Source organism: Helicoverpa armigera, chromosome 12 (assembly GCF_030705265.1).
Source record: "Helicoverpa armigera isolate CAAS_96S chromosome 12, ASM3070526v1, whole genome shotgun sequence".
NCBI classification, from domain to species: Eukaryota; Metazoa; Arthropoda; class Insecta; order Lepidoptera; family Noctuidae; genus Helicoverpa; species Helicoverpa armigera.
In genome coordinates this window covers 6,352,004-6,596,078 of record NC_087131.1, presented here as the reverse complement: position 1 = coordinate 6,596,078, position 244,075 = coordinate 6,352,004, and the positions used below count along the sequence as shown (strand labels likewise).

General features: G+C 34.2%; 5 protein-coding genes across 8 annotated transcripts; 1 reads left to right on the top strand and 4 right to left on the bottom strand.

Moving 5' to 3' along the window:
• Positions 1-8,848: 8,848 nt before the first annotated feature.
• On the bottom strand, positions 8,849-11,723 carry LOC110373670 (transmembrane protease serine 11D). The gene is made up of 7 exons (XM_021331007.3): positions 11,534-11,723; positions 11,264-11,443; positions 10,573-10,795; positions 10,212-10,321; positions 9,853-10,014; positions 9,454-9,601; positions 8,849-9,164 (listed from the first exon to the last, which is right to left on the bottom strand). Exons 2-7 carry the CDS (start codon positions 11,267-11,269, stop codon positions 8,935-8,937), a joined length of 879 nt encoding a protein of 292 aa, XP_021186682.3. The 5' UTR covers positions 11,270-11,443; positions 11,534-11,723; the 3' UTR covers positions 8,849-8,934.
• A 1,532-nt stretch (positions 11,724-13,255) lies between these two features.
• On the bottom strand, positions 13,256-16,405 carry LOC110373680 (chymotrypsin-C). The gene is made up of 7 exons (XM_021331014.3): positions 16,117-16,405; positions 15,809-15,994; positions 15,417-15,639; positions 15,163-15,272; positions 14,823-14,984; positions 14,412-14,559; positions 13,256-13,728 (listed from the first exon to the last, which is right to left on the bottom strand). Exons 1-7 carry the CDS (start codon positions 16,351-16,353, stop codon positions 13,481-13,483), a joined length of 1,314 nt encoding a protein of 437 aa, XP_021186689.3. The 5' UTR covers positions 16,354-16,405; the 3' UTR covers positions 13,256-13,480.
• Positions 16,406-29,226: 12,821 nt separating this feature from the next.
• On the bottom strand, positions 29,227-32,235 carry LOC126056155 (uncharacterized). Its single transcript, XM_049848102.2, has 2 exons — positions 31,735-32,235; positions 29,227-31,396 (listed from the first exon to the last, which is right to left on the bottom strand). The coding sequence occupies exons 1-2, from the start codon at positions 31,848-31,850 to the stop codon at positions 29,965-29,967; spliced, it is 1,548 nt and encodes a 515-aa protein (XP_049704059.2). The 5' UTR covers positions 31,851-32,235; the 3' UTR covers positions 29,227-29,964.
• Positions 32,236-50,540: 18,305 nt separating this feature from the next.
• Positions 50,541-240,746, bottom strand: LOC110373722 (uncharacterized). Of its 4 annotated transcripts, XM_021331080.3 has the most exons (7): positions 181,101-181,321; positions 178,544-178,890; positions 132,483-132,536; positions 125,114-125,143; positions 66,127-66,220; positions 52,942-53,101; positions 50,541-51,882 (listed from the first exon to the last, which is right to left on the bottom strand). In XM_021331080.3, exons 3-7 carry the CDS (start codon positions 132,532-132,534, stop codon positions 51,718-51,720), a joined length of 501 nt encoding a protein of 166 aa, XP_021186755.1. In that variant the 5' UTR covers positions 132,535-132,536; positions 178,544-178,890; positions 181,101-181,321; the 3' UTR covers positions 50,541-51,717. The 4 variants fall into 4 exon arrangements, with proteins under 4 accessions (XP_021186755.1, XP_021186741.1, XP_021186748.1 ...); XM_021331066.3 differs by lacking the exons at positions 178,544-178,890; positions 181,101-181,321 and adding an exon at positions 240,243-240,746; XM_021331073.3 differs by lacking the exons at positions 125,114-125,143; positions 178,544-178,890; positions 181,101-181,321 and adding an exon at positions 240,243-240,746.
• On the top strand, positions 138,288-210,614 carry LOC135117647 (uncharacterized). The gene is made up of 4 exons (XM_064037250.1): positions 138,288-139,230; positions 139,429-139,647; positions 140,058-140,304; positions 210,559-210,614. Exons 1-4 carry the CDS (start codon positions 139,192-139,194, stop codon positions 210,612-210,614), a joined length of 561 nt encoding a protein of 186 aa, XP_063893320.1. The 5' UTR covers positions 138,288-139,191.
• Positions 240,747-244,075: the final 3,329 nt, after the last annotated feature.

Sequence of the window (244,075 nt, the reverse complement as noted above, 5' to 3'; positions counted from 1 at the left end):
GATATTGCATTGTAGGTCCGTTTGTAAAATGGCGTTTATAATTTGTTATACGCATTTTCTAGCTGGATTTTATTAATTAAGTGCCTACTTAATGCCTGAAATAGTAATTATTATGTAAAAAAACCGACCACGAAGGGTTCCGTACCATTATTTATAAAACGGACAAAAAATCACTTTTGTTGTATGGGAGCCCCCGAAAATATGTATTATATTCTTTTTCAGCATTTGTTGTTATAGCGGCAACAAAAATACGTCATCTGTGAAAATTTCAACTCTCTAACTATCACGGTGCATGAGATACAGCCTGGTGACAGACGGACGGACGGACAGAGGAACCCAAACAATAGGGTCCCGTTTTACCCTTTGGGTACGGAACCATAAAAAGTTTACATTATAATTATGGCAGGTATAATTATAATGTAAACTTTGTAATAATTATAACGCGTATGAAGATTAAATAGTTTCAATAAATCTGTAATATCAACATATTCATTAGTTAATTCAACATCATGGCTTATTAATACTGCATGTTAATATGATTACCTATCAATATCAAAATTATACCGCAAACTAATGAGCAATTGTTGTTAATTGTATTTACGAATAAATAGAAAATACATATTTGTAAAATGTTGTTTATTGGGAGTCATTGTATGTACAAAGTACCTAGTGCAAAGGAAGGACTTTCATTTTTTTTTTTATTCATAACTATTTTTTATTTCACCCTAAAAACAAACAATACCATTATTTATCGCGAAAACAATAAAACGTAACACAAACAACATTTAAGCTAAACGCAGATGTCCCAACTAGTTGTCTAACGACGCTACAAATCTCACCGAACTATTTCCTTACTATACATTATTTCGTTTTACGTCCAATTTCCATAGTCGGTGAGCGTGAACAATTTAATGGACCAAAAGATTGCTCCAGCCCGGCCTACGAAAAGGTTTTTTTTAAAGTATAACTAGTTTCTTTTGGAGCATCGCTTATCTTACTTTAATAGAATATTTTCGGTGAATGAATGGTGCTATTACTGCTGTAAGTATAGTCATTATTTGATTGTTTACTATTATATTTCAAGCTCTGTTTATTTACTGTGATTACGGTGGCGCTTTTAATATGAAGAGTGTAATTATAATAAACTGAGTATACAATATGATTACCTTAAATCATATTTTACCTCTATAGGAATATTATGTGTGAAAAACACGTGAACACAGCTGTGTTTTCAGAAAGACACGTGTCGCTGGAAAACCCCCACTGTATTAAATATAGCTTTTTAGTATACCTCATCCTATTTCTAGATAGATCATAAAAATAATGACTTACTTTAGACTTTAACAATAGAGCACAAAGGTAAAAATATCTCGAATCCCAAAATCGTGCCTAAAATAATAAAAACCCACGCAAGAAACTCCATCCCTTTCTCGGAACCTCGACCAATATAACAACTAAATAATTCAAAGCCGCGTTGATTTCACGAAAACCCTATTACGCACTAATACATCCTTCCCAAAATCACTGGTGCCCTTAGGATGTAGATAAATGTCCGTCTTCCTCCGGCCTGACACTTTTGCTGGACTGCGGAGCGAATAATGACCTCGTATGGACCTTCCCTTTACTATTTGTGTGTCCATTTAGGTCAATTGGCCTTCGACGGCTTTGTGCATATTTCTCGTCTCTAGCATACGCTTGAAAGCTTTTTTGCTTTGAGTCAGGAGTATTACGTCATTATATTGAGGTTTCTAGTACGTGAATGGCCTATTTAAAGTACTGGTAATGAGAAGTTTTGTGAATGCAATATTCAGAGTTTAATGCCCGCGGCTTAACTAGCTTGGTGTCGAAAAACATTGGCGTCTCATAAAGAGCGTTTATTACGTATTTGAAAACATAATGCAGTTTTGACTTCGGGTTCATTTTAATAGTCAAAAAAATGCTGCTTGAATAATTTTCAAAAGGAAATAAGGAGGGATTGTTAAGATGATTTTTATTTACATAAATCTACAAATGAACTAGTTAAATAGCTGACAAACAACTGATTAATGTTATTGATCAAACATCAACGTAGCAATGTTGACCAATCAGACCGAAGTCAAGCCAACATAAGGCTGTTTGATATGGACATAAAGTTAAAATACATTATTATATCCGTTTTTAGTAGGTTTTGTTTATTTTACATCTAATTGATTTATTTTAATGTTGTAATGTTACCTCATTCGCAATAAATGGCGGAATCTGGGTAATCATGATAACTTAAAGACTTTTCGGCTATGGGACTGTCTTTCTTCAATCGTAGGGATATTTAACTGAAATAAACAGTATATCTTCTTGACTCCTAAATGAAAATACCAAAACAAAGAAGGCAAAAATCGCCTTCTACGGCTAAAATCTTCAAGTAAAAGAGGTGGGATCAAAATAATATCCAAGCTACGTGGAAGCATAAGTAGCCGTTACCTTAAAGCCGGCACGTTTAATTTAATGGGCCAGGCAGCCAAGTCCGAGGGTTTAGTTTTACACCGGATATTATGAGAAATCTTGAAACTAAGGGTGTGTAGATAGATGGATAGAACCTCCTTACTACCTGCCTGTTGTTTTCGTATGGCTATTTCTTTACATCATATTACTTAATCCCATTGGTACTTTCTAGGATCTAGCTCCTGCACTGGGGATATTTTTAAAGGTGCATGTTTTTAATGTTTGTATGAACGCTCTAATCTCAAGAACTATTTGTATAATTTGAAAAATTCTTCAGTTTTATGTAGCTCATTTATCGAGGAACGCTATAGGCTACTTTTTACCGTTCGTGCAGAGGTTCCCACGGGATGCGGTTTCACCCGCAGAAGCTAGTAGGTATATTATATACAAATCCAGAACAGTTTATCCTTAGTAATGGAAGAGCAGCAACCAAATTATGAGGTTCAATCAGTCAGTTGTCTGTTCAGAATTGTTAGTACATAGGTATATAACGAAGCAACAGTAGTACATAGGTAGACACTGCATACAATTATCTGATCATTGATGTACTAATTGCCTAGCACGGTCCATAATTATTATGATTAGGACTCGTATTAAGTGCTACTGCTATATCTGGTATACTTTAATGGATTGATTAAAATTAAATTACCCAAGGGGTTCTTAACACATTTTTATGAAAAATTCAGTTTATTTTAAAATTGCTCTACTTTTAACAAAAAAAAACAACATATTTTGCAAACCTTATAACTATGTATGTATACCTAGTCCATGTATATACGTAATAATACGTATATATTTAACATACCTACATAAGTATATATGCCTATCATACATTCAAGTCACAATAGTTCTAACTTATGAGTGCAATCAAGGTACTATTGATCCCTTTACGGGATATCGCAGTCAAGTAAGTTCTTACCGCCATTTGGAGTTTCTTTGAAAAGTTTTCCTTCCAAAATTACTGTTACAGTACAAAATTAGAATGCTTCGCGTCAGTTAACTTTGGCCAAGTCAAATTATTGCTACTTTGTGAATCTAAAATAATTATTTTATTGTTGGAAACTGGTGCAATAAAAGGCTTTTATGCCACAATTTTTGATAAAGTTATTAAAAACAAAACCACAAAATGGATCCCTGATGATGGTAGGCGACCAAGAAAACGGAGAGAGAGGATCTAGACAACTTCCTTGATAGGGAAAGATATGGGAAGACTATGGGGAGGCCTTTGCCCAGCAGTGGGACAACACAGGCACAACACATTAAAAAAATCTAGTATGTTTCTAAAAACAATCTACGTTCACGTCAACAGTCGATCAAAATTGTTTTAGTAAATCTACGAAACTAAATAAAAGTAAAAGCCTTTGAAAGGGATGATGTACTTAAGTAAATCTTCATCATTACCACCACACCAATCACGAATTAATCAGCGAGTACTTAAAAAAACGAACATCTATTTTTAACCCTTCCTAGGAATGAACCCTCAAACCTTTCATTAACCGACGAACACTAATGAAGCGATCGCAGTATTTTGGTCATTCATTACTATGCAAGCTATTTTTGCATGCGGATAAATGACAGCGCGTTGTGTCATAGACACGGTAGGCGGATCGCTCCCTGTGATGACCCGACGTCCGACCCCTAGGGCAGCTTGTGTCAACTAGTGATGTGCGCTGATATTACAAGTATCGATACTTTTTTTTACTCGCTTATTTTCTCATAATTTTATTCAGTCTTCGTCGGTATTGCAAAGAAATACCAATTTTTTTACACAATTTCTTTAAATGATTGTATACAATATTCCAACAATTTTCAATTGTGTTTTAATCCGGTACAAAGTCAGAGTTCAAACTGATACAAAGGTTTGAAAGGACATTTGTATTTAGTTTGACTTGCACAATCAGTGCCTGATTGATATCAAGGGTTGATAAAAGAAGTCGTAGTCGGAACATATAATAAACTCAAGGATAAACCAACCCCCTTCTGGCACTCAGTCGAAACGCATAATTGTTCTTGACAGACTGAAGTCGACAAAGTTTCGTCTATCGACGCTTGCCACCTCTAGAGTACGGCAATGCGGACAATTCGGGACGTGGACAAATGTGCCCGGCGACTCGCCGTGACACGTTCATTGAGCTTTCATTTGGGCAATTTTCGACTAAATCCCGGCCAATCGGACACAAGACCCGCCTGACCCAACTGTTCCAGTTGCCAAAATAAATACAAGCCTTTAGAATACTTGAAACTAAGGTTTTAATTACAAACATTTTACATTTTATCTGTACTGAAAAAAAACTTGGCAGTGACATTGTGATATGGTGACTGTCTTACGCTTATTGCGTAAATTGCTTTTCCATTTTTATCCGAAGAGAAAAGATTTTCTTTCTTAGACTTGATATAAAAATAATATGTGTAGTTTGAAAAGACAATATACATATTTAACACCTTGAAAAATGCTTTAAATATAACACTCTATATATTTTAGCTCACAAATTGCACGCTATTTCTCCTACACACGAGACTTTATCAAACATTGGAGGACTCCAACATGATTATAACTTTACGTGCTTCGAATTCGATTCCCAGTTGAAAAGGAATTGTGGTACATCAAAGAAACTCGAACAACGCTTTGATTTTTATATAAAAAAGTGTTCTTGTTATCGCTACAGAATAAATTCCCCCTTTGTCAGTATCATTATGCCACTTTCTTAAGAGATAGGCGGGGAAACGTTAGATAAATTTTATATCATTAAGTTATCAGAGAATTTAGAGCTTCATTTTCTCTGCGTAGATTCTCATCTCTACTTTTTGGATTACATTATATATGGAAAGATTTTCTGAAGATTGGACTATCACTATCTCATAAATAGATCTTAACGTATGTCGTTTATTCTTCAAAATTATGTTATTGGTTTGTTTACGAGTAAATATATAATATACAAACTAAGTAAAATTTATATGTAATATAATACTATAGTTTGTTTAAAATACAATAAATAAAGATAACATCATTCAATATTTAGTACTCACGCTTCACTTCTCTACTTGGAATGAAATAATAAAAGAGACGATCAATGGACGTGGTATTCCATAGAATTAACTTCAACCTCAAGTCAATGCGCAAAGTTTGTAAACATTGCTTTCAACCGCTACTAGTTCTGAAGATCACTAACAAAAGACTGTTTACAGAAGCCATTTGCGCTATAGCTAAAGGTATTATTGCTGTCAATGTAATAGTTTTCCTATCTAAAATCTGATTACCTATAACATTTACTCAATTATCTTTTGGATTTGATATAAAATTTCGAAACAAATTGTAGCAAGCAAGGTGTATGAAAATTAAATTAAATTCAGGAATTATCCGACAAAAGAAATCTGAAAAAATCGTTACTTTTACATTTATGAACGAGTCTTTAGGACTTTTTTATTCAACCAACTCAAACCCAAAATCTCAGTTCAAGCAGGACATTGTTCAAAAACTCAGACAGGTTTTTTTCAAGTCGTCGACAGATCTGACGATTGTCATTTGTTTTAAGTAGGTTACTAACACGGGTTGTTTTGTTTTGATTGATGGTAATATTTTCGTCCAATACTTTTTGTCGTGCAATAAAAAAGTAAACATACGGTTTGCACCACAGTCTACACCTTGTAAGCACGCAATGCGTGTTGGCAAGTTTTTATAATGGCGGAATGCCCTAGATTATATCAATGCGCGGATTAGGAACCTTCAACCAGGTAGAACTCATTTGAATTAGAAAAATAAGTGTAATTTCGACTTTTGATAAATTCGAATTTTGATGTTAAAAAATATTGCATGTTCCTACCAATAAACGAAAAAAGTCTTTGCTTTAGTAGGTATGATTTGACATTGAGGAAGTTTAATTTTCTTGTGTTGATTGTCGTCGCTTTGCTAACTCAAGTTATTAGTTCTTCATAGTTAGCATACAAATACAATTTTACATTTTCAGCTACATCTGCAGTCCACTAACAGTGGTGACTCTGCTAACATTCTAGTGTTTTACCTATTCTGAGTTATCAAACGCATTCAGCTTCTTGCTCCATTGACCTCGTTTCTGTTCTTCCAATTTTAAAGCAGACCAGGGAAAACCAACCCTATTGTTTAGTGAATAAGGTGGGTTTGGCTGCTACGCTAACTTTGCAACACAAAGCCTTTATTGCGTAGTGTCACGTAAGGATCCCAGGTGTGGAATGCTTTTACATGGAAAGCAGAGGATTACTTGACGCTAACTTTAATACCTACAAAAAAGGAAACATTACTAAACGGCCATAACCGTTTTGCACCTTTGCGCAAAAGATACATAGAACTTTCGTACTTAAGTCTATTTCAATAAGAGTGTTTAAGAATTTATGTAGGGGTTTTTTTCCTACAACGTTGCCTCTATTTTTATAAAGCCAGTCAGTGAAACGGCACTGTTACATGCGATTACCACGTTTCTGGGGTTAATTACTTAATTAAATTACTTCCTTAGTTACCCTTTACTGGCCGCTGGGTAAGTACGGAGCATGCAGAATTTGGTAAGTAGAAAAAGACACCTGCTTTTTATGCTTTTACTAATTGCTTGGCTTTCCTTTGGTTTGGGTATGGTCGACTGGTTAGTTTACTTAAGCACGGTAACTCATTGATCTTGCTTAAAATGAGTCTAGGATAGACTGAAATAGCTTTATTTAACTTTAAAATCTACATACATAGTACCTATATCTAAACAGCTGATTTAGGTATGTATCATGTGTCAGATAGAATACCTGACGCTGTTTTCTGCTGGACTCCTATAATGTCGTACGGAAGTCGAATAGACCGAGCAATGAATATAACGACCCACTGACGAAGGTTAGTGTTATTGAATAATGAATTAATATGGGCAAAACACACCATACTATTGTATAATCCACGCCTTGGTCTTCACCAAAAATCAATTGATAAGATTCAAGAAATTATGGTATACTTACTTGCTTCTGCTAACGGCTTCACCCGCGTGTTGTGTTGATAAAAAGTGACCTATGTTAACACATAGGTCACTTTTTATCCAGGGTACCAAATTTCAATCAAATCCGTCCAGCCGTTTTTGCTTGTAAGAATAACAAACATACCTACATCCATACATTCTCACAAACTTTCACATTTATAATATTAGTAGGAATAAGTAGAATTAATAATAGGACTAGTAGGACTAGTAGGAAGTAGAATAGTAGGATAGGATTTTCGCACCATTTGCAAAACGAGATTTCGTTGTTTTAATTTGTCTTTGTCACCCGTCCAATATCGCATTTCAGTGAGCACTGGACCGAGCCAGTGAGTGAGTTTATATCATAGTAACATAAGCCCTGGTTAGCGTGTTTGTCGACTAATTTAATGCACGGTCATGCATCGGTGGTCTAGTCGCAAAGCTTCGTTAGTTCGTAGCCTGCCTCGACGTACTTATGTACCTTTTGTTCTTTGCTCATTGTTGAATTACTTTTACGGCTTTGCTGATTTTTTACGGTTTCCATAAATAGTTGGTGGTGTAATCGTGTGTGTGTTTTTTATTGGATAAAAATGATAGATATTATCTAACTGGAAGGTTGAAATTTCGAGCTATTGCGCGCTATGTAATTTACTCGGACTGTCATCCATCCACATAACAACACTGCTGAATTAGCACGTATCATTTGTTCTTTATGACTTCGACGTTACAATAAGCTCATTTAAATGTTTTCTTCAAGCCTAAAGTACCTAATTTTAGTAAACTTAAAGGTGACCTACTATAATATAATTTCAGGACTGACTGATCATTAAGAAACTTATTTACTAACGATAAAATTAAACAATGAAGCACGAAAACAAAGGGAACATTAATTAATTTTTTCGTACAACAACTTAGTTCAACGACATAATAGAGACTTTTATAATATGAAGCCTCCTTTTTCTTTTGCTGACACTTTTTAATAAGATTCTAATAAATTATGCAAAAGCGGTGCTCCGTGATGCTGCTTCAAGAAAATATTAATATATTTCCGATTTTTACGAAGAAAGGTTGCATTCTAGTACATAAAGAAGTTTGCGTTCGTTTGCATAATCGATTTCTAGAAATAAGTTATGATCAATGAAGACACAAGTAGGACTCTTATTTTATTCGTTGTAGTTGTGCAACTACCAACCTACTAACTAACAACCTGCAGTTTGACCTATTTTATGTGCTTTGCTGAAACATTTTTAGGAAGAAATATCAAAATGAAAATGTAGGTTTTTTTTTACATTTTATTTAGTTATTAGCAATGTTACAGTTACAGCCTTTTTATCTTTTATATTAAAAAAATCTGTCTTGAAATTATCATCAAAAAATGCCCATCGCATTTCTTGTTATCGATTTCGAAGAGAGCCCGTAGAGCGCTGGGAAAGTGGATAAAGCCTAAAAGTTTGTAAAATATCAAATTTAAACCCATCACAAATCATACAAAACCTTAGGCAGTTGTATTGTTTATATTTGCTAAACCCGAATTTTGATATATCCAATCATAATGTGCTGCAACATCGGTGAATACAACATACTCTTTTAGATCACACATATTCAAAGTAGACAGTTTCCCACATTTAGATAGGACTCCCCGAATGAACCAGGTGATACCGTGGTCAGGCTGGGAAGTTCGCACTACCAAACCTCCTCCACTGTCACCGCTACTTACATTGGTGACTGAAAAGACAAGAAGACGTGATTTTTTGAGTACCTGTATGTAGCATATTATTCAAAAAAATTTGGTATTTCAATGTAACTAAATTAAGAAAAATAACCATTTTGACGGATCTTTTGTCAACATCACAGGTAACAGTCAGTCACAGGCCACTCTGGTCAATTCAATCATCCGTTGTATTTACTCTAAGTCACAGAAGGCAATATCGTTGACGGAAGCAAAAATAAACCTTAATCATAACTTGCAGTATGCCTGTACAGACACTTTGAGACATTTAGTAAGCGTACTTACTTGTATTAGGTCCATTTCCAGCGCAAAAAGTGTAATTGTTCAAAAACTCTGAGAGGCGTGAGCACGTTGTATCTCTCTGCACCGTAATTTTAATCGCTCTTAGATCACTGTTGGGTACGTTACGTTCATTCTTGCCAAATCCAACGATCTGGTATAAAACAGACATGTAATTAACTGAATTAGCATTTACACGGGTTTTGTTAAAAGGAATACAAGATTAAAGAGAATGCTTGAATAAGGGTGGGTGGTACCATTTAACTTTATAGTTAACGATAACCACACCTTAACTGTCAAGACTTTGCCCGCCATTGGTCAAATGTGAGATTTGACTTGGTTGGCTATGGTTTGGTTATCATTATAGTTAAATGGTGTCACCCACTCTTTGTAACATCTTCTTACCGTAGCTTCTTTCCCAAACAGTTCAGACTTATTAGTACTAGAAGCCCAAATGCACACAGGTCGTACATAGTCCGTGAATTGTATGTTGTTCACCTTTAGGATAGCAAGATCCGCTGTAGACTGCATAGGCCTGTATTTTTTATGAACTATTATATCCTGAACCTGAAAAAATTACAAGAATTCACACCAACTTCCATGAAAACTTATTGCAATGCTATTGTTATAATATGATTTAAAAAAATCTATTTAGTTACGCGGTTCCTGAAAAACTGCTGATTGTGCTGATATGCGGAAATATGATAGAAACGTTTATGAAGTAGGTACCTAAATAGGATGAGAATGAAGTTATAATTACTTACAGTTAGATTCTGCATAGTATAATACTCGTTGCCTGTTTTGTTAACTTTACTGATGCCAGCCACAACGAGGTAATCCTTAGGTGGAATACCAGGGGCAATACAGTGAGCAGCTAAAGAAATAATCAAAATGTTGTTAGTATTGCTAAGAAAAAATAATCTTACTAGATTTAGCATAACAAGATTCTATGCATTAAAAATGTCAGTCTACTTATGTTTAAAAGCTTCATCTGTCATATTTCTCCTAACTGCCTTTTCACACTGGCAGCTTTTCTGCCCTTCCACCCGAACAAACGGAAAGCTATCGCGCGGTTTTCCAACTCGGAAAATCGGCCTGTCTGAAGGCTCTACCAATATTTCATACCTGTTAATATAGCATTTGTAGACACAATACTACCGCCACATTGGTAAAAAGCAGTGCCATTTAGTTTGACAAAAACAGCCACATGCCAGGGCCAGTCACCAGCCTTTGCTTCAGTTCTTAAGGAAACTATTTCTGCATGTTTGATAGACCTTCTTCCACAAGAATATGCGTTCCCATTGTCGTTTATTTTGGTAGTATTCAAGGATTGTAAAGATTTATTCCTCTGAAATTTCGGAAAGATTATTTGTGTTGCACTTTCAAAAATGATAACCTATTTACCTATATAGTAATTTAACTCAATAAGTATGATAAAATGTCAGTGAATCATTATTATATATCAGTGAATAATCATCATTACGCAGTCAACATGCGGAAAGGTAAAATAAAATAATTAGGTATAGGTAACTAATAAATTCTTTGACTTTGACTATAATTTCAGCAAATAATATGAAATCATAATGCTAGGTTTTACAGTATCCTGTAGATACATATATCATTGCAGAATATATGTATTAACTACTGATAGTGGTTTACTTCAAACCCAAAATCTTGAAGTTTTCTTATTTACATTATTCACTGTTTATTTCAAGAACATTCTTGATGAATTTATTGCTCTTTATTTATTGACATTATAAGCTAAATAATGCTTATTTATATGTGTGTATTCCTTGTATTCCTAATATATACGTACCTTCATACTGCTACAAAGAATTTCATTATTCAATGTCAAGTTGTGAACTTGTGGTACATTGCTTGCATTTTTAGAACTTATGAACACGTTAAATGTATACAACTTCGGTATTGGAGGCTTAGAGTGTAACTCTAAGGTTTTTTTATTAGACTTCAGTGATATACTGAGATTGTTAAAAATCTGAAAAACAAACGAATGTATTTATTAGATACTACAATGCAGCATAGGTATGTGGATAGATAAAAATAAAGTATAAATACTCATACTTACCGGAGTAATAGTAACTTCTTTTCAAAATATATCTTTAAAATACCTCTTTTAAGTTAGGGTATAGCCCAAAGTTCAAGTTTCCAATCCACTTACTTGCATTGATTCGCTCAAAATGTATGAATGCCAAATCACAGGGATGGTAACTCGTCAAAACCGTTTCATTTTTAGACAATGATACACAATTAACCCCCCAAACACTTGCTAAGGTACAAACTAAAACTAAAAATGTCTTACCCATTTTATTTCTAAACCAAAACAGTGTTCACCTGTAAGAGTGTAAACACATACTAAAGTATTATTGAAATGCAAATTAAATACTCGTAGTGAATATTTATTTCGTAATTTGTAAACAGTCTGCTGTATAATGATGCCTACTGAATCGAGGTAAACAATTATGAAAACCTAGTGTCCTGCATTGTAGGACTAAGACATCTGTGGTTTATGGAAGATCACACATGCAAAAATGCGTATTTGTACCTGTACAGTTGTACACTGAAAAGTTGCATTGTATTTGTAAGTTAATTATTTTTTCAAATTTATTACATAGAGTTTAGGTTATTGTTTACCTGTTAAATTATTATTATTTGCATTATCGCCCTATGTTCTAAAATTACGCGATTGAAACTACAAATTATCTAGCCGTTACTTAAATTCTTTATTAGATTTTTTGTATAAGGTGTACCAAGCTTCTAAACACTACGTCCTTTTAGTAAAAAAATACATGGCTTTTAAATAAACTGGATGGCAGATTTTGTTTATGAATAAAAATACCTTCGTATACGAAGTATATAAATTGAATTCAATTCATATTTGGATTTATAAATCGAAATTACTTTAGTTACAAAAACATTATGACCTAATTAAAATACAAATAGGTACAGACATACTATTTTTATTCAAATACCTCATAAAATATTTATAAAAATAATGAACATCTGTTTTGCCTACTAACCGTAGTGAGTGATACAGACAATAACCTACTTTTTAATAATGTGTATTGTGTTCGGATTATTCATTATTACATAAAGTGTTCTACTTTATATTCATTTACAAAGCGTGTGAACCAATACTTTTCAAATAATAATTATTGTTTTAATAATGTACATTTCAGACTACATATTTTATTTGTCATACACAAACAAACTTACTTGCTTTTTTATAAGCCATAAAATAAGGATTGAATTCTTATTTTTACAAAGTACCCAATTCTTCAAAATTAAATCTATGACCCAGGATTTTTTTGTTTATTCAGAATAATAATTATCAAATTAGGCTCCTGTAACTTAAAATAAAATGAATCATTCTGTATACCTGACCGTTTAACTTATGTTTCAATGATTATGTTCGCAATATCAATACGTAGTATATACATTAAAGAAACAAATTGTTTTATTGTTCTAGTAAATGATAAGCATTTTGCCTTGGTTACATCCTGGACATGCATCCTGGGAGGACATTTTGCTATAACCTGTCTTTTCATAGATAATGGTTTAGCCATTTTACCGTAAAACTGTGATAACCTTAAGAGTTACTGATCTTTGCGTCAGTTTCATTCATCAAATACTATTGTTACAAATGAAATATTATCATAATAATAGCATACAGTTAGGAATGTCGGTTCATTTATTTTAATAAGGATTGAAAAGTACAAAAGCTACTGAGAAGTATTTTATTATCTCACGTATGAAATAAAATGCCAAATAATTAAATTCAATACTTTATTCACATATTTTTTTCTTATTGGACATAATCTTAAATAACTATAAAGTATATACCTAGCAGTCTATATCATTACACAAGTACATCTTGTGACTATTTTAAACTAAACCATTATTTTAACTCTAATAATACCAAAGCTTATTAGCTCACTTCTTAACTAAGCAAACTAATTTCTAATGTGTGGCTAAGTCTTTAAAGCATATAATATCTATCCAACGTACGAAACATTTATGCAGTCACAAGACTCGGGTTTAGCAATCCAGCATTTTGGGTGATCCAGCCATAATGTGCTGCCACATCAGTGAATACCACATACGCTTGCGGATCGCAAGTTGTGTTTGCAACTTGTGATGAAGTAGTAGCTGAAGTTCCACATTTAGAAAGGACTCCTCGAATGAACCAGGTATTGGTGTGATCAGGCTGAGGAACGCGCACTAACAGACCTCCCCCGCTGTCGCCGTTACGGACGTTGGTTACTGAAAAGAGAATAAATACCTATGTGATTTTGTTCGATTTAAATTAGGAACTTTTCGACTACAGAAAAAGAAAATTGATAATTAATTAATTGATTTCCGATAAATAGTAGGTACGACCAACGAGGTCATTTTTTATGACATTTGAAATCAATGTACTCCTAATATACACTTTAGCTAGTAACAGGTAGCCACACCGTTTGTCACGAGCCACTGGTCAATTTAATCTTCCTTAGTACTATAAGACAAAGCTCATCCATTAGAAGTGGTTCCGGTATGTTCCAGTTGTATTTCTAAGGGTTTACTAAGACTTAGGATAGGTAGGCATGCTTTCTAACTACAGAGAGCAGATAACTTATTAAATCTGGAAGTTCACACTAAACTTATTTAGAAGTTTATAATAAAGGATGGTAACATTAGTTTTTTTATTATTTTTTATTAATGTAATAATAATAAAATTTCGGGACACCTTTTGGCACACGGTCGGTTAGCCCGATGCTAAGTTATTAATTAACTTGTGTTAACGGTGCTAATACAACTGATAAACCACATGCAGTTACATATTTATAAATACATATTACCACGGCCAACAAGCATGCTCATCACACAAATGTCGACCGAGCCGGGAATCGAACCCGGGACCTCAGGTTCGGCAGTTGATCATTGCACCAATTGTAGGTACTTACTACTGTTAGGTCCATTTCCAGCGCAGAAAGTAGATTTGTTCAATAACCTTGAAAGATATTTACACGTCGTATCTTTTTGAACTATCATGGTAATCGCTCTCAGGTGATTGTGGGGTACACCGTCTTCATTCTCACCAAATCCTACAATCTGAATAAAAAAATCATTTATTCAAACTTGGCTACAAAACAGCACTTTACGAACGTCAAAAATGATAGACAGCAACCAAAACGCCCACCCTTCAACACTTCCTATGTGTTTTTGCTGTGAAGAAGTGGCGCAACAAATACCCTCCCCAGCAATGAAAGTAATGAAAACACACATTTAAAATTTTACAAGTACATTCATTTTCAAAACTACATATAACGTTCCTATTTAGTGCATGTGTACAAATGAAAGAGTACGTTTCTTACTATAGTTTCCATCCCAAACAGTTCACTCTTGTCGTGACTAGGACCCCAAATGCAAACAGGTTGTATATGGACAGTGAATTCTATTTTCTCTACTTTGATGATAGCCAAATCTGCTGTAGAAAACTCTCTCTTATATTTTGGATGTTTTATAATTTGCTGTACCTGAAAATCAATAAATATAAGTACAAGCAAGATCCATGCGTACGAGTTTGATCGGGATCATAAGCCTAGGTATATAAAAATGTATGATATAATTAGCAAACGCATTGCAACGATAACCTATCTGATCGGTGGACGGACGACTTTCATTGGTGGACCTATTAAAAGGATTGTTACTTACTTGTAAAGACTTCATATCAAAATCATTTTCAGTAGTATTAGCATAACTACTGATGCCAGCAACTACGAAGTAATCCTTAGTTGGAATATCATCAAAAATACAGTGCCCAGCTAAAAAAAAATATTGCAATATTACTTTTTTTACCGAAAAAATACATACACAATGTAAATCGAGTCAAGCATGTATGTAAAATACCAGTTATCCCAATAATTAATTTCATTTGACGTGATAAATTAAATCCATATTTTGTATACCTGTTAAGACAGCAGTTGTAGACACAATACTACCGCCACATTGATAGTGAAATGTGTCATTTTCGTAAAATATAGCGACATGCCAAGGCCAGTCACCGGCTTGGGCTTCAGTCCTCAAGGAAAGGTGTTCTGCATGGTGAATTGATTTTTTACCACAGGAATGAGCGTAATGCTTGCCGTTGAATAATTTTTTAACGTTCAGCGATTCTATTGATTGTTTTCTCTGAAATTTTTAAACTTATTGATTAAACGAATGAAGACTAATTACTGTTTTTCCATTATTTAGATTAAATCAGATAGGACCCGTGCATTTCTGTTTGAAGTTACACTGTTGTTCTATCGTTCTCTTTAATATACTCATAATAAAGTAAAGATACCTAACTTAAACGTACCTTTAAACTACTGCAGAGTATTTCATTATTCAATGTTAAATTGTGGACTTTTGGGACACCTTTTTCATCAGCTTTTTGAGAACCAGTAAATACATTAAATGTATATGTTTTTGGTATTGGACGCTTAGAATGCAACACAAAGCTCTGCTTGCCATATTCCAGTGAAACACTGGGAAAATTCAATATCTGAAAACAATACCAACAGTATTAAATAGGTACGTGATTCTGTTAAGATTAAATTAGTGATAAGAAATTACATGTGTTGGTGAAATATAGTATTTTTTTTTTTAATAAGTTGTTACACTTACCGGACTTATAGTAACTTCTTTTTCAAAATAAATCTCCATCAATACCTCTTTTAAATCCGGGTATAGTGAAAAGTGCAATAATCCCTGCCAGTTACTTTCATTTATTCTTACAAAATTTATGAAAGCCAAATCACAGGGAAGGTAGCTTACTAAAACGGATTCATTTTTAGTCACTGATATAGAATTAGCTCCCCAAACACTCGCAAAGATACAAAATAAAAATAAGATTCTGCTCATTTTTTTGAACTCAAAATTCTGTTGACTACAAAAAAATATGCATAGAAGAAACACTGATAGATAGTAATTAATTCGCTTATTAAATACGGAAGAAAGACTGCTGTAAATGTTACTGAGCTCAGCTGAATGGTTCCGAATAGTAATTTCCCGGCTTATAAGAGCGCCTACTTATGAGTCATGGACACACAAACATGCAAATATCTGTATTCTAATATCTACAGGTACACACACTAGTTGCATTTTCGTCACAAATTAGGTCATAGAGGTATATATACCTACTTTCTTTAATTAGTCACAAAGTATGCAGGTGTCCTATGTTATTAATCACCGCTTAAGGACATTAACGTAAAATCTTTACTGTTTAACTTAAAACCGCACAATTAAGGATTAATTTTCTATAAAATAATTAATTATTATCTATACATACATGCAAACCTTCACGTTTGTAATAATAGTAGGTCAATAATCATTGACAATACCATATTTAACCATATTAAAAAAAATCTAAAATATAAACTGATTTATATTGATTTCCGACACTTACGCGAATATTAGACGTTTAAATAAAACTACTTTTACGCATTTTATCGCGGTTATAACGGTCAGTCTGCCCGTGACCATGGATGCTGTAAAGGATCCGAAACGTCGGCATTAAATAACATTAATATAACCGCGATAAAATCCGAAAAAGTAATTTTATTTAAATAAACTGATATAAATAATATGAGTATCACAATTTTCCAAATATTTTCATCTGGAATATGAAATAATATATCTAAGAGTTTATTACAAACAAAGATTTAACTTCAGAAGGAGTGAATGGTTTTAAAATTATTATAGAGAACAAACAATAAACAGCTGTTTTGCCTAACCCACTGACACGGTCAATAACCCACTTGACACAAAGATATTACAAATATGTAATCTATTGTATTGCGATTACTCATTATTACATAAATACATATATACGCGACTGTTAGTCACAGTATTGTAACCCTTATTAAGATTAAAGTATATAGGTACCAGAAGGAGTAGTTTTTTTAAATCTTCTTCAATTTAAGAGCCCAGCTCTTGTCGGTGCAGCTCCTTCCATTTACGCCTATCTAACCCCAATTTTTTTAATTACTAAAACATAATTATTTTAAGAGGTGAATTTTGCAAAGTTATCTTATGGAAAATTATTCTGACGTATGTAGGTACATACATCACTCTTACGTACAAGTAGGTATATTATGTTACCTATACAAGCCAAAAGTCACGTAAGCAAATTACGTGTCGTCTGTAGGTATATCAAAATTACATACCTACGTTCCTTCCTACCTATATAAAATTTTATTTCAATAATTCTATTGATCTTTTTTCTACATTAAAAGCAAATAGCTTTATTCAAACTTCATGATACTGATTTTAAACATAAAATAACAAAGGACTACCATCTGAAACTTAGGGAGGGTTCGTCAAAGCATACCAACCGTTCCAAAATGGGGGCTAAATTAACACAATACTTTTAAGGGTAACAAATATGCATGAAATTCGCTTTCATAAAGCTTTTGACAAACCTATGATATGTGTGCAATTGCCTCTTATTTTTGCCTTTCATAACTATTAGGTATATATATCAAAGATATATGCTAAAATATTCTATTCGCTTCCCACATGAATTCCTAAAATACCTAAAGTCTAACACTAATGTCAACGCAAACGGCGTACATTTCAGTAGCTGGTCTTTTCAATTAAAAAAACAAACTACATAAACGACATAGATGCCAACAAAATCGGAAGCAGAAACAGTATTGAAAGAAAAGCATTTCGTTTTTATTTCTTTGAAAAGATAATGTTTTCCACAATATAAGTCTGTTGCGCTCCGCATAATTTCTTTAGCGCTATTCAGTATCAAAGCGAATACACGGCCCGTGAAATTGTGCAGCAAAAAACTATTGTTTGCATACCATTGTTTTCTTTTCATGCAAATGATACACAATGTTATGGTCGTCCCGATTGTGAAAGGAATACCAGGATGTCTAAAGAGTAGGATGTCTGGGATTATCAAAATGTAGGTCAAAATTAGGGTACGAGTATCGAATATACATTGCCCTTGTTTAAGTAATACAGTTGAGAAGCAACTTCATAAGGTGTGAACAAAATTTGCTAAGATTCTGAGTTATAGTGACATATCATACCTATCTCTGTTCACCACAAAGTAATTGCAGATTTTCTGTCTCAAGGTTAACTTTGGTCTACAAAAAACAAGTCATAACACTTATGACTCGTCTGGAGTCGAAAGCTATTTATTTATTCATTGAATCGTTAACGAAAGGCGTTCAAGTGGAAACGTATGTCATCGCTTGCATTGTGTGGCACTCAATTATTGATTCAATTTGACTAATTGCTGCGAATTATAGCACGCATTTTATTTATAGCCAATGTCTGAGTAGTGCAGACGGACGATTGAATAACAATGCTTCATGTGTAGTGTTTATTAAGTTTCCATGTTTTAATCAATAAAATATGTATATACGACGCATACAAAACTGAGTTTAAATGTCCAGTTATAGACCTAAATTGCACGGCAAAAAATAACCTAAAATAAATACAGAGTGCTCTTTATTTCTAAACACGGTGTCTCGACCATATTTCAGGAGTTATTCTGCCACAAAAGGCTTACTAAAGCATCTATCAAACGAAAAAGCCTTTACAAATCTAGATCCATCGTTTTAATTCCTCTTCGTATCTGCTTTTACATTCTCACGAATATTTATTGCTGGGGATGCAAAACTCAGAGTTTAGTGCTTCACTCGCCGAAGACAAACGATCCCAGTCCTCCGTATTTTCTTACATGACAAAGACGAAACTTTTCCAAGTCGACGTTTCAGAAATATTTCTGTTGTGTAAACTTTAATCTTAAGACGTCGCGACGTCTCGCAGGATGCTCTTTTAATTTCAACTGTGATTACTTTACATGATTGAGATTTTTTTTTGTTTTTGTACGTAGGTATATTAGGTATACGAAATTGACTTTGTTTTTAATTTACTAACTCGACAATTACGTAGGTACAGATCAAAATGGTTTTATGAAAATAAAAATGACATTATTATTGCACTTGTAAAAAACAGCAATTAGCAATTTCGCTGCAATCCACATAATACCACAAATTTTCTTATCGCCAATAAATTCTACATGAATTTTAGCTCGAGATATTGAGTCATAACATTAAAGGTAAATAAGGCCATTTACCTTCCTTAATAACGCTTTAAGACCAATATTTGTAAATTGGACTCATAGAAAACAAACGCAAGCCAATTAAAACGCTGTCGTTCTAATGAAATAATAATCCAGTAATCGTAAGACGAGTACCCTTTCTGAAGATATAAGTCTCAATAAGTACAAGCCAATGATACAGTTTCAGTACTTTTATTGCTCACTAGAAGAGCCATTAACGTTACTCTGATTATACAGCCTACAGAGTTTCGGCAGATCGAAATGAGTTCGAAGTAAAATGTGTTCTAGATAGCTTTAGGCCTTGGCGTAGGACTTCTAATAGCTGATATATAAATTCTTATTTTATACTCCTGTCTTTTCATTACTTTTGAACTTAGCATATATTATTCCAAATAGTCTTGAAAGTTTAGTATATAGGTACCGTAATGCTTTTAGGACGCTTTTAGCCAAGTAGCTGAGAATACTAAACAATTATACTCATCCGATGGTTATAAATTGGCAGCCTTAACCATTTCAACCATACCGAGATAAAAAATTATGAGTACATTGTCACATCTAGATATAACCTGTTCTTTGTTCGTTGATTAACTCGAGGCGTCGAGAAAGTCCTTAACAAAATGCTTTATGTGTACTGCTACGGCCCAACGAGTGAGAAACAAGCGATATAATGTTTAATAGATCTTAATTGGCAGTTGACACACGTACGATTATAATGGCGGTTTTTAATTAATTCGTGTGGGATTCGTGATCAATTACCAGTTTCGAGGGGAAGACCGTGTTTTGTTTCCTATCTGGAGAATGTGTCAACACTTTGAAGGTATGTTTGAATGAGTATGATTGGTTACGTGAATTTTAGCATGTGTCACTATGGCGTCTTGTATTCATTAAAGCAACTTTTTTCTCAACTTGTTACCTGTCCTTAATAAGCTTATCAGAATTGACACCTATTGATAGATATTAGGATTATTTAGAATGCCTCGTTAACCATTCAGTATTTTAACTCGAAATCGCTAACAATATAACTGCACTATTTATTAGTAAATCAAATTTATCCGTAATTAGGTTTGATCAGTTATACATATTTCGATCAATTTATTTGAACGCTGAATAACAATTATTACTGTTATGAACTATTTGTTTTGAATGTATTTGCTTTTAGACTTCGATAAATACCGACCACAAATTCCCAAATGAAACTGTGCGTACATTATTAGAACCAAATTGTGTATTTTATTCGAAGCTATCTTGAACACAAATGTAGGATTTGTTGTTTTATGTCACTTTATGCAGTGGACATCAACCTTTTCGAACCAAAACCTGACCATCTTTGACGTTAGGCGCATGAAGTTGAAATTCAAAAAGTTTTACTAAATGGTATGGGGATTCCCTGGTATTCGGTTGTGGAGACTAGATAAAAAATACTAAGCTGATTAAATACATGAGTTAAAGCCGGACACTGGACATACCATAATTGTACAGAGGCTAAATCAATTCCGATTAACATAAAATAAGAAAACTTTTGTATGTCAAAATATTTTTTTATAATATTTTTGTTATTAGCTAATACACAAATAGGCTGATATTTAGAGACGCACACCTACAATCTAACCCACTTAAAAGTTATTTCATTTCACTTCTGATTGAAACTGACAACCTTAATTGGTGGCCGGTAGTAAAATATGAACACCCGCAAAGATATACAGAGTACAGACAAAGGGTGGCTTCACCTAGCCATTTGTTATTTATTGTCAATTTGTGTCCCAGCCTGCGAACGTTCGTTAGTGGCCGGACGGTAATAAACTTATTAAAAATGCCGGCACTCACACCGTTGTGTAATATCGAAATTGGGGCACATAGTTTACTAGTATTAAAAAAGTAAATACTCATCGACTATTGTGTAATATCGGAATTGGGGAGTAAAATGTATTACAGTAATGTGTTTTTGTTCTTCTTCATGCATTTGTTTCTCTGTATTGCAGATGTTTCTGATGCCACAACCAGAAAACCGCCTACTGCAACCTGTCATGTAAGTTGTATCTTCTTTTAGCTACCGTATTTAATTTATTAAATGTGATTCTATAAAAGATAACGTACTACCTGAAGGGCCCAGTAGACTGCATTCCACAATGTTTTAGGTATAGTCAAATAGCGTTAATCATAATATTGGCTTGATACAAGCTTAATACAGGCTTTTCACAGATGCTTTCAAATCTTAACATTTGACTGAAATGTAAGTGACCTCTTTTGACATTTGAAACTTCCAATTTTACCGAGATTACCAAATCCGAAGCAAATCTAAAATTAAGCTAAACCACTGATATCGGCCAACAATATGTAAAGGTCGATTTATGTGCGATAAGGGACAAACTGGATCACTTTTGGAACAGTTTCAACTTTACTCGTCCAGTTTATTAGGCCGTCATACCAAGAACTAATAACTAGTGGACTCGATGGTACATAATATGAAAGCCTCTTCAGAAACTTTTTGGTCCGAGATAAGCTACATTTGTGAAAATGACAAATGTTGTTTCTCATTAGTTTTGGCTAGTGATTTGTTGTACCCATGAATTTGTTGGTTATAATCTATACCTATTATTTCATTATTAATCGCATGACATAACATAAACAACTCAATTACTAGTGAGTAAATATTGATTATATAGTAATTATTTACTTATGCTTCTTACACATCGGTGTAAATGTTCTCCACTTTTGTGTACACCTATGTTACTGTGTGTTTATGAATTATTTGTTTTTCCCCAACTTCCTCGGAAATTATAACGTCTACGCCCAATAAATGGGGCTATCTGACTGCTAGGCAATTTATTCGTAACTACAGTTGTAACAATAAAAAGTTTTCCGTGGGTTTATTTTCACATTATTTTGTTGGTCGCTGTTTCTTCTTAGAATTGTAAATAAAATGCGTTTATAAGTAGAGTAATGTGTAAACTTTATGTAGGGTAGTGAAAATTGGATGCTTGCCTATTTTTATACGAAGACACAAATTCATATTACAATTTTGATAAAACTTTGCTTCACTGTTTTTGTGTGTTGTTTTGCGCTTCCAGTCAACCACTAAACAATCCAATTGAACTAGTATGCATAAATATTGAACGTTTTAACACTAAGAACCGTAGAATCGTAGAAGAGATTTCTTATACTAATTCTGATAATCTACAACTGCCTAAATAGGTCATAAAAATAATTGAAAAAATAAGGCTCTCTGACGTAATCAAATGATCATAATAGCATCATGTTCGAGTATTTGACAATATTTTTCATGTCGGTACAACTCTATACGTCTCGACAAACATCCTCGTTGTTTAAACGAAGAGTTCCTATTTACAATTGTTTCCTTGAGCGTTTTCAAGAGATTAAACTTAAGTTGGGTAATATTTTTCAGACGCTTGAACTGAAAACTTTTCCTTTGTCGAAGAGGGGTATGTTCGTATGCTTACTTTAACTATGTAGATATTGTTCAGTTTTCGTGTATCTTTTTATTTTATATGGATAGTAAATATTTATGGTGACTCACTCGATGTAACAGTTATGAAAGTTAATAAAAAAACTCACAAGTAATTTACGTACATTTATTGTATGTCTGTTTGTGTATCATCATTACGAATACTACTTCGTAAACATTAGCCATTCTCTCATCCACTTTTACATGAGTAAATCTACAGTCTCTCCGCAAAGCCACCAAAAATACAGATAAACAATATATTTTTTTCTATAAATCCAGGCAGCGGCGGTCAAATCAGGCACATTAATCAGGAGTTGCCCGGCGTATCGGGGCATCCTGGGCAATACCAAGTAGCCCAGTGATTTATTGGCTTGGCAGAAACCGTCTGCCACCTGTCTGCTCGATACTTGGCAACGAAACTTTATGCTTGCCGTGCTATAGTTTTTGGGGTTTATTGGTATTTATTTTATGGTTAAGGTAATATTTTAGAAAGTCCATATCAAATATAGGGGAATAAAATGTTTTTTTTTATTTCTACGTAAATTATTTTATCATAATTGCAATCGAACTTACGGTTATTTATTAGTAGGTAATACACAGTAATACCACAGATTATATAATAGTTACTACGTAACAGATAAATCACTCCATACAAAAAAGTCCATACCTACTGTTATAAGCACCTACAAGTTCCCAAACTACCTACAAATTCATAGCTGCGTTAGAAAATGAACCTTAAAAGCTCCAGCGCTCGATTGTTATTTCAATGCGATAGCGCACAGTTCAGTGACCGCGACCGTGCCGACAGCGAGCGTAGGGTTGCCTCTTACAATTAAATAGGGAAAAAAGTTACGCTTATTTGTAACTGTCTTCCCGAATCAATGGAGGTGCCCAACTACTTTTCGAGCACAGAACACGCAAGTATTCTATACTTACCTATTACCCCTGGCACAACACCGCTGACCGCTGATACATACCTACTTACCCAAAATTGGTTTCTGCGCAGCGATATGCAATGTTCCAAGCCACCATTTAGTTGGACGAGAACTATACCTACTTATACTCGAAATGTTTTTAGCTACAAAACTCGGTAATCATTGCATGTATAACTAAGTATAAGTATCTATAATTTAAGTATCTAAAGTAAGTCGCTTATTTTTAAAATGACAAAGAAGATAAGTATTTATTACATACGTACATAGGTATAAAATATTTCTAATTGACTATATATATATATAATAGGAAACCTTTATATTTTCCTAAAATAGTCACATATACACCTACACAAATCAAAATAGGTAGTTCTTCAGTTTATTAGATAATTTTAAAAACCAAATAAAAATAAACAATAACTGACCTGTCTACATCTCTAGCTAAACGGAAAAACGAAAGCTTTATATTTTTTCTTTTACTTGATCTGCAACCAAGCACAGCACATAACTGGCCAGAGGCCGTCATGTTCACAAATAAAAATAATAAACATAAAACGCGCGCGTCGCGAGCGGCGGTCGAAAGCCCTGAGCCGCGTGGGGCTACCGGTAACCCAGCGAGCGGTAGGCATTTATCGCGCGCAAGTACGTCGAGTGACAGAGGCCTGGTAATACTATGGATCATCGATTGCTTATGGTATTCAATAAGATTCACACTGTGATTAGTAGTTATGACTTTGCAAGTGTTATAGGTAGAGTTATTCAACGTGCAATAAACCCAGTTTTCCTGTTTGACTCATCAATATTGAAGCATGAGATAAAACAAAATGGCGTAGGAAAGGCATCAAGAAATTCGGAGAATTTACTACGTGTGAGGTAATGAACGGATTTTCTTTGAGAAAACTGCCAACAGTAAAACTTTGATATTAGTTTTTGTTATTTCACACATGAACGATTGCTGTTGGAAGAGGGTTTGACGGGGAACTTTAAAACAGCAGAAGAAGCTCTACTTGATAGATGGAAACTGCCTGAATTCTAGTATTGACTCGATTTTGTACAAACCCAAACAGCCTTAGGTACTAAACATCTGTTAAACACTTGTCTGAAAAATAGTGTGGCTGCAAAACGGACGTTATTTGTACGTCATAATCTGTATTTTTTTAGACCAGTGTTCTACAGACGTTTAAAAGTTTTTGTAGTACGACGAAGTTTAAAATATTTTTTATTCATTAAAAAAGTTATTACAAAAAACTTAATGATTACCAAAGAAATGAGAAAGACAAGGAACGCCGTATTTACTCTTACTTAATACACAATATAGGAACAGCATTTCATTATTTGCTAACAACAGGATCCAAGTTAACTCTAGACAGTGCTATTAATTAAATCTGTTTGCCGTTTGATTGACTCTATTTGCTTCAGACTTAATTAACATCCTCCTACTTTAGGTACCTACGTCATATGTCGGTGCTTAGTTCTAAGGCATTTGTCTTGAGTTGAAAATGTTCTCCGTTATACTTCTTTCAATGTCACCCTGGGCAATACTAATTTTGACGTTTACAGTCAAAACAATTGTTACAAAAGGGCAGGATATCTTCAAATGTTTAAAAAGTATTTTTATTGTATGTTACTGTAAGTACTTTTACACCTTATTTCCTGCTAACTATCATCAGCATGCAATTTTATTTTTTCACCTGAAGGGGTCTTTTCCACTGCAGTAAAACTGCAGTTCAATTTAATTCTGAAAATTAATTAAAGTGGATATTGCTTTTCTTCCACTAATAATATACATTGAATAATGAAAATCCCTTAAAAATAAGAAAAACTATTTCGTATCTAGTGTTCAACGAAATAAAACTCATGAACATAGTAGGTATTATATGACGTTAGCCACCGTAAAATTATGCACGTCGAATAGGTACATGTGATTAATTAAACTATAGGTAAACCTTGCCTAACTATAGGTAAGCAATTAATACGATGAACTAAAAGTGAATAACCTCGACTTATAAGGTTTTAGATTTCAAGTGACTCATGTGATTCGACAAGTGACGTTACAGTTTTCTTAGAAAATGAAAGCTACTTCCAGCTATTCAAGTAAAAGTAATTTGCAGAAGGAAACTAATAAACTAAATGAAGGACGCTATTTACAGCGACAAGAACGTATTTAATGAAAGAAAACGGTTTATTTACACAATAATAAATTAAATAATTGAAATTACCTACAGAATCAACGCGCATTATTTTCTCTTTATGACTCTTTTAATGGAACATACTCCAAAAAGTATTAGTTTGATAACTACAGCAATACAGGCAAATTAAAACTAACCACGTAAGCCATCCAGATTCCATAATAATTATGTCATTTTATATTCATCCTCACTAAATTTCTCATGATGAAGTAATCAGAAAGTTGTTACAAGCTCCGAGCAACATTGATCAGAGTTTAAGGTAATCAAGGTTATCAGTCCAAAAATATTTACCAACAACTTAATATTTTAGATTGTCAAAGTTCTTATTAACGTAAAATATTGGCAAAATGCAAAGTTGGTTTGGATTTAGACGTACTTGATTTATAAACGTAAAGTTTACACAGAAATTAGAGGGTTTATATTCTTAGCACACTTTAATGATTTTACATTTTGGATAAATAATTTATTTTATTAACTCAGTAGATTTATTACTTAACATGTTTACTAGAAGTCATGAAACTACAATGAGATGTTAAGGTAACAAACCCTTACTTGTATGGTACTACTTTCAAACGTACTTGACAAAATCTACTGGTCAAAGACCCGCGTTAGATAAGTAATTATGCACCCCATACAATACATAAGTCAACTACTCATTCATACCATAAAAGAAGTACATAGAACAGTGTCTGGCACGCTATAATTAATGACTCCTAGCCTTTACTAATTGAGTGGATTCAGTGAGAAGACGCGACGGCGACGATTTAAAAATACATTTTCTTAGCAAGTTTGTTACGAGTCGCCGCTCGGAGATACCGGTCTACTAGTTACTACATTGTTATTTCTTTATGATTGTTCTCAACTTGGTAACGGAGTTTTATTTCGTGGTTTTAACGATGATGAGACTAAACTGCTAAAGTATTTTGTGACGAAGTGACCAATGACACTGTATTTTTATTTTAGAAATGCCTCTAGGCTAAATATAGATATTTAGACCTACTAGGGGTCGATGTACAGTGAAGACAATTAGGAAACATGTAAAAGTGCTATCAGTAAATAATTCGCAATTCCTCATATTGCACTTTTGAAAAACCCTGTGTTTTCTTACCTTAGTCCTTATTTTGGGAAAGCCGCTATGCGATTATTTAAATGATTTAATGTAAAAACTTCTGACGATTTTTCGATTATGATGACTTTGCGTTCTTTAAATTTTTCTCAATTTTGTAATCCACTATATTTTTAGCTGAATAGGACTTTTCCTTAGATTAAATAAATATGTTTTCGCTCTATATTGTGTCGTAAACAGAGGAGTATCGTTATCTTGCAAGCCTGGATATTGGTATCGAGTAATATTGGGACCAATAAAAGCTATTTACAGTTGGAATAGGTAATATTCTTATCTAACAAATGGCGAAATACTCGGAAATACTTAGCAATGAATTGATTGAAAATTGGAATCGTTTTATAAAAGTTGTAACATAATGTCAAATAATATTAAAAAATCTTCGGCATTAGGTATATCCATTTCTGATAATATAATTGTTATAAGTTCAAATAAAAGCGTTATTAAGCTTTAAAAGATAATGGCATTCTCCTTAAAACTTGAGCACATTATAATTTCAAAGACAGATAAATTAAATTCCACGAAATAATAGCAACATATTTTGACGTTATTATTAAAGCCCCAACCTAGTTTATTACGACGCAGGTTTAGCGGTTATTTCATTATTCATCCCAGAAAACTATTACGGCTTCTACAAGAAAATCCTTCACGTGTGCGTCTATTCATAAGCCGAGCTTCACAATGATCGTATAACAATAAGGTGTCCTCAGTTTTCATAACACCACAATGGAGACTGGAAGCATATAAAGTCGCCTTGTTGCCACTAATTAATCTGCTTATTCAGGCCCCGTTGAGGGAAAAATTAACTTCCCTTGAAAAGGGACAATTGTGTTCTTTAGTGTATTTTTTTATAATTAAATAGCGTGTCAAAAGGAATGCGGGGTCTGTTGGCAACATACTTTCGTGGCTCTCGTAATAATTAACAATTCCTTTATTTTCTGTTCACGTTTTTTTTTTTTCACTTGCCAGGTCGCTTTTATTAATGCTTCGTGTAATTTCTGATCTTTACGTACTTAAAGCAGCTCTATTTAAACTTTATTTAATTTCTTTATTATAAATAAGCCAACCAACATTATCTTCATATTATTCTGACCTAGTAAAGTAAAACAATTTATAAGAAACGATAACATCAGGTGAGTAAGAAAAATATTTTAAAAACTCTTTTGAAAATATTTTCATTCTTGCACAAGGTAAAACGCAATTTGCATGCATAGATAGCGTCCGTTGCAGTTATGAAATATATCCCTGCATCTACGAGTTGGCTGGCCAACACGAACAAGCACCGTCCATTGCTGGATTAGTAAATACTATGATAGATCTTTGCTGTTCGAGTGGAGTAATGGATATAACTCTCCAGGCGATGACCCGATACGGCCAGTGGGAGTGTATCAAGTTGCTATTTATAATTCATTTCGTAGCGACATGGATGAAATGAAACTGGGTCCCTAGTGGCTATATTTTGCGAGATTTCTCCTTTTTAACCGACTTCCCAAAAAGGAGGAGGTTATCAATTCGGCCGGTACCGTAAAACGAGGTGGCATTGATTAATTTTAAAATGTAAACTGATGCCTTTCTTTGTATTTGAATGTTACACATTTAAAAAAAATGCTAGTAGGGTGGACTAACGACATACTTTGATATTTAATTTTTTTTTATTGGAAAAAGTTGGTATTAATATAGAAAAAAAAATAAAAAGCTTGTAATCAATTTAATATTGAATTTGGGGCTACTTTGATACCACGTTCTTTTTTCATCGAATATGAAAGACACCCCGCTAAGGAACAAAAAACAATAAAAAAATAAAAATTGACATTATTGGTTCCAAAAATAGCTATTTTTTTATTTTTTTGGGGCTACTTTGATTCTAGGGGTGAAATTGATTAGTGTTATATTTGAGTCCAAGTTTATTTAATTTGTAATAAAGGGTCTACATTAAAACACGCAAATAATTTTTAAACTTTTTATCTAATCAACATCAGTCAGTATATTAATAATAATATCAAACTTTCTAAAGTTTTTACTAATTTCTGTTATAATAATCAGTCTCAACAATCATAATAGGTGGGTAATCAGAGATCAAAAAGTACCTAGTAGGTAGGTAACATAATTATCAAAACTAAATATTTCTACGCAATTATCAACATGGTCACACAATCATTCTTAGAATTATTTGTACGTGGTACAGACTTAAAAAAATAAAAAAAAATAAAAACATAGAAAATATAAGCAATAGAAATAATGCCACATTTTTTAAATTAGTAGAAGGTTTCTTCACAACTCTTTAATCATTACTTCAGTCGGAAACTTGTAAATTTTTCCATCAAATTTTGGTGTTGGAAGGTAAGTTATAATATCAGACTCTTCAATAATTGACATATCATTAGGAACTTCTCGAAAATCAGTCTTTGATTTCATTTGTGATTTGTATCCTTGAACTACAATTTTTTCTCCAGAAATATCTTCAATAGAGCAAACGTAGTGATATGTTTTCTTTCCTTTCTTAGACGCAAACTTCCCTAAAATAAATTTTCCTATTTTAGGCCTTAGCGGTTCAACTTCAGACTCAGAGTCATCGGTTGTTATAGCTTCTGGTGGTGGAGATTCTGACCTAGCTCTCGATTCACATGTTTGATTTGAAGCATGGGACTCACCAGGTTCATTGACATTTTCATGGTTTTGATTTGCTAAGGACGTCGATGGTTCAGCTGTAGAAATACTTTTCCAGGCTCAACATTCACTCTCCTCTTCTTTCTAGTCGGCTCTGACTGTTGTCCGTAGCGCTGCTCTCTCAAAAACTCTGTTAGGGAATCGCGAACAACCGTGTCTATTTCAGGGGAAGGAGCACTGTCAGGTATTTTTCTTAAAACTCTTTCTCGGTCAAATGGATGAATTCCCGTTGCTTTGAAACTTGAAATCAAATTTCTCTTCACTGCCGATTTTTCGGTCACGGCACTCCCATTTTTCGGTGGTACTTTATCCATATCTATGATAGCTTGCCTTAAGAGCGATGGAAACGATTCCTTAGGGATACTTGTGGCTCGAAGATGAGTTTTTTTCCAGGTTTCGAGAGTTTTTCTCCAGGCTCCTTTCAGAGGGCGAAAGAAACCGACATCCAAAGGCTGGCATAAGTGCGTGGAATTTGGTACAAGACACACAAAGCCGATGTTATGTGTGTCACAAGCAGTTATGACATCTTGATCAAGATGGGACGCTAAATTGTCACCGATCAATATTTTTCGTCCATCCAATTTGGTAGCGTGTGGCAAAAAACATGTTATAAACCAGTCTCTGAATGTCGGAGCATCAATCCAGCCACTAGCAGTTCGGTTATATCGAGTTCCTTGGCTACAGCAAGATCCATTACAGCACGGACTGCCTACGATACCGCGCTCCTTCCACGTGTCATACAAATGAGTACTTCTATAAATGACGTAAGGCGGCAATAATGTTCCATCTGCTGAACCACAAAACATGACCGTTGTGCTACTTTTTGAATAATTCATCACTTTCTCTGGGTACTTTACTCCTCTTCTATACAAGCATTTTTTCTTTCCGGGATCGTCAGCCATGTTAGTTTCGTCATAATTAAAAATGTGACTCGGTGGGATATCTTTTACTTCAGGTTCAAGGTGATCGAAATATCTATTTAACGTTTCCTGTCCTACTGCTGCTCTAGATCTTTTAATATTGGTTGTCACTCTTTGTGCATAAGAGTTCTTATGACGCTTCAAAAGACTAGCTGCCCACTCGACACCCGGCAAATTATTCTGAAAGCGTTCTACTGTTCGTCCTCGTTTGTCTAAGTACGATTTCGCAAAAAAGCGAATATCTAATAATGTCAGGGGAAAACCCCAATCGGAACACGAGGCGGCAGCACGTAAAATCGAAATCTCCTCTTCATGACTGAAAATTGTCTGTCCACCGGCAGATTTTCCATGTAAACCTTTGTACTTGTTATATAATGTACCGAATGGGATGTGATACTGAAGCGAGGCAGCGTTTATAGTAAGCTCATCGTTTGTGATTTTCTCGAGAGCCTCTTCGAGGGTCTCATTACTATAATTTTTGTAGTTGCGGGTACCCGGAGTTTTCTTGTAAGTCCGAACCATTCTGATTCTACAAACAAAATAAATACCTGGGGTTAGATTGATAAATGATACAATGTCTTATGTCTTTCCATTTTTATATTAACTGGGGCGAGATTGATAGCTATCAATGTCGCCTCATATGACTAATCAATTACGCCCCGGTCTACAAATGAAAGCATAGAAAACAAAATGGCGACCGCAAGAGGAAGGTTAAAACTTGTTTTTGTTCTCAAATAAACATACAATCACATATCCTATTTCCATAAATACCAAGTAAATACATACATTTGTGCATTCAAAGTTGTCCGGTATTAAAAAAACTGTCCTATTTACATATTAACTTAAACAAATAAATAAATTACTTACAGCAATCCTCTCACCTCGACGTTTTCGGAAAACATGGCTGATGAGTCAGTCTTGCCAACACAATAAAAATAAAAATTATTACGTTCCATTCCAAATATAAAAATAAGTAAAACCATAAATTTTGAGTAATCATCAATGTCGCCCCGGATCTCAAAGTCACCTCGTTTTACGGTATGTTTTTTTTTTTTTTTTTCTATGTATGTACATCGATTACTCCGAGGTTTATGGACCGATTTACGTGATTCTTTTTTTGTTCGACTCGGAATAGCTGCCAGTTGGTCCCATAGTCATCAGGTCAGGATCTGATGATGGAAACCCTGAGAAATCGAGGGCAACCTTCGAAAGTTGTAGGCATACATAGGGTAAAAACTTGATACTCAGGTGTACGCCTAAAAGCACTATTCAACAGTGAAGATTTGGAGCTGATCTGATGATGGAAACCAGAGAGGGTCGAGGGAACTCGACAACTGAATATGTAAACTACCTCGTGTTTGGGCTTAAATTATTTGTATTGACGAGACCTTTGCAACAGTGAAGGTTTGAAGCTGACCTGATGATGGAGACCAGAGAAAGTCGAGGGAACTCGACAACTGAATATGTAAAATACCTCGTATTTGGACTTATATTCTTTGTATTGATGAGAACTTCCCACTTGTATGGATAGTGACAACTATACGTATCACTGAAAAGCTTTAAATAAAAAACTTTTTTACAAAAAAATTAAACCGGCTTTTTAGTGTTTTGGGAAGTCGGTTTTGACGTTAAGAATTTTATAAATAGCTATATAAGATTGATTGATTTTAGTGTCATTTTAAAGGTAAAGGTTGAGGTTTCTAGTTTATTAATACATGCTCGTATTTTGGTCTCAGATTTCTTTTTCAAGAACTCCTGTGGTGGTTCATCTATAGGTACGCCTCCTTTGGCTGTTTTTAATTTAAACTTTTCAAAATTCCTCTTTAACTTATAGCTGTAAGTCACATAAACACTTAGCCTAAAGTTTACAAACAGTTATGACTATTAGCAAAGACGTGTCGTGTGCCCCTCGTTCCTACACTACTTTGCCTGTGTTACTAAGATAATGCCTCGCATACAACTTAGTGTAAACGAAAGCGACCAAGTTATGCGCATACGGCCTGAACACTGCTGGAAGTTTAATTTTTGAACGTACAAGAATATTGTTTTAAGAAGAAAGATGTTTGTAATGGGAACGTGTGAGTTTAAATTAGAATTCTTCTGTACTATTGTTGCAGATTGCCGGTTCTATGGCTTAATCAAACAGACTTGTAATAGTATTTGTCAAAATAGATCCGAAATGAATTGACTGTATGTAGTATTGGATTATTTGATGGAATAAAGAATTGTAAATAACAAATAAAATATCGAAAATTGCAGAGCATCTGCAATGTAAACACATCCATGTTCAATTACTTGTAACTTCTACGATACAACTAAATCTATAGAATCACTATTTACAGTCCTCAACCAATATTGAACTACTAAAAACTAAGCAAAGAAAAATATAAATTGTGAAAAACAAGTTGTTCGTCTGATTGGCAATTACACAACGCAAATCAATAGTACTGTAAACAACTCTATTAGCCAATGAAGTGTTAACGTCGAGTATAAACAGACTGAAATGTTTTCTTAACTAGTACTTCATTTGTTTCAATTTTGATTAGTCCTAGAGCTGTTTGTTTCCTATTGCAGTATTTACAATATCAACTTTATTTTTGTTGACCATGGTAAAATGCCTGAGAGATTTATCTTTGCATATTACATTCTAATAATATTAATACGAACGCAAATTTATGTCAGGTAGATGCAGTAGAATATTATCATCCCCGGAGCACATAATAAAACCTAAAAACCATCTCAGACGCTCCGCAATCGGGAAAATTGAAACGAATATTAAAAATATGCAGAATCGAACGCACGAAATAAATTGTCGATAATCATGCTGTACGCAATATGCAATCGGATGCAGTCACACGAAAAATATTGGAATCCATCCAATAAGTTGATGTAATGAAAGCGACTTTACTGCCATGTTTCGGGGGGAAGGTATCTAAGACGTTTGCAATTTCCGAACAAAATCTTTGTACGTTTTACGAGCAAGACAATAGATGTTTACTAGCGAACGGTGTTGGCAGACGGCCGAAGCGGCGATGCGAACAACTCATTTTACGCTCCGTGTCGCCTACTCGATCAGCATCCCTATTCCCGATCAATCGACGTGAAACACCGAGGTGTGCAGCTCTGCACTATAAGTAAAATGTATTGTAACACTTACAGTTCCAACGGATTTTCCTTAAAACAGAATACGGATAGAAATGTTTCGTACAAAACATTGATTCTTTAGGACGGACTTTAAATGTTATTCTGTTGTGATAAATGACGATCGTTAGTTGCATTTCTTTGTTCCTTTGTTGCTAGCGTGTTGTTTCTTGTTTTTCTTTGGAATGTGACATTCATTTGTGACGAAATGACAGATATTTTGTAGATTTTGTTGTGCTGGGAATAGATTTCACATTTTTAAAAGCTCTTTTTCTGTTTTATTTTATGACAGCAAACAAAAGCAGCTTAATTGTGAATACAGTGTATGTTTATATAAAAATAATAACACCTAAACCACAAGCGAAAAAAAACCGTCAAAAACAAAAGATTTCTTAAGAAACTGCTGTAAAGAAGGCCAAAAGACATTGAAGGCGTTGCAGACGACGGCAAAATCAGATACGATTCATTAGTGTAACGAGCTTTTAATATTTAAGAGCTGGCTTTGATTGGAATGGCTTGAAAGTGTCAGACGTTGCTTGAGGGCCGTGGCTTTGAATCCACGACACGTACTTACCTTTTCAACGTATGAAAAGTACCACTTGAGTTTTTGACACTCTCTTAAACTTTGATGTGGGATTTTAGTGTTTTTATATGTACTGCCTGCATTGAAACTGGGAAATTAAGGTGTTTAAAAAAGGTGTTTACCTGTACACAATTATATTTTGTATGGTCAATGGTCATACATATATCGAACGGTACCTAGCCGTAATATTTTCCGATTGATGTTACAGTAAATTACTTTGGTTAAGTACAGTTAATGTATAAGACAAATAGTTATCCAATATTACTTATTAATCCAATAATTACTTATTAATCGTGAATCTCCGCCGAATTAACTTTATTTACTTATACGTTCTCGATTGCGACTACTTTTCAGCAATATAGGTTATATACCTACTAATTTTTTTCAGGTACAAAAGTGGCTCCCTCGAGGATCGGGTGAAACCACGGGTGGAAGCTAGGGAACAGTAATTTCATTTGTGATACCGATACATCAAGGTATATACCGAAAATATTTATTAAACCTCTAAAATATTTATCTTTTCTAATAAAAATAATTATAAATAAACCGATACAGTAAAAAAACAGCTTATTATTATGTAAAATTGCACCCCTGAGTTGTTGAAAGGGTTAATACTCCTGGGAGGTGTCGAATCATTCAAACGAACTCACTAACACTCTCCCCTGGGTTTGCTGCACCCCGGCAATGTGTGGTACAAGTGATACACTCTAGCGTATATTTACTAGAGTAACCATTGTAACGATAGCCATTTAGCGTTTATAGTATTAGAAGAGATATACCACATATGTAAGTATGTATTACCTAGGCCTTTATTATAAATAACTATGTCTAGGTATTGATGAAAAACGAGTGGAAATCTGTGCAATATTTTGTGAATTATTATTAAAATTAAGGTATGTTTAAATATTTTATTCGAAGAATACTTTTGAATTTGGTAACTAGGCGTAGTTAGCGTGATGAATGTTTAATTTCACTGAGTTCGTGCTTAACGTGGTGATTTGTAGGTATGTTAATATGATTAAGATCAGTAATTTACTATTTCTAATTACGATTTTAAAGAATGAATAAATCACAAAGATATAAATAAGCATAACAATGTAGGTAAAGTTGTTCTACAAAATAACGCTGAACGCTTATAAATTGTGACTAAGAATTTAATCCAGCACCGTTTCTCGTGAATATTACAAAACTGCAATTTCCGTATCAACGAAGCGTAAATAAATAATACATCAGTCCGTTTTATACGCGGATAGTATTAGTGCGTACGTAAATTGCTATGCGCTTAGATGAATAATATATAATACCATCGGTTAATGAGCAGGCGGTATATACGTAATACGTAAACAGGAACAAAAATAAAGATAAATAATAATATGTAGGTATGTATCGAACCAGATAAAATCGCAAGAAACCATTTCTTAGCACGTTAACGTTTAAAGGAAAAGCTTCCTCTGAATTATCAATAAAACAGATCCGAAATACATAATTCAAGTTCCATTCCAGTTTAGCAGTCGAAGACTCGCTTTTCCATTCAAAACCTTGCACGGTACAGTATCAGTAAAAGCATAATTTCCTGTACTGAAATATTTATACCGAGACCGTACGTAGCAACAGCTACGGTGCTACGGCGCTACGCTCGTAGCGTATTCTACGACATTGCTTCTACGACTATGCGACCTAAGAGAACTATTTTGTTGTGGGTAAGTATTGAAAATCCTGTAGCTAACATTTTATTTAACAGCACAATATTTAGTTTTATGAAAATTTAGGACCGTCTTTAAGATAAGAATGGGAAGTATGCTGTTCTATCTGAATAAACTTTGAAAATAGGAATATAATAAGAATTTATATCAAGATTTATTTTTATTAGCTTGTGATTAAATAATAATACAATTAGGCAAGTATAAAAAATCGGACTGTTGAAATCTTAAAGCAAAATATTTTATATTCTAACACGTCAATAGAATCATGTTCATACGAGGAGTTAATCGTTTATCGAACGCGCAATTACGTAAACTGATCATGGTAAAAGTTTACGCTTTCCGTACTTACACTGTATCCTTGTTAGCAGTAAATTGTAAACGCTTATTCGATTTACAACCCCGCCCGTACTCGGCACTACAGCAAAATCTATACTCCCAGTAATAAACTGAACATTTACATAAATACCTAATGAATCGTTTCGTAGCTTACTATTGACGACTACATAAAACATGGCCTGTCAATTTTATATATTTTACCTTGTTTTTTTATAACAAACGGTGCCATAACATTTTTATAGTAGGGTCGTTTTCAAAAAAATTGTAAAAAACAGATATGAAACAGATAGGAAAGCTATATTGTTATAACGGAAAAGTAACAGAGACGAATTATTAGGGTCAGTATATAACGACGCACTTTTAAAAGAAAATAAGTAGATAGTAGTATTCGAATTGTTCTCTATAATTTCGCTGTCGTCCACCTGGTGTTAGTGGCATATTGCCTGTGAAGAAAAGAAAACCTTAATACATAAATATTAAATATTATAAAACAAACCCCACAGCAATTCTTATACCCGAACTAAAGCCATTCGTAGGTAGGTAACTATCCCAAACTTATCCCATTATAATACATGATGTTACCTGCAAATATCGATTGTAAAAATGTATATCGATAGAAAACATTTTCGAGTTTTATATTTTATTAGTGGATTGATTTTTATTTACTCTGTCCATGTCGACTTTTCGTAAAGATACCTTTATAAAATTATAAAATAAAAAGAAAAGTGGTAGGTTTGATTAAATACGTTTTTATCACGGTACGTACACTGTGAACAAACCTTAACCGTTCATATCTGTTACGTCACAGAAAAAGTAATCGATATGATAACCGATATGAATAAATTGCTTGTGTCTAATCTAAAAAAATCTCTTTTTCAATTATAATTCTTACTTTATACGAAACTTGTATAGTACAGTGATAGTGTCAATATACATTTATTCTAAGCTGAGTTATAAAACAGTAAAAGTACTTACCGATACTTTAAAAGTCTCACAGTAATAAGTAACTTTTAATTGTCGAATAATCACTGCACCACAATATTTCGTGCTTGTTGCGCTTAACAAAATTACCGAACATTTTTGATTCGTCGATTCTTTTGACAGTTCAGTTGCTAATGTTTTAGGTAAAATAATTTTGATAACTACTACAAAAATATTAAAATTACTAATGTAACAGACAGGAATAACAGAAATGAAGTGAAATCAAGACTTGCTTTATTTAATTATTCCTGAATTCTGCGTGTTATATTTCATGATAATTTTAGCAAATTCCTTCAGGTTCCACAATGCTTTGCTAAGAAATCAATTATTTGTCAGTTAAAATACTAATATTGAATAATAAAATGTTTTCTAAATGTCGCGCCAAGAATGTGGACACGCATTGCTTATATGAAAACAAATGTTCTACGTTGTAGTTTTCTTTTAAAATTAATCATTAATTGAGGATTATGGGGCGTTATTTTTGTTTTTCATAATGCTGAAATAAATGTTTATTCTGTTTTAAGAGTAATTAGCTAGTAGCTATTCTTTAAAAAAGAATAACTCTGTTGGACGTTTTAATATACAATTTTTTTGAATATGGCCCAGTACGAAACAACCTATAAAACTGGTTTTAGTGCACTGACATTCGTGTAACTCTTAGTTTTAGTGTCTTATTATATAATAGAATTATTAACAATAGGTTTATGTTCCCTAATACAACGGGTTACGATTCAAAATTGAACACCGTAGACTTTATGGGCTCAAAATGGATTTTTTATTCTCATGTGAGCTGTTACTTAATTTTCAATTTTATAAGAACTGAGTCAAAAGCAAAAGATAAAACTTTTCACTTTTGTATTCAATAATTTGATCGAAGTTCTTTTCTTACATATTTTACTGAAAAAATACCCAGTAGTCAGAAAACTAGTGAAGAAAAAATACAAACTCCTTTAGGTTCTCGGCTCACGTCGATACCCAAACTGTTGTAATGGATTCCATTTGGCAAGTTGCTAAGTAGCCTGACTTAGCGTTGGATTGCGCCTTCAACGCTTTTTTCCGAGACGTTCTGGCTTAATGTGTCTACCACTAGATATCTGTGTGCTACTTACTAATCTTGTGAAGTTTCCTCGAGTCCCATTTCCACGCCAATTTCTCGATCTGCAAATAAACGTCGATGTTTACGGTAGCTACTAAGTTTGTATCTCATCATCGTAGGTATTGAGTTAATTGGAAACTTTGTAAACAAGCCTTACTGACATTCTTTACAAGAATTATTTTTTTTCATACTCAACTATATTGAGAGACTTTACATGGTAAATAAAATTGTTATGAAAATGGTAGGTGCTTGTATTATCACAGCGAGAGCTTAATAACGCATACCTACCGTATAGATATTTAAGCAAAAATCATCATCCTCCGAGCCTTTTCCCAATCATGTTGGGGTCGGCTTCCAGTCTAACCGGATTCAGCTGAGTACCAGTGCTTTACAAGAAGCGACTGCCTATCTGACCTCCTCAACCCAGTAACCCGGGCAACCCGATACCCCTTGGTTAGACTGGTGTCAGACTTACTGGCTTCTGACTACCCGTAACGACTGCCAAGGATGTTCAATGACAGCCGGGACCTACAGTTTAACGTGCCATCCGAAACACAGCCAATGGTGTCTAAGATATACTTAGAAAGTACATACAAACTTAGAAAAGTTGCATTGGTACTTGCCTGACCTGGGATCGAACCCGCGCCCTCGTACTTGAGGTTGGTCCTTTACCCACTAGGCCACCACGACTTTTTATATTTTTATATTTAAGCAAAAATATGATAACTAAAAATATAAAACCAACAATGGCTTCGTTAATCTGTACGAGCACATGCCACTAAAAAACAAAATGGCAGATTACGTCTGCGCCATCACACATTACGGACCCAATCACTCTGGCCTGAAACCGCTCGCAGACGCCTTTCAGGATTAAAAACTAAAAAAAAAAACAGCATTATCAAAAATCACTCCTACACTTAACAGTCGTCTGGAACCAAAAGCTATTTATTTATTCATTGGATTGTGAACGATGCGCGTTCGAGTGGAATCGTGCTATTTCATCGGATGCATTGTGATGCGCTCAATTAGCAACTGCTAAATGTTGAGGACTCTGACTTGACTAATTGCTAGGAATCATTGAACGTGTTAAATATGAGCGCTGCTGTGTTTTTTGGTTCGATTTTACGATGTCTGTGACTTGAAGGTACAATCGCTCATAAAACTTTGGAAGCTTAGTTTTTTTTTCGTGGAACTATATTTTCATGATTGCTATTTGAAAAGAAAACTGAATCAGGTTTGAAATATGTGCATGCATGATCAAAATTATTGCCACACCGATGCCAATTTGCAGCCAAAAAATACATATATTTTACAAAGAAAATAAGGAAATCAGTTTCCCTTTGAAGCCATCGCTCCTTCATTGCACACCCTACATTGCGTTAATTTTGAGTCCTCCGCCCTTTTGAACTGCTCAAGTCAATCGAAAAGTCAATCCGTTGGTTAAACATCACAAATGAAAAGTCTTCGATAGGGAATGTTTTAAGTAATGGAAGAAATTAAAAGTGTTTTCAAGATTTTCAATGAACGAACAAAGGGAGGAATTTGTATTTTATTCAGGGTTACAATTTATGCCAACTGGTGTTTACTTACAATCTTATAAATTAATTGATTGAACGCTTCAGTTTTTTTTCTGTTACAATTTCTTATTGTTTTGCAGCTAAGACTCAATTGACTTATGCATATTAATGTCTACCGAGAGAAAGGAAAAAAGGGTTGAGTGCGAGTCAACCTCGTGCACTGAGGGTTCCGTACAATGTGAAAAAAATATTCATCAAATAAAGATGAATTATACTAAGAAAGACCTAACTTTGCCTTTAGAAAAGCTTTGATTGCACTAATTTAACCGAGGGCACATCAGTTATAATTGTAAACGTGTAGATACTTCATCATCATCATCATCACTTATTTTGACAAAATTGTATGATAAATAGGACAAAAACAACTAAGTATACACTTAACAGCAACTGTACTTACATTACAAGAAGACCTTAAATATTTGAGAAGAAAAAAAACTCAAAATTCTCAGTCAGCATAACCTAAACACAGAAAACTCCCAACCCACATTCCATCACGTCACCATCAATCTCGAATAAAAATATTTCTGTGTACTTTATTCTGTCTGCACTTGTACCCCTGCGTATAAATACAGCAAGCCCTCATTGCGTTAATGCTTCGCCCTTTGACATTGTCTAGTCAATCGGAAACTTATCCTTTTGTAATACGCAGATAACTCCATGTGCCGAATATTATTTTTCGCTTGGTTTGTCAAGAAAATTGAGAGGCATCTGCTTTGCAAGTACAATGTTTTCGGAATGATACATTATTAATTGGATTCTTCGTGTGTGGTTAGAATGGGGACGGAAATTGTTATTTTAGGCAAAGAAAGTTGGCTGGGGTTAGGGTGCGTTGGTGGAATCAATTACTTATTGTAAAGTAACATTGAGCTGTATCAAACCAATAGATAAGATAGATTTAGACTGAATTTTCTGCTTCTGTAGTCCTAGGCCACTTCCACAGATCTGCAGGTTGAATCAAAATTACCAAAAATAGTAGGTAAAGTTAAAAGTACACTTGTAGCATACAAGATATCAAAATAATTTCAAATACATACTTTTCATAACAACATTTCTTAGGTACACCATAATTGCCTATTTAAAAAAATATATGTTTTAGTTTAATGCGACTTTGTTCTCTTTGATAAACTACTGACCTCTGCCTCCTACCACAATCACTTAATCGGTTCGAACGGCACCCACGGGATGAGATGCCGTGGCCTATATACCAAGGAACCGCACAGCTTAATTATATTGTAATTAATTTGCATACTAAATACCTGCACAATCTATTGGCATTAAGCTGATCATTTCAATACCTGCAATTTAGATTATACTATATAGGTATGTGCAGTATAGTGCACTTTGTTAAATATTATAATTGTTATATGACTTATTAAAAAACTTACGTAATTGTTGTAATCATGGCATGACTCTATTATTCTTATTCATTCAACTATTACTTATCTCATATTTTTTTGCAAACAACTCAGGCAGAGTATGTCTATAACACTTTAACAAGGAAACAAAATCTAACAAAGGGACTAAAACGGAAAATTAGTAAGCCAAATAAATTGTATATTCAAAGGAATAAAAGTTCTGTGACATCAAAGCGTTTTATAAATAGCTCCAATAGCAAAACTCAACTAACGAAACGTCTACCAACTAACATATCTCAAAGTCAAAATATACAAAGTTTAGTACAGATTACAACGCAGCCAATTTCCGTAGTACATTGCCATACTTAAACATGTCCTATATGTATACGTATTGTGACAGTAAAATGTTATGACGAGATATGAGACGAACTTACACTTACTCCTACGTTTTACCCTTCATAGAAGCCTACCAAAGGAATTTAAACCTTATGACGCTAATCTTAAAGCAGGTTGGAAGGTTTTAGCGCGTACCAATAATTTGGTTAAACAAGCAAATGTTACAGGAAAAGGGGCTAAACTTTTTACAACTTCAATATTCAACGAAAGCCGATAAGATACCATAAAACGCGTATTGAGGATATGTACTCTTGAAAAATGTTTGCAGATAGTCAACATTTCAATTTGGTATCCAAGAAATAACTAGGACCTACCTACCTATAATATAGCGAACATTATGTATTATCTTACTTTGGTAATTTTTATGCAAAGCAAGCTAACATTTTATATTTATCTTCATTAAATCTATCTTATAAGGAAATTGATTTTCTTTGTAAGTGGAGATAAAACAGTAACAAGGAGAACTTTGTAACCTAAACTCAGATTTTGATGTTCTAGAAATGTCAAGACATAAACTTTTCTTGTTGATTTATATAATTATCCATTCATATGTTACAGATATCATAATTACCTGTCATGTGTCCATTCTATTAAAAAATCACACATATTTGAGTTGTATTTTTCGTTTGACTAAATTGAATGTTGTGAGCCAAACACGATAAATAAATTTATATTCAGGCAAAAAAACCAATATTCTAAATCCTGTATTGATTTAATATGCTTGTTTAAATTCAAAAGCATATACCTGCCTATATTTTATTTACATAACATGTTGAGCAGAAAATCATTTCAATACATTTTTATTTTCATGTAGACTTTGGTATAAATATTTCAAATTCAAAACACGAACTGTGCCACTCACTTTATTACGCACCTTACCCCAGTTTAAATCTCCTACACAACGTACATAAAACGAGGTTCGAACCAACAAAGCTTTACCTGCAACTACATAAACAAAGTAACACTAACTAGTCTATATATCTATACATATAATAAATCTGTAGAAAAGTAATTTTTGTACATTGAAGAAATTTACAAAAAAAATAGCCAGCAAGTTAAAGGATAACTAACAAAACCCATTTCCATAATTTTTGTCATTTTTGTCTGTTTGTCTGTTTGTTCGTTCGGGATTCACGTAAAATCTACGAATCCAATGCAGACAATGCTTATATACAAAAATTCTACGTAACTTGGGGTATTACTTAGTTTTTGTTTCATCGAAATCGATTCACTCTATCAAAAGATATGATTAATTTTGTGAATTCAAGATGTAAAATATTACGACACGCAATCTGTTTGTCAAAACTGTACATTTGAATGTTGTACTTATATTAGTTGATCGGTCTATTATTAACCTTTACACATAAAATCACACCCTCATAAGTAACTTCGGAAGAAAAAAAAATATGAAAATATTGTTCAGCCAAGGTTAAAGTAGCTCCATCTGTGGTAATCTGTGGTAAATAAAATACATCAAATTTGTCAAAGGAGTGAGGTGGTAAATGACAATAAATTACAATACATTCTTTATAGAGGATTATTATTTCAACAGATGGAGTTGTGTATTTTCCGTAATTCACCATATTTTAACACGTAGTGTAATTTTTCGATAGACATTTCAATAGTGTTTGTCAGTTTGCCGTGCCACATCAAAATCCAATTATAATTATTACCTTGATGAAAGGAAAATTAATAGTTCTCAGCCAAATTTAAAACGGTGCCATCTAAATTATTTTTTGAACATTATGTCAAAAATGATGACTTTAGTGGAACAATTAATTATCATTTAAAGTTACAGATGGAGTTCATATCAGGATTTTGTCATAAACATAGTTTAGCTATATCTTCCACTAATGTGGTGGCCTTAAAACAAATTACTTTGAGTGAGTAGTATTAAGTAGACCTTAATTATTTTTTCTGATGCAAAATATGTAAACTTAATCCTAGAAGAAAGGAGGATCTGTCTCTCGCAAGCGCTGCTAAGCGTGAGGTAGGTAGGTAATGTAGGATTCTGTAGCTTTAAAAACAAGCCCAGATACAAAGTGCAGATAAGAAATGGGAGCTTTCTCGATTTAATACCATACACACGTAAAATGCTTTATGCGTCTGAAAACGTACAAATTGCGCGTCGCATACCAGAGACATGCTTAATTTCAACTTCTGATCGCAAATACACTGGTCACGATTACGAACAGTCTCAGTAAGACCCGAGCCAAGTCTAAAAAAACACCTTTTATATAAAAATACGTTTGATGTCATTCAATTACAAAGACAGAATTGTTCTCTGTTGCAAATCCTATCCACCTATATTTATATCCTAATCCAGCATGCATTGCAGGTGTGCATTGCACAAAAACCAATGGTATCCTATTCGAGAAGTCAAAAGAGTCGACCTGCCAACGTCAGCTTCTGCGCTAAGCAAGTGTTCTTAATAGTACCATCAGAATTACATTCATCGTTGAATGAGGTGAATAAATTTTCAGAAACCACAATAACAGTAGGAGCCAAAGCATATGATCGCTTCATAGAGCTCTGATTGGCCCCAGGTGAGCAAGTCAGGTCTGATTTGTTCGTCCATCAGATCTTTGAAAGTGTGTCGGTGGATACTTACTGTCGTCCTGTGTGACACAAAATATGGTATATAAACGTCCTCCGCAAGAGCGAAATTTTTCCCGATGTGCGGTAGTGACGCACAGTATACAACACTTATGTTTCTTTCGATTTGCTGGCTCCACCAAGAAATGACAAATTGCAAGCGTACATTTTGAAAATCTTGGCAAAACTGCAGGTTTCAAGTACGAACACATGAAGTGGATTCTCACAGATACGTACATTTTGCCTATTCGTGAACTAATGCAAACATTTCGGTGGAGTCCCGGCTTAGGCCTCCCCCACATTAGGCGTGCGCGATCCTCGGGCGTGTGAGTAGCGCGGGCACCGCGCGTGCGTCGCGAGCGCGTTGCGTGAGCGTCGCGTTTTGCTGCCCTGCGGCATTTGCAGCGCGCTCGCGGCGCGCACGCGCCGCTCTCCTTGACGTTTAACTGCTAAGGCGTTAAGCGGGCGGCGGGGATAGCGGGCGAAGGGGTAAGAACGCAACTCGAGCGCCGCGTGCTCGCCGCGAGCGCGTCGCTTGCACTCTTCACACACGCCGCAGGGCAGCAAAACGCGACGTTCATGCAGCGTGCTCGCGACGCCCAATGATCGCGCACGCCTAATGTGGGGTCAGCCTTACCATAGTGAGTAAGTGCACAGAAAATCCCCGTCATACAAGTGTTTCTCCCCAGTAGTGAAACTATCCTACCCTATGCGCCTGCTGATGATGATGACTCATTTTATCATCCATCCAGCTATTCCCCAACTATGTTGGTGTTGGCTTCCAGTCACCGAATCTGTTTGAGTACCAATATTTTGCTTGGAGCGACTACCTATCTACCTATCTTCAATCCAGTCACAAGCCGATATCCATGGTAAGACTGACAGACTTTCTGGCTTCTGATTAGTCGCAGCAGCTGCAGAAAATGTACAAATGACAGCTTTGTCAGACTTAAAGCATATAGACATAGATTATAACTGTTTCCTGTGAAAATTACTTACGCATCATACGTAATAATTTTCCAAATTGGCTGACTAGATCCAGAGATATTCACAACGTCACAAACTTTACTTCTTTTGTTTAGATAAATGGTCACATCCACAACACAACCTTGATCAATGAATCTATGCGACTGCTAAGTGCTAATCCTAATTATACTGTCACGTGAAAGAATGCACCTACGGGATAAGTAGTATTTTGACTATTCTATATTGCCCACGCAGACGAAGTTGCGGGCAACAGCTAGTTATAAAATATAAGTGAAAATACCTTCCGTCGACCTGTAGTCACGTTCAATTTGCACTATCCTCTACACTTAAACCTACTTAATTCGTACTAAAGAGGCTTCTGAAATTCCCTTGTTCATTTATACGACGATTGTTAGCCATGCGCACTTTTGGACGTGGATTTAATATGAGAAAATACTGAATATGACAATTTGGTGGTGGAAATGGACTTGTTTTTAAGTTGTCATTGTATTGATTGTTTTATCAGATTTTTTGTCGTTCCATTGCTGGGCATAGACCTCCTCTCACACAGAGAAGTATTGAGCTTTAATAATTGTATTATGTACATATTTACGGAATTGTACATAATACAATTATGGCATACAATACAGCATGGCCATCCAACGAGGTAATGCTGCCAGCCTCTTGGGTACGCTCCCAGTTGACAGCGATGGGGATGAATTTTTTGACGCCTTTTAGATATAGTGTATATATTTTTTTTTTTATTGTTCTTCTAGGATAGTTTTTTTTTGTGTTGTAAATATCTATGTATATAACTATGTAAATAAATAAACAAAAATATTTGAAAAAAAAATACAATTATTAAAGCTATATTATTAAAATTATTTACCTCTTCCAGACCTCGGGACTATAGAGTCCCGGATTTTTGGGAGGCGAACGTGGGGCCGAAGCCAACACGCTGAAGCCCTTTTGAGACAACTTTAATGTAATGGTGACACAAAACCGACGATTATCCCTGTATACACTATAGAAATGTACCCAAGGACAATCCCCGGTTCTGTGCTAAATATGCTAACTATGGATGAAAACTACTTGGGCTATTGTGATGGGATGCTAATGGACTAGGAATGGGGAAACTACGGGAACGATGGCACCTGCCGATGACAATGTATTAAATACATGTTAAAATGGCAGGTGGAGACTTGCCAACTCACTTACTGGGCCCCCCGGGAATCAGTCGCTGAAAAGCAACAAGAGGGCAACAGGGACATGAGCGGCTGAGAAGGGTGAGGATACCTCGGCGGACTTTAAACGCAGATCACGCGCTCCCTGTGGGTCCAGCATCACCGGCCCACTCGCCACTTACCACGAGGCACCTACCCTCCGAGCAGGACTAACCTTGCTCTAGCGACTCCCGGCCGATGAAGGCAAGCCAAGAGGCGGGAGACCTATCCCCCGTCATGCTTCACTCCGGCAAGCCGGAGATGGGGGACAGTATACTCTCCCTGGAGCACTCGGATATATAGCCCCGCGGGGTCGCTACTCCCCGTCATCCGCCTCAGATGCCCTGCAGGGCAAATTATTTATATTATTAAAAACCGTTTTATTTTTCACCTTTTAGGTATATTAATGGTCTACTTATCACTCTGAACTATTGATATCTGTATCAACTGTAAATACCAAAATTGACTTAGGACCTTCCTTTTTATAAAAAAGTGATCAATAAGTAGAAGCAACTTCGGTGATTCTTACTCCATTTTCTCAGGTAGCCACATCCAGTAATCTTCACATGAACATTGTATGTTACCGCATACTTGTACTCATTGTGCGGTGAGGGGACTCACGTAATGGCTCAGGAGGCCAGACTGCCCATGAATTACAAATAGCTACAGTAATTATACTGTACTTCAACGTTTCACGTGGATTTATGCTTTTAATTTTAACACCTAAATAGTATCCGACGTTCCTTTTGGATGCGAGTAGTGTTAATCTGCTGTTTGTGGGTCTGTTTTGATCATTTGTTTAATTCGCAGTCCGTATGATGATTGTGGGATATTGTACCAACTGTGGGTACGGACACAACTATGTCGTCGTATACTGTTGCAAGTAAAGATACCACTATGACGATGATGGCGATAACATTTCACTAAGTAGGTATCTGTATAAAATGATTTAGAAACTATTTACTCGACATTTAATTTACGACAAGTGATATTATTTGGAATGTCAACAAGAACATCGTAAAAACTATTTCAATTCCGACCTACTTTCGTAAACAGCCACAAATCAATAAAACATCACTTACTTACCCCAAATCAATTTGACTTCGCCAAACCATACATTAGTCAGCTTTTACATTCGATTGTCCCCGCAATTTAGTACTTTAGTAAATGGATTAAAACAAACTTGTTAAGACAAATTAGGTCGGTTCATTTTGGTAGCGGCTCTCAAAGAAATTCGTTTTTGTTAAGGCTTCCGGCCGAAACGTTGTTTACTTGTGATAAAGGCGTTCATATTTATTCATGAATCCACGGTTTTTGCTGGGGCGGGAACTAATCAAATCCGAATTAAATGCTGGACTTTAAGTCAATGGTTTTATTGATTTGACTTTTTGTTGAGGAAAAAACAAGGGTTTTCCTGCTATGCTATGCGTATGCTTTGTTTTTTGATGGTGTATTGTTCTGAATGGTTTCTTCTTACTAAATCGTTCTTATTTATGTAGGAATCGTTGTTACTTACTGTTTTGACTTATAATTTACATTTGTATTGTTTTAATATGAACACTTGTGTTCTGGTTTTACTGAAATAAAAGACTATGAAGAAATACTTGTTTTTACAGTAAAATTTTCAGCTAAAGCAAAATAATTACGTAAATAGCTCTGTACAGCTTTTGCCTAAAAGAAAGAAGTGGGAATCTACTGCAAATTCATCGTCATTTTCAGATCGAGACCTGTTATCAGTGCAGTCGTAAAACTGCCGTGATACTGACTTATTCAGCAATATTGTTATTACATTTCCTTCTTCAGGTTGTTTTTGTGAAAGTAAATTAGTTATGTGCCTGGGTTAATTACATTACCCTGGTACACTTTGCCGTGTTTAATTTAAAAATACTAGATACGACATATAATTATTTAATTTTTAGCGTTTTGAGATAACAATTATACGAAATCGAGACCAAGCACCAAAAACTAAAACAAACTGTACAACAGAACAACAAAAATTACAAAGGGCAAAAAAATAAAAAATCTCCCCCTTAAGTACAAACTTCCGTTCAACCGCAGACACACCGAAATCACGATCAACCTTTCAAAATCTAGTCCGATAGATTGGCACGTCTCTCTCTCGTTATAATGAGGGCGTGCGGCCCTCTTACACACAATGAGGCTTATTTATGTAACAACAAAGGACCGAGTCACGTGACGCCCCGCGGCAACCAGCGACGTCCGTAGACGTCCGTAGACGTCCGTAATCGCATCCATTCCCGATAGATCGTTAGTAATGGAGTTTTAAGATTTCGTGTTTCGACGATGCGGAATTTAATTTCGGATGGAGGGTCAGTTTTGTAGGTAGGTATTCTTTTATCTTAAACCATTTTTCCGGTCTATTGCGTGCGCAATTAAGTAAAAGTATATCGGCACTTTTGTGAAGCCGTTGCCGTTTGATGGTCTTTGGTGAGATCGAAAGTGATTGGCTTTTCTGCACTTGCGTGATCAGTCTAAGCTGGTTTGCACGACAAAAGCTATTTCGGTCTTCGTTCTTCCGTATTTGATTTCTTGTCTGTCTGCACCTGCTATAAACTACCTATATTTGCTACCTTGGTATTTCGAGGTGTCTTTTAAATAATTTAGTTTAATTATAAAATCAACACCAAAAAGGTCTTCGCTTGTTTATTTTCATTATCAACACACGGTCCGTGTTACTCTAATTTAGTCCCATGTTACACGAATAATTAACAGAACACAAAAGCCGGACAACATCTGATAAATAAAATAATAGGCAACAACAACGACAATAGTACTACATACCCATACAATCAAACTTTAGTGCGTAATAGTTAAACATTTGCAACGGATGCCTTCATCTCCCCATAATGACACAAAGAAGATAATTTCCTAATACAAACTAATCTCTCAAAGGTTAGCGGTTTTGGGTCGAAACCGACATCATGCGGGCGTTGGTCTCGGCTCCATTTTAACCAAACGGGTTAATTATTTACAAAGCCTTTTAGTGTCGAAAAGGGAAGGTGCACCTACTCACTCATTTATGTTTAAGTAGGCCACATTTGGATGTTCTCATATTGTAATTAGTTGAGGAATGTTTTTGACTTTTTCATTACTTATCTAATAGAAGTCCGTCACAACTTTATTACATCACAATAAATCTTTCACTTTTTATACTCTTTTCAATTTTATTATAACTAAAACTTTATTTTTATTAAGCGACATCTAAAGAAAAACATGAAAACTACAGCAACTGAAATTATGAAACCATGGAACTAGCTTGACAATCAGTAAACTGCGTGGTTTCATACCATTCTGATAGATGGCGCTGCTGCACGCACGAAACGACTGTACAGTACATTGTTTTCAGGGTTTTATTTGTATCAAATAGTTCTATATATTGTTGGTAGATGGCGCTGTAAACCTAACCTAAAATTATATATTTTACTTTATCATTTTCTACTGTTGTTATAAATCAAAACAAATCCATTTCTTTTGTAACGGAAGATACATATTTTGTGCGGTTAGTCACCTTATGTAATACCTATTGTATTTGTTTGTTTAGTACCAAGGAAAACAGTAGGTAGTGTGTAGTAGAAGGAACATAACCTAAATTCTTAAGAGGCATGTTGCAATTTTGTAAACAAGCTTTTAGCAGCAGTCTTTTTATCATAGCATGTTTGGTCATTAGGTATAAATAATAAGGTAAATAAGGAAACAAAAATTCAGTATAATGATGGAATTTATTTTCCAATATTTCAACGAAAGATTACATTTTTTTCAAAACAAAAACTTCTCACGATGTTAAAATTACAGTTATAACATGGTTTTTTCTACAGCAACAGTTAATTCAATGAAAGAAAATATATTCATGGCTCAATTCTACCTATTATCTATCAGCTTACTTCATCAAAATATCAGGCTCAATATGAGCTATCAAAATTCTCGACCGTCGGCCCTTGCTAGACTTTAATTGACAAGGTATTAAGGCAATCAAGTTAAAACTACATCTTTCTGTCAATAATTTCTTTATTCCTTCATTTTAATTATATCACAGTAAGGACCGGGCGAAAATCTGAATAATTATACTACAAAAGCAATTCGAGCAACTCAACATTCAACAACTAGGTCATTTGATATTCCATCGTGATATTGTTTGATATTTGATACTTATAGTCAATAATATCAGAAAATATTTGTATTTTATTCGAAATTTCAATGTCACGTTACACTTAAAATTGTACCATTATTCAGTCTCACTCGCAACACAAAATGAATGATCTAAAAATACTGCATCAAACAATAAGATGTTTCAAACCTCAGCTTTCACACAATATACATACAGTATGTATAAGTTCATAAAGTATTTTGATCGGAGTTCACTTACGAATACGATCATGTCTACAATAAGTTAATGAACTACGAAATGCCCTAATTAGTCAAAAATTACATTTAACAAGGCATCATAATTGTTTATTCATAATTATTGGATTTTCGTCACTAGTATGCGCGACCGCATCTTCCTAATTCACATTCATAGCTTTAAATTAATTAAACTAAATTCATTTGACTATCACTCTCATACGATCTGCAACGGAACAACACTCACAAGTCACAAACATCAAATTCTAATACTTAATAATACAATTTCTAGGCTTTAAATCACAATGAAGTGGTGAATGAAAAGAAAAATATTTTAGTTACATTGGTCATTAGAATTAATTGGTCGAAAAGGATATGTTCAGAAACAGTGGCTGTCGAGCCGTGCAGGTTTACAATTTTGATATTCGAGTAATGATATAAGTTGATGTTTTACAACCGTCGAGTTGAGGTTGATATCATCGCCTTTAGATCAACGCAGCGAAGTATCCTGCTTCAGCTATAATTACTAGTCCGTGTATTTAGTACACGTATATTTGTTTGAGCTGTGGCTTGAGCTCAGGCGGGATCGTGTAAACTTCCTGTTCAGGCTTCTTTTTCACTAGTCGCTTCCAACGACCACCGATGTTCTTGCGAAGACTGCGGAAACTCGCACGCTCGTTGCCGTGCGGCTGCATTAGATTGTCCTATAAACAAAAGAAAAACAATATTTAGTCTTGTTACGCCACATTCAAGACACGCACAGGTAGGTTTTTGACCCTGAGAATCTTTGCCAGATTTCAATCCCGTTATCGACCCCAATGCATTCACCACATTTATTTCGCCCCGCGTAAAATAACTTTAGACGTTACACAATACTATTCTGGAGTTATTTTTAAACCGTTGTCAGGCGAGGAAATAAAAGAAGCTTGTGCTATTATGTTCTGGAGGTAACATTTTTTGTCCAGATGATTGTAAAGACCTTTTGTTGTTGTATTTGGAAGTAGAATATAAGTAAAGTTCAAGTTTGTTAAGTTGGAAATAAGCTCTGCAACTTGACTAGGAAGCTAATATTGCAAGGCAGAAGTAATGTTGAGGCCAAACGAGAATGAGGCAAGCCTTGAATACGCTATTCAAAGACACATTAGCATTATCTACTTCCTGGTGAGCCGTCTTGATATGTGGTCATGCAGACGTTGTACAAACATAGTGTACGATTCGATATAACAAATCAATGGGCCGTTTCGCAGGTAAGCCTCGCCTCGGGAAACGGTTATCAGAGCGTGATATTGGGGTCAGTGTTTTAACAAGTTAAAAATTTACACAGACGTTTGCATTAGCCTCTTTTGTTCGTCAGACGGCAAGAAAGAAGGTCGGAGCGTTACGACATGCTCGCCTTGTGCAGCTTTCTATTCAACGAGCGTGTCCCGACATTTAAATTTATTTCGCACTTAGATATCGTGTCTACGTGTTCCACCAACTCTCTCTCTTTCAGTGGCGGGGAGGGTCGAACCAGTCACGATTTCTTTCGAATTATAATGTAACGTTTCTTTCCCAACGTGCAACTTTCAATATTGTTTGTTTGTTATCGAGGCGAACGAGGATTTACGAATAAATTGGAATGCATTGCAGCTGGACATTGAAGCTCGTTAAACAGTATTGGGGTCAAGTATAACGACTGGAACTGGTTTTGATGCTTGAAATAGTTAGTTGGCATTAAAGTTTGGAATTGTTGTTGTTTGTATTGAAGTGTTGCGGGTACATACCTGATCGTGAGGATAGACGTAAGGCGGGGGCAGCGGCGGCGGGAACTGCCACAGCGGCTGCTGGCGGAAGGCGAGCGGCTCCGGCTGAGTCGCAGGTGCAGCCTGGAGAACTTCAGCTGGGTGCACCGAAGCCGAATGCTCCTCTCGCTTGCGCAGCTTGCTGTGGACGATGCGAATCGCCATCATAGTACCGTTGTTTCCAACCATTGTTGCAAACGGTCCTTCGACGCAAGAATAACTGATCACACTGGGTTGGATCACAGGTAACAAGTTCCAGTCAGACAGTCACAACATTTCAATTTCACAGTTTTCACTCAACTCACAGCCGTATCGCGGTCTAATTGACGCGTGAAACTAAAAACTAATTTAAATAAATTATCACAATTATTTTGTTGTAATTAGGCTATTGCACATATCACTGTTCGTAGGAACGCGCGGGAGACCGCGTTACGCGAGCTTCAGCTGCGCGGTTGGTGACTAGAATTATATCGTGAAGAGTGGCCGGCAGGTGCCTAGCAAAGCGCTCGCTCGTGCCAAACGACCTCTACGGAGTACTCCATGCGTCTGAGTTGAAGTAGAGGGGCGCGCATGGATTTTATAGACGCGCATATGACGCGGCGTCTGCGCGGGCAGGGGGGGCCGGTTGACGATATGACCGTTTTCCGCGAAAAACTACGAATGGTGGCGTGGCGGCGCCCGACGCTATCGTATCGTAGTGCTCATGACGCACCAGAAGGCCCGACCGTTGGTTTGTCCCGATTAACCAACATATTATTATAAAATTTATCTATTCAGAATTTTAATGGTAAAATTATTTTATAACGTGTGACGGCTGTGAGTGAAAAACCTGTTGATTTAATATATTTTGTGACACCAGTTATTCTTGCGTGCTTCTGGACCTGATTCAAATACATAAAGGAGCATTTTAATAACGAAGAACTGTTTCATGCGGATGTTACAATGCATCATTTCAGGAATTAATAGTACTACATAAAACAAGATCACGCACTAAACAGTTATAGTACTGTTAGATTCTAGCTGGCTTGTTACTGATAATACAAGAAGTAAGTAAACACTGAACACGCCCTCATTAAAACAGCTTTAGATATAAAAGTAATCAAACGTGCTCGTATCGATCCCAGAGATAATAATAAATCAGAGGGAGTTCTGCATTTCACCATTAAACGAGTTCAAAGTCCACAATATAATATGTATAGTAAAGTATAGCTAATACTTTACGCACAGCTGGGTTTATGGATAAAGTAGACGCACTAAACGCTGACGTTGCATCTCTTTCCGACCAGCACTTACATTCACAGGACGGTAAGGGAGGCTCGAGTTAAAAGCTTTCGACTCCAAAAGTTAAAGTAGGGCTGCAGGGCAAGGGAGAGCGCAAAGGTGCAATGCCCTTAGCAACGACTAACTTAAGCAAAGCTCCGGGCCTTTGACTCGAATAGTGCCTGGCGGGGTAAAAAACACAGGTAGTGAGCCATTATGAGTCGTTACCCTTGAGATACGTCTAGAGGATATTGTTATAAACAGAAAAAAAACTACCAGTTCGTGCGAAGAACAAAAGACGAAGATTATTTTGCGATACAATCGAATCATTTGGATAGACGAGAAGATTGTATTTCAAGATCCGAAAACATCTGTTGCTAGCCACCCATGCATAATACTGTTATGGACAGAATGATCACTACCTATCATGACACAAAAATCGATTTCAATGTCGTGCAGATGTACCATAACATTTTGGAAACTATAAATACTTGCATTGCTTTGAAAGGTATAACTAAAATATAAACAAATATCGATGCAACGATTGCTTTTTCTACCAGCTGTAATAAATATTATGAATATATAATCAGTCCTAGTATAATCACTTGCATATTAATGAACCCAAGTTTTCTGTTTATCGCAACTGACAAAGACTTGCATTGTATTAAACTTAGAGATTTATATGGTCGTGCGTACGGTGCATGATTGTTTGACATTGAAACGTAAATAATAACATTTACGATGTAACAAATCACTGTTTTGTGTACTCGAATGCTATGTCATATTTCGTTATCAATTAGTCAGAGCAGAAATTCGAGGGATGCGTAGTGAGGTCATTAAGATAAGTTTTGTGTCATAACTTCAATAACAGATGTTATATACATACTATTAGGTATATCAGTTCAGTGAATTAAGGAGGTACTCCTACTTATTTGACTCACTGTTGTGTAAGGTCATTAGTCCCGGTAAGGATTTTGAGGAAAGATACTCCTACAATTTTACAAAGACCTCAGTATCAAACCAACCTATCAGTCCTGTTATGAGAGAATTCAAAACTCCAGAACTTCGTCCGAGTTTTAAATGATGTTTTCATATTCATATGACCGATGTGTAATTTATAAAACATTGGTGCAATGACAGAACATCGACATGAAGGCATTGAGTTTAATCAATCGATGAGTGATGGCTTTGGCCAGAACGTTCCAGTTGTCAACAGTTTCTCTTGTCTGTAACCGTTTTATCAAATATCAAGCACGCTGTTTATATGTGGTTCAGTATGGCATCATAGTTAGTTACCAAATATTTTTCTTGACCTCTTCTTGCGTCAATCGGAGGCTTTTGTATCATCCACGATGTTTACGAATGTGTAACTATGGAGTGCTACTTAGTAACCAAAGATTTTTTCTGACCTCTTAGTGCGTCAATCAAAGGCTATCTATTATCGCTTATTATTTAATTTGAAACAATATGTATAAACAGCAGTTGCCGTAGCTTCTAGTATATTTTTACAGTTTGTAACACGTAATTTTTTGTTTTTATTGAGATATGCCTTTTGGACTCATTGTTTTTCTTTTCAATCAAGCAATTAGGTACAACAGCCCCTTCATGACTCCCATTGAAGTTACTGGAAGACAAAATAATAAAAGCCATTCAATGTGTATTAATAAATGGTTATTAGTGATGTTCGTTTGTTACCATTGACGTCAAGCCATATGATGGGAGTCAACAGGGGTAAATTTTTAATAAGTCTCCTATAACAAACAACGGAATAAACTATAGACAAATTAGACCACATTCATTCATGAACAATTTCAAATTGAAAGCTGTATCGAAATTTGATTGTATTCAAATTTCATTCATCACAACAGACCGCATCTACTTATCTGTCACTAATCGATTGTATTAAACTTTCGAAACTTTCTTTCCTATCTTCAAATTAACGTACCTACTACTAATCTTTATTCGCGGCCAATCTAGCCTTGATGTAGGTACGCAGGTAATCATTGTCTGATCTTGGATGCATTTCTTGGCAGAGTTTTGTTTACAGCGTGCACGTCTGTGTTTACGGATGGGTCGCCATACAGGTTACTCTGATATTTGAAGAAAGTCGTTACACCTGCACACTTGCACCTGGCCTATCAGTGTAGGTTAACATGTTACCGATATAGATAGAAGGCTATCATGATCAACCTCCGCTCTGTTTAACCTTTTTTGTTACGACGTAGTATGTATACTAATTAGTTTTCTACGTACACTATTTATGAGTTCCGTTTTATCTACCTGTCATTCGCTTCCGCATGCCCCGGCAACTACTTCCCTTCTAGCGGACAGTCATAAATCATTGAATTATCTATCAAACCTATATTGAGAGGAATTACAATAGTAACGGACTTGAAATTGTAGTAAAAATGTTTCAGAATGTCTGCTGAACTATTCAATTATGCAGCATGAATATTAATGTGCCTTAAGTTATTTGGTTCTTTCAAGCATTATTCGTCAGAAGCCATTGTACGACTGGCCACGACCTTGTACGTTCCTTTCGGTCATCATACTATTTTTACTGTACATAGTAGATATAGCTCCACTATCAGGTTTTTGTCAGTCAACGGTAGCAACATTCTGACTCATTCAACAGAATTGTTGGATTCTGAATAGAATGGTGTACGTCGAATAAAGTGACCAATCACTGAACACGGAAACTTCAGAACGGCACAAAATTAAAATGTTCAGTTATTTTAAGTGTCCGTTCTTTTAAGAACATTCACATATAGACCGGTGTACGACCAATTGCAAGGAATTCGCCTTGACCATATTGAAGACATTAACCTTCAAGCATAAGAAATAAGACTAAACAGGTTTTTATTTAAGAAGAAAAGTATGTTTTCGTGGCAATACATAAAATTATAACCTCATTCTGTATGAAAACGTCTGCAGTATTGTAGCATAACTAGGAATTCAACGGGTTCTCTGGTGGTAATGTAACAATCTGGTGTTGTCACTGCCATTGTGCAACCATTGTGTGATGTTACCAGTTGTTAGTACTCAGGAGATTAGTCGAGGTATTCAGTTAGCGTCGTACCAGAATGCAGAACGATGAGAATTACCCGCGCTCGAAGGGATTGTTCCTATCCCTTCCGCATAGGCAGACGATGGTCTTGTCAACGGACAACACGATCAAGGAGTTGTGTTCTAGCACCACGCCGACTTCGCAGTTTTCCTCTTTGCACTTCATCGCCTCGACGGCGATAGGAGAGAAGAGCATCGAAGCGCGTGCACAGACACTTTACAGACACAGGTTATAAGGAGACTTGTGAGTAAGGACAGTTGAGGCAAATCGCCAACGTGAGCCGCGCGAACGAGTGTTTTGGCGCACTCCGGCAGGCAGCCGGTGCGAGTTTTCAATACACACGGCCGTGCCGACGCGACGGTGACTATTTGACTGGCTGAGCGGCGTTCGTGGCGCCGGCCACCACGCCTCGCGCAGCGGTGGGTGGCGACTGAACACGCACCTCTCCCGTTACCTTATTGCGATGTTATGGGGACCGACCCCGCACTGCGAAAGCCCTTCGTAATAGTCCGTCGCGTTACCGTAATTTGCATTCATTTCCACCTATTTCCATATTCAGGAAACTCCACATTTACAATGCGAACAACGGCCAAGTCCCAGACGTGAGCGATCCATTATCCCGTCATTTGCATACACCAATAACATTGGACACACACTTGAACACAACATTGGAGTACAAGAACTTGATAAGGATAGCAAATTAGCACATTATTTTCTTCAGTCAAACGCGTCTTTCAAATTCAAATGATCTGTTCAAAGACGGCTTTGTTATATGCTCGTCGTGGCTTAACTGAAAACAGTTGGACGTCAACGGATGTCGGCCCCCGTGTATTGCATTCATACATAACAAATAGCGTGGCCTGTAGGAGACAATCGAACAAGAATTGTTTATATGTAACACCACTGAATTTTTTACATCGCTTTACATAGAATTTGTTTGTTTGGTTAGTTAAAGATTTACAAAGACATTAAGTACATTTTGATTTTGACGGCATTTTGAATCATATTCAAGTGTAAATTGTCAACGTTATGAAACGTTAGAAACACAGAGAAATGAAGAGGACACATCGAACCATTAGAGAGTGTTCGATCACACATTGACGTCAGAGCTTACACAGCTTTCTGTTATGCAAAGCAGGGAGATAATGTTATTGCTAGACTAATAGTATTGTTATGTACGATTAGATAAGCTTACTTTTTTTGACATGATGGTCAACCACTAAAATAGCATAGACTGATAAGATGGCGATACTGTAATCTAATTATAAATTACATGCTGGATACCCGCAGGTTTACCAGCAAAGAACGCAAATACTACTAGACATACGGACAAGAAACAGAGCATTAAATTATATCATACCAACACTTAACCACATTACATAATTGTAATTAAGGAAGTCATGCAAGGCCACAGCCAATGGCAATAATTGATAGCAAACCAAGTATGTTTGAATTGGTAATACACCATCAACCCATGCATTGATGTCCTCGTCGTGGGAACGCCATGCCCTGACAAGTTAGCCATGGTAGATGGTGACAATAGCTGACCTCGTTGTTACTGGCGCGGCTACATCAGAATTGTTATATTCAATGGTACTGCAGAGGTTACACTTAGTGGGAATCCTCTATGCACAATAGTACCAATAATGTACCTTCTTATTGTAAAAATCACAGTTGACAAATAACTGGATTCAATAATCAAAAATACAAAATATGGAAGCAGGATCGTTTTAAAAGTGAGAACAATTAAAAAGTACCTATTCCAGAAGTAACCCAGACCAATAGGAATGCTCGTTCATCATCCTCATCCTCCGAGCCTTTTCCCAATCATGTTGGGGTCGGCTTCCAGTCTAACCGGATTCAGCTGAGTACCAGTGCTTTACAAGAAGCGACTGCCTATCTGACCTCCTCAACCCAGTTGCCCGGGCAACCCGATACCCTTTGATTAGACTGGTGTCAGACTTACTGGCTTCTGACTACCCGTAACGACTGCCAAGGATGTTCAATGACAGCCGGGACCTACAGTTTTACGTGCCATCCGAAACACAGCCAATGGTGTCTAAGATATACTTAGAAAGTACATACAAACTTAGAAAAGTTGCATTGGTTCTTGCCTGACCTGGGATCGAACCCGCGCCCTCATACTTGAGAGGTTGGTCCTTTCTTTACCCACTAGGCCACCACGACTTCTAGGAATAGGAATGCTCGTTACTACAATAAAACACAGGAATGTAAGGAATTTAGCATTTTAGAAGCACTCTAGACGTTTCGTAAACGAATCAAATTCTGGGTAACTGAAGGTTGAAGGAGTCAAATGCACACTACACCAAAACAATTATCGCAAGTTTATTATCGCTCAAATTCTCTAAAACCGCAATCTTTTCTATTCTAAGCAAAACTGTTAGCTGATCGTAAGCAATTTGTGGAAAAAGATTGGTTCAAAACTATTTGCGGATATAAACTTCACCGATATATTGCCGAATAAAATTGAATCTCCCATCTGAGTGATGGGAAAATTCTTTTAACTCAAACTGCGATTTGACCGCTGTGATTTGCGATTTTAAAACGGTACGGTTAACAAAAATAAACAGAGATCATTGTAGTGTCCAGACGGGCTGGTGAAATTTGGCAAACGTCCAGTCTAACGTTGATACCAAACCTTGGGGTTCTTTATGCGTTAAATTGCAAATTTTCTAATAATAAACACCATTATGCATGCGTGTTATATAAATATTATCATAATTCAACTGAGCAACGCCTTGAAATAGTTCTGTTAGGCTTTTTATATTATTACATATTTTAATTTTTTAACGGGAATCCAGAATTGTTGAAATGTTTATTTGCATTCATAGCATTTTCGTCTACGCTTCATAACTTCAAAAGGTGACTTCATACGTATATAATGTTTTGATATCTTAGGTTCTTATAAATATACAAATATACACACAGTTTAACTAAATGAGAACAATCAACGTAAACTTTCACACGGCAACAATGATGCCCTGATCCCAGTTTCTAGAAAAAACAACGTGACATAAAGTGACATAATCAAAAACATGTGCAAAACAATTTAAAAAACTCGCAATTACCCGACTGCGGGATTAATTAGCGTTGCAGATCCCTACGCGGAAATAACAATTAACAAAGGACGTGGCTTATTAAAAACTAACGATTACTAGGAACATCTGGTGCCAGCCAATTGGCTATATGTACCCAGTATTCACAAAGCAGACATTAAACAAAATTAAACATACCTAGTGATATAACCAATTCACTCGAAATGTAAAACCATGAACGATACTTTTATTAAAATGCATCATATTATGTCAGATAAGAACATTGAATAAGTCATTAAGCCGTCATAATCAAAGCTACAGATATAACACTGAAGGTGAAAATAATAAAGTAGCCATATTTTATTCCGATTAATATCTCGCCAAGGCTTTCAAAAGGCCGCCACCGGTCGATATTCTCATTGACTATACCCACTATTGATCCTGGCTCACTCACGTTGGAATCGGCAAAGTGTGAAGAACCGTAACTGGATGAAACCAGTTTCACAATATCTGGTTTTATTCAGTATGCCCTATTTGAAGAGTACTTGTATTGTGGGTAGGTACATGTAGGTATGTACTGGTGAAACGTGACATTGACTTTGCTTGGACAAGAATCTAATAAACGATAATTATTTCCTTGTTCGGAATTAATATGTCCGGTTCACGACTTAATGCCTAGCTAAACTAGGCAAATTCGGAAAATTTTTGAAACTGCAGGATAAGCAAAGGACTCGTGATATGAGTTTTCTTTTCACGTTAGAACTACGCGAATTTTTAAAGCAATAACTTAGCACCTACTTATTTGCTAGTTTGACATGTAAGTGTTACTTGGAATACTAAGAAGCGAAGGTATTTTGTTCCAACAAAGCAACTATTTGGCAATGACTATTGAAAGTAATGTTCAGATTATAATGTATGGTTGGCAAGAGATATCGCTATATAGCCGCAAAAAGTTAAACAGAAAGGGAGAACCAACGTCAAGTGGTAGTCTATCATTAGTGCCATCGATTTACTTGTACCTACACAGTAGAAAAACCTTTTTACTCAACTCCAGATTTAAAAATAGCTCCGTAGTCACATTATATCCCAAGGTACTCATAGCTTAAGCAACTGGCCGTATACTTGTTATAAGCAAGGGCAGAATTGAACCTTCCTTAATGATGTTAAAACATCCGCCCGTTAAGGGTTTTTATTAATTGCCTTTAGAAAATCTTATGGAGAACTACTTAATGAGATTGAAATAGATAAACACTGATAAATTTGGCTTACTAAAACTACCGAATATTAGATTTCGAATTGACTATAGTGCACTTACTAAGATAAAAAATTAAGGTAAGTACTTACATTTTTCGAAACAGTTTTTTGAAAGCACGTTTTAAAACAACACTTAAAACAATCATTTTGAAATAGTATAAATATACACAAATAACAATTAAACACTGGAGGCAAGTAGGATGCCAGTCGAAGAAATAAAAGTCAAAAAAAAACAAAGAATTAAAAAAGATACAGACTTCTACAGTTGATAACCTATCAGCTCAAACTGCAAACCCACCAGAATTGAAATGGGTCTTGGAAAGAAATGGCCCGTTGAGGGTAAATATTTATTATTCATTTTATAACTACCCTCAAAATTTTACTAAACACGGCTATTGATTCGTTCAGAAACAATGATAAAACTTTGACGGCGACTTGCCCATGTCTAGGACATATGAAAAAACAAACGAACGATTTGTTTGGAATTCTAAATTCTCATCTACTTGATAGTTTATATTTTCACAACAAATGTTTGGGTTTCACCAAACAAAATTATTCGGAACGCTGACACATAAACATTACATAATTGGACCCGGATTTGGATGTCAATCAGAAATAGGTAGACATTCAGTCTATTGTATTACTCAGTGTTCGGAATAATTTATCGTCCCTACAATGATATTAATTCAAAGCTGCAGAAGGCGAATGCCAAACTGGTTTTACATGAATAATCTGGGCAATTCATCATATGTAGATGTTTGGAAAATCAACAATTTGCAGTGAAATATTTTATTGACATAATTTAAAGGAGTAAGTTTTCTATCTTTATGTAAGTATGCAAAAATTAGGAGGTTAACGACCCATGTCCATTATAATATTTCTTGATTTTTGACTGTGCAAGAGGAAGCGAAGCATTTTTTTACCAAACCAATATGAGAAGTATTGTTTAGTTACCATACAAAGTGAATAATGATAAACTGAGTTATAGAACACCAATGATTAATTCTGAACATTCAGAGTAATTCTCTTAACCGCCTCTAAACTTGTGTTAACCCAACAATTTACATAAAATATACCGACGCTAATAAGCTGCTAGAACCATAATATAATAGACTCGATTGTACTCAGATCTTTAGACATTTAGTAAAATTATTTTCGTCGAAACCTAAAACACGAAAAAGCCAACTAAAATACGTTTTAAAAATTTAAAGCCAGATTAAAGAAGATTTTGTATACACATCGAAAGATTTATGGGTAGCCCAAACATAGTACAGGATGATTCACACAACCTAGTCACGATAAAAGTAGATGCAAGTACTCGAAACGAGGTTCATTTCGTAAAATCCTTGAAGTAACCCGGTACAGATGTTCTGCCATTCTATTGCCTTGACGTTTATGATTAGTCTTGAATTGTGAACGCTGCAAGCCGCCATTATAATTCATACGTCAATCACGTCATCGGCATATTGTGTAATATTGTACTCAAACATTTCAATATGGACATAACAGTTAATGAATACATTTCATGGTATTTGAAGCGAATAGTGAGAAATGTTATGTAAGTTATCGATAACGGAATGTGATTATAAGCGGGAGTAAACTATGAGTTTTGTGTTCTTATTTGTTATAAGCCTTTAGAGGTTCCTTAGGATGCCAAGAAACCGTTGCAGTTCAATGTAATCATGGATGCATTGACAGACCAATGCAAATTCATGATAACTTACTAACTTGTTACACTTCTCCTATTTTCCTATTATTCTTTTTCTTCCTGTTCTAATTAACTAAAGCGCAAAGGGAGGAAATGTCTCAGATGCTTATATTTTCTTACAAAATACATACAGACTAAATAAAAATACGATTACGTCTGTCGCTTTTACGATTCTAGAAGGACCATCGAATCGGTTAACGTCACCAAATGACAGTACTGACTGGGAATCTGAAGAATCACAAAACTCTGTCAATTTGCCAAATGTGCAGTGCTACGTATGAATTGCACACTTAAGGTACGTTTTAGATGCTAGCTGCCGACTGCAACTGCCGACCGCACTTGCAGTGACACCATGAAATTAGTCGATATTTGAGGGCGACTGTTATTGCTAACGCCGTTTCGATCCAAACGGTTTTATGTAAATACATACATACAAATCAGTAGTGCAGCTGTTACCCATTTCATGCGGTCGCGGCACGTGCGGTCAGCAGTTGCAGTAGGCAGCTAGTATTAAAAACGTACCTTTATAGCAGGAACGTCTTCTTATATAAAATATTGCGTACTTCCTATAAACAATCACACGTGTGTAGATAAGTTGATCGAGTCATTTGTTTTATGCAGATGTAATAGCTTGTCTACATTATACCTACGACACGGCAAGTGTTTGAAAAATCTGTTACAAGCAAAACGATTGCTAATATGACATTTTTTTAATAAACTAATTACAAAAAAAAACTATTCAATTGCAACATGGACTTTGACCATATTAGTAGTTAGATTATAGGTAGGTACTTAAACGTCGAAAGTACTTTAATTAGTTAGTTAGTTACAGCCTATTTATCGTCCCACTGCTGGGCACAGGCCTCCTCTCACACGGAGAAGGATTGAGCATTAATCACCACGCTTGCTCAATGCGGGTTGGTGATTTCAGACTATATAGTCCAGGTTTCCTCAAGATGTTTTCCTTCACCTTTTTATCAGCCATTACTTTAATTAACAGTCTTTTATTTCTCTGTTTGTAAGAATGGTTTTCGTGTTAACATTTTCGTACCTTCCACTGAGAGGTATATTTCGTAACTGGTTAAATCTGAAACTAAATTCAACCCTTATGTGTTTTTCGAATGTTAAAGATGAATAATGCAAAAACATGATTATTTCACAGGATATGCATGTGGGACACTTCCTTTCTAACGAAAATAGCTGCCATATGGCAGTTAAAGTATTTGCAAACGTGCCCAGGCCACGCCCACTTTTGCTGTCATGAACGACATCTGTAGATGTGTGTGTGAATGCTTCCATGTGTGCTGTATTTATTACATCCTCTGGTAAAGCTGACATTTCCAGTGATCAAGTCGATTAAAAAAAAGGTTTTATTTTATTCAGATAACCGATACGAGAGATGGATGGATTAGATATTGAATCCGCAGTAAGTTTACCTGTTCATTATCCTCATTTTAAACACTAAATTATAAAGTGCTACTAACTCCAGTGAATTGAACACCTTGGTACAATACGTTCCGGGTGTATGCTATTATTCTAACACAAATTCTTTTGAAATTCAGCCACAATAGGCTAAGGCGTTGACTTGTGATTGAGAGGTCACGAGTTCAATCCAACCCCCGTTAAGTGTTTGTCGTGAATTCAAAAGCTATTCTTATAAAAATATGCTTATTAGTAGGTAATGCTCCAATAGTCAATTGCAATGTAGGTAAGGTTACAGTAACTAGAACATTGACGCAAACTAGGATTATCACCTGCAGTTAAACTTCTTTCTATTTTGAATGTCCGAATTATTTTCTATAAAATATGATAACAGGTCATTTATCTTGTCAAACATTTCCTCAAACAAATGCAATAGCTCAATAAAACTGTAACATTACAGTTCTGACGTCAGTATTTGATAGAAGATTTTCATTCCCGTAAACAACTTATACAACATTATTTTTACCCAGACAAGCATTACTATTTGAAATCTCACTACGTATTCTTCTATGACTTTAGAACAAATTTCGCGCATTTAATTCCGTTCTAGAAAGATCATTCTCGAATTTTAACGGTCAAACGGTAAAACTCCCGCCAAGTTCAACAATCCTTAGAAAAAATGAGAACGTACAACATTTTATTCTATTTATACATATAGAAAGCTTATTGAAGTAATATTATTGGATAATAACGCGAAATTTGGCTACCACTTTGATATTATAGGCAATACTCTTTGATTTAGTGCTCATATCAATCAGTAGGAACAGTTACCAATGAAAATAAATATCTTTTTTTACGTTGAATTTATCTCTAATTTAACGACTGCGAAGTTATCGTAAACGTAAAAGTTTTGAGAATATTTTTTATGTTTAGGCTTAAAAAAGGAGATCGATAGTATTTTGGTGTTTTTTATCAAAATGGATACCTAAGTAGGTAAATAGGCACGATAAATTTAGGCAAAAGCAAGAAGGTATGTTTAAATAATTGTTAACAAAACACTGGAATTCTTAGTAGTAATAATGTGTAATGCAGAATGGAAATTAAGTCATTTCTTTATGTAGGTTTTAGGCAGTTAGTATGTTTACATTTTATACCATTAATGAAAACAGGGAAAGTTTATGCAGTTATTGAATTTACCTAATTATTATTCATAACTAAATCCCTACCTATATTGTAGACTTCGAACATTATTTAAGGTGAACAACACATGAACTTTCTATGGTAATTCTTTTTTAAAAGCATTCTTGGAAGTAATAACTTCCATAAGCCATCGTTAATAACCCATTAAACCCATAACAAAACCTAAATATTTCAATGTAAAATGCATTATTTCTACTTACTTTATTGTAAGTGCCAGCAGCACTATAATGAGCCCAACGAGGGCCATCGCGATCACGACGCCACATATCATGTAATTCGCATCATTCGGGGCATCTGTAACAAACAAAAATGAACTTTAATCCCAAACCAATAAACACCAAATTCAATTAACACTATTTCAGAATAATAACCGTAATCATTACGTGTTAATAGTATGCAAAAAGGTGCTTTTTGCGAGTTGTTGCTCAATGGTGATCTAACTGAGACCTCTCTCTAGATGTGACGTCATAGATGATTAAAATCATGGAGATTCGTCAGTGATTTATAAGTGTTGGGTGAACTACTAAATGGGTTTAATCAATACAATTATTGTATTATGAGCTTGATTGACACAAACGAAACTTTTTGTATCCTCAACATAGAAGTTAAAATACATACTATCAGGTAGGTAGGTATCTGGGTGTTTTTGTGGAATCTTCTAGTAACTGCTTTTTGTGAATTAGGGATAATTTGGTGAATAATGACACAAAACATGTCGACCAAATAGTTTTCTTCTAATATCAGTGACATAAATAGTTATTATGAGAGTATAATAACAGTCATGGCTAGTTGACTACAAGAAAAACATCATTAAGTTTACATTAGAACCGTATGTAATTTACTAAAAATTCCGACGACATGGTTCTAAAACCATAAAGTTATTCGTCACAAGGAACGCGCAGCCTTCGGAATAATACCAGGGATTTTAGATAATTATACTCATACACAGTAACGGAAAGACTTAGTTACTTTGGCCAACTTAGCAACAGCAAAAAAAAATTGCACGCTTCTCAAACGTGATTCAAAACCACACACGATCGTTATGGCACTAAAAAAGATATCAGGCTCTTAAATGCAGATCGGATAACGTTATGTCATTCACTAATAAGTGGAACCAGTTACACGCTAGTCGAGTGAATTGCTGTGATATAAACGATTTTGTTCGAATGATCAGTGAAAAAAAATCTGCTAGAATGGTCGTAGTAATCATATCAGTACCTATATTTTGACGCCTGGTATCGCTTTGGCTGAATTCATCACCAAATTAACCAGAATGACCAAAATTTTGACAGCATTGTCAACCAAAACCCGGTTATGTAAATGTTTCAAGTTAGAATGAACAGCAACGCTAACTTGGTAGGGAAATTACCTATGAAATAAATGGATGGATGGAAATGGATTTAGGAATAACCTTTTTCACCTTTCCTTATTGCATTTCGGCAATATACTAGGAGTATGCTTTGACATCGGAGACGAATGTTTCAAAATCAGCGTCCATTTGTTAGTAAAAGACACGAGTTATTATGTAAACGTTCTTTGGTGTAAGCTGGCATGCAGTAAGACTCTTAAGTATGTGATAAACAGAATATCTCTTCGTAAATATTATGGCATTTCTTTGTCTTTATAATTTATGTTGCGGACAGATGTCCATATACCTAAGTCATTTGTATTCTATTAAGCCTACATGACTACCTACTCGACCAGTGTCTGGATAGTTTGAGTGTGATATCTAAACGCAGTTAGTATAAACTCGTAACTACATCGTACCGGTTAACGGGTGTGCGTACCACTTCGCCAATTGAACGGTGCCGCATCCTTAACACTTACCGTACCTATACAAATCGATATCGTGAGTTTTGATGTCAATTATTGAATTGATACGAGTCGGTATCGAATTGGATTTTATTACTCGAATTATTTTAAATGCATATTCATGAACCTACATTTTAACAAAATAGGTGTGGTAAGATAGTTTGAAAACTTTAAATAGAAAAAAAAAAACAATCAATAATCAAAAAATCTAATGTTGGTTTTTTACCCAAATCTGGGTATCGAAATGAATTAATCGAATTCATGAATTTGGTCGCAGTCATTGTTACCTTGAGTTCACAGACAACAATAGGTACACTTATATGACTGTTTATTATTTTAAATTAGGTACCTAACAACGCAATGTCTCAATATGTTAATGACCGGTATTAAAAAAATGGGTTTAGTCAAAAGGTGCTTATTTTGGGTATTATTTTCACGATTTTTCAGAATAAGGGTTGCTTGGCTCAAGTACACACTCAATATATAGGTATCTTGCTTAGCTGTAATACCTATATAAATAAAAAAAAACCTTACGACTTATTTTATGAAATGTAAATAAAATGTAAGCCGACCGATACCTACTGGGTTTTTTGACGCAAACCCGTTAGAGGAAAACTGCGTTTCTCAATACCAGGAAAACGACTATTTTACACGGGAGCTGTGGCTTTGTTACTTAACCATCATTTCAATGCGTTTGAAGATATATGCAGAGTTTACACCTAAATTAATTAGCCATTAATGGTTTGGTAAACCGATGAAAATAGATGTTCTGTGAAGGCACATACCTACGGATCCATAAATGTAAATAAACAACTACAAATAAACGGGAATAATACTGTTAACATTATATAATGACGTAATCACCCAGCCAGTAACAGGTAAATGCCTCAAATAGATACAAAATGCGCTACAAATCTACCTAGTTTCCTCCTCAGCTATTTACGTAGATAAACTGCAGGGCTAAACTATTCAGTTACTAATGGCTCTGTGTTTTACGTATCCATTACTTTATAAACAACGTTTGAAATACCGCTAATGCATCCATTAGAAACCGTTAAAGTTCAACAGAAGACCAATCCAGGTTATTATACTTTTTCTTGTGTAATAGATACCTAATATACATCAAATAAATTGTCAATAAATAATTTTATACACTTCATACTTGATTGGTTAGTAGCATTTTGTATCACTTCTCTAACTTGGGAATGTGGACCCGAATGGTGACCATGTTGGACCAGTGTACACAGGAGCTATTAAGTTTGAATGTCAACAGCATACCTTGAATAGCAACTATCTGCATTGCCTTGAGTGGAAACTGCTAATGTGTATGAGTTCAATAGGACAGGCATTTGAAAACTCTGTTGATCAATGTCTAGTTATATAAAATAACAGCAAAAGCAACACTTTACTTGAAACAGTTCAAAACTGGCATCTTATATTTTTAGTATAAACCATAACAAAAAGGTAAAAACCAAGCTAGGGTTTTTGCAAAGCCGCAAAACCGATGCGATGTAGCGGTTGATGAGACTCGCGCATCATATAATAAAAGTGTATAAAAAGAGCAGCTACTCAGAATTTCCATTGCGGTTAATTAATACCGAATGTCGGACTGTAGCTACTTCATCATGTGACGCAATTTCATCTTCATATAAAACATTTTCCTTGTTAATATAAAACATAACTAACATGATTGCGACACCAGTACCAACCAAGGTTGAATCTGGAATCAGCGTTTCTGATAACGTTACAGTCTTGTGAAACTCGAAATACGGTGTCAAGAGTGACATTGTGCTGCAAGACTCGGAAAGACACCGTGTCGGGGCTAAAGAAACTCCAGTCAATTATATCTTATGTGGCCCTGCAGTTGGAAAGCGATATGATGTTTTGCGGAATGTTGACTGTGCGAAACGGAAACATCGGAGATAATACCTTGTGTAAGTTCTCCGAATGAATTCATCTGCCCGTCAGTTTGTTGCCATATCTGATCGATGGTACCAACTAACCATTGGAACCATAACAATACGAGAACAATTAATTGTTGCATTAATGTAGTTATCTATTTATATAATCAATTGGCACCATCCCTTCTTTGGCCCCTTCGTCAGACGTTTTCATTAGCATACTACAAGGAAGAAGCGATACCTACTTTTTTATTTCATTCTTTCTATTACAATAATCCATTTAATGATCATACCTTAAGTATCTAATCGGTATTTTAAGATTCAAGTTGACTTGACTACACTTCCAAGTTTATTATATTACTTGGAAATGTAGAACTAAAGTGCATGTACTTATTCATAATAAGTGGTGATTCCCCTAATTTAAAGATTTATCGCTACCATCGAAACAAGACGAAATTTGACTTATGGGGGGATTTCCTAAGTTTTGAGAACTGCGTTGTATTACTTTATATTTTTGTTGTCGTTCTGGTAGGAAAACCATCACTACCATTTATTTTAAATCCGTTTTTATATTTACGTTGCCAAACTTAATGAAAGAGCTTCTTACCACCCCGACACCAGCTTTTTTATCAAAAAAATACACAATACACATGAAATTCCAGCCAATCAATTAAAAAGCCAATTACTATAGCTACCAAAAAAAAGTAAAGCGACAGCATTTTTGCCTCAGAGTCGTTAACCCTTGGATGTCTCACAGCTGACGTTTCTGTCCATACTATGCGAAGGTTTAATGTTCCACATGTAGACCTAACGATGGAATCAGGTGTAACAAGTGCATCGCACTCGTCGGGTTAATGCACTCTCAACTGGTATTCTCCTATAGCGTTTCGGGTATCCTGGGAGGTATTTGTGGTTGTATAATGGCATTGTTTTATGTACTTGCGTAATGGATTTTTGTATTAGGATATACTTGTAGCTTAGACACAATATGAACGTTTAAAGTTCCTCAAATCAATATTTCTTTTGAATAATCTTCTTGCATCTAGGGTAAAGGCGGGATAGATGCCCCACTTTTTGAAATATGCTTATAATTTAATAAATATTGGTTCTACATTAATAACACCTATGAATGTAACTAGTTTAATCCTTTATGTTTATTTGTGATTTGTCTTTTTGGACCTATATACTACACGTTTTGCAGATTTTAGCTTTTTGTAGACCTCAATTTTTGGGGATAGATGCCTACCCATATGGATAGTTGCCCCACCTTGAAAATACTAGCGAGGATAGATGCCTACGGTGCGGGATAGATGCCCTTCATACTGTTTTAGTATATTATATTGATAATATTTATATATTTTTTGACTTAAATTTATTTGAAATGAAAAGTATTTTGCAGTTTTTTAAATCTTTTTATATTCATTATCAGACTAATTAAAATTAACACAATAAAATTCTAAAAGTATTTGTTCAACAAAAATAATGTATTTTATATTTTAAACCCTTATTATAAAATATTAATTATTTAGTTTCAACATGCAAAATCATAAAAATCATTATTTCTTAAAAAATTAAATAACACAATATACTTAGCATCTTAATATTTAACCGGAGAGTGCTTTAAGTTTTCTACATCTCGAGCAAAAATTTCTGAAAATTATACAGTTTTCATGTAACCAGCACTGACACATTACACATTGAATCTAGTCGGATTTAGACTTTGTTCATAGTTTTCAAAGCATTCTATGCAGTTATTTTTATTTGTATCTTAAGGCTCATCCTGTCCATCTCTTTTAGTCATTTTCACCGGCAAACCTTTAGTTTTCTTTCCCTTAACTTTGTTCTTAGGTGAATTGTCTTCATCTTCACTGTTTGAACTGTAAATCATTCGTAATCAATAAAAAGTGTAAATACCTATACATAAAAAAAAACATGAAAAATATAAAAAATATATATTCAAAGCACTTATAATACATTCAGGGTACACGTGGTGTATGGAGGGATAGATGCCCCTAGGGGCACCTATACCGTAAAAAATCAGGGCAACTATCCTTTTTGACAGGGTTAGATGCCCTAGTATTTTTTTAAATAAATAAATACAATAGAGCAACTATTTACATCAAAATGTATACTTCATGAAACAATATACATACGTAATAAAAAAATTGATGGAATTAATATCTACTTATAAAGTTATACAACAGCAAATACTCACCTTTAAAAATTTTACGCTCGCTGTAAGTTCGCCGCGGAGATGAATTCACACACGAGCGAAATGCGACCTCACCCCTCGATGGCGCGTGGCTAATTTAGGTGCGGGGTGCTTGTGGCTTCTAGTTAAACGGTTGTTTCTTAATCGCGAGCATGGGAAGTTAGGTTTTTTAAAAATGGGGCATCTATCCCACTGCGGCATCTATCCCGCCTTTACCCTACGCGTCGCTAATTCTGACTAGTCATTCTGTTAAAGTCCACAATATGAAAGCGTAAAAAAACTAGAATAATAGTGGAAAAAATGGCGCAGAAAATAATCTCACGTTTTTACTCATTGAATACAAACATGCTCCATTTACACTAATAGGCTGTCATTAATTAACTATTTATAGACTAGAGAAACGTCACCGAGCTCCGATTTTATAAGGATTCTGTTTGGTAATAGCCTTTAGACCGACGAAACCCTAAAACTGACGTAATATATATGGCGACCGACGTTGACGTTGACGCAATCAGTTCCTGGATGATAAATAGATTACCACAGGTAAGACTTCGCTGGCCAACATACTTTCAATCTTAAACACAATAGGACATTTCATAAGGGAATCAATAATAATTAGTTTGCAGCAACCCATTGTCAAAGTGTCCAACTAACTGCGTATCTTTAAAAAAAAACTTATAAGGTACGAGTTTTACTGCATAAAGCTAAAAATAAAAATAATTGAATAAAGTACACTCAGTACAAAAACATTTCCTGGTTTGTGATTTTATTTCATTTATATTGTGTCTAATGTAGCTAGAGTAACTATATATTATATAAATGTTGGCCTGAGTCTAAAAATTAAGATTATAATTTTATACTTTTCGTTTCACCTCTACATGAGGTCATAACTTTTCTAACATTGCGTCGAAGGCCTCCAACTTCTAGCACCCTCCATTACTACCTGACCATGGCCCGTCTGTCCTTGTACTGCCCTTGTCGAAACTATCGATAAAAATCGATATCTCAACAATCAGTTCTAAACTATACCAATTACTCCCTAAATACGCCACTGTCCTCGTAAAGTACTCTGTAGCCTCCGAACATGCAAACCCATCATTTCTAACGCGACACGTGTAACCTTGTTCCTCATACGGAATAATCGATATTATGCTAAGAACGCTTATGCGGCATAACTGCAGTTTTGCACTTACAACACTTTTATTGCACTTGAAGTCTTATATTTCGCACAGCAACCTGTTGTTGGATATAGAAATCTGATCCCCTCTCAATTGCATGGCAACAGAGTTCATTGTGTGTAGGAAAGTTCTTTGCTAAGTACAACTATCCTACAGCATTCACATGTTTTGTTAAAGGGCATGTAAATATTGCCTCATTATCCTTCTTGAGAAATCGGTGGATTTATCATTGGAAAATGACCAAAAAAGTCCAAACATGTTTAAAAGGTCCTGTAAATTCTTTAAACAATATAAGGTGACCTGTAATTTCTGTTCTTGAAGCTACCTAAAGGTCGACAGGCGATGTCAGTACGCCAATAAATGAATAAAATATCGATGTCCTTTAAAAGTCACGACGGAAGACCTTGTCACTGTAAGAGGGAAGGGAAACCACGGATAACCATGGATTTATATACTTCCATACGGGTATTCATGATTTAATAGTATTTTTTATTAATCCTGTAGCTAGACTGCGTAGTTGCTTATTCAGATTGCGGAAATTGTTAATGATAACGCTTTACTATAACTTACCATTTTGATTGAGAAAATATACAATCGAGTGGTTTTAATGCTCCTTGCGTCTGCGCATGTGGCTCCGTGCACTTCCACGTGCATGAAAAAGTCGTGACCACTTGGTTTAATACTTATAGTAATGCCACACGGAATTGAATGTTTCTTTTAGTTGAATATTATAAAAACATCAAAACAGATAGTTCAAAACATTGTTACGGCCACTACATCTACTTTGTGTAACACAACATCGTAGTATGTATTGGGAAACAATCCAGAGTAATGTTACCAAACAATGGCAATTGTTAGAAGAATCAACTATATAAAACACGTGACTTTGTGCTCCATAAAATTTATTATACAATGATTTGAAGATCACGACCATTAGATGTGGCTAGAAGAAACTTACTCGTAAAACACACGTGATTTTTTTACGGCACGTTTGTTAAACACAAAGAAAATCACCGTAAAACCACGTACGACTAACAATGTACAGAAATCTTTTCAAAATATTGCGTCAGTGCTGACGAACTCCTTAATATATGACCTATCGCGAAGAGATAGAACATATTGCGATCACTCATAACCGACTATGTGACATTTTTACGATAGACCATTGGTGTTGATACAACACAAACAAATTAATCTGTGACGTCTTTTGAAATATTCTTAGTTGTAATGTTTTGGTTTGAGTAAGTCACCGTTATTTTTTCACGCTGGTTTATCATGGCAACCTCAATAAAACAAAGAAATATTTGTGTTGCAATGCAGGCTACACAACTAGCATGTATGTACATTGTTTTTCTGTATCCAGCCATAAAAGTAAGAAGATACATTCATGTGATTCTGTTGTATGAGAATGTGTGATGGTCAACTAAACATACGTCTTTTGCTATATTAAAATGATCAGGAAATGTAGTTATGAAACGAATCCATATATTCTTACTGTAAAAGTTAATGCTTAGAGTGTCGAGATACCTAAAAAGCCGTGAGGAACACTTAGCGTGTAATGGGTCAAACTTTTACGAAACAGTGAAATCAGTCGCGCTTAGAAAGGAGAGATTATACTAGCCTGAGATCCATTCGAGCGAAACTAAACTGGTCATTAATTTGTCTGGTGATCGTTAGCATGACCACCGAATTTGTGTCGAATAAAGAAAAAAAATCTTATATGCTCGTACAGTCAACTGCAGGTCAGTGGTAACAGTTTTATAGGAAAATCGTACTTATTACTATTGAGTTAAGGTGCATGACAGTTACCACTGTTGTGCAGTCTACTGTACATCGTGATCTACAGTCTACAGTCCCCTATGACTATATAAATGACTGTTTAGGATTAAGAGTAATGACGCTATATCTAAACAGTTGTTTCTACTGGTCCACACTTTTGATTTGCTATCAGCCAAGTAATTTCAAAGTCACAAGTCAATGTGTCATTGATTTTCCTATTTCGAATGAATCTAACAAATAAATAATAACCAAAAGTAATAAACAATCTCCAACATTGGAAACAAAGCAAAGTCCCGAGACCAGCTTCCTATATTATCAAGAACATACTCCATTCAAAGTAATCGTCACAATTATGATAAGTTTTGTCAGACCAAATCAATAACAGTAAGTTGTGATAATTTCGTCCGGTTCGGTAACTACAGTTGAGCAATACGCTCGAGACCAACTTTCACTGGTAAAGACCAAAGATATTATGGTCGTGTTCTGCGGAAGTGCGATCCAGTTATAGAGAAAGCCAGCTCCAGGAACCAGTGTCTTGGTTTTGCTGATCAGTTAAAAATATCTCGAAATTGTCCCCAATCTTAGGTAACATTTCTACGCTACGATTTATTGCGTCTAGTAATATTTGATGTAACTGTCTGGCGTGGTTTGTAAGCTCTTTAAACATTAACCGTCTTACCACAAAAACTTTTAAACGTCAGTTTGTGCCTTGTCTAAAAAAATGTCAAATTATGACGTTGACATATGGTTCATTTTGCAGCCAAAATTTTATTAGACAAGTGTAAAACAGGGTTTAAAGTTTTTGTAGTAAGGCCCTCATTTTCTAAACCTTTTCATCAGTGTGTGTTTACAAAGTTCAGGGCTTTGATCGAGTTACTTAAGGTCGAATAAGTCGTGTACCCTGAACAATAACATGGACCGCCCGATTAAAAATTTGATGGAGGTCATAAAGGACTTGGCTTCAATATTTTTTGTGACTAGAACATAAAATTCCAATATGGTTTTACGGCAAACTCGACACCATAACCAACCAAGCGTAAAGTGTGGAAGTAAAAAATGCTGTGAGAACGTCGACGATGCAATATCCATTTCGAGATTCCAGTTCTTCTATTTAGGTTCACGTCTAAAGGAGGAACATAATAAAAACAAGCGACGACGCTGCATCCACGGCGGAGAATGTGGGCCCTTTTTGCTTAAAATAGAATGACTCCTTAGTCATGTATCTTTGTCATCACCTATTGGAGAGTGAGTAAGTTAGTGATTGGATTATTTTGGTAGCATCTCTTTATTTATTACAAAAACATCTTCGGGAAAATCACTTTCATTTATTTTTTGTTTCCTTGATTTTTATTGATCCTTGAACCAACAGTTTGTTAAATAAAAGTCTTGCTTGCTACTAACGTCTTGAATGGTTATGGTATGACGATGCGATATGAATGACCGTACACCAGCTTATGGAAATATATATCTTAGACTCCAGACTGCGAAGGAGACGGTGTTGAATCACCAAGTAGCCGGACTTGACTAACTCTTTCTATTAATAAAACGTACTGTATCATGATACTCAATACACTGATTCATACCTAAACACACAGATTTTACTATATTATTATAATATCGAAAAAGATTTTTCATACTTTTCCATCACACTGAATATAAGTGTTGATAAACAAAAATCATGCATTGAGACAGCTTAGTCCACGAGTCATCCACGTGGGTCAAATTTGAATAGGAAAAATAAGTGGTAAGTAAAGTAAAATGCTCCCAAACGTGCCTAACACATTACTTAGGTAAAATCATACGTAAACATATTTATTGTAAAATGATTTAGACCATACATTTTATTATTCCCTATTTACTCGCACCTATCGTTCAAATATTTTTCTTTATTTGACTGAAAATCAGCATCAGTGTTAGAATTTTGCAGGTACACATAGACACGCTTTTAAAATTAACAAAGTTCTCATAACCACTGGATATACAATCGCAAATTCTCAATTAACAAAATAAAGCACAGCTTAAGTGTTCGGTATATAAACTGTATTTAACAACGTTAAAAAATACTCAAATAATTTATCAATATACACTTCTCTGTACATACGTGCAATCACTCTCCAGCTTTGTACCTAATAGTGTAGATATGTTGAATATCCCGCAGATGCGATACCTACTTACATAGTAATACATATATTAATTTTGCGTACATTGTAATTGCAATACGTTTCTAAAACAAACAAACAATGACATAAGCTGCAAATTAGGTATCACATATAGGTATAAATCACATATTTCTCATATATAAATGAGAAATATTATACATTTTTGTTCAACAACCTGTATTTATAGTACCTACTGCCTAATCCGCATTTACATAGGTACAGGTTACCGCATTGCACTGCCGCGGTTACTGCTCTTTTGTGACGTAAAACTGTAATACCTGTATAAAAACCTTCCATTATGAGTAAATCCTTCATAGTCACTGCTGTTTTACTACTGATTGTATTTACATATAAATAAACTTTTTAATGAGCAGTCTATTGCAATAAAATAATAATAAATTTCGAAGAACTACTATCTATTTCAGAAACATATTGAAAGAGATTAGCAGTAGAAAATGATAAGGGAAAATCGAGAGCTCTTTTCAAAGTGCTGACATTGATATTTACTGCGTACAAGGATAAATGTATTATTCTGTATTCAATACATTGTATCTGCCAATCAATATGGTATTTACGAGGAAAATAAATAAATAGAGTAGGTATTATGAAATAGTTTGTTGATTAGTGGAGGTATCATAATGCCGTAGTAAACAATTTAATAATATGATTTCCAATATAACGTGATTTTAGTCATAAAATGAGAAGACCATTAAGTAAATCACATAGGTATTTTTGATAGTTCTAGTATATACGGAAATCTAATATAAGTCACGTGAGTATGACTGTAGTATGATATGGTCACGCGACTGATGTCTGACTGCTTGGATCGCAGTAAGTAAGCACTCGTGATCATCGCCCACAAAGTCATGTTTTCCTGGTACCAAAGTGCTGTAAGGATTACGCTGAATACAAAGTAGTGGCTCTTAAAGCACAATTTTGCCAATTACATGTTAATAAATGACTAATAAAATATGTATAAACATTATGCTCTGATTCACCGGTCCGACCGGCAGTTCTGTTTACTAACGATTCCGATTGATCTATTACATAGTGGGTATCATTGCATAACGTTGTCTTGGAACTAGATGAATAATCAACGTGTTAACATGTTTTCTCAAAACCGTTGTTTTATTAACTGGCAGTTGAATACTAAATTTGAAGAAATGTATGGATTTTTAATAGACGCAGTGTACCGTGAACACAAATGAAATTACAATCAATCATTTTACGGCTAATTAGTCGCAGTGTGACATAACATCACGTGCCCATCAAAGGTGACCGCGATAGAAACTATCGTAAATTCTCATAAGCAAAACCAAACTTTATACCGTAACAAAGCTTTCACCTCGCCTTATAATTTATGAAAAACGAGTACCTATAAAAATACTTACGTCCGTACTTGTCACACACAAAATGTAGATATAAGAACTAATGTCGGTTTTGCGTGACAACATCCATTGAAGTTCAGTAATTTTTGTATGTATGATGACGAATGTAATAAAGATATGTTACTAACTAAAGGTCGAGGTCAAAAGTTGAATGTCACTGTAACATTCAATCAGCAATTGTCTAGTTACATATTGTTTATGTTTCCTCTGACACTCACGAGAAAGCAAATTATACACTTGAGACAGTCGTCGATGCTAACGAAAACCGTCTTTATGAGTGCGGAATAAAGTTTAATTTTGTTTGTCGCATGTAAACGTATTGGGTGTCAAAGAGTTTTAAATAATGAAAGTACTGGGTATCAAATGAGGCGAAAGTGAGTAGTCAGAAGTAGGTTAAGGCACTTACTTATTCAGGTTATGCAGAACCCACATAAGCCTAATTGCGTAAATATGACATTAACTTGGTTTCTTTAATCCATCATCAGTCTATAAGTATCGTCTTAAGCCTTAAGCCACTCGAGACATCCTTGGGTATTAATTACGCTCTATTTCAAATATACCAATATGCAAAATACTGAACTATTATGCACGATAGTATAACTGAAAGACGGGTCACCAAACGTCCAGACCAATCTCCAATCATTTCAGGTAAAAAATGGGAAGGAAAATTCAATATTCACATTCGATTTTACCTCTCATTTTATACCTTCGTTGGTGCACACTGTATAACCGTTTTGACTAATGTGAGTTGCAAGTCATAATGTGAATGAAAGTTCAAGGGGATATTTAGAGAGGTGTCTGATATTGTATGAACACGAGCTTACTTCGTGCACACCTAGATTGATCAGTGATCACGCTGTTGAAACCAAAAAAATATTGGTTAGATTGTCTGGTTAACATTGACATTAAATTTTCAGTTATATCCTCAATTATTTCTAATTTTATGGGGGGAAAATAAACTTTTCCGGGAATAATTTATAAATGCATCTAGGTATTAAATGTTACCAATAAATCAGCTAATATGATAACATTGTTGTACTATACATACCTACACATTTTTACAACTATTTGCAGCTAATGAAGGAAACGGTCGAATCAATACAGTAGTTGTGTAGATAATTGAGCAATCGTGTACATAGGTACTCATCTGCAACATTATTAAGTGAAACATGCAAGATGCAATCGCTGTTTATATTGAGAAATAATTATTACCTTCGCGCGTGTTCGTTAATTACAAAAGAAATAAAATACTAACTTATCTACCGAGTTCATACGTGACTGGCTGAAAATGAAAAAGTCAGTAACATTAGATAAACATAGTTGCCGATATCGGTAGGAACGGAGCATATTAGATTTATCCAGTTCTTCCAAGATTTTTATCAATCACCTTGAGGGTTAAAAGTTACGAGCGCTCGTAATGATAATCCACGAGCGAAACTGTGTGATTCCGTATATTCGAAATAGTTTCTTCAGACCGTTAGTAAACATGGAATAACAGCCAGGTCTATTAAACATTCCTTTCCTTGTTCTAAACACACGTTTTATTCCGATAACTAGTTTCTATGCGCAACACTAGCGTATGTCGACGCCTCCATCAATCATAATGGGATATTGACCCAGGAATCAACTAAGGAAAGTTTGACGGTACTTTCAATATCATTCGATCAATATTCATTAAGTGTCAACGCTTTAAGTTCATGAGCCAACCAGTTAGTAACAACTAACTGCTGGAAGATAGTAAAAAAAAACAGTGCTCAAAATGAAATTTCTAAGTTACAAAACCAGTTTTTGTATCCACTTTTCTCTTATGTGTAAAGTGATTTACTTTCTATCAGAGCTTTTTTCTAAACCGTTTTTTGTTCGAGTACAATTTAAGTTGCGCAATTGTTGCGGCACTCTTAAGCAATTAGCGTTGCGTAACAAATAACACAAGGCAATGGAGGAATTACATAGTCACGAAACTGTTACACAATTTCATTTTCCTTACATTTTTTTTACACTGAAAATATTAAGTTTTGTTTAAAAATAATGAACTTAAAGTTACTGTTATATTATTTTAATTTAATTGGCATGCTTTTATGTCGTGATCAAAGTTTACAACTTTTCCTGTACTTTGTCATAACTGATAATCAAAAGTCATCTGTAACATGATAGCAGTAAAGTCCATATTGCAGTATCTCCTTTGTTTCATTGTATATAGCTTCCGCCTGCAAGCAACTGTGATGTGCAAGATGTTCTCAAGAAATGAGGTCACTGAATTTGTTCAAGAAACATCTGTTAAAAGAATACTTAAACAATTTTAAAGAGCTGCGTACAGCGAGCCTCAAAGAGTAGAAATTTTGTCCAACTTAGATACGATCTGAAATGTAGTACGTTCTCATGAGTGGATTCCTTAAAAAAATATATGAAAAATGAAATAAATTGGACAGTATCGTATCGCGATTCAGATCTAGTACATCACACCTCTATACTAAGTAACGCAAATTAATTTTGAAGTAATCCGTCAATGTAAACATGATAGCACAGCTAAACAGAATGATTCACCTGAGACGACCCAGTTAACCACATGGGGTAATGAGTTGGGCTACTAAAAATATACGCTGATTTTCAGAAAAAACGTATCAAATTATGCTTGTGTTTAACTTTCAGTATTTTTCTATGAATCATTGCAGGCTTTGCGTGATTCAGTGGCTAAGAGTCATGGTAATACCATGATTCTTTGGTGTTAATAATATAATGTTGACTACGTTTTTTAAATTCAATATCACAAAGTTTTTCCATCAGTCCGTACCTAACCTAACCTAAAACATGTTATAATTTATTTCTGACTAAGCTTTCTTAGAATCTGCTGGACTGTAATGTTACATCTTTAAAGTCTTACACACAGTCAACAGTGAAAACGGTATGAATGAACCTTTATGAAGTTCAACTTAATCAAAAACAATCACTCTTTTGCAATTCCGGGAGAGCTTGTAATGTTCATTGGTTCTTGTATCTTGTATACTTTCAATACATTTGAGGTTAATATGTCTGTATCGAAATTTAAGCATTTCTAAATGGAATTTTGAGCTCATAACCAAGTGTATTTTTTTTATCGCTGGGTTTTATTTCTTTCATTAATTTTATATAATTCTTAATGCATGCGCAGACGGCGTATGATTACAATTGTTCTTAACGATGTCACGTTGCAATTAAAGTTTTTTGTTCTTTGTAATCAGCGCGTGACTTATTCCGACGATTCTGTCTATTCTTATGTCTTTTAGAGTCCTTTCGTTTTTAGATATTAGGAAATGAAAATATTATATCAACTTTTTCTACATGATCCTTTTTGTAGCCTTACAAAATGAACGATGTGTAAAGAGACCATGCAGAGTCGACGTGACCAATTATCATCTTTATTACACATAATAATATTTCCTAAAAAATACTCGTGGATTTCAAGTTGTATTAACAACTATGTTTTGCTACTGTTTGTTGCATCAAGTACATGTAACTTATCTCCCTCTTTTTAGCACTCTCTCTTTCGATATATTGATATTTGAATTCGAGGGGGACATAATTGGGTCAATGCTCTAAAATATTTATACCAGTTCCACGTAATAGTCATACATATTACGTACCAGCTTGGTACTTCTTATGAGAGCATATTTTTATATACAGAATGATTTCAGCTCATCACTCTTCATCAGACGATAAACTAGATTGTACCCATCAAGATAAAGTGTTCGGCACAAATTGAGAAGTATTAAGTCATTCTTCAAACATGCGATGTAAGGAAAAAGTTCCAATAATCCTTAAAAAATATAATGTTGTTAGTAGAGACTTCTTTTTTATGCAATTCAATGTGAATCAGAGGGCCAAATTCACCTTCAAATTTCAGTGACTATAACTTTTCGTATGCGTTTCATTGAACTATGAGCAAACTTTTAGGAAAACTGTCATAAAAATTATTAGAAAATGGTCGTGACGAAAATTAGCCTTCACTTGTTTGCAGTTGAGTTCGACGCCATGAGATAGTGAACCACTTTTACTTCTGCGTAATGGCATATCAATCTTCCCACTATCGGACGGAAGTTGACAAAATTACAAACTAGATTAGACGGGATGGCAGTACATAATAATGTATTGTACATATATGCAACAGATTCCTCTTAGTGACGTCGTTCAATGTCTGACATAATGTCTTGACGTTTTATTTCCTCACGTGCTCTTTTTTGCCATTTTTAAGACCAAAACGTCCCACACAAGTATAAGTTTACCGACCTTGAGCTGAAGAATTTTGAGTATTATTTTTGAGCGACGAATATTTTAAATGAGGGTTTCTAAATCCACTAATGAAGATATAATAATGAAGACCCCTGTATAAATCCTGTTTTTTAAGGCTAAATAGCCTAATTTACTCAATATCCACTCCAAAATATAGGTCTCGCGTCACTGGTCTCATGATTCGGAAGCTTACGTATTTTCCTAAACGCCTACATGACATATGTTTTGATGATCCATCTTTTTGTCTGCAAATGTAGATTACAGGGTTATGAGAACAGTCGTTGCAGATAGGGTTCAACATGAAAACGTTGGGACATTGCCACGACATTAATTAATCCGTGTCGAAATATCCAAAGTTCGTGTTTTAATGTCTATTAATTATGAATGCTCTTTTCATACGGCGTTAAGGGCCGAATTAAACCTACTTGATGGATGTCAAGTTCAGCCAAGTATTGGGGCCAGACGGTTTTGCAATCACGCGAGTTAGTCATGCCGGCTGTTTTGAAAGGCCGCGTTGAGGTGCTCCCACACAAACCAATTTCTGTATTCTACAAACTGTTTTTTTTGGTAGTTGTTTGCGGAAACTATGCAGTTTGAGATCTTGAATATATTTGTTTAGTACATGCACATTTTTCATGTTTTTCTTTCCTAAATATCTTAGAACTACAGCCAATTCGCTACCTCACTGTTGAAAGGTGTGTTCTTGTACTTTGATGCAAGGCGGATAACAGACCAATAACAACAAAAATAAACCTTTGAAACAAGATAAAGACAACAAATAAATCAGTCTGTAACAATGAGAAAGACAATGCCCAAGTACATAAGTCGAATTGATCACGAACAAATCACATGACTAAATAGCCTAGCCTTTGTGATGTAAAAACTTGAGTATATAGCTTGTTCAACCTCTAAGCACGCCTAATGAATGTCGGTGACATTTATAAATATTTTAAGTCTGTTCTTGAACTGTTTAAAGTTTCTAAATATATCTTAAACTAAAACCAGATACAGTTGACAATAACAAACGAACAATCTATTTGCTGTACTTCCTGATTGCCAAAAATATAATTGTGCATAATCTAAATATATATTCTGTATAGACAATAGTTTTCCGTGTTGATCAATAAATCATTAATTTGAATATAACAGATTGTCATCTCATGCAAATGGAAATACGAAACTAGTTCATTTTCGTGGGCGTTTACTTAGTAAATCGATTTCAAACTTGTAGTTTGGCTTTATGACACGTAACTTTTGGATATCTCTGAGGAAGTTGCATTCAGCCATTAAAATACCAAGTTTGATGACTGAATATTAAAATAACTCAGTCTAAGCATCAGTTCTTGCTTATTAGCAATTCTAAATCCATCATTATAAGTGCTACATAGAGCGGGAAGGCACAGCTGTGAAATAGCTAGGCTAACTGTGCCAAGGCAAAAACTCACTGTCGCCTACTCGGTACTGACTTATATGCATATAATTAGGTACGACCATTTTACAAGGAAACTGATACTTTTGTGGAATTGTATGTACTTCATTCAAGTACTGCCGATAGTCGTTTGTTTGATAATTTTGTAATAGACTAGCTTCTACTCGGGACTTCATCTGGTCCTCAAATTGGATCGAATTTAAAATACGGAAAACGACATTTTAATTTTAAAATAATTTGAGTAGGTATGTGTTTTAATATAAAATAAAGTTTTAAGTAATTAACTACGGCATAAAATTCATAAGTGTCGACAAAAAGCCACAATAGGTTAACGAACAGACCAAAACAATTAATTTGACCTTCATTTTATTAAATTTAATTAATCCTTCCTTGAATACAGCGAAACAACAATACTAGATAATGATGTCCCAAACGTATTTTCCTGCGCAATTCATCTGAATTTCGAGTTGTAATTTTGTGGAATGAGTTGGATAATACACGAGTAGGTACAGTCAACTTCAGGTCAGTGGTAACAGTTTTATAGGAATATCGTACTTATTACTATTGAGTTAAGGTGCATGACAGTTACCACTGACGTGCGGTCTACCGTACTTCATGACGTCAGTACTATGCAACATATTAAAAACATTTTGCGTCGTATTTTTTATGATGACCAAACGCGTCAATGAGATCCCAGACCTAACGGAACTGATTGCAGCTCTCCATTTGTTATTGTAAATTTCGACGATAGTATCTGCGTAATACTATCACGTTTCGATAAAAAAACACTCAGGTTTGTTTTGTTTTGATTTTGATTCAAAGAATCAGGGGGTTTTTGAAAACAAGGAAAAACACAGATACCTATCATCTTTTAGGCATAAAAAATAATGTCTTTAGAAAAAATACTCATGACTCAATAATATTACCCAAAATTATGCATATAGATAAAAAAGTTAATTACATAAAGCCATTTTATACAGGTGTAATGAACTGGTATTATAACAAACTCGATATAGGTAGCTGAATCATAGAACATCTCAAGATTATCGGATGATTCAGAAATTATACAATACAATAGGTAGCTTATCACCGGCCATTGAAGACAATAAGATAACTCAAAATGCAGTAATACATTTACAGCCGCGTGACATGATGAGTTCATATTCTATTATTTAATACAAAATCTTATCTCGATGAAATTATCCTTAAACACTTTCTAGATCGATATGATAACATTCAGACTTAAGCCCTCGAGACTTACTGATATAAATACTATTTCCAGTAATATCTACTTGATCTATTATCGTGTGTCTATTTATAACATTATTTCGCGTAATTATTTGCGATTGCTCTATCGATTGTAGATAGGGAGTAAGATTGTTATAAGGAAAATGGGCTAGTATTTGTAAACAATTTTGAAGCTCATCATAACTTTAAAATGCGATAGTTATATAAATATGGAGTCTGTCTGTCAAGCATAATACTTTTCTTAGGTCATCTTCATCACATTTATCAATGTTCTACTGTATTGTAGCTTATTTATGTTTTAGTTAGGGATGAATTAGAATGCCTAGAATGGTTCTAGTTAATTAGTGCCATTACAGCTTGGAAGATTGTGCGTTCACGTGGGAAACTGCACGTTTTTCTCCAAAATATTCCAGTTTTTGGCGAAAAAGATCTTTTTCTTATTTATTTTGATGTCTTAATCGCGAATCTATTTGCACGTGTAATGTTAACACATAAATTGAAGGATTTCTCAGTGGTCTGTCGATGAGTGAGATACTTGCGTTTCTATCAAGGTGAGATACGGGTTTTCTCATTTTTTGTTTACTTTACCGAAGTGTTCCTAGTTTGTATTTTATCAAAAGACGTAATTCGTTTGTTTTGAATGCTGTTTTGATTTCGTTTGAGTTGAAAGCAGCACATTTGTGCCCCTATTTCTTCTATAAAGGATTCGTAGATAATGTAGCTAAGATGAATCTGATGTTTGAAATATGCTGTTGTTGTATTGATATATTCGTGAAATAATCCGCATAACAGTTATTCTGCTATCTATTCTTTACGATTCTTCTAGAATAAGTTATTTAAAGAGACACAGGTACGAGGAATATAATAGTGAGTGTGGGAAAATTAAACAAACAGACCAATACACCCGCCGTGTTTATTGTTCATAATTTAAACCAGATTTTAATTGGGAAGTTTACTCTAAGGAGATGAATGGTACAATCTACTACATGTATATAAGCTGCTTCCAGTGGAAAAAATCTGGTGAAATCAATGGTAACTTTCCTTAAGTAGCAAAAGGTTTTTTGAAACAACTAAGGGTGACGCTTTAAGTTATTTTAATAAAATTTCCAGTAAACACAGATTTCCGTGAGTCACTGGAATCCCAGTTAATATTATGTAGGTATTATTTACATGGTTTTATAATGACGCACGTGTGAAGAAAAAACAAGCAACAATAACATATGTATATGAAATGGCCTTACGTAAGACCACGATCGCTTCTGAGCTTCACAAAGGTTTATCTACTCATTTAAGATACTTTATGTATGTACGTATTGTGAAATAACCGGCACTTACGTGGAAATAACGTGAATGAGTCACCGATCAACTGCAACTTCACAACTTCACTGATTTACATATATCGTTATGAGTAATGACGACAACTTAATATAAGTACCTAAACATTTTCCATTACCTTTCAAACTTTCCACGACGTTGTAAACTACAAAGGAGCTCTTAAAACACACGTGTCATAATAGATCTGAATATATGTATACGATAGGTAATGTTATCAAAGGTCATTGACACGAACCAATGCCATGAGTAGAATAACATGCAACATCTGTATCAGACGTATTCTAACTGTAAAGAAAATAGATTTTCCATTGTTTATTGTTCTAGTTTGTTAAGGCCCTCGCCTACTTAGGAATCCCAAGAGAATAAATAGGGCATCTAATTTTAGAATCATCACCACATGGTGAGATTTCTATTAAAATGTTTGAATAGCAAAAATAGACGATACCCTACATAAAATATCGCACTAGTTTTAGGAATGAAGTTGGCGAATAGAAGAACGAAACGCTCTTTTTTTTAAGTTTACTTAAAGCCGGGAAAGCACTATAATTAGAAAAGGCATTCAAAAGTTACTTGGCTTTATCTTGGTAATAAATAAAGGACATCAGCGAAAGCATATTTCGACACTGGGCAAAACCACAAAGCAAATAATAATCCCAGTAGTTTAACAGGGAAAACCTGTGTTAAAACCAACTATTTAATATGCAGGTTGTATAAGATACCGGGTAAGTCATAACGGTATAGGTACTTGTAAACGGATAGCAGTCATTAGTTATGTAGGTGCATATCGCTTGATCTGTGACCTCAATCGGCTGGAAGACATTGATAGAAGACGGATTTTCATTTTCCTTTTGGATTAGGGATATTACTAGAAAGTGCTAATCAAGTAAGCAAAGGAATGTTTGGTTTTATATGAAGTTATTGAGGGTTACTCTGATGATGAGCATGGACGGTCTTTGGAGACAGACTTATACTTTTCACTGTGAATGTTCCTCGGGGCATCATCATCCTCCGAGCCTTTTTCCTCGGGGCATTGTTCTTATATTCAGTTTCAGTTTCATTACTTCATGATGATTAGGTAATTTAAAATACAATGCTGTGTACTCAATACAAATATTAAGATTTTTCAGTCCTTGAAATATAAAAATTTCATAACAGACCATAGCTATATTTTTTTCACGCTTATACAGGAGATTTGACGGTTTATTTCGAAGGCATTTTCTCATTTCCTAGCAGGTTACATAAACCTATAATCTGAAGGTTTCTCACTACTGATTTGAAATCACGTGCCGGTATGAACGTGTAACGTTTGTATTGGCTGTCACGCCTTTCTTTCCATTAGCTGGAAAAAGTACATAATATTACCATTATGTATTATGTATATTTACTGATTGCATGTTTAAGTGACAATAAGTTTAAAGTTAAGCCACTGTTTATGGTTATGTAATGAAAGTTTTTTTATTCCCAAAGTTATCACGTTACTTTGTAACCTTAGACAGCATAGTATTCCGTTGATATCCCTGTTACCAAGAGCCCAAAACACCGACCTACACTAACGCCGCGCCACTTAAATAATAAAGACAGAGACAATTGCCCAGTAATCCCAGCCGTCGGAGTCATATACATTTGCGTACACCGTTAAGATATCAGCTAATTACTGAAACCCAACTCAGACGGCACACAGTGAAGCAATCAACCAACACATTGGTACGGCCGCACGCGTCTCGAGTGTGATACGACCCAACACGTGATTCAGTATGGTGGACATAGAATAATCACGCAGACGGCTCAAAGCATACAAGTCGACGTAAAATAATTAATTTGTCTCGTAAATTATGCACATTAAACTGTTTTTATAGCCTGATTAATAATTTGCAGTTAATAGGCATTCGCTATTATAAATTAAGCTGTTTAGCTGGAAGCGTGTTTGTGTTTTCTCGTTGTTTGTCCACCCAGCTGTAACTTAAACTACCTACATATTAATAAGAACCCAATCAAGTGACATAACAATTACATTGGTAGGCCCAGTCACGTATTTGGTACTTATTGTCAATCTAGTGATCGACTTTTGCAACCGCCACAAAGGAATTTAGGTATTCACAATCGCGTTAAACCAATTCGCAATGCATTGTTTTACAAGTAGGCCATTCTGACCCCGACGAAACGGATGTAAAGGGGTTTGTTGATAATTGCAATCGTGAACATAATTTAATGGGCTAAACCAAGCATTTGTTGGGCCGATAGAACTTTAACTTATCGGCCACTGAATTATGAAACAATAAACGTAAGTCATGAGAAATTAGATTCGTATCGCAATGGCAATGGCTGGGAATTCCATTATTTAGAAATGTATTTATTGTACCGGATTTCCAAATACATAGTAAAATTTCCCACTACTTATCGCACAATATATTTAATTTTACTATCAGCGATAACTTTATAGCATGAATCATTAAGTCCTACTTTGTTCTCAATATAATTTACAGCCAATCAAATGTACACACAGATATACACACTTACATATGCATACTTTCGACTTAATTTAGGCATAAAAAAGCACAAACAAATCTGTATGAATTCAATATTTTGATTGCTCTGTGACAAATACGTCGGTGGTCGACACACACAAACACAAATTTTGTATTAACTTACCGAGTGTGTGTTACGCGTGTATATTTCAACTGAAACTAAACGTGAACTTTTACTATTACCGTAGTGTTTATAGTTTGTTTTTAAAACAACGGAAATTAAAACAACGGAAGGCGTGGGATTCTTATTGGTTTCTGAGATCAATTGCTTGAGAAATAGTCTCAATACAGATGTTCTTATTACATAGAATACTTCAGCTTCCTAATCAAAAATTCAGCGTTCATACTTTGATACAGACGTGATGCTCTTTTATATCCAAAACGCGTGACGTACGCATTAAGTAGAAAATAAGTACTTACTGAACGTAATAAACTGATAGTCTTTGTTCTATTGAATTAAAATTTTTCCTAGACATAATTTATTCTCATGAACAAGATAATATCGCTTTATTATAAAAAGCAACTCACATTGTTTATGAGTATATAAATCATACACGCATAAATTATACTATCAATACTATGAACACTTAACCAGTAATAACGAGTAAAGTAACCTATTGTTAGTACTTGCGTTCATTCGTTCTTTAATTATAAATTACGATATATGGTATCCAACTACTGTTGCTAGCCGAACTAAGACATCAATCTTATGTTTTATGATGAGGATTCAGGATGAGAAAAAAAGAGATAAGATTAAAACAGTTTATATGTCTGTTTAGAAAAAGTTAAATAAACAAAACACAATCAAGTTTATGGTACTAACTGATAGAGAATGGAAAAATCTGAGAAACCTTTGTTTCTGTGTTCTGCCATTGACTTAGATTAACATTGTAAGACGTTGGCGCCAGTAGCAGAAATGTTACGAAAATTTAGTTCAAATATGTATGTTGTTAGTGTAATAATATGTATTTTAACATAAAACATTTAAAACAAGTATTATATGAATGAGTGGAGGGGTTAGTGCCTTCACATAGTACAGATATATTGTTTAAGGATATGGTCACAAATTGTTTCAAAAAATCATCAATTTAATTTATTAAAATGAATGTGTGTAATGTATCAATAAACTGTTTATTCAGATTAGTTAGTAAACATGAGTTTAGATAATTAACTATTGCAACATTATAATATAATTATCATAATGACAAAGTTAAAACGAAATTAGTTTCATAAATATCGCGGTATTCATTTGTTTGTTTTGAAGTCGTGTTTTACAACGATCGCTTATGTAAAATTCATAATCATGTGTTGAAATAAGAATGTAATAATGACGAAAAATAATAATGGACAGCTAAAAGTTAATTAAAATACCGTCATGCTATGCGCCTAGTGACGCGATCGCAACAATCATTTTTAATTTTTAGATGGATCAAGACTTGATTAATTGTTGATACGAGAAAAAGTCCTCGAGAAAACAATCAGCATTAGTTTCTGAACAATTACCTTAGAATATTTCTTAATGGGAAGTTTTTAATGCTAATAATCATAAGGCTAAGCATAGTATTAAAGTCAAACAAAGAAATAAATACAAGATTATGTTTTTATTTCTTATGTTATTATTAATAAAATTAAAGCATAAATAAATTCTAATCGGCATCTTATAAAAAAAATATGAACCTAATTTACATAACTATTCGTAGACACAATATACCCGGATTTTAAGCGCAGAATTATAATGATTAATCAAATAGGTACAGTTCAGCCATCTGAGATAATTACCCGCACTTAAGAGCTTATCAAGACATTGACATTAGCGTTTACTGTTATCTTCTGAGAAAATAATTGACATTTACTGAGTTAATGTCGCGTTGACAAGTGCTTAGAAAAGCGAAAGTCATGGACTTTGTTGGCTGGAGAAATTATTTGTATGTATTCAAAAGATTTCATCATACTCTTTCTAATAATATATTGGAAGGTGATCTGTTTCAGGAATAGGTACTCATATGTACCTATTGAAATATGCTTGGTATACGCTAAGTCAAGCTTTTCTTTGTTAGAAAGTACCAATTAAGACTCAATATATCTTTGTAGTCGATGACATTACTGATTATAAATCACTGGTGAAACATAGACAAACGATGTAGGTACCTATTTGAGATGCCTATTTACAATTTACTGTTTTCAGTTAACTGGTATATGGGAGAATGGAAAGAAATAATATAATTATTATATGTTATGTAGATATAACAAAGAGAAATCGCTCCTTGCTCCGAATGTTTTGTAACGGTTCTCACAAACTTTCATATGTATATGTAAGTTCTTTACAAACAATACGTTTGCTGTCACCGTTTAAAAGTAGGCCGGATTAGAAAATGAATGGGCCACATTGATAACAAATACTGGTTTTGCATAGTGTTTTAGCCGCTTATTTATTTAGCTAAAAGGAAATTAAACATTACTTTAAACAATCTATTGTGTCTTCATAAACGTTTCAAATTATTTCAAACTTCAGAATTAGTTTAATCTAGTTTGCATTAAATTACAGGGTATCTAGGATTGATAACGCGTTAATCTTAAACTGTAAAACAAAACACAGGTTTCCTCAAGTTGGCCATATCTATCAGTGTATCTATCTATTTATGTTCGATAAATGATAACGTCTAACAAAATCTTATCTTTACCAGGATGTATTCAAAATAAATAGTTTTCAAATTATTTCATAACATTTTGTTTCCAATAGTTATGCACGCCGAATTATACAATCATTGTGTTCTAGAAAAAAGCGTTATCCAGCTAATTAATTTTAGCCAATTAACTATAAAAAGATACGTAATTATTTATTTATTTTATATAACAATATTTTTGTAATTTTCCGCCAACTTTAAAGATGGTATGTCCAAGTGGGTGAGATAACTTAGATAGTTTATCTTAGCTATGTGACGATATAATTATATGGCACATTTTAGTCTGTCACGCCATCACGACATGGTATAAGCATGTCGGTATTATCTTTGTTCTTTTACGATCATACGGCTGATGTAACAAGCCCATGGTAGGTATTCATCTGATCATGCAAAATAGACAATTGTTTCTATGCGGAAAATTTAACAATATCTGACAGGAAAAGTGACTGAAACCAATTAAAATATGTATGGTCACTTAATAACATGCTCTGGATACATTATTTGTCAAAATCTGTGAAAGCATATTTATGTAGTAAGCAGGTTATTACTAATACGAGTCTATACATTTAAAGAAATACTTATCAAATGCCTTAATAAGATATTCAGTTTTTATTTAGCAATTTCAAAATTATTAATATTCTTTCCTCATGAAGCCTTTTGAAAATCCTTGAAAGCGTAAATAATTTGGAACACTTCAGACACCTGTATTGTTTTACGTATATTGCCTGTATACTTATTTGTTATTCTAGAACAACGTCACCAAAGTGCTATAGACACAGGTGGCAATGTATTGTTTCTCCATCTTTTGTTCAGAAGTCAAATAAAGTCAGAACACCTCGGTCGCTATGCTGTCTGACGAAATGTTTGCACTTAAGTTACTTTAGAGTTTCGTAAGATGTTTTATCACTAACGTAAAATAATAATATTTTTGTTTTCTTTCAGACGTCAGAAAAACTAGATATCATTATTATTATTGGTATAAGAAATAGATTTTTTTCCATATTTTTTTATGGAGAGTTGTATTTGAAAGTTTCCTTCAAAACAAAACGGCATCTCGCCTTCAATAAAATAAATTAATTGAACATTGAATCCTTAGAAAGGTTTTTATGATCATTGCAAAACCAGGAAAAATACACCAATTTGGTGATTTTCCTTAGAAAGATAAAAAATATAAAATGATAAGATCTCGAAAGACTAGATTACGATAAAAAATGAATGAGAATCACGATGGTAAGTGTGGTAGGAAATATACAGCTATATTAAAAGCTTATATTGTTTAAGATAAGCTGATACTTTATTTTCTTGTAAATGATTATTTGGCTGGGTATCAAAATATCATAAAGTAGTCTGATGATAAAGTAAACACTTTTATTTCCGAGTTAAATCTGGCAATGACACTTCAGCTTAGTCATGATTATTAAGACTCCTTTTCTTTTAAGCAATCCTTTAAAAGAAAGTGTTCTAAGACATTTTGATGAAGCTTAGAAAGTAACTAGGTATATCTACTTAGGCATGAAAGCTCACCTACGTATGCCTACAAATCGAAGCCATACTAGTAGTGATATTTTCTTAGAAAGAAAGCTCACCAATTGCATATCACGCATTCAGAACATGTTAGGTAGGTATCATAACCTTTTTATTTTTTAAATTACAGAACCACAAAAAATACCTTGAAAAGGTTAGCGTTTAAAATTAAAAGCAACAGAGCTATATCGGTAGGCGTTGCGTAAAATAGTGACGTTTCATGTTCCCTTAGTGAGTAGATAAGAAGGTTATTAATTAATCTGTAGGTCATTATGACCCGTGCACGCATCTGACAATAATGACAACGGTGCACACGAAACGTGATATCACGGGTTAACTAACAGTCTAACCCTTTACAAACCTACTCTTTGATAAATTGATCATTTTTATCTGATTACAAAGTATATAATTAAAAATATTTTATTAGAATTAAAATGGCAGTGTCAAGGTTATCAGTTCATTCAATCCATCAGTTAAGACGCGTTCTTCAAGAAGTGTCTCATTTTAATATTTATTCAGTGTTTTAATGACTGCTTCATGATGTATCATAAGCACAAAAAACAACGTTATTTTCATTGTAATTACCTGCTGTGGTTACTTACTATAATATTTAAAAGGAAATAATAAAAAAACTCTTTGATTCAGAGATCAAGGATCCCGGCGGGTTGTTGAACTTACGCTTCTTAGAACTAAATGGGAATATGAGCGCGTAACGCCTTTTTTGTATGAAGACTTTTTAATTTTAATCAACGAAGAATGCACGTTTGTTGACAGGACTGTATTTTATAACAGTATGCATTTGTTCTTTTAATCGTTTTTTTCGTATATAGTTTTTATTTCGTTTTCCACAAGGTAAATTAGTTTTGTTACCATGAGAACCGCGTAAATGATATTACACGCGCAGGAAACTGTTTTTTTCAGTCGCTGAAACCACTGAAATAATTGCATAAGCCGTGGCAAATCGCAATATTATATTGCTAATATTACGTATACATGTGAGTATAATCTAGTAGCTTTAACTTAAGGTTGCAGTTATATTTCTGAAATAACCCAGATAATTTAAGCTTTCCAGAAAAGGCTACCTAACCGCTTTTCAGAGGAAAATGAGACTAATTTATCATTTGGCTATTTCAGACCAAAATTGGTGTGAAATGATAATATTTTCGCAGTGTTTGAAAACCTAAAAAATAAACAAACATTTTACATAAAACACGTCAGTCAACCTACACTGAAGTTTTTGGCGCCAGATCTAGTAAATACGTTCTCTGTTTCTTTTATTATTTTTTTTATATTTTTGTTTACGTGTCAATCATGTGAATCTCCTGAAGGAAAAATGTTTTACTTTTTTGTTTTAACAGTAAAAGCTGGCTGGTACAGGCATTCTACAGTTTCAAAAGCCTGCGTGCTCATAAATGAATACATAGTTCTCTATGTACAGCCTTATTTCATTATTCAGTATGTTTTGCATTTTGAATAAAGTAGGTATTAAAAAAACCTGTAAAATGTAGTTAAAGGTTTTTGGCATCATAATCTTATTATTTTCCGGTCACTTGGGTGTTGCGCAAAGACAAAAAAATATAATAAAATGAAGGTCAAATAGGACCATTTAAAAGGCTTTTTACAGAAGTTGTGAGTCACTGGCAATACAGGAACTGCTGACATTCCTCACTTGATGAAGTTCACATTATATTGTTCACTTTCTGTCTGAAAGGGCTATAGTAATAAAATAAGGCCATAATGAATGCAGGTGCGTAACCGGCCATCGAACTTGTAAGGTAATCTACACACGATGGAATAAAGTACGGTAAGTCTATGTTGCCATTATCATTTTTCAACATTGAAAACATACTTAATTTTTTTTAGGTAATAATGTTTTGTATTAATAACTTTAACCACAAAGATCTTTTTAGTGTTCTTGATGAATAGCATTTAAATAACTTTTAATAAGGACCAGGTAATTTTTTGCTTGATTTATACTGAAAAGGTGTTCATTAATTAAAGATTTTATAGGTATGAAACAGCCGACATTTTAATTTTAATCCTTTTTATCAACGGTTTTGAAATAAACAAGGATTTACTGACTTAAATTGTATTTTTCTTTTAGTCATTGACGGGCCACTGATATTGATTTATTTACAACGTTTGTATTGATATGGGCCCAATGGAAACTCTTGATCAGACATTGGCTATAATTTATTTGAACATCTCAATTACATAAATAATTCTATAGACTGTTCCAGTGCCATTATATAACGCAGACATGCAAATCAGTAACGATGATTTTAAATTTTATATTATTAGTCATTCGGCAGTAATCAGCTACTTTGTAAGCCACCTACCCGTTCCACTGTGCTAATAACCCAGTGACAAAAAAACGATTTTATCTGCCCTATATATTGACTACCTACTTGCAACAAAATTTATATACCTAGCTGTAAAATATATCGAGATAAGATTTCAATTCTTGAAGTAGTTTGCAAATCCATCATCAAGAACAATGGAATTAAAAAAAATAAAATAGTCAAACGTGACATTTGACATTTATACATTTGCGTGTCTACACATAAAGAACAGCGCAAAGCCACGCATTTTCGCTATAGCGAATTTACATATTTACGATTGGCAACACCGCAGACCGGGCGAGACGACCGTTGGTTTGAAAAAAAAACTCAAGGGCACAAGTCGAGGACCCGTAGATTCTTGACCTCAAAATCGTGCGTGACTACTCGCCTGTTCGCGGAATGTTTCAACCACATTACTAGATCATTTACCCTTTACGGTGGTCCCAAAAGACCATTGCCAAATTAGAGAATCGAGGACTTCGCATGTGTTCGTGATGTCACCTCAATTTACTAAAGAGACCAGGTTAACTACAATAATTCGGTTACTCTATTTTTTATTGAAGCTAATTGAATGTTAAAAGGTTTTATGGAATCGTATTGCAAAATATACAGACAGTTTCAGCACCTAAAATAGCTACTGGTAATAATCGCAATAAAGTGAACACTTAAAGATATTATTAAAAGTATAAAATGTCAACGACTAAAAGCCTGACCTTTTAATGAAATCTATAATAATTCTCTTAAAATAATGTCCAAAAAAAATACATTTGACTTTCATATAAAAACGGGCGCCATTTGGATTCCCTGATTCCATCATTAATGTTTTTATACTACCTTGAAAGTATTAAAGCTGAATTTTAAAAGATGGACCTACCACGTGTAACGGTCTTCGGATATGGATGATTTTTATGTTATAGCTGTAAAAACTTCTATTTGTATAATTACAACCATTGTTCAGATAAGAATAGATACAATAGAAATACGTGAGGCAATTGAATATCAATACCTACAGTTAATCATGTATTTAATGATCTATTTATATCAGCTACTCTTGATGTAGGTACAGACAGAATACATTGTGAAATTATTACGTAAAAGGGCTGTAAGCCAACTTGCGAAGAATTATTCCTTTACGACCGTAGCTCGAGAAAGACGTATACCTCTATAAATTATATTATGTAAAGTTATGTAATAAATGAAGGGATGTCATATGCATTTTGTACTCCGAATATTTATTGCTTGTATTGCTTCTGCTCTGTACCTTTCTTTTACGCTCAACCTCAAACCACATTTTTGCATGCCCACATACCATGTAATTTAAAATCTGTACAAAAGCAATTAAAAATCACTCGACTGGAGTAAACAAACTGGAGTCACTTACTAATATTTTTGTTTACATTATGTATCTAGTGGTTTTGGACAAACACGTTGTTTATTTGGCTTCCTTACTCAAGAATATCACCGTTTGAAAACACGCCAAATGCACATTTTGCCAAATGAAATAACAACCCAGACAAAACTATGTAGTCGTACTCCATTCACACATATGTATTATGTCGTCTCAAGTCTGGGGCTATATTCTCCTATGGCATACTTTACAATGCAGGTAACAGAGCTTTTAATATAAGAATAATGTACCTTATTACTTCAGCACTTAATTTTAAAGTAGTAAATCAAATCATTTTCAGAACGGCAACTATAACTTTGCAAGACCCATTTCTCATGCTGGTGAAAGACAGGCCAAGAAGACATTAGTCACGCAACATTTGGTAAATAAGAGTTTCTGAAATCACTATTTATTTTCTTCGGTTTTTCAGTACTTTTCAGTATTGCAATTACTAACTAGATAGGTGAGTGGTAGAAAATGGAACACCGTTTAAAATGTTACATGGTCAATCATGTTTTGATAATAAATTATGTACCTACTTCAGTATTTTTATTATCTCTTGAATGTCATTCCATAACCATTGATCACTCTGACCCTCATACATTATTTTTATTGCGCAACGTTATCTTTCTTTTAGACCAGGTTAACATTCGTATAATCCAGTTACATCACATTGACGTCATATTAGAACGTTATCCTCAAAAGAAATGGGTCAGTATTCCATTTTCGCCCTCTGCGTCAAGCATCAATTCGTGATAGATATTGGCAAAATTATGTTTGCTGTTACCTAAACATGATCTAATCGATTATAAGTTTTTTAGCACAGAAAACGAGGCGATTATTGAACGTGAGAACGCTAAAAGCTTTTCATCTTTGAGACGGTAATGTTAAGTTTGTATAATCTAAAATACTGATTTGTATACAGATTTCCAGGTCACCTCGATTTCGCAGTTTGTTTTAAAGGTAATTGGATATTTAACACGAAAGTAACATGGTCTAATTCACAAATATTCTCAGAAACTTACAGAAGTGAGTTGTATTTTGAGAAATTAAATCCTAAATATTTTACGACCCATACTATAAACTAGTGGACGTCAAAACACAAAACTAGTGGCCAAAATCAGAGTAGCCAAGATTGCTGGAACATTAAAGACTTGGAACCGAATTTCATGTTAAAAGTTGAGTACCTACTTTTGGCTAATGAAGTCATGCAGAGAGAGAATACACCTGGTCTTAATCCTCTAAGAATATTTCTCTATTGGGGACTTGAGCAAACCATTGAAACAAAACTATATAGTACCTACGTATATTTCTATCAGTTAATGTCAAAGCAAAAGCAAATAGTTATATTGAAAGTTCAGAAAATAATTGGGAACACGCTGGTAAAGTAGTATACTAATCTGAGATATTGGCATCAATCTACAAGACGTATCTTGCGATAAAAATATGTCACACATCGAAAAAGTGATAAATTATAACCATGAACTAAATATAGCGCTGGCATAGTGAACATCCGCAAAAATTACACTGTAAAATATAATCACTTTGAGATCGTAATCTACTTGAAAATAAAGACATTTAAATTACGATAGTCATCCGGTATCTAATTAACTGCAACACTCGTCAACTTTGATGATGAAATCTAGGAATTATGAAACAAATGTTTACAGAAAAGACAAACCGGACAATGATTATGCTACTACACAAACCCATTTTATCATCTCGGTATCAACGTGAATATTAGGTACGTATTCTAATTTTAATTAAGAAACTAGTAGGTAGTAAATTACTATGAATAAATCGGGATTTAAAAGCGAATGAATGAGTTTAGCAGTTGGCAACTGGTTACGTCACAATAGTAGCCGAGATATAGTTAGATAATAGTTACAAACTAAACCGGCGGTTACCAAGGGCGATATAAAACTGGTGATATGCCAAGACATAACATTTTATATCATTTGCGCAACATACCTACTGGAATTCTAAAAACTGATGTAAAGATGTCTCGTCATTGTATTTAAGTCTCATTTAAGGTAAATATCATTTATTTGCACAACATTTTATCGAAGAACATAAATTAAGAACATAGAGATTATTTATTTTCCAATACTTAACGAAGACATAAGGTATCAGTGAAAATGTTTTGCATGTCATGCTAAGTTTTGACAAGTACAATGATTCTGGCATAAAAAATACTACGTTTAAATAAACGCTAATAAGATCCAACAAAATTATTTAAGTAAACAATATTTGCAAATTTTCAAATAATAGGTTTAGTGTTTCCACAGTTTTTAAAGTAAATCAAGCTTGGAATAATTTTAAAATCAATTACTTTTGTAAATGTTGGCACTTATGTTTACCACGTGGCTTGCTTTACGAGTTTACCTCATTGTTTTACTGACAGTTCAAAAGTTTATTTATTACTGAGCCACTGGTTTCCCTCGGTTTGAAACAACTGTTCAAAGCTGGTGATAAATTAATTTACGTACGTACGAACTTTAGTCCTATATTAATAACGTCTGTTGCTAACCAATTGTAGCGGTCGGCCTTTTAGAATGGTATATTATGGTGTATTATTTTTACGGGGCTTTAATGCGAAGTTCATCTTTATATGATACCTATTCACAGACATATATTTTTGTTAGCAATTTGTATTCTGCAGGACTAACTTCAACAACTTTTTCGAACATCGACCTTTTCTTTGTCATAAAATTTCGTATAGCATTTTTCAATAAAACGGTAACTTAAGGCGTAAGTAACTGAAATGCACTTTAAGACAAAATGTTAGCGTATACCTACACATAATATAAAAAGAACCCCGAATGGAGTTTCGCATTCATAAGGAGCTACAGCTAAGAGCACATCTTTGTTCTCGACAGTTCAAGAGTACCTTCCGACATTTACTGCACGAACTGCATCCTAATTAGCTGATCGGTTTCCGTATTATAAGTAACAGTTACTTTAAGGAAACCATTTTGAAGTAGGAAGGAGGTAAAAGATGTTATTTTTCCTTTGTAGGATGCTACAAAGGAAAAATAACATAAATAACGGTTTGAGATGTCAAACCGGTCAAAATTCTTATTCTTTCCCATTTTATTAAATAAATATTTGTTTTTAGAATCTATACCCATATGTGAATCTTTTCGAATGAATTGGATATCATACCCCTAATGGGTATAAAAAATAAAAGTACCCGTTCCTTCATTAAAGCAATAGTTTCAGAACTACGCAATATTTAACAAGTGAACGTCTGATCTACAAAAAGTGTTACGACAACCACATTATAAAAGTAGGTTTTAAAAACTCGAGTACGAGGCTTTGTTTATAATTGTTTATGTTTGTTTAGAACGAAAAAAGCTACGCTTCCCCGTACAATATAAATCTGTTGTTTTAATTTTCTGATCCATTTCTTGTTCAATTTTCTTATTTGGGTTAATCAATTGTTGAAAAGATTTCGTCTTGTTTTACCGTGGAGAAAACAGGATTTCAGAATGTGCCAAATTATTAATTACGAAACATTTGTTAGCTTGAGTTAATTCCGGAAACGAATTGGAACCAGCCATTTTATACCATAGAGTTCGTTGTAAAATTGACAGGTAAGTAGGTACTCCATTTACATACGTACCATAAAATTTTCCTCAAACTAACATAAAATATGGCTGAGGTGATAATAACAAATAGTTGTAATTGGAACAATATATTTGAAGCCCCAAGACAAGCCAATATGACTTTTAAAGCCATAAACATAAAGATGTATGACGGTTCAGTACTATAAGCAATAAGGAATACACGTGTCGACATGAACGAGGCAATTACGATAAAAGTACCTCATCTAGGTACTTTAAGAACTTTGAAATTGCATCCTTGTACCGACTTGCACGCAAGAACTGTTTAGATTCTGAATACCTATTTCTCTCTGCCGTGTAAAGGTCTAACGACTTTATACCTATTAATTGAACCTTAAATACTTAATACCATAATTACTATTCTCTATTTTTACGAGATAAACGATTGTCACTTGTTCAATAATGATAGTTCTATGGATAATCGCGTCATTCACCTTGACTTTGTAGCTCATCCACTTAATAATTTTCATGATTCTATTGCTCATCTTCCTTAATTACTTTCCTAGATTGGTCATTTGCAATTTTATTATTTGTTTTATTTATAAAAATTACTCGGTTTCGGACTAGTTTTGTGTACTGTTGATTTTTTGCAAACGTGTGTTTATACTGGCCACGAAAATGTTTAACCACTTTCTGAAGTTGAGTTATTTATTTTCCTAACATCCAGAATGTGTTAAATCATAATTCATTAATTTTCGAGATTAAAGTGGGATATTATATATTTGGCACCAACTCTGTTTTGAATGTAACCAAGTTTCAGTTTAATTTAATTCAAAATTCACGTTTTAAGTTCACGTGCACATTGAATTGAATATTTCCATCAGAAATTATGTGGTGAATAATTTATTACATTTATTTGGAGGGGTGTCAACTTTCTGTGACTTTTGAATCGAAGACTGTCATCGAATATTCGATTGAATATTTATAGACTGAAATGTTCGTACAGATATAAGATGGTATTAGTAGACCGATGTGGGCGATACCTATAACATTAGGTAGCTTTATATAACGTGGTCTGATGTTTTAAATTTAAATATTGTATAATACAGTTTGGATTGTTAATAAAATTAACTCAAACGCTCGCTTTTCAGAAGCTCCATTCTGCCTACAGGTAAAAAGCGAGCTCCTAAAATTAGCCATATAACCTACAATTTATACCTATAGCTCTTTATTGTAGTCTTCAATTCTTTATTATTCTAAACGCCATGTTATCGATTGAAGCCATTTCATAACCCGAACACATTGTATTTATCTTTATTTTCGGTTGAACAACGGTACATTTTACCGTTTATTCTAAATTAGAATTTTAAACCAGCACGGAAGGCCGCCATTTTCGTTTATTGCGTTTTATTTTTTACATTGCATTAGAAACTATAACAAAAGACAGGTCCTAGTTTCCAAAAAGGTTTATTTTGTTTCATATTAAAGTTTTTAGATACGTACATATTTATTATGTTTGGGCTGGCGTCGATGCGTTCTCAACTATAGAGGTCAGATGTCCACCGACTGTCCTCATTCCTAAGCGAACCAACATTAAATTTAAATCACGCCTTGAACTTGAACTAAACTCGTAAAGATACAATATAACTGCTAGGTATATTTATTATTGCAGTGATAAAGCTAAGTATTAATCTTACATTATTTAAAAGGTTCAAAGTACAAACTTCAAAAATTTTGTAACAAATGAATTGTTGAAAAACATTAATAAACAAAGTAGAGTGGATTTGTTTCTTAATTTTCTTAATTTATATTCATAATTATAATTTAACATTTATCTTATCCATACAACCCAGCATATTTTTTATAATACAAGACATAACAAGAATCAGTTTAAAGACGTTTGAAACCGGGAGTGATCATTATTTTGAGAGCAGCAATTCCAAAAAGAATTATTGCCGCAAATGCTGAAACAATAAACTTATTGATTTATCGTTTCATTTCTGAACAAAGAAGCTCTTTCACACTCAAACTCAATGAAATTAATGACTTTCCATGGACTCTTCATATTATAGCAGAGTAAACTCGGTACAAAATCTTGTCTGAACATCTCACGTTGTTATAAAACTATCAACGGATTGGCTAACTCCAATTTTACCACAGGCGTGGAAAACTCTGGAAAACGTATTCACGCGTAACATCAAACGTATAATATAGGGGGCGATGAAACTCTCCTGTCACTTATCTTATTTTTATTTAGGCTAACGTGGCGTGATCATCGATATACGTTTATTTAATATGTTCGAAATGAATTATTGGTATGACGTCTTATTTATTTTAAAAATACACCAAGTCATATCAGACTGTCTGGCAGACCGGGATTCAGCTAGACAGTCACGCTTCTATTCTATATTCACAATTAAATTAAATAGGATTTTCAGTTTGTAATTTTGATAAATGGAAGGATATTAATCTTACGAGGTAATTTTTGGATATTCTGAAAAAAATATTGTGAGTAGTAGTAGTGGACTAAAGTTCATACGATTATTACAAAACGATAATGCAATATAACGATTCAATTTAACGATATTGGCGAAAATATTATTTCAAAGTCACAGGTAACGCATGTGCATATTTCATAGAGCTAACAAGCCCTACTTTCAGAATAATATTCTTGGAAACTCTTCAATGTTCCCATTCGCAAGTACAATTTTTCTCAATAGAATATAACCCATATTTATTTGACGTTAATGAGAAAGCAGTAAATAAGAGATATCCGTTTTTATTTCGTTAACATAAAATAAAGTTAATGATAGTAATAATCTTTAGTAAAGTGTTACAACGTATATATGCTCAAAGAAAGTGTTGTTTACGGAAGTTAGCAAAGGAAGAGAAACTCGCGACTCCAGATAGTAAATCCTATCATAATAAAGTTTTTATCGTGTATTAGAATCTTATCTTTTATTAAAATAACAAAGGAATTCTGTTCGTTCAATATTGCTGTTTTGCCGTAAAATGGCTAAACGAATTAATTTGAAACACTACATAAAGGCAAATAGCATACCTAACACGTACTTATTCAGCTTTTAAAATAAATTTAAAACTAGTTTTGTAACTAGAATTAATTAGAAATAAGTAGTCTTGTATTTCAGTTTATCTACGTCGCAGAAACCCAATTAGCCAACCAGAATTAAAACATACAAAGACGCAATTAATTGGCCGATAATTAAACGCTGGAAAGGTTTTTAACCTACACGGCATAGTTCGGTTTTACTTTAAATTAATTACTTTGATACTTCTAATTAGTTACCTCATTACTTTTTTCCATTTAATTAGAAGTTAATTTTCGCAGCTATATACGCTGAAAGATTAACAAAAAACTGCGTTGTAACAGTGCATTTCGAAAACAGCAAAAGTCATGAAACTTAACTGTCAGCGCGTATAAAGTCAATGCCCTCACAATGTTACTTGTATTTTGGTCAGTTTGGAGTCAACAATAAAGTTTACTCGAAGCAACTTCAGATATATTTACAAAGAACCTATTTCTCTCTTAAGTATTAAGACAAGGCGATGATAAAATCCATATTGTCTCCGCAAGTTTGAATTTGCAATACATTACTGATATTCTTGATTTCACTTGGAACACCAGGTTATTTTGGTAACCGCATATATTTAAATGTACTGAGAATAAACATGTGTAAATACAATTAAATTTACGATGCTGCACTAAATTCAAGGAGTCGGGAAACCTCTTCCTTTTAATGTTTACATTCGGAAGATATTAATAAGATACATTTGTAAGTTCTTCAGACTGCTCGTCTGCCTGAAAACAGTAATTCCTGTTTATGTTTGAACATCTTCAATTTTGATTTATTGATACTGCATATGGTGTTACTCAATTAGGTACAACAAATAAACCATCCTACAGTTTAGAAATTCTTCAAATTAAGTACATTCCTGTTAGTGTATTTGCAGGAAAAATCTAGTCTTGATGTAACACAGGAAAATAGGTTTCGTGTGTAAAATTTTCCCGAGAAAAATACTTGAGATATAATCTTGAGTCATCCTAGCATATGGCTTCAAGAGTGCATGGCGTTGGCCGTTTATGGAACATAAAGAAAACGTGAGGTCGTTTTCCTCAATGACGTACGCAATGTAATTTCCTAGAGCTTTTATTTGTTAAGGCAAATATAAATTGTTCTTATCCTTTACTTCAGTGTAGTTGACTTCATCTAAATGTAAAGTTCTTGATCTAATTTCGAAATGTGTTAGTCTTAGTCTCATGTTTCGTAACGATTTACATCCGATTTTTTCTTAGCAACGTAATTGCGATGTTGGCACAAAAAAAGCATAAATCAAAATCGAAAAAAACCAACATCAATAGATTCGTCGCTATTTGTGCATATGGAACACATCAAACGTTCAATCGTTACGATCAAAGATGCGTCTAATTCGAGCACGTTACGAGTCCGATTCGTAAATCTATGAAATCGATTGCAATAATCGATTACAAGTCAAATGCAGTGGACCTGCTTCCGATACCGATTAATCAAATCGAATGTTTTGTGTTTGCGAGTTTGTTCACCTGTTTGTTTGTGTGTCTCATTGGAGTTCAGTGACTCACAATAAAACGGTCCTCTCGTTAATTTCGTACACAGACACATTTGGAACGTTCGTCGTGTCGGCCGTCTTAAAGTGTCCTATCTCTTATTTTATCGCCGTCTGCCATTTCTGTGTCAAACAATATTAATGCACCTTTGTGTAATACGAAACAGTGGGCAGCAGTAAACCCCTGACCAAGCTGTACCGTTATAGCTCGTTTTCCCCAATCACCTTCAGCTTACATCCGCGTCAAATAGACACAAACATTTTATGTTATTTGAGAACTGTTTAGAAAGGGCTGACTTCGTGGATAACTTTTGCAATCACATCAAAACACATTAACCTTCGTAAAATACATTTGAATTTCGAATATTTTTTGGGGCTATGTATACAACGCAGTCATGGTTGATGTCCAGCGAGCATGATTTCAAGACCAGCACAGAAATAGACAATAATTCAAACAAACCGACTATTCAGTGAACATTGTGGGTTACAATGTGAAATTACAACTGTGTTGCAGTCGTCAAATTGTCAATCTTATGTTTATCACCTTGGTTTGTGGTTAATATTTACTTTCCATTGCCTGAAAGCCACGTCTATAAGCTGTTCTCAAGAGTGATCACGAACCGACTTGCGCGAAGACTCGACGAATTCCAACCACCGGAGCAGGCTGGGTTTCGGAGCGGATACGGCACCATAGACCACATCCACACAGTGCGGCAGATTATACAGAAGACCGAAGAGTATAATCAGCCCCTGTGTCTAGCATTTGTGGACTATGAGAAGGCCTTTGACTCGGTTGAAATCTGGTCTGTTCTGGAGTCCCTGCAGCGTTGTCAAGTAGATTGGCGATACATCCAAGTGATGAGATGTCTCTACGAAGCCGCTACAATGTCCGTCCAAGTACAGAATCAGCAAACAAGGCCCATACCGTTGCATCGAGGAGTGAGACAAGGGGATGTTATTTCCCCGAAACTGTTCACTAATGCAATGGAGGATATGTTCAAGACGCTGAACTGGAAAGGACGCGGCATCAACATCAATGGCGAACACATCTCTCACTTGAGATTTGCTGACGATATCGTCATCATGGCGGAAACGCTGCAGGACCTACAACAGATGCTTAACGACCTGGCTGAATCTTCTCTACGCATCGGCCTACGGATGAACTTGGACAAAACCAAGGTCATGTTCAATGAACATGTTCTACCGGAACCGATTGCGATACACGGCGCCGTTCTCGAAGTTGTTCGGAAATATGTATACCTCGGGCAGACATTGCAGTTAGGTAGAAACAACTTTGAGGACGAGGTGAATAGGAGAATTCAGTTGGGTTGGGCTGCATTTGGGAAGCTACGTCGAGTCCTAACATCGTCGATTCCACAGTGCCTAAAGACAAAAGTCTTCAATCAGTGCGTCCTACCTGTCATGACTTACGGAGCCGAAACGTGGACACTGACGGTACGGCTGGTCCACAAGTTTAAAGTCGCTCAGCGGGCTATGGAAAGAGCTATGCTCGGCGTTTCTCTGAGGGATCGCATCAGAAATGAGGTAATCCGTCAGAGAACCAAGGTCATCGACATAGCCTACCGAATCAGCAAGCTGAAGTGGCAGTGGGCTGGCCATATTAGCCGAAGAACCGATAACCGTTGGGGTAAACGAGTTCTAGAGTGGAGACCGCGCCTCGGCAAACGTAGTGTAGGACGTCCTCAGGCACGGTGGAGTGATGACTTGCGCAAGACGGCTGGCAGGAGCTGGATGCGAGAAGCCGAAAATCGATCTCAGTGGCGTGCACTTGGAGAGGCCTATGTCCAGCAGTGGACTGCGATAGGCTGATGATGATTGCCTGAAAGAGTATCTTGAATCCAAATTGCAATAAAACATTTTGTCTAAATGCCTAAAAAATGGTGGTGGTGAGAAAATATCTTCCCAATAAATATTCTAGCCGTTTGGACACAGTTGAGTAACCCAGTGTATAAAATATATATTAAGTATCATTTTCAGCCCCGTAAAATATTACACGAACTGTGAGCTTACAGTCGAAAGTTAACAAAACAAATGTTATGAGCAGTGACAATCCATTTATTAGCAATAACTCCTGGGAGAGGGCTATTAGACTAGAAACGGTTGCCACACACACCAACCCAAATGTCAGCATTGACGTCAGAGGGGAGTAGCTACCGAACTAAATATACAGACCCGTTAATATAGATGGAGCATGCGTGAGGTAACGTAAATGTCATTTCACTTCGACCTTTCAGTAGAACCTTACGTGTCACTTCACGTAGAGTGACAGCTAATTGCATAATGGCTCTGAGCATATTAAAATATATTGGTATATTCCTCACTGAGTTATGGAGGTTTTGAAAATATTTTTATAATCGTTTTATTTGCGTTTTTCACATGGTTATCTTAAACTTTTATGTTTACTTCGATTCGGTGAAGTTCACATCACTTATTAAACGTAGCATAAAAAATTACTAAAATTATTAAAATACGGCAAAGCACAATAAAAAATATTAACAAATGATGCACGATTCCGATGTAATTACTAGGTTTTTGTCACGAATTATATTATTATAAATGGAATTCATGTAAGACACCATAAAAACATCACAAAACCTTAAGTACCAAAACACATCTAAACATAATTAATCAACGTTGATTAGCTATTCACAAGTTATAAATGAAAATAAAGGTTCTAACATAAGTACATCCTTGTTTATTTAACTTTACACATACTTAGAACTTTTTACATAAACTTCTTTTGGGTATACGTAATCCAAGCAATAAATAGCCCAACTATTTATATAACAACATTATTGAACAAGTTTCATAACAAACAGCAACAAATCTTATTTCGTCACGCTAACACTAAAATGCATTCAGAGATGCGTTCTAAAAAAACCTAACCAAAATAATCTGGCAGTAGATATAGGGCGCCTCTGACGTCAGTTGTAACCCACTAACGAAATGCAACGTCCCTTCCGATGTTATACACGTGTGACCTAATTAACTTTGTAACCTGTTGATGAACGATGATTTTGATTTACAAACAATCTGTATGCCATAATTTGAATCGTCATAACAATATTATTCTTCTTTCTTTTCTGTCGACTTCCAGTCTTACCATTTACGTACAGATGCGTACTAGTTTTGTGTGGCTTTTATTAAAATTGAGGCTTTCAATTTTTGATTGATGAATACATAACTCAACGTCCCACTCATCTGTACTCCACTATTTGAAATCTTAAAAGCTTTAGCACTCTCGTGCATTGCACCACAAAATGATTCCAATAGAATTTCATTTTGATCTTAAATAATAAAACCAATCGGAAATCGACTTTTTGGACGCCTACTGAATTCCATTACTTTGAAATCATCGGAATTCCGAAATCGTAAAATGTAATCTATTGAGGGTCTCGGTTTCTGTTCTAACACCGAATAACTTACAAATCGAAATACTTGTCTGACTCATACTGAATAATACGAACTATATTATTATGCAAACCCAAGTGTTATATGGCTATCAAACAGTTACTACTTTAGTACCTACGAAAAAGACATTTTTGCGTAACTTGAAAACAAAATAATCTCTGAAACAGTTCGCTCCAAACATGTAGTTCACAAAAATACCGTTTGATAGTTTGTGCGTGAAACCAATGAGTTTTGCGTAAAACCTATCATTAAGTCTATAAATCTTTTGTTAACTGCACACTGCACAGGTTAAGGTTTTTCTCAGTAATGTGTGTTATTTTAATGGTAATTTCAACGGTTTGCAGACGTAAACTGTAACGAAACGTTCGATCGGCACAAAATGTATTTTCGTCAATATAAACCGTTTATTTTGGAGCCCTATATTTTCAAATTTAGAAACAGACGTGAGAAAAGCAACTGGCAAGAGATAGTGAGCTTTTTAAAAGCAATAAAATATTGATGGTATGTCACATGAGCGTATTATTGTCATGATACATCTTCATGCATTTGTCGCTTTCACTGCCAAATAAGATTTGCTAAAATTAACACGAGATAATGCATCCTGGTATATAAATTTATATAGTTTTGCACATTTCTCTCTTCCCGGCTAGTTGCCAGTATCTACGTTTATGGCTTTTGATTGCAATCATCAGTATTAAACGTTCTTTCAGTTTAGCAGTCAATAGAAAAGTTAGCTTAGAATGTGACGGGAAATACCTATTATGTTAGATAAATAGGTATAAATTAGCTCATGATGTATGGTATTGTCTAGACAAGTCTTACTAATTACAAGTAAATAACTATTTCCTATCTTTAGTTCTGAAAGAAGGAAAAGTCGTGAAATGTTCAGTTTCTTGCTCACGCGCAACTTGTTAAGTGGTTTAATGATACATGACATTGTTATTAATAGTTATGTTGTCTTCTATATTTAGTAGTTACATATTGTTTTTAACAATGTCTCTAATTGTACCTCATCTCGTATCCGCACGATTTATTGAAGCGTCATTTCTCGAAGTTTCGTTTGTAAATGTCCGGGTAAATTCTTTTCTATACTTTCTACATTTGCGGCACCAATTACGTACCATTGTGGTTTTTGAATCAGCACATGTACGTAAGCACTAGAGGGATATGTTTCCTCTTGAAAACAAAAAGAAATAAAACTGTCTACGAACTGGTTTTATTCAATTTGCCGGAACATAGCACGTTTAATTTCGCTTCTCAGAAAACAATAAGACAACGATATAAATGTACGGTTTACGTACATTTTGGACGTTTACGTACGTCCCGCGTAAACGCCTTGAAGTCTGCGTGCGTTGTATCAGCTGCAATAAGTTTCGAACTAAAGTGCTTTTCAAAGTATTTTGGATTTTGTGTCCTTGTGATAAAGTTGGAATTGATGAAAATGTTACTCGTTTTAATTGTTATTTGCGTTTCTCGATTTTCCTGGTTCTACGAGATGTAGAAAGTTTTCGGAAATGTTCAGCCAAAGGCCAGGTAAAACATGCTTCAATCCAATATACTTATAACAATAATATTTTGGCTCTTAAGTTTTCATTTCAAATTATTGAACATTAGGATAGAATTCAGATATTGACGCCTCGCATATTCAATTCAATGAATCACTAAAACCCGAGATGTCTGAAGTCTGAATACTGTACATGATCTTTATGATCAAGTCTCTGAGTAACTGTTATAACCGACATCACAAATGAGGAGTAGAGTTTCGTTGTTTTGGGTTTAATATCTGAACGATGTCTGTTATCAAGTTTGTAAAAGTTATTTCAGTTAACGACACGATTTTTATTATAAGAGCGAATGTGTTGTGTGTTGGAAAACATCAAAACCAGTTTTCTCCATTATGTTGATTGTTTACAGAAAATAAAAAAGGCTACAGATTTTTCAAACCAATTTATTTTGCCTCTTTCCCAGAAGCCTAGCATTTGTATGAAACTGAAATTGTGAGATAACGATCAAATGTTGCATCTGTAATTTCAAGTTCATCCCAATAAAAATAGTTTTGACTAGAAAGCCCATTCACGATATTGATGTTAGTCAACATTCATTTTCTTGTACTATAACTTATGCCCCAATTCTATAATGACGTATCGGCATCGTAACGTCAGTCGAAAGTAGGCCCCAATACTACGCATTAAACCAATTGGTTACAGGAACGACCCACGTATCAGATACGAAACAATTTCCTTTGAACGGAATATTTTTCCTGAAACTTATGTAAAGTACTTGAAAAGATAGTAAAAACTAGGCAATCAGCCTACTGGTTTGTAACGAGTAGATTAGATATTGGATTTTATTAAAAACTGTAGTGGAATATTTTTTTGCGTTCTATTTTAATATGAATTTTGTGAATCGATAGTATTATCTAACGTTTCTTCATATCAATCAATCAGGAATGATTAATAACGGCATTGGGGAATAACCTGGTAAAACTGAGTAATTACTTATGCGTAGTTTTTTTTAATTGTAGATTAGCACTGCATTTGTCCTAAATTATAATCAACAGGATCTTAAGAGTTTTGAAAAATATAAATATGATATGTAACATTCTTTTGGTACACATATGTAATTAATACGGAAATACAAAATATACAAACAAAGGTGGTAAGCATATTTAATTTTTCAATTATTTTAAAATAATTATGTAGCAACAAAACCGGTATTAATTGGATTTTTTATCCGTAACGAGATACCTAAGTATTTTTTATTATCTCATTTGTTTTCGTGGAATGATTAATCATACAAATAACCTTATCGTAAACACCTTTGTTTATTTACAAAGCGTATCAAGTTATTATTTTGTACTTACCTAATCACTATGGAAAATCTGTCAATGTCGTAGATAATGTTTTTATTTTTTATCTCATCTACTATTTTATTATGATGATACAAACTGCGCAAGCAAAACAAAAAATAACAAATAAACAGTCGTGGAAATTCACTACAAATTGTTTTTTTTTTACTGCATCAAAATTATAATCAAAGCCATTGTCATGAGTAAATCTTAGTTCTTTCCTTGCTCAAGGAATCATCATCTCCCGAAACTTTTCCCAACTATGTTGGGGTCGGCTTCCAGTCTTACCAGATGCTGCTGAGTATCAGCGCTTTACAAGAAGCGACTACTTATCTGACCTCCACAACCCGGTTACCCGGGCAACCCCAATACCCCTTGGTTAGACTGGTGTCACACTTACTGGCTTCTCCTTGCTCAAAGAATGTGACGCATTCATTCCGTCCATTTATCGTGGCATAGACTAAGAGTCAACCATTCGTCCTTTTGTTTAAATATAAACTATTATTTTGGACTCACCGATAAAATTAAACACAAGACTTCCGCATTTCTAGTCTATTTCTCTTTTGATCAAAATACCTACTTGTGTTGGTGGCGAGAAAGTTTTTTTTTTTTCAAGGATTTATTTTATTTGCAACGTTGATAGTTTTATGGTCAACATATTTTTAGTAAACATACATATTTTTCTACCTGCTAATGCCAAGGTAACTTAACGTGGTTAAGGAGTTCTCTATCATTATGATTAACACAATATTTTGACATGATATTATGACAGTCTCCAAAACATTTAATTTTCTTAATACAAGTGCAACATAAAACGTTTGGCATTGACGTTTGACGTCTTTTAATAAAAATATTGATTAAAAACACAACGTACGATCGATATCAGGTCACTTGGGAGCTAAACACTAAAATATTAAACTGAAGGTCTATGCCTGCGTCACGAATGGCCGCAAACAGTGGGTCAACCCTCGCCTGAGGTGGGATAAAAATATCCCTTTGACTTGTCTAACTGTCAATCAATGCCTAGTGGATGGTACGTCACACGACGCTTAGCCCATACCACTTATTAGTTTACGAATGACCTTCCTCGTTTTTTATTAAGTATCGTCATTTATGTTTATTAGCCAGTACCACAAAATACATAGGTACAGAAGTCAATCTCATGTATGTACTTCACTTTTCATGCCTAAACTCGGCGGTCGCGCTAGGGTTGTCAACTGTTTTATGCGCATAAAACTAACGTGGTAGTGGTACTCGTATCTAATTATTTGATGTATTGTTGAGAATAAAACAGGAAAAATGAAATATAAACCAATAATAATAAAATATTTAATGTGGCATACAAAAGGTTAATAAACACTTTCACGGAAATTTGTTTGAACGAGATACCGTTTTTCAGAAACCGCAATTTATAATTTTGTTATTCATACATATACCTACCCTACTCTTTACTTGTGAAAAAAATATTTTTGTATGTAATGGGTTGGTACAGTCCCTGATCTAAACTTGCTTCTACCTACAGAAAACTTGATGTGCGAGTTTTATTTCGTCTACCTTACAACATAGTCTCGCCATGATCACAAAAATTATCAACTCCTACTAGCAATAATCTTTGAGGGTAGGTAGGCAGGTTCGCCTGGGTCGACACTAGCAAAACTTATTACGGCATTGGGCCAGAGGCCGCCGCCGGGGCGCTTACCTACCCACCTAACTGTACCTACCTACTGCGTTTATTAAACGAACCATCGAAATATGAGAAAATAAGTAGGTACATATTATAGGTAATACGGCAGGCTAAAAAAACGAAAATTCACTGTTTATTGTTGTATAAAACAACCGTCAACTTGTTCAATTATAATACGAATTTTGTTGCTCCATTATTACTTTTTCTTTTGTTATTAAAATTAAAAATATTACAGTCAAATTACAGTTAGGTAGGTATCACAACGCGTGCACATTTATCTACCTTTGTGTGACGCGCTTATCTCAAGAAAGCGGCAGCCGCGCTCGCACTGTTTTGAGTTGTTTTGAGACAGCGCGTCTGTGAACACGCACACATAGACACCTTTGTCTGCGTGACTCGAACGCGCTTTGTATGTAGATTGACTTCTGTACCTATGTATTTTGTGCCAGTACGGCGTAATTAGTCATGACGTCATTTTATGAGGTAATTAACTGGACTGAGATGGACACAGACTGTTTTGTATTTATTTTTATTTAAATTGGCAGACTACTCGCAAATTCGTGGTCGCAAAAAATGGTGTCTAATTGGTTTTTATTTGTCAAGATGAAAAGGATGTTTTGAAGGATTTATACTTTATTTGTTTTTCGGTATATCATCCTAAAGTTACATAGCTTGCACTATGCGGAAGTCTTGAGACGTTAAACTTGAAGCAATGGTTCCCATATAAATTGGTTTGACCAAAACCATATACATATATTTACTTCCCATGAAATAAAACCGTAAAGGTTGTATCAAAGTCCCAATTTTGACGCGTAAGGTCAATATCATCCGTGATCCGTGGAATACTCCACAGATAGTGAGGACATGCGGAATTCAGCCGTGACATAAAAATACTCCAAAAATTCCACACGTAAACAAACATTTATGTTTTTCAAATGACATAACAACAATCCAAATAACAGTTAGATGATTCTAGAAGACACGATCACAGAGATTATCAATACAAAAACTGTTTATTTACAGTTGAAGTGTTAGCTTATCTTTAGGTATAGTATTTGATTCCAAAATCATGTAACGTCCAATTTGTCAAACGTTTGACACCAACCTTGGTACCAAATGGCTTCAAAGCGAATGTCACGAAATTAATCCGTTTGAAGTAATGTATCGTGCTGCAAATAAATGTATCTACGGAATATACCTACATGTTAATGTTTTACTACAATATTTACTGTTTATTACACTGTTATAAATTATAACTAATTTGTAGCAGACTTTGATTACTACGCATTACGGTTTAAATAGACTAATTAGTTTTCAGTATGAATCATAGACGATTGATGGAGGTAAAAACGATGATGATTTATGCCGATTAAACTAGACGTAATTCAATCAAAATAAATCACTCAAAATAAATCAATAGAATCACGAAAACCTACCATTTATAATATTTTGTGAAATTATTTAAAAGCGAAACAAGTTTCAGGATTAGCTCATAATAAACAAAATGGAAAGCATCATCTTAACGCTTATACTTTCACTGGAGCAAAATTATTACATCAAACGATGTCTTTATTGATAAAATAAACGAAACCTGATTTTCTACGTTTGATCTTGACTATACCCTAATTCATAATAGGTCGTTGAGAAAAGTAGTGTGTGCCATCTTTCGGAAAAGTAGGACAACAATATATCAAATAATAAAGAAAATGGTTTCGAGACGGAAAACTGGCGTGTTGAGAAATTGGTCGAAGCAGATGCACCGAAAGAAAATTTTCTTGTTCGAACATACTGCTATTTATTATTCGGTCACAAAGAGTGTTTACGAAATTCGAAGAAACTCCTCAAGATCTTGTAAAGACGTCACTGCTCATTGTTCAATCTTACACAAATCTTGGGTATACAAAATACCGGGTTTACGACGAGAATTGCGCAGTTGAATTACTACGACAAATTCGTCGCGTCATTAAGTGTAGAATTTTCGCCTTATGACTTAAGTCGTAAGGGTCAAAATGGTGTGACTGTGTTTTAAATATGTTCAATGACATGACGAAGGTGCGTTGCGTCTAATTGCGTCTCGTCACGTGACCACCGGCTGTGACAGTGTTGGACGAAACTGCGCCCACGCCGACGACGCTGGTTGGACCATACGTCACAGTCTACAGTTTTAAATTACTTTTTGTACAAGACTACATTTTCCTAGAAGACAAAACCAAAATACTCGATGAAATGTCGACTATAAATGATGCTATTTGTATTTTTGAGATTTAAACGATCAACAAATCATTTGAAACTACGTTGTATTTTATAGTTCTATAATAGTTGTCTTTGTTTTCATTATTAGTTATGCAATGGACATAATCCAACAGTTAAACAAAGAATAATATATCGGAAGATATAACGACAGCCATTAAAATGCAGATGATGTACAAATACCATTGTTGTTCTTCCTGTACAATAAAAAAATATTGCCTTTGTTTTATTTTGAGTTTGAAATCAGAAAAAAGATAAACCACTAATATCTGACATTTTGATCCCAATCATAGTTTTACCTATATGTTGGTAATTTAACGCTAGAATAACAACAAAACTAGTAAACATTGATGATTTCATACAATTAAGGAATACTAAGTTTATTCTCTAATTAAAGGTCATGTTATGATAAGTATTCTTGTTGAATGCCATATACCTACCCACGAGGTAATTTACCAATTAGGGACTTCGTAGAAAACCCACATTATAGTTTGTTTTTGATTACCTGTTACCTGAAATCATCAGTTTGGTAATAATGTAACTTGTAACGCGTCTTATTGTTTAAAAAAGAAAATCAAATAAATATAGGTACAAATAGTATTTACATGCCTAACGCCGACTAAGGAATAGATGCGTATTGTTTATTAAATCCATAATGAAATAACAATCAGAAGCCAGAAAAGTCTGATAACCAGTCTTACCAAGAGGTAGCTAGGTTGCGGTGGTCAATAGGCAGACGTTCTAGCTGCATCTAGTCAGACTGAAAGCCGACCCTAATATAGTTGGGAAAAGGCTAAACGGATGATGTACCGTGAACCCTATTTTTATGTTCGTATAAAAAATTGTATATCTATCGAGATCGGAAGTGATTGTTTGCATTTGATTACATTTTATCTGGATCTTTCTGACAGGTTTATTATCAGTATCATGAATACAAAATGTGGCTAAAATAACATTGTGCAATCCAAAATGCGTAGTAAATAAACATTACTACGACGATATATTTAAAACTGACAAAAGTGTGACATAGGTATGCGGACAATGTACCCTAGCTAATTTTAAAATGTATTGTTTACAAATGCAGGATAATGGATGAAGTTTCAGTAACAATGTCTGACTGAATTGTTTAAAGGTTTATCAATGTTAGGTTTAACCCGTAGGTTTGTGTGACTGCAGCAAAAAGAAAAGCCTTGTTTATAAGCTTCCTGTAACCTTTTATAAGTGTATGTAGAACTTTACTCATAGAAGAACTAAAAACCTTTATTATTTCAAGAAATAAACTGCATCCTCTTAACAAAAATAAAACTAAACAGCAGCATCTAATAAAAAAAGAAAACTTATACAAACAAGGACAAAGTAAAAATATATAGCAGTTGAAAGAACCGACGTCCTATATTCAGTAAAAACAAAAACATTTACACAACAATCACATTTTACTAGAAACGTAATTTTCCTTAATTTCCATGAAATTATGAATAAACATTACAACATAATATAATAATCTTATCAATGAATGTGTAGTGGAAAAAACATGAAAACTCCATTATCATACAAGTTACAGATTTTGTTTTATTATCTAATCGTGTTGGCATTGTTGATAAACAAATAGTGAGTTCATTGCTTTATCAATTTGTGTAACCTTCTCCTTGACATGGCAATGACGCGTATATATATGTACCTACTTCTATATACCTAAGTGACATTACCTTTATGTTCATTAATAGGTAGATACATAAGTACAAGAAACGTTATCATTACACATTGCATTGGACTCTTGACATTCAGGTCAGATTACGTAAGATATTACGTGTAAAAGACATTTAACAAATTATTCGTTTAAACTACCTACTATTTAATAGTAAATCAGTCTAAAAACCAGCTCTATTATATTCAAAGCGATTTACCTAGTAATCACAAGTATTTACATCGAGAATTATCGAAATATCTACTCAAAAGAAATACTCCAACGAAGTATTAAATGCCACTTTTTAGAACGAAATTACTTCACAAAAGCCTTGAATGGAGTTTTCTAGGATTTACTTAATAGATGAATAATGAGCTAAAATTAGTTATCACATTAAGTATTGATACCGATACTAATACAAATAGACGTACTTACACTAATGACGTCAATCCTTTGAAGCATTAACCGTAGCGAACATAAAACTTTAGTGGAACGTAACGATGAAACATGCTTGAAACAAAAGCTAATTGTCAAAATTAGTCTCAGTACTACGGATCTTAAATTATCTTGACACAGATGGGTGTGGAAAAGAACCGAACAATACATCTATAACAAAGTATAGCCTTTAGAAAATAACAACCATATTTTTCACTGATTGTTCTGTTGTTAGGCACTTCCTTTGTACAACACACTAGCGTATCCCCTCAAATGAGAATCGTAAAGTTTACATATTGTGCAGGTGGTAAATAATATAGAGTGCTAATTCACTGTATCGGAGCATAATAAACACGCATGTTTGGCCTTGAAGCTGCAACCCGACAGATCCACAACAAAAACATCTGATGGAACATGCAACTCTGTTTTTCTCGTTTGTATGTTATTTATAATATCTGATACAAACTTGAAATGCAAACATGATAATTGCAACACGTTTATTGATTGAGTCCTGATCGACGTATCGCGGTCCTGTTGCATAAATATTGCACCTGCGTTGAAACGACGCAAGAGTCACGCCCCCTGAGACATCGACTGCTATAAATAAAACGGTATTCAACGCTGCTACTCTTCCTGGTCAGCTGAATCAGTAGCCTTGGCGGCAAGCAATGTTACAACTACGTCGTAATTGTGTAATTTCAGGTGAGCTTGTTACAATTGTGTTGCACACTCAGGGATTTAGCTCAGAAATGTTGTTCTAGAACATAATAGCCGTTTGTTGATAATGTTAATGCGTCTGCGCACTGCGGCCAGTGTGTTACTGTAACATGTTAATATTGGCACACGATACGAAAATTGTTTAGGAATCATGGATCAAGTAGTATGATTTGTTTACGTTTGCCATCACACTATCACTTCAGTGTTTTATACTCATATCCATCATAGTAAGTAACCTTGTTACGTTCCGTCGTTCTAATTTCACACAAGAATGTTCAGTGACTAAACATTCCACTACTAGTACTCCCTTTAACTTTCTTATCTCAACCTTCTACATAAATCAGTGATAACGTAATGTGGGCTTCGATCAATGTCAACCAATTCACGAGAAAAACTGAAGAAAACTGCTTCTTGTTCATCTTTTGGTGTTTACGAGTAAAAAAAAAAAACAAATTGCAATCAAACTGTTTAGTATCGAAATACGACTTTACCCAACGTCAGCGTCTGGAAAGCCAAGGAAAGATATTTTCAGTAGGGAACAATTCGAAGTAAACATTCATACTGCATTGAGCTATTTCCACCGTAATTGAAATGTGCAGCAATGCGGTTTGCGTAGGCAGGGTATGAGAGCCTAATAAAACTATTATTGCTAATCTTCTTACGACCGTGAAAGTGTACCTAAAAGCAGCAGGACGTCAAATGGATTTAGCTTATATAACTCAGCATCTGTCATTGTTATTTGAAAACATGAAATTATTCAAGCTAAGATTATATACGCACGTATTACCGCATCCTTAGGCCTGTTACCTAATAATGCAATGGCAGTGATATATATTTCTAGTAGGTACCTAACAAATATGTAACTGGTTTTACATTATTACTTGTTATAGTTCTCGTAGATACCCCAATTAAAATTGAAATAAGGGCAGGAGGATGATGATGATGATGATAATTTTCGCAGATGAATATAATAATCTAGTTATAAACAAAATAATTTATTGCGTGATCTATATTCGTCCTAACTGCGTTGTGAACAAGACGCCATTGGGTTCATCCCCCTATCGATACAAAATAAACAATAACAAGTGGTTCTAGATTAGATTATATTCATAATTTATTCCACATGTCCATGGAATCGTTGCTCTTCAACAAGATAAACACCGATGACTAATCGTCTGGCATCTGCAAAATTTCTAATTTTCCCGCTTTAATTGCAAGAAAATTACCACATGAAACTGTTCACTGTCATCTTTACATTTTAATGTGCACGTGCGCACTTATGCGTCTAGCCGGCGCTTGATTTAAACGAGTGTTGAGTCCGTAATCAAGGCGATTAAAACCTTGAGCATCTTGTTGTATAATTAATTCTACAACAGTGTATTCAGCTTGTAAAAAAAATATAAAATTGAAAAAAAAACGTGAACGTTGCCGTCACGTTAGCACCAACCCTCGACTTCGTGACTTTTATAAATTAGCGAACATGTCCTATATCTTAACAAAAGCATCAAAATTGTTTAATTTCATACATTCAGGTCAGTGGGTCGGTTGTGTCATAGCAAGGACAGGCCATACACCATACAAATAAAACAAATTTAATTTCTCAAGTCTGAAACAAATAAATATTGCAAAAGTAACCTTATTGCAAGGTATATAAAGATCAATGAGTATTGGGAATTAAGAAACTAAAAGTTTGTGTAAAAATAAAAATAATTATCTTTGGAGATATACCGGGATATCGCCTAGACAAATAAAATACGACCTTCGTAACACTGCACGTCGAGTTTCGAATATCAAATAAACTCATTGATTGACAGACGCCCTACAATACATAAATAATTGTGGGCACACTTTCATTGTTATCAGAATTGTCGCAATAACGTTTGAAAAGTTTGAAAATTTGAGCATTAGGTAGTGAGGGAGGAAAATTGGAATTACAGTAAGCATATCGTGATAATACTCTTGAAAAACAGCCACGTACTCCCAGGAAGCACACCTACATATATGTATAAGTTTTAAGTATGTCAAAACTTACTTCAGTTGTACGACCTATTCCATTCCATATATTATATGCAATGAGTCTATAGCTTACATAAATTATTATTTTTTAACTAGTATAACATCAGTTTGTACTTACAAATAATATCAGTTCTCTATAAATAACGGTTTTATTGACTACTAGTACAAATGTGTGTTAAACAAACGTTTATCGCAGCTCTATTGTTTTTTACAATGAATCTGTTACTAAAAACAAAGGTTTATGATATTATTATGTCCAATAATAGAACCATGTTGCAATTAATTGTCCATTACATCAGTTACATACTAAATGTAAATGTCAAAATTATCATTGCAGTAATCTAACAACATACTCCAGGGGCAGTAAATATCATTGTAATTCAATGAGCTAGTGAGTGTTATTCTAAATTATGTAAACTGCTTTGGCCTTTAAGATAAGAGACATCTAAGCCTTATCAAGTGACAGCTGAGCTTATAACTATTTATAACAAGACTACGCCCATTCCTGTTACTACCTAATGATTTTAATTGAATGGTTGCCTATTTCTATCGACTACGTATCTTCATTTGTTTTCATGATCGTTAAGAACTTCAAAGTTTCGAAGTTCGAACAAAATGAACCAACAATGTGAAGATCTGGGACTTTACAAATCCTCAATAGGTATTGGTTTTGGGGATATATTCTACAAACAAACTCTGTGACATTGGAAAAAAATTAAAGACACAGATTGTGTAGTCCCGTTTCCCGGGAATATACAAGACGTACAGAGTCGGGCGTATCAATGACGTTGTACGTACGGGAGAGACCTACGTTACACAGTAGACAATTTAAGGCAGATATTTATAACGATGATGACATTATTATTTACATTGAAATACCTCAAGCAAACATTGCGTTAGGGAAACCCGAATCCGTTTATCAGTAGCTTGATAACAGTAGCAAGAAAATTTCTGGCTACAAAATACAGGTGAGCCGTAAAAGTTGATTCCTTGAACATGGGTTGTTGTTATTATCGGCTGCGGCTGTAAATTCTAAGATAGAGTTTTCTACAAATTATTCGCTAGTAAAATTCTTCACTGGAATATCGCTGCGTAGATCGTAAGATCTTTTTTCGTCTTGCGAAAATAATCAAACAACGTTTAATTGTTCACTTGATATGCTCTGGACAGTTTCAGAGCTACAATATACTGCGTCTTTAAAATTATAAATAGTCGTATTGAAAACACATTTATGTAGTTCTTTCTAGTGAATTGTGTCTGGAAACCGCAGGAACACGCCATCTGTTTATACGTTTTCGAGATAATTTTCCTGTTTTTTGTTTACCATTTTTTGATAGAATTTTAATTTAGTATGCCGGTACTTATAACCAGATGCATAATGTCAGTACCTGAGTATATTAAGGTTAAAATTGAAAACAAACATTGAGAATATATGGCTCGCTTCCTCTACCTCGTAATCTAATTCATGTTATTTTCATAAATAGGTACTATTTTAGACAATGAAGCAATGTAAATAATGGTTTTCGTAAAGATCTTGATAGCAAGTGATTGCTCGCGGGGCAATTGTTGCTGAATGATTTATCAACGACCTTTTTATCATCAGCATTTTGTTAACAATGATTGCTTTATGGTCTGTCGCAAGTCGAGCAGAAACTTGCGTCAGTTGCAGTGGCCCACGCTGGTCACTGTTTACTTTTATTTTATGTCTATACAAATAGTCAAATTTATATCACGGTATCAAAAAACACGTTAAAAAAAGATACAATACTACAAATAAAACTTTAACTTGTATTCAGTTCCGAATGAAAATATGCTTACGTCAATAAAATTTTACGTTGAAGAGCTACGTAGGTAAAGAAGGTAAGTTTACGAGATATAATATTGATTTACGATCAAATACAATATTATTTCTAGAGTTTCTTTCATCCGTGACTCTAAACGTAGCCATATAAGTGGCCAATTAAACAGTCTGAGAATTGTTGTCTGTCTAAATGAATGGTGCATACATGTGACTGACAATGTGACTGCCTTTATTGTTCTCTTTCGTTTTGTACCCACCACATAAATTAGTACAAGCAATTATAATAACAAGGGAAACGAACTCAAAGCGGAGACCACGTAAACACCTAAGACGTGAAGAAAATTTAAATATATGTGAGAAGTATCAAACAAAATACATATTCATGAGCTTAAAGGAAATTCATTTTGTTAGCGTACTATGGCCATCACGACTTGGATTCATGCTTTATTTAATGAGCCAATTTAAAATAACCAATATTAATAGTGGTAATTCTATTAACATAAGTTTCGTTGGCTGTAACTCATTCGGGAAATTATAATAAAAGCTTCTACTATTGTTATTTCACACTTCCTAGCGACACGAATAAATTGTCGCAAATTACCTAGTTTCTAGAATGTTCCTAAGGAAAACACGTTTACTATAAAACTAAATTAAGATCAACGGTTTCAATACGACTTTGCATTTGCGTACGCAAGCTCGTTGCGCGTATCTGCGTAAGACAGCGTACTCCAGACCCCTTTATTTTAAGACACTAGGTTTGCAAATGCATGCACTTTCTTTGTATGCGTACTGGATGAACAATTAGGTACAGCTACCTTTGTCTGGGCTGTCATGATGTTTGGAGCTTTGCCAGCATCAGTATTTACTTCCCCAACTAACTATAAACCTCAGTTCGAATCTTTGATACATTACTCCGACAAAACTGTTTACGGAAATTACAATCATAGATTACTAATAGAGAGTCAAACCGAGCAGGATGAGGAAGCTGCAAATAACATTACTGCTTGAAAAGTAATAAGGTGGTCTTGTACTGCATTTATAACCGTATTAATGGCAATAATTGGGTAAATGCCAAAATGTCTGAGAATTTTAACGAGTTTTCACGTCAGAACTTACTGCATTTGACATTTTCTAGGAAAAATATTATTTTGCTACAATTTTGTGAACTGATTGACCCTCAAATTCAGGTGGGCAAGTTTAACGAATACAAGGATAATAAATATAGGTACTAAACTAAAGATACTGGTTTTCCGAAAACAATTTACACAAGAGAAACGTGACACCAATGCGATTTGATCGTAACAAATCTTCATTAACAGGCCCACTGGAGAACCACTTAAATTAAACGCCCTACGCAATTCATTACCAGGAAACCCAATGTTCTGTGTACAAAAGGCCGACAAATACAAATTCCGCCACAACTAAATTGTGTAAATGAACGTTTAATAGAATAAACTATATCAACATTGAAGGAACTGTACGTTAGTACCGAATGTTGACACCAATTACTGTTATGAGCCTTAATTGAAACGCATGCTCCCACAATAAGGCCACTGTGAGCCCCAGTTTATCATATATCGAACAATTCGTGTTTGTCTGTTAGTCAATAATATTGCTGTTATATGTAATGTGTGCAACTGCCCTTCGTCTTTTGATGGGCGATTTATTGAGACGAATAGGCCATCAAACTGTAACCATGCTGTATCGAATGTGACGTCTTTATGATCAAAACTGACTCGTGATTGCATCAATGTTAAATACGCCTGATATTTCATCGAAATCTTATCCTATTTGACTTTACTCACGACATGAATATAGCCTAATAAATTAGTCAGCATTTAGCTTATAATGGATCCAGTTCCAGTATCAATATAAGACCACATACATAATCAAGGATTCATTTGCGTGGTAACGCAAACCTTCGAATCCACTTCGACGTTCATTCTTCAGATCTATACAATATAATATGCACTCTAACTGTATCAAATTAAGGATAATACTTCAATAACACGATTGCAACTAAGGCATCTTTGATCTAAGGAATCGTTGATCATGGCATTTATGAAATGCGTACTTTACTTCAAGGAAGTATGGTTCGACTATTGCAAGAATGACTGAAACTCTGTCTGAGTATGTCGGAAGGCAATACAAATAAGTGTAGTTGTACTACCTTGTTAAAATAAAATAAATAACTGCATCGATAAACATATAAGTAGATAGTCTAATGCCTTCTATTCTTTCTTATGTATCTGTTAGATCGCGTTTCACTACAGCTACTTTTAATGAATGTAACAAGAATGGAAATGAACATCGTTAACCTCGCATGTGGACTCATAAATACTTCAATGCAATGTGAATGACAATGTTACCTAACATCAATCATTATGTAACCTTCTCCTATCCCTAAAAAGACGAAATGAGAAATTTTATGATGGCCAATTTCAAAATTCTGTCCATTGCCGGCCATGACACTTTCAAAGGTCGTTACTTCTTCACATTTGCAGCGATGGATAAGCAAATTCCAAATGATTCCGGTTCTCAACACGTAGGAGTTGTGGCCACGTAAGAATAGATGTTTATTTTGGTTTTCGCGCCTCGTGGCAATGGTTTATCCAAAACATCCTATTTGAGGGGTTATATTATGATGTCGTGCTGTCAATCAGCTCAGTTACTAATATAGAAGTGACTGTTTATTGCAAGTACAAAGGTGGCCGATTGACATACATTTTATTTCAAAGTATAGCTGTCCTAGATAAATTAAAACGTTCACTGCATGTTGTTTCTACAAATCAGTTTTTTTTGCAGCAGAAGAAGAGTCCACAAAAACATTGTTTTTACTTGCACTTGACGTTCATTAGTTTTTCAATCACAAAAAACGATTGAATACCTATCTAATTACCAAATACCAATTACCATCAATTTGATGAATTGAAAAACAAAAACTAATGAAACAAAATAAATCAAAATGAAGGGTACTCACCAACATGCGATAGACTCGTGAGATCTGATTCTGAAATAGAAAAAAATAAAATGCGTGAAAAAAATGTAAAATGATAATGCGTGCATCACACAAAATAAATAAAATCATATATTTTTTTTAATCCTCATATTTTGTAGCACTTTATATAAGGACGACGTTAAAAAACAAACAAATGAAATAATATGGAAGTTATAAATGGAATATGGGAATTATTTTTAGTGCAAGGGACAACTTAAAACAAAAACGAATTGCAATGGTGCATTTTATTTTGTTGTTAGCAAGAATATAACATTTAGGTAGGTATGGTTGGTATTATTACAACTATTAATTAGTCACCACTGTCTACAATTTCTCAACCCAATTCTTTTACTGTCAAAACGTTTTATGTAGAAAAATAAAATCACCGATGTATCAAAGAAATAATAGGACCTCTAACTTATTTTGGTCTAGGCTTACCTAAGAGTACCTATGTATCTAAGTAAGAAAATAACATAAAATGCAACATTTCTTCAGCGACTATTTTCCCATTTGCTGTAATTACAAATAATGACCATACTTTCATAGAAAAGGCGGGAAAAATAATACTGTACAACAATTATGGTGATACATTTTTTTTTCTTCCAATACATGGAATCATTAGTAAACGTAACAGGAAAATTACGGCGTCGCGACGCATCGACAATGTACTGTATGCATAAGTCGTCGTCTCCACATTTTTCCATGTGCTAGGAATTCCGGGTAAGGAAAAAAACAATTCGTTTCATTCCGGTTTTCGACTAAGGCCGTATTATTTAAACCAAATATTTAAGTTCTTTTATAGTTCTAATTATATATTTATTCTCCATAAAATATGCAGGTAGATTTCAAAGTTTTAATTTATATTGATAAAACATTTTGGATACAGATCAATAGCTCTCTGAATTATAAAAATTCTTCAAATTAAAAGCATTGTCTTCCATACATTAGGAGTAGGTTTATAAGAATATTGACCTACCGTACCGACCTACGTATCCGGGTATGTGTCATAGAAACGCGAATATGAATCTACATTTTTGTGTACCAAAAATGAAAATTTTACGACTTTTGGCCTTAGAAAACAACTGATACTGCAGTGTGTTTTAATGTCAAACCCAAATAAGAACACGATAATGAAACAGCATAAGAGCGTTATGTTTGTAAACAAAAGAAAAAGGTTTTAAGTGGAGCATATTTACAATTGAACTCAAACTCAAAATTTTTTATTAAAATAAGGCTGTTAAATCATCCAATGTAATCGATTTTCGAACGTCAAAACAAAAGAGAAGTCCCTAAGACGACCCTCACTTGTTTATTGACTGTCACGCTTTTCTTTTGGCAGATTTTCATAAAACAAGGTTTTCCCCTTTGAATAAACAAAGATACACCTGGAACTATAAAGCTGTTTGGTTTTAAAATCGGAACTTTGGAGAACGATGTCAGTAAATAAGTTTTACAATACTTAAAACAGTGAGTTGCTCAAGTTTACACGGATCAGAATTTTACTACAGGTATTATAATATTATTTAATAATACTTTAGAATAATATTAACGCATTTTTCAGTGCCGTGACATTAACATAGAAGAATTTTATTCTTGGATAATATAAATTAAAATATTTCCTATAAATATTTAACAATTTAAGAAACCTGTCACTATCACACTCGGGTGGTGTTTTTATTAAATATTTTTTGCAATCAAGTTCAGTATGTTTTTTTTATGGATTTGTAGCATTATTTAATAGAATAGGTAAAAGATAATTCTCTTTTTAGGAGTTATTTGGTAGGCAGTTAACTTATTATTTCAATGGAATATTCTTAAAATTATGTCATCGTAAAGACTGGTTTTCCAATATATTCTTTAATGGGAAATTCAGTTTTTATGTTAATTAAAGTTTTATTCAGCGATTTTAAGTTACATTATAATGTTCTTTATAAAATAGTAAGATGAATATTTATTAAAAGAATAAATCTACATATATTCATCAATGACCGTAATGGATAACATTAAAGAATAATTCAAAAAAAATAAACTTGTCTATCTTTTTGGTTTCAGTTCTACTGTTTGTAGTCGACAGTCTTATTTTCGGAAGTGTACCTTATAAAAAATAATGTTAACAAAATATGATTCAAACGCAATATCTGATCAGATAGATCAGGCAAATACACTTCCCAATGTATTAGATTACAGTGACGTACATGATCTCGGCATTGAAAATATTATTTTACAAAACAATGCGTAAAAACATACTTAAAACATAATAAACTTAAGTACTTCTAATATAACAAAAACAAAGCTTTTAAAGTCAGTTTCCATCAATCTCATTAAACTATTAATTCATTGAATTAAGTAGGAACACAGTCTCTGCATTTTTAAAACAGTGCCCCTAAATAAAACCTACACGGGATGTGGCTACTAAAAACCACTTATTGTAGGTAGGTAAACAATGATGCATTGTAAGATAGGATCTATGACACGAGATGCAATCTTAGCAGGCATTCAGAGACTTCCGTGTATTTGCTCTCTGCACACAATTACCTCTGAAGATGCGCATTTGTTTTTTATTTATTGTTGTTTTTAAGATGTAGAGATTCACTGTTTTTTTATGTATAAGCAAGAATACCGAAATATTGCAGAATTATAACCAGCCACCTAATAGGTACGGACATTGGTTAACAGCACGTCAATATTTTTTTTTATGCTGCACTTAGCTCATGAAAGTTTTCCTGTGGAAAATCTCAAGTCAGCATTTGCCTTAAACATTCTCAAAACTTTAAGCTTTGTTTTTTAGTTATAACATTATAATAATATTAACCATCTATCCGACGACCTGTGCAAATATTAAAAGGTATACTTAAATGTCCATTCATAGAAATATCACCAGCAGTTTTAGCAAAACTGCCGACAGCGAGACCGTTTCAACTAATCCAAATAATAGCCGGATGTAAACACATCTAATTGAATGGCTTTGGGTGTGTGGCCCACGCCCATATTCTGCAGTATCGGCATACAGATCAGCACTCAGTGTAATCTAATCTCCAGGTATACGTACCTACTTACTTAATCCTTTGACGTAGCTGTTTGTGGTCGCAGACGTAACATAAGAGCGGCGCCGTTCCGTCATACGGCCAGCTAGGCTAAACTCACTTCTACTTAGGAGTATCAGTACTAAGGTACAATAAGGGATATGTTGGACAAGACTTGGAAGCTTCATGGAAAACTCGTTATGTAATTACGCCGCTTTTAGTTGGATATAGGTAGGTACCTAATTAAGTCTAAAAATGGTTTTCGTAATCGATAAGAAACACTAACCGTCAAAACAACATTTGTTTATAATTTTTAACTACGTCAATTTGAGACGAAAATACTGAAATCAGTACCTAAACAACGAATGATGAAATGTGTCGCGGATTTTCACAGAGCATTTCATTTATCTGACTCCATCATGTCATCTGAGGGCATGGAGTATTCCACGGTCGATAACTGTCTGATAAACACGTCAAGGGTTAAGGTGTGTCAAGCACTATAATTAGTTTGTTATCATCCCCCCCGCGGATAAACAATAAATTGCTATCAGTCTAGGCCGAGTAGGTACATACTTTTTGTTATTGGCAATAAGTTGTTGCCACTGAGTACTTATAACGTCAGTATCAAATCGTACGATGCTCTGATATAATATTATTTTGATCCAGTTTCTACACAGATTGTAAACATCAAAATATTGTGAAAATACGATACTTTACGTAAGTAAGTACCTAAATAGTTTTCAAGTTAGAATTTGTTGCTTCTATGTTGACAGATTTAAAATGCGTTAAAAATATTACCTACATCTTATCAAGACTTTTCTTGGTATTGTTCTAGAAACTTTACAGCCTGGAAGACACCAGATACTTTAAAAACAATTAATCGTATGACCGTTACGTTGATTGGTTTATTTTTTGTCGCTAATAGTGGGCGTTTGTCGCTTGTCATTTTAAATTCGCGACGCATTTGTTTTGCACGAGTACTTTTGATTACTTAACATTTTCACATCTATGTAAATACCTAATATTATGTACCTAGGTGCCAATGCACTGCTGTGAAATTTTTCATAGTAGGTAAAAAGTGTAAAGACCTCATATCAGTAGGTACCTACCTATGGGTTTTTCAGAGACAGTATTTTCATAGAATAAATACTTCAAAGATTATTTGATATTTACTTTCAGCTTATTTTTACAGACTGTTTTATTTGTATGTTTGAACATAGCTTTGTTATATGTTTAATTAAGAGTGATTTATTACTATAAAGAATTCCGTAGAATCTTAGAAAAATTCTTTTACATTAGGTAATGTAATTTAGAAGTATGTAGTTAGCATTTTGTTGTTATGCTATAGCTATGTTTGTATATATTTTTCAGGACATTGACCGTTTCACTCGTAAAGGCTTGATACTGTAAAATCCTGATTATTTTAATGAATAATAAGGTGGTTTCTATTGCAAAATACCTGGATTATATTTAGATCTAAACAGTATTATTTGAACAGCAGTCCCTCGGTTTTCGCTACTAGGTAGGTAGATACTTACATACCTATATTAAGTGAACCATTTTGTAGGTGCCTAGGTATTTCAGTAAAAAAAAACCTGAAGTTATATATATTGTAGTATTAACCTCCCACCTTGATGAGTAAAAATACAGTAAGCTTGCATAACCTTTTGCAGATAAAAGAAACTAATGAATCATATCATGTCACGCAAAGTATTATTTTTAGTTCAACCCATTATTCCTTAATCAGCGAAGATAATAATTACTTCATACGTCAATCCTGACCTTTCAATGAACGCTGGGGACTCATTACTGTTAAAATGATACCCGAAATGAACAATATCTAAGTCACATTGATAAAAGTATAAAGAGGACAGTTTTTTATTAAAAATGAGGTGAACTTTTAAGGTTATTGCGCTTTCTACAGACTTTTGCGGCGTAAAATGTTTTTTTTCCTATTATCTAAATTAGTAATAAGGTAATCACGGACTGGCCTTTTAGTACCAAAGGTAGATACCTAAATACAGCCCAAAATGCCTATTATGCTATCATCAACCCAAATCAGTGTTGAGTTGAGTTCTTGTTTCAAACAAAAATGCTTGTTTATAGGTAGGTACCAGCTTAGTTGCGGTTTACGAAATAATATTTATGATACTCAATATAAATCTGGACATATTTAGATGGTTCTTAGAAGAATAAAATTACTGTCTGTGGCGTGGCGGTTATAATGACCTCAAAAAAGTCAGCCGCAAGACAAAAGTGATGAGTATTTTTCCATAGCTCATCGTTGCACAAAAAAGCTTCCGCGAAAACTAGGTAGGTGCTTACAACATACAATGGTAGATACCTTAAAGAAAAAAACGCCTTCAGGAAACCCGATGTTGTCATCTCCGTTGACGTAAAGCGTACAGCAGCTGTGATTTATTATAATGGATCGATTAACACTTCAATAACTGGTTAAAAAGACAGATTGTCAACTGTTATGGGAGCTGACGACATTGCGATGACGCATGCGCTCCCATTAAGACGAACTACGTTATTCATGAATTTCACAAGGACCAACAATGGGTAAGTACCCACCTAATTTCCACCATAAAGGTATGACGCATTGTGACATAAAATTAAATGGGACTGATGAATGGAAATTGAATAGGTGCCTTCTACAATAGTGAATGACTGCATAGATTAGTAAATAGAATCGTAGTAAAATTCCAATAAAATTCAATCAAATGTTTTTTTATTCAGAGACTTAACTTTTATTCCCTTCATAAATACTTTATAACAAGGAAATTTCTGAAAGGCCACAGGCAGGCAATATAATCAAGATTTTTACAATAAGTATTAGATATCTGTCTCAATATATAGCCACACTATAATTGTTTCCGCGTTATAAAATTCAATTAAACTTATATTACTATCATCACATTCATCACAGATAGCCTATCAATTCTCATTTTAAAACCTTCCGGTATTATGATATATGAGAATTTCTTGTCGAGTTATTAAAGACACGAGCCATAAATCAACATTAAAAGGACAATGCTCAAAAAAAACCCAGGCCCGGCGCAAACGAAAAGTAACTCAAATTATAGGTAATAATAAGTAATGAAATACTGCATAGGAGGCATCATCGAAATCAATGGCTATATGTGTGAAATTGCTATTTGATTTTTAAAGGGGTAACATGAGCAGCTGAGGCTTATAGTTTAATTAAAGTGCTATCTGAAACAACAAACAAGTAATATGGCAAGTAATAAGCCTCTCCAAAAAGATAAATCAATACCGAAGTACAGCTCGGGACTTTGGGATGCGACGCAAGCCTTGTCCAAACCGGGTTAACTTCACTTTAGCAGTGTTCTTTTACACCTAAATTCTTTATACGAGGGAAAATGGCAGGAATGGCATATCAGGATATTACTGCTCCTGTATTCATGGGTGGAGGACATTGGGCTGCAGCGCCCACGTCACATTACTTACTTAGGGTGGGCTAGACATGAGGAACAGTTCGCGCATCCCGCAACATTTTTGGATCATGTCGTGTTAGAAATAAGGAATCGATGACTTTTAAGCGTTATTATTAAAATGAAAAGTACATTCATATCGTGTTTTAGTTCTATCATCTTATTATCTTGTAAAAGTAGGTAGAATAGTGGAGAAGTTGCCATAAACATATCATTATGTACACTCTTAAACCACAACTGTATCTGTTTGCTGTTCCTTTTACTAATACATTATGTTACCTCTAAAATCTCGAGTAGCAATGTACCGCAGATGTTAAAATTCGAATAGCAATTTCACACATATAGCCACTGATTTCGATAATGCCCCCTATGTAATATTTAATTACTTATTTTTACCTATATTTTGAGTTACATTTCTTTTGCGCCGGGCCTGGGTTTTTTTCTCATACTTCATGAGCATTGTCCTTTCATATCTTTATTTATTAAGTTATCTAAGTTAAGAATATTAAGAAAATTAAAATTTAGATACTTTTATTAAGGTACATGTGCGACATCTAGTAGATGCATAAGACACTAACTAAGTTTATGCCACCTGGTGGTGTAATGGAGTACTACAGAAAACTAAGTTAATTCGGAGTTTCAACAGGTGGCGCTAGTATCAAAGTACAATATTTACTACAGCGCCATCTATCAAAACTAAACCGAACCGCTTGGTAAGTCATGCAGCACATAAAATATGTTGAACAGCGCCATCTGTTGTATAAACTACGAACTTGTACATAAACTGACTGTTGTCATTTTATGGCAGTTGTAGGTTAATATTACTAGATGGCAGTAAAAGCAATTTTAATGATGAAATTGTTATTTTACCTGTATCATTGAGCAGGGCATTGATGTCCGTGGTCGACCCATCGGCCGACATTGCTGTAACAAAAAAGATAACATAAGTAGGTTGCGATTTACGAGTTTATTTTTCCATTCAATCTTTGAGTTACTTATATTTTATTTCAATTGAAAGAAACTAGTTTGAATTTTTTCCATGACATTTATAACAATGCTGGGATAATGTTTTCAAGTTGTACCTAACAATTTATTGGGCGGTAAGTAAATAAAATATTTTATACGATTGGAGCGCAAAAAAACATCGATTATATCAATTATTTTAAAATCTCGTCAGGATCATTTTCTAGAGTTTCAGTGTAACCTACCTAAGTTGTCAGTAAAATTTTTAAAAATTACTTTGGTGGAGAATAGTCGAGATTTAAGATCACTTTTTACTAGAGAATCTCAAACCCCCGAGCATGTACCTATCTAATGCAGTAAGATCGACATGCTTTAGGTTACGTGAGCGAAGGCCTGTGCCCAGCAGGCAGCAGTGGGACAATAAAAAGGCTGTAACAGCTTTAGGTTATTATCAAGAGATTCTCAGTCATGTCTCCAATACTACTGACAGTAATACTAGGTAGGTACCTACTAGGTCTGTCAGCAATCCACCTGTCAAGCGTAATTACAGCAATTTCCCATATGATCATTGTAGCGGTCATTGCGAGGCCCATGTTCACTGAGTTAACGGTGCAATATGGCTGTGATGACCATAAGAGCCATTTTAGTTTTTGCAAGAAGTGTATGTTCTTACTGAACAGGTCTCTTTGGAGGAAAGTCTTAGATGTAAAAGATAATGATGATTCTTTGAGGGCGCGTTTATAACAAATTATGCGTAGTGGATGCGTAGTCTTTCTTCGTGTATCAAATATCAAATCTATTAGAATTATTAGAGGCTTTGTGTGTACTTTTCACATTGCCTGTAAGAATTGGATAAGGGAATAAGGGAAAAAATGCTGATATTGCTCACGTCTAAGCTAAGGTTAGAGATAGATAATTAAGATAGATACTTCATTCGTTAAGTCTAGGACACCCTGAAAGGGTAACGGTATTGTCTTTCTAAAGGATGATTATGTTTGACACTTATTCACGCGATGGTCAACCTTTATTACGCTATCACAATGTGGGACCAACACAATCAAAATAATGCCCATAATTTGATATACAAAATCACGTGCACAACAGCCACTCTATAATAGATGTCATATTGCATTGAATTAGGTTTGTTTACAATCTGAATTACATAATTTGCAATGTCGATCGTAACTCGTAACCCCTGAGAGAGAAGGCCGCGATTGAAGCGTGTCGACGGGACACGGTCGATGACGATTTGGTCATTTTATATCATTGCCAGTACAAGTTGTTTATATTTAGGTACCTGTATAATATGCATTAGTTTTGATTCCATTTTTGATTAATTTACTTTATGGTGTTGTAGTGGTTTTGTGGCCTTGTATTAGGGCCTGTTTAGACAAATTGAAGCTGTGATTACCACTTCAATGTTAACACGTATTGTTATCTAGTTCATGGCATTTGATTATTTAACCATTGGCGCTTTTGGTAGGTGAGTTCATTACTTACCCATTATAATAGCAACGTGTTCGATCTGTCACATTTTTATTATGACGGATGCAAATGGTGCAAAGGCAGTTAAGTCTTTCACCCAATAGGCATGCATAGCATACTTGTTATCAGATTGTGATATTGTGTTTGATAAGATTGACTATGTGCAGGTGATAAGGAAAAGAAAATATAGTACGTTCGGCTTTCTGCCTATGTATATTTCCACATCTGTTTCTAAGCACTGTCAAGAAGCTTCATCTAGTTTATCCTTTTTTAAAATTGCTATTGATATATTGTGAATATTTATCTATATCTATTAGAGGTACACATGTCCACAAAACAGGAAAGGACATTTCAGGAGAGTAGAAAGAGAGAGTAGAGCCTTAAAACAAAAGAGCAATGTCTTGAGCAGTTACTTGAAAAGGTGGATACCATGTGCCATAAAAGTACAAAGATAGGTAAGTATACACCGTTAGTTTATACATTAAAAAATAATACTTTGTATGACTTCGTCAAACATCTATCAAATATGTACTTGCCTATGACAGATAAGATAAATGATACTGTGCAAACACTTGGTATGCGATTCTATAATATGACTATAAAGTTGTTTGACCTCTGCAAAAAGTTAATAAAAATATCCTATCGTGCATCCGTAAAAAATATGAATTATACTTTTGATTAAACGAATAATAACTGAAGAGGTATGATACTCCAACTTCTTATGTCCAAGTGTTTTTTTTTTGTGGCTACGTTAGCTACGTTTAGCAAATTACTTAAATTATGTCGTCTTTAACAAAACAGATTATGATCTGAATCTTTTTTGGTGACGGAGAAGACTGTAGTCAGACTGCTACTGACTAAAGCTCGTCGTTGTTCCGACTAGAGCCCCTTATGTACCAGAACCATGAATACTCTTTCGAACAAAGCCACAATTCTTGTAGGCTTCGAATCTAACTAAGGGCGTTTGGGATTATTACTATTTTAATTTTCAATTAATCTTTTCAAAACTGGAGGTATTCAAGGTAGGAATTAAAAGTGAAATTTGATGAATATGCAGATAGGTAGAATGTATTTCCCTACCTATCTGTATAACAACAAATAAATAACGGAAAATCAACTCACTATGCATATCAGCGTTGGTACTGAGAAAATTCCGTGAAGGCGCATCCACTTGCACCACTTAGTTTATAATAAAGACCGACGCGTTTATCTAAGCAGTAAATATCTAAATACATGGGTATTCCCTCATACCTAGTTAGATAAAGTTTCTTCATTCTATTGAACGACCGATATCAGTTTTCAAACTGCAATTATGAGTAAAGTAGGATATTGATTTACTTACATAATTTGCAACTCGTTTACTTGGGTGATTATGTACTTGATTGTGTATTAACTGATAGAAGACATAGATATATTACTGCCTATCCGTGTTCCCAGTACATATGTGATTTATAGTTCGTTAAGGTTCTATGGTTCTATAGCTGCGATAGATCATTTGTCGAATAATGATCATTTTAGCGAATTTAATAAACTTTTATCGAAAACATGTCCTTATACTCCTTTATAATTCAAGACCGTTTCTTCCTCAATTTGTTAGGACACGTTTTTGTTTTTTGTTGCTCATTTCTTATTCAAGCGGCAGGAGTTAGGACACGGATGCACTTACAAGCAATCTAAACCGATATTATTAAATACAAAACTTTCCATCAATTTATTTGAGAGTAATCAAATACCAAACTTGACGAGGGTCTCGTTAATATAATACAATTTGTACAAAAAGCGTGATACAAAAACTGTCAGGCGCTTTATATTACCTAAGTCCTAAAGCAAGGTTATATGGCTCAGATGCAAGGTATGGGCATTCCCCAAAGTCTAAGGCAAGCAAATTAAAATCTGCATTAATTGGTATCCATCCTATAGGTGCACATTCAATCTCTTTATCTCTTCTTTTCCGTGTAGTTGATCCCTCAATCACGAAATTTTTCTATACGAAGATTGGATACAGAAAATCTCCGTTTTAACAGAGCGAACATAACTTTCCCAGTTTGAGACTCTTTGTAATAGGTAGTTAGTTATTTGATCCAGTAAAGGCTCAATTATATACCTATCTATCTATTTTTTGCTTGTAAAAAAATAAGTGTATCATCTACAACATCCCGTCGAAAGCATTTGTAGTAGGTATTATATCGTAACCACAAATCGGTCAGTAGATCTACTACTTGTAGGCACAACCGCCAGTTTTTTTTTTTTCTGTGGACAGACTTGATTGTTCGGAACTCGATTTGTGGTTTTTATATAAAAATAGACACTAATACTCTAGTGTTGTGGTTTTGAATACAATTATAGTAATTGCTATAGGCTTATAGGATTATGACGTAGGTAATGTATATTGATAGCTTCTAAATATAAACTTCGAAATATTTTTTTCATGCTGCTGATTTTAGTACAATATTTTAACAAACTACTACGGCAATAGGTAAGTAGTGAAGTTATGTTGTAAGTACATACCATCCTTAAAATTATTACAATCAGCAACGAAAATTCTAGAACCACCTGACCAAAAAGTTCATAGACCATTTAATAAAAAAAAATCGCTGTAACGAAACTTAATCAACCATATAAATAAAATACCAATAGCAATCAAACTAATTAGCGCGCCGGTAATATTTCAAAGATTTTTATTTGCAATTAAAATAATTGTTATAACATGTTACATAATATAAAATGTCCTTGACCGTACATACAAAAGCGTTAACACCTACATTGTTGAAGCCGGTTATATTGTTTGCAAACAAATAGAAAAAATCAAATGAGTTTCTATAAAAAGTCTGCATGATTACTCGAGTAGTAATAGTGGTTCAAAAATAGGTTACAAAATAAAATTATTCAATTCATTGTCCGAACGAATTCATTGTACATAAAAACGTATCCAAATCAAAGTTTCAGTCAGAAAAATACTTAATCAGATCCGTTCAGTACATTTGTTTTATCCATCCTTGTTTTCTTCTGTTAATCTTATCTGTCCGCATTCTTGCAAATATTGTATCAAGCATTGTAGTGTTTGTTCATATGACAACTTCGATGTAGCATTGACAGATTATCAAAAACAATCCATACACTGGGACTTTTGTAGTAAATATTCATAAAATACATAACAATACTACATTAAATAAATATTGACTACACATCAATATTATTGATCATCAATATCTTCGTAAACCTTTTCAGACTTCTTCTCTTGAACTATGGACAGTGTTGTTTACTGTAGAACAAGTATTCGTATACCAAAAGAGAGTGATAGTATTCAGTGCAACCTTTAAACTACACATTCTTGAGTGACTGCAAATGATTCATAGGTACTTAACTTACTCCACCAAATACCTACGATTTCTGTTTTACGAGTAAGCATTGCGTTTTATCAATTCCTTCGACCACATCTTCCGCATATCAAATCTTAACACCTGTCTCCTCTACACATTGCGCTCACCAAATATTAATCGATATCGATCAACAGTTCAATAACAATCGGAAGTACAATAGGAACATAAACACGCTAAGGTCAATCGTACCAATTTGTATGCAAGAGGCATGGTGTCTACGACCCGAGCCTCTATGGTCGACAGATATAGGCAGTGTCAGTGACAATAATACATAACATGAGGTCACACCATTGTTTGTGTACTGTCATGTGATTAGTTCACTGTCGCGTGTTTTGGTGAAGTTCTGTACGGATCGTAGGTATTGCTAATACTTTCCTACCATTCTTTAGTCTAAGTCCATCATTCAATTTTATTTTATTTTATTGGCTCACCAACAACTGTTAACACTATAATTTACAAGTTTAAGACTTATGAGATACTTAATCTAGTGTCACAATTACTTATAGGTAAGCACCACATGAGGTGATTTATTGTGCGATAACATAAACATATATTTTTTTATATATTATATAAAAACGAATATTAAATATATAAGAGATATAAGTTTGTATAAACCTTCAGTTACTCATTACACATTACACTAGTTGGCTAAATTAGTTCTCGATATAGTGATTTTATGACTTTATTGAGCTTGCCAAGTGAATCCGCATACACGTCAACGAGGTCGCAACAGCTATTCAGCAATTTACAAAGTCGGGGTATGGCAGAGTTTGCCCCGAGAACAGTTCTACGTGAAGGCGGATAAAAGGGTGTTATAGGGGCGCGCGGGCATCTAGCAGGGACTCGAAAGGAGATTGCCACGGGGCAGGTCCCTTTTGTGGTATCGTGTGCCTGAATGGAATAATAACCTAAAAATATTGTTTATTTTTTTGTTTCCAAATTATTTTTTATACAATTTCTTTCACCCTGGGAATAAAGTTAAAATTAATTAATAGTTAAACATTACGTCGACATCCGTTTGATTGGTAAACAAAAAAAAGTTGCCAGATATCAAATAACTATTGAAAATTACGTATTTTAATCAATAGAGTAATCGATATCAAAACAAAACAGTTATTAAAAATAAAAAAATACAATTATTTTTAATTATTATTCTAACTATATTCATGATAAGTCTATATTGTTGAACAGATAAGATAAGATAGATAAGATAAGAGCGATTTTAAATTAAAATAAAAGCCTTACGTAATTTAAAAACTTAAATCGATTTATTAATGATTAAATATAATTGCTCTGGCAACATTTACTTGCGCATGTCACATCACTTTGACGTTCGTTCGTTGTGTGTTCGTGATTGCTTTGTATAATACGTTGAGTTTTGAATTCCGTATTTACTTAGTTATTATTTACGATACGTGCCTTTCTGCTACCACCGAGTTGAGCTAATAAGTTCCTCGCGTACTTACTTTATGTTTTGTGAGATAATTGACTCCTCTTTGTGAGATATTGACTCTAAGTGCTTGACTCTTGTTTGTGCTGTTCTTTGTGAGATAAAGTGCTATTCTTGGAGAACAATTTGACTCTTAGTGAAATCCTTGTGTGATATTGAACTCCCGAACTGTTTTTGTCAGAACTATGTCTACCCCAGCCAGAAGTCGGGCACACCGCCTGTCTTACCGACGCTGTATTAACTGTTCCCTTTACTAGCGTCTAATTTACGCCGGTATACAGTTGAGGAGTTGAACGAGCAAATGACAGTTCTTCTACGAACTTGGACAACGCCTACACCTGTAAGTTATCGTGTGCATAAACAATAATAATTATTGTGGACAATATAAATATAGTGGTTAAATGCATTATGCAAACTCAAAATAACATTTGATTAGAGTAAACTTAGCACTGTAAACTTAGTTCTTTATGAGAGTTTATGTATTTACAAGTTTAAGCAGTTATAAATATAGAATAGTATAGAATATAATCTTTTCCAGGTAACGTCAGATGATATCCTATGTATTGAATGTTATTTGCTGTTGCAAGAAAGGATATTGTCAAATATAACTGGATCCCACGAGGATATATCACCTGCATATGGTCACTTAAATGTTTGTTATGGATGTGGTATCTCTGTTGCAAGTCGGAGAACCCACAGAGTTGAGTTAGACTGTCCACAACGTAGCATGATTTTAAGATGGACTTTAGCACATCTGGTGAGTATTATTTAATAACATTCTGTATCATCACGCCTATAATCCCCAATCACAAGCGTGACGACGATTAGGCAGAGGTGTACCTAACAGTACACAATACATTTTGTCAGTTATGTTCTAAGTAATAACGGTGAGACCATGCAATCAACCAGGCACAAACCCAGTATTCCAGGCTCTTCTGGTTACTACTCATGAAATCTTAATGGAAATACCCAGAAACCCAATCCTGGAACTGAACCTGAGATCTCATACCCTGCAATTGTGTTTAACATTTTCTAAATAATGTTTCAGAAAAAATGCTGCATAGTTTATTTCTAATTGATGCTATTTTTATTCATATGCTTGCACAATAACAATATAGGGTTTGGTACCTATTCTGATATTCACTAATACCAACTATTTCATTTTAGGTTCCACATTTACAAAAAGTGTGCATTCCTTGCTGGTTAGCAGCAACTCGGGAGACGAGACGTTTGGAGGTTCAAGATTCAAACAGACCTGCAAGGGTCATGGATGCAGCTCTATCTTCATTAGAAGACCCCGAGATACCTGAACCACCTCCAATGCCAGCTCCAACATCTCAACCACAACAAGCATTACGAGTTCAATCTAAGATTAACTCACAAAGTATAAACGAGTTGCTGCAGCTTCGTCACTGTATGTTTGTAGGCTGTGATAATGATGAACGTCTTTTAGTACCTATGACTATAAAGGAACTGTTGTTATTGCAGTACAATATATATATACCTTTAAATGCTAGAATCTGTCATCACCATTTATATAGCAATCAGTGGGATGAACTGACTACCAACCTAAATGACTTTACTAGCTTTCAAGTTGATGATATATTTTCCATACTGGAAAGAGCTTCTCAAAGAAGTTTAGATTTTAATAATATTGCAGCAATGGATGCACATTTACGCCATTATTGGCTGGGACTTACAGAGATGCAGTTTAATGAAATATTAAATAGCCTTCCTACTTTACATAATAAGGTTAGAAATCCTAGCCTTGCATTAAGCACATTTCTTGTTAAACTTAGGACAGGGGACAGCAACCAAAGACTGGCAACTCTTTTCAATTGCCACGATCTACATTAGAAAAAAATGAACATTGTTAGGGAATGTTTAAAAGAACATTTTGTACCAATGCATTTGGGAGTTAATCACACTAATATACAAAATGTGGCCTCACGTAACAGGACTATTCCTGAAGGTCTATTCGGAGACAGTAGCATGGCTCCAGATTCTAAACCTGCTATTGTCATATGTGATGGTACATATGTTTATGTACAGAGTAGTAGTAACTACAAATATCAGAAACAGACATATAGTCTACACAAATATAATAATTTGGTTAAACCCTTTTAATCACATGTTGTGATGGATATATTTTAGAGTGCATTGGACCATATGAAGCAACAAAAATGACTCGACAATCATGAGTGATCTATTTCGTAATGAAAGTGGTCCAATGCGCTCATTTTTAGACAGGGGATGTCTTTATATTGGATAGGGATTTAGAGACGTGATCCCTGAACTCCAAAGCTATAATTATAAAACATACATGCCTGAGTCATTATTGGAAGGTGAATTTCAATTGACCACTGACCAAGCAAACAAGTCTAGGTGTGTGACTATGTGTAGATGGGTAGTTGAAATTGTAAATGGTCGCATCAAAAGAGACTACAAACTGTTTCGACAAGAATATTTTAACAGAGCATCAACACACCTTATGGATGATTTTAAAATTGTTTGTGCCCTTTTGAATAAATTCCACCCAACAATTGAAGATAGACCTGACGCTGCAGAGTATGTGCAAATTGCTCAGGCGAGATTAAACAGTAGTAATTATTTGGGGGAATTTATTCGAAGGGATAACATCAATAGGAGACGTACGGTTTTCCAAAACATAGACAGCAATGCTCCCCATTTAGATCATTTTCCAAGATTAACTTTAGATGATTTAAGAAGATTTGCATTGGGATCTTACCAATTAAAACAGGCTAGATCCTATTATGGGGAGCACATAAGAAGTAATGGTACTTATAATGTTGAAGTAAGCAATGATGTCTTGGAAGAGGATTTGCCCTTAATATTGGGTCAAAATAATTATTTAATTAGGACTAGAATTAAGTCCCGCCATGTGAGCCATAAAACATATTACTCTTATTTGTTGATAAGTAGAGATGAAGATCGGGCAAATTCTTTAGAAAGTATCATTGCTTACTATTGTAACTGTCTAGTGGGTAACCGTACGGTAGGGTGTTGTGCTCATACTATGACAGTATTGTGGTATTTAAGCTGGGGCCGCTTCAACAATGTGAGTGCTCCAGCTCAATCTTTGGACGAAATATTTTATGAAGAATAAATAGTTTATTCATGTTTTGTTTTTTTTTTATTTCCCTTGCTATTACTAAAATAATAATAACTATCAATAACGGTAATTATGAGTCTATACTAATATTATAAAGAGGAAAGATTTGATTAGGTAGGCTATAATTTATCCGGGTATGGAAAGGTGTTCCCGGGGACGCGGGTGTAACCGCGGGAAACACATAATAACAATTCCATTACTTTATGCATAAATAGAGACATAATTCCATGGTACTGCTATTTACAGTACATATTTCTATGCTCATAGTGATCTATAGTCCATGTCAATTTCTAATTATAACCTATATTCTTAAAACAGAAAAATAATGATATCTCTTGAACCAGGGTGAATAAATGAAAAAAGGTTTCTGATTATGAAAATGCAATGTTTTTCCTATTAGTTAAAATAAAAATCTTCAGGGCACAAACATTTTTCACTGGGACCCAACTTCCCTTACAAAACGGGCAATCTCCTTTGATCTTGCTCAATAATTGAGGGCAATCGATTTTATTTCGCAAGATTTTAATTAGAAAAAGGGAATCCATTACCTTGTGTCGAGATTCTAACGACACCATGTTGAAGTGAGCTAGTCTAGCTGCGTATGATCGTTTTTTTTAACTATTCCCGCTGAATAAGCTAGATGCCAAGGTCATGATTACTACTCGTACACGTACAAAGTGAGGACCCATAGAGTAATTCACTAGCTATTGTACATAAGCATGGCCCACATTTTCCCCTAAAAATTGAGAGTAAAAAAATATGACTGTCGTTATAATCACGACTTAGGGTTCCCTTCAGGGAAGTTAAATATTCTGTCTCTTTATAATGATATCATAACTTTAGCCATGTGGTTCGCGCACGTGTTTCAGTCGACACGAGTTGTCAGAAATGTTTGCACGCAATTTGTCACTTTTTACTAGAGCGTAGTACAAGAAACATTATGTGTGAATCATAGTATCGCACACGGGTAGAGTCTCACTTCAACATAACAAAACAAATATCCATTAAAACGCTATGATTTCAATCTCATAAACAATAGCGCTCGATCTAAAATTTTAATAACCCTACAATATTCACGTGTTCAATGGAAAATTCAACCACAGAATGTCCTTGGGAAGTGCAATATGTAAATGTAGTGTAACTTAAGAATATAAACAGACTCTTGTACTGAATGAGACAATCATACAGTCTGGTGACTATAAAAATTAACACTGAACTTCTGACGCCATAAAGAGAGTGTTTTAATGGTGACGAGGCTAGCTGTGTGGTTTCATTTCTGTGTATTGTTTTGCGGTTTATCTGCAGGGTTAAGTACAACTTATGTCATAGGTACTACATCATTATTTTTTTAATTGGCGAACTTTAGAGTGACTTTGCTACTTTTAAGACCTTCTCTTTAAACTTTAAAACTAAATCTTTATTTATTATTATCTTTAAGTCTTTTGGACAACAATGTAAAAAGTGAAAACTATTTTCTACGAAAGTAAATAATCGGGTATGCCAAGCATGCTAAAAAACTGTCCATTCGATATCAAACATATTAAAATATTAAATAAAATTAATGAACATTGCTAGTTTTCATTACCAGTATAGGGAAATAAAAATAATTCAGACTATGATTAGAATATGCAAATAAATAATGCAAATCCTACGATAAGAAATCGACGTAATTACGACTGATCTGCATATGTAAAGAATTAATCTTTATCCACTCTGATAAGAAACTACATACAAAGTGAAAACTAACGTGAAGATTGATAATGGTGATTAGTAACTGTCTGAACTGCTAATTTATGTAAATAATAACAGTTCCTTTAGTACTTAATGGGTGGAGATAACTTGGTCTATTTAAAAACGTAAGGGCCTAAACTTCTAGGGCTTATCATAGCTAGCTTAGTTCTGTTGACTTGTGGTCTTTATTTTTACTCACATTTCAGTGATCTTAATTAACTAAGTATTAAAATATGGTTACGGCGATGTAAACCAAATTTGTCTTCGACCATTGTGTCAAACGTACACCCCAGAACAATAATTTGGACCCATTATGGCTCCTTTTATCTGAGCGCGTAAAGAATTTTCCTGAGCACATATAACCATTGGAAAAAGCTTACATATTATAAATGCTAACCACGTTTATTTGTCAACACTGTATTAGCCAGCTGATTAAATATATAATATGTTAACTGTTCTAAAGGTCAAAAGAATCGTAGGATCAGTTCTTCATATGCAAAACATAAACAAACAATGAAATTGTTTCAGAGATAATTTATTGCGTTTCTATTTACTCAGAAGAAAATAATATATAAGACAAATATTCATAATATATTTACAGTAATTACAGGTTCTAATTTTATAAATGACTCGTGTTATTTAAAGTTATCAGTAATTATTGCAACGATAAATATGAGGACCACACACGTTTGCTGGTATTTAATGCTATATATCTATCTACCTCCTAATCAAAATCAATAATTTTCCGAAAAAAAAGAAAAAAGTTAACGAATTGACCCCCTTTGCACGCCTGTATATTGGGTACCAAATTTTAAAGAGACCTAATACTTAAGTTAGGTCTCAGGTTTGACAATGATAAAAATATGAGCACGGACTAAGCTCCACTGGCCACTAGTACATTCAAGTACAACATAAGGTAGTATTGTAATAAGCACTATTGATTTACAGCTGTGATTTATAGTAAATGTCATTTAATCTATATCGTACCACTCGATGGGATATAAAGCCCCTTCAGTCATTATGATTGTCTTTACTACTTCAATGGTGCTAACATAAAGGATATGTTTGCCGCAAAAGTGTTTGTTCAGTGTAATTGAAAGACACATAAACACAATTCTAATACTTATGAATGTGGAAGTACCACTGACCTAAGTAAGTAAGTCTGACACCAGTCTAACCAAGGGGTATTGGGTTGCCCGGGTAACTGGGTTGAGGAGGTCAGATAGGGCAGTCGCTCCTTGTAAAGCACTTGTACTCAGCTACATCTGGGTAGACTGGAAGCCGACCCCAACATAGTTGTGAAAAAGGCTCGTAGGATGGAGGATGGATATGAATGCGAAAGTAATTCTGTCAGTCTTTCCAACTTTCATGCCAATACTACTAAGCGATATTTGATACGCAGATTGTCGAGAGCCTAAACAAAAGACGTAGGATACTTTTATTTGCCTGCAGCACATAATACCAAAAACATTTTTTCTTAATCTAGGTATTTATATATTTAAATCTCAACCCACTGACTTTTAATAATAGAACTGTTCAGTGTCAAGTTTTCCATTAGTATCATAAGACACGTGAGTTATCACGTTGGTCGTTTGTGTAATGTGCAATAAATCGCCTCATTAATTAAAGGGTACCACACAAAGTCAATTAGCATCTATTATCTATCTATGCATAGATACAAATGTTCCTGGAAAACCGTTATTAGAAATATATTTTCTGTGGCTGTTGTGTCAAATTAAACTTGACTTCTTTGTTAAATATTAAATTAATATTTAAAAACAAAATTCAGAAATCAAGGAAAAAATACTCCATTAATCTAACATCTCCAAGGATATATTTTACGTAATGGCAATATCAAGTGGCTTTAAGATTACCTAAACTTAAGTATCACCAATCCATTGGCAATTGTTCTAATGTGGAGGAAAACAATAAAAAATGACGTCATATTCACGTGCAGAAAACCCCCTTATTTCAAATATTCTATTGTTATCATTTTAATCACGTATTCCAGAACTCTTGATCTGCCGTCACAAAGGTGGCTTAAGTGTTTATATCGCCCTCTTAAACGAGTTTTTCATGTGACCAGTAATTTTCCTGTCTACACATAATTAATCAAAGACAACTGAGGAAAAGGCTGTAAAGTCATTACAAATAATAATCTATTGAAACTGTATTAGGAAAACGGACCATTCAATTAACACGTAATTTATACATGTCAACAGAGGAAAACAGTAGGCTCTGTAGTCATTAAACAACTATTGAGATGACTTTTGAACAGTGGGCTTACCAAAGAAAAAAAAATATATCAGTTTTATTCTTGTAACGTACACATCATTAGGGAAATAGACCGTTCTATTACCTATCCGGAAACTTCGCTATCCATTGAATTCTAACTGGCAGCTTTTGCAATGTATCTACGAGAAAGACCCGGAAAATTATTAAAACAAGTAGCAACCGTATCTAGCTAATGATCTTAATAGGTTTCTGCCAATATTGATTTAAGGCTGTGTCCTAAGTTGGCGGTGCGATGCGGTGCTGTACTGTGCTATGAGTAGGTAAATGTTACCTAATGATAAAACGTCGAACGGACTTTTGAGTTAATGAAAATGTTCTAGCTAGTTAAGTATTATGAAGCGCTCATTTAATTATTTAATACGATTTTCTTAAACAGGGTTCCATAGAGTTTGTACATAATATTAACGTTTTTAAACAAAAGAACTCAACCCAGTTTTTTGTATTTTTTTTTTCTGATAAAATTATTTTTTCTCACTCATAATCTCAAAACCACATGGTAATCAATCGTGTACACTAGCCTAACTACTAGGGGTTACACCCAATACGTCTAAGGTTACGCAATGAAAAACTCGTTATAATCATGTGCGGTACCTTACCGGCAACTAGCAACAGTATCATACAGTTAATTTAATATCAAAGATAGATGACTAATACCAATCCGGTCTCGAACAACCTACTCGTTTTAAGTTATGAGCGTGAAACAGTTCAGAAGTCATGTCTTGTTAGAATAGTGTTAGTTACATAAAAGGATGCAAATGGGTAGATAATAATTGTTGTAAACTGTAGGTATATAATGTAGCAACAAAAATTTTGAAAAAATAGAAGACTGGCTATATTGCTGTTTTATTGAGATTATTTCATATTTCATTATTCATTTCATTTCATTTCTATACCTTAAAATCTCTTAACAAATCCGATGATGTTGACATGGCATATGAATTTAGTATTTACTTTACACCTAGAAACTGGAAATTTAGCATAAAGGTGTGATAACTATAAAGGAAAAACCCCAAAAGTTGTATTAACCACTTCTCACTTGCAATAATTATTTATGGATTTAATTATTTATCGGTAACATATACGGTATCCTGTATTAGTTACCATAGTTGAAGTGATTACGATATTGCATTTTTTATTCAATCATTTTTGATTGGGTACGAAGTCAACGCGTTAGTCTAGCTGGTAGTTAATTCAACATACATACAAATAAGTATATATATCCTATAAATACATATAATCCTATTTACCTAAATATATTTCCCAATAAAAATAACCCTTTTTGTAACATTTTATCCTCAACAAGACCGAACGTTTATTATTGTGCCATAAGTATTTTTTACGGAAGGCTTCTTAACATAAATTAAAATAATATTACAACTGTCAATTAATCTTAAAGATTTATTTATAGATTGAATGAATAATCACCTGCGTCAACTACCAAATAAATTGATTTTCTTTAATAAATCATTTTTGTAATATTTCCTTGAGCAATAAATTGTCAGTTTTTCCTGCTTCGTTAGTGAAAATGGGAGTAAGAATTTCATATACCAGTAGTCTGGTAACTTTGACTATATTTTACAAACCGCAAATTCAACCACAATCCCCGGGTTTACCGAATGAATGCAACTTAACATCAAGACTGTGGGTAATTTTCGTAAAAGCACGCAAGCTTACACAAAGTTTAATTACAACATTTCTCAATATCCACCTTTACTCAACTTGGTTACTTGCAAAATATTTAATAAATGGAGATCCCAATAGTTAAATGGAAGTATGAAATACTAGCCGTTTTCTGAGGTTTCACCCGCGATCCGTGGTAACTAATGTAGCCTGCAATAATATAGCGTTACTCGGGAAGAGTCTAGCTTCCCAACAGTGAAAGAATTTTCCAAGTCAGTAGCTTTGGAGCCTTTCAGGTACACACAAACAAACAAGTCAAGTGTTTCGATAAAATAATTGTAAACCAATGGAACTCAATTTTTATGTCAACTAATAGTTCTCAAACAATACCTAAATGAAATCAAATCTTTATTTTTACCTTCATATTTTATTATTTTAATCTCATAACACGGTAACCCAAAGTGACTAATAACAAAGCTATTGACATACTTTCTTCATATCAAATGTGTTGCAAGTGATTTTTCTTATCTGGAAAGTTTACTTATCGTTATCATAAACATGAATTTCAAGATGTCTATTTAACGGTTAATGGCCTTTATTTCGCGTAAGTAAGTTTTTCCTCAGTAATAGACTTTTTTAAATCGTAGTGATAATATGGGTTGAATAATATGACTTTTTTAATGATTGGCGAAAACCGTGTTATTTGTTCTTTTATTTATCCTATCTTATGTCTATTTTTAGGCATTAATTTTACTTGCGCATTACACAATTATTTGCCGTGACTTAAATATAAACTATTATTAAGCATCTTGAAAGAATTACTGGCTCTGTACAAACCTACAATCATTTTCAAGCAAAATTAATGTAAATCAGAGCTATATAATTTTCCACGCTAATGAACGCCACGTGTAAAACGAAGATAACACAGTTAATGCACAGGTACGTATAGTAATTTAATACTTGAACCTTGATCCTTCCAGAATACGTACTTATGTCTGGGTGGACAGTATAAGCCGATTAATTTCTTGACAGTCTTTAATGCACTCCACTCATGCTATTGTAATCTTTTCATTATCGGTAGTTCGACAGCATTAATATGTTGTACCAACTTATGTACACCAGCGTTGTGCGTAAGTTCGCTCGTTCGTGTTTGTAACTTCTGAGCCTGTGTTTTTGCGATGACGTGTAACAGCGAGGAATTTAAGACATATAGCACCGACTCCAAACATACCTAATTGGGAATAGGTACTTACTCCCATGCAGACCAGACAGTGTAACTCAAATAAAAGGTTTTCAAAAACGAATTCAGAGTTTATTGACACGTATCCCAACCTTCATACAACCTACACAGAGGACTCAGCTCCTGGAAATGAAATTTCGTACCATAGTCACGATCCTATTGATAAAACAAGGATAACATCTGACAGGGAAATCCCTAGTACCTACAAAGCATGCATTCCATTTGGCACGTATTTATTTATACATGGTTTACGATCCAATTTGAATGCAGTGTGTCGATCCTAATAAAATAAATGCTATTTTTATAGACGAGACAGACAGAATTATTGTATTGTCCTTAATCAATGAGGATAATATTGTTATGACAAAGTCGTATATGGTTTTGTTGAAGGTCCATTTCAATATTTATGAAAATAGAAGTAAACATTTCAACTATTTAAATACACCAAATGCATATATACTGATACTTTTGCGAACAATTTGATTTTATTTGATTGATTAGGAAAATTGTTGCTATATTTTTTCCTTTTTAAATACAAGTACTCCTACATAATATCAGGAAAATTGTATCAACAGCTCTCTAATATAACTACGCAGCTAGTACAATAAACCATTTTCAATACGAACCCAATTAAGGCTCTAACTTTTTTTGGGCGGTACCTTATTACAGCAGTAACAATAACATATAGTTTATTACCATAATCAAATTAATCATCAGATATAGTCAAGGTTATTCTTAATACAGATGTTTTTATACATAAAATAATGAGAAGATTGATAATTATAATTAAATCTGGACATAATTGTAGTAGGTACTCGAAGCATGGTAAGTAGGTATGTGCATATTTTACATACAATCGTATCTATTTTTCTGCTTTAAACCATAAATAAATTAAACACAGGAAGCAAATAAAATAAAATGTAACGACGAAAAAAAACGCTAACTTTACTCTCATAAGAAAAAAGTCCCTTACCTTAACTTACCTTAGTGTATAACAGTTTTTTTTAATTTTTTTTTACCACGAGTTTGGTTCTAAAGGTTCTCACTGATTCTCACCTTCAAGTTGACGTCTGTCAGTACATGTGTGATAACAGGAGATAATGTTGTTTGATAACAAAACAATAGAGATTCCAGTATTGTGATAAATTCAACTATTTGCCATAACAAGTGCATGGAACGTGATTGCGAAGGATCATTTTATTATACGTAGATTGTTGCGTATCGTTAACTGCATCTTTTTTTGCATTTTAGTTTGCATAATTGCTGGTGTTGGTATTTTTTATTAATTTTTAATCGCACAAGGCATGCAGTAAAATAGCTATGGTGATTAATTCCGTAAAACTTTAACGCGTGTCATAATTAGGTACCTATAGATTAACTAGTAGTGGCTCCTGGTAACTAAAATGCATTTAAATAATTCTGAGAAAAATATCGCCTGCATTACGCAGTCAACACCAAAATGCTTGAAAGTAAGTAGGTACCTACCTACTGAAAGCAAATTAAACTTATTTTGAACAATTCTTTGTTTAAGAAAACTTCGATGTGAACCATAAAACAGAAACATCAAATCTAGGACTGGGGTCCAGCCCAGTCCCGAATGCATCCAGACAGGTGGGCCAACATTGGATGGATGACGGGGATGGCCCCGGAAGAGATAACGAGACGGCCTACAACCCTTATTGGTGGGAACACTCAAAACATCGACAGGTACAGAACAAAATGGGGAGGCCTTTGCCCAGCAGCGGGACAATTCAAGCAAAAAAAAATCTATACACATTTAATAAGTTGCCACGTTCTTAATTCTATGTCTCAACTGTGTCACGTTATAGGAAAATGGCGAGGAAACTTTATATCTTACACCGTACCTACGTAGTTAGTATCATAATTGATTCGCCAAAATTGTTAAGAGACAATGAGTAAGTTACCGTTGCTCATCCTTTCTATATCTACCTGTTTGTTTATAAGGCAAGAAATCTTTGTCATACAATGAGTAGAATATACTACTCAATATGTTTCTGTTCTCATATAAATCAATTCAAATGACACCGATACAAAATAATTTCACGAAGGTATTTTGTTAATATTCTATGACAGCACCCATAAAATATCGCCGCATTTGAATATTATAAGTAATAAAACATTTTTGTGATAAGAATACAAAATATTGTTGAATAAATTATTCTGGCATTCCAAATTACAACTGATGTGGTTCGTAATAAAATGCAAAGTAGGTACTGACGTGACGTCAAATGCTTCAAAGAATTGGCCGTGCAACGCAACGTGAGTTACTTACTCTATGCACAGATTATCTTAATATTCTATAACAGAATGATCGAATAGATACATTTATTTAGTAGTTAGTGGTGTTGAATTATTTATAATGCCAAAGATATGTAGATAGACAGGGCACGCTGACCTACGATGTGACTTCAAACATAGAGGAGATTTGATGTCATCATTGAGACACGGACCTTCCGAAAACAGCTAAGGATGTTTGCTTGTTAGCATGTTTAGTGCATTAACACTAACAAAACCCATAGATAGACATCGTAACGTCAAAAAGCATTTGACATAAAGTCACGAGTTTAGACCAATGACCTATAGACAGCAGATGGAACAAAATGTATGCGGAAATGCAAATGTATTGCGCTACGCTCGGTTGATCGAGTTGATTTAATATAGCATACCTATAGTCTGGCATAATATTACTGTAAGTGTAGGTTGTACCAACACGTTTTTCTAATCATGCTACACATGACACAACAGTACCTCCCACTAAGAATGATGTACGTAAATGACCGATGACTCTAATTAATATTAGCGTCTTCCTTTATTTAACGACTAAGACTTCTGATTTGTAAAGTCGCAATTTGTTTTGGTGATTTGCAATCTAAGATAAACAAGGAAATCGTTAGTAGAGCTACGCAAAAAGCAAATCTTTTGCAAATGAGTTAGGTACCTACAAATATTTTTATAGAATGTATGTAGATATCATCATTATAAATTGAAAACTTTGATCATTTATTTACAATTGTATATTGTTTCCGCTTAGCAATATATAGGTATCTACAGAGATGTATTTTTATCGGGTGAAAAAATTCTAACACCAATTTATTTCAGGTTTTGTTTTAAGGTACTTGACATTCAAAGTGCAAGAAAGCTAGAAAGGCAGGCGAGTGCATGTCCCTATCGACATTCCCTCCCGTCTGGAGGGTGAGTCAACCCTTCAATTATTTACACCCCTCCACTAGGGGACAATATTTTCAACCTCACTTTGATGTGACTGAAAACCAGCCGTAAATCCGTCAAGTTCATATGCAAATCCAATTAGTTAGACTACGTCGAAAATGTCATATTAGTAGAATAAGAGGTGCATTTTGATTTTATGTTAAATCTTAACAAGAACCATTTGTTTTTTACCTACAAATACAGGCATATAATAAAAAGTCGTGGTGGCCTAGTGGGTAAAGGACCAACCTCTCAAGTATGAGGGCGCGGGTTCGATCCCAGGTCAGGCAAGTACCAATGCAACTTTTCTAAGTTTGTATGTACTTTCTAAGTATATCTTAGACACCATTGACTGTGTTTCGGATGGCACGTTAAACTGTAGGTCCCGGCTGTCATTGAACATCCTTGGCAGTCGTTACGGGTAGTCAGAAGCCAGTAAGTCTGACACCAGTCTAACCAAGGGGTATCGGGTTGCCCAGGCAACTGGGTTGAGGAGGTCAGATAGGCAGTCGCTTCTTGTAAAGCACTGGTACTCAGCTGAATCCGGTTAGACTGGAAGCCGACCCCAACATGATTGGGAAAAGGCTCGGAGGATGATGATGACAGGCATATAATGGAATCATCATCATCATCATCATCAGCCTATCGCAGTCCACTGCTGGACATAGGCCTCTCCATATAATGGAATGCTAGTAAGGAAAAAATAATGTTACCCAGATCATCGATTGATTTTAAAAGTAATATAGTGTTCTAACAACGTGTGAAATCTTTCGTCGATCGCAACGTATATTACCAAGCCTTAAGATAAATTACACTAGGCAATATAGGAGCAATAACTGATAAATCGGATACATGCTTTCAAGTCATTATCAATATACAGTTACAATCATTACTTATTAGGTACGTTTTGCAAGGTTTACACGGCTAACTGGTTGTACCGAGCCATATAAGGGTTAACTACGTACTAATATGTAATGTAATAAATGTAGGTACAATATACTATTTATATTTGAGGTACAGAAAGGTTTAGTTCTCACAACACTAGAGATATTGGGAGTGGTCAGTGAACAAAGTTAATATTTGCGATTTGTTCGTCAATTGTTTCATTTACTACATATTCGCGTTCTATATTCGAAAAAGTTTGTAGGTATTCCAAATCCAAATGACAATAAGAAAAATATTTTATGCCAAGACAAGCAACGATATACTTAGCTGAAATCCTTGCAAACTATCACCATTCACATAGGTATCCAATTTCTTTTAATTTTCGTGCGGCTAAAATTACTACCGCTACACATAAGTGACATTGCAATTATGTATTAAATTAAAATCACATGACACAACAATTTTACATACAAAATCACTGTTTCTGTTATTCAGTACTGAGAAGTAATAACGAGAAAATAATTAAGTTTTGATCAACAAGCGATGTCCTTCTGTCTTCGATTGTATTTCGCGGAACCACCCTTTCATATGTAGGTAATATGTGTGTTCTTGAACACCATTCAAAATAAAACCTTGATATGGAGAAAAAGCTTCCTCCCTTCACAAAATAATATATAAATAGATTTCCATGTGCTCTAAAAATATAAATAAACCATCGAGTTCCTAAGGTTTAACGAAATCTACAATACCTACCTACTAGGCGAATAAAGCAACGAAAGCAGTTTTTGAAGAGAACTGTCTATACCTATACCTAAGTATTTTACTATAACTATGTAAATGTATTTCTGGAAAAACAAAAGCTATTAGCAAACACAATACGCCCAAAATTATGATGTCACTTACAATCTAGCGTCGGTGTTATAGCATCATAATTATTTTATAGAGTGCTTATTTTGTTTACAGCCAACGTGGTAAATTAATTGTGCCTTTATTACTGTTAAATTGGCACCATTTGTAATCATAATAAACAAAATGTATGAACGCGAAAACTTTTTTATAGAAAATTAGGTTGACTGACATAGTCTCCAATTTTATATCCTTCAATTAGTTTCCTTATTTTATCTTGGTTCTCAGTCCAAATTAGAAAATCCTCAGGGAATAAAAAAAGTTTACCGTAAAACATGGTAATTCGTATAAATTGGCCCACGCCAAAGTGACACGTATAACCTTGGCGTGCTTTTTGGCAAATTGGTCATTTGCCTGCTAAGTGATAGCTGGCTGCCACCGCCCAAGTTGACCTGTACTGGATTTAGCTGGAAATTTTAGTTAAATATGAGTGGAATACTTAGTGTATTACACTTTTTAAGCCGATTGATAAAAGTTTCAAAGATATTTTCGTTCTTTTTTATCAGTAATGCAAAACTCAGTACCTATGTTTTTGAAAAGTTTAGCAGCAAAACATAACTCTTACTAGCTACTTATTTGTCTAATATTGTATCAATGTTTCATCATCATCCTCCGAGCCTTTTTCCCAAACTATGTTGGGGTCGGCTTCCAGTCTAACCGGATGTAGCTGAGTACTAGTGCTTTACAAGGAGCGACTGCCCTGCCTGACCTCCTCAACCCAGTTACCCGGGCAACCCAATACCCCTTGGTTAGACTGGTGTCAGACTTACTAGCTTCTGACTACCCGTAACGACTGCCAAGGATGTTCTATGACAGCCGGGACCTACAGTTTAATGTGCCATCCGAAACACAGTCATTGGTGTCTAAGATATACTTAGAAAGTACATACAAACTTAGAAAAGTTGCATTGGTATTTGCCTGACCTGGAATCGAACCCGCGCCCTCATACTCGAGAGGTTGGTTCTTTGCCCACTAGGCCACCACGACTTTTTTTTTGTATCAATGTTTGACAACCAAATTAAATTAAAAGAGAAGACCAAACGCCTATACTTACTCCTTTCTACTTTTTGAATAGGTAGGTATTTTATAGGTAAACTTCTACTTTCCTATTCAAAACCCGTCAGACTTTGTTTTTTTACCTATGATTTTTGTGGTTTAAAGAAGTTTTAAGGATAATAGAAAGACCACAAAGCAACGTCTTGTTACAAAACAATTCGGTTTTCCTTCTTATTCACACTTACAGCCAGTTACGCTTAAATAGTGAGCTGGAATTCAATATTTATCAAAAGCTGCTCAAGCGCTTAATGCGAAAAAGGTCAGCTGACTGCGATATGGCTGACTTGTTCAATCGTCTTGGCTATGGCGTATGCCTTCCGCATTGTATTTCATATTATTACTGACAGAATTATGTTGATTGAGCATTTATATGTTGCTGAATATTATACCTACTTATTAAAATAAATGGTATTTTAATGTGGTATCTATGTACTGATATATATACCTGTTATAAATTATCGTGTATTGGTCATACTCGTACAAAATCTACCTCTGTTTGCAAAGGAAAAAAAATACGTTTACAAAAATATACATGAGTTAAACAAGTGTGTTATTTCACACTATGATTAGGTACTGAGAATCGATAGCAATCCGCCTTAAGGCGTTCTCGACCTAGACCACTCTTGTATTACAAACGTAAGTAACATATGTCCGAGCCCACTAAACGCCGTTTCAATATTGCATCGATCTGTTGTTTTGCTCACTAAAGATAGGACGTTGTCATGACTAATATATTGCATTGTCAATTATCTCCAGTGCAGTATTCCAGATGGAATATTGGGAGGTGCCGTAAGTAGGGAACGTCGAAGTATTTTTAACATCGATGACAGTTACTTTAATAAATCTGTCAATCTTGTTTATTACTAAGTAACGAATGCACTTAAGCGGAGAGTGCAAGTCTAAAATTACTAAAAACGAAATGCTCGCGGTTTATTTTTGACGTCAAATATACCGATATTAAAATAGAGGTGCTCAAAATTTGCCATTTTACAAAAACTTTTTAATAGGTAACAAAATAGGGCCAATTTTTTGTGTGATTTTTGAAAACCATTTTTTCCTTGGTAAGCAGTAGGTACCTACATTTACCTAGCACGACTTTTTGTGGGAAGTAGCCACCACCTAAGCCTCCTTACTGTTTTTTACTACTACAAACTGAAACGATAAATAATTCATACATACAATCGATGGGAAGACAGATTCCTGTTCATAACTGAACATCGTGTACTGATGCTTACCTGGAAAAGAAAAAAAACACACATAAGTACATAGTATTACATGCTTAAGCACTTAATAAGGCATCTATATCCGAGTGGAAGTAAACATCAATTAGATATTATCGCTCCTAAATGTAAGCAAGCCTGTCTTTTTTGTTCTTCCTGGCTTTAAGTATGGATACTTTGTTAGTACCGAAACACATTTCAACGATTTTGGGCAATCACTAACTTTTGAACCCGGTGGTACCCATACGGACAAATAAAATTAAACCAATTCAAATATTACAGAGATTACTGCGTTATATTGTGAGTCATTTGTACCGGTAAAAACAGCAAACTGACTTATTTTGCTCGAGCAAACAATCATTGTTATCTAACATAGTTCAGTGCAGAACTATCAACGGCGTGTTATTTTTTCCCAGCACTACTTATGTATGTACGTTTGTCATTTGTTTGTGGTGGTATCGCAAAAACTGACGCCCGTTAGCTTACATCATGACTTATTAGCGTGATTATTATGCCATTTTATAATGCTGAAAAAAAAACAAGGTCCATTATGGCGTACATAGGACTAGGTACTGGGCTTTGTGACAAGTACAAAGTAGATTGTATTATTATAATATGTAAATTGAGGTACGATACTTGAAGTTTTATTGTTAAGTGGTTGGTTCAAAAACGACATTAATAATGATATTTACCTAAGAGCAAGTCATTGTTTGTTTTGTTTTTTGATAATTACGTACCTTCATGGTTTTTCATAAATTTTGTTAAACAATGTAATGAGTACCTATATGACATTCATTCAGACAAAGGTAGGTACAGGAGCTTCATTAGTCAGAAAGTATATTGAATATTCAAAAGGAATAAGAAGGCTGGTAAAATAAGTGAATACTAAAAAAAAGGGGTCCGATACAGGAGGTCCTTAAAAAAAATCACTATGTTCGAAATTCCCTGACATTTCCATGAATTGATGACAACTAAAATATAATCATGCATATACATTACTTTCCATATTATGTACAGTTACTTTTGCAATCTTACTCATTATAAAATTACGAACACACAGACATCGTGTGAAAACTGTCTTGATCAGGTAAATGTCCGGCGCACACAATTTTCATGAACCGCTTGCTTAACAACAGCATTATTTTGTAATAATTGAACATATCCTACAACCAGTTCGGCCATTACAACAATACATCTTTTTACATAAAATGCTGGTACACGTAACCTATGTTTACGCTGACATAATGACTGGATAATAAGTGCCTGTGTTTTGACTAACCAATGAGTTCTTTATTCCATTTTTAGATGTAAAAACTAAATTCTTGATGCGGCATTCATTTGTTTAAAATTTAAAAATGTGTTCGAATTTCTACGTTTATTTTTTTATAATTTAAGATGTTACAAAAAATCTATTTCGTTCCAGTTTATCGGAGCTTTCTATCAATAAACTATTAAGAAATAAAATATGCAACTACTATTTAAATTAAGATCATTATGTATTAATAAATAGTAGTTCAATGGTATCATAATTATATATTTTTTGTGAATATTGCTTATAAGTCTCAGAGTTCAATAACCTGACTACTTCGCATAAGCCACATGGATAAAAAATGTAAAGTAAGTAGCCGTTTTGATAGGATTAATCTTATTCCACACGACTAGTTCGAAATGAGTAGTACATGTACTATTATTTTAATATTCAGCTTATCATACATAGGTACATAACGTTACTTAAACATCAAGGAATACGACATATCTCTTCCATAACGTTAGTTCTTTTCTTAGCGACTATAGGGTATTCCCTATTATCGTCCCTAGAATAGATGCAAAAGATAAATCTTAAAATAAAAGTATAAAATTTGTGTACCGTTTTCCTTATCAAATTGAATCATAAATAATGCCTATACAAATGCGAACTAAATTTAAAGTATATTAAGTAATTAATTCAATAAAAAAGTGGTTTAAACCCATTTGCGTTCTAGATAATAAATTGGCAGGCGACACGTGATTATCGTTTTTTTCTGAATTTGTATTAATTTTGTTAGCGCCTAATTATGTTAATTAAACTATCTTATATACCAGTATCAGGTTTATTATTTTTAATACATATACAAAAAATAATAAATTCAATTCCTAGTGTGTTCATTAACTTCTTCAGAAAAGAATAGGAGAAACTTTGACCGAAGTTCAAGGACGGCAAATTTAGGTACAATTGATTTAATCTCCGGACTTTGACCCTCCTAGGCAATAAGGATTTTGTTATACTTATCGCCTAAATAACTTTGTTTGAATAATATTAACTTGTAAACGAACTTTTTTACTTTTATATACCTGAACAAACAAAGTTCTTCATAATGACATAATAAATTTTATTTTCATATACGACATCATGCAATATTAGAATGTATTATTATTTGATCATCTACTTTTTTCTCCATTTAGGAAGATAAACGGCTGAAAAGGATATCTGGGTATTTTTTGTATGTTTTGTTTTTGTTTTCAAATCTCATCTAATTATATCAATAGGTACATTATTATTTATCTATACAAATTAAAAAGCACGTGGCTAATATCGTGACACGTGAACAAAACCTTATTCGTTAGGTATCAAGCACGCCATAGCTAGGTCATTAACATTGACCTCACGTTAGTCGCGACTGAAATCTAACAGTTCATAGTTCAAATTATCGCATTTGAATAAAATCACCTACTTACAACTATATATTTCAAGGAAGGAATAAAATTAAGAGAAGAGAGGAAGACAGTAGCGAGTAGAGGATGGATGCCCAGGATCAAGATGGTCGGAACTCACTGGTCCAGGCCTACGATTTTTAATAAGGGCTATAGAATATGCCAAGAATGAAGACAAAACCACCACTAAATTCTATCTCTAGGGTATCTTCATGGAATAAAACGGTTTATCGACTGACTTATTGACGAAACAATTACTCTCTTATCAGTCACATATTTTCTTAATTGTAAATACCTAAGTGTGAATTTTATCACCAATTTCACGGATAACCGGTATTGAAAAGTATGCCAATGAACTTAATTGAATATAAATAATTTAGCTGTGTTTGAATTCTTTCACAATTTGTTGGTATTAAGGATTCATAAAAGACTATTTGTATTTTCAGGTAAACTTTTAAAACAACATATCTTCTGACTGCCTACTACTACTTATTCCTAGCCTATTGTTTTCTCATCGTACACTTCAAAATCAAAACATCTCAATATTATTCCAAGAATTAAAATCAAGACATTTTTACTACACTACATTATAACCATTCCATTACCCATCACAACTCAAGACGCGAAATGCTTCGACATTCCGTTTTTCTTTTACTTCCATTTATATAAACTTTTCTATGAAGAGCGTAATGATGGCTATTGAGCTGCATAAAGGTGCCCAGTATGCAGTAACATGTGTTTGCACGTGCACCGACAGACCATAAAACAAATTGAGTGTAACGAACCTCTTCCCACTTCATTAAACGGACGGCTAATGGTTCAAGTGTGAAATCCTACATATTTTCTTTGAGTAGTTTGTTAGTCGATTTGTTGAGTTGGAAATTGGAAAATACTGTTCCTTTTACTGTTACTTTTACCGTTACTATTCATTCATTGATCGATAAAAAAATATTATAAGTTTTAGCTTATTGAAATCTATTAATTCCACAATTATACAAATGATTGAAACCTTATTAATCCTGATATTGTAACATCAGATAAATTATTCAAAGTAAAATAATAATCTTTTAAAGTTTAGATACATTTTCTCTAAAAACATCCCTTGCCGTCACGTGCATAGTGCAAAAAGATCAAACACACTGCAGCACATGTGTTATAAAATATGCAAATTGACTGTAACAATTGGTGTATTATTTACTGTGCATACACATAGATATAATATTCTAGAAGTGCCTCCCTCACGTGTTTCTTAAGCCTACTTTATACTGCGGTGATACGCAAGATATTGTTAATGCAACAGCAACGGCATGTAACCACTTCTAGTATACATAACTAAGGATTGTATTCTTCAGTGATAATATCAGTAGTAATTATTTTTACCTACTGCGTAGTACAGTGAGTCTGTTATAAAGGCTTCTGCAAAACATCTTAGTACTGTTTATGTCTAATATGGAAAATGCACGCCATTAGCAAAAACAAAGCAGTTTCTTAGTAGTAAACAAATTTTAATGTTTTAATTTTACTTGTAGACTCTGAACCTTATGACTTTGGAACATCAGTGGGTAATTAAGTAAGTAGTACTTAAACGTAATAAAAATATTTTTAACTATCTTAACTACGAATAGGTTTAAGTTTTGCGTCACATTTCTATGAACTAGCGAAAAACCCACGTATACCTATTGAAGTGCCAATACAAACGTTAGCTGGAAATGGCACGAAAATCTTCCTTGATTAATCAATGATTCATTAGTGTGAACAATATTTGCTAATAACTTGACTATTTTGGTACCAGAGTTATATTTACATAATAAAAAGACGGGGACTTATAAAAACGTACTAGCTTCCGAACGCGGCTTCGCCCGCGTCGAGTTCGGTTATATCGCATTTCCAAGAGAACTCTACAAAAGCCTGGATACCTAAAAACTATCCTATGTTCTTTCTCAAGGGCAACTCTATTTTTCTACTAAATTTTATTAAAATCAGTTCAGTGGTTTAGACGTGAAAGCGTAACAGACAGACAGACAGAGTTACTTTCGCATTTATAATATTAGTAGGGATTCAAAGGGGTTCTACACAATAAATAAGACGGTTAAAATCACATGGAGTCAACCTTGACCAAAACGGACATGCATCGGTAGAATCATGATTCATCAGGATTGACTCAGCCATCAGATAAATGCACCATGGTAATCTGTCACTTCGACTGCATTATAAATTGTTGATAGTTATATTCAATTAAGTAAAGGTATATTATTTAATTAATTATTGTTTACTATGATTAATTAATCAATTAGGTCGCAAGCGGTCCTTGAATGAATAGTGTCCTTTCCTTATAAATTGAGAAGCTTATTTTTCTGCACATGCGTTTTTACTGTCGTAGAAAAGCTGACTATCCATTCCAATTCTAATGAGGTTTGTCCGAGTCCGAGTGCCTATACCGCCCAAAATGGTTTTAATCACATCTAATAGGCTATTCAAGATCCAATCGTTTTTCCAATACTCCAGAATGTTGGCCTACAATAATGTAAGGCACCTTTCTTTAGTTCCCACGTCCAAATTGACCATCAGCATTCAAACCATCTTCCTAGTTAATGTTGGGTATAGTAAACTAATGTGTACAGATAAATATCATTATTCAGTGATGGTACAACACTTGGGCCAAGTCCAAAGTTCAATGAACTGCAATAGAGAACAGTAAATAGGCATGTCGGCAACTTAATGGGAGTTCTCGTAATTATACAAACATTACGAGTATCTTGAATTCATTAATGGCAACATTAAACATTTTGCCGAAAAAAATTAGCTCGAATTTTAGGCAGTTTTTACAAAAAAAGCTTGTAAAAACAAAATTCATGTCTCAACTTATCTCACCTTTTGATCAACATCCTTGAACTTGAATTTAATTTGAATAATTAAAACTCTAGTTCTAAAAAATTTGGAGATGGCATTAGCAAAATTAAAAAAAGAAATCTTATCAGTTTTCATTAAAATAAATTTCTTCTTCGCATAAATTATTTACATAAAGTGAACTCTCAATGCAAAATAAAACCCTGATTTAAATACTTTCCGCATGAGGATTCCTTTATTACCATTCTAGCTTTTATGACCGAGACGTCTAGATGCAACCAGAAGCAAGTGACTTAATCATAATATAAATGCACTTGCTATGTCGCTATCAACATTTGCCACTGCAAAATTTACAACTTAGCATGTTAGGCTATAAAATCTTGATACTTTACAAAAATATTGTTGCATAGTATCTCCTGAAAAGTTTCTATTTTGTTTTTGAGTATTGAAAATAAATGTAGCTATTACAAAAAGTACTACTACTTTGTAACCTATGTCATTAAAAGTCATCCTTCAAAATAAACAGTTTCGTTTTGCAGAAGGCTCAACTCATATCAGTTAGTCATATTTTTTGCTATAATTTTGTTTACTTATAGGTAAATCTGGCTTCCGCAATAATCGCAAATAGTAATAACTGTAGTGTTTGAAGCAATCGTTGTTAAAATGATAATCATACCCCTTCAAATTGTCTATAAGATGACAGTGCAATGACATGACAGGTATGAATTTTGATACTTGACCAACGGTTTTCGTGTAGCTTACTATTATTAGAACGATGAAGTTCCCATTAGTGACTAAACCAACTGACCCTGAATCACGAACAGTTGTTAATTTAAAACCGTAAAAACAAGTATAAAAAATATTACAGCAGGAGTTATGCAGAATCTACAGAAAAAGTGTACTAGACCTAACTCAATCTTGTACAAAAAATATAGTTTCCACGTAAACAATTGAAAACCGCCTTGTGCGTCCATCGTGAAAACAAAAGACTGAATTATATTTTACGCTTTTAGATACACCTCATTTAACGTCATACTATGAAGGTTGACATTCGAAACGGTAATCTTAGGATTGCATTTATTCTATATAAGATAGATGAAAGCCTTCAAACATCCAGCCTAGCCTTTTCCCGACTATATTTTGGAATCAGCTTCCAATCTAACTGGATGCAGCTGAGAACCAGTGTTATATTCGAATTATCTTCGAATATAAGACGTAGTTACATTTTTATACGTCTGACAATTCTATCAATATGTTCTAGGTCTTACAAAGCCCATATAAATGCACTAAAATAATTATTGTTTTACAACAATAAAGTTGAGTCATAAATTGTTAGCTAAAGTACTCTTCCACGCAGTTTGTAATGGGTTAAAATAATTTGTAGTGCAATGTTGATTTAATTACCTATACCTACAATATATTATGTGTACCAACAACAGATAAATAAAATGTAAGTAAAACTGGCAAAAGGCAAAAATACTATGGTGTCTAATAATTAAAAAATCATGACAAAATTCTGCATACATTTAAACAATAATTAACACACATCCTGCATAGTTTTATAAAAAAATGTGTCACTCTGTTCACTATTCTCATATTATTGTTTGTTTTCCTCGTGCAAATATTTCGGTCAACCACCATCTGTCATATTTTCACTGAATCATTTATTTGTTCTGTTATTCAGAGCATTGCGGTTTGTTTTAGTTAATTAAATGGTGCCTACGTCCAGGTACTTTTTAATTGATAACTCAGTCACAATACATAGTGCTATAATGCAAATACGTAGCTTTTAACTGCCTAAAAAAGAAGGTTCTCGTTCTAACCTGTGTGCGCGATCTCACGTGTAGAACCGATTTTGATGCGCATTTCGTATTTGTCAACCTTAGGAGAAGGTTTGAGTTTTATTATTGGAGTAGGCCTTTTTTTATGTTTTGTAAGTAACAAAAAATATTAAAATCCTTTAAGTATTTGTAGCGCAACCTTGTCGTACGTATAGTTTGACAAGACAAGGCAGGCATTCATAACATTATAATCATAAGATCACCGAGATAGTCGTAGGTATAACAAACGATCTTTATGTCGCATTCCAAAGCTTTATCAAAGTCTATTCAGAATTAGCTGCGGCAATGCATCAAAACTCTATTACCGAATCAAAATAAATGTAATCAAAATATCAGCGGTATCACGGCCAAGTTCAAGACCGAATGTATTGACTACCGCGTCAATATTAGCACGTTTTTGCCCACAACATTTGAACAGCGAAAACGTATATTTTTTGTTTGCAAATATGCGGTTAAAAACAAGTCCGGTTACTGATGGGGTTTTTTGGTAATTAAAGTGAAAGACCATTGTTTGCACAAGTTATTTGAGCTAGCATCGCATACCGTAGTAGATTATACAAGATCAACACAAAAAAATACATCCTTTAAATGGACAGCGAAGATTTAAAATAATATAACCCTTGTAGCGTTTTTGAAATTATACACAGAAGTGTAATAAATCATACAAAACAACGGCCAGTTCACAAAAAACAAAGAAAATTAAACCAAAAATTCACAACATATGACGTTATATACCTTGTAACGGAAGACGAATACTTTTCTTATTTTCAAAAAAGCAGTGCAACAAAAGCTGTTTATTTTAACGAGTATATTCACCCTTAAACAGCTTTGTTTATTTAAAAATATATGTTAAACGTAAGCACTGAGTTGAGATGATATTCAAATATAAATAAAAATTTACAGTCTTACTTATAAACGTGAATTAAATAATAAGTTGGACGTAGTTATGCAGAAACGTTCCAACCCACTGTAAGTTGAATTTGAGATATAAGCATTTACGCGTTTCAGTTGTATTCTTTTTTATTCTAACTAGTAAAGGTATATACTAGAGGTTTTATTGTTGAATTATATTGAGTTTAGATAACCATATGCTAAATTTTAGGCTGTTCAATCACAATAACTCGATTTCGGGTGACTTGTGGTTTGGAACGTTTCTGCATAACTACGTCCAGTTATATTTAAGGGGTGTTTAAGAAAAAATCTTACTCATAAACGTGGCTGAACTAAATCATTTTCTTAGCAATGTCTTAAATGAGCTGTCAAATTAAGTAGCCTCACACCCTTGTTTAACCCGGTAATTAGCAAAATGGCTGGATTCTTACCAGCTGATTTTTCATTTCCGGTTTATTGACAGCTCAACTTTTTAATTTTATATTTTACGGATGCTATTGTTGCCATTACACAACGTTTTGATGACAAATATTTTTTTATGTCATTATCTGTTCATTACTTAAGACATGCTTAAGCAACGTTTATAGGTCAAAATAATTCAATCACTACTTAAGGCTTTAAGTAGTAATTAGTTAAAACAATACTTAGAAGATGATTTGTTGATTTTTATAAGTAAGGCTGTTAATTATTTGACATATGAGGTAAATAAGGAACAATTAAAGGTCATGCATTATTTCAATTAATTACTCCCATTTCTAGTATATGCAGATTTTACTCCGGGAATTTTCTTTCTCATTACCGAGCCATTTTAAAAATGCGTTGCTAGAGGAAGGGGAGAACACAAGGACTGTACTGTCTGGAGTAACCAAAGCGTCACTAACATCGCACTTGAAATCTTTTCAATTAAAATAAAAAGTGAGGTTTGCACACGAGGGTTTATAGCACTAACTACAAGTACCTACCTGGAAAATAACGAAGCTTAAAAAATATGAAAACAACCTATCATGCTATTTTTATTTCAGTTTGTTGTTTTAAACAGAAACCTTATTAATGTTTTTCAATTAATCGTTACTTAATTGACGCTACCTTTATATTTAGTATTCTAAACAGAACATTGGGAATCACTACTGCAGTGACTCACGATGTCAAACCTTCATCACAATTGGACTACCTGTTTATTTACGTTTGCAAGCCGCGTTTCTTCCTCCTTAAGGCAAGTTCAGCATGGCAGGCATTCTGCCAAATTATTCCTACCATCACTTAATATGTCGCCGATGTTTTCGCTTACATTCACTTCATTGTTCTGAGTGACGTCAATGGTGAATTAAATTGTATCTTGTCTCTCAAGTTAATCAGTGTATTCACTTAGCATACTGCAACTCATTTGTATTCTACCTTATGTAAGGTAATTGTTCGTTTAAGCTGAAGTGTTGAGGGTGTACAGTCAACTTCAGGTCAGTGGTAACAGTTTTCTAGAAAAATCGTACTTATTACTATTGAGTTAAGGTGCATGACAGTTACCAGTGATATGCAGTCTACTGTACGAATATTCATGTCATGTCGAAATATTTTTTGTGTGCAATTGTTCCAAACAACGTGAATTGTTGTAGATAATGTAAATATTTTTCAAAGCTGGTAGGCGGACATAATATTTGACAAATGATGGATGGCTTATTTAGTTTGATGTTATTTTAACGATGTCTGAATTTTCCACTTGTTTTAAATCACTTGATTAATGTAACGTTTAGGCACGATGTCACGTGTTTCGAATGTAAGTAAGTAGGTACATTGTTCTGCGGGTTGTTCGAAAGTGATACCGCGTCCCTGGTACATAAAAGGCCTATGACGGAACACGACGGTTTTTAGTCAGTAAGAGTCTGACACTCCCTCACCGCTGCTAACCCACAGCGGGAGGGGTCATTTGATGATTTTTGACGTCGTTAAAAAAAAGAGTAGGTACATTGTTATCTTTACTTCAGCTTCATGAATTTATTTATACTCTACCTAGAGTTAAAAGACACTAATATTTTTTTCTCCTGCAGTACATAATTTACTGCCCTTCGAGGTCGTATTGGATATATGTCAGTCCTAAATATCTATGAAGTAAATAGGGAAATACCTTGACATCCACAAAAGGCTAACACCTTGGTTAAGTAAATAATGTAAGTAACTTGAGAACATGCGTTTTGGATGTAAATACATTTATTGTGACCCATAATGGATATGTAATCGAACCTGAGTAATAATCCAAACGGTAATGTAGTAGAGGTAAAATGTATACTTGAATTGTGGTATAGTTATAATGCGCAACTACGTAATAAGTAACCATATCGTATTGGAAAAACCCATGTCCTCAAGGAATCAACTAGAAACTTCCAGGAAAAAAGTGCATTTTTAACAAAGTATTACGTACTTTCAAAGACTTGTTTGTAAACTGATTATATTGCAAGGGCAACTACGAATAGTGCGAATAATTAATGCGTATCATGATCGTATTTTTTATATGAATGCAGTTTTCTAGTTAATTTTCCCTAGGTTAGATTGTATGATAAATATTTGTGGCCGAAGGCTTGTTTGACATCTCGAAATTCTGTTTGAATGTCTACAAAATAAATAGTACTCGTAAGTATGTGCTTCATCTATTTATATGTTAATGCTTTGTGTCTTCTGTCAGCTACATTATCTTCCGTATTCATATTAAATATTTAAAAGACATGCGGTATATAATGAGGAAGAAGTTTTAGGTTCTAGTAATACTAAACAGCATTTAATATAAAGAAAGTAAATTCAACTTATAATATTTGGATTGGAAGACAAACAAAACGTGATCTATTTCATGTTTAAAACATTATCTTTATGAGGTTAATAATTGCTAGGTAACAAGAACAATACAAATAAACCGACCTATTGCTCATTCTATAAGCATCCTTCAGAGCTTCAAGTTGTCATGTCCAAAACAAAAAATTCTAACAATGGATAAGTTTTTTGGCTATCACATAGAATAAATAAAGAACAGACTTTACAAAAAGATTTGAAGCATAAATCAATTAGGTATGTAGGTATAACTCATAGTAACATTTGTCTGCAAAAAGAAATATAACATAGGTAAACTTAGCAACATAGGTAACTTTTTAAAGCTTCTTAACCATATAAAACCCATGGCCAATTTCACCAGTTACTGATAAGATCTCTGATAGCCTTTCAGGAATTTATCTGTTAGATAAAATTTTTAGTTTTCGTTTCGCGGGTCTCGATAACAATATCTGGCAGAAATTATAAGCAGTCTGTATCTGCCAGAAAGCATTAACTATCAGATAGCTAACTGACGCTTTATCGGTAGCCAGTAAAACCGGGGCCAAGTCCTCTAAATTCAAATCAAACTGTTAAACAGCAAACTAAAATTAAACATAGGGCACCGGCAACAAAAAAAAGAAAATCGGCATACAGTTCCACAATCGAATTTCGGCCGGCACTTACTAGCCCTAGGTAAATATTTGAGAGAAGGTTTTGTTGTATTCATTGTACGAGAAACCGACGTTAGTTTACTACAAACAACATACGTCACGTTCACTTACATTCATTCAGATTAATAGCTGACGTACTCTGTATTGCTAATTGGAAATTTCTTTAAGTTATACTAATGTTTTACCTGTGGGTGATTCGTAGTAAGGGGATTCACATGAGCCTACGAGAGTGAGGATAGTATACTTAGATTTCATACAATTTTTCCTTATGTATGGGACAATCATGATAATATTTTATGGTTTCGACTAAATATCTAAGGATTTATTGCAAATTAGAATTAGAAGGAAAAAAGATAGGCTATCTACTTCTAGCATATTTTCATATACATAATACAAGCATGGTGAGAACAATCATAACAATTACTGTACTTCATCATTCTCAACAACCCAAATAAGTAATATCCATCAAATCGAACTATCGCATGAAGAAATGTTACAAATTAGAAAGAAACTAGAAGTAGAAAAAACTGAAAAGAGCAAGACAAAAGTATAAACGGAGTCGTTATCAAGACCGCTCGAGTGAGTACACAATCATCGTCGACTCGCTTGTGATCATCGGACCAGTCAAGGTTGCCAACTGTTCATGATTTTATGACCAACAAGCAAATACTGCGGCATTGCTCGATTTAAAAAAAACAGCATACACTGTGACAAAAAACACTCTTCGACTTCCTTGACCCAAAATTGTCTAATGCAAATTTTATTGCAACTACACCTTCATTAAACGCTACGGATGAACAAACGAACCATCTAATTTGTAGTGCGAACAATGTTAGTGCGTATTGTCACACGCTATCCGTCTATTGTATTGTCTTTATCGAATTTATCATTTTGACTGTCAAGCTCAATACATTTGCCAAGTAAAACAAATTGCAGCGATTTATCACACGTTTTTGTCACTATTCTACATCATCGCGTTATTGATAGACGTTGATATCTTAGCGCACTTACTTTCTTTCCAACCGGTTTCCAGAACAATATCAAGATAAGAAGAAAACTTATTTTGAGAATGGATTTATCTTGAATACTGTGCAGATAAGTCGATCAAATTGATACATGCGCGTTGCTATGAAAAAAGTTAATCCAAGACAGATCCGGAAAAAATAATGAATAGCCTGTCCAATATAATTAATAATGATCCTTAATTGAACATAAACGTTGCAATAAATATATACCTTTTTACTTGGTAGGTCATATATCACGTTACACCCACAGCTTATAAAAGTTCAATAGTACAGGTACCTAAAGACAGTGAGACACGCTTAGAATTTTCATTACGTAATTACCAGTTTCCTAATGACATTTTCCTTCACACTAAAGCGAGCTATAAAACCGAAGAAAACAGATTAAAGATCTTTATTGAATGGTGTTGCATTGTGATTACGATATAGCGGTGATCAAGATTCTTATAATAACTAGACATTATAGCATTAGTATGCGAAGAGTCACATACGACTTTGATAAATAATAGCTTTTTCATAGACCCCAACATTATAATTTACATTTTTGCAATATATCAATGTGGCTTTGAAATATAAGGCGGCAGTAATATACGTAGTTATAATGTATTGTATTTATTTTTGTAGGTACTTGTAGTAAAGGTCGTGGCAGTTATTTTGCGCACAATGTTGCTAACAGTAACATTTTTTTAATAAAGTTATTCTTTGAGGATAATAGGCAATTAACAATAATTAGGTTTATGATAATAATTGTGTAATAAAATAATTATTACCTAAATACAATCGTCGGCCATAAAATCTTAGTCATAATAATTGTTTGATGAATTAAGCACGTCATGCAATTTGTTCAAACAAAAGTTTTAACTTAAGGATTCATATTTTGATTGATAAGTTAGCACCGCCTCAATCGAAATTCTTTGAATTGTTTATATAAATCCACGTAGGTCATTGCAATCAGAAGACCTTAGCATCCTTAAGCGATGAATCATATTGAACTTGCTAGGTTCAGAAGATCAAGGGCTTTCTAAATAGGAGTCTTCCTGTTTGTCCTTACGTGGCCCGATGAAAACTGGACAAAGTTAGATTAGCTCACGTGACACAGGTGCACAAACAATATTAGAACTTATGCCTCCAATTATAAAGTATGATATCGTTTTACGGAGGTACAAACTGTCATCGGAGGACCTTGCCATGAACCTCTGATGCGAGTCACGTATCGAATCATAGCAATCACTACGAATTATTCACTTCCATGTGACATTGTAATTGTTCATAATATTTATTTCGTGTGTTAAATTCACGTGACAGAGTTACAATACAAAGTTCGGTATTGATTTTACCTTCAGCCAGACAGACGGAAAGAGAATGACCCGACTAGACTGCAAGATAAGAGTTAGTGGTCAAATATACAAAATGGGTATTTCTAAGTCTGTTAACTATTTCTTAGAATAATTCGTTTAACGGCTTAATGGACTCTATTTATAGTGCTGTTTGTCTTTAATGTCTTCTTGGAGGTGAACTGCATATTTCATATTACTGTTACTTTTAACCCGAAGAAGGCATATTCTGGATTTTCCGTTTTGCATTCGAAATACCTAGCTAGTTTTCTCTATTTCCATTATATTATATTTTTATATTATATATTATTTTTATATTATTATATTATATTATATTATATTATTATTTATCATTTATTTATTTTCTAACATATGATTTACATTTTCAAATATTAAATATAAAAATAAAAAACATTTAAAAATATAAAAAATAGGTTGCCACCGATATCGGGCACAGGGTCCAAGGTACCGGTGGTTAGGGTCCCAGAGACAGAAACCTCCTCACAATACGTGCCGTATCAAGGATATTATATTATATTATTATGATTCGTTATATTCAATATCTTCTATAAACAAGCAACCAACGTTGTTCGTATTATCACTCATGTTTAGTAAGGACACAACTATCTTCGCACACATCAGCTGATATTTATATTGTCAACGGTTATTGTTAGAGCCATCAACGTCCGTTTATTTTGCATTTTCATAATAACTTTTAGCACTTTATATATCTCGTTTGTGATAAAAAAAACTTGTTTATTTTAACACGCTATGTTTTTTTAATCAATTTTGTTCCTTTTTAATTCGATTTTATTAAGTCGACCTCAACTATGTAAAGGAATCTAAGGTAACTAATTCAACCATCTTCCAAGGAGTTACTAGTTACTAGTTCTGACGACAATTTATTTATCTGGTACGGTCAAACTGATCTGATGATGGAGGCAAGGGCATGAACTATTTGGTCATCTTGTAATTATTATTACGTGCACTTAAAGATGCCCGTTTCTCTAGTGTTTCTAAACTATAAAAGTCAAGAGTGTTGAGATCAAAAAACAAAAGAAGACTAGACCTGTTCTATTCCCCGTAGATGTGCTAAGTAAACGTAGTTTTATAGCGACCTTGTCCCTTTTTCCTCGACTGCAGCCATTAATCTATTTACTGTTTCTTGTTTGTCTGCATTTCTAGATCGTTGTTCGTCAAGAGAGTCTAAATATACTGCTATAAGTAAAGTCGTAACAAATTAAAATTCTCTCTTTCTTGTTTTTGATACTATATTATGTATAGTTGCCTGGGCACGTAGTTTACAGCAGAATGGTTTATGTGTTTTATTAAAGGGTTTTGTCAGACAGATTGACAGGCTAGACGAGACCGGTGTAAATAATAAAGAATTAAATTAGGTTTTTTTATTTGAATTAGAATCAGTGAATTCTTGTTACAAATAATCAAGCCGGCGATTATTGAATTCCTATTTTATGCTAATGTTTCTTTTGTAACGACTTATAATGTCGATACTTTTTATATCGCTGTTATCTTGATGTTTATGATGCATGGCTGCTCCTACAATTTGGTTTAGATTCAAAAGCACTGTTTAGTGTTGTTTCTTTCTGATGTCCTTAATATCGAAATGCCATAATCTGACTTCCTTCATTCCTATTTTCACCCACATCAGCATTTCATAATGAAACATTATCATCCAGTGCTTGTAAAACCAGCGCAACTAGACTACCGTAAAGCCTGTCACTCATATTTTTATGCTCATTCACATGGACAATTGTTGTAAAATTTTCCACGTGTTGTCTCATGACAAGGTGTGACGTCATATGCTCCATCCATCACGCACGGTTGACTCTAAACAAATTCGCCAATGATACACTTTATGACTTACGGTAGTCATCATGTGAGGATGAAAATATTTGCCAAATATTTTGCTGCAGGTTTTATCAAAATTGTTAGGTAATTAGTTAACACAACGTGCTATATACATTTTTAGGAAACAGTGAGATGGCCTTTGATTTCAATTTGTGATAGAGCATCTACTTAAGTCAAAATGATAAGGAGAAATAACATTTTGAAAAATTATCCTGTACCGAGCTACTTATACAACAAATTATATCAAAGCAACTGTTTCTTTAGATACCTATATCATAAATTCATTTCTAAGAAAGAATATTAAAATGTTGGTTTATCCGACATCATGATTGCCTTCAGCATTAAATAAATGTCACCAAAGACTGATTAAAATCTTCAAATCTACCAAAATCCCGGTCAACTTTATCTCAACAACTTAATTTCTTTGAGAACTTCATTGCCAATTAGCTCATTAAAATTTCAAGTTATGTACTCCGAAATATAATTTTGAAGGCATATTAAGGAAACATGCACTTTTCAGTTTAGTGTCAATCTGGCCTTGTACCAAATCCATTGCTTCATTTGTTTATAACTGGTCTAAATGTTGTTGGAATTAGCAAACAGAACGGCCTTACATTATGGGACACACAGTCAAACCCTTTGGTGCGTAATTCATATATTTTTTTATCTGTATTTTGTTTGTATTGCCTAAATATTTTTGAAAATAAAATTACATGTAAATAAGCTAAATGTATGAGGTGGCCGAGTGGGTAAAGAACCTATACAAAGTTTTATGTACTTTCTAAGAATATCTTGGACATCACTGACTGATTTAAGGTGAAGGAAAACATCTCGGGGAATCCTAGACTATAAAGTCTGAACACTGAAGCACACGAACCCGCTTTCAGCAGATGTAGTGATTAACGCTTAATGGAATCCTTCTCAGAAAGAGTGCCCAGCGGTGGGACGATAAAAAGGCTTAGGATAATGATGAAACCAAATGTGCCTATTAAAAACCTGGAAGTCAATGAGGACTGTCTCTCAAAGCTGTTACGCTACAATTAACATACGATTACGTAAATGAAGGCTGAGCTGTCGTTGAAGTTTCCTCGGAATGCTCGTTACATGATTAATTATAGTATTTTACTTGTTAACCCATTTTAAAGCAAGTTTCTTACTTCTAATTCAATAGAAAATCAGCAGGAAAGTACGTGCCTTATTTCATTTAATGGAATAAGTTTATGATACGTTTATTTACTTAAATAGTTAAGTTATTATAAGATACATAATTTGAATTTACCCTTTCTGCTTACAACTGAAGCTGTTAATACGGCACTATGCAGAAGTATCGGTTATGAACCTGTAAGTATTTATGTAGTAAGAATATGTTATTATCCTTTAAGTTTTTAAGCACAGAGAAGTAAAAAACTGCCCGATTATTTTGTTATGTAGCGCATAGCTGGTTTTGAAAACTGTTGGTACCCAAGTATCTTGTACTGACATCGTATATGTGCGGAACAAGGAAAATGGGAACAAGGCTACATAAAGGAGCTCCTCGTATCAAATAATGATAAATAAAATACTTAAACTAAAATGGTACGTGACAAACAAATTCAAGACATCAAGGTACTTGCCTGACTTTATCCTTAAATTGAAAAAAAATATCTTATTCTAATTTATAATTAGAAAAAACTAGAACTCACATTAAAATTCAATGTCAATCAAAGTGACACAAAAATACCGTAAAACCAATATGACACTTAAATCTCACACGGTCATTCGATTAATCAAAATATATCTGAACTTGACGTTCGCGTGTACGGTACATTGTTAATTATTATATAACTCAATTATAACATAAGGTAGTTTAAAATAGAATGATGGATCGCGTGTCGGCCGAACATTCGAGCAGTGTGTTCGGTAACCTTGGTGGGGTCGGCGAAATGGCCCATGGGAGAGTCACTGACGCAAAGAATCAAGGTCAATTGTATCCATTATAGTAGGTGGTCCCATCACTCAACTATTGTCTTTGTAAGGGTGCGAATAGAGTTTATGGGTGTATCAATTTGTTTAATGGGAGTGGATCTCAAAATAGTCTCTAGGCCGTCGTTTGACAAAGGGTGTGGCGTACCTAAGTCTGGCCTGTTTAGGAAGTTTATCCGACCTACATTTTAAGACCTTAATGTTGATCAAATGAGGGTGTGTTCATTTGTTTCTCCTTGAAGTTAGTCTGAGACCTGTGTATCAAAAGGGCACAGAGCTTCGCTTACAGTTTACATCTTCGTTTTTTGTTAGCCAGACATCTTGCTTATTATAAAAACGTGTTCTTATCTCAAACGCTCAAAATAAGAGCTGCCTTTAAAGTTCGTTCTGATTTTGCATTTCGAAGTAGGTTGCTGTTTAAAAATGTATTTATTTCACGTCTTGTAGCTGGATGTTCAGTTCCGGACACGCGTTGAAAGCTCACCATTACTTATAATTCATTCCTGACCTTTTGGGCTTGGCATTTAGTAACATCTAATCGATATTTCCAGCACAAACCATTTATTATTCGTAGCTACAGAATATAGCAAAAGTATTTCCATTATGTACAGGAACGAACTTTGAAGGTGAAGAACTAAGTCCCTGCATTGAATAAATATGTTTAATAATAAATTCTAGATTTATTTAATAACATATTCTTTATTCAAAATGCATGTAATCAATGCCTATGTAAATGGTAACGGAGGGCAATCGTTCAATCCGTTAACAAGCAATGATTTATGAATATAAGTTACGGAACCAATGAGGAATAAATTGAAACAAAACATTGCCTCTTGAAACAAGATCTTGCATCTATGAAGCGTTTCAGGAGATAATATTATAAAGAAACACGGATATATTTTACGGAGATTTTTCAAATTCACGTAAAGATTAAACAAAACCCCCAATATTTTCTTGATAAGGAAATGTAGTATCATGAGATACCACTTTTTAGATGACGTACAAATATTATCCGTAGTTCAATTGAACCAGGTAAATAGAGTCATTATTATGTGGTTAATAGGTACCCGCATGTGCGTGGGAAAATTTTGTTGTATCGACCCGCACATAAATCAGAAAATGTGAGAAAATACCCGCCTTTATAGAGTAACTAACTTCATGTCAACATTTTTTTAAGCTCGCTTTAAGGATATACGGACTATTAAAACTCGTGTATTGCCATCAGTCTTTTTATCCTATTGCTGGGCACAGGCTTCCTCTCACATGGAGAAGGATTGTGCGTTAATCACCACGCTTGCTCAATGCGTGTTGGTGATTTCAGACATCATAATCCAGGTTTCCTTGGGAAGTTTTCCTTCACCTTTAATCTGTCATTATTGTCCAGAAAAACTTAGAAAAGTTGCATTGTACTTGCCTTCCTGGAATCGAACCTACGCTCAAACTTAAGCGGTTACTCTATACCCACTGGGCCAAGACCACCAAGACTCGTACATTATACTTCATAGTAATTCTTACTGTATTTATTATACTAGCCTATCGAACATGAATTACACAATCTAACAGCTTGAAGTGTAAAGCAATAACTAAGGATGAGTTACTTGTAAACGAAAATGAAGTACCATGGGAACGTAAGGTGTGGTATCACTTAGGCAAAGATATATATAGAAATACTGGTATAAACCCAGCTTCGTATGTAACTAGTCGGTAACCCTTACGAAAGCCTAGCCCTAGCTCACGTTAATTGGCTTATTTCACTCAAGAGTTATGCACGAAAATAAATTGCTTGGATACTCTTATTTTTCACGCGTGTGTTATAATTTTATTAAAGTAGTTAATACCGGTATTGTTTTGTAATTCATCACAGTCGGAAAGTATTGTTACGTATAATATAGCTACGTAAACATGTTTTTTTTCTACAATTAAATACCTACTGCAACAGCATAACTTGTAAAATTTCATTGTATTGAAAAGTTAGGGTTAACTTAAAACAAATTGTGTAAGTAGATCATAAAAATATGTAGGTAAGGAATTATGGTTTAATTTTTGTAGGACCAAACAAACAGTAAAATAAAATTATTGTTGCTACTATTTCGCCAAATAACAAATCATAATTGTGATTTACGCATCAGAATTTACGTGTTGTGGGTAATTACTGTCGTATAATTTTATAACTATGTTGATAAGTTAACACCTCAATCCAAAACTCGATAACAGTCTAAGTGATAGTAAGTGTATGAGATTTACTAGATAAGCCGTTTATTTTCCCCTCTTGTTTTACTTCCCAAAATATATCAGCGTGTACGCATTTTGCTTGTTATGGATCGACACATATTTAAGGGCCAACATACACGATCGCGCTATATCCATTTAACAAAACAATTTTACAATTCACATTTACAGCCCTAACAGGAAGAAGTAGGTACTATAAAAATTGCAATAAAGTGTAAATATAATGAACACGCAGCCTTAAGTGGCGGTGATAAGCGATGTATCCTCGCGCCGTGTATTGTTTCGTCCTCCTTTATCTTCATCACTCAGACGCATTGACAAGGTCACGGCGATCCTTGTTTTTATAACAAATAACACTGCGAAGGTTGAGTGAGAACAAATATTTAACCCATTTTTTATTGTGATATCTCTGTACTTTCCTTCAATACTTCTTGAGTACCTACTCTATCTGCACCTTCTTTTATTTTACTCTGATTGGATATGCATCAAGTTATACAGATATTACGTAATATAAAAATATGTTATGCAACTTTTGATACAAATTCGCACAAAAGAAGGTTATATTTAATTAAAACAGTTGCGTCTGATATGCGAATGACATCTAAAGTTTATGGAAAATACGACCATAGAATTTTATTGTATATTTTTTAGATGTTAAAAATACATTGGTTTAGTAAAAGAATAAAATCAAAATAGTAGGTATTTTGACGTAGCAAATACCGCTATGTGTGTTTTATGAGTAGGTAGATATAGATATATTTGACAGATTAAAAACAGTGTGACAGCTATATTAATTCTAAGCATGTAACAAACTAATAAATAAATAAAGCGAAGTTCATTCAATAATCTATTTTGTTCTAGATAAGGTCATACATAACCGAGCGTGACCAGATTTTTCACGACTTCTGAGCCAATGCGAACTACTTTATAGAAGTGATTCATTGATGGTGTATGAGAGATAACATTAGATTATGGTTATTGGTCTGCTAAAGATTATATGATAACTTTATATATGTATTCATATACCACATACACCTTCCTATTTTATAATACCTGTCTCTCAAAAAACTAGAGTTAATAAATTCGTTTTTTTTTTTAATTAATTCAAATATCAAGTTTTTAAAGAAAATTGTGTTCATCAATCTTAATGATCACATTATAACTCATTCTTGTAACATAATTAAATAAAAAAATCGAGCGAAAAAAATCCCTGAGAATAATTTAACACTAAAAGCCTTTAGAAATAATAATTAACAAGAAGCCTGTTCTTAAAATTTTATTACTTATTGAAAACTCATAAAAACTATTTTGGTAGTGGATATAATATTTCTAAGTTCGTTTTCAGTATTATTAGTACTTAAATCTAAGTTTGAACAAGCGCCTCCTAATTCATTCGGCCGATTGAAGTCACGGCATCGGCAGCCGTTTACCGCACAAAAACACTGGCAAGACCTGTTTTACCATCTTCGATAAGTAATGTCTGAAGACGAATTTGTAAAGAGGACATTTTTTGCATTAATTAAACGAATCGAGTGTACGGTATTCGAATACTCGATTTTCTAGTAAAAGAACGCTTTAACTTAATTCGGTATAGCACGTTTAATGCCTAATGTGTTTTCTAATTAGAAACGATTGCAAGACTGTTGATAATTAGCGGTTGGTAAATAGTACTTGTTTTTGCTTAAAGGTAGCTAAGAAAATACTTAAAGGGTTGTTGTTGCTACACGCGAATTGATTCACATTGTTTTGTTTTTTTGGCATGTATAAAAAGACTGAGCACTCAACGTATTCTTTTCATCTTGCCGAGTATAATTTATCCTTAGGTTTTAAATAAAATGACGTCCGACGTGACAATTAATTTACCTACATATAGATTATGGAATTATCATAAAACCTACATACGTCATGTCATTACGTTTGGTATGGAAAATAAGAGCACGAAAGTAAACACGGAGACTAAATGCATTTTCCAATTAACGTGTAGGTACTCGTTCAAAACCAAATGGTCAATTCAAATAATTATAAATGTAAACAAAACGTGGACAAGGTACAAAACCGCAGATAGATCACGTAAGCCACAAGAGAGATGACAAAGTCTTCACTACAGAGAACCGTCATTCAGCTGTCAAAAACTAATTTAGTACCTTAATGTAACTACGGCAAAGATCTTTTATAAATGTCTGACTCACCGACTTCAATGGGGATGACATCTGTTGTCAGCTGGACGACAACTGACACCTCATACGTGTCGACCTCCAGTTTTTCTGCGATTTGCGACTAAAAATCTTACGTCAAAATCGCTGACGTTTCATCGCAAGTGTCCGACCACAACACAGGGTTTGTTCACTCAAGATAACACTATAAACACTGAACTGAAACTTGATCGAGTGATACGATAGTAGTCACTGTTTTATTTTTTCGTGATCCGTCACTGTGGCAGAGATAATTTCCTCTTCCGCTGCCAGAACTATTGTTTAGTAGCGCTTAGCTACTTCGTTGATGTCGTTCAGATAACTATCGACTATTTATCGATGATCTAAAAAAAGAAAATTTAACGTTACATAAAAATTCGCTAGAGAATCTTTATTTTTTCCGTGGACACGTGCTCCATACAAAAAGTTTGGCTTTACTAGGTACAAAAGTTTACACGACATTTTGTTGTTTTGTTTGATTCATTAAATTAAATAATCTACAAACCCGACCTTGGCTTTACTAAAGTTATTGAAATAATCGCTTTGGCAGCCTTTATTGCCAATTTTATTTTTATGTATTTACTGTTATAAGAAAATAGGTTTTGATTTTGTATTAATTATTTAATCAAGGTAGCTTGTGATACTTCTGACCTTTTATTGTTTTTATTGATACTCTTAAAATTAAAAATGATTGAATGTAATTCGATTATTTAATTCAAAGTTTTGAAGCAAAATTGTTTGTCAATGTTTAAGCCTATAAATAATTACTTGTCTGCTTACAATGGAGCAACATTTTATTCAAATTCTTACACGTGTGGTAATGAGACTCATCTTTTCTGATTCTGAATTGCAAATGCATTAATATTCATACATTTTACATTGTCCGAAGATGTTGCAATATGAAGCCTGCAATTATAGGATGGTCCTTATAGGTACAAATATTTCCTTGTTTTTACAAAGCCTTTAAATTTCCTAGTAGGTGTATTATTATTATGTATCATGTCTAGGAGGTGACACTTTTGCGATGTTTACGAAAACTTTTATCTTAATGTCATCAGAGCACGCTCTAAATTCTAAGTAATGTATTTTACAAAAAAATAATTTGTATTTTAAGTAAACAGCATTTTTTTGTTAGCATCTTTAAAGTATTTTGCTTCAGAAAAACTTGAGCTCACAGGGAAATTGCTATAGACTTTTTAATTGACCAGCCACGTGTTTTTCTTTATCTTTAGTTGCTTGCACATTTGGCTCTTTGCGTTAATTTTAATGTGATAGTTTTCCAACTATTAAATATTTTACTACCTATTTAGTACTAAAAATAAAATACTATAAAAATCTTGTTCCGAGTATTTTGATATTTCTAAGACAATCTCACCTTCTCAATAGGATATCATCAAAAAATTATTTAAAACACAACAATTTCAACACTCACTAAACTAACAATCACAGGTTGACATAGCGAGACGTGAACAAAATCAACGTTCAAATGTACACAACTACACAGCTTCACTTATCTGAATACGTCAGTACGCTCGTGGTTTTTGTCACATGCTATTTACATAATTATATCTTATAGACTGAAGAATGCCTCAATGTACAGAGTTAAGGCACTGCCTACTGACAAACAAAAAGAATTTTAAACATATTATACACGAACTGTAAAGTAAAAAAAACTTAGGTGCTTAGGATTACAGTAAGTACAAAAGTTTTTTCTGTGTTCACATTGTCTCTTCCAGAGGGTTATAAATTAATGACTTTAGAAATATAGAACTCATTATGTTTATCTTAGTAGTTAATTGATATTTTACGAACACAGAACTTGTTTTTTGCTCTCCGTAGATTTATTCGTAGACATGCCAGCTGCGACTGAACTTTATTTGAATAGTTTGATGGCCACGATTTTATGACCGACACTCAAATGAGGTACCTTAAGAACGCCTTGTAGTTTCGCACTTATTTAAATATGGAAATATTTTTTTATAAATGCACAGTTAAAATATACCTATAGTAACCAGAATTCTAATTTCCAGTATCGAGAGAAACTTGTGAATACTGTCCAAAGCAAATTGTTCCTTAACTTCTTAACGGCGCGCTTTTCTTTGCGTAGACGCATCACACGCACGTGATCGACAGAAAACCGCGCGCTGTCGTACCCTTGAAACGTTCAGAAAAAAACAACTTGACAATTGGTCCACTGTTTTATACACTTTTAACTACACTAATTACTATAATAACGTCATAATATAAGCGAACATAAATTAGTTACACCGATAACTTGCCTCATTTATTATACTGAAAGATGAAAGAAAAACTAGCAATTTTCAATATGACAGGGTAATTGAATAGTTATTTCCACTAATCTTAACTCATTTTGCGGTGTAAACCCGTAACAAGCCTAACGTCTAGAATCACCATAACAATGATACTAAAACAATAAAATGCAGATAACAAACGGAGTTTTTCCGGATAAATAATACAAAAGTATGAATATTCATTGCCGTAACTAATTGTTGGGAGCACTGCCACTGAAACAACATTTGATCACTTAACTTACATCGAGATTTTGACGCGTCAATGTCAAGTGCATCCGCGGTACTGAATCATTTATCACTTTCGATTGTACGGCATGAAGATAAGTGCATCTCGTTCGAACAATGCGATGTAAGGAACTCGCGATAAGGTAAAGCGTACGAGCGTTCGTCGCTTGTACCTGTTTGCACGGCGCGCGTGCGACTGCCGCGATGTTCGACGCACGAATGCCGCCAAACGACTTGACCATTGTTTACTTCGATAATTACATTTTCATTTCGATCGAGTTTACGGGTCGAAGGCTCTACAGGCGGAAAATCTCGGGGAGGCGCGTCATTACCTGCGTTTGTTTATGACAGATTAATCAGACGAAAGTAAGTGAACGCAATCACTGTCTATGCGGTCTTTTTTTGTATATTCAGGCACAGGGTCTGTTATTGTTGTGTGTGTGACTGTAAAGGCGGTTTAGGTGGTCTGGTAATAGTAAACTCTAGCTTTTATGAATGGCTTTCTGATGGAAATCAATATAATAGAGATTTCAATAATTATTATTCATCGTAGGATAAAACAGACCCTTTTAACTTCGATCAAAAATACTCCAATGTAGTAATACGACTATTTGAATCCAAAATACTTTCGAATGTTCTTGATACTTCTAAAGTTCTCTGTATCTTGCCAAATATATATAAGTAAGTTAAAAAGTAAAGCAGACTAATGCCAGAAAATTATCATTTAAAAAGAGTTCGTCCAAAAACGGTCATGGATCATGCAAAGTCGTGACGAGCAGGTTGCAGACACAGCTAACCTGCAATTTCATTATTATACTTAATTTTGCTCCAAACTTAAACAGGTGCTTTTCAACTCTAATTAATTTTGCCACTTTTTCAATGGTCATTATTTTAATAGTCAAACCTCAAACCAGTTTGAAGGTACAATGAGATGGTGGGAACTCTTAGATTGTAAGCTAAGGTACTTTTAACTAATGTACGAAAAGTATATAGGTACTCATTTTATTATATTATAAAACAAATAAAGTTTAATCTTAACATGTAGATAACGAATGGAATAAATTAACTTACGACAGGGATACTTTTTGTAGATATATTACTTCAAATTGTGTAATAAGTATGAAATATTTTCGCTGAAGTACAGTATAATGTCTTTACATATTAATTTACTATATATTAAAGATAAAATTATACTACAATTTCAAATCATATCTTACTAAATAAAGTATTAAAAAACGTTCACAATTATAGTACTTGAAAAACTGGAAACCAAGGTGTTAGAAACCTGCTTGAGTCCTGCTGGTAAAAGTAATTTATTGCTAATTTATACATCATATACAACATGTCAGGAAAACATTGATTTAGGTACGCAAGTAACAAAATGTACGCATAAAATAATCAAATTTTTTTTTATTAACTGCTTAAAAATAGATACTCTGCACTTTACATAATATTTTGTGCCATACTTTACTACAACTGTAAACTATTAAATTGTAGGTCCCGGCTGTCATTGAACATCCTTGGCAGTCTTTACGGGTAGTCAGAAGCCAGAAAGTCTGCGTTGAGGAGGTCAGATAGGACAGTCGCTCCCTGTAAAACACTGGTACTCAGCTGCATCCGGTTAGACTGGAAGCCGACCTCAACATAGTTGGGTAAAGGCTCGGCAGATGATGAGATGATTTGTGCCATACTATCTTTAATTCTATAATACTATTTAATAATCTTTGCATCTCAGTAGCATCTGATAATTTATGTTCATATGATGATTAGTAATTATTATTTACATTCAGGAATGCTACTGTGTAAAGCAGGTTGTTGATATATTGTTAATGACTACTTAACAAGTTTGCTGCTCAACTTCCCTTTTTAATATAAAACTATTTAAAATAATACAAGAAGATAACAAAATTCATACGCAATATATCTTACTACACCCTATTTTTATTACTTATTTACATACACCAAATATTTTTGGTCAAAAGAAAATTTGCTACGCTTTTATATGAAATGCGAATCACAAATTGTAAGTACTTTCTGTCCATTTGTTTAATCCAACCAGATTGTGATGAACATAATCTCCTTTTAACACTGCTTCCATAAACGTCGAGATTAAATTTAGTCCAAAATTTTGACAAAGAATATCCTCAATAATTTAGACAGATTTGCTTATCAGTTAATACCAGTTTATTTCTGTTTAAGGATAAAAAGCCGTTGGTATTCTATTTTTAAATTTCTCGATCACGTTTTCTCATCATACGCGTTAGAGTCACACGTCTTGTCGCTTCGCTGCGTCCTTTAATAGTTCTCATCCCGTCTGCGTAAACCGATACGTTTTCTTAATTGTCACTTTTATTGTTCTGTATTTCATAATATTAAAAATTATAATGTATATTTTCATCACAGACCCGTTCTTATTATATAAATTATGTCTCTTCAAATAAATAAAGAAACATAAAAACTCATTGGTACGAACTGCATTCATCAATTGTGTTAAGAGGATTAAAACAACCCGTAACTTAAAATACAAAATTAATTATCGTGCTAATGTTGCAGTGTTGAGCTTTTTTACTCACATTGCAATTGATAATAATTATTCACTACTTACTTACTCGTATTCAAGGTTATCAAATGCACTCTAAGATAAATTGTTAAGACTGTCAGAGTAACGTCGTAAAATCTTCAAACACATTACATGATTGTCGTATCTAGTAAGTACAAGATACGACATATGTATAGGTAAATATTGATAGTAATTATATAATTCCATGTAATCGTGATGTGGATTAGATCTGCTTATGATAATTATGATATGATCACGAATGTGTTATGAATATACATAGTTTTGTATGAAGCTGTAATAATTTACTATAGGTTCCTTGTATGTGGATAATGTGAGCATCTAGGAAATGGTTAGTACATTGCGTAATTTTCTCGCACTGTGTACTGATTTGAATTCCTATTTTACAATAATATACATAAGAAGTTTAATATTATACGTGATAACTACGTAATTTTGTATGTAAAAATGAACCAAAAATCAAAGAACGATCGAACAATTTTGCTTTTATTCTGAATTGGGATTTCTTTAAAATTTACGTGGAGTATGTAGGGAAGATAATACAGTCAAAATTTTTATGAAAATGTTTAGTACAATACCTATTAATTATTTTCAACCTTTGTGGTTGTACAAATATTGCGGTTGAACATTGATATTTAAGGTTTTTAAAATACGAAACACAAAAAAAATATAGTCATACTGATGTTGTATGTATGTATTTGCTTCGTTAACATTGGTTAATGAAAATTGTTCACTAAAGTCTGTTCGTACTATAAGTTGATGGATTCAGGTTTGAAGTTGAATAGACTTTTAGTTAGGTATATACGATCATATAGATAGGTTCAGAACTTTTGTCTCAAAAAGCACTATTTTCATTTCAGCTTTTCCGTAAGAAGCTCGAAGCTCGATGTTCCAGCGAGTTTTGTGACGAAAGCTTATAATGAGTGTCAGGTCAAAGTCCATGTTGATGTATTATAAATTATAAATATTGTATATTAAGACAATAATAAGTATACTGGTATTTTAAATTTAGAACGAAAACAAAAATACGTTAGACGTCGTATGATGGGTTTTCCTCGAGCCAAGTTGACTCCAACTTGTTTTTGCAAGTTGGACTCTGAGCCCATTCCAAAATGTTTTCTCAAGCCAATTTCAAAGGTCATTTTATTTAATAGACAAATTAAAAAGAAACAAACGCCTGGATTTTCCACAAAACTTGCTTTATGACTTTGTTTATTCTAAAATAGACTTTGTAATACGAGTTTTTGCATCACGACCAAAGTCCTATGCGAATTATCATCAACTTTTTTTCCTATGTTTACTATCTACTCGTATGGAAAACTTTGTATCCAATTTGTAAACAATAAAGCTTATGTCTCAACTTAATAGTGGACTATTAAAACGTGGTAGGTATATCAAAGTCCAAAAGGTTGATTTTTCTAAAAGTCACTGTTATGTTTTAATTTCTTTACTATTATTTCGTCACATTACCAATATCATCTCCAAGTTTATTTTTTCTTCACTTAATTTCACCTTCTCATCATCATTTCATTGTCATTATCAATCCTTACGAATAGCCCAAAGCAAGAACATCCTGTGGGTTACAAGGGTAAGTGGGTTGAAGAGGTCAGAGTTCACTCCATGGATAGATTTCATTCCACAGATATTATATACACATACACGGATACGCAGCTACACTCTTTTAGACTGAAAGCACTGCTAGAAAAATCATCTAAAGGCAATATTAAACAAAAAACACGTTTAATAAACGTCTTCCTATTTACATAAATATTATTAAGACGATCGATCTAAATGCCTGCGATTGAGAATTACGACCTCACGTCTTTTCCTCATTGTAAAATGACTATTGTGACGCATTTTGCACACATCTTATGGTGTAAAAATAGATACATAATAATTAGTAATTCACATAGATTCATTGTAGCAAAGCGTATCTATGTTACTTTATTATAGCTTCACGGTAATTTGCGGTATTTATTCATTTCATTAATTTAAATGATTATAGTTAAATAACACCATGTTAGTTGTGTTTAGTTTTTAGTGTTTAGTCTCACTATAATACATGTCATCGATTCGAAAGAAGAAGTTAAGTAGCAGAAGGTAGGTATTCGCTTCCGTACAATCGTAATTTTATCGTATTTTTCTGACAAAATAACTGAACTAACTTTAATATTACACGGCGCGGACATATCGGGACATCCTAGCCCTCTGTCTAGAAATAACATCAAAATAAGCAATAAGTAAGCATTGGGAATATAGTGTGTAAAAATCTCTAACTTAACTATTAGATACTTAAACTACACTTAACACACACCATTAAAAAGTATACATTGCATATAACTTAAAGTTAACTCATTGTTCTTCTCATTGCCGCTAGATGGAACTAGTTATTACGTCAAGAATAAGTTCCGAACTAAGGTTCAACACATAATTCCCACGACTCCAACTAACGTAAGCAAACACGAACACAAAAAAAAAGAAGTCTGTATATAAATAAATACCAGATTAAATCAGAACACATATAAATAATTGGGTGGCAAAACTCGACTGATTAAAACCCATAAATAGGAATCGAATCAAGCAACCTAACAAAAAATTCTAAGTGGAACTTTTCCAATGATATTTATAACTTACGGACGTCCTCGTTGTCAACAAACAGATTTTAGTACCTGAAACAATAAATTAATTGTTAATTTTACAAATCAAGTTATCAACTTAAATTGTCCTAAAGTATGTTTTATTAACTTAGCGCATGAAAGATCAAATGAAGCGATCAGGAACTCACTTTGATGGTTTAAAAAATATTTGAAGTTAAAATTATCATTTCGTAAAATCATGGATCACGATTCACTTCTTATCTTTGTTTGGGAAACCCCGCCCCTTGCATTGACGTCACGTACGGTCAAATTATATTCCGATGTATTTGGAACAAAATAACAAATATGACATCTATCCATATGAGTATTTTTTACGTCAGATTTTGCGTTTATCCCTCATGTCACCCAATGACAGATTGGTCAAGACCACGCATGTTTTTATTAGGAAAAGTTAAGAGTAATTTGGTGGCATTTATCACTTATAAGTGCTGATTAAGAACACACAAAGTTTTTCCAATGTGTTACCCACAGCCACCACAGAAAAAAGGGTTAATCCTATGCCATATGTGAGCCAATAAATATCCTATATCCTGAAGGCAAGGTATGGAACAAGTCCAATCATTATGGGCTAACATAAATTCAGGATGGAAAACAACCGAATGCTTGACCTGAGAATCTAAAGGCTAGAAAAAAGAAAACTTAAGCGACTCAAACCAAGAAAATATGAAGTGGAACATCCATTGAAATATTTTTAGAAGCTCTCGCAGTATGTAAACTGCTAAGCTACGTCACGAACCTAACCAAATAGGTTCTTTAAATGTTTGCCAACTTGAATATGATTTGCAAACTGGCACAAGTGTAGAGTAAATTTTATAAATAGTAAACTAATTCTTATTTTAGAGAATCGTGCTATCTCGCTTAACAGATTTTCTGCTTAATCATTGCGCTTTTCTAAGACGTTTTAGGTCAAAAGAAGTGTCTAATGAGTATATTACATCTGAGCTGAAAATTGAAATGTACAAGTACCTTCTTGCATTTTAGCACTTTTACAAACACCTTAGTAATATGGAAGTGATTTCTTACAAGAAAAGGAAGTGATCTTTTTTCCTTTTTAATAGAGGAACCTTTTTTCGTTTAGGAGTTCGAAAACTTAGGGGACTCGCTCTTCACAAACAGATTATATACAAATTACTCGTGATATAAACAAAATGAAAGGCTGTAAAGTACCGCCATTCCGAAACTGGAAAGAGCAAGGGTGTTTATTAATTTCACATTACCGGAATGGCCACGAAATACGCGGGATTACATGAACGGCATATTACAAAGTGAAAAATATTATTATACTTTTTTATTTAATTGTTCAAAATTCCATGTACCATGTCTTTTAAGACATGTCTTTTAAGACATGGTACATGGAGTTTACTTTGTGAAAATAAGTGTAGATAATTTCCAAAAAGTCCATAGAAAAAAATAGAAGACGATAGTTATTGCGAAACATAACGATCAAAAAACATTTGACATTCATGCATTGATTACTAAAGCTGAAGGTTCGAATATATTTAAATAAAGATAATGCCGGGAGCCATCAATTAACATTGACAAAATTAATCATGTGACCATTGGTAATTTTATCGTCCCTGCGATCAACGATTATGTATTTGTAAAATGTATTTTATCACGTGAAATGTCAGGGCCCTTTTGTACCATGTTTTGTTAAAAAAAATAATGCCTCCTCTTGAAAAATAAAACTTTATTAATAGCTGTTAATTTGTAGTATATTTAGCTTAAATTAATGTTTATCCTAATATTTATATAACATGCGTCTTAACAATCGTTTTCAGTACTAATAGTTTTTAAAGTAAATAATTGTATGTGCCTGCCCTTTGCTATATTTTTTAACCTTGAATGACTGTCCACTAATAGAAATGATTTATTTTTAAAACCACACACGAAAACAGATCATACATTGCACCAACCATTTTGCTGTCACATCCGCATTAAAAGCTGGTTTCATGGCCGCACACGACATCGCGCCGACTTGCGTACGCGCACACATATGATGCATTACACTTCCGGTAGAAATTCTCGCCAAAGCTTTAGTATAATTATTGCATTATTATTCAGCATGCGTTATAACATAATCGATATGTAATAGATACATTATGTGCGATTGCGTAAAATGTTGAATAATAGCAGTGATGCATATTTTATAGGCGTTTTATAGACTATGAATTGGATTGGAAAAGGGAATTAGAGTCATAGTGAAACACGAAATGATGCTGTAAGTATGTACGGATGAATAATTATGCAAAAGGGATTACTTGACAATTTGTTCCCTGCCAAATGATTCTAAAACTGAACACGGCTGGTTTATACTTATTTACTTAATAGGTACGTTGTTTACTGGCGAAATATCAAAAGTCACAAATCGTTTTACAATAGTTAACGTGATGATATCAAATCGTGCTTTATTATTTGACACTCACTTACTTTAAAAATTAGGAACTCAGTTCGGAACTACGTTCTAAATTTTTCTCAAATGTTAAAATTAGATTCGTATTATTTATTTGTCACTTCATACGAATCAAATACTATTACATTATAAAATAGTTGAATAGATTGCAATCACGATTCAATGTTGGTTTTAACCATTCAAATACGTGTCTCTAGAAAATTTTAAGTTTTCTTTCAAAACGGAAAAGACATTTTACACCACTGCATTTTACATCACAAAAAGTTTTACCGTAACTTTCGCTCTGTATTCTCCACTAAAAAGTCCAATAAAGCTTCAAATATGTATGGAAATATTAATCAATGCATTGAGGATGCATACCGTACTTCAAACTATGTACCTACTCACTGTTTGACACGTGTTCGTATCTGGTAACCATTGAGTCATGCTCGTTATTAATAACAATTAATATGTAACGAGACATAACTTACACCACGCGTAAAAGTTTATTACAGTGAAAGTAAAACACGATATTTTATTTTACTTCTTGTGTAGTAAAACTGAATACTAGTGTTGGTGGTGGAAATGATCTATCTTGCTATGCTTGTAATATACATCTTTGCCTGCTTTCAATATTTAGTTTGTAATAACTACTCGTAGTATTAGAATATTTTTACTTTGGTGAATCCCCATTGTCATTTGTACATCTTTTGATGTCGTCACAGGTAATCAGAAGAAAGTCTAACAACCAATTTCACCAAGGTTGCCCGGGTATCAAACTGGGTTGAGGAAGTCCTACTCTTAGGCAGTCGTTCCATATTAAATACTGGATCTTCACTGGATTCGGCGAGACCAAAAGCCAACCGCAAAATAGTCGCGGAAAGACCAGTAGAGGTAGATGCTTTTAGCAGCTTTTGAACTCAGTGTAACTGCGCATATAGCATAGCTAGAATATGCATATTGTATTTCTTTACATTATATTTAAATAAATCTCTCAATTGATATAAGTTCCAGAACCTATGCGTGTTTACAATCATTGACTGACGTAAACGTCAAATCACTTTTTCACCTCGAAAAGTCAAACGGCCACACTTCACAAGACATATTAAACAATTAAGACATGTTAATAGTGTTTCATTCAAATGATAATTAAAATGAAGTAGCAAGTTCCGGCACTAAATCGTTTGATATTTTGCAGTACATTACTAAATTACATCCGGACATATTTTGCATATACAGGTAATGTATTACCATATACACAATATACACATGTTGTCTATTACATATGTACCGTTTCCTATGTAACGTTATGTATCGCTAATATTTGCCAACCAATTAAGAGCTCTTCTCAAGTTTATTGCTTTCCGTGGGGATTCCCGTTATGTTTTCTTTGTCAAATGTTACGACATTTCTTACGAAGTTGAAAGGTGAAAGGATTTTGAAGAGGATCTTAAGACAGGTCGTAAAAATCCATACGGCACTTGACAACTCTGAAATGAAAAAGAGATAGACTTCCTTATACTTTTGAATGCTTGTACATGCAGGTACTTTATCAAAAATCTTTTTAACCGCGAAAGGCTTGCTATAAATTAGACTTTTCCTGAATACCACAGACACATGCCTTAACAATATTGACCTAGGCGTTAGGAAGTGTCTGATTGTGTGTCATTTTCCTCTTGACTGTTAAAAGAATACAATGGTTATGCTGGAAATGACACGTTTAATTATATTAATGCCTATTGACTTAGGAACAGATTTTTAACTAAATCTTTTAGAAGAAAGAACCAGGGAAATCATATAGGAAGACCCATTTAATTACCTGACCATGTGATTTCCATCTCTTTCAATATCTACATTAACAAACCTTTATACTCTCTGTCAAGTTTTAAATCTACATGAGACATAGTTATGCCTTCTTCCAAAAAGGATATCAGATAAATAGTGTGACACTTCTGTGTACTAAATGTCTTTGTATTTCGAATGTTCGAGTCTCCGAGCGTCGCGGGCAAGGCGAGAGGTGTACAAGCAACGAATATTAAGTTGTATAGAAATGTACTTACATAAGCTGTCTTTTGGGTATGGATTAGACAAGCTACTTGAATAAAATCCTTAGCTTGACTTTTTTATCCTTCTACGTATAAACCATCACCCAAAGATTTACACTCTCGATAAATTCAAATAATAATGTATCTTATTGAATGATATTAGAGTAGTTATTATTATATATATATATATTTTCCTTTTATTTATAAGTTACATATACGAAAAAAATTTTTTTTGAACATAAGATTTTGTAAATATAGGACTTTTTTTATATAAGACGAGAAAATACTTATGATTATAGTTTTAATACACAAGTGTAGTGTACACGCACTTAAATTTTTTACGCATCAACTTTTCTGCAAACGTTTACACAACAGCCTGCGGCTTGAATTATTAATACCCAAAGACAATATTTATAGTTCAAGACTCCTAATCTAATCTCGTCACCTGTCAAGGTGTTATACCGAACACTTTAGTCATAGAGTCACTTCCTCAATAATGTTTATGACTTGTCATTCGAGCGGAACATGACCATAATGTTATTGGTCATCGATAATTAAGAGATTATCATTTAAAGTGTTGTTAACTACTTGTGTAGCACATAGATCAATTGTTGTATTTGAATCAATAAATGGAATATTGTCTCACTTTGTACGCAGATTAATAAAATTAAGTTGATTTATTTGAAATTGTTTACATTTCTATGGAACATTGTAATCATTTCTTCGTTCTAAAAATACTCTTACTTACTTGTATGTATGGACGTCGAACCTACCTTAACACTTTTAATTTTTTACTGATTTTAATGTGATAACATTCGTATTCTTTTACTCTATTATTCTATAAGGTCAAGTCCATAAAAATAAGACCGTGCTGTATTCTGTGCATTTTGCAGAACCCACTAAGGTTTCACTCTTTTTTTTTAACGAAGCCCTTTAGTTTAAGTTTGTTTAATTTTATTCTGGATCCGGGGCCCTTTATTAGGTACAGGCTATAACGATACGCATCATGTCTAAAAATAAAAAGTTCTATATTTAAAAATATCCTCCTACTACAGTTTACGATGTTCACAAAACGATCTGTTTCAAGGCCTCTACAAAGGCCGGCTACTGATACCTGACCTTTGCGAAGGATGGCACAAATGAGGTCGGTGTACTTCCTTCTAGGATGTCCACGCTCAATACATGACTCTCATTCATTAACGTTAAATCCGTCTTACTAATCGCCTTTCACTGATTTCCACACGAATCGCTACTGAGAAAATTCTCATCATCAACCCCGGTGCTCTTTCTCCAAATGTATGCAGCTGAGTACCTACCAGTATAAATGGAGGTGCCTATCTCACCAGTACAACCCCAAATACCTGGCCTGAACAAAATCCCTTGGTAAGGGAGATAATAGACTTCTCAAGAAGCTTTTGAAAACCAGGGATGTAAGAATGACGGGACCGGGATTCATAGCTCCAATTCGAATGAAGAAGAGCTCGTTATGACGACATTATGGATGGACTCCCATCCATAGACTCACCAAACCAAACGTAGTTTTAAATGTGATTGATCTAACCGTGTAGTTTTTATTTCGCCACGGGCTCCTTCTCAATCAACAGAATTATAAGAGTACCGATCGCACCTGACTGCTATTGTTGAATTCATAATCATTGTTCCCAGAGTATTCATTGCGATCAACAGACATTAAAATATCAAGTATTCGATCAGATTATACAGATAAAGTTTTTAATGTGAACCGGATTCTACCAGTTTCAAAATGTGAAGGCGCTTTTATTATTATTTGGTACTATAACGCAATTGCTATTCCGAGCATCAATTCTTGTATGTGATTTTTTGCTCTAATAGGTACATTTGGGATCCCTAGCTATCCCAGTTAAATAACAGTGATTAAAGCATTTCAGAATTGAAATAATTTGAAGGAATGCTCCATGTCATGTACAAGTAGATTTTTTAAGTAATTTTTGATTTGATGAAATTAAATGTAGATATGTTATATAAAGAAATAGTTGCACTGTTTTTAATCTTAGAAATATTGGAAAAATTACAATAAAAATGTATTTGAAGCACAAACCGAATAATATTGTTTTTGTTCCAGATTCATCACTCGCAATACTATTTCCCTACAATCGATGTTGTAGTCAAAGTTTACAACTGAACGCAACCTGTTGAACGCACGAAATCGCTCGGGGGTACTAACGTAATTATCGCGACAGACAAACAAATTGGAGAACGGAATATTATAAATAAACGCTTGTGGAAGTCAGCTAGCTTCCTGGTATAGTTTGTTCTACATAATAATAGCTTAAATTAGCTTCAGGTAATTTTATATAAGACCGTCTGCAAGTCACGATCTGAGCACACTAGGATTTCTTGTCTATAAAACTTATCAAAAGGCCTTTTAATATTTTAATAGCTTCTTACATATAATACATAATATTACCTACTGTAATTATAATTTTATAGACCGAGAAAGTTATACATTTCAGGCAGAGGTTCAGAGAGTTCAGATATATTTCTTGATACGATTATAAAGATACGGAATTCTGCGCTGTCCTCGAGATATGTCTGTTCAAAATCCAATCATACTGATAAACTTGGGAATCAGTACAAAATGTAGTCCAATATAAAATCCACTAACAAATTAATGCAGGTATCTCAATAACTATAAAAGTTCTTCAAGACTAGCCAAGCTAAACGGCACTATCCTCCGCATTCCATTCGAGATTGGCTAATTACTCCGCCAACCAGTTTATGACTATCTATATAAAAAAAAATTGTCACAAGTTATCTGTCACGTAAGAGAAATCAGGCTAGTGATTAGCACCGACTTGGTGCATTAGTGCATAAGTTGATGCATAGACAAGTTAGGTGGGGCTTGCAAGTTACACTTTCCTACAAGGAGGTTTAACCTTTAACTAGTACCATTTTCGGTTGACATTCTTTGTCTATGCAATTAATATGAATGCAGAAGGACCCTATTATAAACCTTGTTAAAATTGCACACTCGCAGTTTTCCCGCGGTTTCACCCAAGTCCCGAGGGGACTTCTGCCCATAACCAGATAAAATATAGCCTATGTTATTCGAGGATAGTGTAGCTTTCCAGGAGTGAAAGAATTTTTCGAATCGGTCCAATAGTTTCGGAGCCTTTGGAGTGTAAAGAAACAAACAAACTATTTTCCTTGTGCTATGTGCATATTTGCTAAGAAATCCTTAACACGAGCGTTGTTTGAAATTCTGAGACTCCGGGAAGTAAAATGTATATGCATGGCTCCACAAGCACCCATGTAAGTGATGTTTAGAATGCTGCTTGCACAATTTGTTTATAATAATGACATTCCTTTTCTATTTACCATTCCTGTCCTGTTAAATACTTCCTTGATCCTACTATATGATTACAGAAAAGTCTTACCTTTAAGATGAAAAGCTCGGAGAAAAATGCAAATCTGAAGAATTAAAGGATAACGCTGGCAAAAGATTTTTTGTACATTTTCTCAATGTGCAAAATATTGCATACAAAGGTATTTGACAAGAACTGTAGAAACGTTAAACGTACGTGTAACTTAGAGGAAACCAAAAAGTGCATTTTGTCGCAACACTTGGATATTTACATACTTGTAAGCAGTAAGTACTCTTTCTTGTATGAAAAATGTTTCTTAACTAAGGTTAGTAGGTTGAGCAAGACTAGACTAATGCCTAACACTTAGGTACCAGTTTTCCTGCTACATAACTTCTTTCGTACCTAACATTTAAAAGAATAAAACCACAATAAAACTTACTTACAGTTGAATGTTCTTTTAAACAAGTTACATTTAGTTAAGTGTTCGTTAAGTAAGTTTAAACTTACGGCAGAGTGGATTCATTATGAAATTGAAATACGTGCATGGGAAACCATCGGATACATGCAAAATTCGTTTTTTTTTTTACATTATCTGATACAAAAGTAAAAACGTGACAAAAAATCGCACCTATTCCAATTTTCCGCAATACTATCAACTGTATATCTTTGTATTAAAAAGAACATTTCAACATTGTTATTTCTTAGATGGAAAATCGTAGTTAATAAATAACTCTTTGTTACATGATGCTACAAACCGTACATCGTCAGAAATAGTAACTATTATTACAGGCATGCGAAGAAAATCCATTGTAAAAATCACGAAGTGTTTTTAACTGCTGTTATTTTTAATAGTTATCTTTTTTTTTAAACAGATGCTTGAGTAGTATCTGAAAGAATCACCGCGGCCCTGGTACATAAGGGTTTCAAGAAGGAACATGCTGAGCTTTAGTTAGTAGGAGCCCCACACTCCCTCACGTTGTACCCATTGCGGGATCTTTGGATGATTTACCATCAAAAAATTGGTGACCACGGAAACTCAGTGTTGGTGGTCCAATGAGGTGAGCGAACTCTGAAAAAGGTCGCGGACGGCGCTGCACTTATGTCGCTTCCAATCGATAATTTTGGAGATAAATGAGATAGGCCTGTGTTCAGCAGCGAATGTCCTGACTGCTTTGTTTTAGGTTAATGCTTTGAAGCTACTTAATAGAACTTAATTGAAGCTACTTAATAAAATCACGTTTTCTTTATATATCTCCAAAATTATTTCTTAGGAATTTAAAACAACTTTATACAAATCCGACGAAAGCGCTAAAATGCCGCATTCTATTTACTAAGTACAAGTAGCACAAACGGTACTAAAATGTTTCACGTTTGGATTGAACTGAATAGAGACTTAATTCGTGTGCAGCATACACTTTCATAACGTAAACCTTTGAATAGGTATCACTTATGTTAGAAAGAATGAATTGCAAAGCCACGCTTTAGATTCTTATTTTTTAACTTTAGATAGAAGTGATTGACTCTGAAAGATACATTTAATTTAACATTAATTGATAGTCCCATAAATAGTTCCAATATTTATCAAAAAAAAAAGTACCTATATACCTAGAGCATTTAATTTATACTATATCTATACTACGTCCTAACGATTTCTAGTTATGGCATTCATACATACTGTTATTACGAATTCAATCAAAACACTAAGGCACCGTTAGTCCAATTACCATTCTCGTTTAGTTGCACTCCTGCGCATAATATTGTATCTACAATGTTGACACCGAAACTTAAATGCTTATTCTACTAACGGTTTTCGAAGCGATATCACGCAGTTTTTTTTTTTTTGCATTGCCAATCAAATCTTCATAACCCATGAACTTAATACCCATTAAAAAGTTCATCGGTTCGATTCGGTACATTCCAAAAAAAATACTAATAATAAATTGCTTCAGAACGGTTTTTGAACGATAAAAGTCCCATTTAATTAGAATAACAAGATATCAAACTGGAATAATACTAACGAATTCGAAATGTTTTAGGCTATTAAAAAAATAAAATGTAATTTAAATTAATTTAATTCCATTTATCACGGAAAAAAAGTTTTATACATTTTTTTTCTTAATATAAATATTCATAAAATTTAAATTAAATTATTCGGATTTCGAAATATTATTCTTTTTATTTATCGACAAATGGTAGGACCACAATGCCATCACTAGTATGGTATATTAGCAATTGAAATAAGAGACCGTGCTTAGTTTACATTGAGCAATGGGGTAGGTCAGACATGCGAGTTGATTTAATTTGATTGAACTCCATATATGGTTGACATTGTAATGAGATACATACATAGTGTGAATTCAAGTAGTTTACGTTGAAACATAAATAATCACCTGTTAGGTAAAATAGGTGAGATGAGTTTATATCTATGTATACCTAACTGATATACAAAGCATACCCCACTATAATTGTGGAACTTTACTCTATAAAGGGAATTAGGTAAGTATAGGTATAATATCGACTGGGCACTTGTCCTAACAAATAAAATCATTGTGAAAAAAATCGACTTGTTTCTTTGGGACGTAGGTAAAGCCGTGTGAAAGAATTCATAATATATTTAGTCTAATGGTCTTTGAGAAAATTAATATTTTAATACGTAAGTACCTATAGAAAATGGGATTTTCTTGTGAGAGTGTGTAATCTAACTTAATTTTCCTGACTATTGTCATACAACATGGAATCCTTCACATTACTTATAGGTATGCCATTAAATACTGACCCTACACAACATATAATTGCAGATAAATCAAACGTGCAGATATCATAAACACTCATGATATATAGGTAGATTACTCATTACATAATTAAAACAGACCTACAATGTTCTTTTTACATAATAAAGAAGTAAGTGTGCCGTAATAGAAAATTAATATTACCGGCGTATGGCAACATTATGTCAGAGCAGTCAAGATATCTCATAGTCCGTGCGTATACTTATGTCATGTGATCATGATCGTGCATAATAAGGAAAGTACGAGGCAATTTCTATCGGTAATCAGCTACTGAGTATGCAAATGAAAACAAATGAATGTTCGCTCTACCGCGGTCTGTAGTCGCAGAAATCATGTATGCACGGCTAAACATGCCATTCCTCATCGTACATTAATGCTTTGTTCCATAATGCATGTTCAACTTGTCGTTGACATTGCAGCATTTTAGGTACCTCGGTGTAGTAGTAATTTCCTTGTCAACACAAATTGGCAACGCATTTCACTACTACGATGTTACTGTGACTTTGTACAGGCAGTAAAATTACAAGGAAACAAAAAACATACTCCTACATAAAAAGTAACATTATTTTAAAACCACAAACCGACAAAAAAACTGCACGAAACAACAGTTAAACAAAACTATATTATTATCTCTCCACATGATTAATGAGGTACCGTTGAAAAGTATTTAGTGTTATCATAAAAAAGTATGCAACTCTAATCTCCTGCCAGCGTTCGATACTTAACGATAGTAACGACTAAACGCGTGTTTGCGAATAAATCAGACAAGGCACCGTTATGCACCGAAACGTTACGTTCGCACGTCATAAATAAACTGTTGACGCCTTCAAAGCTTAATTAGAGGTGTTAATGTTTAGTAGATGTCATTAGTTCTGACATTGGCTAATTGTGGGTGCTCAATCGAGGTTACTAAATTACGATTGCTCGATTAAACAGACTGTTATCATTATAAATCAAGTTCAGAACAATTTGACGCACATTCATTGCAGAAAAATACTATTTCTTTGGATAAACTTAAATGAACACTAGGAGTCTTGAATTACTTTCCGGTACACATGGAGAGCGTGATTTCAGCATCACAGAAGAGTAAAATATTATTTCAAACGCAGTAATGTTTAACAAACTATCATTGTGTTTGACTCTGTTCAGAGCTGTCACGGTGTGCACGATCTCCTACTTTCAATGATTTCCTCTCGACGACGAAGATAGCATAAAAGCACTTATTTATGGCTTTGTTCAGGAACTGCTTATTTCATTGTTATTTGTGTGTACCAACGTGAATACATTTCCACGGTTTTAAGATAAGAAGACACTTTGAATCAGTTACGTAGACGCTTCAAATATTTCTTGCACATGTTATGTTTTGCTGTTATGCAAGAAACACGCTCGCATACCAAAATATTTTTTGCATGGGTTTAAGGATCACTATAACTGCCACCAAACCTGCTCTCCTCAATGCTCATTGCGTGTGTATACGCATAATTTGCAAGCACTTTATTTTCTATTACGCAATTTTACGCCGTGATAATCTAGACAAAGATTGCAACATCAACATCAACCTTGATGCCTAAACCCGTTTTTTCATACGTTGATGATTTTTTTGCAAGAATATTTTTCAATTACGTAATTGTATAAATTTACATAAACGCTGTACGGTTTTTGCTGGTTGTCCTAATAATTGGTTAATTGTTTGCGATGCTTGTTTGCCTCGAAGTTATATCATTTACAATAGTGGTCTCATATGAGATGAATTCTGAATTTTATTTGTAGCCTAGATTTCCTAGATTGCTCCTTTCAGAAAGTTAGAAAAGCATTAATAAATATATTATTATGTTTACAGATCAGAAAAATAGTGTCTCAAAATGAATACTTCCTTATATGTTCCCAAATTGGCGAACAAAAAAAAAATACAGTTGAATTGAGAGCCTCCTCCTTTTTTGGAGGCCAGTTGAAGATAAAAACGTTCTTTTATAAGATCAACAGAACTGTGCATCATAACATCCTTACAAAATGTTAATTTGCTGCCAACTTAAAATATCCAGTTTATAAATAGCATCAAAAAGACGAGTGATTATAATCTTTTATGGAGCTGGTTTTTACAAAAAGTGACACCCCCTACTGACTTGTTTTTCCAGAATTCTTTTTGTGGTATGTTGACCGACATTTAGCCATGTTCAAACAGGTATGATAAGCAAGATAGTCAGACCAGGTTCAAGTATTTGTTTGTATGTGTTCATTAAATTCGCGGAACCACCGCACCAGTGAAAGTAATGTTTCGATGATATATCAACAGATCAACACGCGAGTTGCACTTACGACCCACTTTTTAGTTATTTATCAGTCTTAGAAATGTCTAAGAATTCGCATAAAACTTTAAACTTATTGGTTGAGAGTTAAGTGAAGATGTTATAACGGGTAGTTACTTAATGTCCAGTTACGCTGAATTGTAAAGCGGTATCCTTCGTTGGACTATATTTTTTTATTTTATGCAGAGAAAGCTAATTATTTAAATTATCTTATTTAGTAATTTCCTGACACTGAACAAATGTATAGTTTGTACAATTCTACAAGTAGGTAACTCTAGTGATTGTTATAGGTAATTATTTCAAGCAGTTCAGAAATTATAACAAGAAAATTACTATGATACGCTTTAATTTACGGCAGTTCCTATACATCACAGAATCTAATAAATGTCATCTTATCCCTTTCTAGAAGGATAAAGCAAAGCCAAGATATCCAATTTGAAAGGAATCATAAAGCTTAGCCACTAAGCCTGCTATTTGTCATTGCAAAGGCTGGTTCCAAACCAATTGTTCCGACATTACTTTCTTCGAACAGCTCTGAACGGGTTTCATAAAGATATCCTATCTGAATACAAACCTCGAAGCACAAAGGCAATGTCAAACTAACTAATGTTGTGGTCTTTTGAGTTTATGGCAAGTACGAAGTCTCTGAGCTTGGATCTTGCTTAGTTGGTGGTGCTATTAAACAAGCTTTGGCCTTTGGAAAATGTCCCTGTAATAAATTTATAGCGTAAACTACGAAGATTTCTGTATACCAAACACAAAGAGAGTAATAGACCCGTAAAAGATAGAAATTATATTTTCTCTATAGACCTTCCCATACTTGACATGATAGTCTTATAAGTTCAGGTTATTACCACATATCTATCAAAAATTACAAAACATTATTATAAAAACCACAATGACGTTGATGATGCAAATTGCAAATTGAACCAAAAAGATGATCAAAAATGGTCTTACAAAACACAATACGTAGTAACCACACATATTTTCCTTTCACATACCATACGGAAGTTTTTTAGATGCAAATGCCAATGCCCATATTATAGTTAAATAGTTGACTGCAATCAGTCAAACTGATTATTGCAAACTCGTCATAATGCCTTACTAAGTACTCAACGCGAGACTGACCCGATAACCTTATGAGTAATGGCTATTTTAAAAGAATTATTTCGTAAAATTACTGTCACCATTTCTTAATCTATAGATCCGTCTCTCAGTTTGTTTTGGTTGGTTAAATATTGAATGTTCTTCATGCAAGCAAATAAGTATTCTAGAATGTAGGTACTAAAAGGACCAAGAAGGAGAAATTCTGGTTATCCTTTACGTATCTCTAAATAAATTGAAGATAACAGCCATGTTTTTATTTCTTGCTGTTTATTTTTGACTTGTTTGCAAGTGGAATATGTATAATTCGTAAATAATTTGTCGTTCACTTTTTGTGTGTGTCATGATTTACAGAAACGTTTGCAGTCCATTACGCGGCAAAAACTTGTGCGCAATTTATTACAGAATTAATACGTTTTGGTTACGACATTCGAGTAACAGTAAAATTATTGCGAACATCATAAACCTCTTTATTCATAATTTTATGAAAAGTGATAGGTGGTGATTAAATCGAGAGAGTTAATCATTCATAAAATTTTGTAAAATCGGAATCTCATAAACCTCAATAAAGTTATATTTATTTAAAGTATTTTTGTATTAACTTTCTATCGGAAAACACGAATAAATTCCATAGGTCATTATGTATTATAATAATAGTATTCAATTGTAAGTATAAAGTTACATGATCCACGTGGACATCCCATACAGTCGATGTCTTTCTTGCAGTAGTTACTTCATTAGGTAATCATTCGAAGATGCTGTGAGAAATCAATCATTACCTGGGGACAAAACAAAATAATATTAGTTTTCTGTTACATACAGTGTCACATTTGTAAACAATAGTATCTAAATTAATTGTATTACAATTTAACTAAAACACAAAAAAAATCGTCACTGATGGCTGTGAACAATTGTCAGAAAGCCTTCATAAATACGTACTTATATGAATTGCTACCTCAGAAACAACAATTTATTTTTCATCCCACCATCTCGGAAAGAGTAGTTTTACCCTTTGATATCTGAGCGCAAAAGTCGTTTTTATCCTCTAGAGCGGCAAAGTGATTTGAATTTAGAACATCGTGTGCAATACTCCATTTGTGACAATCTTGATAAGACTTTTCAAACAAATACATATTAAACAAATAAAATACTGCTTAAAATAATTATTCAATTAATTAAGCATTTTTATTTTTTGACAGATTTTAACGTCGTTTCATTTTTAAAGTGAGTTTTCAAATATATGAACTTTAATAGGTACATCTTTTTAATTTGATACTCGTATGTGCGCGCCATTTTGTTTTTTTTCATTTAGTAATTTCCTCGATGAGGTGGGATGAAAAGGGGTATAATTTAGGCGATCACCAAAAATATTTTTGAGACTCTAAGCTGAGGCACCAAATAAAATAAACAACTCCAAAAAAAATAAATTGACTTTATTAAAAGGGCACTAAAGTATATAATATTATGATCCAAAAAAAATAAAATAACATCAGAAAAATCGCAAATCTCGCACAAATATTATTTTTGGTTCCCAAAATGGATTAATGGTCACCAAATTCTATCCAACTAAAAGATTAATATTACTACCAAAATCAAAGTTAGTGACGAAAACGAATCGCTACAAAACCGACTCCACGTAGTCTTGTCTGCCCTACCCCTAGAATGCAATTCAAAACCGCGTAGGCGCGGAGGGGCGAGGCGGCCTGCGAGCTGAGGCGCAGGTAGTTTCAGCGCTCGCCGCCGCGGCTGAGGCTGGCCGGCTCTGCCGGCCAGCAAGCCGAAGCTGCGGTGGTGAGCGTGAAAACCATCTGCGACGATAAGCTCGCATGGGACCGCCGGAGCCCCGCAGTGCCGGAGCCGTGACAGAAGCCATGCCTGCTGCATGTTGCGTGCTTACATTTTACTACTGAGTTACACACAAATTCATATAACAATAAATAAGCGACGTACGTTTGGGAACCCCAGTATATTAATTGGTATTTGGGAAATATTCTAGCGATCGTTAGCTTTTTTAGTCTAACAAAAATGACCAAATTAGGAGGCATGGTATTACATAATTGGTAACATCTAAGTAGTGACAATATATATATAATATTTGGTCTAAAGTGTATTTTAAAGGCGTCCATATATTTTTTTAGTAGTCAATAATACGAAAAAATGGTTTTACCTAATAATATTTTTGGAAACGTTATTTGGTGACCATTTATCCATTTTGGTAACCGTTTAGAATTTTTTTGGTAGTAAAATAGGTACTTTTTTGGGTGGTGTTTAAACACAAGCCGATGAAAAGTTACGTGTTGCACTCAAGTGCAAAGATTTTTCACCTTGAGCTCTTTTGATTCCCTCGCTATCGCTCAGGATTCTAATTATTGAAACACTCGCTACGCTCGTGTTTCAATTTTAGAATCCTTCGCTTGCTCGGTCATCAAAATTGAGCTCGCGGTTAAAAAGCAACTTTGCACTCTTGTATAACAAATAACTATTTCATCCCACCATCTCGGAAAGAGTAGTTTTACCCTTTGATATCTGAGCGCAAAAGTCGTTTTTATCCTCTAGAGCGGCAAAGTGATTTGAATTTAGAACATCGTGTGGAATACTCCATTTGTGACAATCTTGATAAGACTTTTCAAACAAATACATATTAAACAAATAAAATACTGCTTAAAATAATTATTAAATTAATTAAGTAATTTTTATTATTGTTTTTACATAGATTTCTGACCTCATTTCATTTTTAAACCGAGTTTTTAAATAAATGAACTTTAATAGGTACTTCTTTTGAATTTGATACGACATGTGCGCGCCATTTTGTTTTTTTGCATTTAGTAATTTCCTCGATGAGGTGGGATGAAAAGTTACGTGTTGCACTCGAGTGCAAAGATTTTTCACCTTGTGCTCTTTTGATTCCCTCGGTATCGCTCAGGATTCTAATTATTGAAACACTCGCTACGCTCGTGTTTCAATTTTAGAATCCTTCGCTTGCTCGGTCATCAAAATTGAGCCCGCGGTTAAAAAGCAACTTTGCACTCTTGTATAACAAATAACTATTTTAAGTCGGCAATTATCATCATGAAAGCTACAAAGTCTGCACTACATCAACTATAAATTGTGGGTTCAAAAGCAATATCTCAGCCGTGGAAGCTAAACGATGAGCCTTTCCGCTTACGTAAAAAGTAAATAAAGGAAAAACTTGAAGGAAATAAAGGAATAAGTATTTCAAGCAGCTGACGAATGTAGTTTTGAGGAAGTCATTATTTAGCGGGCTGTTCTCATTTACTTGTCTTATTAAGTTGTCCCGAGTAATGGCTGTAATGTGTGAGATTACTTTAATATAGGATAAATACGTCATAAGTTTGTCGTGACGTCTGTGTGTGGCAGGTAAGGTCTTTAACTAATAGGGCCACAATAAATAGGACGAGTTGCCTGTCGTCATCTACATTGTTGTTTTTTTGAATGAAGCTACGTAAGTGGGCAACAATGTTTCATACTATATACTTTATCATGTAATTCGGATCTTTTGAGCACTTTAATCACTTCTTAGCCTTAACATTTGCCTAGCTTTTCCCAAAAATGTTGAGGTCATACCTATTGTTTTACCCATTTTTATATCGATAATTTTGATTCAAAATATTGACCATCCCTAATTATTATGACATAGCTTATGTGCAAAAACACACGCTAAATCCTAGTCGCCCTTCTACAAACGCCTTAAAAATAGCAACAATCCATAACGAGAGTAATCAGTTTAAATTGAAACTTCCTCGACAGAGGAAATAACACTGAAGTCACGAATCCCTTGAACCTTTACGTCCAATGATCTCATACATATACTCGTTTGTGAAAAAACAAACAAAAATGTTCAAAGCCGTCGCAATTTATTATATGTATTATCGTACTGAACTTGAACGATTTGTGTGACTCGATGACACGACGACGATCCTCAATGCAATTTCCTGTACTTACATTTTATGTTTGTTATAATTTTCCCTTTATTACAATATTCAAGTACAAATGCAAACGTGATCTCGGAATAAAAGAACAAAATGCCGCGCTCACGGTTATGTAGATTTTATTATGTGTTTGCTAAGTTCAAGAGAAAACAAGATGTTTACGTTGTGATACTTTATTTTACTGTATGCAAGTGTAATAGCAGAAGAATATATTAACTTGATAAATTAATGTTACAGCATAAGTATATGCGATGAAATAAAGCTTATTCAGGGTTCTCGCTCCTCAATCTCAGCGAGTGTCGAGATTCAAATGAGCGGGATAATATGCCTAGGTGTAAATCGTTTTATTTTTATAAAGCTATATAATACATGTGATGTGAAATTAATGTTTATGTTTGTTTCTTAAAATTAGGTACTGTGCATTATTTCAAAGGTTATGGAATATAAATTCACATTGAAACATTTGACTCTACATTTCACTAAAAAGGAATGCAACATCTTTCGACCTTAACAATAAATTACAAAATGATTTATATTATTTTATGTTGTAACATGGCAACGATATTAAAAGTGATAGTCTAAAACAAATACAGTGGTTATAAAGTTTTTCATATATTCATTAGGAAAATATTTAATTCGTGAATAATTAAGTCGAATAAGAGAAGCAGGAAATAAATCTCTGTACCTAATGATACAAGGTATCTGTGTTCCCAAATTTGCAGAGGTTTTATTCATATCTAATCAAACGCGAAATCTTTCATCATTTTTATACACAAATACCAAAAATCTTAAAAGAAACTTGGAGCTCAAATAAAATATGCACGAACACCGTTGCTTTTACTTTAAAAATAAACTGTTCGTTCGAAATTCCTGTTGTGACAAAAACCTGTTATTTATAAGGAATTTTATTTTATATCACGACGTAGTTTTCCAGTTACGTATAAGAAAAACTATGGTTTTCCCTGGGATAGATCCTTTTTGAGGCTAACCCACCACATATCAACTACACGTAGGTAAAGTTAAAGTTAATTCTTTCAACTTATCAATTTAATCACTCATCCTCGGTTTGACATAAAACTTAAGATATACCTACGCATTATTCAGAGCCATCAATCTAAATATATAAAACTCAAAGGTGACTGACTGACATAGTGATCTATCAACGCACAGCTGAAACCACTGGACGGATCGGGCTGAAATTTGGCATGCAGGTAGATGTTATGACGTAGGCATCCGCTAAGAAAGGATTTTGATCAATTCTACCCCCAAAGGGATAAAATAGGGGATGAAAGTTTGTATGAAACTTTGTCAATTTTAAACCGATCGGACTGAGACTTTGCATGCATAAAGCTACTATGGCGTAGGCAACCCTTAAGAAAGGATTTTGATAAATTCCATCCCTAAGGGGATAAAATAGGGGATGAAAGTTTGTATACATCTTCTTAGATTTGTACACGCTAATCTTCCGAACTACTGAACGGATTTCAATGATTTTTTCTTTGTTGTATCAAACGCGTATTAAGCCTGGTCAACATATAGGCTATAATTTATCTTCGAAACTTGTAGACCTGATGCAGAACTCCAACAGACCAACAAAACTATAAGAGATACAAAAATGGTGCCATGGCAAAAATTGTTTCATGTGATGAGCATTTTCAGATGAGATAATAAATTTTAAGATCTGGAACACCTGATGTGGAACCCCAAGAGCCCAGCTTCTCTATACCATATACAGGTATGACGTTTTAGCAAAAGTTGTTCAATTTGATAAGCACTTTCTATTGACTTACACAAATTGAAGATCTAAAACACCTGATGTGGAACTCCAGGGGCCCAGCTAGACTATAGCATATAGAGGTATGACGTTTTGGCAAGTTGTTCAATCTGATAAGCACTCTCTGTTGACTTATAAAAATTGAACCACACCTACACCTGATGTGGAACTCCAGGAGCCCCGCTAGACTATAGCATATGAAGATATGACGTTTTAGCAAAAGTGGTTCAATCTGATGCACTCTCTATTGACGTATAAACATCGAAAATCTGGAACACCTGATGTGGAACTTCAGGAGCAATACTACACTTGAAATGTATAGAAATGAAGGTTATGAAATAGGTATGGTGAATCAAAAAAGTAATTAGTCCGTCTTTTAGACACGTATTTTTCTTTTCTCTCTCTCACAAACAAATAATAACGAAGATACAACAACGCTTGAATTCAATCCCTTTGGGGGTAGAATTGATCTAAATCCTTTCTTAGCGGATGCCTACGTCATAACATCTACCTGCATGCCAATTTTCAGCCCGATCCGTCCAGTGGTTTCAGCTGTGCGTTGATAGATCATGGAATCAAAGACGCACGCTCATACTTGAGAGATTGGTTCTCTACCCACTAAACCACCACGACTTCCACTAAGTCACCACGACTTTGTCATCTATTTAATGTTTTTTTACGTAATAATACTTGTGTAACATTTTTGCCACACACAAATGCGGACTAATTAGAATCACTACTTTTATCCCTATGGTCACGTCTATTGCGGTTCAGTTCAGCGTTTTGTTTAGTCTGCTGTGCTTTTGCTGTTAAAGTACAAAAATTAAGTATATAGAACGTTTCTCTTCGGTCCCTTAAAATTCAATATCAGACTATTCAGATCTTTGATTTTGCTGAGCCCGTAGTCGCTGGCATAAGGGACAGGATCCGCGTACGAAGTCGCGGGCAACAGCTAGTGTAAGTATAAAGTTATAATTTTTTCTATTCACAGCAATATTTTTAACGTATCTTTATAAGCAACTATGCACATTAAATCTGCGTATTCATATTAACTTTAACATCAACACAAAAGCCATTGGATGTTTACATTGCTAATGGTCGGTATTTCCATACATTCAGTCAATCGTATGTGAAATGGCGAAAGTACCTTTCTCTGAGCCGAGTCGTGAAGCCGTGGAAACGATCATTGACTGATGTCACATAGATTAAGTTATGTACGGCCAAGAATGTTATTTGCATAGACCGAGTTAATCCTTCTGAGTCATACCGTAAGTTTGGTTAAGTGAGTCTGATGAGCTAGCTATAAGTTCATTTTCACAAACCTTAAGAGTACTTACAAGTTTCATATTGTGCGCCACTATGAAACTTTTAGTCGGCCGACAGTTGATTTGAGCTCATAAATCAGTATGAAAACGAATCAAAGTTCACACGTATCAGGTATTTGTCCGGTATCAGACGATTCATGATTTTCTAAAAAAAATATACCTATTCCACTCTACGAAAAAGAATACAGTGAGCTTAAGCTTAAAGCAAACAAACCAACAAGTTCTTACGACGTCGTAACATAAGTTTACTACTACTAAAGACTACCAGACTTAATTAAATATTAATTACAAGTTAACGCTTCACCGCAATTAACTGATTTGATTTTCCACTAAGGTGACGTTCGCTATTAGCTACAATAAACGTTAACGGTCATAAAATTAAAAGGCAATTCTCTACCAGTGCGGCAGCTTTCCCAAGAGGCTATCTTCTTCACCTTTTCACGCTAACAAATTAAAATTTCTCTTCCTTATGAGTATATTCATTTTCTTCGAAAAAAAAATATTTTTTTAATACCAGCAATCATAATAATTACGTTAAGTCTATCCATAAACATATCGAGAAAGAGATTGTCCAATTGACTAGCATTTTTCAAATACTTTTAAATACACAATCATTATTGTTTTTTTAGCGATGGCAAAAATCATCAAATGACCCCTCCCGCTGTGGGTTAGCAGCGGTGAGGAGTGTCAGACTTTTACTGGCTAAAAATCCATCGTGTTCCTTCGTAAGCCTTTTATTTTAGCGTTTCGAAGAGTCCCGCAGACAATCATTTTACGCAAAATAATACCAAACAAATCAAACTAAGACTCACGCTTTCAGTTTCAAACATACTCGTACAAGCTAGTTTCATGTTTATTGGAATGCCATGTTCTATGCGTGTGTCATAGATTATTTTGTTTCGCAACAATGACCACTTCGATGCGTATACGCTTGTTATCATAAACTACAACTATCAGCGATTCATTGCTAACTTTTACTACGATTTTTTTCTTATCAGGTGTAGTTACACTACCTATTATGTACCTTGTAACAGAATTAACAGTGGAAAAATATGCTAAGTACCTAAAAACAGCATGGAAAATGTCCAATGTTCGAAAACTAATACATTTTCCGCACATTAGTGCAAGGAATTCGACTTACAATAGCAAGCGAATGGTTCTTTCCGTACATAAATTAGTAAATTGACAATCATCATTATCTTGTCTGGCAAACATTCCTGCATTGAGCTAATCATCATACAAAGAACATTCCGTGGACTTTAGCGCAGAATACTGATGTGGTATTGTATCACCCAGGAGTTACGGGAATTTATTTCGGTCAGGTAGCCTGCCTGATTGCTGGACTTTATTTATTGGTACCTTTCATTGGGGTTTTTATTTCGAGATAGTGAACGAAATATTTATTTTCAGTAAGAGGTTCTTCAATCGCTTTTATTTTGTTTTGGAGAATGTTGCACTTACTTAGCAGGTAATCGAGTCAAAGCGGGATCCATACTATACATAGTATACATTCTATACATAGTATACGCACTAGAGGTATACATGTGTCATAAAATTAGACAGACATAGTTTAGAGGAAATAAATTACAACACTTCCAGCGTTTCTCCTGTAGCGCAATGAAGCTAATTGGAAGCTAGCAAAAATATACATTAGCACCATGAACATTTTTTGCCTTAAAATTGTGGATTTCATAAATAATGACAAAGATGTTTTATAAAACTCGAATTATTCATCTAATTTCGAAGGAATAATGTTTCATCAATATCTACGTCTCCTTCTTGCCTGAAAATCAAACAATACTGATTTTGTCAAAATGTTTTGCCTACTATTGCATTATAAATACCTCTATTATTCACAGTAAAAAGTGAACATGTCAAACCTGTCTATCTATATCTCAGTTCAAAGCCAGCAAACAATCGGCCCATTACAATATTCATGATAGCTGCTACTCATTGTCTGAAGAACCTGTTTATAAGCGAAAAATAAGTGCTTTCGAGAACTGAGCGTGAGCCTTGACCTAATACCAACAAATGTCTAACAAGAAGTACTGTGACGCACAAGTGTTAGTACGTCTACATTTCTTTGGAAGAACCTTGGTTACAATAAAAATTTCAAGTTCATATAATATCCCTACATAACCTCACAATGTGTTCCGTAGTCAGTAAATTCTGGCTACAATTGGTATGGGATGACAAAAATAAAGTTTTTTGCGCATTGACGCAATATATGAGTGAAGGTGACCCAGGTTGTGTGTAAAGTGGGTTTTATCAATATCTTTATAATTTCAATTTGTTCCTTTTGATTTTTTACTGTGCCACAGATGTCCTTTCAGCTATATCTATTCGTAATTGCACATATTAAAGATATCTACTAAGTACATCGTGTGGTTTTAAAACTCATTCATTAAAATGTCAAGCACGAAACTTTCGCAAATAATAAGCCATACATGGCCGCTGTGGCAATCTGCCGAATTTTGGAAAAACCCCAACCAAAATTTATGTAAGACAATAATATGAACACTGAAATGGTCATTTGAAGTCACAATTACAATTATTTATTGCTTCATGCACCGTCGCTGAATATTTTGTCTTTCACATAATTGGTCAACTTATACCTGCATGTAGCATGTGAGGTAGTCTTTCAGCTAATATGAAAACGGCTAATTATACATATACTAAAGTCTAACACCCGACTATTGAAGGCATGTTTTGTAAGTTGAGGTAGGCTTATGTTCAGCAACGCACATACATAAATGTAGGTAAATAAACCTAGCCTTGGAAATAAAACAACTATAAAAACAAATGCAAAGAACCAATAAAAAAATATCGCCATATCTGACACACGATATCAATTTGCTGCCAATATTCTAAGTTTCGTAATACACTCGCGGATTCGGCTGGCTCATTTGAATTATAAATTCAATATTAACACACATAAAAAGTGCTCTAAATATCCGGTTCTACTCACCTACTTACCTTAGATAGGTTCCGAAGATAAAATTATGAAATAGTTTAGTTTTTGCTTAATATAGTTCAATGACAATATGAAGTGTGGCCTAATAGGTTCTATATTTTTGAAAACTCTTCAGCTTTATAATATTAGTATAGATTTCGTTAACATACCGATCTTTTTGCAATCCTAATTCTATACAAATACTTGAAATCTGCTTACCTTAAATCCAGTTTGTTTAATTTTTTTACTTTTTTTCAGGCAACAAAGGTCAACGGCCCATCGCATCAGGATTTGTTTTATCAGTCACCTCCTAAAGCACCCAGTTTGTGCCTTTTTAATGCACTTGTCAAATTCAAGGAAAGAAAAAAATACAATTGACATGTTATACTCAACTCTATTCAGGGAAAGTGATGTTTATGTTCATGTGAATTCTTACGTGCAGTAATTCTAGGCAATATGTTTCTGCTCATTTTGCTTACGACTTTGAACTCTATAGGAAGCAGTGACTCGGTAGTCACAAACCAGCAATCAACATTATAAACAAACCGGCTGCCAGCATCCGAGATATCACGCATTTCTTGTAGAACCTTAAATTAAAGACCATGACCACAGATTACATATATACGCAACTAAATTATAGTTACTTCCTTCAAGCAATTTGTCAGCTACTCCTGATCTTTGCCTCTTGAACAATTAGAAAGCTGAGATGCCCAATCTATGGTTTGATCGATCGGGTTGGTTCTGACCTCGAAATGAATATCCGATTTGCAGTGCACAGTATTAAAATAAACAGTCGTTGCTTCCGTATTGCCTTTTTTGCGTTATTAGTTAGTGCAATTAAAATTACACGTCATCAGCTGCCTTCGGTTTAAATAAGTCCATAACGATCGAAGGATAAGCGGTTTATTAAGCACTTTATCGTTAAGTTGCTCTATATATGCACACGATGAGTCACAAATTACAGTTAACACGCTAACTAATCATAAAGTTAACTGACAACAGAATATATCTCGTCAATCCGGTAAATTGGTAAGCAATGTTTTCGTTCCTGGAAGAGATAGATCATCCATTTTCACAGTACATTAAATTCTCACGTAATAAAGCGAACACCATGCAGGAAAACTTAAGATTGCAATTGATAAAATTATGATACCGAGCGGAAGAGAACGCTATCAGATTATAAATAAGCTTGTGGCTGTTGCGTAACCTTCCTTCCTGATTCCCACGTGTATAAACGAATAACATTGTCGCATTGTCACTTAATGACATCGCCATACAAATAACTGTATTGTTTTCAATAAAATACTTTTACAAGAGCGCTGTTGTGCGAAATTATAATTGTTACGCTTTATAAATATTATAAATTATGGTAACTTATGGCGGTGAAATAGGTAACAAAAGGCATAATTATTCTATGTTATTCCTTCCATTCTGTGGGCTACTGTGGGAAAAGAAAGTTTTAACAATAATTTTGACTGAGATTCAATTTTTCTTAACAAATTATTTTTTAATTGAACGTCGATACTAGGTACGATCTATTACCAGTGCACTAGTTCAATAAATCATTTTATTAGAGCAGCAACTTAAAAAGGCATTGACATTTTGCACGTTATGCACTTAGCTCATTGCAATACAATAAAGTACACTTGAAATACTTTTACCAGTCACTTTAGCCGTGTACTTGTAAGGGGGCGTTCTATTCGTGGCCTACTGCTATTGTGTACCAGCCGTGGTACTAACCTAAGTAGGCAGTGTGACTCCTCCTTTATATAAACAAATATCAACAAAAAGACGATCGACATTCGACATCACTAGTCGTGACAATCGACTTATTTAAATATCCATTCGTGTCTATATTACGCAACCAGCTTTGTTGTATTTTTTATTCGACTTGATAACCACTTACGTGACACACTGCTGTATAAAATAGCTAATAAACAGGTGATTTAGTCAAGATTAATCGACGGGTCCTTTTGATAAATTGATATTGTCTTGTTATTAATAGTTTTACGCACTAATTTCAAATTCAACTTTTCGCAGAATTAATGGGTAGTCATTAATTAAAAGACGGTGTTTGCACAATATTTTTAGCTAGCCCAGATAAATAAATTATGGATAAACCACTTTCTATTTTCAAAGTCACATGCCTTTGAACCTTCGTGGAAATTATGTAAAAAGTATAAATGTACCTAATGTTATAAGGTACAATAAATTGTTTACCATCTCTACTTATACATAATTGCAACAGTAGATAATTCTTCAATTTTGTCAATGATCTTAGTCAATGTAGCCCTCTCAACTCCAGAATCATAATGTACCATTACAAAATTATGACTAAGAACCTTGCATTACATTGACCACTCACGTGCAACTTTCGTCATTTTACTGTTTGTCCACTTACACATCTGTATGTCGAATCAAAATCAACAAACCGTGACAAAATATAATCCTCCGTCTCACTTGCACCCAATATTGTGGGAATATAATACACAATACACATTTTTTGCAAACTGTTTTAATAAACTCATTACAATTTAAAGTAACAAAAACTTATATTTTATAATCAACCTGTGGTTTGCAATATGTCGGAAAGGTTAAGGTTTCAATTGGGCGTCTTAATTGTGCGAATATTCTGTTATTTTTGCGGAAGTCTTGATGTTTAATTAAATTATGTTTATTTTATCAACACACATAAAATACTGGCGTACTTTTTTAATTTTTTTTTTCAATGAAAACAATACGGGTATCTAATAAATATCACTGAAAATAATAAAAAAATCTCTATTTACAAGTTGGAATATATTATTATCACTGAAGTAAGTACAGATTTATGATTTGAATAATCACTATAATGATATAATATTACGAATGTGGTGCGTGCATAGTGGCAGGTCATCATACAAGAGTTACCTTTACTGCACTTCTTGCAAACTGTTACGGCATACTGACGACGGCATCGGCATACGGAACTCGGATTTTTTATTCTACTTTTTGTCTAGACCATGGAAATCGAGTACAAAAGCGTCTAATTCGCCTTCGCTCAATACATTGTCTCATCACGTGATGCGGAAACGATATTTAAATAAATGCCAGGTGAAATCTGATAGACACTGATTTTGCATCCATTTATAGACTTTTTGTTAAACACAAAACTTAGCATACCTATTAGATATCTTTGCTATCTCTCTGTAGCTGTATCGATTATGGTAATGTGCAAAATTATAATCTTAACACCGTTATTTGGCTACATTAAAATAATTTAATAGATAATATTATCAACATCTTACATGACACACAATATTAAAATATCAACTAACAAATAGGTAGCAAGGTTATCCAGTACGTGGTGTCATAAATAAAGTTGTGAAATTCGATAATTAATAATCTACTTACTTAAAACTATGAAGTGTGTGGCATAAAGCCCAGTGACCTCAAAGCGCGCCGAGGTGTCAGTAAGTACATCAGCCATAATATCGCTCTAGTTACCCACAAAAGTGTAATTGTTATGTAAATAGCCGTCTGATATAATGTGTACGTGAGACAGTGGACTTGCACTTTCTAGTAAACTTTCACAGCTATTGTGAATCGCGCCTGACGCAATCGCCAAATGGGTGCTACGTCAGGCGACGTCACGCTTGCAGTGTAGACAGACGGACTGTTTTCGATGCGAGCCAGTGTAAACGTAATGACTGCGTGCCCTTGGACCGTCTAGGTTCGCTTTAACAATTGTTGTTCAAGTTACGTTTTGTTTGTTAACTTGTTGCGTTTTCCATGCACATTTATTTGATTATACGCTTACATTTTAAACATAGTGAAGTGTAAAATGCTTCATTTAGGTCCATCTTTATATCAGGCAAGAGTCAGGATTACATGAGTGAATTCTTTAGGTACCTTCTAAGTAAAAGTGGTCCATTATTCTTATATCAAAAGACGATACCTAAAGAAGATCTATGTAACACAGAAACGCATAACACAGTATTTAAAATAGACCATTAACACAGTTGTGGTACAAAATCTTTATTACATAAATGTTAGAAGCAGGTTTCTCCACGGATGAATGACATCGCGGAATTTGGAAGGCTCAGAATCAATGACAACATTTGTTAACACTTTAATGCAGCTGCACCGGGCTACCAAGGTTCTATTCATAATAATTAACAATATTACGTATTAATTATTATTTATGTTGCCTTGTTCTGTTACAATGTTATTTCCAAGTATTTTTATTGGTTGTTGTACAAGCTATAAGCTCCTTGTGTGGGTTCTAAGAATAATTATAAAAACAATAAAAGTTTTCTTATTTTCCTGTTGACTATAGATCATGTATCGTACTATTGCATCTGGACAGCCGAAACTAGTAGTTCACCTTCAGAGAGTACGTGCCCTACTCTTTGCTGACGGTCTTGCGCGTGGTCACCCGCCAATCGGATTCCGTCCATTGGACGGAAGGACTAAGCAGAACCTACATCTTAATCTCCTTAAAACAGCAGAGGTGATCGAAATCGGAGAATATTATGATACCTTACATGGCTACCATTAGATATAAATTTCTCTGTTATTCTAAAATAACATTTTTTTTATCTTTTCTGGAAACACATGCTTGAGAGCGACATAACTTAGGTACTTGTTTCTCCTAAAAACACACATGTTCATTGCTGCGTGAGAACATGAGGTAACTAGAGTAAAAACTCACTTAGTACGTTTCCCACCGTAACACCTATCTCAAAGTTTTTCTTTCTTATATAATTTGTAAGTCAATAGGCCGCATTTGTTTTCCGACTAGACGCCCATGCCATGGATTATGATTTTTACAGAGAGCGATGTGCACAATTGCCAGGTACTCGTGAGTAAATACAATAGCGCACTGAAAGGACGGCATCACTAACGTTCAAGTTCCTGTGGTATCATTCTCATCACAGCATTGTCGTACAAAGCAAGCTCTCTGGCGATTATCTTCTCCTGTACCAATACTAACCTTCGCAATCTCGATGTTATGACGCTTTAGCCGTGTTCTCACTGTGTCGATACGTGTTATTAGTGTATATGGATGGAAGTCGGCCGTCTATGCACATTTTCCCACGATGAATTTATAAACAGAGGGAAATAGTAATGTTTTATACGCTACGTACGTTCTCGTAGGTGCTCGATAAGCCAAACATTGTATATTCAAGATCGACATTATTTGCCTTTTGTCTCTGTCAATCAGAAACCTACAGCTACCTTTTACCGTATATAAATAAATATCATTATTTTTTCAATCCACTCTCCACAAAATCCCTAACTTGGCCCTTTTCACATAGTTCCTCTTAAGCAAAGCTTATACGAAGTTCCAAGATTATATTCCTGAGAGTACGTAATGTAATCTGCGGCCATGTCCGGTGGTACTTCATAAAGAAGTGCACACATCAACCGCGAAAATCAAGAGATTATCAGATGGTATACATTGCAGATAAAATAGTTGAGAGATATCATTTTTGATAGTTTTATCAGTAAGACGGGAAATGTACTTATTTGTCCTAAGCCTATTCAAAAGTTTGTCACGTTATTTTATATTATTATTTTTTTGAATAGTTTCAACAATAATTAAGTCGTTGTACCAATATTTCCTGCACTTTTCACGCTAAATGTAATAAGTTCACACAATGTCATGTCGTTTATGACAACGATGTCTTCGACCGTTTGACCCAAGAGAAAATATGAAAAAGTCTAGCGTGTAAATAATAATATTGATTATGTTCATTCATACTCTGAGCCTTTTTCCCAACTATGTTGGGGTCGGTTTCCAGTCTAACCGGATGTAGCTGAGTACCAGTGCTTTACAAGGAGCGACTGCCCTATCTGACCCCCTCAACCCAATACCTCTTGGTTAGACTGGTGTCAGATTTACTGGCTTCTGACTACCTGTAACGACTGCCAAGGATGTTCAATGAGACCCGGGACCTACAGTTTGTAATGTTAATGTTACAGCCTTTTTATCGTCCCACTGCTGGGCACAGGCCTCCTCTCACATGGAGAAGGATTGAGCATTAATCACCACGCTTGCTCAATGCGGGTTGGTGATTTCAGACTATATAGTCCAGGTTTCCTCAAGATGTTTTCCTTCACCTTTTTATCAGCCATTGGTGTCTAAGTATACTTAGAAAGTACATACAAACTTAGAAAAGTTGCATTGGTACTTGCCTGACCCTAGAATCGAACCCACACCCTCATACTCGAAAGGTTGGTTCTTTACCCACTAGGCACTAGGTAATGTTATGATACTTTAATTATCTTAGAAAATTATGAATGTATTCAATGTGCATTTTCCTTAACAAATCCGCTATCTTCCCCGTTGCGAGTAGGAATCTCGTTTTACTAGTTGAGGTTACTGGGTATCGTAAGCTCGCATTATCTAATTATTGTGATGTACTCGGGGATATTTTCGCGTACATTTATTGAGTAATTTCAGTTCCCTTCACTTCTAAAATTGCAATGTTTGTCACCGCAGTTTATGGTTTTATTTTGTTTAGCAGGTGAAATAGACGCATAGTTATTAAATTAATAAATATATATCTTATAATCACTTGTTAAAACTATCATTTTCAATATTCTTAGAAGTCACTAAAGATATTTCTCAAATACTGAAACAGCAAAATCTTTTTGTATTTCTGCGTCTTCAAAATGCCATAAAATCCTAGAATTTATTTACTGTTTAGAGTTTAGTGGAATCAGATATTAAGACAACGTCATTATGTTATTCTACTGAATAGGCACCTGATGCGGTATTCAAAGGACTTCATAAACGTACATAGGCAATGTTATAAAAACATTCAGTATCTTGAACGACGTTGCTTATTCTCCAACAAAGGGAAACTGCGTCTTATGTTGGCTGTTTTTTCCTTTTCTGCACGACTACTAAGGCTTGGTATGGCTATTATAGCATGGTATATTTCAGTTCTTCAATAAATGTATGTTTCGTTTTTTTTATTTCTTTTTCGTCAGTTACATTCAATATAATTTTAAAAATGCTGCTTATTCATGCTTGTCTTGAGCTTCAGCGATCCTCTCCAAAGTTTGTCTTTGGAGAGGATCGCTCTCCAAAGACAAACTTTTAGTCGGCCGATAGTTGGTTGAGTTCATAAATCAGTATGAAGATGTATGGTGCACATAACAACGATTAGTTATTTGGCCGGTATCAAACAGTCGAAAAACTTTGATTGAATTCACGTTTTGATTTTTCGACCATCGGACTCGGATTTGGGAACAGGGCAGGAGAAAGAAGGACCAACTGTCTGCAATGGGCCTAAAGCTTGGTGGATTTCAGTTCTTCAACATTTTAATTTTATTACCTCTCTTTTTTCTTTCATGACTGACAATACCTTAAAAAATATTGCTTTGAAAAGCCTTCGTATTATGGGTATTTATACCTAGGTACTAAACGCTTACTCATGCTTATCGATCCTCTCCTAACAATCTAACTACTGCAAATATCTAAGCAACTTTACACCAGAATTTACGTGTAACTAACCCGTAACTACTCGATATTTATTGCTAATGAAATTTAATAACGGTGCATTAGAAAACTATGAAAGCGAAATGCATAGTACATCAAGAACCCACTTAATGTCTCGGTGATCAAAACATTACTAGGTATCGAAAGGTTTATGTGACATATTTTCCAGTATAAGCTTGTATTAGCTTTCATTTGCATAATATTTCGAAGCTAATGATTGGACATCGGATAGACGTATAAATCTATCGATTGGCTACGGTGAGGTTTTCATTGTCGATCGATACTATCTTTGGTGGAAGAAAATATAAAAGCCACATCTAACTTCCATGTGGATAGTTTACAAGGCATGGTGCTGATCTTAATGATCTTAATTTATATCTGAAGCTATTAATTGTTAACAAATTTTCATGCTGCTTTTACTAACATTTATAAAATTTTCTCTGTCATCCTATGCCTTTTAAAAATTTGACTCTATTTTTCTTCTGTGTTACAATACAGCCCTTATTTTATTTTTTTCATATTATGATAGTTTCCGATACTTATGCTAGGTTGAACCGTTTAACTATAATAATAACCAAACGATTTTCAGTTGTCAATTCGCCGATTTGACCAATGGGCAGAAAGAACATGACTGGTTACGCTTATCGATTTAGGTAATTGGTGCAACGCACCTTTAAAAAGCTAAAGTTACGAAATATTAGTTAATGCCTAAGATATATAGAAGTAGTAGGTAGGTGTTAAAATTTTGGAATGTTGTGCAAAACCAGTTTTATCCTAAATTTTAGCACTTTAAAACAAAAGCTCGCTAATTGTATGCATTAGTGTCGATAGATTTAATTAAATGAATCTTAGTAGGAGTAGAATGTCGACATAAGCATATTCAGTATTTACGAAATGTTGTCTTTAGGTATTCGTTTTATTTCATCATCAATTATTTTTTCACAATTAAGTTATTGGTCTTGGCCTGTAGTAGGTTGCAGACCATACTTGTATAAGTTTCTATAGTTATGAACCTTTTCCAGAATTTGTCCTTGCTGGACCATGTAGAGCCATGTATCTCATATTTTTTTCCAATAAGCGGCAGCCAATTTATTCCATCTGTCCTTATTATTTTCCTCTGCAATTCAAAACTAACCTTCTTAGGTAGTATAAAATGTACAAACCAAAGAATAAAGGTACTTTTTAATAAATTAATTATTAAAATTATTTTTAATACAATCGATAACTTTATTTTACAATCGAGTAATTATTTGAAGAACCATAACTATGCAAGAAGGAACACTTACTCATACTGTACTGAATAAAAACACGTGTAAGACATAAAAACAACGCATTTGAAGTAGAAAAAATAAAGCAAAAAATATGTCAGGAATGTTCACAAGACTGTAATATTTTATACTTCTTTTTTTTTCTCTTTAAAAAGGACTAGAATAAATAGTCCCTCACTGGTTTACAGTTTATTGTAAATATGTTTTTTTGCACCCTCTGAATAAGGGCAAAAACAAATTAAACTAGAAATTACGTACCTAAATATTAAGAAATCAATACGAAATTCCGTAAGTTTCTAGACGTGTGTGACTAAGGAATTTACAATCAAGAAACAATAGGACATGGTATCGCAAACAATACTAATTTACTGCGTAATCACATAAAATAGTTATTGCAAAAACAGAAGTATGTCTGTTCACTTAGGTATGTTATCGTGAATTTATGCTTTATTAACTGTATGCCTATTATTTATTATCAGTTTTGAATATACCAAATTAATGTGTTCCGCCTATAAAGTCTTATTAAGAGCGCTTTCAAACTGGAGTATTTTGTCTGACGTTCGGCTACTTAAACATATATGTATATTTTGGACCGATAGTTGTCAATTCCCAACATAGTTGGAACTGACAATGAGCTAAAATGGAAGCCGACCCCAACATAGTTGGGAACAAAGGCTCAGAGGATGATGAGTTGTAAATCGTTTGTTCAACGCCAGTAGGATAGCGCATTACCACGTGGAAAATTCGCAAGTGTATATCATATTGGCAACTACGAAGAACTTACCGTTCTTATAATGATGATCTATATTCTATGTGATCAGAAAATGCACTGTGGAACGCTCTCTTGAAAACGTATGTTTGTGTATATCTAGATTGCACAACATAGCAACCAACATGTTTGAGTTTGAATCCAAAAAAAAACGAAATAAAAAGAATTCGCTAATTCGGCATCAATTTACTGAAAACTGGCATGTACCGTTGCATTACTTCAGCAATTAATAAAGCACGTCACAACTTGCATCAAACTGGCAAATCGTGTGAAACTCGTTAATTGGGCCTATATCTAACTTCGATTACCTTTAATTCGATTCTACCTAACTATAGTAATTATAACGGTTGGTAAAAAATCGTCTTTTTTGTGTAAAAACTCTTGTTTTATTAAAACTTTTCGTTCATTTTCGTTTTCATGTGAACAATTCTAAGATGCCCATAAATAATATAAATACCTATATAATACACTAGCCGTTTTCGCGCGGTTTCACCCGCGTCCCGTGGGAGCTACTGCCCGCACCGGGATAAAATACAGCCTATGTTACTCGCAGATAATATAGCTTTCTAATGGTGAAAGAATATTTAAAATCGGTCCAGTAGTTTTTGAGTTTATCCATTACAACCAAACAAACAAACAAAGTTTTCCTCTTTATAACATTAGTATAGATAAAAGTTTTAAGAAGATGAAGTCTGTCCATATCCCTTCCCAAAACTTCTACACTAATTAACCAACCACCAGTAAATAGCCTTCATCATTAAATTGATCAGGAAGGCCACATTTACCAGCGTTTTAATGACACCAAACTATCCTATGTTGTTTGTTCGGAATTTTACTTAAATCGGCAAGAGAAAACACGTAGACAGCGCATACCGTTTTTACGCAATTACAAGTGATTGAAGACCAAACACGCTTGCCTAGATTTCTATCTGTTGACATGACTGAGTTGTATGGCCCGAGTGGAGCTAAGCAGTCGGCCTACTAATTTTAATGAACACATAAAAAGTGAACGAGCTTGGTAAACGAGATTCGCTTGTTACACTATGCTGTTTAACATTGTAATTTTCCTTTGCACTTCTCCTAATTAAAATGGTGTAAAAACAAGGCGATGGAAATGATTAGTTGTCGCGCGAGACTTGTTTGTAAGTGGGTTATTAAACACACTTTTTCTAGAAATTATTTAAACTATTATCTATAGCTGTTTGGCAAACTTATTCCACAGTAAATGTTTGGTTAACGCTCGCTCATTTCTCTTTATGGTGTTATTAAAATTCATGTTTTTCAAGGATGTTTGTTATGAAAAAAACATTTTTACAGTTGGCTTTTCAAGTATGACATTTGCAATTTTCCTGTACAAACTGTTTGTTACATGCCGTCTGCTGATATTGTGGATTATTTCCGTTAAGATATTATTTATCTTCAAGATAGGATGTACTTTCAATTGAGTATTAAGAACAACTTGGTTTCAACTTATTTGTCAACGATAGTTATTCTTTACCTTATAGGTAAGCTTGAGTGAATGTGGAACGACTGAAAACTCATACAGATATTCCATTAGCAAAACACGTGCAAAGCCTTTATGGAACCAATCACCTGTTTGCTTATGACATCGAGGACACGGCAGTCTCATTGAGAGTGGAAGGTTCCATACTTTCTTCCCTAGCACTATGACATTGGTTGGCACACAAGCCTTGCTATTTATCCAACTATATCAGGTTAAATGCGGGTCATTAACACAAACGACGGCGTGGGGCATTGCAATAGTAATGATTGCTACACACGAGCACAACGCAGGCGCAGGTACAGTAAGCATCGTTAGACATTGAACACCGACGCGAATCGATTGTTAAATTTATTTGTTTTCTTTTTTTATAGCATTGAATGTGTCAGATTTTATTGGTGCATGCAATTTGAAGACCCCTCTATATCTACTGAATCTCTTTTATTGTAAATATGCAGTAGAAGAATCAAGGATGTCCTACTCAAGTTTAATTTAATCTTTAATTTACGGAAATATGTGTGTCGTACAGAAAGGTATTTGGGTAGCTGACTGACACAGTTAACTATCAGAACTGCCTAAAATAATAATTGAAATCAATCATGAGTTCAAGTGCACTTGAGTTGTATTGGTAAATAATTGCGCCTACCAAAGTAAACAAAGCCCCGATTTTGTATAAACCCGACCGCTTACCTATGACGCTTGACCTATTGTATTTACAATCTATCAAACATGCAACACAACAAGAATATCGTTTGAGACAAAAATGTTTTGACGTTTTTTTTTTTTTTTTTAAACCCTTAACTACGTATAGTTGACATACGTAACACTTTAATAGCTTTTTACAATAACTTAATAATAAATATATATACAACATACAACTAACTTATTACCTAATATATACACTTACTATAAATAAAAATATTTAAAAAATTGCATCAAAAAACTCCTCATCGCTGCCCACCGGGAGTGTACCCAAGAGGCTGGCAGCATTGCCACGTTGGATGGCAAAACTTGACTTTTGTATATATAAAATTGTTAACACCTTTAAAGGCTTGTAAAAATAGGATCAATTAGAATACATTTGAGTTACCCTGTTATTAAAACCATTAGATCAAACTTCTTAAGTACCATGGCTGTGAGAAAAGTTTTGGACGTTCTGCACAGTCACAAATTAATCGGACGATTAAGTATCATTGCCATCTGATGTAATATTACTTCCTGCTCAACTTCAGTCAAGTTACTCGAAATGCCTTTCTACTCGGGTTAGGTCACTTACGTAATTTCTTTTTTGCATACAAAATATCATTGAGTTCAAATTATATTCGATTCTTTTTATTTTAGCTCTTATGATTGCAAAATAAAGACTGGTATATTCATGACATTTATCAATCACATCATCAAATTAACGTCAATCATTAAGTTTTATATGTACCTAATGTATACGGTATATTCTTTCAATGTAATAATATAATTTACTTCGTTACCTATATTTCATTGGCAAAAGCACCCGGATTTGCTAATAAATACTTGTTAGGATTAATTTTAGTCTAAAATAAAAATTATGTTGGATTGACATGAACTTTATATTCATAACAAAAAAGTTTAATCCAAGTATCCAATTTCAGTAAAAACTTGTCTGCCTTGCAGATAAAATAAAAATGTCAATCATCACTTTAAAAAACAGAGACAGACTATTTACTAACTTAAATTAAATAAACAACAACAAAGTTATTGTTTTAAAATGATTAAAGATAATTTAAGGTAATAGTCGCTGGTCATCTTATACTTAATCATAAAATTGTAATAATGTAGCAGGATAATTAATAATTAAGTAAAAATGGTCATCTGTTTGATATCATGAAGTAAAATGTGAACTATATTTTTTTCCTATTCATGCCAAGCGGATACACAAAGTTTTGGTTATACACATCCATTAACACTACTGTCACATAGAAAACAATCGATAGTCACCCATAATACAATTATAATATTTTTATAAGTCACACAACGTTTATATTAGCCGATCAAATAAGTTTTGTAACAGACATAGTGTATCATGAACGCACGTTATGTCTACAACTATTTTATGTTTTCTAAACATTGCTTGGAATCTGGCATCGGTACGCAATAGTCATGTAGATTGGTTAGTCAGATATGTTGCGGTTTTCACATTTCTGCTTATGATATTTTCTTGAAAACATGTACGTTAATTTGTACTAATTGATCAAGTTAGCATCATCTGTAGATCAATATTTGAGCACAGATCTCTTCGCTACATAATTATTGCATGTTTCTTATGCGTTCCGATACACGTCGCAGGCACGAATCTACAATCTACATATTTCATAATAGCTCCCATCGAGGCTCGATCGCCAAATCCAATTAGACCAAAAAGTTTGATTAATCCGTGAACTTTCGCATTTGTACCATTTAGGCTTCACACGAATAGTAATACAGCTCTAAAATAAACACTGAATATGAAGTAGGTAAGTATTGCGTGTTTATCACCTATTTGGTTATGCCACAAATCACACCTTTTATGCTATTAAGCTTAGATCACTAACCCCATTATCCATATTGATACTTATTCAAAACAATATGGTAATGTTTTGGATGCAAATATTTACATTAGAACAATCTGGAAATGTAGTTGTAACATTGAAAATACGGTACAAACGGTACTCGTAGGTCTTACTGGCAAATTGCCTATGGCCTAGATATATTACGTGGATTTGTGACTGCCTCTTAGATTTAGTGATCGCATACAGCCATGCAAGGAATTTAAAGTTGGAATAACAGAATAACAATGATATCAAATTTTTTCAGCATCAGGACTGGTTCTAACAGATAGGTAAAATGTAATACTTACAGTTGGTAAATAAATCATTTATTACCTACAGAAATTATAACACTTTCAACCTCTAACTAACCCCTCGAGGAAAACAGGTTGCATGTTACGTCATCCCAATTTTGTGGGTATCATTTTACTTAGCTCAGCTTACAAGATAATAATGCAATTCATTCAAGGAAAAACAACATAACAGCTGTTAGATATTAAATCATTTGATTAATAATATAATTTGACACGTTTACTAACTGTTTTGAGAAGGTGTTCTGATCAAATTAAGCCAATGTCCTTTATGATCAAATAAGGTGTAACAAGTTGTTCGAACGATCACTGTTGGACTTCCATGACCCACATAACATTTGTTAAGCAATCTAACATTGGCCTTCTATTGGTTCAATAACCGCACAGACCATAAGCGTAAACCCATTAGTTTAAACTTATTTGTTTAATTTCATGAACAATGAAATCAATTTAATACTGAAAAATAAATTTATTTTTCCATATCTAATTAATTAAATTTATTGATTTATACTGTTTAGCTTAGGTATAATATTGTATTCATAACTATATAACAATAAAATTAAAATGATCCTGAATTGATAAATCAACTTTTTACTACAACCTAAATATCAAATGCAAGATGGGAAACCCCATTTTTTGGGGTTTTTCGAAATTAACCATCTTAGCATGGGCATCCAAAATTTCTTATGATATTTTGCATCATTTTTTATCGCCATAAATATTATTAAAATGATTTATCACAAATTACTTTAGTATAAGATCGGCATTTAATTGCTCAAAAATTGGTTGTAAAATTAGTATTTTCCTTTTATACCTAAATACTTAGATACGTCACTTTTGTACTCAAAATTAGGCACGTTTGTGTCAAGGCATGGTGATTACGGTAATCAGCGCATATTGTAGTGATAAGTTTAACAAAAGATACTTTTGTCTAGAACTGGGACAAACACTAAATGCAGTTGCATAATTTGTTCTCTACGTGCGCGAGACAGTTGACATTCGTTATTTAAATGATTTTTTTAAAATAAGATACGCTAAGCAATGTTTCACAGATTTAAATTCGAATAGCCAGACTCAATTGCGGACTCTTACAAACGAAAAAGGTTTTTTACAGATCAAAAAAATGCTTAGTCGATCTAAATGCAAATGAGCATGGTTATCTCTTCATTGTTAACTAATGCTATTATCACTCACTTCCTTTTTCCTACACGAGTTGTCACGAGGAAGTAAAAAGCCAATACATAAGGGCCTGAGGGCGTTTAAAAAAAGGTAGGTACTACAATGGCAAGAATGGTAGAAAAGGTTTTTTGCTTACAAACCTATTGACTGAACTTCACCATGTTGCTATAATTATCTGTTTCGTTACGTAGTCTCAATCACTCTTTTAAAGAACCATGCAGTACTGAGAACATATTATGATCCATTTCAAACAACAAAAGGGGGAAAGGTTAACTTGAAAATGTTATTTTTTGCACAGATCAAGATAATATAGTTTCTACCGAATCTGCCTTGAATTTTCGCTTATTCTGAGATGATGTCTATAAATTGCCAATTTCAAAACATTCGAAAGTTAACCGTCGTATTTATTATAAACACCATTCCAAACTTTCTGAAGTCAGTAACCTATAATTTTCACAAACGCCCATCTATAACGCGACAATTGAGTTCGCGGGACCGCAAGCTAGCGGTGACGAGTGTGTGCAGCCAATTATTACAATTTGTGGACGATCCGGTAACTGGGTAAGACCATCTACGGCTCAGATTACCGGTTTCATGGACGCTTAAGTTTGTTTAGTCAATTTATTTGCGAGGCGGAACTGATTTCTTTTTGCAATTTACAATAAACGAATGTGGAGAATGCTCGCGTCTCGTTAATGGGTGTTTGTTTTGTGGCGGTCTTATGTGGTTCTTGGTTATCTAATTGATAGATAGCATTGCAATACTCAATTGCAAGTTGAATCGTAAAGCCGCGTGATATAACCGTCTATTAGAACAGAAAGACAGTTTTATTGCCACAGCCCAGTTCTTAGATACTTACTGTACAAATTACCTCAGTGCGTAATCCCCGACTAGGCGGCCATATTTATCTAATTACGTTTTCAATTTTAATCAACAACACGAGCCCGCCTACACGGCTAGTTAACCAATTGCTTCATAAATTCATACAAAGTGCAAAGGTCAAGTACGATGAACTCACAATAATTTGTCAGCTCCCACCGGCGCGGGCGCAACGCAGCCGCCGATCAGATCAAGCCGACATCCTAAATGTTCGCAAATTTCCACTTCCTTCCAAGTGGTAAATTGGGGTACTTATGTGATGATTGTAATGCATTCAAACGAAAAAGTTCCGCTCGTTATTAATGAAGGAAATTACATATGGTCACTTATTACTGCTTATTGTCATTAGCTGTGTAGTTCTATAATACCTGCAAGACTCTGAAAGCTCTGTCTCTGTTCAACTGACTTGACAACACTCTTGATTCACAAGTATGTTTCACGAGCAAAAAGCAAATAAATAACCCAGCTTATATTCCTGGCAGCGCGATCACATTTCAGTCTCAGGAAAGTCCCAAAGAAAACTCCTAGTTCCCACGTCTAAAATTTAAAACGAAGTGTCAACAGAACAAAATGCACTAGGAATTCTAATAAGCCGGCTGTCACGTTTTACATGTGCCTTACAATGATATAAAGATATTCTGTTCTCCCTAGAAGGGAACATAACGTGGCCACGGAGCGTCTTCAGCATACTAAGTGATAAAATGCAAAGCGTTATTTGCTTTGATATCATCCTGGCGCATTGAAAAGATTTAGATCTGTTTTGCTAGAATACTGAGCAGTGTTATTATTTCTTAGTTGCATGTTGACTTATGATACTTTCTGGCTGTGTTTGTTTCAACGATAACTTTATATGGTACATAAAACAAAATAATTGTTTTGATATAAGTACGAGTATAAAAGTAGTCTCTGTAGGCTTTCTTCATAGATAACAACTAATCGATCTTAGTCATAAAATAAAAGCTTTTAATGATCTAAGTAAAACTAAGACGGTCAAAACGCACCTTTGCATGCTAATTGCCTATAATTTAATTAGGATTGTATCTCCCAGGCATCGCTATTTGTCTTAATGAGCTGAGGCCAAATTGTATTAGCCTCCACACGTAACTGTAGGTAATTTATTTCTAAAGCCATAGGCTACATAGGCTCCCAAATCAATAGGGTCGAGGCTGAAAATAATTCTAGAATATTAGGAGACCTTCAATAGCCCAAACTTACTTAATCAAACATATACAATTTGTGTGTTTTATTTTTAAACGCCATTAACTTACACAATCGTCATATATCTCCAATAATTTATGGGCATGAAACAAGAAATATTAACTAACTTTGAAATGTCAATGCGGCGGTTCACCAACTAAATCCGGTTGCCAATAGGCCGAGCAGGTGGCGATTTACAAACTGCCTCAAAAAAGTAATCTTAGAATTACAAAACACCATATATTATGGAAAAAACGACGAATGACGTCAAAGACTATTGATTATAACCTGTCAGACCAGAATAATCGTATTATAAGCCTAATAATTAAGTAAAGAAGCGTGCTATATAGTCATGAACTTGCATAATAATTAAGACCTACTCAGTTATGCAATTCGCACCGCTTTAATCTCGGTAAGAATTACTCCAGTTTGTTTACACTAAAACAACGGAAGAACTAACGTTAGCAGCATCAAACAATCAATCTGAACGACTATACAATCAGTCGATGTAATGTTAACCAGCACTAAGATAAAATAAGTTCGTAAAATTAGTTCCACGTTGTCCGCATCAAATAATAAAATTGTAACAAAAAGCTGCAAGCCTAACGTGCGCATTTTACAATGTTTATGTAACAACTGATGGAAAACTTCGTCGCATTTCGAATTAAATTGTCGGATCGACCCTCGGAAATCGACCATTTTGTAAAATGCATAATCGGTGAAGTTGATTACTCGGGTCGAGTCTTATTCGCATTGTGACGTGCAGCTCAATTTGTGTTTGTTGATTCTATAGACTGAACTTTGCTCTTAGTTTTTTTGGCGGTCTCATTCAACGTGTAGACAGGTTTATAAAGGTCCTTTTTGGCAGTTGTTTTTTTTCAGTTTGTTTTTATAACGAATTGATGTCTAGCTCTGCAATTGAGGTTTGTGTATTTAATAAAAAAATATTTTCGGATATCGCAGAGAATAACTCATACTTACATGTAATACTGTGATTGAACTATTACCTACTGCTTGAATTATATTCCTTAGCCTACACTGTAAGAACGTTGCATCGTTGCTAACACACAAAGACCACCTTTTCTGTTTTAGTGTAGGTACGTACACATAACAGGGATATTATGTGTATTTTGAATGTTATATACATTCAAAATACAGGTACAAAAAACAGTGTTCAGGTTTTCCCACTTGCATCAGAGATTAGTTTTTACAAGCTGTCAAAAGTAAACATTCTTGATAGATATATTGTTTACCGAAAGCGTTTCTTAGAATTTAGGCATCAGTGTTATCCTGAAGTTACGTAAACACCTATTTCTTCATGTTCACGCTCTTCATACCAGCCTGTTACGAGCTACAAAAATTCTGACTAGAGAAACTTATAAAATACATTTTTCCTCTTATAGATTTTAGCACGTGTTTCATCTAAATATATATAACATCATTGAAGAGCAGTCAGAGTAAATTACCAAATGTATTTTAATGCTAACGAAAATTGTTGATAACAGAATTTAAAAACTGGTTTATTGTCGTATTATTAAATCTCGATAAAAACTTGGTTTTTAAACGTCATCAATCAAATAAGCAACAGTACAGTACTTAAGATATTAATAATTCATCAATAATGTGAATATCATTGACCACATCCTGTATAAATCATAATGATTTCTTGAATTTTCATTTATTTTCAATTAAGTGTACCTAAATATTAATTAGCTTCCGATAAAACTACCGCTATATAACGACATTGAATTATTTACTTAGGTTACCTATAATAGCTCCTTTATTTTTGTTCGTTGTAGCGTAAAAAACAAAAGATGGTATCAGGAGAGTTCAGTATCAGGGCAAGTAAGGTCATGGTAGCTATGGCTGGCATTAATAGTTTTTTGAACCCAAACACTCTTTGACGTATGGGGTTGCGGTAGGAGTGCCTTGGCCTGTATAACCTGTGGTTCGTGGACCTAATAATGCCTACAGGCTATAACGTTATTACCCAGCAATATCAATAATCAAGTGTTCATGAAAGTAGTTCTACATCTGCTGCATACATTAACGATTTCCGTAATTGGTACCGTTTAAGTATCCAAGAAGTGATTGTAGCAATTTCCTCATTGCCGATTAATGCGAAAAATTTTTATAAACTAAGGTAAGGTAAACGCGGGTGAAGTCGTCATGCCCCAATAGTCGTCAATTAATCTTAAAACTTTCATTATTATTTTCTACTGAACTTAAAATTTGCCGTTTTATATATCAACATATTCTTGATAATATATTGCACAATTGAAATAACAATACGGGGTTTTAACAGTCACGGCTTCTAAGATATGTTATTTGAAACGTGTGTGCCCTAACAAAATCGTTTTTTCGTGAAGTTCAGCTGTCAAAAGTGAAACTCAGCAAGTGGTTTTGTGTTTTGATTTACATAACTCCAGTGGGGTCTGTGGTATGTTTCTTTGTTTAATTAGATAGTTAAGTTTATTTGCTAGCGATGTAATATGCAATTTGGAATACTTTTAAGATAGAAGATATATTTTTTTAATGTGACATCTATTGGTACTTCAAAACTCCCATTTGTCCCAAAACCCGTCAATTTTACAATTATTATGACGACTACAGGGTCATGCTCAAAAGTTGCACCTAAACTCGTCATAATGAGGATATTTTGTGTTTTACAGTACAAAATGCGAATAAATAGCTAATATCGGGACTTTTACAAAATTGATAACTGTCTAGAACAAACATATTTAAGGTTTAGACTACATTTGTTCATAAAACTGCGTTTCTTTTAAGCTTTTTCTCAGGGGTAAATTTTACTCTGCTGGTTCTATATGCACGTACACAGCCATGTTATTCGATTCAATTCATATGTTTCTTATTGGTTAAATCCCCTGTTTTCTATAAGTATGAACTTTCTATGACTGTTTTTTCAGGTAGGTATATATTGGCCGCTGTAGGCCTACGCCATTCGATTAAGATCTACCGCTTTGGGTCTAGCGCTAGCCTTTGTTTCTACTATGCTTGGATTACAATTTGTGGCAAACAAAAATTGACTGTTCTTACACTATGCTTTATGTTCGAAATAATTGCATTTCGTCACACGTCTTCCTAACGTGCCTTAATAGCGCCTGTATAAAAATTATGTCATTCAACTAGTTTTGACGCAAAAAATATTAAAATCAGTTTTAAAACTAAGATGACATAGCTTCCATCACTGTCACTTCTTTGCTTATCGTATTCGATATTGATGGGTAAAGAGTAAGATTTTTTTATTTAAAATTGTCTGTATTTAGTGATTCCATGATCGTAATTTTAATAGCAGATCATGACTGAAAGAAACTACAAGCAAGAGGGCCTTTTAAAAGTCATAAAAGCTGGAAATCGAGGGCAAGAAAATTTAAAACGCCCTTTTGAGACAACTTTAATGAAATGGTGACACAAAACCGACGATTATCCCTGTATACTATAGAAATGAACCCAAGGAAAATCTCCGGTTCTGTGCTAAAGTATTGCTAACTATGGAGGAAAACTACTTGGGCTATTGCGTTGGGATGTTAGTGGATTAGGATATAGGAAACTATAGGAACTATGGCACCTGGAAAAAAAGTCGTGGTGGCCTGGTGGGCCAAGAATCAACCTCTCAAGTATGAGGGCGCGGGTTCGATTCCAAGTTCAGGCTTTCTAAATTTGTATGTAATTTCTAAGTATATCCTGCAATGACACCAATGACTGTGTTTCGGATGGCACGTTAAACTGTAGGTCCCGGCTATCCTTGAACATCCTTGGCAGTCGTTACGGGTAGTCAAAAGCCAGTAAGTCTCACACCAGTCTAACCAAGGGGTATTGGGTTGCCTGGGTAACTGGGTTGAGGAGGTCAGATAGGCAGTCGCTTCTTGTAAAGTAGTGGTACTCAGCTGAATCCGGTTAGACTGGAAGCCGACCCCAACATAGTTGGGAAAAAAGGCTGATGGTGATGATGAGGAACTATGGCACCTGCCGATGAAAATGTATAAAATACATGTTAAAATGGCAGGTGGAAACTCGCCACCTCACTTACTGGGCCCCCGGGAATCAGTCGCTAAATCGCAACAAGAGGGCAACAGGCACATGAGCGGCTGAAGGGTGAGGATACCTCGGCGGACTTTAAACGTAGATCACGCGCTCCCTGTGGGTCCAGCATCACCGGCCCACTCGCCACTTACCACGAGGCACCTACCCTCCGAGCAGGGCTGCTAACCCTGCTCTAGCGACTCCACTCTGGTCGGCCAATGAAGGCAAGCCAAGAGGCGGGAGACCTTCACTCCGGCAGGCCGGAGATGGGGGATAGTATACTCTCCCCGGAGCACTCGGATATATAGCCCCGCGGGGTCGCTACTCCCCGTCATCCGCCTCAGATGCCCTGTGGGGCTTATTAGATATTTTTTTCATTTATTTATTCTTGCACATATTTATTACATTTTTAAATATTAAATAAAAAAACATTTAAAAATATAAAAAATAGGTTGCCACCGATATCGGGCACAGGGTTATTAGATATTATTATTATTGGGTTTGAACGGTTAGTTGTACCTAATCATATTTTACTTTTTGATTGATAGGTACCTTTAAGACAGTACTTGACAGTAGACAGTTTGAACTGTCTATAGAGATTTTTGCAAATGGTACTTAACATGCGCTAAGCAGTTCAGAAGTTTTGATGAATGACAACCTTACCTACATATCTATGAATGTAAGTAATTCTTTCGCGGAAAGCTATATAAATGAATGTGGTTTTTATTTTTTGTGAATACTAATTATTTTATTTTACAATTTAAATATTTTAAAAGTAATTATTATACTCGTGCTACAAATGCACATGACTGCGTGGTTATTATGATTAAGAAATATAACATATATTTTATAAACTGGTTTTGTGATTCCAAGCGTTTGATAGATAGGAATATCAATTAAAATGCAACCATGTATCTGTTTTATTGAATACCTGCTCTTCTAACAGATTATGACCTATTCGTAATAGGAATTTGGTTTTTTTATCTATCTACCTACCTAATGTTTCAAAAGCACAAGTATGCTTTACAAATTCAAGCACAAAAAAAATGTACATAACTTGAACCTTATGTTCAAGAGCAGAGAGTTTACATTAGCATTAACAATTGACGAGTACTGGGAATATTTGACGAGTATCCGTACAAATCAGACGACTATTGGTACAAATCGCCCTTTTTTTACTTTTGCCTTAATAAGTATATAAACCCATCAAAATGATTAAAAAAACATTAGTTACTTAGAATAATGAATAAATACTCTATCACGTCATGCAAAAATTTTTCATTTTCTATTGAATATTTAACACACAGTAGCGCTTCAAAGTCAGTGATTTCCGAAATCCGACGACTATTGGTACGTTTACCTTACTGTTGGTTTTCAAACTAAAGTTGATTTAAGGGCGACTACCTATCATTATACCGTAACTAAACATAATTTTGATATAGTCTAATCAAACAAAGCTACATAAGAAAGGGAATCTGTGCATTTTTTTTTTTCCAATAAGTACGTAAAATGGAATGCACTTGAAACTCTTAAATAAAACCATGTTATTTACGGATACCGACCAACTCAGTGTACATTCTTATCAATCGTAAATATCAATACGAGCGTATACAATTTTTAGTTAACAGTCACGTGCTCAAGCACGCTTCTAAAGATTACTGATGCATTTTACACGATAACTGACTATAACTGTGATTTCCGAATGAACTGAATGTAAATATTTCTCGATCAGATTATTTTAATAGGTCGTTTTCGCTATGGATTTTTTTTTATTTATTTAGCCTATGTTGTCCCACTGCTGGGCATAGGCTTCCCCCATAGTCTTCCATCTTTCCCTATCGGTCGCTATTTGTTGTTTTGGCCAGTCCTTGAGGAAGCTATCCAAATCTTCTCTCCAGCCGTTCCTTGGTCATCTTGGTCTTCCTCTTGGTCTCCTTCCATCGTCAGGGATCCATTTTGTGGTGGTGTTGGTCGATATGGAATACACACTTTTAATCTTACTTTTCACGTCGATTTTGCCTTTAACCAAGTCTTTGACGTTAAGAGCGTGTACGTCAACCGCGCGCCATTTGGCCTAAAAAGGTACTTTTCAAACCACTGTTTCTCATTAACTACTTATCCTATAACTATGTTAATTTATAATAACGCAAGTTAATTTCACTGTCTATATAGTTAATTGAACATAAATTTCAATTTGTGTAGTTTAAATACTTAAAAACCCTATAACGTAACAGATGATTTATAAAATTCCCGTTCAGCGTCTATTTCGAAGCTTAAATTCATGTGAAAATAGTGGCAAATCTAATCATATTTATTTTTTTACTCATAGACGAAATCCCCATGCCTATAGTTAGTTGAAAACATTTTTTGATTTAGGTCTCTATCTTTCAGAAAAAAATATTTTAACAATGTGAAAAATTGTGAATTTCAAATGCTTTTTTTACCTACCTATCTTACTTAATTTAATATAACAATTATTTACTATAGTAATATAACTCTTTTTTTTAAACATAAACTTTACATTATAATTTAATCTCTCGTTTTTATTTTTTTATAAATTATTTAAAAACTACTATAAAACGCTGCACGCGAGTCAACTCAAACCAGACCGCCGCAAGGCTTCACAGAGAGAGGACGTGTCGCTCCGTCACATCGCGTAGGGTGAATAACCTCTGCCGTGGATACCGAGAATAGAGTACATTTCAAGCGCGACCAACAAATCTTGATACATTACTATTTTATTTAAAAGCTCAATTTTGAAGCATATTTTTTTTATCGATTGAGTTGAAATTTTGTTTGAAAGTTCAGTTTTAATGACAATGTATGATTCTATATCCAATATGGGGGTATACCCAAGATGGAGAAAAAAATGTTTTTAATGCATTCCTACGATATGGGTATCAAATGAAAGGGCTTGATATGAATAACTCAACAAAAAAATGTGTCGCGAGTCTTAATCCAATATGGCGGACTCCTTAGGCTGGATAGGAGCAGAGCTATTTATATGTTCATTTTGGATGTATCCTTGACTTTTGATCCCGAATAACTTTTGAAGCATATAGGATAGATAACTTAATACTTTAATTTTATTTATTTGGTAAACCCAAGCTCTTCACCAATATTTGGCTTTCCGGCAATTGTTGTTATTTGACCACAATTTTTCGGTCTGGATGGACTGGACCATTCATATAAACAATCAATTTTTCAAATCGGTCCAGGCGTCTTTGAGAAATCGAGAACAATCAAATTGAGAACAATCACAAAACAATCTAATTGAAACCTCCTCCTTTTTTGAAATCGGTTAAAATACAGAAACTCTTACATTGCCATTAATCATCAGTCGACTATTTCGTACTGTTGAAAATTGTATGTAATATACAGAAAGTCCTCAAAACCAAGATTTTCATAGGTGTCCGATTTTTTTTGCAAAAGAGTGTAAGTATTAACGACTTATTTTCATGCCTTTATATTTTAGTCATCCATAGACTTACACTATTTTCTCGCTATTAACTATTTACTAAATAATATATTTTTTGTTCTACTAATTTCACTCGAAAGGATCAAAATGGTTTGTGTGACTATACGTGAAGTATGATAGGCACGCACACAGCCGCGTCGCTAGTCTGCGCGATTTTTTGCGTTGAATTACCTAAAGTTGACATCGCGCGGCGAGCGTACACGCTCTTAAGTCGTGAAGTCTTATGTTTATGAGAAGTCTCGTAACAGGCCTTATCTCATATAAGAGAAGACAGACCGTCTGTGCATTGCAGTTCAACGGTAAAAATGTTGATGATTGTTATGACGTATTTTACTTACAATATTCTTAGTAGTTTTTAAAAAAAGGCTATTCACCGCAGAATAAATATTATGAATATTAATAAAAGAGGTTCTACTAGCTATATAAGGTCGTCAGCATTTCTATCGTACAAAAAGAAAACGAACATTATAATGTTGAGTCTAGACATGAAAACAATGTAAAGCTGGTTTTAGCTCCGAGTAATTTTGTTAGGAGTCGTGAGTTCAAACAAACAGGTAAGGTTGAATTAACGTGGTAGAGAAAAAGAGTCATTACTTACGTTAGTTGTATTTGCTCAACTTAAGCATTAGGTTTGAAAATAGTATAAATCTGTTTTAAACATACTTAATTGTTGTAAATTATTACCTACATAATAATAAAAATTCATTTTTTTTCATATCTGTAAAATTAACAAATAATAAGACTAATTTAATGTCAATTGACAAAAAAGATAAGGAACTGTTATGATGATTCTTATAATCTATTTTCAATACAGATAATTTATTTATAGGGAATTTTTCTCAAACCTACAGTACAGGTACCGGACATAGTTGTGCTGCGTAAATCACCCGCCAAAAATCTGTATTTACATACTGTCTAAACCATGCTTTACAAAATTAATTATCAAAAACTAAAATCTAAACGTTACCTATGTATGTTTTGAATATTTAGCCTGGCAGCCAAGGTCAGGTTACTTAACTGTAGATTTCTAAACATGATACCAACAACTGTAGGTTATGTTATTATATTTATTTTAGTAATAAGTATAAAAAAATACGCGGAATGTGTGAAATTGTTACGTGAGTATTTATTCCCATTTGTAAATTTTTATGACTAATGGATTAAGATATTTATTAGGTATGCTCTGTAAATATGAATGTTTTATGTAAAATGCAGGCGACTTAATTTGTAGGTAAACTACCGTTACACATCTAGAATGCGTGAAATTAAACTGCAAATAACTTCGTTTGAGTATTTTCTATGAATATTTAGAATTTCAATTATTTTTGGTTACAGCACAATTTACAGAAGTATAACTTACATAATTAGCTGAAATTGTATGATATACTTCAGAAGGAGCCACATTAATCCAAGAATAATTTTGGACTCTTTTGGCTCATAAAACAATAATGATAGAACGTAATGATAGTGCCAATGAAATTCCTACTTAATGATAAAGCAATTAAAATGTATAAAATAGTTTTATGCAAGAAGCTTAAGCTAAAATTGCAAACCAAGAGAAGCTTGAATTAAAAAAAAAATCTTATTCTTTAGCAGTTATTACTTTGATAAAGAGTCGCCACTGCTATTAATCGTGAACTTCGTTAAAAGCCCCTTAATGACCACTTCAGAACCTGCTCTGCAAAGAAACAACACATTATCGGTACAAATAATTATCCGTTTCAATATCATGACACTCGTTTCCTACCCGGATATAAGCCAGACACCGACAGGATATTATCTAACACACCTTATTATTGCTAAACTTTCTTAATATGTTAGGAAATTTGTTAATTAACTCATTAATTATAAGGTGTGCGGATCTGTCTCAATATCAAAGAGTTACGAGTACTATTGAGAACCAGAGCCAATTATAATTTTGTTGTCTCGAAGATTTCAATAATTTCTGTCTGACGGTTGTCTTGATATTTCTTCAAACAACGGTCTCAAGTTTCACTTTAGCATATCGACTAGGTACATATTGTTCTGAACCTATCTCACACAGTCCATTATAAAAACATTATTAATCGCAAATCTCATTACCAACCAAAATTACTTATCATTACTCATAAGGAAGTTAGGCGAATATTAGCGAACCGTTTCAAAGATTAGAAAGTTAAAATCTATAAGTTGGAGCGAATTGAATCTGTTGCAGAGCAGATGCAGATTAAATTGATACTAGATGGTCAATTGATATGACAAAGCAATTTGTTAGCGAGTCGCCCTAGGAAGAGACATGTTGCAAATTATAAAATTGGTAACTACCTGTTGAAGCGACACGCGTATTCGCTGTAGTTTCGACCTTGGTGACTAATCGAGGCTATTTTAGCGATCCCTCGTATAGGGGAGATCTGTTACCAATTGCCCACTATGTTACAGAGAGGGTTAAGCACGTGATCCAGTGGTGATTTATAACAACACCCAGCGCAATTTATGCACATAGTTTTCAATAACAGCAAGTGCTTATATAAATTAAATGTAACATGACAGGCACTTTCTTTATGAAGAAATAAAATATGAATCGCTAAATTGGAATTGCTTGTATTATAACCATGTAGGTAATTTTAATGAAGACGAACATACCACTGCAAATGTTTAGTAAATATTATTCAATGTTTTTGTTACAATTGGACACAAAGTAACTCTTTTACGGTGCAACAAAGACATTCCAGTTAACGAAATGTTTCAAAACAGTCACGAATTTATGACTCATTCGAACTATCTGATTTTATTGAAAGTAATTAGCTACTGGCGCCCCACTGGAGAAATACCTGCTAAACTTCCGCGCTAATGCATAAATGCGAAAGATTGTAGATATGTATGTTCGGTCCTCTTGCACACTAAACCTACTGAATGGACGGTAAAAACATGACAGTCATATAATACATATTGCCTTGTAACGCGGGTGGAACCGCAGGCAGCAGCTAGTGAATGATAAACTATATATGCTAATATTAGCATTAGGCCTTAAACAAAATAATTATGATTGATATGTCAATTGTTTGAGTTATTTTTGTCAATTTCACGTTAGATCAAACGATTACACATAAACATAACAGATCCGTAAATGACACAAATGTACAGACAGATATCTGACTTTTTTATAAGATAAAGATCCAGTTAAAGGACTTGCTCAATCTAATTGGTCACGGTTGCAGTCAGGTTTATACGCTACGTCTTAATGTTGATAGAGACTGGACAGAGACAATCGGAATAAAATTATAACAAGCATATAATTATCATATCATGAATAAAATAGAAGAATAAGAAAAACTCAGGTGACTAGACGTATCTGTGAAGAATCGAGATATAATAGCTAGTGATGAAGTAATTCCGCTATCGATAATCCTTTGAAGATGTTATGATCTAAGGCAAATCGCGGATTAAGACTTAAGATCATAATAAGGAAATATGTAGACTTCTAACTTAAGCCTATCACTTGAGGTCTTATGTAAAGATGCTAATCTCTTTAATTATTCATGCAATATTTCTCTTCCACTATATTCCAAGTGTCAAAGATAAACGGTATTATGTTAACCTTAATTAAACTCTTCACTTAAAATACTTACTTAACACAGTACTAACCTACCTTACCTAAAATGAGCAGCTGTTTTAGGGTTAACGACTTTGAACATTTTCAAATTATTACCAACATTATCAATATGTATCGTTTTACGTAAGTTCTTAAGTGAGTTTGAATTTCCAACGGGATAATACGTACGGGAACGGGATAATTACAAACTTTGATTTGAATGGATAAGTATTTTAGAAACTAATATTTAAATGGAACATAAATGAAGATTCTCTGTCGCAATATGGCAGGAACGAGTAATGCAGGGCATTTGAAACGTTAGAAACAATAATGTATACTGAAGACTAAATGTAAACAAATGTCAAGCCAGCGTCAGAAAATGCCATTCTTGTGAGACGATTGATGTAGGATGCAAGGTAACAAAGAGCGAATCTATTGAATTAGCCGTGCCAGCTGAGCATGTCGTCTGATACGATACGATTGTTAGAAATAGGTTAAACTGTAACAGTTTGTGCAGACCTTGACGTTGATACATCTGAATTTTGCAATAATTTGCCTATTTCAATTTCTAGGAGGTTTAGTCTAACGTACTTTTTATATTAGAGGATTGTTTACATAGGTATCTTGTTTTTGTTTTCAAATAGTTCGCGAATAGTTATGATACTAACGAACTTAAACTCATTCATCATTGTTCGTTTAACTATAATAAACCAAGGAATCAATAGATAATGCTCTATTCGAAACGTCATTCGCCAAGCCAAATAAAAATTTTAAGAGTACACCGAAAGATTGTTCGTCAACATGTACAAGTAGTTTGTAGACTGATAAATATGACGTTATCAATAAGTAAACAAGAACATGTTCGTAATAAATTATTATAAAAGGACGGAATATCTTAAATAGTAAACAACATGTTAAAGACAGTACAAAAATGATGAAGTGGAGGATTATTTACACAACTGGTCGGCACATTCAACCAGGAATATTAGGCTTCAGAATTTTTAAACAAACGTAACTGATTGCCTTATTGCCTTCTAATCAAGTAGATTATTTTGACATTGACTGGGATAAGTATGAATCAAGAGTTTTTACTCTTTAAAATTCAAAAAGCTGACATCTAGCAATCAGCTTAATTATTCAATCGTCGTCGAGTTGAAAGAGAAAACGTATAACATTTGTTTGTACAAATATTTCGTCCATTTCGCGTCGTCAGGCAGGTTTTAAAGTCGCTCGTCCAAGTGAGTTAACAGAGTGAAAACAGCCCGCAACAGGCAGCTACGTTGCGTGATAACTACACCAAACACCTGCTAATTATTGCACCGAACCTTGTGTTTCAGTCTATTATCGCACTTAAGTGTTGTGCCCAATTTTTTATTTTTTCTTATTGTTCACAAAGGTCAAGTACACCTCTTATAGTATTTACTCGCATCGCAATAAACAATCATTTACCTAACGTAATTTCATCATGAACTTACATTTGAATGCTTGCATCTGAACCAGTATCTAAATCAAGGATTTCAACCGCGGCCTATACGTTTCGCTCGTCTCATTTGTTATCATTAGCACTCATCGTTAGCTCTTAAACAAACAATTTCATTGTTACTACCTTTGTTTTGTCATTGTTCTCCAGTGATTGATTTAAAAACCTCATCATCACCATATCTGGGACGATTATTATTATCAGCTTCGACGTACCTGTGTCCTGTGCATTTTGTAAATGATGAATGTGATGCAGGTGTGCATAATAATGATGATGGTGTAGGATGCATTCCAGATCGGTGCAATTCAACATTGTCACGGAGCACCGGCCGCGCCGGCAGCCGTCTGCTCACTCACGCTCGGTGCACACTTTCACAAAACAATTCCACTAGCACTACGACACGTATTGCTGTCACATCACGTTATCTCCTTAGACACCGGCAGAGGGATGGCACTCATGGGTCTGGTCCACCTGGAGCGGCGCCAATCGGTCTACACTGTCGGAGTGATCTACCGCTGCATCACGCGCACTTGTTTGTTTCCTAATCCTCCAAATATTCACACGCTATCGCGAAACTCACTCATCACTGTTCGGAATCGCGCGACGTTCAAAGGAGTGGAAGGCGTAATCGATAAGGCGGCCGATTCGATAAGTACGCGAGGTTGTTGCAGTGAGCGGCGTGCGCGCAACACTTGCGGCGTGCGATTGTATACTGAGTGCGGTATGCGAGCGGCTGCCACCTCTCCCGGGCTCCCGGCCTCGACCGCACTTGTCGAGCCCTGGGCTATCATATCGCGCCACCTATTGCCCTCTGGAAAATAATGCAGCGTTCAACGTCCGTTCCTCATTATTATCTCAAATGGAAATGCATTAAAATGGATGTCTCAAACTAAGCCGACAAAATCCTCAGAATTTAATATTCAGAAAGAAAAATACTTTTCATTAATTTTCCTTATGTATAGAAGATACAGTATATACTTGGTGAAAACTGTATACTTGGTAAAATTTATATTAACCTGTCAGAATGCGACGGTGGAAGTGAGTATGTAGGTACCTAGGTTTAATAGAAGTTCGTTGTTTTAATATTCCAGATGGTTAAGTCAAGCATAACAACACTGTTGCCAAGCAAATAAGGCACAGTTGTTGCACTAAAACAGTTGATGCGATTCGTAATAGCAATTACAGTCGGTACAACAAATGCCAAAGACGTGACCGTGTTCGTTAAAGAACTTTATTCTTGAGTCGATGCCGACGAGATTCGCAAGTAAATAGTGAAGCGGAGATTTGCGGAAAAGGAGAAAAAATCAACAAGCGAAATATCCGCAGTACAGGTCCCAAGGTTGAAGGACTTGCTCGCCGTGAATGCGGTACAGACAGACTTTCAAGTGACGATGCATGTGCAAATATACAAGTTATTGTACTCTGTAGAGATATGTTCCTACGTGAACGCATTGTCTTCCCACACCAAGACGTTTTAACTACGACATTGATAGGTAATGACGGCACTCAGCTTAATTATTTCATCGCCAGTGTTGATATCTTCATGAAAAGGGATTTGTCACTGACCTCGATAATCTTCTAAAGTATCCGTTACAAGAGCATTATTTCTCTTGTGTTTAATTACAACAAAGAAGTAATAAAAACAACGTTGATAAATTTTAATCTTTATTGACTGGGGAGGTCATAAATCTTTGCTTAAAAACAACTTCTTACGCTGTGAATGTATACAGTACTTACAGGCATGGTCTGTGCACTGTTTTTTTTCTTTGAATCTAGTTAATTATGAATCCTCGTTAGTATTGAAAATGTCGTGGTGCAGATACACTTAAAACGAGTAAACGATTGGCTAGACCTTGACTTCAAAGTAAGGGCCGATCAGACGATAATTGCAGTAATTCTTATTGTTTTACAATGCATCCAGGCTTTAATCTTCATGGAGATCAGTGGATCTGCTTCTTAGTACTTGGAGTTAATCACGTAATTTAATTATTCAATGAATTATTTGCTTTAAGATATTTTCCTAATGAAAACACATTAGCAAAATCTTAGCTAATAAAAAATCGACAATTTGACCGAGCCTTAAGTACTTATCACACCTGACTAAGTTCAGTCGTCTAAATGCTTCGCGGTCACAAAATTCAGACAAATGTAATCGCATTCAGGAAGGTAAGTTTCATTAAATCATTTAGAAACCTAATAAGACGACTGAATTTAGTTAAGTGTAATAAGCCCTTTACAAAGCAATTCAAAACTAATTTCCGTAACAAAATTCTCATGAACGACTATAAAAAAGTCATTGGGAAGAGCCGCATCAAGAGTTATAGCAATTATAATAAAATAATGACTTCTATATCTTGGAAAGACAATAATCGCCCTATTGATATTACCTACACTTTGATCGCTAACAATGGTATTACTTAATGTTCTGACGTCAGAAACGGATGTGAAACTAACCATTGCTATCAGAATAGCTATATATTTGCATGAATGAATGCCAATATTATAAGTTAGCCTCCACGCACACTTAAAACTAAACTGTCGACCGACTGTTGGCCCTGTAGTTAGAAAAAGTACCTACTTTATTTTCTTAATCGTAAATTCAATTAAAAATTTTATTCGGTCTGATACCGGACAAGTACCTGATCGTTGTTACGTGTGTACTTCCATTCATCTTCATACTGATTTATGAGACCAAACCAATCATCGGCCGACTAAAAGTTGTTAGTGTGCTCGTATTCTTACTTCTGCTACTGTTTTAGGAAAATAAAATATTTAATTTTACATCATTTGAATGAAATGTTAACATCTTTTACATATTTATTGTTTGAAGTACTAATTACTTAGGTATATTTAACGTCTCTATACCTTTAATTATGTAAACCATTGGCACGTTTCATTAAGTGATATTTTTTTATTATGACTTCACATTTGCACTAGGTGCCTACGTAATTGGCTATATCCTAATAGTTTTGCTAATGTCTTCACGATATTCATTATCGAGTTCTCTATTGATACTTTGACAAACTCGAACCATCCCATTAATCTCAGTAATATATATTTTTCTAACCCGCTATATATCGATTGATTATTGCTCAATTAGAGGTAGATTGTTGCTACACTGTTGCTACCTTATGTTATATGGGAAAAGGCTCGAGAGATGGTGTTGTTACCTTTCGATATATTATTCGATATATCGATTTCGATATACCTTTTTACCACTAGCTAGAATAAAGTACTTACTAAAGTTAAGCTTATTGAAATTGCTCATAAGAGCACTTGAATACAAACAACATTTTGGAGTGTGAACATAACAGTAATGTCATATAGATTGTCACAAGTACGTATTACGCAGTTAACAACATTATGTATATTGAAACGGACAACTTCCATGTAACTGTAAGGTCAAACGGTGAACTACGAAATTACTGTTATCTTGATATTTATATTTCTTGTTGTTTTTATAAAGAAAAAATTTATGTTTACATTATCTGATCGGTCATATCAGATTTATTTAATTTTTTAACGATTATTTCGGGCTCTTCTGATAAGCCCGGCAAAAGCTATTTCTGTATCTCCGTTTAAGATTCTAATTCACTAACTTACTGATGTATGAACATAATGTAACTAATAATCATAATGTATCAACAGGATACACATACGAGGGTCAAACTGAAAGTTCTTAGAAAATCAGAAACTGGTTACATTAGCCAGTTATTCGTTTTATTATATGTTTTATTGTAGTGTTAGTACGTCGAACACAGCATTTGAGTCACCTCCGTTAAATCTTTTAATCATTTTACGGCACCAATCCACACTATGGAGTTTTTGAGCCTCAGTCATATTATGAGGTATCCACCAGGCGCAAAGCTTCCTGACCGCTTAATGTTCGTGAAGGATTTTGTGCACTTGACTCATAACGATGCCTAAGCTTGTCCGAATCTGCTGATAGGTCACTCTTCTATCAGTCTCTATCATACGCCGCACAACACAGATGTTATCTTCAGTCGTCGCCGTAGAAGGCCGTCCCTCAGGTAAATCATCAGTGAGA

Coding starts and splice junctions, on each gene's coding strand:
- LOC110373722 (XM_021331066.3), bottom strand. CDS start 240,339: ATGTTGAATTGCACCGATCTGGAATGCATCCTACACCATCATCATTAT. Junction 132,537..240,242: donor ACAAAATGCACAGGACACAG/GTACGTCGAAGC, acceptor TTTTTGTTACAG/CAATGTCGGCCGATGGGTCG. Junction 53,102..66,126: donor CTGCTGGCACTTACAATAAA/GTAAGTAGAAAT, acceptor CATCGTCCACAG/CAAGCTGCGCAAGCGAGAGG.
- LOC126056155 (XM_049848102.2), bottom strand. CDS start 31,850: ATGGTTTTACTTATTTTTATATTTGGAATGGAACGTAATAATTTTTAT. Junction 31,397..31,734: donor GTCGAGGTGAGAGGATTGCT/GTAAGTAATTTA, acceptor TTTTGTTTGTAG/AATCAGAATGGTTCGGACTT.
- LOC135117647 (XM_064037250.1), top strand. CDS start 139,192: ATGACAGTTCTTCTACGAACTTGGACAACGCCTACACCT. Junction 139,231..139,428: donor CTTGGACAACGCCTACACCT/GTAAGTTATCGT, acceptor AATCTTTTCCAG/GTAACGTCAGATGATATCCT. Junction 139,648..140,057: donor GATGGACTTTAGCACATCTG/GTGAGTATTATT, acceptor ATTTCATTTTAG/GTTCCACATTTACAAAAAGT.
- LOC110373680 (XM_021331014.3), bottom strand. CDS start 16,353: ATGAGCAGAATCTTATTTTTATTTTGTATCTTTGCGAGTGTTTGGGGA. Junction 15,995..16,116: donor AAGAAGTTACTATAAGTCCG/GTAAGTGTAACA, acceptor TATTGTTTTCAG/ATATTGAATTTTCCCAGTGT. Junction 13,729..14,411: donor TGGAAATGGACCTAACAGTA/GTAAGTACCTAC, acceptor TTCTCTTTTCAG/TAACCAACGTCCGTAACGGC.
- LOC110373670 (XM_021331007.3), bottom strand. Junction 10,322..10,572: donor TACAAATGCTATATTAACAG/GTATGAAATATT, acceptor TTATTTCTTTAG/CTGCTCACTGTATTGCCCCT. Junction 9,165..9,453: donor TGGAAATGGACCTAATACAA/GTAAGTACGCTT, acceptor TTGTCTTTTCAG/TCACCAATGTAAGTAGCGGT.